The following is a 278,511-nucleotide window of genomic DNA, read 5'->3' on the forward strand; positions in this document are numbered from 1 at the left end:
CCTGGAGAGAATTTGGTGCATACAAACCAGATAGTGCGCTTGACTTTATGGCACCAAAAAGGTTTCAGAACTGTTCTGATTAGCTATATAGAAATTGATATTTGGATCCTCACAAAGAGCAGTGGAACATTTTCTGCTAAACTTTTGAGCAGGAGCAGTTGTGGACTACATCTTAATCCTTCATGGCAGCCCAGTGGCTACTAAGAACTGTGTACAGGGGAGAATTCAGTTCCCTTCCATCAGTCTCTTAATTTTCTCTTCCTGCAGACATACCCTAATGAAAGGCTAACTTCTGCTCTTACTGATTTTTGTTCTTGACATTTATTCTTAAAGCTGTCACCATGTGGGCAAGAACATAAAATTCAGGACTTAAAGATAAGTGAGCAGGAATTTGGTTCTGTAGGCGGAGGTTAAATCAATCCTTTGGGGTTTGGCTTAAAGAGCCACTTGGCTCTGCTTTGTTAAAGGCTGTAAAAAAATGAATTATGGCTCTGCCTCAGCTGAGATTGGAGTGATGATCACTTTTCCCAAAGAGCTTGCTGGAAGTTTTTCCTAGGGAAAGGAGTGTTTCATTGACTAGGAAACCTCTGAAGAGGGAAGAAACTCATGCATTCCTGTCTTTCTTATAATGGCTGTTGTCTGGCTTCACTGAGTTTTCTGCTTAGCGGTTTTTGTGTCCCTAACTTTTGGAGAATTCCTGTTTCTCTTGTCTTATACAGGAATGCTAGGTGTCCAGGTAGGGATTTAGAGTTCCCATGAGGTACTACTCAGTACAGTTCAGCTTTGAAGCTGTTAGGTCTTTGATTGTTCCAGTTATTAGCTTGTGGGTATAGCCATTACATAGGGGTGTTTTTACATAGGCATTGCATCGTTTCTGGACTTACCTAAGTGTCCAGTTACAAGCCCTGGCTTGTAACCCCCACTCCTGGTATATTCCTGCTTTCATGTCTTTGCTTTGCGAACCAGAATTATAATTTCTTTTACAATAATTTTCTTCTTGTTACAGTGCACTTCAAAAATTTAATTCCTGAAAGATCAGATTTTGTAACATTGTCATTTCTAAATGCCTTTTTGCAGAAAAGGAGCTGATTAATTCTTAAATGGTGAGTGTGTTAAATACAGGCTGCTCCAATAACTTCCAAATATTGTCGAAGGACTTTCCTAATCTTGCCATCAGAAGATGCTTGTATCAAACAGATGCATCCTCTTAATCTTTTTATTCACCCTCCTAGTCAGGTAGCATAATTTTCACTTGTCAAAATTTGATTAGTGATCTTCTCCCTTTTCTATGTCAGCACTTCAAAGTCCTTGTTTTCTGTAAATGTTTTCCTTGCATTAGCCAAAGCCGTAAACCACTTTCCTTCTCCATCTTTTCTGTTTCTGGTTTGCCTTAACGAGAGTATCTTATTTATTGTTGCACTAAACATTCAACCAGTCCTGCACATTTTGCGAGACATTCATCCTTTTAGCTTGCCTTCCATTATGCTATTTTCCTACCTCCTAGTTGTTCAGTTGAGGCTGACCTGCTTTAGCAGTACTATTAGTCTTCCAAGATAATCAGGCTTGGGCAAAGTGTGACTATAATGGAGGCTGTGGGGGGAAAAAGGTAGGGGCAGGAGAAACTAAAAATGTTCCCTGTCTTATTTAAAATGATATATTATGTTTCCTTTGCTGTTTCTTCTCTTCTGACTTCATGACATAAGCAATATTATTTGCTCCTAAGTGTTCATCTGGGGCAGTTTTATAGTGCTGAATCAAAACAGCCATTTTTGCTGCCATACTCTTTTCTCTCTATAAACACATTTAGAGTTTCTGGCCACAGTCTCCTCTAAAATGACCTGACTGCAAGTTTTAATGTTGCGAGGAACTTTGTGCTTCCGCATTATGAGCAATGGTTGCTGTATAATATTCTGTTCACTGGAGCCTAATTTTGACATTTAAGCTGCTTTTTAGAGTACTGCAATAAGAGCACCTGAAATCCTTCCTTAATTTAACATAGCCTGCTGCTTATGTTTTTAGTGCTGTGGGATGTTCTAGCTGTCTGGATAAACCTGAGGTGCTTGAAACTGCAAACCAGTTGGTGCTCGGATCACCTGCTGTTTGTGGTATGCCACACAAGCATCTATTTCCTTCTGCATCAGCTGCTTACGCACAAGGCTGGAGGAAAATAAAGCTGAAAAAGAGTTTGGCAAGTTACAGAGTCTGCTGCTCTCCCACAACATTCCTGACTCTCTCTTAAAGACTTCCTGTGATGGAGATCATTTCAAAGACACTTATTCCAGTTCGTTAGTATTCTTAGTATGAAGATGTCTTTTGAAAGTTCAACTAGGTCTTCATTCACCGCAAGAAAATAATTTCTTATCCTCCCTGGTACAGCTAAGGACAATAGACTTCTCCATTCCATTTTGATGTGTGTTAGGATGTCTGAAGACTGGAGACTCTGAAAATACCTCAGTCTTTTCTTTAGAAGAAATGATCCTACTTCTTTCTTGGGTTGTGTTTTCTCATCATCTTTGGGATACTTACCCCCTCCCCCCCCCACTCTCTACCCTTGACCATGAGGGGCATTTATGTTCCTGTAACAGGACACAGTGGTGGGAATGATCTCTTAGGTTAATACTGCCAGGCCTTTTATGGAAAGCTTGATCACCTTGACCTGAATGTGGGCTCATGTTCAACTTGTGATCCAACATCACCCATAGGCAGCCTATCCTACCTAGCTGGTTTGCAACCAGTCAAATCCATTTCAGCACAAAAGCTTACATTCACGCCAGGTCTTCAAAATCATAATTGAAAACAAACATGTTTTTCCTTCCAGGCTTTGTTATCTACAGATTCGTTATCCATTTTGTTTGTATTTCTTTCTATTGGCTATGTGGGGCAGGAAGCTCAGCCACATCTGTCCAAATTGGCGATTCCTACAGTCAGGTAAGGCAACTCTCACCTGAAAGATGGACAGTTAAATTTAATGCACCCGGGAGTAACAAGAGCATGGTTATGGCTGAACAAGTTGAAGTAATAAATACATGTCTGACCATTCCTTCCAAAAAACAATCAGGCAAAAAAGCAGCATGTCAAAGTCAGCTGATGTTCTGCACACTGTCAAGTGAAGGCAAACACTGGGATAGATCCAAAAAATACACTTTATTTTTTACATAAAGCAGCCTTGCAAAAGGAAGGGAGGTGGGGGATGGCTGAGAAGATATTACAGCCCATTCCTTAGGCAGGTCCGGGGGGAATTTCAGATTCCTCAGCAATGGCAGGACAACAACTGCTGCTCTCAGGTCATTGTAGAGGCACTGGCAGTACCGTGTCAGACACTACAGCCTGCACTGATTCAGTGAAAATGTAGCTTCTTCTCCCTGTGTTTCATTTCTCCAAACATGACATGGAGTTTCAGATTTCCAGCATAAATATTACATGACATTCAGAAATTATTTATGACCAATGTATTTGAATTCAGAACCAGCTGTAAAAATAAATGTCCAGTGCTTCAGAGGCAGATTTACTTGTAGCAAATACAGATTAAATATGCATTTTGCCAGTTTATCACGTCTCAAAAACCATAAGGAAAAATTGATAAATGAAATATAACTGTGTATAAGTAATCAAAAGGGTGAGTGCCAAGATAAAGTTTCTCACAAGGCCACCAGTTGTAAGCAGCTGTTTTTCAATCTTGTATTGATATGGGCCTTTGTAAAGATGCTAATTTGCATAATTCGAAAGGAAAGAATTAACCAGCAAGCTTCATGTCATCAAGCTGTTCTTTTGACTATACTAGGCCCTTGAAAGGGAGAAAGAATAGGTTCAAGAAAAGTAGTAAAAATTACACTCGTCTGTCTATTTAAATGCACTACCATTCTGCCAAGGTCAGCAGGTACTGTTCCAGACTGGGAACAACTGAGCCATGGTGCTGCAGGAACATTTAAATGTCCTAAAATCACCAAGGGCATCAAAAAGGACCCTGAGGGAAAGTCCCTGCATAAAAAAAGTCCTTGCAGACTGTGACAAAGTTGGGTTTGTCTGTGGGGAGAGCGCAGAGAAACAGGAAACAAGGGACTGCAAGGAACTGCTTTGGGTTTGAGGCTGTGTAAGGCAAGGCAACGGGAAGAAAAACATGACGCAGGCTGTAGAAATAGTTTTAGATAGTTCCTGGTAAATACTGTATGTGTTCCAGTCATTATTGTTGAAATGTAGTTTTACGGGTTTTCTGAGTCTTCAGAGGAAAAGAGTCAGGAAGAAAATTGACAGTTTGGGCTCTGTTTCACATAAACAGCCAAGAAACAGTTTGCTCCATATTTTCTTGAAGAGAACTTGTAACAAGGCATTTTTTAGTTCTATCGGGATGTGACTGTTTGCAAAAATTAAAAATAAAAACCACTGCTGTCAAAGCAGTACCCATTATTTAAAGCTGCACTTCAGTTCTGGAGTCATATTCTGAGCTCATTCATCTTCGGGCACAACATTAGCACTTGGTGCCAATCTGAAGGTTTCTGGAGGAAAATGGTGTATTCAAAACTACTCTGGAAAAAAGCACAAAAACTCCAAGGGAGAAAAATGATCTCACAGCTTGGAGAAGGAGATGGATGTAAAGCTGAATTTCAGGGTAACACTAGTCTTCCCATTTGAAGCCTTGAGGGGTTGAGGATGTGCGCAGAGCACTTGGAGTAGTTCCAAACTGATTTTGTACAGAAAAGATGTGCTTCAAAATGCTATTGTGTATATACTGTTCCATATTGTGTTGTCTTTTATGTAACCATCTCAAATGATGGTTCAGCTTTCATGAAGCAATTGAGAGTCTCTGTGCTGTCACTGATAATATCTCTGGCCTCAGTTTGGAGAAGTGTTCTCATCATATAAAACCAGAGGCTCAGTGGCCTTCAGGAGAGATGAGACCATGCAGAGACAGACCAGAGGGGAGAAATAACAGCTGGGTTCATGGAAAACACACCTTCTGAAGGGAGGCTGAATATATTTTTAAACTAGGTAAAAGTAAAAGCAGTTTAATTGCAAGGGTCTTCTGTAAAGAGAAACAGAATTAGAGTTACAGAATAATTCAGGTTAAGAGGGTCCTCAAGAGGTTTCTAATTCAAGCCTCTTCCTCAAAGCAGGGGCAATGAAGTCAGGCTATATTGCTCAGGAATTTGAACAGTCAGATCTCAAGCTTTCAAGGAGGGAGAGTCTCATTCAGTCCATAAGGATCCTCACAACAAAAATATTGTCCTTCTGTACATCCAGAAGCTCTCCTGTCCTTGTCTCTCTTTAATTTATGACCATTGCCTCCTGCCAATCACCTCAGTAAAGATCCTGTCTCTATCTTCTCTATAAGTCCCCTGCAGGTATTCAAAGGCTCCTCTTAAGTCCTGTTCAGGCATCAATTAGCCATTCTCTCCATCCAAGATACATAAGACTAAAAAATCCCCAAATAAGCTGGCAGTGGAAGAGTCAGCTTCCAGCAGAAGTCCCAGTAATGAGCTCAGAGAGGGCTGAGAGGGGGAATGTGACCTTCCTCAGTCACCAGAGGTTGCTAAGAATAAATTAGAAAAATGTATGGTTGTCCATCCATGGGGTGGGAATGTCAGGGGATGTTCAATGAACGATCAAGGTTCCAACCTTGTTTTCTGCTGTTTGGATTTCATTCTAGAAGAGCATGTGGATACAAGCTCTAGTGCCAGCTTAGGGCCACAGAGCTACATAGATCACAAGAATTAGCCCTAGGTGCATCATAAATCTCAGGACTTATTAATATTTCAGGAAGTTATGAATGTCTGAATAATAACAGGGAAATACAGTGATAATGGAAATAATGTAGCCTGAATTACTGCAGGGGTAGCAAATGTCCATTCTGTATATGTCTAGTCACCTGAGATAAACTGAATATGCTGCCTTTTGTTTTTTTAAAGGTCAAGGAACACGTTTGCCCATAATGGACCTTTAAAAAATCTGTCTAGCAGCTGACCTTAACTCTTTGTATTTAGTGATGTTTTATTTTTTTTTAAATATTATTTGTCTTTATGAACAAATATCTATGTGGAAGAGATTGCTAATGACATTACTATAGGTATGGTTTTACTATAGCTACAATAGGTGCAGAAATCAGGATTTAGAAAGGTTGTGAAGCATGACATTACTAAAACAGAAAAAGAGATGTCAGATTTATGTGATATCATGCTGTTCCAAACTATGCAGGAATGGGAAGTCTCCTCTGGAAAATAGTGAACCAAATACTAAGACACCTATCTCTCTCTGTCACTTAGGTTTTCCAGATGCATCTGCAAAAGCCCTTGAAGTGCACCAAATTCGAGGTGACTCCTGGAAATTTTACCTTTCAGTTGCTCTGCAGGAGAATGCTTGTCAGAGACAGCCGAGGCTTAGGGGGTGAGCCAGCCCTGGGCATTCTAACACACCAGCCACCCCACTCTCCACCAGGTAGCCTGTGTATATGTCTAAAAGCAGCATGCAGGAGAAAAAAAAATTTAAAAAAAAAAAAAAAAAGGCAGGCATAGCTTTGTGTGCTTTCAGACAGCAGGGACCCCTTTCTGACCTATTCAGTGTGAAACTTCATTCGTGCACTGTATTTTTGAAATTCTTCCTTGTTCTCTTCACATCTCCATTGTAGTCTTACAAAAGAAATGTGTTTCCTTCAATGAGGTTTTGATACCCAGAAAAAGAACACCCACCTATTCTCTGTGTTCATTTCTGCTCTGCTGCCACAACCTGCTGATTGCAGAAGAGAGCGTTTTGCTTCCATTTTAAATAAAATGATAGGCTGGCTACATAGGCAATCCATTAGCCTTACGCAGCCTAGTCACTGTTAATTATAGGTTTTAGACATCAGTAAGCTGGGTCAAAATTCTCCATTTTTCAGTGGAAAGCTATGTCATTTAAATGCTCTCTCCCGTGCACCACTCATTCACAGTTCTGCTGCTCAAAACTCAGCAGCAACTCTTCTGTGGTAAGTGAGCATCTTCTTTTTCAGTTTGTGCTCAGAAGCGAAAACCTCATGAAGCAGAGTTCACTCTGCAGACGAATGATTTTTTTCACAGTATGTTGGTGTGAAGTGGAAAACACCTTGTAAAGTTGAAGCTCTTAATGTTATCTAAGAGATGGAGCTGTGAAGGAGAAAGTGAGGTGGCGGAGTCAGTTTAGAAATAATGTTTATTTCAGTGTTTGGGGGTTTTTCCAGAGCAAAGCTTGAGTTTGGGAACACAGCCAGCAAGGGATGTTTATTGCAAATGTAAGCTTTTCAAATGGAAATGGAAATTTTATGTAAAACTGTTTAGTCAACTGTCACTTTGTGTTAAGCTTAAAAAAACTCCCAAAACCACAATCACAATGTGTTGCTTTTTAAAAACCATTTCTACCATGTAGTTCAAGGAATTGATCTGTAAAAACCTTGATGCTGCAGGTTTATCTCTTCGTGGTCTGTTGTGAATGCGCCGGCCAAGGCCCCGGTATTCCGGCTTGCACACGGGGGATCCCGATCCCCCAGAGGAGGGAGGGAGTCAGAGTGCACAGCCCCTGTCACCCACCCTTCTCTGTGGAGAGGGGCTGTGTTTGTGGGAAGGAGGCATCCCCTTGGCTGGGTGTGCATGGGGAAGGAAAGTCCTTCCCGCTGCTGCCCTGAGCAGGGCAGCTCCTGGGGAGGCTCTGCTTTACGCAGGACAAGGATGCAGCACTGACTGCATTCCCCCATTCCTCCTAGGGCATGAGGGAACCACAAGGGAAGGGAAAGATAACGCAGCCCTGCTTTTCTCCTCCGGAAACCTGAAGTGAGAATTTCTAGGGCAATCTTGGAGCCTTCGTTATTGTTGTTGTTGTTGTTATTTTTTGCTTGTAACTTCCATGTAGCATTATCCTAAACCACAAACGATTCAAGATAACAGACGTTGTCCTTTCCTGGCAATATGTTCCAGTGTTTAAAATGATAGGAGCAAATAATAGGAAGATTTGCTGAAGAGAAAGAAGGGTTCAAGTGAAATCCAGAGTACTGAAGCCGTGAGAATTTTGGTGGGCTGATTCTGTATGAAACTGACAACAGAATTACGGCAGACAAGAATAAAAGCCACTGTTGTGGCATCTTGTCAGCTGCTTCTGGTTCGGCTTTTTGTGGGTTTTTGGTGGTTTTTGTTGTGGTGGGGGTTTTTTGTTTGTTTTTGGGTTTTTTTCCCCACTTTATATCAGAACAGTTTTATGGTAAAATGAAAAGGGGATCCCTTCACTCAGGAGGCATTTTGATGGCAATGTTAAGGAATTTTGGTCAGATATCTCCACTATTGCCTAAACACAGGCAGTGACTTTACATCAACGTTACACTTGGTTTCCCACTAAATTTCTCTTAGACTGTCATTTGTTCCTGAAAGTTCTAATTAGTGATAGAATATAGTTACAGTGAAGTAGGAGCTCAAATTTAATTCAATTTCTGTAGAATACTGCACAAAGGTTTAATATCGGAAACCTTACAAGCTGCTAAGTTGTCTGGAGAATTTTAGTGATCAGTCTTTGAAGGCATCACAGCACTGCTTTTGTGAATGCCTTTCTAAAATGTTTTAAAAACGGTAGTGTCTCTATTAGAGCTGAGTAAAAAAAGAATAAAATCAGAATGTAAAGTAGTCCTGCAGTATCTGTATAAAACCTACTTCTCTCCTATATAAATTTCTAAACTTTGTGGGAAATAAACCATTAAGGTGGCAGCAGACTGAGTGTCTAGCAAGCTCTCCTCTTATGAAACAACTGATAAGTTTAAATGTTTCAGTAGATCTGCATCTCTGCCTTAACCAGTGTTTCTTTGATGGTGCCATATAAATAGCAGAAGATTGAAAAAAAGGATGGTTTACATATGTCACTGCAGAGATAAACAGAATGTTGTTCAGGTGACTTCTTTTTATGACTCAGTTTTAGAGTGACAACTATTTGAATGTAATTTGATGTCGTTTAATTAAAGGTTAATGGTATTTCTGTTTTATGAGAGTTGAATACCACACAGATTTTGCTAGAAATACAGTTCTTTCATTTTCTTTAATTGTTCTTCTGCAGTAATTTCCTGGGAAACTATTAAGTCATAAGATTGCTTTTATTGAACAGAAATCTGCATTAAAGCAAGCCTAACACAATTCAGTTTAAAAGAATATTTAGTACCTAACACGTCAATGCCTTCACTACAAGTAGATTTTTGATTGTGCACTAGATTATTACTAATGAAGTTCAAAACAAGCGCTGTCTTCCATTTTAGGAACACAGAACGTTATTTTCCTTGATCCTTGCGGTCACTCATCAAATCCTAATTATGGAGGTACTTCCCTCTAGTGGACAAGAAGGTATTTCTATTGCAGTGTTTTTCAGTCCCATTCCGAATTTGATCAGGATTTAGGGAAGAGCATGTCTTTAAAAAGGCAGGGAGCAGGATCCGAGCCGTCCCTTCTGACAGGGGAGAGCAGGATCTGAGGAGGGAGATTTCTGAGAGATGGCTCAGGACTGGAGCCACTGGGCACAGCCAGCGAGAGCAGTGGGTCACAGGGTGCCACTGCCTGCAATTGCCACAGGCATAGTCAGGACAGCCAAACAGAGCTGCCCGAGGAGCTGCAGGAGGCTCTCCTGATGCCCTGGAACAGGAGGGAGGCTTCAATATTGATAAATGCAAATTAGTGCACCTGAGTTAAAATAAGCAGACGCAGTTATCAGCTCTTTGTTAGCCCTTACCTGTCAGGGAAACATCCCTGAGTCACTGTGATCTTGGTGTTTGTTCTCCAGAAATATCATCAGTGGTAGAAAAGGTAAACTAAATGTTTGAAGAAATTAAAAGAATGAAATTAAAAAGAAATATTGTGCACATGTGTGCAACACTTACGAGATTATAGGAGGATGGTTGGGATCAAGCCCTCTATTGGCAGATAGGAGCTGCTCACAATGTGAGGAGGACAGGGAACTTTGAAGCAGTTCAAGAGGATGGCCACAAAGTTAATAAGAGGAGCATGTTAATGTAGGAGCATCTCCCCTACAAAGGCTGGGAAAGTTGGAGCTGTTCAGCCTGGAGAAGAGAAGGTTTTGTGGAGGTCTCTGAAGAGGGCCTGCAGGAATCTGGTGGGGGATTCTTCATCAGAAATTGTAGTGAAAGGACAAGGGGTAATGGGCACAAACTGAAAGAGGGGAAATTTAGGTTAGATATTAAGAAATCCTTTAATGTGAGGATGGTAGGATGCTGGAGTAGGAGGTTGTGCATGCCCCAACCCTGGCAGTGTCCAAGGCCTGACTGGATAAGCCCTTTAGCAAACTTGTCTAGTGGGAGATGTCCCTGCCCATGGCAGTGATGACTGGGACTAAATGTTCTTTAGCTCCATCTTGATGATCTTGCAACCTCTAAGATTCTATAGTCCTTCGGTCTTAAAAAATTGCAGCAGTATGGAACATCTTCCACAGAAGAAGAGACTAAATCAGAGAGTCAAAAGCAGAAATAGAAATACAGGAGGACACTCCAGGCTGAAGAAGAGGCAGCTAGAATGATGTATACTGAGAGTATATAATATCATTAAAGTTAGGCAGAAGGTGAATAGGGGCTGTTATTCCCATTTCTCATATCAGAACGAGTAAGAGATGTTCTAATACCCTCATTATCACAAAAGATTGAAAGTGTAAATTGCCTCCAAGGAGAATTATATGGAACTGATGGAATATAATTCTGTTGACACCTACTAAGTACAAGCGTCTCTTTGAAGCCTCCCTCTCAGAAAGACCCTGAGCTTCTGACTCTCAGATGTTAGTTGAGTTTGCCATGGGCAAAACCATTGTATGCCTGGTTTTGGTACCATATACTCTTTTGTCTGGGGTGGAGATGGGCTGGCTGTTTTAAATCTGTGGATGAAACATGGCCAGCTTTAGTCATGCTACTGCACTACGTATATCCATAGGGACTTCTTTAAACTCCTAGTCAAACATTTATTTATCTCTTGTATTTTGAATGGATACATTGTTGAGATATCAGTGTTACTGGTTCTTGAGATTTTATCATCTTTCTTGAATTACTTGATTAGTTGTTTTTTGGTTTTTTTTTCTGACCACAGGTGAACTTGCAGTTGAAAGCATCTTTAAAAAAATAATGAACTAGATATTTTAAAAGAATGTAATTGCAGTTTGTGTAGAAAAGTTTCATGATGTGTATCCAAATCTTTGAAAAGAAGTAGTAAACATTAAGGAAAATACAATATCTGGTGATTATATTTTTTAAAGTCAATTTTATAAGCCTTTCCTACTAATGCATGCACTTACCAGCATACTTTTTTTATAAAAGAAGAGGTAGTAAAATGTTTTAACCAAGTGCTATGTAGATCACATTAAAATCTTGAGCCCCTGTATATACTGTGGGAATATGGCCTAAATTTGGGCTCTAAAAATAATGTAATTGGTTTGTAGACAGTTTCTCTTAAGTATAATGTGCATGTGTAAAACTCAGTGGAGTAATATAGTTCTTCACATTCCATGAGAATTTATAATAGTGGCAATAAATTAAACATCAGTGTTTACCTTTTTCCCTGGCTGGCTTAATCACCAGAACCCAGAAGCTGCTTAATGGCCCTTTGATGAATTTTTAGAAGAAATGAGGAGTCTGGAACCATAAGAGCAGTGAACATACACGTTGCACATCGCTTAGACACCCCATACACAAGAAAATGCTACAACTCATTAGAGGGGGGGAAAAAGGAAGCATGTCTGGAGAGCAAGGGTGTTTGTGACTGCCAAAGCATGTCAGTGAAAGGACTGAGGGCAGCTGAAGGCAAGAACAGGTCCGTGCAACAATAAAATTGGAAGTAGAAGTTTAAAAAAGAAACAAACTACAGAACCTTTCACAGATCATTTATTTTTAATACAATGAGGATTGTAACAAATTTTGTTTGAACGCTTTAGACTGACTTTTTCATATTCCATTGTAAATAAAAATGATTAGTCAGACACATTATTTTCCGGTATTTTCTTTGCTAAAATTGCCAAGCAAAACATTTAACTAACAAGTTCATTCAAGGTTCCACCAGTACTTTTAAAACTATCATTTTGTTAGCTCATTGTCCCTTGTGGTGGTGCAGAACCAAATTAATTTTCAAATCTTTTTCTCTTGTCCATCCTTTGGTCTGCTACTCCATTTCCATCCTGGAGGAAAAAGTGGAGGAAATATCTGTGCTGTTCAATCTGCAGGTAGAGCAGTAATTAAAAAATGGTTAAACTTCCATAGGTAGGGAGAGGATACCCCTGTGTTACTCAGATTAGAACTGGGTAAGCTTCATGATTCATGTGGCTTGGCTGCTCCTGAGATTTTAATTAACAGAAAAAGCCCCTTTAATTATTGGCAGAAGGTAGCTAAGGGCACTGACCACCACACAGCCATAGTGTGGATGCCCTTGAAGTCTTCCAAAAACCAGAACAAGTTCCATGAGATTTTCAGATTTTTTTTTACAACTTGCCATGTCAGCAAGCAGATCCACTTTTTTCAAAAGTAGGAAAATGTGGGGAAAGATATAATGTGTTTGACAACTCTAAATTATCCTGTAACATGAACTTTCCACTGTGTCATATATTTCTTATGGCTGGTACATATTCCCAAATGAGGATGTGAAAATATATTATTTTTCTGTGGAAAAAGTCTAAAACATATATTTCATTAAACTAATCCTCTGCTGTCATCAGGTGATGGCCCATAAAAGTCAGCCCCCCAATAAAAATGTTGTTGCAGAACACTTAGGACTTTTTTATATTCCCCAATTCTTTACTGCATGCCAGAGGGCTTTCCAGGTTAACGCTGTTCACTGGAAGACAGTTCACTGCTTAGAATTGGCTCTCACATCAGCTGCAATGTTTTAATTCATGATGAACTCTATGGGATGGCCTGGAGATCTGAATACAGTTCTTTGTGCCCAGACATATTGAATGCCACAGCCAGTTGAATCATTCCTCATTCAAGCCAAGTTAAGATATAAGTAAAGAAAAATACTATTTCTAAAACAGCCAACATGAATACAGAAGCTTTTTGAGACGCAAGTGGCAGAAATTAGAGGTCTGTGTTCTGTATACTTGTGCAAAGGTCGAATCTGGGTTACCACGCTGTGCTACTGCCAGTCTGCCCCTAATCCAGGTTGTTGGGGGCTCAGCTCTCTTGCACATCTACACTCAGTAAATGTGCTGTCAAAACATACAGTCTTTTGTATTAAACCTTTTACTTGAAATTTCATTCAGCTTCAGCTCTTCTTTTTCTTTGGTGACTATTGATCTTCAAGATTCACAAACTTCTCTGGAAGCAATTTTGCTCCCCTGCCTTCTGTCTTCTGGAATTGCTCACACTTTTGGCAGAACAATCGAGATCTGTTGTACTTGATTGAATTGTTGACTACTTGACTAAATAATTAACTGAATTAGGAAATTGTTAATTTATGAATGAGAAAATGGGAAAATCTCATTGAGAATTTTTTTCCACATGAAGCTTATGTTTCGTATTTTTATGTAAACCACCAAATGCTCTGAAAGAAAAATGTAAATACAGATGATGTGTGTGGCTCATTACCAGCTCTGGCTCTCATTCAAAAGCAGAAACCTGTGTGACTAACTCTTAGGAGGTGAGAGTGAGCTTCGGGCAAAAGAATGGGAACAATGACTTATTTGCTTTATTCTTTAACAAAAATTGTTACTTCTGTGTCTGATGCAAAAGCCCACACCATTCTGAAGTCCTTAAATGTACTAGAAATTAGGGTGTTGCATAATGTACCATTAGCACAAGGAACAGTATGTTTGTCAGATGTAAAAATCACAAATAAAAAGACTTCAAGAAATAATCCAATTATACTTTGGAAATGCCGGCAGAACCTTTAGAGCTAGAAATAAAATAGAATAAAATAAAAACACAGTAGGATGAATTCTGTTCTGTCTAGTTAACTAATGATGGAATAATTAAGGCTTTTACTTTTTAGCATCAGTAAAGGGGAGAAGGTCTTCAATATGTCAGCACAATAGCCTTCATAAGGAAGACATGTCGTGGTGCTTTTCCATTGTTGTACAAAAATTCAAGTGATGAAATCTAATAAAGCACAAAATGTCCTTTGCTTGGAACATCACCAAGTTCTGACAAGTCTAAGACAAGTTGGAAGAGAGAAGTTGAACATGAGGTGTCAGAAAGTTACTAATAATGTTCAAATCTATGAATCATTAGCAACAGATGTAGAGTAAATGAAAAGTTGTCTGTAAATTACATGAATACAACTGGACAGCCACTGTAGTGGTTTTGCATTGGATTTCTATCTGTGTAGCTCATAGAGAAGTGCAAAGATGTTAAGCTCCTTAAGAAGCCATGCTTCCAAAGAAAAATGATAAATAGATGAAACCCAATAATGAAGTAAATGTAGCTAAAGCTAGCTCAGGTTTGTGCTTAGGGAAAAGATGAGTATAGATTTGACAGGGATTTAAAGGGTGATCTTTGTTCCAGATGTTTGCAGGGTCTGAAACACATATCATTACTAGTGATCTAAAGCAGTTCAAAGCACTAGAAATTAATACCATTGTACCAAATGGAGTTTGCCTTGACAGAAACAAAGGAAACTTAACTTTCAGTATGGCACAAAGGGAAAGCATGAGAATTGCCTGTTTATCTTAGTCTATCTTATGCTTCAAATGCATTTAAGACAAGAAATCAAAATACAGTTTTCTTGAGCATTATGGTTTTCCTCCACATAATTATTACACATCTATTCCTGTTTTGCTACCAGATAATGGTGTGAGCTTCACAGAGCATATCTGAAAAAAGCTGCATTAAAGGCTGGAGCAAATTTCTCCTGAGGATCTGAATTGTGCATGACTGGTGCCATTGTTGTGTGGCTCATAAAAAAACACACCCTCCACCTCCTCAGACAAACACACAGCAGTGCCCTTTTAAGAATATATTGAAAATAAGTCATTTGAAGAATTCTCTTTAGGAAAAAAAAATAGAAAATAATGAAAAGAATAGAAGCACACTTTTTAGAAAAACTTTGCACTGCATTTCATCTGTTTAACGATCTGTTTAACATGGAGACTCTGTAAAATACAGAAGAGGTCATTTCCCCACAGGTGTTGGAACTGATTATTTTTTAAATTTTTGTCTGCTGCTTATTTCTGGATCATCTGAACTTTCTAGTTTCTGTGAAGCTACAGGGCAAACTTTTCCCTCTGCCAGTAAATGGAAACCTTTCACAATTCAATCCTTAACCACTTTCTTTGAGTGCTCTATTCTCCCTCCAAGTTCTGCTGTGCAATGCCACCTTTGCCATGAAGCCTTTCCCATTGAAATTTCTGGTTGAGATGAAGGAAAATAACAAGTTCAAGTAAGAGCAGAAAGAAAGTTCCCAGACAAGTCCTCTCATGTGACCTGGCAGGGTAACTGGGCATTGTAAGAACTGAGCAGAGCAAAGTGTAACGCACATAGATACCTAAGTTGGATGGAGACTTCCCGGCTGGGTGTAGTCGGCAGCCTAGTTCCAGCAGTTCAGCCACATCTCTTGACATGACTTCAGGTAGTTTCAGAGTTCCCTAAACTACATTCTCTGAGCTTTCCAAAGTAACATATTCTCCATGTGTGAGCTTACATACGTGTCTTTTCTTCAATTGCTGTATTTCTAGATAAAAAGGAGAAACTAAATTCAACAAACTAAAAAAAAAAAAGAGGTAGATCTAGATTGTGTATAATGAAAAAAATTCTGAAGGCAGTGGAACAGCTTGTCCAGAGAAGTGGTGAGTGCTCCCATCCCTGGAAATGTTCAAGGTCAGGTTGAATGGGGCTTTGAGCAACCTGCTCTAGTGGAAGGTGTCCTTGCCCATGACAAGGATAGGTGGTCTTCGAGGTCCCTTCCAACTCAAACCGTTCTATACAAGGAACAAATTCTGGATGATCACTAAAGCCACCAGCATTCCCTGCCCTGCGGCTGTCTTGCATCTGGCGCTGTGTGTATCAGTGGGCAATGTGTCAGCAAAACACTCTCACTGCTCCAAGACCTCAGCTGAACAAAGTGTTCTGAGTTAGCCCTTTGCTTGGATTTTTAGTAAAGTTTGCAATGTTGGTGCACTTTCAAGCCCAAAAAATTCTTTCCTTTCTATTCTAGAAGTGTCATCTTGTTTGTTTTGAATTCTTAGTAATTTGGTAGATTTTCTTAAAAGGTAGTGTTTAATCTAGGTGCTCTGCTCATTTTTGCATATGTGTGTCTTTGGAGATTTGGTTTTTTTTCCTCGAATCTTTAAATATCACAATTTTTTTTGTAGCTGCTTTTTTAATTTTGATAATTAATTAAACTCAGGTGTTAACCTATATCATCGTACTCAAAAATGGGAATTTTACCCTCCATCTTTTTCATTGTTATTTTGAATAAAATTAGGAAAAGGGAGAGAAAGTCTTTAATGTTAAAAATGATCAAAAATAGCAAAAGGATTTATAAGGTTGTTGTCTTTGAGTAAATTTTCCACAGCTTTCTCCCCTTGAGGTGTGACTTGATGGCTGGGTTTATTGTTTTTTTTTTTAAATCTTCTATATATTGGTTTAATACATTAACTACCTTAATGAGGATTTTAATGATTTAGATGTCTGTGATGTCAAAAATTAAGATACTAGATACCTATCTGGATAAGTTTGCTAATTCATTGTGCATTGAAATGCCAAAATTCATTTGAGCCTTACTTGTCTGTCAGCTCTTTTCGTTTAAAATTTGTACTCATTTCAAGTTTTAACAGGTTTTCTGATTTCAATTAGAAAAGGACAAAGCCAACGACTAGAGACTGTTCTGGGTGGAATTTCCAAAGCCCTTAACCATCTGCCTACATTCAGTCACCCACAAAACTACAGTGTATGATGCAGGTATCTAGGCTAGGTATCTATATAATCATTGATGCACGAGGCTGCTTTGGCAATGCGTAAATAAATAATACTAAATAAAAAATGGAAAGGACTAAGAGTGGATGAGGACCCATCCCATATATGACAGGATGTGTTCAAACTTGCCCCAGTTTGTCTTGACCTGGTAGTGCTTTAAGAACTAACTTGTCCCAGCTGTCAAATGCTTCAGTTCCACAAAACAGGAGGTTGCAGCCACAGGATCTAGCCAAAAGTTAATATACTTGGACAAATAGCACTGATTTCCCCTGGCTTTGAATTAGAATCATATTATAATTATTTCCCCAGGAAGGAAGGAAGGCATTAAGATTAAATGTTGATGCTTGGAGTAAAACATCAGCTCTGCTGCGGTTTTGCTCCTAATATGCAGGATTCATAATTCCTTTGTGCATGCGCAGATGCATTCCTTATAGGCTTCACAGATTCCAGAGGAATATGTATCAGAACCACTACCAGCCCCAAAACTGTCCTGTTAACTACAGAAAGTGCTCAAATAGCATGGTGATAGCCACAGAATAAGAGAATTCCTAGTTCCCACATACTTTTCTCAAACAATTAGAGCACTGTTTTGCACAAAACTAATTTATTCATCTTTGTGCGAATGTTTCATCATTCATCTGGCAGCAAAGTCTGTCCTACATATTGCTTTCATACAGTTGAATATTCTGCCATTCCCTTGTGCTTTTATGAATCTAACATAAAGACCTAGTTCATGAGAAAGAAACATGCTCAAGGTCAGAAAAATGAATTTTGTGATATATTGCCCTGAGCTAAATGTACAAGTAACAATTGCTATCAATGTATACTGCATGCAGAAAGCTGAATTAATTTCTCTCTGCATTTTACATTCTGCTTGATTCCCCCCTGCCTTCTCCACTGGAAAATTCTACCTTTCCCTTTGAATGCTACATTCTGAAGCATTCTTTTAACTAGAATAGACCCTTGTGATGATTGCTACTTTGTTAACTTCAGGAGGCACTGGAGACAAAAAGAGTTGTTTTTCTGGCTACCTCAGAGCGGAGTCCTGGGAATAATTTTTTTTTTTTTTTTTTTTTTTTTTCCCTCCATGATCCACAGAAGTAAAGAGAGTGCAGGGCAGAGGAGCATCAATGTGCAGAATTGCCCTCTGAGCCTCAGCCACTTCTCAGTGCCATCTCATGGCATGGTGCAGCAGGAAGCGCTGAAACTGGGGTCATGCTGAATGCAGCAAGACTAGGTAAGCATGGGGTTATATCTCCTGGAGGAGAAATCTTTAGCCATATCATTCTCAGTTTCCTCAGTGATAAAACACCTCCCAGTTGTGTTTCTGCACAGTGGCTATGCAGTGAAAATAGTTTCCAAGAGCACAAAGGCAATTTTTCTAAAGATGTCTATGTATTAGCAAGTAGGACAGTGCAATAGGAGCAAATCTGCAGAACAAAACAGTTGGTGCTGCGGGTGCAACACCCACACTGCATGTATTTACAGAGATGGAAGGGATAACTCAGACCAGCCCCTCATCCCATCTTTCAGTTCAGCATGGATCTGGAAAGAGCCAGGTTTGCACATGCCAAGAAAGTTTCACTAGGTGACACACAGCAGAATAAATGGGCATGGATTGGAGATTTACTGCAAAAGCTGTCCTGGTAGGATCCAAATATTAATATACATACCTGCCATCAGCTCCCACTTCAGCACCAATATAGAAGGTATGTTTTCAAAAAACCTCACCGCGTGGAATGCTAAAGTCATTTGAAGGTGCGCTCAGTATCAGCAGATGAGTGCAGTTAGAAAACACTGTCTCACCTGGCAGCTTAGATAGTCAGGAAAACTTAAGTCCTAATTGCAGTGTTGGCCTCCTGAATATACAGCCCTGAAATCTTGAGCATCTGATCTGTTAAAGTTCTGGCTCAGCTGCTTATTTTTGGTATGGAGTGACGTTATTTACTGATGCCCGCTCTTAGCCTTTTATTACATACCTTGTGGTTTCATCATCATCTGTAATTCCACATCCAAAAGTTACAAGACAATCAGAGCTCCTCCTTCCTCATTATGAGGAAGCATTACAGAGCATACATTCTTAAGGATGGTTGTAAGTGAATCCTATTAATTGAAAGGTAATAACTGCAACTCTGAATATTTTATCAATAGTATTGATTATTTTTCTACCTGGTGTTTGTCTTTTTTTTTTTTTTTTTTTTTTTGCTCTTCTGTGCAATGACTGACTCTCTAGCTGATAAAGACCTTCCTAAAGAGGGCTAAAATAGGAATACGGTTAGTTAAGACATGAATAATATTTCCCTTGCCACCATTAACCAGGAAGAACGAAGCAAACGTTACTTTTATTTTTCTGGGATGCAAAACAGAGGTTTCTTAGATAAAAGCATATTTCTTTGAAAAGAAACTCCTAGGTTTCATTTCACTGTATGCAGTCAACTAAACCAGCAGCAGATTTGTTTCTCTGACCACAATTTGTAGCCTCTATGATTGTGCCCTTGGCCCACAAGCCCTCTGGAGGATTACCTTGAATTTTTCAGAGTGTTCCTCTGGTTTGCATCTTGTTTGTCTGGTCGTCTGACTTCAATCAGAAACTTGAAAAACTGAATAAGGAATGCCAACATCTACCCACACATTTCTACACAAGCAACACACACCATCATGAGGCTTCCTGAAGGGCCTGCCACATGCGTTTAGATTTGTTACACGCGACTGAATTTTGATGTAAAAGGTTGAGCTGTCTCATAAAGGAGCTTGTGTCTTCCTGTTCTTTTAAATACAACCCCCAAAACACTAGGGCTCACTTGTTTTGATATGTTTTTTCCCGGTTCACTGTAAGCAAAGTGAAACTCAAAATGTGAAGGTGTCTCTTCAGGTATCTGAAAGGTAACCACCTTGTCCTGAAGGAGGTTTGGAATAAGGAACAAATTGAAACAACAAGTACCATGGCTGTGAAAAATATCAAAATGAAGTTGTTTTGGCAGAAAGAGGAAGTTGAACAGCTTTCATATAGCACAAGCAGTCCCTAAGCAATACTTTTAAATGCTTTGCTAGATAGCACGTCTGCCTCATTCAGCAGGAAGACAGATTTTTCCTGATTAATGCAACCCCTTGAATCTATTTTTTGCCTTTACATTCTCAAGTATCTTTCCATACTGTGCTTCAAAAAAATCCATGTGCCCAAGGGCTTTAATATTTTTTTATCTGTAACTTTGAAAAATGACATAGCAGCTCAGACTATTAAGTAAATATTAGATGTTGTTTGGACTCTGAAAACTTCTTCCAGTCAAAAGCCCAGACTATTATATTGTCATATAGAGACTTTGCAGGTGGACATCTATTTCTGTCCTAGAAAAAAATTATTTCATTTACTATAATGCTTACCATAGGATGACAAATCTTTCTACGTACATGTTAATACCTTTTATAATGCATCAGTTCAAATGTCCACACTGCACAGCCACCTTCCACCTCGTCAAGTTTGTGCCATAATTTTAAAAATAAAACCTTTCATTTTAAAAGGGTATGTTAGAAATCTGCTGACAATTATGTGGTAGAGAAGTAAAGAATTTAAAACAAGGAGTTAAAGTATGTCAGAATGAGGACATGTCCTTTAACACAATGTTTACAATTTTTAATTAAAATGGTTCAAAATAAATCAAACAGCTCTTTTTCCGTGGCACAGATTACACAGTAGTAGGAACTGTCCTTTTTAAGTCAAAAGAGTTGATTTCTGAGCAGGATGTTAGGGCAGAGAGGAATGAGGAGTGTAGAGGACAATGTCCTTCCTAGAGAAAGGTATGGTAAATTTCTATTTCTCAAACTTTTCTGAGGTTTATCTGAAATAGAGATTAAATGAAATCTATGTTGCATGGCAAGTAACACAGAAGAGGGGAGTCAGACTCCATAGCAGGTTTGAGATCAATCCAAATGGAGAGATGAGTAGATGAGTTCCTCTGATCCTGTTGAAACCTGCCAGTCACAAGCATTAATTTGTAACATATCTGTGCTGTTTTCAGACTGAAAATACCAAATAAAATGATGCCAGCTCAAATCAGGGTCTCAAGATCTGGTGTTTGACTACTTTCATCCATGAAGACACCCAATTTTTGCAGAAATCAGAAACGAGCATGGTAGGAGCTCTCAGGCACATTATATCCTCTTTAAAAATTCCATCCACTGCATTATTTATTGCTAAGAGAGCTAATGATCTTCCAGCTTCTGGAAGCTTGTAGCTGCTTCGATGGAGCAAAGGGTACATTAATTTCTGTCCTGATTTCATAGCTGTTGTTTCAAGGTTTGCCAGTACTACAGGTATTGCTCAATCTTGCCATCCCTGGGAGGAGATGGCTGTGAGCAGGTCAGGGGTAGCTGAATCCAGGAAAGCCATTTATTTGTCCCATGTGCTCCTCTAGTGACAGTCATCACCTCCCATGACCAACCATCACTTTGCACATCAGCAGCCAGATTAGCTTTCCAGGTGGCAAAGGCAGCACGGTAATGCTCCTCCCTACAGCATGCCATGGCACTGTTTTCTGGCTGGCAGCAAAAGCAGCACAAATTCTGGTTTTATACATCTTATTTTTCTTCCAGGAGAACAAAAGGACTCCTTTTAAGAATCCATAACAGTGAGCTGGGACCCTAGCACCAAAAGTCTTGTTATCCACTTGTAAATAAGTACAAGTATACAAGTGGCACTTATTCAGTACCTGAGTGCTCCCTACCTTTACTGGCATGACTGTGGGTGAAAAGTGACTTTTATCCTAAAGAGCTTTAAGTACATATCACTGATACCACTGTATGTATAGTTAAGCTTTTTCCATTACTCTTAATTCCTCTTCTTAGACCTAAGTATTTTTAATTTGACAGGGAGAAGTGTAAACTATTTGGTACTTAAATTAAGTGGCAATAATCCATATAAATCTTGAAAGATAAGAGGTTATATAATAGTTTTCATTAAGGTACAAAGACAAGGCAAAGCTAGTTCTAACTGCCCCTAGTTCATACATGTCACCCTGCCCCTGGTCTTTGTCAGCTGAGATGTTCTGCCCCATGCTCAATTGCACGTAACATCTGGGTCTTTTGGAAAATACAGAAAGGAGAGAAAGAACTGCAGGTTTCTCTGCTTTTCTTCTGATTTTATTTGGTTCAGCATAGCATCCTTTCCTGAAATTATGCCAAACAATGTCTTTGTCCTGTTAGAAGTGGTGGCACTTCCTGTGCAGGGTATAAAAACAGTGATGTCCTTGTTGCTATAGATCATGCAGCAGTATCGACTCTGACCCATTCCAGCAGCATCTTATGCTGCCTCTGACTGATTCTTGTCTCCCCCCATATCTGTATCAATACTCTGTGCTGCATATTGTATATGGTGTGGTATAGGCTTCCGCATAAATGATGTTCACTAAAATGCAGTATATGTACCTGTTCTATGGTTTTGGCACATATGGAATCATTAAGGCTGTAGAAGACCTCTAAGATTATCAAGTCCAACCATCAACCTAGCACCACAACTGAGTTCACCACCAAACCATGTCTTCAAGTGCCATCTCCACATGTTCTTTGAACTCTTCCAGGTATATTTTCTTGTGTGCACAAACTATGTTGCTGTCATCCGCTTGAAATCATCTGAATATATAAGCTGTGTATATTGTTAACATGGATCTAAAAATACAATGTAAACACAATTAAACCTGTCAAAGTTTTCACCTTGAAAGGAGTTGTCCTTTTCTTTCAAAAGCTTCAGAGACAGGTCCTATGTGTGACATTCACTGAGATGAACACGCTGCATACATTTAGGCTTTGACAGAACCTTTGCTCAAAAGGTGGAGAAACAAAAAAAGCAACAGATCAAAGCAACACAACAAATCTTATAAGTTTTAATTAAGCATCGGCAGCTGCATCCTGTCTTCTCAGAAAAAGTCCCATTATTTGTGCTGTGTTACATTAATACTCACTGAATTGTAAAGCTCAAGGGAACTCAAGGCACAATTTGGAAGAGACAAACATTTGTTTTCAGAAACAGATTCATTATTGTTTGAAGTAGTGGTATAATCTCACCAGAGATCTTCTGGGAATATCTTTGAAGAGTTCTGTCTCTGCAAATAAATTTTATTTATAAGAAAGAGAAATAAAATGACTAAAAAGGACCAGATTAGTACCACAAAAAAAACCATTGACAATATTTCTTCTAGGGGACATTTTACCCTTCAGAGAATCATCTGGGGGGAAAAAAAAAAAAATCTTACTTTAAAATTAATTTTAAACAACGGGTTGAATTCTACCTCATGGAGTGCTGAAAAACATGAAAATGGAGATGGTTTTGGCCACAGTCTCCCAAAAGGGGATTTAAACTTTTGTCCTTTTAACAAAGCACTCTCAGAGCAGTTTAGAGCAATACCAGTAACAGCAAGATATTTCTCTAGAGATTCTGGCAACAGAAGCAGCACAGACTCAGCACAGTTCTTGTAATTCAAGCATGGCTTTGGAGTACGTGCTCACACCTAGGCTGTATTTGCACTTGCAAGAGTTTTTTGACTACAAAGACACTTTCTTTACGCAAAAATAATCATATATGACTAAACTATCCAGACTCTTTCATCAGAACTTCTGATTAGAAGACAGACTCTTTGGGTCTGATAGATTTTTGAACTGTACTTGATATCAGAATTACAACTGATTGAGAAGACACCTTAATATAATTAGTTTGTACCATTGAGAAGCCTCACCAGGGCGGAAATTTTCTAGAAACACAAAGTAGAGACAGCTCGCTGTCTTCAGCCAGTGAGCACTAGCAAATAACAGGTAATCGAGGGTAGATTTATTGTCAAGTATAGCGGTTCCAGTAACACTTACATTCCTCATTCTTATTGTATTCATTTAATCATTTTCAGTTTACTCAAAGGAAATTGCAATAGATTCCTGTTTGTTGGCACCTGCCCACACAGCATCAACACTTCAGGAGAGCAATGTGGCCAGGCAGATGCACAGGATAACAAAGACAAACAGCTCCTGCTGGCTGAGTCAATCAGCCACTGCTTGAATGTGAAGTGTTGTATGATGATATCAGTCCTTGTTACTTCCTGTAAATATTCTTGGCTGAGAAAAGGAAGGTGTGGAGTGCAGCACCTCAAGCAGGACACAGCCTAAGCTATCTGGAGATGTTCAGTGTGTCACTTACAACTTCACATTAAAAACATACTGACTGGTTAGCACTGGCAAATCCCTGCTGGATGGCTCAGCTGAAAGTGGCTATTGGAGAGTACCAAACAAATTTAGATCCTATAACCAGCAATTAAATTGTCTACGCTATTCTGTGAAGTTGTTAGTTCATGCTTGAAGATACTTCTCACACCACAGTACAATATCTTCAAAGAACTTTGATTTCTTCCTAAAATTGTCCTAATAATTAAAGAAGTTTCTTTAATCTAATGGAAACAATTGTGTGACTAGTGAAAAAAACTTTGACATCATCCCTTTTTTAATGTCAAATCTACTGACAGAGGTGTAAGCTCATGCTGTCACTAGGCAGAATTGGTTGAAGGCAAAAATCCATCTACCTGCATAGGCAGAGAAAGGCAGAAAAAGAAGCCAAAATAGGGCATAAAACCACAAGGAGACCTTCTTTGTGAATTGCCTTGGAATTAGAACTTCAAAATGGGGTGCATTCCCATAAGTATGATTTTGAAATGGCAAACAAATAAGAAATATTTTTTGAATAAGAAAATCCTTGAAGCAGAAAAAAAAAATTGAAAAGAAAAAGATTACTATAACTGGGGAGGGGGGTTGGGGGGTGGTGTGTGTATTAATGTTAGAAAAATAATGTTGTTTTTTTAATGTTATAAAAAGAGGACTGCTTGGAAAAGCAGTTACAGTCTGTTGTTGTGTGCTTTAAACCATTAACAATTTTTCTGCCTAAGAGAATTATAACAGTATCTAAGGAGGTCGAACATTTTCTGTAAAAATATTTATGTAGACCAATGGCTAGACTTTTAACTAGAAGAAAAGATGGAAAGTCTTCAACTGTAATAGTTGAATTTCTTTACATATTTCTAAGCAGTAAAAAATTTTCTCAGACCAAGGGAAGAAAACTAGGCTTACTTAAGTTGCTCTTCCAAACACAGGTGTGTTGCATCCTAAGTTATCTTCCAGACTGCTCTCAGCAATATTGGCAATTCTCACACCTAAAACTGAACTGCAAAGTCTAATTTTCACAGCTCAACTGCTAGGGAAGAAAGGTTTTGAAACAGCACAGACCTTAAGAAAACTATTTTTGTTTTGTTTGTTTCCTGATAAACAGTCTTCTGCCTAATAGCTATTTTTGTATTGTTTCTAAATATTCAACTTTTATTGTTATAATGATGGAATTGAGGACCAAATAGGAACAAAGTACATGTATATCAAAAATTTTGCGAATACAGAATAACTACAAATTCTTATCCTTCCAAAGAATAAAAACTTGGAGTGGGAAGGATAGAAAATAATTCATAACATGTAGATAAAGGAATCAGTGTGACTGCAGGAATGGTGAGCTTGATCTTCTGACAATGACTTACTTTTCTCTTTTATTTTAAAAGGAGGATTTCACTGGGCTTTCAGAGGGATTTTTTTTCTCCAGTTGTTAGGGTAAGACTTTAAGGACTTTCTCCCGAAGTCCAAGAAGAAGAAGAAGAGTGGAAGGATGGGCAGAGCAGTGCTGGGCTGAGGAAATTATGCCAGTCTGAGTAGCATAGCAAGGCGATAACTGCCCAGTCAGCAGGTGGAGAGTATCAGCTGGGTGTTGGCCTCATTAGCTGCCTGGGGGCTGGTTCTGCTGGTGCTGTGCTTCCCTTGCTCCTGCAGGCAGCATGTCCTAGTTTGGTTCCCTGCTGAAAGTCCTTCTTCATTCCAGGAGCAGCACTGCTGGAGGAGCTTGTGTATTTTTAGAGGTATGTGAAGACCTTCTGAGTTGGGTTTGGTAGTTTCCATGTGCTGGTGGTGGTGACCAGCTCCACCTCAGATCCCGAAAGCACGAGAGAAACCCGTCATGGGAATATGAATGCAGGATGGGGACCTGGGCCTGCCAGTGCTCACCCAGGAGGGAGAGTTCAAAACTTGAGAGTTTGAAACTAAAGGGTTTTAAACTATCCTGCTAAGGTAGGGCACAACATCCATGTGGGATCAGATCCGAGCAATTCTGAAGGCATCAGAGTGAAACACTGTAATGTTTGTTAGTCACTTGCAACTAGACTTGGAGAACTGAAAAGATGAATGTTGCTTGCAGACTGAGCATAGGGAAGGATTTTTGGATGAGCCACAACAGATTTTCTATTTTTACGAGTAAAGGTATTAAAACTGCATTACCTTTAAGATATTTATGCTGTGTGATATAGTAGAGCTGAAGAGTTACATTGTCAGTAAATTGGGGTGCTACTTGAATTTAGTATTTATTTTCATTAGAAGCAAAAGTCTTTTGGGGTTATTCTTAAAGAAATTGTGGAATCTTCATGCTTAATTTTGAGTACAAGGGCTTGATGGTCTTCTGTTCTTGAAGTGCATGGTATATTCTTTGATAAAATATGAGGTGACATAGGGCTTCTCTGACTGCAATTGAGATTAGTGTAATTTTCTCCACGTAATCTTTATACGTCCAGAGAGAGAAATTGCTATGAGCAACAGATTTTCCCTAGCAGGGAAAAAAAAAAAATCACTTCTTTTATCATCATCTTATACCTTATGGAAGGGAGATGATGGAGGGAGTGAAGAATAAAAGTACTTTTCTTTTAAAATTTCAGGGGAATTGTATTCTTTGTATCTCCTTGATGGCACACAAGATTCTTCTCTTCACAGTTTCTGTATTTAAGCTTTTTGTAGCAGACTATGCATAGTTATTTATATATTTTGTTACAATATTTTAAGTGCTAGATTAATACTCAATATTCATCTAAAAAATACTTTAGGGTACCTCAAAGTTACCCTAAAATATATGAGCTGGATGTTCCGTCTTAGAGCAGAAAGACAGATACTTATAAATAGCTGTTGGATCCTTCTTCACAAAGAAATGCTTTCTGTCATGTGAGGTTTGGGGGGAGTTTGCTTGCCTTGTTGTTTTGTTCTTATTGTGAAGGGTTTTCTTATTTATATCGTTGTTATTATTTTGCTGTTGGCTACCAGTACATGAAGGTTTCCTTCAGAGCTGCCACCTTACAGAAACATCCTCATCAAGATTTCTCTTCCCAGGCTGTAATTAATCTGGTCTAGGTGCCTCAGTGAATAATTACTCATCTCTTGTGGCATTTCATGAAGCTATTTAATCTCTTATTTCTTCAAACAGCAAATGTTCCATAGTTGACAGGTATCATTTTTAACTTCTTTCATAGTGCAGAGATAACGCTCACTTTGGGGCATGGTAATACCACCCTGCTCACTCATTTGCTTCCCACTTATGTTCTCACACATTCCTTAGAATTCTTCATCTGGTTGTTTGTATGGAAGAAATTGCTAAAAAAAAAAAAAAAAAAAAAAAGGTGTTTAATCCTTGTTTCTGATATTTCTATGAAGCTTTTGTGCGACAGCTGTATTTCTCACCATGACCTCAGTTGTCAGCTTTGGCAGTAGTGTCCAAAAGCTGTGAAGGAGATGGTTGTCTCAGCCAGCGTGCAAAACAGCCCTTCTTCAGAAGGGTGTGGAATAAATGTTGAGCAGAATCTGCAGAGGTAGAGAGGAGTCACTCTTGCCTTCTTATGAGGGTCTCTTGAGCTGCTGGAAGCTGTGAATCTTATGATGCAGCAGAAGCCACAAGCTTGCAGAATCTCCTTCATTCCCCGTGTGTGCTGCTGTTTGTACTTGACCCAGTAAGCAGGACAGAAACACACAACACTTCTGTCTCTCCCCTGAAGTGACATTGAGGAAGCATTTAGATAGAAAGAATTGCTATTCCTATGTGCCATGTTCTGATAGATGGAAAAATGCCTCTTGCATTAGTGGTAACTTTTCCTGCTTGTATGCAGAGGTTATTCTTTATAGCTAATTTTTACATGACAAATAACCCATTAATTCTTCATGCATTAATGAGGTTTAAAACCAGTTATCATTGTTGTTTCACTGGCTTAGAGCCATGCAAGAGAAATGACCAGCCTGTAGTATGCTGGGGCTGTGAAAACAGTTTTTTTTTCCTCTGTAAACCTAGAAGGGAGACATGGGAGTGAATAATTTTTTCTTCTTGACTTATTTCTTCTCTTTAAACAGAGAACGCAGCATGTATGCATGCACCGTTCACATGAAACTGTTAAGGTAACTCATTAAAAACAAAGAAAGGGTAACAGCACTCTCTTCCCCTGCAAAGTATTATATACTACATTGAAGTAGTTAAGTATTCCCCTGGAAGAGGATTAATAGCAAACAAGAGGGTGAGGGATGCACAATGTGGTGGGGAAGGCACTCTCTTGGGAGAAGGTAGACCTCTGTCTCAGCTTCTGATGTGTGCTTTGTGCAAAGTGAAACTGCATCAAGAAAAGGAAAGCAAGCTGCTGAGTAATCTCTGGCAGATATTTCAAGCATTTCTGTGGAACAGGAGAGAGCAGGGTGAGGTTGCAGGCAGGGAAACTTTGAACGGAAATTTCTGCATTGTAGCCCTTCAATTATATGTGGGCACATATTCCTATTAAGACGTCACGCATGTAGCAAAAGCAAGACTTAATGTTAGGGCATGAGAATGAGCCAGAAAAGGAGTAGGCTTGGAGTGAGAGTCACAGAAAACTGTACATTGGAAGGGACCTCTGGATCTCACATAGTGTAGCTTCACTGTCTGAACAGGGCTTACTTATGTTAGATAAGCTTGATCTGTGTAAGGGTCCCATCTGGTATAAGGAGACTTCCACTAAACAGCTCTCATCTCCAAAAGCAAAAAATGAATCCTAGGGAGTGCTAGAAAGTTAATCATTTGCATTCACATTACATTGGTCAAGTTCAATAGAGCATCTTATGCCAGTCACAAATGGGGCACTGAGGTAAGACGTTGCAAGCTATGCCAAGGGGTAATAAAGAACTCTGGATCTAATCTAGGAAGTGAAGAAGCTTGTGATGCATAATAAAGCAACTGAGGAAGATTAACAGAGGGAGCACAGATAATAGAAATCTTCAAATAAAACAGAAAATCTTGGCTGCTTATTAGTTTTGCCAAGTGACTTAGCAACTGCTAAAATGGAACAGGAAGCACAGAACAGCTTTGTAAGTCTTTCTCTCTTTTTTCTCTTTTGATTAATGATCAGGAGATTATGGTGTTAAAAAGGGAAAGATTAGGATATCCACAGATTGCTCCTGACATGGTTAGTGCAAAGATAAAGGCTATAATAGATTACATAGTTCAGAGTAAAAGAGCTGGGAATTTTAGCATGACAACCAGAAGAAGCATTTTAATGCAGATTAAGTCATGCTATTTCACTGGAAGTGTAAACAAGTGTTCAATTTGAAGTCCAAGAAGATTGAAGGAAACGGTATTTAAAATTGTCAGCCAGAGGAAACCTTGGAGTGTTATGGTGTCTGTTCTCAGTGTTAATTAGCTTTCAGAAAGAAAAATGATGCTTTCATAAGGGGTTTTTGATGCCTTTGAGAATGGTACATAGACAAAGAGTGTTTTCCTGCTTGCTAAAATCATCTTCAGAGAAGGGGAGATTAAATTATCACAACTCGTAAAGGTTCACTGATCTACAAGGGGCAAGGCACTGTAGTCCAGGGGGCAGCTAGGCAAGGAACAGAGCAAGCATGGGCATGGAAACTTCTGTTCCATGAGGTGACTTTGCACAGGTGGTGGGGCTCTGCTGAACAATAGGCTTGGATTCAAAGTTCAGATCTTAAGCAGAGCATGAGGGAGAGAGAAATGCTTGGCAAGGTGAGGTAAGCCACAGAATGGTGTTAACTGGGAGAGGCACTGGGGCAGCTGTGTAGCTCACGCTGCCTTTCATCACTGCGTTTGGATTTTTATACGCCCTTGCTGTTTACATGGGAAGGGTAATATGGAGATGCCATGAGGGAAAAATGTGTCCAAAGCCAGTGGAGTTGCTGGTTCAGGCTATATCCATGTGTCATGTGCTATATCCTCTGCTCACCCAGGGCTTGGTGAGAAATGGGGGGAATCACACAGTGCTTACAAAGGGGGTGTGCAAGTTGTCTTAAAACAGAAAGAATAAAAGGTGGACTAGGTAAGAGAAAACCAGGTTGGTTGCAGGTCTAGATTCTGTGAATTGTGGATGTGAATGTTTCTTACAGAAATTCACATTAGGGTAGAGTTTCTTTAAATTTCAGAAATTACATGTTTTCATCATATAGTCAAGAGACTTACTCCACTGGGTGCCTGTCTCTTTTCATATTTCAAACCATATTTTATGCTGGAATATTTTTGGACTTTGTAGAGGTTTTGTCATCTTAATATTCCCCTGTGAGAAAAAGATGTGTTTTCTTCTTTTGTCTTTAGTTCTTGTCTTTGATATCTGGTGCTCCTATTTCTTAAATGTAGCCTCAGAAATTTGTCATGTCCCACTAGAAAAATACAAAAGAAAAGGTTATAAAGAACTGGAATTCAGTTGTAAATGTTTGTACAATCCTCCCTGCAGATGTTCTTACATAGTGGCACATAATACTTTTGTGAACACGACTAAGGATTACAAATAAATGTGAATATAAATGTGCCTGTTTTACTGATGCTGTAGACTAGACATACAGGCATTGAGTCATACCGCTGAAGCTGTTTGTGTCAATAGTCAACAACAATCCACTACTGTGAAGCTGGAATAATAACAACAATAAATAATAAAATTAATGAGCAGTAATGATGATTACTCATCGTGATGAGGGAGGGTTTAGAGCATGTTGGTACCTGACCTGATTACAGACAGAAAGAGGGTTGTTCAATTTGTAGGTAAATTTGGAATAATGACTCCTAGAGTATAGACTACAGTGGAAGAATAGCTGCTAATTGGAAAGTTGCTGCTGCATGCTGAATAGGAATTTGGCTGGCGAGCTAATGTAGAAACATCCCCAGATTTCTGCTGAAGGCTCAATGGCAGAGAGCAAGGGATGCAAAGATGAGACTGGTATTGAGGGTGAGCCAGAACCTTCTTTTTTCAGATGATCTGCAAACACAGGATTAGTTTGAATTGCACTGAGACCAACTTGTTTCCCTGTCTCTAGGAATTTCCTTAGTCCTGGAGGACAATTCTTCATTTGCAGGGAAATTTATAACCCTGTAGTTTGTGTTGAGAAATTGACAATGAACCACATACTGTGAGCTCTGTGAATTTGAGCCTCAAAAAACCCCCAAACCCTGCAAAACCGAAGAAATCTCACTCTGAATGCTTTTGCTACCTCAAGAAGACAAAATGAAAATGTTAAACATCAGGAGTGGAGAGGAAGATTGGTAGTAAGAAATGCTGCGGCTGATAAGATTCAGAATGCCTCTAAATGCAAAAAAAATACCATCCATACCGCTTGGTGAGATTGTATCGGCAGGGATCTGGCAAAACTGGGGTGTGGAATTCCAGCTGTTTGGTCTGTGCAAGCAAGGGGCAGTTTGTGTGAATGTCTGAGCCTGGCCATATATCAGTCTGACAGCTACTGCTTTTCACTGGAGCAGGACCATCCACAGGTGCTGGGGTGGCAGGGCTGAGACTCATTGTACGCTCATTGATCTCTCAAAACAAAAACATCTGAGATGGGTTGAATCAAGGTTACCTCCTCTGCCTGCCTGGCCTGAGACTTGAGGCACCCTTATTTGCCTCATGATTCTGTTCAGAGTTTTGGCAGGAAGCTGTGGTGCTTCCTTTTGAAGGCTGATGGGCCCAGTACGGATTCTCAGCCCATCCACATTGTATCTGCTGCAGCAAATGGTAGAGCACAAGGTGAAAAGGTGTCCCCTTGCCCCATGTGCTTGTGGAGCAGATGGGTACAGTTCCCAACTGTTTTCTAGCAACTGGAGGATTTTATTCTACAGCAATGCTCTTACTTTATTTTTTTTTTTTTTAATATATAATTAATGAACTTTTTAAAACTTCCTAGTGGGTATGTAGGTCCAACACAGCAAATACCAGCCAAGCACGAAGCATTTCTGAGCATAAGGCTGAGACACTGTTGAGCCGGGGGAAATGGGGCAAAAATGCTTCACTGAGCTGGGAGCTCAGAGCTTGGTGGCTAAAGCTAAAAGTTAGAGTCTGCCTGCCTTCCATCTGCAACAGCACAAAGTCAATTTCAGAACACAACCCACTTTAATAGCTTAGACCTCTGTTTCCTCAGGCTTTGTTTCTCCCTTAGCAGGAAATCCTCATATGTAGCACTATTCCTTTTCACCCTTTCCTTAAAAAGGTTTTAACATAACCCCAAAAGTACTCTGAGACTTCAGGAAGCTGACCTTTTCTTATTTAAAGGCAGGGTGCAACAGGCTTTGTGGATTCTAATCATACACAGAATTAATGTAATGATTTTTAATGAGACAACATATTATGATTAAAACACCAGCTGGTGAATGAGAGCAATAAAAGTATTAGAGGTTTTTATCTTCTGAGTATTGTGAGTTCACAGCTCACTAATAACCTTGGGTCTCAAGATGCTAATAATAACACTTGATGTTGCTAGGAAATGGTGCTGCCTGACACATGGTGAATTCTGTGTGGTAGAATATGCCTAAGGCATGTTGGCAACTTGCTAAATCTATTTATTATTTTATTGATCACAAAAGCTCTTTGATGACCCACAAATTTGCAGTAGGTCAAAATTTGCAGTGACCACAAAAATGCAGTTTTCAGTGTTCATATCACTTGGCCTGATTAAGTGCCATATTAAACAGCATTTCACTGCAGAATGACTATTTTCCATATTGGTTGCCGATGACAGTGCTCCAGGTGTAGTAGCATGCAGTGAGTAGGGTTCTGCAGTGTTCTGACAGTTATGTGCTGCTAAATTGCTACGTATCTTAATGAATTGTGCACCTTCTTGTACCTTTGCTTACAATGATGGGGCTTACCAGGAAGGAATTTATGGAAAAATTCATTTCTTCCTCCCTTTTTGTACAGCTTGCTCCCCAGAATTTCCATATTTGCCTGGGGGAAATAAGAATTTTCAGGTTTGTAGGTTTTCTTCTTTTCAGATATGTGACTGGCATTGTTATTAGACATGCACCTTTTCAGAGCAATAGGGAATTTCAGACTGACCACAATGCCTCATTTATAAAAGAGAATGCAGACCTTGCAGCGCTGCTGTGCCTGGTGGCAAACACAGCCGAATCACAGTGCTCTGACTGATGAGGGCAGTGGTGCAGTCACAGCACCTCAAAGAGGACAGCCGTGATCTCAAACCAACTTGGCCATGGTGTTTGGATCCTTCAGGCCATTCCAAGTCATCCTTCCACTCCATCAAGGTATCCTGATGCACTGAAATTGCTCTCCTTTTCTTTGGCCAAAAGACTCATCTTCAGCTCTGTTTTATTTATTAAGGAATAAGGTTTATTGAAACATAGAGGTTAGTTATTCAATATGTGATTTAATCAATTCTCTTATCCCTCTCTGATAATGATTTAAATGTGTTTGTTGATCTCCTTCACAATATGGACAATTAAATTTCTGGAATGCTTGGGCAGAGTAGGAAGTTGAGAGATTTCTGCTCTTAGTGTCAGAAGAAGTAGCAGAATGCACCTGCTGTTTGTGATCTTTTGGGGCTAAATTGCTGCCTGTAATCTTGTCTGTCAGACTGTCAGTAGCTCCAGATTATTTCTGTTGTCTATTACCTGATTAAAATATCAAAGAGGACAAGTGTTACCTTGAAGGGAAGGGAGGAGGTTTGACAGACCAAGTGTGACTACCACAGGAGAGCAGGCATGAACGGTTCTGCTTCACACAGAGGAGCTTATCTTTCGTCTTACCTGCATCCTTTCACACTTCCCACGAATGTGGAGTGTCTTCTCAGTTTTAGCTGGAAATATCCACTCCTAAGAGTCTGTTTAATAGAGATTTATTCAAACACATAACAGGATTTGATTTTAACAAAAATAACCCTGGGAAAACTCTCCACTGTGCGCAGTGAGATCCTAAGGCAGGTAATCAACATCCACACAACTGTGTGTTGAAACAAACCCATTCTTACAGTTTGAAAATCAAAACATTGTTGTTTAATGGTTTCTTTCACAGATGGTCTCCAGCTTTTGCATTCTGCCTGTCCAAAACAGGCGCTGAGCTTATTTCCTCTCTTCCCTCCATGTTTCACTAGCAAGTTCCCGAGGTCAGCCTTGGGCACAGTAATTTTGATGGCCACCATGCTGTAACCCTGGCAAGTGCTGAATGCTCACCTTTCCCTGTTCAAAGCTGAGCTGCAAGAGTTAGTATTCTAATAAGGGCTAAAGTTCTTCACTGGGACAGAAAACCAATGTTGGTCAGAGATGCTATAAGGTTCATAGTAAAATAAAATATTGCAGATTTTCAGCAAAGCTCCTATTACAGCAATGAAAATGTTTGAATGGCAGAAAGCCAAGGAGAATATCCTGTCTCACCAGCCATTCTTGTTTCCCTGTCATATATCACTGTATAAAACAGATTTTGTTTTCTGCTTGTTCTTCTCATGTAACCTTTAGGTGCTCATAAATTTGGGTTTTTTTTCCTGAAGCCTCTTTTTCCTTTCAAATTGGTGGTTAGTTTTGGCACAATTTTACACTGCACCAATATTGGGCATTTATAAAATTCAAATTAAATTATTTTGAAAATATGATTATCTTAAGTTTTCCATTTTTGTGGGAAGGTCATCATCAAGGAAAAGAGAAATATATTTACATGAAAGATTACACCATCTGAATTCAATGTGTGGGGTTAAACACAAAGGTCGGTTAATCAGAAATTGTTTTCCAGTCATTCCAGCTAGAAAAAGCAATATACTCACTTTAATAATTGAGTTTTAAGCAGCAGAGAGAGCACACTGCTTTATGTTATGTTATTAAACTCTGGAGTGTTCTGCATCATCAAAGTTCCACTAAATGGTAGAAATTAAATCATTTTCAAGTGTTCATCCTCAGATCTCTTCATCTTGATGCTTATGTTCTTAGCATATATTTGGCTGAGAAACACTTGTAAACAAACTCTTTACTGAGATGTCCAACTACCCTTGTTGCCTTCTGAGAGGAATAAACTTTGCACAGGCAGAACTCCTAATGGTCTGTAATGGAAGTTCTGCCTTCTCCTGTCCCCTCCTACAGCAATATCTCCCTTGGAAATGTAATTAGCCCTCATACAATGGTAAGACTTAAAGCTCTTTGGATATTGACTTTGCAGTGTAGTTTGGACATTCTAGGGAAACACTTCAGGGAAATTCAGCGCCATCATTTATATAATTCTTGTTCTTTGGATGCCATTTCCTGTGGACATCAACCTGGCAGAGGCACAGGATCAGCCAGATCTCACCCCTGGCAAGCTAGACCTCAGCTTCAAGCCCTGGGAGGCATTTGTTTAACTTAAGGCGAGACAGAGATCTCCTCCCAGGTGACTTATTGTTATTATGTTAAGGGGCCCAAGCTCTGCTCTCCTATTGTTTAGCCCTGTTCCACATTTGGTCATGTTTCTAGAATCCTCTACCCCCAAACCTATATATTTCCACTCCCCCCTCATTTCTGGTCTTTGGTGTTTTGTCCTTACAGTGTGTGGTTTCTGGGCACTGTCCCTATTTTATTTCTCATTGAAGTGATTTTACTTTTCAGACGCACCATCGCACCCGCTCCTTCTTCAGCACCACCTTTGCTCTGAGTATCAGGGAACTTAAAGATGTGTCACAGCCACCCTCACTGTGACATTTTCCAGTTTTACTTTTAGGAAGCAGACTCAGGGTTTCATATCATGTGTACTGGCCTAAATTTATTAAAAACTGTAACAGTTCACTTTAAAAATTCACTCAAATTTTTTCCTCCATACTTTTTTTTTTTTTTCAGTTTTCCTTATGCTTAGTTAGCCTTAAAATTAATCTGCCCTGATTTCCCTTTATTTTTTTGTACTGTACATTCTATTCTAGGGTGTTAACTCTAGAACAGTTCACTCACTCACCTCTATGAAAGGTAAATGTTCTTCTTAGAGCACCATCAAGTCATTTACACTAAGAGCCAGACAATTTTAGTTTTATTTCATTTTCTCAAAAACCTTCTGTCAAGGCAGTCAGTTCCCACAGAACACAAATGATACAAGCTTGGCTTAAATTCGTTGAATCGTTTGATCTGCACAAGGACAAAGAGATCTATAAGAAGTTGTGTATGTGTTTCTGTACAATGATTTTATCCCAGAAATTCTAGAGTGGGTTTGGGTTTCCTCCTGTTGTTTTGGGGAGAGGTGGAGGCTTGTCGTTGTTGTTTTGTTTGGTTGGTTGGTTGGTTTCTGAGGGGGTCGGGGAGATGGGGTGTCATTTAGAGGTTCAGAAACATTATGTACTTTATTATATTCTAAAGTTGACAGCTTCTCAACGTTAGGTTACCTGAGATTAGTATATTTTGTTTAAAAGCAAATGGACTCCTTTAAGATCAACTCAAAATAGAAATGCCCCAGAATTTTTCTGACCCCTAGAGGGCCATTGAATTAAAAAATGTTATTATCCTAAATTTACTTTGAGCAGATATAACAACTGTAACAGATACAACAAGAGCCAATCCTCTTTTTTTCTTCCCCCAGTTCCTCTTGTGCAACTCGTGAAATAGATTTCAAACCTTTTATTACAGTATTGATGAAAATCCCACAGTTAATTACTAAGAAAATGTTATTAATTAAGGATAAATAGAGTAAATCGCATTTGATTTGTAACCAAAATTATACCAATAGCTACAAATTAAGGACCATTTTGCTATTTTAAAAATTGAGCTGTTGCGAGTAATGATAAGGCTTGTTCTAAATTCTGTAAAAAATAAAATTTATAGTGATAAGATGCTCCATGGCCATTCAAGCTGTCAGATCCAATGGATTCTTCTGGCTCACAGAACCCAGTTGCTTTCCACAAACACAGCTCTGAAGCTGCTCGTAGTCCTTAGTGCCACTGCTACTAAAAAATGCTGCTTTATCTTATAACAAGTAACTGACCTTGTATGAGATAAAGGTGGTTTCAAAGTGAGTTTAAGAAATTTATTACATGTACACAAGATTTATTCCGGTGTGGTTGGCCATAAATTATTCTTTGTTGTGAAAAAAATTAGAGAAAATACACTGTTATTTCTGCATTGGTTTCTGCACCCCTTTCATGTACCCCTCAGGGGAACCTCCAGCCAAGATTCACATGGACTGTAATATTTGGCTTCGGTCACAGAGTTGGGTGTACTGTAATTAGTGCTGTGAGTAAATCAAAAGCACTAAGATCAAAATCAGAAATTGTGGATGCTACTATATACAAATTATAACATTAAGTCTCCAAGGATTTTGTATCTATAGAAATACATTATAAAATGACTGTGAGGAACTTTCCATCTAAATTATACAATACTAGTTCTTGCTCACCCTACACTCCCAAGCAAAAGTAGATTTTTCATACCACTCTTGTACTCTTTATTTCAAGTCTGAAAAATAATAATAATTAGAAAAAATAGCACCAAGTCATATAATTAGATTCAGGCAAAGCATATTTGTCCTTGAAGGGAGAGTCAAATCAGCATCTTGGGTCTATAAAGTATGTGGTAGTGAAAAATCAGGTAATTCTTTTCAAATTCAAAAATAAAAAAAACCCCAAACCTTTTGGTCATTGCAACAGTGTTTGATTGGTGGTAGATTGTGAGTCTACCATTTGTAAACAATGCTTTTACTAAATTCTCTGGTCTCATCACAGGAAATAAGTGGGAGATCTAAACCCCAGCCCTGTCACCCATCTTGCAGCCTCTAGGTTCTATTATCTCTGCAGATGATCTCACCAGGCTGGTGTGACAACACAGACTTAGGTGGATACCTCTGATGGTGAAAGGACAATTTTATTATACATGCTCTATAGTTTGGTCTGTACTCTGCATCCCATAAACTTACTGTCCTAAAAGAGCACCACAGTGGGTCACATGTACTGGCACAAATTCACAGTTAGCACTTTCATTGGCATCTTGCACAAGTTCTGTGTCTGGAGCTGCAGAGATGTGACCTATTACAAAGAGCTTCATGGGAAAGTGCTCTCTGCTACTTGATCTTTCTGACAGGGAGAGATGAAATATGGAAGGAATCTTGAGAGAGGAAGAATCTGTAGGTATTTCCTGTCAAAATATGTGAAAATGGATAGAAACTCTGCAAGATGTCTTGGTTGTATGGTTTGGTGTTTGTTTCTTTTTTCTCCTTTGTTCTTCTCTAACTTTGAATGTTTGTGTAACAGATTGTTATAACCCAAACATAAAGAACTTTGTTCTTCCACTGGTACCACTTTTGGTCTGGATTTTGCCAGTAAGGATTAAACTTGGGCAGATTGCTATGCAACCTACAAGTTGTGCTGATAAAATGGTGAGGAGTGTGAAAAGACCATTCAAAAATGAGTTTATACCTTGCCAGAAACAAGACTTGTTCTGATTCAGCCTCAGGAGACAGAATAGTCCAATTTATGGCAACTTGGCAGGGCTCATCTAGTGCTGGCCTGACACTGTGTGTACTAGAAAAGCTGACACTAAAAATGATAGCATATAGGATCTTTTCAACTTTGCCACACAAAAATGTATGAATAGAAAAGCTCTTGTTTGAGACCTTTCACAAGCTCATTTGGAGACCATCGCGTCTCCAGCACTTGCAGCTCTAGGAGAGCAGTCATACACCTCCTCACAGCGTAAAACTGAAGCAATTATTCAATGAGGAAAGGAATAGCAAGGTATTTCTAGTGCCTTTTTGCCTAATGAATGTTAAAATATGAAGTTTGACAGTGCAGTAATAGTTAAAAGTCTAAATTGTTTAGAGTGGATTTTAACATGCTGGATAAAAACTTTTCCTTTGTCTTATGAAGAGAGATTTTATTTGGTCTCACATAACTTTAATTTCTTCAAGCCACTGGTGCAAATCTCTTGGTTACAAGCAAAATATTTGTTAAAGGTATTAGATTCCATTTACTTATTTATTGCTCTTCCTGGAAATACATTTTTTCCTGAAGTACAAGTGGAAACCAGAATTATCCTTGCAGGCACTGTGTATGCATATCTGTGTGTTAGTTCTGAGAAACAAAGCACATAATTCCTCATTCGTGCACTGAGTTGAGCAACTTTAAAGCTCAGTTAACAGGATCAGAAGTGCTAATACAAGATAAGAAACAATAGTGATTTTTAGCAGAAATACTTATATAAGGAAAGGGATGTTAGGAGCAGTTTGGGCTTGATAGAGCATTTGAAGACTCTTATGCAGCCAGTAAAAATTTAAAAAGATTAAAAGATGAACAGAGATCAGTGATCCTGATAAAATGTATGTATTGAGTGGTCATTTGCATCTACAGTATGCAAAAACCAGGGAGAAGGGATGACTCTAGTTAATCCTGAGACTGACAGATTCTTTTTATTTTCCCTTAGTTTTGGTTTATCCAATACAATTTAAATTAAGAAGATGGGATTTGAGTCCAGGAAGTCCATACCACAGTTTTTTTATTGCAAGTTGTTTGTCAGTGAAAGCAAAGATACACCACACAGATGATAAATTTCTTGAAGGGCATGTGTATTTTGGAATTATTCCAGTATTTTAATACCGTCACATTTGGATATTGTAATACGTTTACATTTTATACATGTTGCAGAGAGATCAAATCCATGGCTTCTCTGTGGGCAGGCTACACAGGCATTATCTGTGAGGTTTTGCATTGCTGGGAATGTGTCTAAGCAAAAGCTCTCACCCCATTTGTCTAGTGAGCCATTCTTCAGTGGTCATGGAAAGCTGTTACAGAGCTTCAGGAAGGGCTCCAGGTGAAACCTGCCAGTCTCTAAGAGTGCCAGAAATCGCTCTTTTGGTTTGTTTTGAGAATACGCATCTCTGAAAAGACAGTGTTAGAATACAGTGCTACAAGCTGCTTGGTGACTCCACCTTATGAACCTTATCTGGACTCCAACTTTCTTGACTGCAAAACAAGGTTTTCCTGTAGCTGCTGTTGTTTTGTAAGAGCCTGAAGTCTTGCCTCCTCTTAATTCTGCAGGGTTATGCTGCTGACAATGAGTATGATGAAGTGTGGGTTTTGTTTTCCATATGAGCAGAGTTGCTTAATCAGTTCCAATTAGAAGACTAATAAATTTTCCTTAAGCTTATGCAAGAACAAGCTTTAATATGTAGCACTTGTTCTTTATGCTAGAAAAGCTGCATTTCATTAGTCTTGCTCTCTGCTGCAAGTCAGGATCAAGTTGGTGGCACTGACATTTACAAGCTCTTCACTCCACCAAACACGTTCCCTTTGTTTCCTTCAAGAGTGCTGCTCTGCTTTTCGTTTAAGGGAAGATACAATTTACCTTTATGCAGTATTGTGGGTTAGACAATGTACAGCCTTCTCTTGTCATTAGGTAAGCAACTAAAGATTGCGCAGATCAGCTCTCTCCATGCCTCAAGCGAAAGCTTTGTAATAGACACACACTAAAATTGATGCCTAAATTTACGATTTTGGGTGTGCAAAATTAGGGCTTGGCGGTGGAAGGTATCCAAGATATTTGAGGTAGCACCACACCATGAATAGATGAAGCACTAAAGCACTTATAGTAAAATGAATGTGTGTGACTGAATTGTAAGGAAGATATGAGAAAGTGTGCAAAAATGCATTCCAGGTAACACAGCTTGAAGTATAAGAATGTTGCAGGGAAGAAGTATTTCCTCTCTTTCTTCGAAATAGTCTGGTGCTTGTAAGCAGTGAGTCATTTGAAGCCCCTACGTTTGCACACCTGTAGAACAGCTTTTTCAAAGACTTCTCACTAAAGTAAGTCTTTCACTGGGTTGGCAGGATCATGTACTTCCAGGGCTTGTTCCAGCTTGCAGAGAAAAAATACATGTGACAGATTATATGAATATGATATGAATATTTAAGAGATTCTTTTGAAGTCCTAAGAAACAATTTCATTCCTTTCATGGGACAGAATATTTAAGAAATTATGTTAAAAAAGGAAGTGACTAGAAAATCTTTTATGGTCTTCAGAAAAAAAAATGTGGGAGTAAGGAAGGGGGAAAAGCAAGAATGGTATGCAGCTGATGTGAAATGAGGAAAAATACTTCTCCCTCTCTCCCACCTCCCCAGTTTGCAGCACTGGATCCACCAAGCAAAATCATTCAGAAAAAAACACTTTATCAAGGAGTATCATGTCACTTTGGAGCCAGAGGATGATGACTGCCTTCTTGTAGCCCTGGGCTTGTAGATCTGGGCTGCCTGCAATAGGGGGTATATGTGTGAGAAAACAGACCCTCAAAACTCAAGCTTTCTTGTATTTTGAGATCCTTAATGTACAAAAAAGTGGTTCCTTCTGTCTAGCGCCACATCCAAAAGCAGTCTTGGATCACGTGAGAAGCACCAGGAGGTAAGAGCTGGTGTTAGTGAGATACCACACTGATGCTTGACAGTGTATCCCCTATTTCCTGATCCACAGGAATGCCTGCACTCGCTCCCTCTCATAGAAAATATGCTTCTACCTCTTAGCAATCTGTGCATCACTTGCACTGCAGCTAACTGGAATTGTTCCAAATTAATGATCTTTTATAAATGAATATGCAATTATAAATATGCAAAATGCTTAAAAGGTTGTTTATTGTGCCTACTGCTTGACATTAATGCTTAGAATACAGGCAAATTCTTCCAACTCCATTTTAAATCAGAGATCAAGCTTTGGCTTTCTTGTGAAACTCTTCACTGAGGTGAAGGGCAGGAAAGGGGAGAAATTTACTTTGTCATAAAATGCAGCTGTCTTGCACTTTTTTCAGAACAGTTTAGCACGATTTTACACACAACTGAGCCAATACATGCCCATTTTTCTCTTTACAGAAAAGCATCTTATTTTTTCAAATTTTAGTGTCTACAAGGGGTATGGTTTGTGAGAGGAATCACTAAAAAAAAAGCAACCCCATTCGATCTGTGATTCATAAAGCCTCTTGGAAGGCAGAAAGGAGAATAAAGACAGAATAAGTACCATGTACATGTAGGCAAAAAAACTGTTCTTAAACACTCATTTTGGCTTTTTTTAGGTCTGTAAGATTAGATTCTGAATTTTCTAGTTTCTCATGTTTTTATTCCTTTCAGTGCCTTTTAATTTGAAAGCTTTGCTTTAAGGCAAGATCAAACCATTAATGTCTCAGCATGGAAATAATCAGTCTGTTAACAATTTAAAATGTCAAGGCAAAAGCCTGTTGAGACTGTGTGGTCACACTACAATACTGTGGAGGAATCCTCTCCTTAACATAACCTTAATTTTTAAAGCGAGTGTAAGACATATGTGCATACTATCGATGTCTTCTCAAATGCATTTATTCTACTACTCCCACACAAAAGGTAGGGGAGGAGATCTTATTTAAAAACCATTACAAAGATGTAACTATTGAATCCAGATTGCTACAGAAATCATTTAAGAAGGAAAACCACTGTCTCTCAACAATGAGATAATGCCATGGGGGATGGATGATTATCCATGAGATAATTTTGCTCCAGTGTATTCTAAATCTCAGCTGCTTTCCCTTCCAAACTCGGCACCTTGGGGTATGAGAGCTTATTATAATTTCTTCTCTAATGTACATTCAAACCAAAACACTAGAGTATAAGCTATCATGTAAAAAAGGCGTTTTCCCCCAGTCCTCCATGTTGGTAGGTTGCATATTTTCTAAGACAAAACTGAGAGGGTTTTTATAAAAGCAGAACACTGTAAGGAAGTTGTAGTTCCCACCAGATTCTTACTTCTGGGGATGACCGCTCACAATATTGAAGTAGCCTTGATGCTGCAAGTCACTCCTGGTTCTCCTTACTTAAGACTTTATTCAACAATCAGGTCAGGGTCAGACTACTCCCTTAAGAGGTAAAGGTGTTCTTGAAGGCTTAAGATGACGATTAGATCTCTGTATCATAAATAATAATTCAAAACACTTGGACCCTCTTGAATCCTCACAGAAATCTGGCAACAGTATTTTAGAATAGATATATTTAAGAGTTGTTTTCTCTAGGGAGAAAGAGGATTAACCATGTTGCGATTTCTTCATGATGATCTCAAAATTGAGGAAAGGGGCAAGATTTTTGCTGCCACAGACTAATGCGGTTACAGCTTGGAAACTTTCCTTGTTTTCAGAGCACTTTGCCAAGGGAACATAAAAATGCAGTCTGCCCTTTCTCTCAGACCTGGAGCTGTACTCAATGGCTGCAGACATGCCTCTTTTGTTCTTTAACCCCCAACTGAACCATGGGCGTGAATCTCACAAGCTGAAGCAGAACTCTTATCCTGCTTCAACGGGGTCACCTTTTGCAAGGAGGGCAAAGTGAATACAGTTTTTCAAAATCCAGACACTGTGGGGGAGGACGGGAAGGGAAAGGTGCAATGAATTATGCAGTCTCTGTTTATTTGCAAACTCTGATGGGTGGCTTTTGTCCCTTTGGCACATGTTCTTAGCTGATGACGTACAGCTGGAAAAAGGGAAGCCCAGGGAAATTCTGCTATCCATGGCTTCAGCCATTACCTCTAACTGCAAGACCATGAACCCAATGTCCTAGCTGAGTTACTTTAAGCAAGCTGGGCCCGAGTGCTAAGGCTGTCATTCCTTCCACGAGAGTATTCTCACTGGCTAATGAGCTGTGGGATAACAGCTTGGCTGTTTTATCCACATCTGCTTTAGCAACAAGCAGAAAGTTGTTACCCTCTAGATGAGCACTCAAAATAGTTGATTTAAAACAAAAAAACCCCAGTATTATCACAAAAAGAACAACAACAAAAAAATCTCTAACCCACCCCTCCAATAAAACCAAAACCAAATCAGAAAACTGAGCATGGAAATACTCTGAACAAAGCTCGGCTTCATGAAAATCTACATATCAAGCTTATGCGCACAATATCCTTTATTAGAAAATTCTTGTAGGCAGTGCTTGATAGATGGCATGTAGGGAAGACAAACAACAACCTACTGTGCTGTTTTCTCTTCTTTCTTCTTTTTTTTTCTTTTTTGTAGTATTTAACAGCCTATAGCACAAGACTGAGTGCCATGGAAGCATGGGCTACTGAGGAAAAAATATTTTATCAGTAGAGGCAACACAACTGTCAGTTCCTGCAGAATTTATTCTCTGCTTTTCTTTGACTCTTGCTGTCCTTACAAAACTATTTTTCATTGACTTAAATCTCTCCCATCCTGAAATACCAACACTGACTGAGACCTGACATCACAGTACAAGCAGCTATTTTCTTTCCTGTGAAGCAGTAATAAGGCTTTGCTGTAACTCAAGTGGAAAAAAAATCAGAATGTTTTTAGTAAAAGACTGAAAAAGGGCAGTTTTAGTATCCTTTATCAACTATTTTTTCTTATTTACTTTGAAGGTTTTTCTGCACACTTCTGAGGGAGATGAGTCTTTACCGAGGCCAGCAAATCAATGTTCAGGGACAGAGGAGGAGCTATAAAATTAGAGGATGCATTTTGTGAAGACTTGTATGAAACTTGCAGTTTAAGGCAATACAATTATAAGGGTAATATAAAGGGTTGTACTAGCCTATCTCTCCCATCCACAGAAATGTGTGTACATAAATAGCTACCTGCAGGCACTGGAAATAGTAAGCAGCTGAGTTATGATGACAGTGACCTGTTTCTCCAAAAACTATAGCTAAACATAGTGTGGTCGAGGAGAGGGTTTTAAGAGATTTGCCATCTCAAAAAGATGACAGCAAGGTAGCTGAATCAATTTTATGATTTGAGATCTACAAGTTGAACTTATAAGTGTACCAATATGTTTATTTCACAACCAGGCATGCTGAAATGCTCTGACACTTTCGAGACTTGGCTCTTTTAATATTCATGTTGCTATCTTTATTGCATGACAATACAGCTTGACAAAGGAAAGTCCAAAAAGTGGTGTAACTGATACTACAGTAACGGTACACTCTGCTGCATACACTGATGCTACAGTTATGGAATAAATCCACTTTAAATGCTCCACGAAGACAAGCCCTTTGTCCTACCATCAGAGGTGGTATATTATTTACTAATATACTAGCATTTAGAAAAGTTCCATTGCCAGCTGCTTATGTAAAATGGCCTGTATAGGACAGAAACAGGTTTTCAGTATGCTACAATAATAAAATTCTTTGTTTTTAGTGTTTTGGAAACTAGCAGCATCCTTCCACTAAGGAATGTAGTGCATAGCTCACAAATCATTTGTCCTGTCCTCTCTCTAACATTGTTTAAGTAGAATAAGGGATGGAAGGAAAAGCTTAACTTTCTCCAACTGCTTATAAACTTCTGGAAGACAAGAAAAGCTACAGCCATATGTTAAAATAATGTATTTCTCTGTTTATATTTGTGTTTTAGAATACATAAGGCAAACGGTTTAAAAACATTTTCTCCAAGAAATCCAATCTGAATAAGGAACCCTCTGTGATCACAGGGAACAGATTTAAGTGCAAAGTGGTACATGCAGAAGATCCTTCAGAGGAGTGCAGAGAGTCCCATGAGGTGTGGTTCATTTGGTTTTTGGCTGTGAGGCAATGTACAGTGCTATCAGACAGTAGAAAGTCCCTCCTATTGTCAGAGCCATCGTGGTCCGATAGAGCATCCTATCTGGATATCCTCGCTTCAGGTGTACTGGAAGCCCATCTGATCTCTGTGGGAAGAGTTCAAGGAGAAAACAAACAAAAAAGAAATTAGCACACATACTGAGGTCATTAAGGAATAAACTACCTTGGGTAAATTAAGAGATTTCTGGGAGGGAAACCTCCTGACAAATAGGCTCACTACAACCAAGTGTATTATATGGGGTTTGTCTAGCACGACAAATGCGAAGGCAAATTAATTTTGTTAGCCAAAGCTGTTAAGTGCAAGCAGAAAGAATGTATCTTGAAATATTTCTCAAGAGGACCTGGATGGGAAAAAGTGTCTCTAACAACAGGATGTGAAAAGATATGTATAAAAAATTATTCACCAAGTCCGACTGACACATTCCAAATGGAAGTGGCATTAAAGAGAGAAAAGGGAACATTATATAAACCACATTCTTGATACGTAAAAAACCCCTTAACTAATTTGTTTTAAGAAAAGTCCTACATTTAGAAATTCCATAGCTAACAAACTGGCTTTGAAAACTTTACTGTGCTGCTCTTATACTGCACTATAAACAGCTTCAGCAACATTCAAATTATTACACAAAAAAGAGTAACAATTTGCTTTGCTCCTCTACATCTGCTTTAAGGCATACACTTGGATGCCCAGAGAGAAAGTGTTTCCAATAATCAAACAACACAACAACCAATTTCTGAAGTCAGCAAAAAGACAGTGTTACTGTATTTATCCACCTTCTGTATTTATCTCCTCTACTAGGCATATACAGTATGGTGTATGCCTTGTAGAGGAGATAAAAGTATCCTGCTTTGTAGTATAGTACAAGTACACAGGTTATACTGTACGTGACCGTTTCTTGACTGGACTTTACAGAATTTAGGAATTGTAGAATGGCAAAAGTAGTTAGCTGTGTTAAAATAAGGACAGATATGTCCCACTCTCTAGTTTTCTTTAAATTACTCTCAAAGTTGTCATTACCTGGAAAACTTTCTGTAGGTCTGGCACATTGTTTGTACTCAAGTAAGTATCAGTTGCTGGTAAACCTGGAACAGGTTTACTTGTCCCAAAAATCAGATCTGGGCCTGGGGGTTCAGTGGAAACTAATGGTTTGAGTCCCTGCATAAATAAAGATTAAAATATCAAGGTATATCACACTTGCAAACATACCAATTGTCACATTAGGCAGGCCCACTGCCAGTCATTACAAGGATACATTACAAAGAGTATTTATCTGGTATGAAGAATTGTGACAAACACATTGTTGGCCTACTGATATCTCAGTGACAACTTGGGGTCAGAGCTTAGCAAGGAAAATAGGAGCCTCCTTTCCAGTCTCCTCATGGCGTGAATTTATAGCTGTTATTTTTCTGTGCTGGTTCTTGGTCCAAATTACTGCTTCTATTTTGCACACAGACTATCTAGGACTCTCTGAGAAGTAGGATTAGGATAAATAATCCCTGATGCTAGGGACAGAGTGAGGACTGAGCTCTACCTCCTGAATGCTGCAAGCAGTAGCCATAAATAACTAGGCCTTAAATAGTTTGGATGTATAGTTTGGGGATTCAAAAAAAAAAAAAAAAAAGGATGAGGATCATCATTTGGGTCATACAGAAGTTGTAAGTGGTGCTCAGGGCCCTTCAGAGACCCTGATATAGTGGATATTTTGTGCAAGTGTAACTACATCCTATAGTTCAGATGTTGCTCCAACTTCCCACACCTCCATGTATTCCCCACGAGCAGCACAGCTCAACTTCCTTTTGGTTCGTGAGGTTGTACTCTACATTTGCAATACCTAGGAACTACATCATTCAGTTCTGTGATTAAGGGTACAAAGTCACAGCCAACATGAGGTGGCCTCCTTGTCTTTATGACTGTAGTTAGATTTAACAGTTATGTCTGGACACACAGCAGTGATGTTTTTACACTGTGGCTCTCAAAACAGACACAATTTTTTTTTTCCTAACTTGCCACAGAAATTAAAAGCATTTTACAGTTAGTTTAATGCAACATGTTTCTATTACAAACAGAAGCAGCCAGGGGTCAAATTAAGACTGCCCTGAAATTCTGGTTTCTGTTCAAAGGACTAGTTGATGCATTTTGTATTGAAGAGAACTGTCTGACAGTATTTAGAGCTGGCAGGAGACTAGCACTCTTTCTTTTGTGCCAGTCATAGACCAGACACATTTTCCTTATGCGAATTCTCTGCTACAACAGGCATCTTCAGCCGAAAAACCAGGTTTCTCAGCCTCCCAAAATAGTCTATAGAATGGTCATCAGTGCAATACCCTGAAGATGTGGGCTCAGCTTCCCACTCTCCTAGTGCCTGACTGAATATTAGAATCCACTTGTGACCTTTCTGGTTATGTTTTTAAAGGCAGCAGCAAAACTGAATTTCTTGGCACATTCAGTAAGCAATGCCTTCCTACTGAGCAGGCTTGCTGAATTATTTAAGACCAGTGACCAGTTCTGGCCACAGTGCTATGAAGGGAGCATCTAGGGAACTACTACTAGCCAGGGGAAGTTACTAACTATATATTCAAGGCTAAGTACCAGCTACATCAAAGGCTTTGAAGAAAGCAATTTTGGCCAAGTATTTTTGTCTATAGGAACTTTAAGTACGTTATTATATTTGTCTTTAAAAATATTGTGATTTGATATACCTATAGAACAGATGTTTAGACTATATGTGGAGGTGACTTCTTCTCCAAAGCTTTTCTTGCCTTCTTGATTGTTAGTATCGCAGTAAATGTGAAAAGGCACATCTTTGCTGTGCCTTAAAGTTTCCAGTTCTGAATCTCCCTTTTGCCTTCCTGAGAGCCCCATGTTTTCAGGAGCAGTGCCATCTAATATCTTCAGTAGTTAGTAAATCAACAACTGTAGGTTATTGCATATATTTCTGGCCTCTAGAAATGTATTACTGTTCAGGTAGTTGCAAGATCTCCTTCTGCAGGAGCCATAGCAGAGTCAGACCTGACTTAAAAGTGATGAACTTCATTGTGAAATCAAATGGAACCAGTTCAGGAAACTCACATAATAATCAATGTACTGGTGTAAATTACTTCCAAAGCAGCATGGCACCACTTAAGAACATCACTTAGCAATTTAAATAAAAAACATTGATGTGGTTCACTGGCTTCAGGAAAGAGTACAACAAAACACATGCTGCAGAAGGGAGACAGTTCAGTTTGCTTAACTCAGACACTGCATTAATTAGGGTTCCTCACCAATGTAAAATTTCATTCCAATGCCAACCAAGCTCAGTTAAATTAGTGTAAATGTGTGGCTGTTCCAGCTTGGTGCTAGCCTGTGGTTATTGAGAGAAAGTGGCAAGTGCTTTATCTCACACTTACTAAGCTTAGCATGGCTGAGAAGAAATCCACCGTGTAATGTAAAGGCTGCATTTCACTGCAGAAAACTTTTAAGTAAGAGCTGACACACCTTAAATGACCCTTGGTCACTGTATTTAACGTTACTAAAGCCATGGGTTTATTTAATGACATCAGTGTCATGCTACACTCAGGACAGTAATGAGGAATTAATGCCTCTACACATTTGACCTATGCTTCATTTAAAAAAAAATAGTTTATAACTGATAATTACACCAGTGATATTAAGGCATTAATCTTTTCTTTTTAATCACTGTAACATGATTTTCTTCCAAGTCTTGGACAAAGTACAGCAGATGTAGTTACGCAGAAGTCAACAGCAGCTGATTTCATCAGCATGCTACAGCAATGACTTTTTCAAATGCTGAAGTCCTCAATGAAAGGTCAAGACATGTAGCTAATCCAAAAAAACAAACAGAATTCTCTGCCTCCCCTTTTGTAGAGTGTGTTTGTTTTCCTGTCAGAGGTTTGATGATCTCAGGACCCAATGTATCTGTTGGTTGGCCATCAGGCTCAAAGTTAAAACAGATCTACACCTTGCTAGTATGAATTTGCATGTTAGATTTACATTTTCCTGACAGTAAAAACAGTTAAGGATTTGGAGCATAATTTAATGGAGATAACACCACTCTTAAGTTTTTAAATGTAAGGGGAGTTGCTCAAACAGATCTAAGAATGAGAGAGAAAACTGAGGTAAGGGCCAAAGGGGAATGAGGAAGTTACTCTGAGAATCAGTATTTCAGAACATGCATTGAAATGACTTTTATGAACCTACTGAACCTAGACACTTCTAAACTAAGTAGCAGATCCTTCACAGTAGAATACACCTCCTATATAGTTAAATATATTTGTTATGACTAACACAAGCTTCTTGAGTCTTTCTTTGTACTGGGATGATGATCCAGTGACAGTGATTTTGTGTACATATTAAGTATTATCTAGGGCATAAAAGTTACATATTTTAGATTCTCAACAAACTCTAAGCAATTCATATTGGCTAAAATCAGAATATCTGTGGCTCACGGGGGCTTTAAATACCTACAAGCATAATAAGGTATATCAAGTGAAGATATTGTAGCACAAGTAAATTTCTGCTAGGATCATGTTCAGTAGAAAAACTGATGTAGGAAAAAGTTCATGTGCTTGTCCTCATCTGACACCATTTGAAACTGGTCCCAGTGCTTGTACTTTAAACATAAGCTAACTCTTTGAATTAATATTTTTCATTGAATTTCTAATGGTTATGGCAGTCATTATCCTCCTAAATATGAGTAGTGTTGAAACTATTTCACTCCTCAACTAGCTAAGGAAGTTCCCCTTTATTCAAACAAGATAAATTGTTCAGACTACTTTATACAACTTTGTTAAATGCAAAATTAAGTCTTCTAAGCACGCTAAGTCTGAGATGGAAAGAACAATACGGCTTTCAAAAAGAGATTTTTTTTGTTGTTGTTAGTATAAGATGTTAGTTATGTTACTGTCAGCAAAATAATTTCTGAAATCCATTTAGTGATGTTCTGCAAGCCCACAGTAAGCTCAAACCTGCAGCAAAAGAGTACTCTATTGGGAAGCACCAGAATGCAACAGCACAGAACAAAGAGAATTATTATACTCCAAATTTTACCAAGAAGAATTTGAATGGCAGCATGTCTTCACTTTTCCAGAAACATCAAAATAAACAGAAACATAAAAAGCAAACCACTTTACATGCTGAGCTATAGTTTTAATAAACGGAACAACGAAATCAATACGAAAAAAATTACCTTGTTTTGGACTGAACACCTTAACACTCATGGGATTACCCTTATGTTTCAATTGCTGTATATTGAAAACATTTTTAGCAGACTGATGGATCTAAATGTGTGACCTGGGAATTCAGTGAGGCTTAGGGGAAAAAAAAAAAAAAAAAAAAAAAAAAAAAAAAAAAAAAAAAAAAAAAAAAAAAAAGTTGGCCTAATAACATTGTAAAAAGAGATTGAAAGTAACTTCTTAAAATGTATCTTCCAGAAACAAGGTCCTTCACTGTTGAGGCTTGAAGCCCTTCCCCATTCCTCCCACAAGCCTTTGCCCTCCACTATATAAATGAAGTATCAATGTTTATTCTCCGAACATTGTCTAGAGAGGTAAGAAGTGCCTCAATCACTTCAATAGTGCTGGATATATTGCTACTGTATAAGTCCTATATTTGCTAGAACATTATTTATTCTGCTATCTTCCATTTCTTGAACCCCTGACCCACAATAGCTATCCAAGAAGCCTTCCAAAGTGATGGGGAAAGATGAGGACCAAAAACCTTCTTGGGACAGAAACTGCCATTTCAGAAATTCTGTTAGCTCAATGTTTATTTAAGATCCTAGGGTAATTCAGGATGGAAGCGCCAAAGGGCCCTCTAGTGCTCTTTAGTTCAGAGCAAGGTGACACCAGGTTGCTCTGGTTTTTGTCTGGCCTGGAAAGCCTTTGAGGACAGAGTGCACAACCACCCTCTCTGGGTAGCTGCTCCACTGCCTGACTCTTCCCACCATGATCATATCTTTCTTCTGTCCAGCCTGAACCTCTCTTCTTGCAGTTCATGTCTGGTGTCTTTTGCCTTCCCACCATGAACATATCTTTTCTTCTGTCCAGCCTGAACCTCTCTTCTTGCAGTTCATGTCTGGTGTCTTTTGCCTTCCCACCATGGACCACTGTGCAAAGAAAGCCTGGCTCCATCTTGCTAACCTCACTGGCTGCTGACCTCTGCTGAACTTGCTCCAGTTTCCCTTCCCACAGCAGAAGGCCCACAGTCGGACACAGCACGTCCACGTGATGCAGTAAGTGTTCAGCAGGGGAGAGTGCTGCTTTCCTCAATCAACAGCTCACAGGGTGATACAGCCAGGAGGCTGCAGCCTTCCTGCCTGGCAGTACCTCCGGAGCTCCAGCACAAAGCTGCTGCCACCAGCCCCTCAGTTGCCACCCTGTAACTGTGCAGGGGCTCTCCCTTCCTGCCTAAGCTACTGCACCTTTTTTCTGTCATGGAAGTTCACAGCGTTCTTGTCAGATCATTCCCACACTCTGGATAGGGCCCTCTGAATGGTAACTCTACTTTGGGGCCATTCCCTTGGTGTCGTCTGTAAACTTTACAAGAGTGTGCTCTATTGCCTGCTTCTGGGAACTGATAAAATCCTGCAGTGACCTGCAGCATTCCACTTGTTAGGAGCACCCTGGCAGAGTATGAACCATTAACCACCGTACTCAGTCTGATCATCAAGTTCTGTCCTGGGCCCCTTGAAATAATCCGAGATTTTACAGCTGCTTCATACGAGGTTCTTCATTGCAAAAGGTCACTGGATTTTCCAAGTAAAATTCTCACAGTCAAGGATACCCAGGAAGGCAGAACTGTAAAGTAGGTTGCTAACAAAATTAACAGATCAAGAATGAAATAGAGTTGTATATCACAATACACATTAGTCTGCAAGAATGTAGTGACTTTAACTAATTTTAGTTACTTTTTATTAATTAATTTATTGGGAAGAAGACCAGCCATAACTTTGATTTCATTTGTGCGTGTGCACCTGAATCTACTTTTTTTTCTTAAGACTTGTGTTGTTTAATCAGATGTTTGCTCTTTGAAGGCTCTTTGAAAGGTTGACTTTTTAAAAATCATTCTTACAAACTCTTAACCTCTAATTGTAGGGGATTTTTTTTGTTTGTCTGTTTTAAGCTGTAAGAATTTATTTTTTTCAAACTTTACTCAGAGAATTGAACATGGTGTAACAACCATGCTGCTTTTGACCTGTGATAAAAATCACACTACAAATCTTCCTAATATTATTTAAGAATTTATGCTGATGTACAGAAAAGCAAGCAAATTCTGTGATTTATTTTCACCAATATGCAACTCTCCATGTCTTGAAATGACTGATGTACCTGGGGTTCATTCTGCGCTCACTCTGATTTGCTTTGCTCCTGAAGAACTAACCATGCACCTTCACTATGCAGTGTGAAAAGTATAAGCTTATTTAATGCCATCGGTAACCTCTATACACTTACTAAGTTGGCATTATACAGAGGAGAGGTGAGTTTCCATCTTGCGTTAGACAAACTTTTATGGATTTGTATCCTTCCTGGGAAGGGTTTTAATGCCTTTAGTAATTAGGATTTCTGTTGCATGCATGGACCAAAGAGACCAGAGATCAGTGCTGTTCCCATTTGCCAGCTGCAAGTTAGAGTACAATGTCCAATTCTGGGACCCTCACTTCAGGAAGGACATTGAGGCGCTGGAGTGTGTCCAGAGAATGGCAATGGAGCCGGGGAAAGGTCTGGGGCACAAGTCTTATGAGGATGGAGGTGTTTAGCCTAGAAAAAAAGAGGCTCAGGGGTCACCTTGTCACTCTCCTCAACTCGCTGAAAGGAGGGTGTAGCCAGGTGGGGGTCAGTGTCTTCTCCCAAGCAACTAAAGACGGGATGAGAGGAAATGGTCTCAAGCTGCACCAGGGGAGGTTTAGGTTGAACATTAGGAGGAATTTCCTCACAGAAAGGGAAATCCAGTATTGGGATGGGCTGCCTGGGGAGGTGGTGGAGTCGCAGTCCCCGGAGGTGTTTAAGGAAAGCCTGGACGTGGCACTCTGTGCTCTTGTCCAGTTGACACAGGCTGGACTCGATGACCTCGGAGGTCTTTTCCTGCCTAACCGGTTCTGTGATTCGCCAGGCACCGCTCAACTCTGGAACAGTCCTCTGTGATGAAAGCGCGTTAGTTTCCTTCTGTAACCCCCAGTGCATCCCAAGGGCGACTCAAGGGCTGCAGGGCAGAGCGCGCGTCCCGTCTCGCCCAAGGTCACGCGAGGGGCCGGGTACGCTCGGCGCCCGTGGGGGCGGCCGATCCCTCCCCGGCTCACCAAAGGCCCGCGGTGCCGCAGCCCCCACGGGCGCGGGGTGTTACCTGTGGGGTGTAGGCGGCGGCCGCCGTGGCACCGACGAGGCGCTGCGCGAAGCCGCTGAACTTGTAGTACATGGTGGGCCGGGGCCGGCACCGGCTGCGACGGCTCGGCCGAAAGGACCCGCCGCGCCCCCCGCCGGCTCTCCGGCGACGCCGTAACGTTCAAGGGCCCCACCGGCTCGCGGGCGCCTCGCAAGGAGGCCTGCGCGGGAACGCGCGGAAAGAATAAGACTGGAAAAAAAAAAAAAAACCAACGAAAAAATACAGTAGCCTGCACAAAAGCACTGCGAGCTCGCCGCTTCCAAGCACGCCCGCGCTCGCCTAAAAACGAGGCCGGCGGCAATTTTCAGTCAGGCAGAAAGGTAAAGCCCCTAAGCGGCGGGGCGGCAGCGGGAGGGACGACGGCGGCGGGCTGCGAGCCCGTCGTGGGCGGGGCGGAGGGGGCGCGGCTCGCGTCAGCCAATCGGCGCGGGCGGGAGGCTAGGCTCCGCCCACTGCGGGGCGGGGCGGGAGCGCGCGGGGCTGTGGCCCCCACACGGCCCCGCCCCTCCCGTGAGCACCGCCCGGAGCTGGGCGTGAGGGGAACGGTGGGGCGGGAAACGCCGCGCTGCTGCGCCGTGGTCAACCGGTGGGCACAAGCTGGTAATCACAGAATCGCTTAGGCTCGGAAAGACCTCCGAGAGCGTCGCGTCCAAACTATGAGCGATCGCCACCGTGTAACTGGACCAGGGCACTGTGTGCCACGTCCAGGGTTTCGTTCTACACGTCCAGGGACGATGACTCCACACCTCCCCAGGCGGACCATTTCAGCGCCCAATCACTCTTTCCCTGAAGAAATTCTAGCCTAAACCTCCCCAGGCGCAGTTTGAGGTCATTTCCTTTCATCTTCTCACGCAGCATCAAGGGAAATATACGTTGGATATTAGGAAAAAGTTTTTCATGGAGTCATAGAGTACTGGAATGGCCTGCCTGGAGAGGTGGTGGAGTCACCAGCCCTGGATGTGTTTAAAAAAAGGCTGGATATGGCACTCGGTGCCATGGTTTAGTTGAGGTGCTGGGGCATGCGTTGGACTCAAAGATCTTGAAGGTCTCTTCCAACCTACACATTCTGTGAATCCTACTTCTGGTTGCCTGGGAGAGGCGGCCGACCCCCACCTGGCTACAGCCAGGGAATTGTAGATTGACAAGGTCACCCCTGAGCCTCCCTTTTTTCTCCCTAAGCATCCCCAGCTCCCACATCTGCTCTCACAGGACTTGTGCTCTAGACCCTTCCTCAGCTCCATTGCCCTTCTCTGGACACGCTCCAGCACCTCAATGTCCTTCCTGAACTGAGGGCCCAGAAATGGACATAGGACTTAATGTGTGGCCTCAGCAGTGCACGGAAAGAATCACTTCCCTGGTCTTGCTGGTCACACGACTGCTGATCCAGACACACTCAAGAGAGACGCTGAATGTTTATTTCAGAGTTGCACAAGCCTGGGTCCTTGGTTGTGTTCCACAAATCAAGCACAGCAACGGCGTTTTAACTTTCTATGTATTTTAGCAAACAGAGGTATTAATGGTAATTGGCTAGAAGTTACCAAGTTCTTTTATTATTTTGTATTCTATCTTCTATTTGTCAAATTTATTTTCTTGTTTCTAACGTGCTAATTAGTCCACAGTCTCAGACTTTCTCTTCTCTTGGGTCTGTGGGTTTCTTGATTTGATGGTCTGAGTCAGCGGTCGCCACCTCCCTCTCCCAGGACTGCCTTTTACCCAGTCGGAGCTGATTCAGCACCATTACCAAGTTGTCTTCCTTATCTTGGGTTTTCCATCAGATGTCTTTGTGGCCTGTAAATTCTGCATTCTTTGTGTCCACTAGCATTGATACATCCTTCTTCTTACATCCTAAACCTTTGTCAACCTCCCACTAGGTCTGAGACCACCAAATCATGTCAAGCCCTAAATATTCACAAGGTATAACAAGGCAATTCTACCAACAAGAATTTTCTCTTTCTAAGCCCTGGACACTACTGAGAGCTTGCTTGTTAGCTGCTATCTATTTCACTGATTAACTCTCTTTTTGATTAGACTGGAATGTGTACAAAGATGAAACAACATCCATTCTTAAGAAAACTGTTACACATTTCACATTTTGCAACAGATACAACAGTGGTTTGTTTTTTGGAACTAAATCACTGTCTCCACTCTAAGCTATTCACATGTCTCTTATCAAGGGATTCCCTTCTCTCCTGCCATCTTCCAAAAACATCTGAAATGTTTTATTCATTTCTTAAAATAGGGCTAAACAAAGTCAGTATCCTGAACCCGGGGACTGTGATATGGTACTTCTGTTTGTGAATTTAGTGTTCCTGGGTGTCAGCAGCCCCTCATCTGCTGTAGGACATGGCACAGCCTTGCCCTGCACAGAGCTCACGGGCCTGTGGTTTCCTCAATCACTCCATACCTGTTGTGGATCCCAGGCAGGTGCTGTTAGTGACCCAGAGCATCCTGCTGTGACAGGTCTAACAGCATGAATTCATGGCTGGAGTTCATGCTGTGAGTTGGCTGAGATTAAACGTACTGAGGCCTGGCTAAAAAGGATCGTTTGTTGGCAATGTTTAATCATTAGTGACCTCCACCAGTTAGATCATTGCTCATTGAGAGTCCCACATGCAGTTTTAAAGATGTGTTTGCTATAAAAATATCTGTGGTCATGCACTGAGTGAAAACTATTAAAATGTGCTTTGCTTATAAACTGGGGGAAGATCTATTCATAGGAGATATTTTAGAAAGTAAAATACCCATATAAAATGTGTGATAAGATTCTTTACCCACCCGTGTAACGCCTTCTACTTAGATTTTAGAATCTGAGTTTGGTAGTGGCAAAAGGGAGCCTTGAGTTTGAATTTATCCCCTTTTGAGCAGATATAACCACTGCTCAGTAACAGGGGAAGCCCTTGGGGGCCCTGCGCATCCATTTACTTCTGAGAGTAGGGCTTTGAACCAGAACCATGTGTCTTTGCTGCACCAGTTCTTACCTGAGCCTTACCTGCCCTGAAGGCAGGTTTTCTTCTTGGGGAAATTTCGAGCCCACAGACTCTGTCCATGCTGTTCTCCTGTTGAGAGAACCAGCAGGATGCTCCATACATAATACCCTGCGTGGATGTTCTGACATTGTGTTAGGAGCATTAACTGGATAGGATATGTTATTTGCTCAGTAAGTAGGAAATTTATGGAAATATTTTGTAAATGTTACAGAAGAAATCCCTGTAGCTTGCAAGACTAGGCAGTATTAACGACCTGGAAGATGTGCTGCTTAATTTATGGTTGAAAAGAATGATTGCTGATCGGGTTGCTGATCGGGATTCTATTTATTCCTTAGAAGTGGTTCGATTACAAGTCTGTCTGTAATGGAGCAGAAGACCCTGGAGGTGTGGTACATATATTCTTTTAGAGTAGAATGTTGTGAATCATCTATAAGTTCCTGTAGTAACAGGCCTGACCTTTTGAAATCCATGGGATCTAGCTTGTATTTTAATTATTCTGGGTATATATGTCTACAGGTTCCTCCAGTTCAGTTCTTCCAGCATTTGCCAGAAGAAGTAGGTATGCCTAGTAGGCTCACTCACTGAAGTTGTGTCGTATTTTGCTCTTCCAGGTTTTCTTCCAGTATGAATGCATGCTGCAGTATCACATGAGCCCAGGTTTTGGGACAGGTGATGCCTTGAGATAACGCCATTCTGTAACTAGTTCTTGCTTCGTTGTTGCTCTTGAATCAAATTCTTGAAAAGTCATTCAATATTGACTGAAAGCCAGAGGAAGAAAAGGTTCGTGCCCTGGAGCTCCAAGGAAGCTGTGAAAAAGGTACAGATTTATCCTCTTTTTCAGTTAATCAATTTAAGTCTTGATGCTTAAAAGTAAGCCTTTAAAAAGTGAAACTTTGCTGCTGCAAACTGTTGGAACAAAACCTAGGTGTGATCTCTCTCTTGTTTTAGCTCACAAAATTGAAGATGGGGAATTGTTTACCTTGCAAGAGAGATGCATGGGAGGATGACATGAATAAAATTACAGCAGTTACAAATGGAAGTTCTGCTGTCTGTGTACCACAGGAGCATGAGAACATTTTGCGGCCAAAAAAAAAAAAAAAAAAAAAAAAGTATAAAGTCTTTCCTTTAAAGGAAGAAACTTGGTTTTGTCTTAAACTTTTGGTTCATCACTTGCTTTAGTCTCCAGACTTTTGCCAAGACTGCCAAGCTTATCAGGCTTGCTGACATAGAGGATAATCAGACTGTAAAACTTGCTGCCATAGGAAGTTACTGGGGCAAAATGAGGGCACTCACCCTAGAAGGGTTCAAAGGAAGATTGGGCATTTCGGAGGACCATAAAACTTTGTACAGTTAACATAAATAAAATGTCCTGTAAGGGAAAGACTTCCTGCTTTGGACTTTAACCTGAGGTCTCACTTTTAGACACTGAGACAAACAATACATGGGGGACTGTCAGTTGGACAAGTGGTCTGTTGGGGATCAGTGTGGTATTGGCAGCAGCTAAAGAAAATAGGATCCTGTTGTTTATTCCATTTTTTTCCAGATTTTTAAGATCACGGGTTTCATACGTGCAAGTTTTTTTATCATGAGTTTTTCCTGGAATAGCATTAAGATTGTGTTTCAAGATGAGTACATCTCTGGGAGGGAACGAAGTAAGCAGAGTACCTTGAGCTTATTCTGCTTTTTTTGTTGTTGCTGTTGTTGCTGTGATTATTGTATTTATTTTATTTTTGAGGATAAAATAAATAAAAAAACAAGACCATAATCAGTTGCTTAATGACCAAAACCTTCATATGCTGATCATTATTTCAGCACAGATGTCTGTAACTCAAATTCTGTCAATCTGCCCATGCAACTCTGTTCTTGAATTGCTGAGAACAACTGTGTGGGTGGATGTAGAACATAAAATTGCCATGTGCACTTATGTTTTGTTTATGCAGTACTCATTTTTAAGAGTACTAGATTGGATTTTCTTAACATTTGCTTTGTGTGTGTGTATGCATAATATTTACAAACCCCTAAACTAGAAGATGATCACCAAGATAAACTCTATTAATGCAAGAGGCTGATACTGTAAACACATTCCATTCAATTTATCAACTGAAAGAAATAAATTAAGTCTATGCACAGACTAAGGTGTTAGTTACATCAAAAACTTGTGCTTAATTTATTGGTGCTTTATCACCCATATGTACTCCATACAGAAGAGATGACTTAGAAATAGGCTTCTATTGACAACTAAGACATTTCTCTTTCATAGAGCTGTCAATGCTGAAAATTAATAGAATTGTAGAGTATTTTAAAATAGTTAATAGACTTAAAATATTAATACAAATTTAACCTAAGTTTTTACTATGTAACTTTCTCATAATACAATACTTGCTTTTTTTTTGAAGAAGATAGTATTAGGGAGGCAGCCATTTATATCTTCTCTATAAATTTAGAAATTACTCTGTATTTCACTTCTGGTTTTCTGGGCACTTCTTTGCCTTCAGATAAAGCTTCTACATGTGAAATACTTCATAGCAATAGTTACTAGCAATTTTGGCAATAAAGGCGTTGTGTTAATTTTTGTATGATGGGGATCAGGAATCATTTTTAAAGTGTTGAGTCTTATCTGGGGTATCTACCTCTTGTTACATATGTATAGTATTCCCATGCAGAACTTGTCTGAGAAAATAAATGAAGGAATTGAAAGCTTTCTGTTGTCATTATCGTAAAGCCTAAAGAATGAGTAACACTTCTGGGGCAGTAGGTTATGCTTTTTATTGACCATTTCTTAGCAGTTGTGTATTACCTGAATAAAAGCAGAATGGAATTTGTGAAAACAATGCTTTAGTCCAGGTGAGCAATATTCTTTTATTCTATATTGTTTTATCCTTCAGATTCTAGATGTGAAAAGCATTAGAGGAATGTAGAGTAAATATTGCTTTCACTACTTTTCAGCTTTGTTGTCATTGCTTTTTTTCCCCTTGATTTTTCAGAATTGCAGAAGCAAAGTAATTTTATCATCTGATTGAGACATTAATGTTGGCTGTCAGTAAAATAGTAATTACCTAAAAGCCCTGTTCATTCTACTTTTGAGAAAGTAATTTCAAAATCTCGAGGCCCTATCTCAATGGCTTATAACACTTCCCAGTTTTGAAATGCTGCACTGTAAAGTTGGATATTTTGCCTCTGGCTGCTGACTTTGACACAGATAACCAGAGTTCAAAGTTTCTGGGTGCATGCTTTCTATGCTTTCTGCTGCAACACATTTTCTTCTTTGACAACCAGAAGTCAAATCTCATGATTGCAGTACCTTATTATTCTTGAACTTTTCCTTTAAACACTGTATGTGTAGGGAAATAGGTTCTCAAATAGAATGAGTGGTATCTCTGGACATTGAGATGGAAAATGCATCTTCAAGGTTTTCTGTTTTCACAGTGCTACCAAAGTCTTCTTTGACCTCTTCCTTTTTCCTCCCTGAGCTGTAAGCATTTCTCTTTCAAATAATCTACAGTCCACAGCAAATGTTTCTTTTTCTCGGATATGTTATAGATACTGGAGGCAAATGCATTGTCCTTGTATTTAATTTCTTATTTTCAGCATTTTCATGCGCAAATTCACAGACTGGAGTCCAGAGACAACCACATCCTCAGTGCAGTATTATTACAATCTTTCCTGAAAAGGCAAAATTATGTTATGGACAAAAAACCCAGACCACCAAAAACCTCCCTTGCAGTTGTGTTAGAGGAAATGCTCTGTACGAATGTGTCATTTGAAAATTATCAATAGTAAGGTGTTGTGATGGACTGGAGAGGGTTGCCAAGCAGTGTTTCTCAGTATTAGCAACTAAATTACAATTGTATCAGAACTGCACAGGACAATTTATGCCAGGGGGCTTGACTTGAATGTTGCCCTGAGATTTTTAGTCTTCTGATAGTTTATATTTTTGTAGTGGAGACTCTCACAGATTGTAACATAAACAAAGTGATTGTTCTCGCATTCCTCTCTGAGGAGGGACAATTGATGGACTTCTAGTTTGAACAATGGGGTCAGAGAGATGGCAACCTCATGCTCCAATCCCTGGTCATTGTCCAGGGTCTATATAAATTCAAGGTCAAGAAATAAAACTTCCCTTCTTTTTGCTCTGACTACAGACTGTGAGTATCATTTTTTGTTGTGTCCTCTAGTGACACTTGAATACCTAAGCCTTTTGCTTTCTTAGCCCAGTGCCCACTTGTCAGTCATACTTAATTTTGGTTGTTATCAGACACATTTAAGAACATTCTATACAGCTATATTTCAACTTAAACTACCCTTTCCCAATAATAGCACTGCTCTGTATTTACTCTAGCAATTCTGTGGAGAAGGCAAAAATCATGAGGTTGGTTTTAAAAACATGGTAGTTTATAAATATTTTAGAACATATCAGGTTTTTACCACTTCTCTGTCATGCCTGAAGAGATAAGGAGCATGCATAGACGAAAGTTGCCTTTCACATGATGAGTTTTAGTAATGATTTTCACAAGTTATAAATGCCTAAAGTTGGAAAGTACTGTGTTGTAATGTCCTGAAGATATAAACTCTTGGAGTTCCACCCTCAGATTAGGGCAGAGTGATCTCTGGGTACATGTTGAGGCAATATTTTTTGATAGAATGCAATGAATTCATGCTGTTCAGGAAGAGGCAAGAATAACAGAAGTTTTTCCACCAGAGGATCCCTGTTTCCTACTAATTCACCAGCTGGTGCCTTCAACTAACAGTATTTTACACCTTGTAAGAGCACTAGACACGTCTTGTTAAATCTTTTGGTTGTGTTTTAGCTAAGGATGTGTCTAAGATGCAGAGCCAAAGAGTCATCTCCTGGGTTGCTCCTGGACACAGTTTCCCATGGGAAGGAAACTCTTACAGCCTTTGGCTGAGTCTTTAGACTGAGTGAATAAGAAACCAGAACCTTACAGTGTGCCTACCATGGCCACTCAGAAGAGGCGCAGTCTAAGAAAAATCTGGACCTGCAACTCTGGTGAAATGTCTGCAATTCTGTGAATCTATGAATGTAAAATAAAAGTTGTCCAGTGTGTTAGAGAGAGGAAATTGAAACATAAGGAGCAAAAAGGAAAATTTTCTCCAGATGTACTTAGCAGAGAAGCTTTAATCAGAAATATGCTTTTGGAGTGAACCTCCAAGTCATACCTGTGCTTTGATTTGTATCCTGTGATACAAATTGGTGAGCTTGGAGCTCACAAATGGGATAGCATTTTGGATGAATCTGGGCTTCATGGTTGACTGTGAGATGCACTTAAGTAACACAGTGTGCTCCAGATGGTGTGGGTCTCAAATTCTCTGCATCATCTCTTTCATTCTGTACATCACTCCTTTTCTGTCAGATCCTTTCAACAGTAAATACAGCATAGTAAATAGTGGAAGATGGGATGCAAGGATGGATTTTCTAGATCCTAATACCTGCCTAGAATCCCATTCACAGCTACTACCTATAAGCTCTTCTTCCAAGTACTGCTGTGGGATAAAGCCATTCAGAGCTGGCTGAGCTATTGCGATACTCAGGCAAAAGGTCCATCTTGGCTCAGACTGTTTGTCAGCAAGCTTTTTTCCAAGGGGTTTCTATTTGACTATTCACAAATAATTTTTAAAAAGACATACTTAAGTTTAGTAATACCAATGTCAGTTGTCTGGTTACTTGAGAAATCTTTCTTATAGAAAACATTCTTTATTTATTAATCATTTAGCACATCAGATATAACATAAACATATATTTCTGCCAGGAGATTAGTGTCTCCTGCATATATAATGCATGGTTTTGATGACATTTATTTTTGAGGATTGTTTTCTGCCAGCAGCACACACCATTACCCCATGATATCTTTCAGCTGACAGTCTCCTAATTATCTTTCCTGCAGCATCCCATAGTCTCACTGACATTCTGTAATCATGTTCCATTTATGGATTAGTCTCTTCAGATGGTAGTGTAACTCCTGTTTCAGGAAGTCTTGAAGGTGTTTTGATGTGTCTCTCCTTTGCCTTGCCACATGATCAATGATGGCTTTCCTTTTTAAGTACTCTGTCTGCTGTTGTATACCTGTCTGTGCTTTCTGACTGTCATCAGCAGAGAGATACTCTAAAACTGGGAGTACAAGCAGATGAAAGAACTATCTACCTCCTTATCATCTACCTCCTTATCTCCTTATCACAGCATTTCCCTGTATGGGAGAAAGAAGTTCAGAAGATAAGGTTACAGCGTGGGAGAGCACTGGTAAAGTCCCGTGTGAGGGGGAGAGGGAAGCTCAGTAACAGCTCTGCTGGGAAGAGGACTGAAGTGTGCTGGAGTGAGTAGAGTAACAGCAGGGAAAGCTGAAAGGAACTGTTCCTGAGCCAAGTCCTTGCACATATTAAAGGATTGCAGAAATAGGGAGCCCTCCAAGTAAATGCTGCTAGCAACATCTGCCTCTGCATTGTGCAGGAACTTTTCTTTGGCAGAACACACACAGCTTTACAGATCCTATAGATAGATTGGGGTTCTTCATACTGTGCTTTGCATCTCTATTTATAGATTCCTCCCAAGGAAGACATGACCTGTGTGAGTGCAGGTCTGTAGGTGGATGGAAGCACTTGTTGACCACACAACATCTGAGTGAAAATTTTGTTGGAAATGTGTCTTTTGACAATATCCTCCTTCATAAAGATTTTTTCACAGTAAATTTTGCTGAACCATATCTGGCTCCCTTGTCTTGCGTAGGTTCTGTGATGGCAATTGCTCACAGAGAGTTTCATTTGGCTCAATATGTAGCAGCCTAGGCTTTTAAAATGGGAAAATCTGAGTTCTGTTTTCACAGGGAATATCAGAGCTTGCAGTACCATTGGTGGGGCAGGCATGTTCTTTTTAGAGTGCTGTATCCTATTCTACAGCCTGAGGGAACAGAAAAGGAGACGTGAGGAGGTGTAGAAATAGAGATTTGGCACCATGATTTTACATGCTTTTTGCTTTACATACTTTTAATTGTTTCGCCTTCTGATAGTTCTCTTTTGCAGATTTTGCATTGTGGATCTGATGTGATTATACTTTCCTGAAGGATTCCCCATCTCCTTTAGGCTACAGTATTTGTTGCTCACTGTTCAAAGGCAGAAGGGGAATGCTTCTATGCATCCTCAAAATTGCTGGAGGCACCACTTTGACACCATTAAATTGCTTGTCCTAGATCCAGTTGCCACCAGACACGATGTCATATTATTATAATTTGAACCTACAAACTCAAGCTTCTTAGCACTCACTAAACACTTGCCTTGTAATGCAGAGATTAACATAATAGGAACCCAGTTATTACAAATTCTCTCTTTGCTTTCACAGGTTATTGAATTAATAGAACCATGCTAGGAGAGCATCAGGGAGAAATGAACTGAGATGAGCTCAGCTGTTTGGAGCTTGGTGCTAATAACCAAGATTGTGGGTTTGATTTCTGTGTGGGCCATTCACTTAGGAGTTGGACTTTATGATCCATGTTGGTCCCCTCCAACTCAGCATTTTCAGTGATAAGTAATGAGATCTACATGCTTGCCTTATAGGAGAGTTTCATGGGTAGAGACAGGGGAAACCATCTCCAAATGTTATTAAAAGCACTTTATTTAAGATCCTATATACTTTCAGTGTAATCTAAGAGCTGACATTGATTCACACATAAACCAGTTTGAACTTTAGGACAATACCTATGTGTGTTCTCTTTTGTTCCTTTTTGGATGACTACAGTCTTAAAGTTTAAAAAAAAATTTTCTTTAAACAGGTTAAAAAAAAAAGATACTGTAAAATACAATTTGGACATTTAATACATGAAGAAGAAACAAAAGACCTAGTAGAGAGTTTATGGGTTACTGATGACTACTGGTAAATAAGTGCAGGTTTCTACAATGGACTTAATCAATTCTTTCTCTGAATAGTAATATTCAAGCTGAATATCTTTTGATTCAGGAGAACTGTATCTCATTTGAGCAGAGAAAATGCTAGTGCTTATCTTCTTACTCCAGTCTCCCAGAAAATTTATGTTGTTTTAGCTGAGCTTTTGTTTTGTATTCTTTTTGCAAAGCAAAATAGTCACTACTGTTTTTAGTATATTCTTCTTTAAAGTAATGGGAGAAAATTAATAAGGATGTCACTTTGGAACAAAGGACCATTTGCTGCATATGTTACTGATAGCCTTGGAGCATGAGGCATTGGCTGAGATAGTGCTGCCCACAACTTCAGCCTGTGTCAACAACAAAAGGTTGTGTTTCGGGCAGCAGCTATCACAATTAAAGGCAGTGTTGGGACTCCCCATGCTAAGATGGCACACTTTCATGGGAGTTTCCAGTGGTCATCTCTGAAAGGAAAGAATGTGATTTTTGGGGAGGTTTTAAGTCAAAGCTTTCTGTTGAATTTTGTGTGTATTTTTAATTGTTGTCTGTAGAATTCAGTCCTTGGGGCCCCTTAGTGTAGATACCTTAGGCCTTCTGGTAGTCATTAGCACTCCACAGAAAGGGAAGCAAATTCTGAGTGGCACGAAACACTGCCAGTCTCTCCCATTCTCCTGATCTGAGAGACTGCATCTGCACAGAGACACATTCAAAAAAACTTTAGATGGAAGTAGTAAATCATAAGTGTTGGCCATACAAGTTGTTGTCACAGTGTGTAATCCAAATAAATAGGTGAAAGTTTTTCCTTTTAGCAAAGTAAGCAGGTATTAGTTGGTTTATGCTTGCCATGCATGAGTGGCCTGGGGAACTGCTTTTTTAGCACAGGTCCTTGAGGGACAGGATGCTCGATTTAAATAAGAATATACTTATAGAAATGAAGGCAGGAGAGCAAAGAACAGGCAGGATGGGAGGGCAGACACATGGGTTGGCACTGTGCTTTAGTAATACTTGGTGCAGAACAGAAGCCTGCAGGTGTGGCCAGCAGCAGAAAGAAAATTGGGCAGCTAGGAAAAGGGTAAAAACCAAAAGGTGAAGAAAAGGGATGGAAAGTGAGTCACTTAGAAAGGACTTCATTGCATAGAGCCTTTTGCATTGTTTGGTTAAATGTTTTTAACCTCTCCCTATCCATCTGCTTTATTTCCTTTTTTCATTAGTCTGCTCTCCATAATATTCCTGTAGTTAGCATGACAGTCTTGAACTCTTAATAAGCATAACTCTCCAAACAGGGAACATAAATGTATGAAGTCCTCTTACTGATGATAAACTGGTATCTTCAATACAGCAGTGAAAGCCTAACAGTTTCAAACACTGGTAGTTGCTTCGAGCATGACTATTACACGCTGGTGGAAGTAGATCAGCCACTGAAAGTGTTCTGTCCAAGCCTGGCCAGTTTGTTTACAACTTCTTGGTAGAAACAGCAGTTTAGAGTAATCAACCAAAAAAAGCAAATAAGTACAAACCTTCAACTGCAACATCCCCCTGGTAATGCAGCTCTCAAGCCCATCCTGTTGGCAGAAGCAGGTGGCTAAAGGTAGATAGGCAAACTTTCCTGCAGCGTTGAGAAGGGATTTGAATGGCCTGTGGGATGTGAAGCACCAGGATAAGATTCTGGACCAAGGATAGAATGAGGACGATTTAGACTATTTTGTATTGCTTTGTAAAAGCTTTGCTTTGCATGACTGTTTTTCCCCCATTATATATGATATTTATTGTGGAGGAGAGAGCTTCTTATTCTACACTGACACAGAGAAATGTAAGGATATTTATTCTAAGCTATCTAATCTGAGCTGCATTTCAAATGTGAATGGGACAGTTTCTATGAAGAGAAGGCAAAGGTAACAGCAGCCTCAATCTGTGGATGTTAATGTTTAACCTTAATGCTTCTTGAGGGAGGATTAGGTGAAAGCAGAAAGAGAAAGGTCTAGGAAAACAAGATAGAGATGCTGAAGATGGAGTCTGCTATAGAGGGGAGCAGATGGGTTCATGGTCCTTAGTCTTGTGTTGAGGGCAACTTGATATTTATATTCAAGACATTGTCTTCCATAACCCAGAGGACAAATATATTTTCTAAAATAAAACAAAATTCATCTTAGTTAAATTTCATTCACTGCTGGTTACTTGGCTCCCTTGAAGATGATTTTTCCTTTCAGAAATACCTGGTTTTTAAGCCTCTTGGGTCAATGGAGAACAAAAGGCTGCTATGACCTTTAGGCTGAGTTTCTATTAGAGAACCAAAAAGGTAGAGCTTAAAGACACTGCACCCAAAGGCAGAGATACTCAAGGAATCCATATTACTTTGAGGGCTATAAGCAAGAATCTCTGGCAGGAATCCGGATTTGTATTTATTTTAACTTAAGTAATTTTGTTAGTGATACGTTTCTTTTCAGTTAGCCTCTTCATGACTATACTTAGTGAATACATTGTTGGGATTGTTTTTCTCTTTAATCTTTAATGACGTGTTCAATAGAATCCTTTTATAGCGTTGAGGAATCAAGATGCTATCCTGATAAATGCCCCCAATTTTACTAATTCATAACATCCCATCAAATTCAAGTTTCATCAGGTTCAAATATAAAACCCTAATGAAAGAAATGCTGGTTAGACACTGTGCTGTCCTGGCACAGCCAGTGCAGCAGACAAGGCCTTTAGCAATGGAGAAAGCACTGTCTTCTAAGTGCTCCCTTCTCTGTGAGGCTCTCTAAATTGAGGAGAAAAAAAAATCTATGTCAACACTTAGTACTTAACAGTATATCAGGCTCAAGAGATAAGCTAGACTCGTGCTACAGAGAAATGCCATCTTGCTTGCTTGTTCTGCTACGTGCTTTGATTAGTGTTTCAGTATTGAATTGTAAGGTTTTTGGGAGCAGCACTGCAACTTTGATCTGTAGCTGTAGAATTCTTAGTACAACAGAAACCTGGTCCTCTCTGTGGCTCGTAGATACTACAATATTGGCAAAAGAGCAGTGCAAAGAATATAAAAGCAGAAGTGGAGGATTTCTGGAGTGCATGGGAAAGAATTCCAATAATAAAATTCTAGATTTCCTAGATTTTAATGATCTGCTTTAGGTTTCCTTTTTAAATTCTTATGGCAAGCAAATGTGTAAAATGTTCCCCAAGGCAGCAAGAATCAATCTTCTTTTGGAGGATTCTATGCATTTATTGCATCAAATTGATGGAAGGTGCAAGCGCGGAGCATATCTGCAAAACAGTAACTGTGTTTAAATATTAAAAACCCTTCTGCTTCCAAATAGTTTCCAAGTCCTTTTAGGAGAAACACTTCTAAAAAAAATTTCTATGACTATGTGGACATCTGCTTTATTTCTTCATTTTCTTCTCTGTCTAATTTTATGTAAAATATTTAAAACTAATAAATAACAGAACTAAAAATGCTCATAATTTCCAAATGAGAAGTCTGTTCATTCTCATAATTATGCAGAGGATTGATACCAGAATAGTTTATAATTCAGTGATCTCTTAAAATACTACTTTTTTTTTTTTTTTTGACAAGAACATTAGTTATGAAGTACTTTTTTTTTTTTTTTTTTAAGTACTTTTGAAATGGCTGCATTTAAAGCCTAATGAGAGTGTCTCAGATCCATTCACAATAATGCAAGGTTTGCACTGCTGAAATTTCTGGTTGTGTTGACATTCCATGTTTGGGGTTAGTTTTGGTTTTTTGTTTAATATAAAAAAAAAAAAAAAATCAGTGAACTTGAACCCAAATTAAATCAATTTTTCCAAATCCATTAAAAAAAAAAAAAAAAAAAAAAATCCCTGAAGAAGAATATATGTGTTACATGTCTGCTTTTCACTTTGTTTTGACAGTCCATAATTATGATAGATCTTCAGTTGCTGAAGAATAACCCTGTGGATGTTTAGCTTTAATTTTTTGCTTCAGACTTACTTTTGGATCAAACATTGAAATTTTATATTGATTAAAACTCCTGGGTTCTAAATGGCAAACTTCTCAGTAGCCAAAAATTGTTAAAGAAACAGTTTTTGCAGAGGTACAGTACCAATATGAATAGCCATAGAACTCACTTGTTTAAAAGAGCACATTTTATAAACACTTGTTTTGACCACTAGTCCATGAAATAGGGCAACAAGACCAACAAATTTTATTACATTATTTTGTCTAATTAATTCTGTATTCACATACCACCCCCCCCCCCCCATTTATTACCTTTTCAAATTAGAGTACATTTTTCTTTACAGACAATATATAAAATTAAGGATCTATGAAATGATGAACCTTTGGATTTGTAAAGTGTAAAGGACTCTAAAATGTGTAGTTGCAAACAATCATATTTTATTAATTTGACCAAAGATTTATATTTTTCTCTTCTGTGGCTCTTAACATTTCTTGTCAAGCAGATTACCAGTCTTGGTTGCTCACTGTGCTGCTTGTTGATGTTTAACCTGTCTGTTGTCTGAAACACATCCCCTGTGTTGCACTTTTTTACAATGAAACTGGTGTTTTCTTGTTCCTCCGTGTGGGCTGGGGCAGCTTTTCAGCTACTGGAAGCTGCTACAGCTCTAGCAAAGCTGGAAGACTTTTCACACTGTCTCTGTATTTTAAACAGGGGTCTGTTTAAGGTAGCAAGTTTAATTATCATCATATATCCTGATATTTGCTTTTACAAACAAATAACAGAAAATGAGAGCCAGTTTCCTTTTTTTTTTTTTTAAATCAGTGAAAACTTTTTTTTATAAAGCAGTATATTTTTTGGTTATGCATAGCTTATTTAACTTTCCAGCAAGTGTCTCCTTAGTATCTCATCTGAAGTAATAATTCTAAAAACTTCAAGTGATCCTGAACCTCTTAGGTGAGATAAAATTCAGAGCACAGCAGACCTTGTTCTTTGTGCTGGTCCCAGGAAACTGATGGGGTTTGGCTGCTGAATTTAGCTGGCTGGTGTGTGTAAATGTCTACTTCCTGGAAGACATTCAGATATGATAAGATTTTGGTAGTTGTTACACAAAAGGGAAGAGACAAATGTTTTGAACCCATGAGGACTTCAGTTTTACTTTGGAATAGGAACATCAATTCCTTTACAGGCATGGATTGCATACATAATATGAAAAAGCAGTACCTTTTCTTTTAAATACATGGATATCAAGATAGGAATCTTAAATTACCAGAATTTTAAACTTTCTCAAACTTGCTGCTATGCACGGCAGTATAAGCCACTGTACAATAAGAATTAGTATCAGATTTTTATATGGCTCATCCCTATGCTGATAAGGCTGTTTAATATAATCAATTAACCAAACTAAATTTTTTTTTTTGGTGGGTACTCATCAAGACAATATTGTTTTCAAGACTTATATCAAGGGAAAGGATAATCTTCCATTCATTGTGATATTTGGGATGATGCTTCACGTAGAACTTTAGAAGGAAAATACCCAAGAGAGCTTTCCATTTCAGGGACTTCATTAATGATCAAGTACTTTTAAGTGACACGCAGTACCTTGAAGGATTACAGCCAATATATAGTTTCCAATAAATCAGTCCTAAGATTTGAACCTAGTATATATGTATGGTTAACCTTGGCAGTTCAAAACTCATTGACATTGGTTTCCATTTCAGATGAACCAAAATGCTGGGTCATCATTGTACAAGCTGTCTCCATTTTTCTCCAGTTTTATTCTATTTGTATTTCATCTAATTTGATCCAGATGTGAATATTTCCAAGAAAAACTGCCCATGAAGTCTTTTATTGTATAGGGTTCAAACTGGTAGTGATTAGAGATGAGCCAGCTTGCCTTCATTTGGTTTTTGGCTTTGAAATGTTCACTTTGAAACAGAGTGCTGCACCCCATGTCTGTATAAAACATGGTCTCCAGAAATTTTTATAAAGCAGTTTCAAGTGTTTAAAAATATGCTTATTTGTGACTACTCATATAATTAATATTTTGTAAAGTTTCACACACACACACAAAAAAACCCAGACCAAAACAAAAAACAAACAAACAAAAAAAACCCACCAAAAAACCTGGTCCATTGAAAATAAGATAACATATTACTAGAAGCCAGACATCCTAATTATCCTATAAAATTCTGGCTTAAGGCTACAATGAAAATTACTTTATTTCAACTTGGTTTGTAAGGAAACTAAAGTCTACACACTGATAATCGTACAACAATAAAAAGAGAAAGAAAAGAACTAATCCAAAAGAACCCCACAAACAAAAAAACACCAAAAAAACCCACCACAGGATCTCTCCTTGGTGGGCTTATATACAGCAGTTTGAAAATATTTTATTATAACTCAAATTAAAAAATACATTAGGTCATTCTGTTCACATTTTGCCATATAAAAATTGAACACAAACTGTTAAAAAAAAATAGTATGACTTAAGATAATCTCCACAGACTTATTCCTTTACACAGTTATTTTCATTAGATTTATGTTTTCACACTGGGAAAGGATTCTACATCTGAAAAACACTTGATAAAGGATGAAACATTTTGTTTGTATACCATATACAGCCTGGATCGTTGAAAACTTCCTGTCCTTAATTGCTTATGCAAAAAATGACTCATGGTGCAAATTGGTATTCACAAGTTATTATGTGCATTAATTTATGTTTTTCCTTTCTACAGGCATCTAAAGATTAAATTTATAGGTGGTGCTGAAACACATTTTATTTTGTCTTGAAATCAAGATTGCAGCATACTTTATGTTCACATTCTGCATGGATTTGAAGCCATTGTCATCATCATGTTGGTTTGGGCGTTTTGTGGAGCAGGGTTGCATCTTAGAGTATTGGTTTGGTTAAATAAAATACCTGGACAAAAGACAAAGTAAGTTCTAAGGAGTTTTACGACAAGCAGTATTTTTCCCAAGCTTTCAAAACAGCACATGAAAATCTGTAGGGCTAAGTTCTTACATGGGGTCTTTAACCTATTTTAGTTAAAAACAAAAACAAAATTAAAATTGGAGCAAAATAGAAAAAAATAGCAGTTTTCTACTTAGAAATGGTTTTGATATTGTCAAAATAACTTTTCATTAGAAGATGAAAATGTTGTTTTTTCCAACGTCTATGTTTGGATTAAAGTCTGAAATTTTAATTTTGTTGAGGAAATTTTTTGTGAGGAATAAAAAAACCCCAAACATTTCAACTGACTATAATATATAATATATGCAGGATATATATAGGTACACATGCAGGAATACAGAGCCAGCATCTCCACTGCTGTGAAACATCTAAGTGTCTCTGAAGTCACAACTTGCCTAACTAACATCAGCTGTGAATCTCACCTAAGAAAGAAATTTTTGCTGATCTCATATTCACCTCTCTGTGGAATGCTGGAGCAGGTTTCTGAGCAACGTGATTTTTGGTAGAAAAGGCATAAATATAGTAATATAGGGAACTACAGAGCTAACCTTTGAACACACCAGTGGCAAGAAACAGAGGTATGGCTGTAACAGCACTTAGCAATGGAGTCTTGAAGGGAAGTCAAGCTTGTCTGTAAGAAAGCTACTAAAATTCTTTCCAGGTCTTCAGAAAAATTGTGATTGCAATGTGATTCTTTAAGACTACTTAAGACTAAGACCACTTGAAATGATAATGACTCTTTCAGGTCTCAGGGAAGAGCCTTCAGCGTACTAGTTACTGATCAATGGGGCAGGTTTATTTGAGTGAGCAATTCCAGGGGTGTGTTTTCTAGATGGTACTCATTTCACTTCTAAAGACTTTCACAATTACATATATAAAAGATGCCTCTACAGCATAGTAAGAGTATATGCAGTATTTTCAGGCAAGCATACAAATTTCAGCTGTGCTGATGACTCTGAACTTTCATGTTAGCACGAAAGCTCCCGCTGATGTTTATTGGTACCCAAATTCGTAAAGCTGTACCTTAGTGTGTTTTAGTATCTAACTGCACACTTCTATGTAGCAGCCTTTCAGAATTAGATTGAATAGTACTATTAAGCAGTACTACAAAAGAAATGCAGTCAACAATATTTCAGAACCCAACTTGATTAATTTTAATTTCCTAGTAACATTGGAGAATACACCATTTTGCCAAGTGCAACTCACGTCTATATTTTACTTTCTTTGGTATGCTCTGGGCTTTTTACAGTTGTTTTAAAGACTTCCATTGAGGTATATCCTTCAGTAGGGATTGCAGAATTTAAGATGATGAAGAGTCTCATCTGACAGGGAGCAGGTGTTCTTGTTTTCTAGTGCTTGCTCCAGGCTACTTCAAATAATGGAATCTTACAATTTATCTTAAGAGAAGTCTCACTACAGTATCTATGTTTAAGGTATGTGGGGCAGGGAGTAGGTCAGGGAGGGAAAATCTGTGCTTACGAGTATGTATTTTTAGGTGGATGGAGTTGAGCTGAATGTATATAAAATTTGGAGAGCTCCCCCACTAACCTACCAGGAAATATATATATCCATCCCTGATTTCTTATGCTGATCTTTGTAAAGTACAATACTTGCTTCTACTTACAGTTTGGTTCCAGAGAAGATATTACTGTGACCTAAAGAAGTCCTTGTTTACATTTGGAGGTTCACTTTGTGAACTCTCAAATTCAGAGAAATGCCACTGACTTCACTGGGTTTACAGAAGGTTTGTGTGCTTCCTCAAAGATCAGAATCAGGCCTCAAGGGTTTTTTTGTCCTACAGACCTATATTCTTCACCTTTCCTGAGTCACAGAACCAGCTCTACTCTGTTGCAAAGCACAAAAATAGCAGTGATTCTCCTTCAGCATATAATTTGTTTATCTGAGTCAAAAGTGGAAGTACTTCAGGCAAGAAGCTATCAATGCCCCTGTGAAGCATTTAGATATTGGAATCTTTGAAAAACTTCTGCTACACATTGCTTAGAATGGTTTAGGATATAATTACAAGAATGACAGATCTCAGTGTTATGCCCATTTTTTGTTCTGCTTTTTTGTGGGAAGGCAAACTGAACACCAAACTGGTCTGGTTGAGGAATCCTCTTTTGTTAATTTTGTTCTTCCAAATTTGAAACATCACTCCCTCTCTTTGCAAGGTGCTCAAGGCAGATGGACATCCTTCCTGTCTGAATGATGACGGGCTTTCTCCAGGCTGGTGAGAATGTTGTTCCACAGGACCATCCAGTCAAGGAGGACACACGAAGAGACCTTCCACCATTCTCTTCTAAGACAAAGCTTAGCAAGTAAGTACAACAGAATGCAAGTTGGGTCAATTTAAGAATTCAGCAGAGAGGCTTCTACTGTACCTAGCAGATCGGAACTTGAGCTCATGGTAGCATTGCACAAAGCTGTGATAAATGAAAGTGATTGGCAGGGCTAATAAAACGATGCCACTAACCACACATATTCCTCCAAGAATCCTTCCTGGTACAGTGATGGGACACATGTCACCGTAACCAACTGTGGTCATTGAGATGATCACCCACCAACAAGCAGCAGGAATGCTGGCATAATCCTTATTCTTTGTTCCCAAGTCCAGCCCATTTTCAAGAAGCTGTGAAAGTGCACTGAAAATTGCCATAGCAACACAGATAAAGACAAGTAACATCACCATCTCTCTGTAACAACGCTTCAGAGTCAGACCAAGTGTTTGAAGGCCAATGAAATGACGGGCCAGTTTAATCACCCAAAAGATTCTCATCATTCTTAAGACCCTCAAGGTGACTCCAGCCCTCTGAAGCTGTGAATTTTCCCCTGTTAAAACTGTCATTAGAACAGAGATGTAGTAAGGAGTAATTGCCAGCAAATCAATGATGTTGAGAGGTCTTCGGACAAACTCGCATTTGTTTTTTGAGACGATGAACCTCACAATGCATTCTGCAGTGAACCAGCCTATGCAGATAGCCTCAATTATCCTGCCAAAAGAAACAAAGGACAGTATTATGCTCTGTGCAAAATCTTTAGGGGATGTTTGGTTTGTTCACATATATTACCAAAGTGACACTTAGACTTCCACAGACGACAAACAGAAAGCCATGCCATCCTTATCCTGCACCTGACACTGGATTTCAGCAATTAACCTGAGGATCTAGGGAGAGCTTAAACTGATAATTGCTAAGAACTCACTCACTGATAATTTTCTTTGAATTATGGATTGTTACTAGTCACAGTACTGGGCAAATATGCCTACAAAAACTGGAACCCTACAGGAAATGTGGTAGGACACCAATGCCAATGCGTAACCTTATCTGGAACAGCTAGGTTTGGGGTTTTGTTTTGGGGTATTTTTTGTTCACTGAGTTTTGGGGGATTTTTTTTTTTTTTTCCCCTAAGTCTGTGGGGCCTGATCCACTTGGGAATACCAAGGGCTGTAGATCAGTGAACTGTCTGGTTATGAACAGCAATGTATAGAACCAGACTGCTAAACTAAAATGGAAGTGCAGATGGAGTAGGCAGAAATAAGTATTTGCATTGGATGATTCATGCATATTAGCTCTTTAGGAATCAACCTAAACCAGTCTATCTGATCTGCATCCCAAACAGGGGCTTATCTAGAAAACTACATTTAGACCTATATAGGTATTGCCACTAAATACAGATGGTATTTTATTTTTCAGTATTGCATCTATAAAGTACTAAGCCTGTGTCCTCCCATTTACCACTATGCTCTGCATTACTGAATTTTCTCTTTTGCTGTAAATGTAAGTCCACCTAAACTACATTGCAGCAAAAATGTCAAGGTAATGAAATGTTAGGGTAATAGCCAAGATCCTCCTCTTGCAAAATGCAGAAGAAATCCTGGAAGGGGATTTCAGTATGTTCTTAAATATTTTGAAGTCCCAGTACATTGAATGAGACTTGAGACTATCTCAACTTGAAACCAGTGGAAGGTAGAAACAGAAGATAAAAATGTCGCTCAAAGATTATTTAGTAACTGTTGTGCACGTGGTCACAAATCTCCCTAAGATTTCAGATTGCTCACTTTTTTAATACATGAGGGCATGGAAGCTAATCTTCCCCTCATTCCTCCATTTAACTTTTTAACCAACAGTTTGAGCAAAGAAAAAGCCCATCACTGATGCCTTCTCTTACCAACAACTCTGAAACTAAACTGGTGTGAGATCAGAGATTCATAATTACTGCCAGAAAATACAACCAGAGTTTCTCACTACTGCGAGGACTCTAACAAGGTAGTGTCTGTTGAAACATTTTGATTTGCAAGTGAAAATTCAACTGACATTTCAAACCTAAACTTTTTCTTCCCTAACACAACTGCATAATTTCTTACCAGTTCTGAAATCTATTGTTATTAATAAGATGGTGGCCTGTTAGAAAGACAGTATTCTTCTCTAACTGTTGTAATTAGAGACTCTATAAACTAACTTTTCCATAGACATTTTGCACACTATTTATTTATTATTAATTTTTTTCATTTATTCTCTTTAGTTTTAAGCTAAAATTGGAAGAAACTGTAACAGTCACTTGATGTAAAATCATAAGGTACATTGTAATTTTAGCCACAGTAAATTTAAATTGAACATAAATTAACTACTTAAATATTTAGTCACATAAAATTGGACCATGAATTTCTTTTTCCATGAATAACAATGGAAGGTCTGTAGACAAGGGGCTTTTTTTTCATAAAGGGCTTGTAAAACATGAGTTCATGCTAGCACCTTTTGATGGAAAGACCTTTGAAATTCAAACCCAGTTTGCTCTTAAGTATTAGCTGTTCTCTTAAAAATTAAGCTTTTGAAACTTCCTTTATGTTTGAAAAAATAAATCAAGAAAAAAAAAGCTTAATGGGCAAGTTTACTTAAATCCTTTTTACTTATGATGAGGAAATAACTAAGATTTCCCCAGTACAATCAAACATCAAGATCATGGTAATGGACAAACTGATGATGTCTGAATGTACTTATAAGTTGGCTAGTTGAGATCTCATGTAACGATTAAAACAAAAGTTGTATCTGGACAGAAAATTGCAGCCAGGAATATTCAACAACTCCAACAGACTGTGTCTTGACATTTTATGAGATTTCTCTGGTAGCGTTGTCTGTATCCGATGACATGAAGCATTTAAATGAAAAAGGAATTTTTAATTATACAATTTAAAGCTTTTTCACTTGGTATTTCCTCCTGATGCCCAGATAATGTCAGAAACATGACTCCTCAATTTTGTCACCCCTTAGACAGGTTATCTCTGGGTTGAGATTTAAGGAAGTTAGGTCCTGATCGTTGTGATACAGTAGAAATTTTCTTCGTGACTCAACATCGATTCAGTGGTCATGTAACTTTGGGGAATAGTTGTACAAATAAAATATGAGCAATCCATTGTTTTACTCTGGTAGTTCCTGGGACAAGAAATACTGTAAATCAGTTATACTTCAGCAGGATGGACTGAAGAAGTATTTTCTTGTAGAACATATTTGAAGCGAGCTAAAGAACATGATTGATGCAAAAATGATAAAGCGAGATCAAGGCATTGGGGGATACATTAATGCCCTTCCATTTTAACTTGAACTTCCACTTCTTGATTTTGCATCCATCCTCCTTTCTCCTGGTTGGGGAGAAGATTATGAAGAAGGGCATCCTTTATTTTTTTTCCTTCCTCTACTTACTTTTCAGCCATCAGTGAAACATTTTTCATTTTTCCTCTCTTGTCACTCCTTTTTTGACTGTGTAGATGGATTTTGGCAGGACTGGTGAATCACACAAAAATGAGTGCTTTGGTGAGAAAAACTAGGAACCTCTGGCACATTGGGAAATCTGGAGTGCTACATCCTACATTTCCACTTTCACATCAAGTCTCACTCTCCTTGCAGTGACTTATTGTTATAGTTAACCTTATCAGTGGATAAATAACTTCTAATAAGGAAACCAATTCTAGTAGTTAGTTCTTAAGAGAACTCAACTTAAGAGTCCTTTAGAGTATGAAGTTAAAGCCAAATAAAAGGTATATACTCAGAAGACTAAAGTAACTGTATTTTTAATAATCAAATCTTAAAATATTTTCTGCATATTCACAGGACAGACTTCTTTTATTTCATATATTTGGAATAATTCTGTATTAAAATCTATAACTATATCATGAAATATCGACTTTATTTGGTAAAAATTTAGTACCTATTTCATACACTTCCACCAGAGTTTTTGGTTGGTTGGGTTTTTTCAGTTTTAAAATAGCTGGTATCCGAAAAGGAGGGGGTAATTAAAAACTAAGTCATCAAGTATTTCCTTGAAGATTCCCCACAAATTGTATGAATAATCACAGAAAATACTAAGTCCTAATTTTTATTCAGTTACAGGCTATTCCTGCTCAAACTTACTGCTCATTGTTTCATACTGAAACACATGAAAGTGAATCTTTCTCACAAAATTTTAAGCTGCTTGGTATTCAGCAGTCTTTCAAGATTGCTCTAATGAATCTTTGTCCATAAACAGAAAATCAAGCGTTTGCAAGCCTCATTCCTACTGTAATCCCATCGCTTTTCAGTTTTCAGTTCCATATGATAACTTTCTCTCAGAATAAGCTACTTTATGTACAATGAGTAAAACCATTCCAGAAATCTTTTTTTTTTCTTCCCAATCACTAACTAGGGTGGTTTTTTTGTTATTACTAAAAAAGAAAACTAAGTTGTTACTATCTTAGAATTGTTTCAACTTAGCAATATCCTTTGCCTCATCTCACCAATTCATATACTTTCAATATCCCCTGGTGAGTTGGTTGAAATCGAGCCAAAATATTCCTTAGTGGCACTATTATCTATTAAGCTTGTCAATAAAACATAGACAGCAACAGGACACATGAGGAAAACAGATATGATTAAAGACAGTATATGACAGGATTAAAGATTAAAGACTGTCAGCACTGATTTGTTAAATTGTTGCTAAAGCCTATTTCCATGTAAAGCACATTAAACCTGAAAAATGTCCAAGCAGTAGCTAGAATGATCAAATTGCTCAGGAAGACTCCTAAGTGATTTCAGCAAATGTTCGGGGTTTTTTAATCCTTTTGAAATCAAGGGCTTCCTTCTCACTACAATCTGCAGAGTAAAGGCCACAGAACAGCTAGTTTCCCTGAATTAAAAACCCTGCTGACTTTTTTTCCATTCTGTCCCTGCTTTGGTAGAAATTATATGTTGTCATGCATTAAATTCTGGTGTTTTGTGTGGGAGGCCGTAATGACCCATCACTCCCCAGGGAAGGAGCAAATTCCTTTCACAGCTCGAAGGGGAGACCTGGATACAAACATCTTGAGCCCTGAGATCCTCAGCATCCTTTCCATATGTGTTGAAATGACTGGCACCTAGCTCTGGTGAGTCTAAGGCTCAGCTGTGCCCAAGCAATGGATATACATCTGTTCTTTGTTTCACCCCTATTTTTCAAAGAACTGGTAAATTAAATAGGAAGAATCCATGACTGTGTTTTTAACCGTGCTCTTTGGCTCCTTTCTTTACCTTCAGCCCACTGTTTTAACCTAGCAAAAATGTGGCATTCAAGTTAGATCTTGTCCAGGAAAAGAGTTCTGTTTTTCGAAGAGATGTTGAGCATGAACATTCAGGTGTTCTGAAATTCCAACACTATAAAGAAATAATATTTTTTGTATGTCTAAAATTCAAATGCAATTTTTAGGCTGATATTTTGCAGAGATTAAAAAGAAGTTCACTGGGTCTTGATGCTGTTTGGAGAAACTACTGTGTTTATTTGCTCTTGCTTAAGAGCACAGCGATCATGTAGGCTTGATAAATCAGTGATTATTTCAGTACAAACCTAATCATGATTATTAAGTGGAAAGGGGATAACCACCTCTTCTTAGTGCTAACAAGCTACTCATATTCAGCATTAGAAAAATAGTTTCAAGGCAGTAGTTAGAACTGTGCTGGCAGCTCCAAATGATTTCCTATTAGAGGCTTGAGAACCTCTCCCTAGAAGATTACACTGCCAATCAGTGTATGGACAGGTCCCTGAGCAGAGACGCACAGTATGCATCTGTTGGCACAGTTCAGGGGACAGCAAAGATGACTTGAAATTGCCAGAAGCAACAGAAGGCATTCCTGCTGTCTGCTCCTAAACTCTGCAAATCTAATGCAAATCTTTAGCTCTGATAAGTGGAATTTGCCAAGGCAGGGAACAGAGCAAAAATCCTAGAATAAATCAATTTAATAACTCATCCCTCATCCTGAGAACGGGCCTGGGAAAGGCAATTCCTCTGCAATCAGGGAATTGTATTTCAATGTCTGTAATACCTGTGAAATTTTGAGGTCAGATTTCCCATCCCTCTCTCCTTGAATAAAGCTTACTCCCGGAGCTCCCCATTGCCTTCTAAAGGGTGTTATCCCAAAGGATCAGAAATAGCCACAGGCTTTTCGTCCTTTGAGAGTGTGGTCACCATGAAAAGACATAACAATGCTAAGGTTTGTGAAAAAAGTTTGGTAGATTTAATTCCTCTTCTGCTGAAGGGGTGTTCATACAAGGAAAACAAATACAGCTGGTGTTAGCTGGCAGCCCCAGTGGCCCTCATCTCATTAAAGAGGCTGATTTTATAAATGCCAGAATCAGTAACCCACTCACTTGCTGAGATGATGTCCAGGTAAGCGGGAGAACACATTGCTGGTCAGCTGCTTTCACTACAGCTGTCCAAAGCAGTTCTGGGAATGGTTACAATGGGAGTCAGCCACGGAAATTATCCATGTGGCACCTTTCTGACATAACACACTGAGGCAAGGGCAGGAGGGCTTATTGTGAGAGACAGAAAATATCAGGTTCTGGGTTTCCTAAGGTGTTCTCACCTCACCTCCATGGCTTATGCTGAGCTGAATAAGCAACTACATCCAAATCTACAGCCTAAGGATTTCTAGATTAGCACATTCAATTTTCACTCCTAAAACTTCTCAAAAAACATTTTTGGAATAACATACAATCCTCATACTAGTAATTACAGTGCCATGTGAGTCAAAACTCACTTGTGTACAGCATTAATGTAACAATTTCTCTTGGGAAAAAATAATTTTCTTTATTCCTGTGTTAGTATGTTATCTATAGTTAGATAGATTTTGTATGACTGTGTTCGATAGAATTTATTTTGATGAGGAATGTTGTTTAATAAACAAAAGACAGAATTTTGTTTCAAACTTTTAAATGTATCAGAAACAAGTGGACAGATTTTTAAAAGCCTTCTCATGTAAGAGGAATTGTATTGGCAGAGTATGCAATCCCAGAAACTTTCATGGGATTTCTGTGGTCAGGCTTTCAAACAAGCCACTTAGCTACTTAAGTTTTGCAAACCCAACTATTTTTAAATTAAATAACTACAAAGTAATCATAAACACATAGAGGCAAATAAAGTCAGAAGACAACTGCGCATGTTAGGTCCAATCCTATGGCACATGTAAGTAGTGATAACTAAACTGGACAGCTCACTTAAAAGCAACTGTAGCTAACACGCTCTTTTCCAGCTGTAACAGACTTTTTAGCAATGATGCATCACGTGCAAAAGAGAAGAGGGCCTCCACCTTGGCAGTCACCTGTGGACAGAGAGGCACTCCTTTGTGTCTGTTTTCCATGTGTTTGCCATCAGATTGGGATCAGTTCCCGTGCAGTCAAGAGTGCATGGGTTAGATGACCCAGTCTGTACCAGTGCTTACATGTGACAGGCTTTTTATGACATTGATAGAAACTTTTCGGCTGGTAGAAACTCTTCTAATTTTTTGTTGCAATAACATGGAGTACTACAGCTGGTACAGACGAAACTCACCCCATCACTGGTAGTCATCCTTCTGGTTCTAAAAGGAGCCTTCACTGCCCTGGGAACTATTTCACTATACAGCACTTTACAAGTACTTAGGACCTTATCCTTCTAACACTTGATATGCAATATACAATCATTCAGAAAAACAAAATTAGGATCTTGAAGACAAAGGTACTATGAAAGAAAAATTGCACGTCCTGTGCCATGTTTCTCTGCAAGCTGAACTCTTTCTGTAAGAGGAAACTTGAGGTTGATTCCCACACCATGAAGATATGAACAAAGACATGACCGATGTGGTTAATGCTATTGTAGTGTTGCATCTATTTTCCCATGCCTCTTGGGAGTATCTCAGCAATTTGCTGCTGTACAAAGAGGTCACCCAGAGCATCCACTCTTTGAAATAACCTTGCTAAACTTAAATAAGACTTTTTTACCTTTAGGACCTTCTTTTGACATATCTGAATCTAAGCAGGAATCAGCTTCTCACACTGCATCTGCTTTCTTTTTGTTCATACAATTAATTCTTTGGCTCAACTACAATGAGAAATACAGGTGCAGTTTTCCATTAAGCTAATGGAAACTATGAAAATACTTTCCAAGGAATTAATCTGGCTACTAAGATATATCACATTCCAATTAACTCTATGGTGAAAGATGATTTCATAATGACAAGGCTGGAATTTCACTGTAGTGCCCTTTTAGAGGAGCAGAAGCTGAAAACTTTTTGTTGAATATCCTGATTTTTTTTTTTTTTTTTTAAAGGGAGAAGCTAGCAAATACCAGAAATGTTTACTTCTTTCTTTATATGTCAGTCTTATTTATGGGAGAAATTTTACCAGACTGGTCTCAATTTTGTTCTCTAGGGAACGGGGAAGAGGAAGGAGAGAGTGGGAACAGAAGAGTGAGTGCAAGAGTTGCATCAACATAACCCTAAATTGAGGTCACAAGAAGATGGAGAAGGGTTTGTTCTTGTAAGGCTCAGGATTGAGCCTTATACCCCATGCCCTGTTTTCTGCAACTCTTTTGCGATGTTTATTATGCTTAAAGGAAATGTAAACATGTTACATTTATACACTGGGGTGCTTGAATGATGCATTTGCAAGAGCTCGATGTGCAGTTTGATCATCTCCTGCGCTCCCCACATAGAGAATCTGAGATGTAAAGGGAGCGGGGGGGGGTAAAGCTGTTCCCACATACAGGATTTTACCAGAGCAGAATCGTAACAGGCACCGCTTCTGCTCCAGCAAAAGGACAGGTACGAATATGTGCAGAGTACTTCCAGGATTTGTCTTTTCCCAAAGGAAAAGACTAAGGAATTGCATTCTTTTGGTGTAGGGGTTTTGTTTGTTTGGTTTTGATGGGTTTTTGTTTGTTTGTTTGTTTTGTTTTTTGTTAATTTTTTTGTTGTTGTTGTTCGGGTGGTTTTTTGTTTGGTTGGTTGGGTTTTTTGTTTGTTTGTGGGGGGTTTTTTTGTTTGTTTGTGGGGTTTTTTTGTTTTTTTTTGGTTTTTTTTCCCCCATAACCGTAGGGCATAAATTGATTTTCGGAGTGTCTGAAGTTCTCTGTGTTGGTCCCGTGTCTGATTAAAGGGGCAATAAGAGCTCCAAGAACCTGTACGGAGCTAGGCACCCTGGCTGCTAACAGGAGCCGTATCCCGATGGCCCCGCTCCGCTGCCAGCCTGCCCAGCCCCGAGCTTGCAGCTGGCCCCGGCCCGCCTGCAGCGCGCCCGCTCCGGGCATCCCCCGCCCGTCCCCCGCGCTCGGGGCCGCGGGTGCGCGGCAGAGCCCGGCGGGAGCCGGAGCTGCGGAGCAGCGCCACTCCCCCGACACCCCGACATCCCTCCCCGGCCCCCGGCTCAGGGCCGGGCTTTCGAGGCGCGCAGACGATCTCCGCCGGCGGAGGCTACAGCCACGGACCGTCAAGACAAGGGGCAGGAAGGACACACTGGACGGGACACACGGGGACCGGACAGCGGGAAAATAAAGGATCCTCCTACCCTGAGGGCTCCCTCACTGACTCTGCTGTGTACCTGCTCTGCTCCTCCACGCTGCGATTCTCCGGCGCCCGCCACTCGGGCAAGGTGCTGGCGCACAGCACCACCATGGACACGATGACGAAGAGGATGGAGACGGTGGCCAGGACCTGGGCGGCCACGGAAGACGTGGGCTCCTCAAAAGTCCTCCTCATCCTCTCGAGCCACTTCCTGCCCTCGGCTCCCGGTGGCCGCCGGCCCTTGCCCTCGGGGCCGCCATTCGGCTCCTCCGCCGCGTAGTAGGTGCACGTCTCGGACATGCGGTCGTCGAGGCGGCGCTGGCAGCAGTAGTCGAGGTGGGAGCCCTCCAGCCCCCAGTAGATCATCTCGTTGTAGAAGGAGAGCTCGCACATGTGCGGCACGAAGCGCAGGTGGCCGTGCCGGACGTACAGCATGATGAAGCCGAAGGCCTCCGAGTGCCTGTCGAAGAAGTACTCGTTCCGCTCCCGGTCGTAGTCGTCGCACACCTCCAGAACGTCCTGCTCCGAGAGGCAGCCGTGTAGGCGGCTCACCCGGCGCAGCGGGAAATCCTTCAGCACCTCCCGGGAGAAGGAGTACCGGGTACCCCCGACGTTCAACACCACCGAGGGACCGCGGCCAAAGTTCATGGCTTGGGCGGGACGGAGGAGGGGAACGGCGGGCAGGGCAGGGCGGCGAGGCGGGGGGCAGCGCGGGCGGCAGCGGCAGCGGCTGCCCCGGCTCCGGCTCTGCGCGCACCGCTGGCGGCTCCCGCTCGGCGACGGGGCGGGCGCCGGGCGGGGAGGGAGGCCGGGGGGGAGGGACGGCGGGAGAGACGCCGCCGCGGGCGCCCCGGCAGCCGCGCAGGAGCGGAGCGGGGCGATGCCGCTCGCAGGTGCGGGCGCGGCTCAGCGCCGGCTGGCGGACGCCTCCGCGGGGCCCCGCCGGGGCGGGGGCGCGGCCGCGGGCATGGCGGGGTCGGGGAGCTCCGCGCCCGGCGCCGCTCCGCTGCGCTCCGCCGGTGCCGGCTGGCAGGCGAGCTAGGGGCGGTGCGGCGACGGCGGGGTGGGGACACGCCTCCCCCCCCGCCCGCGCACATGGAGCGGAGCGGAGGGGAGCGGGGCTCCCGCTGCCCCCCGCCCCCCGGGGACCCCTCCCGGCAGAGGGTTAGCGCGCAGCGCGGGGGCCCGCCAGCCCCGCTGTCCGCCCCGCGAAGCGGCGCTTGCTCGAAGTTGTCCACTAAACGCAAGTAACACTTTGTGGGCGTTTCCCCCCCCTCAAGAAAAGCTCAAAGTGAAGTGTTTGAGCGCGATGCGGCTCGCTCTCCGATCGCGGCGGCCGACGGCCAGCGCCTGTCTTTCCCAGCCCGTTTGTTTGCCTGCCGGGGCGCCGGGCGGTCCCGGTGCCCGGCAAGGGCAGAGCCGCGGCGGCCGCAGCTCCGGGCTTCCCTGCAACACGAAGGGTTCATGTCACAGCCCATCCGCCCCGGCCCTCCGCCGTGAGCATCTGGAAAGGGAGAGTCTTCTCTTTTTCCTTCTGAGATAGCGTATGGACAGCAGGGAGAGCCAGGTGCAATGGGCAGTCTTCTTCCCTGCTGCCCATCCTGGTCTCAGGTCTCTGCTCCTGCCGCTCCTGTGTCCTGCACCTGTTCTCAAGATTAAAGCAATTATTAGCTGCTACGATCCTGCCTGCACTCTAAAGCTTTGATTTCTTTCGGCTGCATCAAGTGCAGGGACTTCATTTCTGCTTCTAATGCGGTTTTTAAATTCATTTTTTACCCGAATATGACAGTTCTCCAAACGGAGGTACTTTCTAGGCTCATTAACATCTGGAGTATCTTGGTCTAAAAGCAGGCAAGACACAGCTCTCCTTTTCAATGTGATGCTTCTAAGTTATCAGGAGAAAGGGCAAGTAAGTTACTTTCCGAACCAATGGCAAAGATTTGTCACTCGGGTGTTGTGTCTTTAAAAGGGCATTCGGGTTAAACCAGGCTTTTCCCGTCCCTGTTCTTTGTCGCTCTAGGTGTATGCACTTTGTGGGCTGTTCTTGCTGCCATGTTACTTTATCAGCTGAGGTTTCTAAGGCACATTTAAGCGTATCAAAATAAATGAATAGTCGTCTAATTCTGTAGTAAAAATTAGGGTTTTTTAAAAAAATATAGGATGATATTAAGCGCTGCTATTTTTAAGCCTATTTGTCATCTTCTATGATTTACTTTTAGAGAGGCTCTGATGAATGTCGCCGCTCCCCGGGCGAGCATCCCGCGATCTCTGGCTGCGGCACAGTGTGACCACCAGAGGGCGCCGTCAGTCGTCGTTCCCTGTTGGTGTCCCGCTTCTCCCGGGAAACCCGCCCGAACTCCAAAGTGCTGTCAAGTACACACACCAGCGTCTTGTGGCACAGGAAGGTCATTCGTGATGTCTGCTTAGTCATGCTGATGTCTGTTTTCATATAGCTGGAAAGGCGTTTTTCTTCCAGCAGTTGCATTCATAGAACCATCAAATCATTTCCCGTGGAAAAGACCTTTAAGATCATCGAGTCCAACCATTAACCCTGCGCTGCCAAGTCCACCACTAAACTATGTCCCTAAGCACCGCATCTACACGTATTTTAAATACCTCCAGGGATGGTGACTCAACCACTTCCCTGCTACAGTTAATGTCTTTTCCTATTTGTTAGTTTTATAAGCAGTGAACACTAAACTTCTTCTCCCTTCTTTGATGTATACTTTCTGTATTTCATTCTCTCTGGAACAATCACTAGAAAATCTTCTCAAAAAAAAAAAAACAAACAAAAAAAAACCCACAACAAAACCCGACTAGAACTCTGACAGTGCTAATGAGTTACCCAGGTGCTTTTGATTTTGCAATTTGTCAGGCTTCCTGCTCCATATGTTCTAACCATCCCTCATAGGGAGCTTGCAGGGGAAGAGAGCAGAGTACAAATAACACAGCTTGAAGACACACATTTACTAACTGTATTGAAATATTGGTTGAAGTGTACGTTCTAGAAATTATTTCAAGAGGAGAAAAGCTCTGTCTGCTGTGTTAAGAAGCTGTCTGGCAGAACAGGTAAAGTGCTGGCCTGACAAGGCTTTATCTTTAAAGTACATTGCTTGATGAGGCATTATGGGTTAATTAATGCTTACTCCTATTTCTGGTTTTCATTTTCTTTTAAATATAGAATGTAATTATTTCCTCCTTCAGAATTTCACTGTCCAATATTCAATATAAGCAAAACTAACCTGCAAACTGATGTTTTCCTCTGTAGTTTGACGTGTTCAGCTCTAGTTAGTTCTAGCTACTGACTTCTAAGTGAGGAGATTTGTCCTACTGAGTTGCTGTCAACTACTGTAAAGTACATCTTCTCAGAGCAGGAACAGCAATTTACTGGGAACAAAATCTCAGATTTTAGACAGAATTAGCAGGTTTTGAATTAAAAAAAAAAAAAAGTTCTCATTTCTTGACTTTTGAGATTGGTTACCCCATTGGAGCTGTGAAATAGCAGATTTGTTGTTGTACTAGAACTACCTAATTTTAGAGTAGACTTCACTGAGTGTAAAGTATTTTTTTTTTTTTTTTTTTTTTTTTTTGGTGGTGTTTAATTTTGTGACTGAATGTCCCAAGAAATTAGAAGAAATATGATGAAGAACCAAAACACTGAAGACTTTGTGTGACCATAAACAAAACATTTAGTAATATATTAAGAGAAAGACCTTTTTAAAGGAAATTCTGTGACAAAAAAAAAAAAAAACAAACCCAAAACAACAACAAAAACCCCACAAACAAACAAAAAAAAACCAACAACAAAAACCCAACAAAAACCTGTGTTTGAAACTTCCATCAGTCCTGATTTGAGAGCTGGTACATAATCAGTGAAAAAAAGAGAACAGGTGACCAAATAAATTCATTGAGGTCAGCATAGAAATTAATAAAGAGTATTCACCCTATATGTAAAAAAGTATGAGTCATAAAGACAAACTTTGGAAGGACTTAGCAGGTTAATGATAGTTGAGTTCAGGTGGTTGTAGTGTTGGTTTGTTCTTGGTTTGGTTTGAGTTTTTAGGTTCTGGATATACTGCTGGGATGCTGAATCGAAGCAATTATGTTTTTCCTGGTGTTATAGCTGTTATCCTTTGCTGCCCAGGAGGAACTTCACAATTAATAGTAATTATGTAAAACTAGCTTTTTTTATGTCAACATTTATTTTCATGGCTTGCACTGTGCTATTGCATCCTAAGGGTATTTAATGAACTTGGAATATTTTCTACAGCTTCTAAATCTTTCTGGCTCCATGCTGAGACCATTGCTCTGCGTTCTGAGTGCAGCTCTAAGCTTGCTTTTAGAGAAGAGCCTTTACTTGCATTCTCTGTGTGAAAAAGTGGTATATTTTGATGGCAGGCATTTTTCATAACTTGGGATGAGATTCTGTTCCTACTGAGGTAGCTACTGAATGCTGTTGACTTCAATGCAAGCAAAATTGGCTTTTAGTGGGCTGCCTTGTCAGGAATCTTGATTATTTTTATGACTACAACATGTAGGAACTCTAGTTGTGGAGCAGGTTGCCATGATGATAGACTTGTAAACACAGAACAAAAAAAATCTTCCTGGCTAGGGAGTGTATAGTATATAACATGTAAAATTGTGGGGGCAAAACCCCAATCTTTTTGGTTATAAACATATTGCCTCATTTAGCCACCTCTCTCTTAATTATTTGGAAAGGCAATATATAGAGAACAGAACAAATGCTTCAAAAGGTTCTGCATGCACAGATGGACTATGGTTTGCATTTATCTTTCATTTAGGGCTTGGGAAAAATGGTTTCAAATAGGTTTTTTGTTTGTTTGTTTGTTTTTTTTTTTTTTTTTTTTTTTTTTTTTTTTTTTTTTTTTTTTTTTAAATCTCACTTCTCTGCAGCAAAGCCCCTCTGCTTCAGTCTGGTTTGTGTGCTGTGTAGAAAACCTTTCAGGAGATGAGCCTATTGCCATATATAATTACCAAACAAACAGTCTAATGACAGATGCAGGATTGTCAGTGGCACCTGACACAAGAGTACCAGTTCCCTTGTCACTGAGGCACTTATAAAAATCTGAATAATTTTGAATATAAGTGTTTCTAAAAATGGATGAATGACATTTAGTAGGGAACTGGGTATTCACATATATATACATGCGCACAGAATACAATCTGTAGTTGACATTTATGAGATTTACTTCATGAAACGTGATAAGAGTTTGGGAAATTTGGCTGTGAACAATTAAGATTTGGTCCTGGAGCCTTGATGTATTTGTGGGTCAGACTGTGAGATTTTTTTAATGTGAGAGACAGCTGCCTTTTCTGTTTCCCTTCACCTCCATATTGAGAAACTTCCAGCAAAATTTCTTGTCCCTGATCCTCGGCTAATTACGAAGCCTGTTACATTTTCTATGATTAGTGAATCAAATGAAGCCCTTTTGGGCAGAGGTGGTTACTAACTGGCAGAATAAACCAGTTTGTTACATCTGAACTCCAGGCAGGCAGATACGAAGCCCAGAGAGGACATTTCTCGCCTGAGGAAGGTGATTAGAAGGAGACTTGATAATGGATAATTCAAAAGGCATGAACATATCCTCACAGGAGAATAGAACATGGGAATGTGTTTTCACACCAGAGAGATTCTTTTCTAAATTCCTACCAAGGAGAAGGGAAACAGCCTGAAGAGAAGATGGAGAAAAATAATAGGATTTGGAGAAGCCATGGGTGAATCCTAAGTGTTCCTCTTAGAACAGGAAGAATAGGTGTCCTAGGGTGACAGCCAAATGTATATAAGCATTAATTTATTATTTTGTCACAATCTTGCACACACACCCCCCCCCCCCTTTTTTTTTTTTTTTTTAATTATTATTAGCTAACATAAAGAGCTACTGTTGTGTTTTTGGTTTTTGTTTGGTTGGTTTGGGATGTTTTTTCCACTTAAATCCTCAACAAAAGCCATGAGTTCAGTTCACTTACCCAAACTTACAGGAGTTAATGCCACTTGAGGTCCCTCCATTTTCTCCCTAGTAACTAGGTACAGGGCAAGAGAAAATGTCCCCAGCATTGTCCCCTAAAACCAAGGAAGGTTTAGGTTGGAAAAACAGCCCAGGGAACTGGTTGAATCACAGTCCTTGGAGGTGTTGAAAAGACGTGCAGATCTGGCACTTAGGGACATGGTTTAATGATGGACCTGGCAGTGCTGGGGTAATGGTTGTGCTCAGTCGCCTAAAAGGTCTTTTTAAACCAAAGTGATTCCATGATTCTGTGATTTACCCTGTTCTCCACCTGCTGCTCCAGTAGTGCAGGAGCCTCTTTTGTCCTGTCTGGCAGCCCCTGTGGATGTCCAGCATGCCATACAGGGGACACTTCATGCCTCAGTTGGGTAACTGAACTGAGCCCTCAGCATTTGTTAGGGCTCTTGGAAGCACCGGATCAGGAGCTTGAAAGTTGTGTTTGTTGGGTCTCAGGTCAGGTGCCCTGGTGAGTCACTCGTGGCCTTTGGGAAGGGAATTCAGGCAGCTGGGACACTGAAATCCCATTGCTGCAGATTTCTGCAGAGCCATTGAAAACAGCATGCATTGCTCTGACTGCTTATTTAAAGGAGGTGATAAGCCTGGAGGTCTAATTAGGTGAGATGTAATCACAGTGAGTTAACATCTCGAAAGTAGGGTTTTACTGGATCGGTGGAAAAAATATTCTAAAGTGAAGTTTCTGGAAATGCTGGTTAATTTATTCCTTAGTGGGAATTGCTATACCTCTTCATTTTAGGTATCTAAAGTTCCAAGGGAAGGAGAGGAGAGTTAGAAACTCTGTCTTGCATTATGCTGCTCTAAACTTCACACTTCAGAGGAAATTAAGGTAAATAAAGATTTTTTTTTTTTTTCCATTATGAATAGGGGAAATATTTCCTGCTCTTCACAAATACAGCATTGTTAACTACTGTCCACTTGATTGTACCAAACTACAAGAAGTATTGCAGAATTAGGTCTTACCTAACACTCAGGCATACAAAATTCAGTATTTCTATCTATGTAATGGAGATAATGGTGTGATCACTTTAACTTCCGACTCCGGGACGTAATCCAGTCTCTTGCATCATTTAGCAAAGATTTTACCCCTTATATGGAGACATTTATTTCTAAAAAGAATTATTCAGCTTTTTTTCATACATGTTCTTTCAGAGGTCCCAGAAGCTCTTCCTGTTGATTATACTACTTTATGAAAATGGTCAAGCTTGCTAACTTAGATAAATATTTGGATGACTATTTAGAACTCAAAGAGGATGCTTAGGCTCTTAAAATACTAAATCTGCAGTCAAATACTTATCCACTTAAAATTAATAAACTCTTAGTGTAAATCCTTTGATTCTTAGAAAAAATGAGATAAGATGTTTTTACAAAATACCTTTTTTTTTCCTGAGCCTCTTCGAGCATTAGAGAGAGTGCAGGGGCTGTTACCCTTTTCCAGGGCACAGGCAGACCTGGCTCTGCAGTGCAACGAGGTGTTAAAACCTTCCCGTTATCAGAGCTCCGGGAACAAGTGGAGCGTGGCTCAATTTCAGTTCCAGGAGAGCCCATAAAGCTGCTTTGTCCCGAGCTCAGCACAGGACATTAAATGGCAGCTTGCTGCTCGTGGCTGGGCAGAAACAAGCTAAAGATCCCTCACTACTTTCTGTAACTTATCTGCAAAATATTGGAGAGGACTCCAGCTTCCAACAAATAGGTTACAAAACTGGGTTGCAGGTAGGTAATTGTAGCCGGGTCTCCCCGGGTGCCGACATAATCACCATCAACATCTGAACAAATTACACAGATGCTCCCCCAGTTCACTGGTGCAAGTTAGTATCTGCTTTCAGGAGCAGTAGCTCTCCCCATTTGCATCAAGTGAATCTTTCCTAAATGTTGCAAGAGACTGGATTATGTCCTGGAGATGGAAGTTAAAGTGAGCACACCATTATCTCTGGTACACAGCTAGAAATATCTCCTAGGCAGAATGAGTCTGTCTTTCTCTGCCTTCATTTTATGAAGGAAGAACGTCCCTCATAAGGGTGTTTGTCAGTTATGACTTCAAGATGTAATCACTGATGGTCTGGATCAGGTACAAATCCTTGCGACAAAATCCACCAGAATGATCTGGTAATCTGAGCACCATTTAGACAGAAGAGCTAGTGAGAATCTAGCTTTCAAGATTAAAACAACTGCACGGGAGCATATTTTTATTTATTTCACACTGTGAAAATACTCATTTGTGTACAGTTTTTATGCTGTATTGTTCTCTGGTATAAGTTACTGCAGCTTCATTTTCTGTGAGTACTGCTTTCATGATTTTTTTTTTTTTTTTTAACATGTATTTTTGCCTATTTCAACACTCTTTTGTTTCTCTGCTGGTAACTGCGCATCCATCCTACATGCAGACCTGCCCCCACATTTTAAGTCAAGTGTCACTAAAGTTACAGATTCTGAGTCGTTTTATGGAAAGCTGCAATATGTTGACTAATTGTTCTTTTCCTGCTAATTACAGGAGGGGAAGGTATTTTCTGTGCCCTCTCTTTGGGGAGAGAGGAATGGGATTTGGGGAAGGAGCAGTTTGCCTGTGGTATCCCTCTATAATATGTGTCAGTTTTATAAGAGATTGCAGCTGAAGAACCATCACGTGGTGTGTTGGGAAGTGCTGCTGGTGGAGCCTGCAGTGCTCAGAACCAGTTGTGTCAGGCTGAAAGCGAACGGCAGTGGGCCACCGGCATTGCTGTAATGGCCACTACCTCTGACTCAGCTGCTGGTGTACCTGCAGGATGTAAAGATGATCAACCGGCATTAGCAATTTAGTCAGCCCCTAACTGCTCTGCTACCCATGGCAATAAACTGTGAAACTGAGCTGCTGAGCTTGGAGTGACTTTGGCACATCCTTGCCATCTAGTTAGGGCCGACTCTAGCCTCGAGAGAGGGGAAAAGCTAAACATCACAGCAGTGATGACAAAACAAATATTTCCTGGAAATGATGGCTAGGAAACAAATCGGTAATATTGTCTGCAGAGCCAAGTATACAAACTAATTCTGATAAAGATTTTTGGTAAATTTGGTGTTTTGCATGTTAAGCTGCCCAGGCAGGTTTATAGATGTGCCCTTGCAGGAGCCAGAATAAAATAGATTTCTCATTGCAGATTCTAAATTGTGGTTTCCTTTGATCCATGTGAATTTGTTTTGTGTTTCTTTTTATTTTATTTTTTATTTAACTATTGCACAAACAAGGCAGGAGACATCAGTAATCTTATAATCATAGCCAGGAAAAAAATTGTAGATGTCTCTTTAGAAAAGCTTCCTATGATTTAATGAGATGCACTGCTCTGTGTTGCACTTCAATGAATATGATATTGGCCTGACTCTCAAAAGTGGGAAATTATAGTAAATAGCACAGAAGCTTGTTTCAGAAGACTCCAACCCCTTAGCAGCAAGTCTCTGCCCTTAGACTCCAGCATTCAGTGTAGGAACTTCTTTCTGTTTGGAGGTTCTTATTTATTTCTTTTATGGACTTCTTATTTTTATTTATTTATTAATTTGTTTATTTATTTATTATGTTGTATTGTGGTATTATGCTGGATAGCTCAAAACATGGCCTTAAGATCATGTTGTTTTCTTCTTTTTCTGAAGAGTATAGTTATCAAATCATTAACACATTTTTCTCTCAGCACATCTAAATGTGACTCTCTTCTCTCCTTTTTAGAAATTTCATCTGTTTAAACATTTGTGCTGCAAAACAGACTTCAAACTGGGAGCCAACATCTCATGTTTGCACTGCAGTTTGTTCGATTGCTTTTCTCCTATAGTTATATCTTTAATTTGGAGATCTGTCTTTAGTTCACCCATTTATACTGCTGATTTTCTGTGTCTTCTTCCTATCTTGTTTTGTAATTCATATATTAAAAACTATTTTTTTTCTTCAAAAGAGAAGAATAGGAAACATAAGCTTAAAAAAAAACCAAAAAAACCCCAAACCAAAATAAAACTAAAAGTAGTTTAAAAATAAAACGAAAAGTAATTAATAATAATAATAGAACAAATAAAAACACTGGACTGAATTCCTGTGCTTCTGTCTTCCAGGAGCTGTACTAGGAACTATTGGTTAGTGTCCTCATTCAGTCATACATTCATCCTCCCTCCTTCTCTCCTCTTAGCACCAAGCATCTTTTACTAAAAAGCGGATGATGAGGAGTTCCCTACTCAACATGGGCTGTGGTCACCCATTATAAAATGTACACAGTTGCTGTGGCGTGAGTCCCAGCAGAAATGAAGGATGTGCCAGAGCCTGATGCTCTCATTATTTGCAGAGATTATTTGGAAAGTATTCTTTACAACCTCCTCATCTCTCAAATTCAGCATTTTCAGTGGCTTCACAGGACATGAAAAATACTCAGCCAAATGTGTAGTTGCATTGTCTGCTCCCACAATTGATTTTTGCAGGCTCTTACACTTCTGTTATTTCCTGAGGAGCTGTCTTTGAAAGCTGAGAGGAACACAAGCCTGTGGAGCTGTGGTTTCTAACCCTGCACTTCTCAGTGACTTGGTGGGAGTGAGCATGTTGAAGTATCCCCACACCCTACCAGTGTGCCAGAGAGGCCTGGCAGACTGGTTACCAATCTGAAGTTTAAGGTTTTCTATCCCATACTAGGGCAGCAATAGATTCAACCTATTGCTGAATTTTGTAATTATGTAACCAAGTTCTTTTGACTTCCCCAAGAGTGTGATTCCAGTGGATGAACTCAACTATACCAATAGAGTTATTCTGAATTTACAGAAGCGTGACAGAGTTAATAATGGATCAGTATTTCTGAGTCTCTGTAGGCAAACAAAGTAATACGCTTGCATTGCTAGTAATGATGGCCTGTCCAGTGTGCCAGTATTTGGTGTATTTAATGAATTTAGAAGATAAATTCAATTGGAAGGAACCCGTGCTGCAGGAATTGTGACCATTTAGGTCAACTGACTCAAGAGACAAATATTGTGAGTAACAGAATAATTATTTCTCATAGACAAATTGCTGGATACAAGTGCAGGTGTTAGATTCTCTGATTATTTTGCGGATGTAAAAGCAATCCTTTCTGTCTCCTACAATAGGGAAGTGATTCTGTAGTAAAAAAGAAACTAGCTCTGGGGTTCCTTAAACCTCACAGGACAAATTTCAGCTTAGCATGAACTTTTACTGCTGAGTTGTAGACCTTGGAACAGGGGCTGGTAATGGAAATAGCAATGGAGAAAATTTTAGAGTTGTGAATGGTGACATGATGGATTCTTTGCGCCTTGAAATTTTGCACTTGTGGGGGATTGCAAGATTGTTGTGTTTGAAAAAGCAACATTTCCTTTTGCTATTTAGAACAGCAGACTCCAACAGAAAGTGAATACACAATTACAGAAAGACCATGAAGAACTATTTTTGAAGTTACTTTTGTCCTCTTTGGTGGGGAAATAATTTTGGTGCAAGAGTAGTAGTGTTTCCAAATGTTTATAGAGAATAGCTCATCCCTGAGCAAGAAAGTTCTTGAACTGTGCACTCCCTTCTGAAAAGTTTTTGAATTTGATAAGGATGAATACAGCAGCAAATATTGCTTTCAGTTCTTGTGATGCTTTCATCAGAGAAATCTGTAGGTGGATAAGAATGGCACTCAACAGCAGAGTTTGTCCTATAAAGAAAAAGAGGGGCTTAAACTACAAGTTGATACTTTGATTTTTACATTTTGATGTAAGAGGAAAGGTGTAAAAGGCCTTTCAAAAAGACTGGTCCCTTTTGAGTCATGATTACTACTAAGCGGTGTGCCTCTTCAAATTTTAAAGATAGAACTATCATAATCTCAACATACTCAGTGCTTTATAGATTACATCAGGCTTGCTAAAGAGCAAGGTAAGAGCTCAGGCAAAATGTCAGATTAAGCAGTGTAAAGCCATGGATTTCATCCTGCACAAGGCAACACTATACCCCTGCCTGGTCACCTTCTCCTCCTGCTTCCCTCACCACAACAGATTGCTCTATTCAGTAATTTATTATTTTCTTTCCTAAACAGAAAGTGATCACAGCAAAACACACAGTGACTCATGTTCAGAAGATATTCCTCAAGCAATCATAAAAAAACCTTTCTCGTCCCAAAATGTTGGCCAGCTGCTGAAGACGACTCCAATCACAAAATGAAATCTTCATTAAAAGTGTTATATCCTGAAAGGTTTAACAGTCACTATGGCTGGGATATTTTTTATTGCAACTTTCCCCTCCCTGTCATGGTGTACTATTTTCAACTGGTTTAATGTAGCAGTCCCTATGAAACTGATGTTATGAATAATTATTAGGAGAGCTTATACAGGGTGAGTACCTCCTGTGTGAGTACTGTCCAGCATGGAAAAGTTGGAGGGCCTTCTACCTGTATTGTGTGTTCTGTATCATGTTTAATGTCCATGAAAGCAGATGGCATTTGGCATCTGTTTTAACTGTGCTCTCCAGTCATGGGCTTGGGTGTTGACCACGATTTATTTATGAACCCAGCGAGGCCTCAAAGGGATATGAGTATCCAGTTTGGAAAGAAATCCCGAACTCCTGAAAGCAGATCTGAGAAACCCACATGAACAGGCTGCTTCTGTCCCAGTATATTTGTGATTTAGCAGTATGAGCCTTGTTTATTTTCTCTGTGATATCTTCTGGGATTTCACATATCCATATGTTTTTACTTTGATTTGGCTGCTGGGGGTCATTCTGGTGAAATTCAGGAACTGGCTTCAGTGAAAATAGTCCTGGATATCTTGCTGACTAATTTTCGGGTGTGGTTGTGGTTTTTTGGTGTTTTTTTTGTTTTTGCCTTTTTTTTTTTTTTTTTTTTTTTTTTTTTTTTTTAATGGTGTCGGTAGGTTGGTTTTCTGGGGTTCTGGTGATTTTGGTTTCGCTGCATATATGTATTAGTTTAACAACTTTTACAGATACCTAAAGGGGAAGTAGCAGTAACAGTAAAAGAAGGGGTTATTTCAGTATAGATAATTCTTCTGTTTAAAAGAAAAGGAAACCAAGCATACTGTATGCATGGGAGTCCACAATTTCTTCCTTCTATCACATGTCTCTTTTTAGGAATTTTTGAGTTTTGTCCCAAAGCAGAACTTGCAGGATGGGCCCTGAAATATTTTCAGAGTTGTATGGCAGAACCACTGGATGAAGGAATCCAATTTGTTTCAAAGAGCATACTATAAAAGATGCTTCTTTAGTCATATTCATCTTGAAGAGCAGGAATTCATGTTTTCCTCTATCAGTTCTCCCCATTACTGATTCCCTATATTAGAGTGGTTGAATGGATAGTTTTGAGGAAGACAGGGGAATGAAAACATTAACTTTTGGCTCTCCATGTCTGTTTGTTTCAGCTGTGTGTTGTGCCTTTGCATCCCAAAGGAGTTTCATAAGGAGAAGAGAGCTGATGCACCCTGGTTTTTGTTCGTATTGAAATACGAGTAATAAAACCAACCTCCTTGCAAGGGCATAAAACATTCTTTTGTATTCTAGAAAATATAGTAGAATATTAAAACTCAGGTACTTTCTGACTGTTAATCTTGGGTATCCAGATTTTACAGATTTTCATTCCTAGCTGTAGCTGCAAAAGGATTTAGTTGCAGAGGCTAAAAAATAATGAAAGGCTCATCTGATAAATGGGTATAAGGACTGTTGAGTCAAAAAACTTTAGTCTGCCAGAGACAAAGTAAAACTTGTCAGACTGAGCATGGAAATGACAGATCTTCAGAGAGTAGAGTTGGCATTTGCCTTTTTGACAAAAAAGAGACTCAATTGCAATAGTGGGGGGATTTGTACTGAGTATGGATATTTCAGAAGTAGGAAATATGTTCAGGTTTTTTTTTTATTGTTGTTTGTGCCTATTTGGTACAAACACTCAAACAGCCATTATTAAAGAACTTACTTGCAGGATATGTCAGTTAGGCTCATTGCAATAGGAAATATGTAAAGTATCCTGTTCTCTTGCTATATTGGGGGAATACTCAGAGTATTTTGAGTGCACAAGTGTTCTTCATCAGCCCATTCTCCTGCGGGGAAGGGGGTTTTCAAGCTGCTTGTTTCTTCTTGCCAAGCAAAACATAGCTGATTTAAAACAAACAAAATAATTCCAAAGAACTATAAAAACCATACCAGCTTTGCAAGTAGGGATCCTATAGTTCTTGCAGTATTTCTTGTGTTACCGTGTTTCTAGAGGGCAACAGAAAAGAATGATACTCACACAGTAAGTCATCAGGGTAAAAAGAAGGGAAGTTTATTTTCTTAACCTCGCTTATATAGAGTCTGGACAATGACCAGGGATTGGAGAATAAGGTTGCCACCTCTCCACCCCACTGGCCAGACTAGAAGTCCATCAATTGTCCCTCCTCCAAGGAGGAATGCGAAAACAATCACTTTGTTTATGTTACAATCTGTGAGAAACTCCACTACAAAAATGTAAACGATCAGAAGGCTAAAAGAATATGGCAACATTACTACCTATTACCTGGTGTACTAACTCTACCTGCAGTAATCTACCCATCTAGAGGCATGTTCCTTGTTCTTTCCACTCATCCTGAGACAATACTTCATGAACTTCACTGGCTTGAGGCAGGTATTTGATTGTCTCTAGGTGAAAGCCTTCAATGCAATGCCAATACTTTCCAAAATACCAACAGTACTGCAATTGTGCTGAGTGCTGCTGCTCTTTGTCACCATTACCCAGAGTGGATTTTGGAAGTAAGTCATCTAATCAGACACCTGTTCATCATGCAGGCAAGCTGACCTCCCCTACCATACCACCTGTTAGAAATAAAGGTCACTTGAACACAAAGTTAAATTCACTGTGTGTAAGCAGGCATGATGCCCTTGGTTTAAGAAATATGTGTGCATTACAACACTGATAAATGTGTCCCTGAGTCATCCAGCCTGAATTCAGAAATGAAGTTCCTCCTACCAACACAACAATGGGTGAGCATCTTCTCACTGCACTGAGCTAGAGACCTTCCTGCATAAGGAAATTGTTCTGATTTTCAAAACTGGAGGTAGAACTGGTACCTGAAAATTTCAGGTCAAATGCATCTGTAATGGAAACACCAGGCAGTCTTTAGAGACACAGGAAGGCACTGAGGGTACATTTCAGTAAGTCGCACTTTGGTGTTGCTTGCCTGAGATCATTTGAGCTCCAGAAAAACTGAACTGAACAGATGCTGAGTCCTTGACTTAAATTAATTCTGCTCAGATGAATGTACTGTACTCTACTCAAATAGGTGTCATTAAGCACCTTTCAACAGCTTTTTAGCAGGTGTTAAGCACGAAAAACAGATCAGTTGAAAGAAAGGGAGAGAGAAAGAGTAAATTTGCTGTGGAGTGTTTAATATCTATCCAGTATGGTGTTGAAGCCCAAAATGGCTTCAGTTCAGAGTGCTGCAGATGTGTGCAATGCTCCAGTGTGCTTCCAACTGCTCTCATTTGCAACCTTGCTTGTGTCAAAGATTAAAAAAGCAATTTAATGGTATTGCTTTAGCTCTACTGGAGTCAACCACAAAATTTGCATGGACTTGAACAGAAACTAGACATAAACCTAAGGGTCATCTAAAACTGGGAAGCAGAATGGGATACAAAACTGCATCCTAGAGCTGCAGGCTTTTTCTCCGTTAAGATGTGGACTGGGAAATAAATTCTCTAACAAAAGCTCTAGATTGATAAAACTTATTTTTTCTTTTTTAAATCTAATTAGAAAGATAAAATATTTACACTGTTACTGAGATTATTACCAAAAACTGAGTTATGCCTCTGGAGTGGAAGAAATACATTTAGTCTTCAGTAGATTAATTATAAACCCTACTTTACCATCACTCCCTCAAACCTCAAGTAATTTTTCCACTGCAACAGACTGGTTTTCATTAAAGCAAATTCAGTCATAACAAAAAGACAGGGACCTATAGGTCCAGATCTGACTTATTTTGCACAAAAACCAAAACAAAACAGAAAAAAAGCACACCTCAGTCCACCCACCCCCCCCAAAAACCCCCAAACCAACAAAAACAAAGCAAAAAACCCCAACAAAACAAAAACAAACAAACAAACAAAAAAACCCACCCCAAACCAACCAACCAAAAAAAAAAGGAGAGAGAGAGAATACCTTGATTCAATTGTATGATTTATAGGAAATTAAATTATGTGTGGTGTCAATGGTAGGCTATAGCACCAATCTATATAGCACTATAATACTTATTGAAAAACCATTACCTGAGTTCTGTTTTTAACTACCGTCTCAATTTATAACTTGTTGGCAACCATAAGCACCATTTTTTATCTGCACATTGATTTAGTGGAATTCTTACAACTTTAAGATTTGGATTCAATATCTAAATCTGCAGACTACTAGTAATTCAGCAATTAGCTTGAAGCTATTGTTTAAATCATATTTAATGAAAATAGCGACAAATTTAACTAAGAGTCTCTTGAGAGAGCTGACTCAGAGTCAATAAAAAAGCCAATGTTATTTCTGATGCAAAGAGCAGATGATTTTCTCTTGTGAGAGGTTTGGGGTTTTTTTCTGATTTATATAGAAGTCGGTGTGAAAGCATCTCTTACTGATTACACCTAGTTTCTGCTTTGTAGAGGCAGCTAAAATTTTCTATTGCTTGTGTTATAAACACTGAATTGTGTATTTCTGTAAACAAACAAACCAAAGAAAAACCCAAAAAACAAAACCCACCTTATATAATGTTAGTTGCAAAATGGTAGTTATACAAGCTTTTTTATAAAATAAGTATATTAGTAATATAAATATAAGTATAAAAATAAGTATATATATAAATATAAGTATATAAGTAATATAAATATAAGTATTGATGTGGAAAAATATTTTTGGTTTGTGACTAATTAAGTGACACCAATATGAATTCTATCTCTGCTTTAAATTAATTAATGAGGTTTTGCAAGCTATGATGTGTGTGATATATGTGCTAAAGTTAATTCGTGTTATCAAATTATAAAGGGTAAATGTTCACTGTATAAATATGAGTGTTAAAGATTTGTTCAAACTAATATGGGTAAAAGTAAAATGGAAAAACCAAATTAAAAGAATTTCCTCAACTCGGGAAGCACGGGAGGGACACGAGGAAAGTATGATTGGAATTACCAGAAAGGGGGCCTAGAAACTATCGCTGCTGGGAATCCCTGAAAGGATACAAAGGACAACGGAAAACGGAGATACAAGTCCGGAGACCGAGATAATCACTTCAGATGGATATCTCTACTCATCTCCGTTGAAAATTAACATATCCACGACACACCCGGGCTCGGCCATCAGCTGCATTGTTCCACCCTACCGGTCCATTCAGACTCCCGATACCGGGACTTGCATGATTAATGAAGACGCCTCGGAGGGAAGACCGTCAGAATCCCGGACTTCACTCCACGATCTAGTGTATAAAAAGGGGCGGCTGGAGACCGAAATTGTGAACTTGGGGGGATACCAGGCTGGCAGAGTCTGTTATCCATGTTCACCCAGCGGCGATCCCGGGCTCGACGCTGTCCTTTTAATTGTGGCTTTCAGAGACTGATATTTTGTCTCACAATAAAATTCTAAATTTCTGATAAATCGAATCTGGTCGATTTTATTTATAACAATGTGTATTTGTGTTGGTAAAAGAAAAAAGGTGCCTGTACTTTTAGCTGCTTGTCAGTCAGTCTGATCAATGTGTGAGTGTGTTAGCTGTCATGTTTGTTCACACAAAAGCAAAGTGATTTTGTACAGACTACATTTTAATTTTGAGCTACAGGACAAGTCCATAAACTACCCAGGTCCTCGATGGTGGTGATTTGCTCTCAATGTAGCAGTTTAAGCTGATAAGATATGATCATTTGTGAAGTCCTTTGTGACTTATTTATCTCTTTGCATGCATTATGTGCATGCAGCCAGTTAATTTGTTGTAGGAAAGTTTTACTAGCGAGGAAGCTGGATTTTTCCATTAGTGTAAACTCATAAACAGCTGAATGTTTCCTGTGCTTCAAAATTACCAGTGCAAAAAAAGCCCCTAACAAACCCTCTAGAGTCCCATAGGTATGGGCCAAGGATGGGAAACGCCTTTTCCTTTTTATTGCATTAGCACAAGGGTGAGTCTCTGTGAAAGCTCTGCAGGAAGATGAACATTTTTTTAGGAAGGTTCAAGCAACACCTTCTTCAATGTTTTTGTCAATTTCACTAAGATGTTCCTACCTGTAAGAATCTGAAGTATTTCAATTTGAAATACACACCTTTGTCAATATATTTTACTTTAGTCCTCTTGACTGTCTCTATAATCATTAACAAGTAATTTAGGAAGATTTCGGTAAATTAGGAAGGTTTCAGTTCTGGTATCTTTTGTGAGGAAGCTTATAGGTTGGGCATGTTTTGATGGTGAGGTTGGTGTAGTTAAGATTCTGACTTTTTGTAATTAAGGAACTTTCAAAATTGAGACACTTTGAAATGAAATTCTATGGACACAAAACAAGGTGCTGTATGACAGCTGCAATGGAAGTTCTTTCTTATTTTATGATTTCATGGAATGATAAAATTGTCAGAACTTTTAAAAAATTTCATCTTGGCTCTGCAATAGAGGGAAATGAGAGAGTTCAATTTGAAAGTGAAAAGTCAGGAATAAAATTATCTGATAGCAATTTCCCATTACCTTTGTCCATGTAATTCCACATGTAAGAAAGAAGCCTGTGAAGAAAAGGTAGGTTTTTTTGTACTATCTCTAATGGGGGAAAAAATAATCATAATAGCATTCTTTTAAATACATTAAGAAAATTGTATAGCTCCACTCAACCTTATAGGTACTGTGTTGGGAATACCATGGAAGGTCCTCACTTATCTCTTCTCGGTGCCTAATGTCCATCTCTTTCAGGACTGCTGATCTAGCTCACCATGGGGCCAGCCTGGACCGTGGAACTAGTCTATGCTTTAAAATAATCCTTTTAACACTCCATTCTTTCCTTCTTGGCTTTTCTTTGGAGGGCCTTGAGGAGGAATGATGGGCTGCTCAGGGCAGCACAACAAAGAAACTTGTAAAATGAAGCTCTCAGATAACCTGTGCCTCTAACAGGAATAATCCATCTTGCATCCTAAATTAAGTTGCCACAGAAATGTGGTCTCCTTCGAACAGCACAAGTAATCTCAGTCTATAGCTAAATAGAGTTCATATACCAGGTTAAGACAAGGCTCTTATCTGTTTGTTTTTGGGTTTTTTTCTTAACAGTCTTATAGTCAAAACGAGAGTTTTCCATTCTACTTAATCTAGAAAAATGAAGATGTTTACGTAACTTTAAATTTCCCCATTCTGTGCACTGAGAGAGCACTGAAAATCAACTGTATGCAGGCTTTTGTGTATGTTACACCAAAGTCAAATTTACTGCTACTGCTGCAACTCTGTATCCACTGTCTGCCTGCGTCCCCTCCCAAATCAGTGACCTTGGAGAATGGACACACTGCGCACCTCAGGCTGTGCTGGTGCTGACTGTGTGAGCCCTGTTCCCGTGAACAATAAGGCCCAGTGATTTGGTGCTAAGGTTTGTAAACATCATTCCATCTCTGTTTATCTGGTCTGGAATGCAGCCTCAGTCTGGCAGCTCTAAGGAAGTGTGGTTTTCTTATTCTTTTCAGGCTGTCCATCTGAAAGGACAGGCTGGGACCGTGGGCTTCCCTGGGCTCACCTCTCACCTTCTGTATCTTCAGGAGCTGCCTTCCTCTTCCACAGGCCATGCCTTCAGCTGATGGAAACAATGGTCCATTCCTGTCCAAATCCAAACGTTGCTGGATGAGGGGACATTGTAAACCTCCAAGTGTGGAGAATCCCCCTAATGTCCAAGTGCAGACTTAAAAAGACAAAAAGAGCTTGGAGGCATTTTGTTTAATTGGTAATGGCTATGACAAACCAACTATTTGAGTTAACTGTTCTCTTGCCTTGAAAGTTTAACCTGTTTCATCTACCCAAGCAGTAAACCAGGAGAGTAGAAATAACAACCCAGGTCTCTGCTGAGGCCATGTTATTGTGCCTCTGGAAATACCCAGATGGACAGAGTTGGTACTTCCCAAGGAGTTTCTGCTGACTTTGTTTTCAGCTCCCACAGATGTTCAAGAGAGGAAAATTCCCCTTTTTTCCTTTCAATGCTTGAAATATGCTGCTGTTTTTAAAAGAGGAATAAATCACTGTATCATATGCCTGTTACATGTGTTTCAGAAATTTGCTTCTCAGTTGCCGTTTTGACACAAAGTTGTAGTCACATGAGAAATTAAAAGTGTCCTAGAAGTAGCCAAAAAACTTAATTTAACTAAACTTAATTAAATTAAATCGCAGATTTGAGTAGAGAAGAAAGGAAATACAGGATGTAATCGTTTGAAACACCAGAGAAGATCATCCTCCTTCTAATCAACACATTTTCCTGCAGCTCAGGATGAAGTGAAATTTTAGCTTAAAACGCTCAAGCTGCCCACGTAAATATCCAGGACATAAAACAAGTAATAAATCATCCCCTTCAAAGCAGGAAGATGATAACAAGCATTTCTCTTCCTAGGAAACATGTCACAGCAGGATCAATTTGTTTGTAAAGTGTATGGATTGTTTCTTATGGCGTGAACTTTGTATAAACAGGGGGAAATGGCTTCATGTTACATCAGTATTGACGGCTTATTTGAGCATCTCATCGGATGATTTGAAAGCATCTCTTTCTACGCGTCCTGCCTCCGAGACAAGCTGCTAGATCTGTCTTTATTCTGTCGTAGATGTTTTTTGCCGCCTGTTGCGAGCAAGCCGCGTCCTGCGCAAGGCGGGGAGCTCCGAGCGGCACCGTGCCCGGGGCGCGCTGGGGGCGCCGGAGCCGCCCGCGGAACCGCGCTCCGCAGCCGAACAAAGGGGCTGCCGACCCCGTCACCAACAGGTGCTGCGCAAGAAACAAACTTTTTCTGGGATACTACTCCGAGTTGCCAAAGGGGAGAGATCCCTGGGCCGCTCCGCGGAAGAGGCAAACGCCAAAAAACCCCCAAGCCCGGAGAGGGCCGGAGAGGAGAGGGACAAAGCGGCGGGGGCCCGCAGAACGTGGCGTGCATCGGGCGGGGCCGGGAGCGCGGCCCCGCACCCGCACCTCCCCCGGCACCGCCCGGCCCGGCCGCCCCACCCCACCTGCGGCCGGGCCCTGCCCGCGACCCGCCCCGGGGCCGGTGCGCGGGGGGAGCGGCGGGGGCGCCCGTTTAACCCCTTCCCCGCCGGCGGCTCCGGAAGCGGCGGCGGCGGCCCCGTGGGGCGCTGTGTCCTGCGCCCGGGCGGGGAGGGGTGGCGGCGCGGGGTGGGGGGCGAGCGCGGCGCGGGGGGGCGGCGGCGGGAGCCGCTCCCTCCTTGCCCAGCCCGGCCCGGCAGAGGCGGCAGGAGGAGGAGGAGGAGGAGGAGGGCGGCGCAGAGCGCAGACATGGCGGCCAACATGTACCGAGTGGGAGGTATGTGGGGACGCGGAGGAGCCCGCACGGAGCCCCCCGCGCACGGCCCGGGGGGTCCCGCCGGGCCGCGGGCCGTGCGCGCCGCGCCGGGGCCGGGAGCGGCGCCGCGGCCCCTCGGGCCGGCGCGGTCCCGAGCGGGGCCGCCGGGCCCGGGCGGGCGGCGGGAGGCGGCGGCCGGTCCGGCGAAGGGTCGCCGGGCCCTCCGCGGGGCGGAGGGGGAGGACGCAGGTTCCTCCCCCGCCAGCCCCGTGCGCCGGGTGGGAGCCCGGCCCCCGCCGCCGAGCAGGAGAAGGGCAGCGCCGCCCTCCGCGGGGAAGGGGGGGAGCGGCGCCGCCGGCTCAGCCCCCGCACCGCGGGCCCCTTCGCGCCTCGCCTCCTTCCCCGGAGAGCGGCAGAGGGGCCGGGCCCCGCGGGGCGAGCGAGGCGCCGCCTGCCCGGCCGTGCGCCCCCGGGCCGGGCCGGCCCCGGCGCGGCCTGGCGGGCCCTGCCGGAGCGGGGCGGTGCGGGGCGGTGCGCACCGGCAGCCCCAGCCCGCCCCGGTGCGCTCCGCTCCGCGCCGCTCCCCTGCCCCCGCGCACCCCCTCGCTCTCACGGCGGAGTTCCTCCGCGCCTTCCTCGGTCTGCCGGGAATAAATAATTAATCCGGCTGTGTAACCGGGGGATTTCTGTCAGCTTCCCTTGCTTACCGCCGTGACCCCTGAGGAGCGCCCTGATACGTGACTGCTTGGCGAGGGCCGGGTGGGAAAGGGCATTTTGGCAGTGAAAAACACGGCGAACGTTTGTCTTCCCGTCCCCAGCCTGTCGAAAATGACACGGGTAACTTTCACTCCCTCACGGAGGGAACGAACGTGGCAGCGTGCCCAGTGCTGTGGCTCAGGTGCAGCGTTCAAGTTAGGTGTGCATTGCTGGGTGCTCAAAAATCGCTCTATCCTCCTGCTCTCGCAACAGCCAGAGCTGAGAGGGAAGCTGCGTGGAAATGAGGGGTGATAACAGTTTGGGTCCCTTTCTGCTAATGTTGTGAGATACGCTGATAGAGCCGCAAATCTTCCATCTGCATGCTCCCTCATTAGGGCATTTAGATTGTAGTCCCATCAGCCTCTACTCATGAAAATAATCCTCCTCTGAGCAGGTAGTGGGTAGGGTTTTCCGCTTAGGTCACCAATTCTCTCTTTTCTTTTCGTTATAATTTTAATGAGCAATCGCGAACGTTATCCAGAAGTCGTATTCTTTCATTAGAACTACCTGAAGTTCCTTCTCATTGTATCATAGCGTCAAAGTGTTGCAGAAGACTTTTGTATGTTGTTATACTTTCTCTTCAGATTTTTAGAAATAAAGTTTGCAAGGTGCATGGTGCAGAAGTCCAATATCAAATTTTAAGTGTGGTTGGCATTTGATGGGTCCTTTTTCATTGCAAAGTTTTCAGAAAACTATTGAAGGAAATGCACTGCATGTCAATTCCTTCTATGTTACATGGGAGCAGCTTTCAGGATATGAGTAAACTTCCATACACTCTGTGAAAGTATTTTTATATTAATGATGCTGGAAGAGACTTTGTCCTGCAAGATCCTTGCTAATCTCATGACAATTTCTGTTTAGTATAGTTTGCATCCTACTGGACAGAGCTAGCAACAAGAGCAAGTATCATAAAACATGCATTACTCATTGGGACAACTGTACTACCACAGCACCTGATAATAAATATGAGGTGTCATCTCTTAACAGAAATGGTAATCTCCATAATATAGAAACTCATCAAAGTACTCAGTTCTTAAATCTTCCCTAATCGATTGTGAGAAGTTGCTCCTTCTCTATCAAGATTTATGAAGGATTACTGGATTACAGTGTAAGCTCCAACACAAAGCATTTAATTTTTTTCCGGCATGGTTGTTAGAACAGGTGCAGTGCAGTTATAACTATAATTTAGGAGCAAATTATATTAAATCTCAGCATAGAAATACATTACTTTCCCAACATTTAAGAAGAAATCTCAGCCCTCTGAAAACTTCTAGGTTTAGAAGAAAATTTTTGTGCTAATAATGATATGTCGTTATATAATTTTTGGTATTTCAGTGACTTTTCCTTTTTTTCCTTGCAGATTATGTTTATTTTGAAAATTCTTCCAGCAATCCATATCTCATTAGGAGAATTGAAGAACTTAACAAGGTACAAATATCTAAGATTCTTTCTTAACTTTTGGCAAGAGTCAGTGTGCTTGTTAAAACCTGAGAATTATTTCTATCCCTTAAGATTTCTGCTGTGGTTGGGTTTTCTGGTGGTTACTGAAAACTTGCTGTGTGATATCCTGTAATTCTGCCCTGTTACCTAAGGAAACACCCAGTTGCTCCCTCCTGCTGAACAGGATTACTCTGCTACAAAAATTTTCTAACGATTTCTACGAATTCTTGGAGAAATGAATGAATTTGATTCTCTGGCTGACGATGACGCTGTGAATCCATCTGGAATGACAGCCATCATGCAATGTGTCTGCTTTCAGATAGGCGTTTAAAGAGCTGGAAGGTACCAGCGAGACGTTGCAGTGATCAAATAACAGAATATGTGACTTCTGTGGCTGTTTATTGCTCTGCCTTTTGGCAGCTGCGAATGAAGAATGGGCTTTTGAATAAAGTACAGACTGTTATCTGTCTTCATCCTGAGTGTATTTTCCTAAAAAATGGAGGCTCTATTGACTGCCATTCTGGGGAAAGCATGATTATTTTTTTTCAGTCTTATGCTACTAAGAATAGCGTGGAGTTTCTATATGTTGGTTTTTTTGGTTTTTTTTTCCCCCTCAAGCAGTATTAAAGCTTACTGATGCTCTGCATCAAAAGTTAATTGTCAAAATGCCCATCATGATGTAAGCAATGATTAAGATATTTTTTCCCAGTGGTTAGAAAGTAAATTAAAAAATTGGTGACTTACAAGTTATGTTATTAATGAAACATAACACTATACCATAGCAGACATCAACCACATTAACTGTTAGTGCTGTCCAACACAACATCCACTGTACTTGTGCATGACAAATAATTTTTGACTTTTATTGGAGAAGAAAATTTTTTATTCACAGTAATTGACATGATTCCAATCATGTATTGAATGCAATGTTTATTATCTTTAAACTGCACTCTGATTTAATCTTGCTCTTGTGCAGGGTGAAACAGAGTCATATGGAATTTTTTTTTTTTTCTTGGAGAGAGGTTGGAGCTTGTAGTCCAGACATCTTAAATGTGAATGGTTTGCTTTCATGTGTTAAAGGTACTGAGCGAATGTGGAGATGTTATGTAATTCTGTAATGAAATGCTTTGATTATTGTTCTACCAGGGACTTTTTTTTTTTTTTTTTTTTTTTTTTTTAAGAAACTTATTTAATACTAAAAATATGATATTTTGATTAAGTAACTCAAGGTAAAGAAGCGCTTTTGTACCTTCAAGGAGGAGGATACAGTTCTTCAAATATTAGTAAATTCTTTATAGAAGATCATGGTCCCCATAATGAGTCATGAAAACAACACTGAACTAAATAGCTCTTTTATTTCAGGAGCTGTTGTGACTTTTTCAAATAAACCTTTCAAAAAGACTTTTTCAATAAATGTTATATTAAATGAGATTCTGAAAAATGCTAGAGTACTTTGAAATATACATCTCTGTCTAAAGCTGGATTGTAAAGAAATGTTTACAAGGATTCTTACGTTGTCATGATACTGGCATTGCACCTCAGAACACCTGAATAAAATATAAATTCTGAGGACTCAATAATTATAGTTAATCCTCTTGTCTGGTCTGAAATTGGCACTGGCCTCTCTCAAGAAGATTTTATTTATTGGAGTAATTCTGTTGATTTCAGCTTGACTGCTCATGTGAGAACTACTGATATGAGAGAACACTCCAAGCGGAGAGCATTTAATTTGTATTACTCAGGTGAGGAAGGATACATTCTGATTTGATTTTCTCTTTCTTTTGTAGACTGCCAATGGGAACGTGGAAGCAAAAGTGGTGTGTTTTTACAGGAGAAGAGATATTTCTAACAGCCTTATAATGCTTGCAGATAAGCACGCTAGTAAGTAGATGGTATAGGGCATTTTTTCTTACTAACACATCCTGCTCAATTTCTGCAACTGCTTAAAATTGTGTGGTTTTTTTGGCATGTGAAATACATATTTATGTTAGTCGTTTATTAATATCCACTTAGTTGATTAGTATTATCTGATATTCTCCTGCTCCTATCAGTTGCTTCTGGGAATTAAATTAAGCTGTATCCATGTGACTGAGTTTGTTCATCTGGGGAAAAAAAAATAAGAATATATCTTTTCATCTGGAAGATACAGCTGCGTTTCTTTTTTTTTAATGTCAAAAGTAGTTCTTGGTTGTAAGTCAATTTGTTAATTTATGCTTAAGAGCACTTGTGATTATTTGATGTGACTTTTTTGATTTAGACGTAAATGTGTATTGATTAATATAAAGAATGGAATGTATCATTGGGGACTGAAAAATCCCTGGATATTGTAAAAGAGCTGTTAGGTGCATTTATGCTAAATGTAGATCTTTGCAAAAAAATAAGGGGGTTGGAGTTTTGGTTTGGTTTTTGGGGTTTTTTTTTCATTTGTTTTCAATTTTTTAAAAAATTTTTTTTTATTTTTTTTTCCTCCTTTGTTTTTTTCCTCCTTATTTTCAGAAAAACAACAAGTGGCAATAGGTGAAAAAAGCCCCATTTTTCGACATGAGCCTTACTTTTTTTGGTGTCTGCCATTTGGTATACAAATGAAATATCATATTGTTCCATAACTTTTTGATGAAAAATATAGTTCTCAAGAGAAAAAATACAATTCTGAACATATAATTCAGGACCTAAAAATCTGAGATGAAAACAGCAATTTGCAAAATACTCCAGTCATATTTGTAAATAAATGAAATGTGAAGTATGTCAGCATCCCATAATTTTTTTTGCCATATGCTGTTAAATAGCATTTTGATTATATATTTTGCCTGAGTTTTCAAAATTAGTCTTTAAATAAGTTACGAAGGGGTTATAAATTTCTAATTTATAGGGATGAATCTCTTGAAAGACATTAGATAATGTCAACTTTTTTATGCAGGTATATGATGGTGTAATTAGGTGCTTTAAAAATACCCTGCAACTTGTTTAATGTCCAGCCCTGGTAATTTTGCTCATCCAGGTATGGTTAGTGAAGAGAAACAGCCAACCTTTGGCTTTTGTTTTATTCTTTTATTGGTCTTAGAGAAGTGGGGGTGATATGAGTACATAGTATGAAGTACTAGCTCGGTTTTCATAGGAAGGCATTACATCTTGCTTATGTACTAGGAAAATGATTTAATGTGTTTTCTTATATAGTTGGGTATGCTCTGTAGTTATTTGTCACCTGTTTATGATCATAATCATCAGTCCCCCACAATTATTAGTCTTTTGAATTCTTCCACCTGAAATGTATAGAAACAGGAATCGTGTAAATTGGTGGGGTTTTTTGTTTTGCTTTGGGTTTTTTGGGGTGTTTTATTTTTTTTTTTAGAAAAGGGTATGTTAGTCCTGTTGGTATCACTCAGTCTGGAAAAGTGAATAAGATTTTTCTATTTCCTTGGTGAGTTTTAGATTGCCATTTTGTCAGCACTTTGATAGAAAGGACTTCTATTCTGTTGCTCTTCTCCTGTAGCATATTAGGGGTTTGTTGGTATCACTAGGAGTGCTATGGAGTCTTCCATCACATGTTCTCTGTTGGGATTCCCTTGTGGCTTTGCAGTGAGAAATCAGAAATGTGATTTCCAGCTGGTTCAGCCAACATCTTTAGGATGTCTGTGTCTCACAGGTTATGAGACTTCCAACCCAGTTCTTATGGATGATGTTTCTGTATGAACATTTTCTCTGGACACTAAGTTTCTGTTCCAACCAATCTGAGGGATCTGTAGTGCCAACTTCTCTTAGGGGACAGCACCTAGTGAAGGATTGCTCGCCTGTATCTTCCTATAGCGCATAGAGCAGATGTAGTTAAATGTCAAATCAATTTAAAGGCTTTCATTCTGGAATAACACAGTGTTCTGTTTAAAAATATAGTATGTGTAAACAAAATATTTGTATATTTATGAACTGAATGTTTTGGAAATGTTTTATATGGCTAAGCATGTTGACACTTCAACACTTCTACCTGGTTTGGTATGAAAAAGATGTCAAAAGACACAAGTTTCTTAAGGAACGGAAACTCCAGTTCAGCCACTGATTTCTTCTGTGTGCCTGTTTGGAGAAGTCTTTTAAGTATAAGATCTCCTTGATCTTTCCTAATGATATTTTGTATTGCTAGCTATTTTGTTTTGGTTTGTTTTTTATGATAGAGGAAACTGGTCTGAGTTATGCATTTCTCAAGATTTTGGCAGGTGGGGGTTGGGGCTTTTTTGACTGACACGTCAATTTCTGAAGGTTACATTTTGAGATGTAGATATGGTCCCATTAACTAAAAGAAGAAAACATCTTTGTAAGAAAATGTTTGGGAACTTTAAAAAGAAATTTGCAGTAACGTGAAAAAGTTTCAGAATTATTCTAAAGAATGTTTGGGGAACATGGAATAAAGTTGTTCTGTGACTTTATCACTGGTAAGGAGTCAGTGTATTGTTATCCTAGGGTGTTGTTGTCTTTGTTGTTTGGGTTTTTGTTTGGTTGGTTTTTAAAATTTGGTTGGGGATTTTTTGTTTGTTTGCTTTTTCTTTAAGTTGACTTCCAAAATGTTTCAAGGTATTGTAACAAATTGAGAGAGGAAGATCAAATTCTCCTTTGGCCATTCTAAAATACTGAGGTACAGAGCAGTTCCCTTGTTTCCAAAGAATGTCACTAATCTGTGAGGAAATTGTACTGCCTTCTTTTTTTCTCTGGTGTTTCAGATGGAATTTAATTAAGGAAATCTTGATTTGTCTACCAGCATCATGTATGACATCAGTTTAGATCTGGGAATAATTCTGGAAGCTGACTGCAGCCATTTAAATCTGGGGATTTGGAATGTTTTATGGACATTTGAGGACTTAATGTTTTTTCAACTCTGATTTTTTTACTGTAAAATAAAGTTTATGGTAAGGTCAGCTTGAAATACAAACCAGAATACCATCCAGGATCAGCTTCTTGATCTTGTGCAGCTCCCTGAGCTTAGTAAGAGAGTTTTTTTGGGAGTCTTAACACTCATCAGCACTTAGGTTGTAGTCATCATCACAGGGTCACTGTGAGGGGGCTGTTCCTTTCTTGGCATGAAAGAATTGACCAGCAGAGTCAGGCTTCCTGTGAAGGGAAAAGAAGGAAGAGAGGTGAGCAGAGGACGGCAGGCAGTGCAAGAGACAGATATTGCAACAGATACCCGAGTGCGTAAGCGAGTGAGCTCGGAGACCTGGGACAGAAACACGCAGCTCATTAAAATGGTGAAGCAAACATAAAGGGGTGGCATAGAGATGTTTCCTCACGAAATGGTGTGACTGAGAAATTGCCGGCTGTAGCTGAACCTATAAAATGTAAATGATTCTTTATCTTCATAGAATGAATGTAAGTATTTTAGGGCAAGGCTTTAATAGCTGTGGAGAGCAGACTGCATCAGCTTTGTACCAGCGCTGGTTTTGGGTTACAGCAAAGGGCTCATGTTCTGTATTTCCTTCTTTTGCAATAGCTTTATCACAGAATCATAGAATATCCTGTGTTACAAGGGACATGTGAGGATAACTGGGTCCAACTCCTGGCCCTGCACAGGGACCATTCCAAAATCCATGCCATATTTGATGTTTATTCACTGTTACTTTCTTGAAACTTAGTGGGGTGACCTGAGTGCGTGATGCCATTTTTTGCAGTTCTTTGCACTTTAAGTTCTTTATCTGATCATGTGTTATCATACCGTGTCTGAAGTCATTCTCTTATTGCAACTCCTCAGCCAGCTTTTGCCTCATCAACCATCTGGTGAGGATATAAAAAAAATTTACTGTTGTTGGAGTCCTTCATCTTCTGATTTATTAAGAGGGTTTGTTTCCTTTAGGTGTGCTGAGATGCTGATCAAGTGCCAAGAATATTTCTGGGCCTGTGATAAAACCCATGCAGAATGTATTTTTTTCCTCATTAACACAGTTGATATTCTTTGTGAATGAGACAGTATTCAATTAAAAAAAAGCAAAAAACAACAACCCTCTGAGATATTTGTTTCATTGACTGAGATGTACAATTTTTCTGGATTACAGAAGCTGACAAAAAATCATGTTCAATCTCAATTGTTCTTTTAAGAGATCACTTACTGGCTTTATTTCTTGTTGCACATTTTTAAAGCTTTTATTCTTTTGCTTTTGATCAGTCACGTTTCATGTCACATTGCTTTGTAAAATGGTGTTTCTGCTACAGAATTTTTGTAGATGCTAGATATCTAGGAGGAGAAGGGTCCTGCTATGATTCCTGGTTATACAATCATTAAGGCTGGAAGAGACCTCCAAGATTCAGCCTTGGACTGAACACTGCCATGCCCACTAAACTTTATCATAAAATGTTGAAGTCTGCGCTCAGTTCTGACCTTTGTATGACACTGATGTGTTGCAATCGGAAACAAATCCAGTATTCTCTCTGTACTCCAGGTTTTTTGCCTGTAAAGCAATGCTCCTATTAGAAGTTCTTATTAAATATTTAATTGCCAATATTTAAATACTGGTGAAAAATATTTAATATGCCAATATGTTTTTATAGGTGCTGTTAAAAGATCTCAAAGTGCCTTACAAAAACTTGTAGTTTACTTTCTATATAATATCGAGCATGTTCCAGCATTCCTGGAAATGGCTTGATCTTGCAGAGCAGTTTAGCTGCTGCTTACCTTCACTTAAAGGTGCTTTGTAGTTGGGAGGAGGAATATTTTGCATATTGTCTGTGCTAACTGCCAACACTCCAGATGCATCCGAGAGAATGAAGCTGTTAATATTCCATCTGACTTTTGAGAAGGGTTTTATTTCAGTAGAGCACCAAGCTAGCAGGCATCATTGAAGATGTTAAGAAAAGGAGCTTAACTTGAGCAGTAGTGTTTAGCAGGTTACTCACTGATGTTCCCAAAGATACACAGAACTGAAATGTGAATTCCTTTCATGTGTCATCAGGTTTTTCAACATATGGCTGTTGCATAGTGGTATTCTTAATACTCAGCTCCAGGAAAAACACAAGAATTTTTCCTGCCCTCTTCAACAATCAGAAGCCTACCATTTAGAAAGTTGTATGAAAAAAGTTATGCGTGTGGAGACCCTTGGGGTTCACGAAAGGGCTCCAGAGTAAAATGCCTAAAACACCTTGTGTTCTTCGGTCCTGTTATCTTAGTCACATATTTGATTCAGTATAATTCAAAACATTTATAGAATACTATAGCTGGACAATTTTTGTCCAATCAGACTGTAACATAACCAGAAACTTGGTGGATTTTTTTTGTTGTTGTTGTTCTTCTTTTTCATAGTAGTATTTCTTGTACATCAAATGAAAGTTATTCATAAAGGATACAATGTTTCTTTAACCACAATCCCTTTTCTGAAAAATCACTTAAGATTACTTTTCCTGGTACCTAATTCAAGTCACATAATGTCTTCGCATAAAAGTATGTTTTGACTAGAGATTTTATTTGAAATCTTAAACTGTCTTTTTGTTTGTTTGTTTGTTTCACTGCTTCCCTTGAAGCAGTTGTCTTTGCAGCCTGTGTTCAATTAGAAACACCTTTGGTGAAATGAACCCAAGAGACAAATATTAACTCTTCTACTGCAAACAGACCATTTTCTCTGTCTTATTAATTTCAAATGTTGAAATAATTCACAGTTTCCTTTTAAAAAAGTTTCAAACAACAAAAATCAGTCCCATGGTGAATAGTCCTTTGGTCTTGCTTATGGTCATGTTGGTGAAAAAAAACCAAAACAAAATAAGTTTTTAGAGTTCAATTGATTTTTGTCTCTTACAGTAGTGTAACACTTCCATGGACTCTTGTGGCTTTTGAAGGTTCTCTGTTAGGTCACAGTTCATTTTTTCAGTTGCACTCGGTGAGAAGGTCTGTCTTTCTTGCTGCTAAGAGAAGAGATCTGTTGATATCACCCTGTGATGAAAAATTTTTTCTGGTTGGATAGGAGAAAAAGGAGCTAAGGCCTGGAAAGGCAGAGCTGGGAATGAAAGGTAGGAGAGTCTCTTGAATTGGATATAAGGAAGAAGGCTTGGCTGCTAGATATGCCTGAGGAGTGGGTGAGCAGACTTGTGTAACTGGTTCCGTGAGCTACTGCCTTGGTAATCTCAAGGCTTTTGTAAATATAAACTAGTGTTTTGTTTCCAGCTCAGTGTCCCTGGCTCTGTTGTCTCTGTCCACACACCTCCCCCCGCCCCCCCGCAAGAATTAGGAGAAAAATAGTTTTGATCTCGCATAGTTGCCCTCTCCTCTTTGAGGACAAGACAGGATTTTCAGAAATCTGTCTGTGAGCAACTCATCAGAAGGCTCTTGGGTTTGTTTTGAAGGTGGGGTGGTGAGCAGAGACAAAACCAAATATAGTAAGCCAGGAAATTTAGGTGTATGGGTTCCAGCATTGCTTTTGTTGGAATTTTACATGTTAATGCTTATTTACAATCATCTGATAGAGACATGTAAACTAAGCAGTAGCAAATTCAGGTGTGTCGTGTTTCTTCTGGGAATCTTGAAGTCTGTGATGTGGGAGAGACACACCCTAGGAGGACTATTTAAGGATGATACAGATAGCAAATTCTTTAATCAGTGGCAGAGTAGCTTTTATGCTAAGGCACTTATATTAGTCTAACTATCACTTTCACTGTATATGAGCTTGGGGTTTTTTGTGGGGACGACATGATCTCTTTGATCTCAAGAGACAAGGGATCACAAGTTTTCCTTCATTTACCCAAGAGAATGCCATCAGTTGTAATTTATTTGAAGAGAGGGAAGAAAAATCAGAACTTGCTGAAATACAGCAAGCCTTGTCAAAAACTACTTTCTCATCACCAAGGAAAAAACTTGTCTCAAGGCTCCCAGTTATTCTTTTCAAGGGTGCTTTAGGTAGTATCATAAATGATGTGTTTTCTTAATTTGATTTTTGTTGAAGAACTTGTGAATGTTTTCTCTCCTCAACAGTGAAAGCAATAAAGAACCAGTAATGAGGAGCAATTTGCTTCTGACCATATCTGAGTATTCTTTTTGAGACTGGCATTTAGAATTTAGTAGTTATATTGTCTCATTAACAAGTTTACTGTCAGCTCCAAGTATCTTGTAGAATTATTAACTTCTGTGTCCGTTCAGGCTCCTCTTTTGGTGCAGAATGGCTTATTAAATTGGGAATGTTAATGATGTTCTCTTAATGGATGAATGGATTTATAACTAAGTTCATAATTTTAGGAGTTCTTAGCTCTTATGGTTTTTTTTTTACCTGTGATGTGTGATCTGTCTTTGAATCATGTTTGCATATAAAAAAATGTCTGCTCTGTACAATTTGTATAACTACATCTGAATTTTTCCATGGACTGTCTAGCTACTTACTGCTAGCTTCATTTTTAGACCTCCAAAGTATAAACTTAAAATTTCAGGCAAGTGTGTGTAGGTTAATTCTTTTTTTTTTTCAAATTCTACAATCTTATTTTTTGAACACAGAATTTAAGAGGCTTAAATACATTGCTGCCAATTTCTCTGAATGTAAAAACAAACTAAACCTAAAATCCAGATTAATTCTGTCAATTTGCTGTAAAGAGTAGAAAGCTGTTAAATATCGATTCATGTTTATGCTTAAAACTGTTTAATAGCTGTATAAAGCTCAGTTTTTATTTTTATTACTTAAATGCCATAAGTATTTATTTAGTAAAATTTCCTTGGTAAAGCTCAGTAGAGTACAAAAGGTGTCATTTTTTTGAGGTCTACTCCCAAAATAACTTTTTCACATTTGAGTCTTTAGAAGGAGAGAGTATTCACAGAAAATTGCCAAAGCATTGTGCATTCCCCTATTTCCCTGTGTTCATTAGGATTCATTTCCTCAAGGTCAAGTTTAAATACACTTGTCATTATTACTGTACTTGTTTAGGGTTCCTTTTGATTTGTGGAAAACGTGTAACTGTTTTCTCTCAGCTGCTTTCCTGCCTCTTTCGTGTTTCTTAACTGTGCATGCAAGTGATCCTACACTGTTTTCTTGGTACCCCTAAAATACTTGTAGTATTTAAATTGATATTATTGATTATTACTTTTTTTGTCTCATGAAGATAAATAGATTGCCATAATCTCAAACGGTTCTACATCTTTTTTTTCCCTCTTGGCTCCTAATTTTAAGTGACTTTTCCCACTTTCTTCCCAGTGCACCCACACTGTACCAAAGCACCCGAGGCATAAATTTTAGACTACAAAAACTTTGCTAGGTTATCTCTATCTGTAAAGCTCCAATTAGAGGTGTGTTTCACATCTTCAAAGAATTCTCTGATAGTCTAATTGAATCAGTAGTTTATATAAATTATAAACCTGATTGATGTAAACTCACTATTAATATAGAAAGACTTCCCCATCATGCAGCGGTAGTTAAATGTGTGATTCGGGAATCGGGTCTGGTGCTTTAAGGGCTTACCAGCAGTAATTCTTGAATGTCTGTACTCTGCAGTGGAATGAAGTGTGCAGTAGTTGCCCCTGGTAATACTCCTGCATGCCTGTAGCTGCACACATGCTGGTAGAGGTGGAGCATTTTAGCTCAACAGTGCCCTGTGTGAGAATGAGTGTAGTGCTTCATACCCAGGCTGATTCATGCAGTGCTGTGTGTATATATATGTATATGGTGTGAGGCATTATAAAACACATGTATATGCAGAAGTAGCAGATAAGATGAATGTGTAAAGTAGCTGTGTGGTTTATCAGTAAACTCTCTTTCTGTTAAAGGTAGCTTGCACAAGTAACAGGACACAAAGTCAGCAAATATGTTGGGTTTGTCATGTCCCAAACCACATGGAGTGGGTGGCCGGAATAGCTGTGCTATTTTGCAGTGCAGTTTGTCTGTTTGATCAATATTTTAGTTTTTACCTCAGCTACTGTTTGTAACCCACTCTGATCAAGTGAAGATTTGTGGTGTACATCTGCTTTGCTTTGGTTTTGATATGCAAGACATGACTCTGTGGTCCTTGAAGAGATAGTTTTGTACTGAATATAGAATACGTCACCCCCATGAGCAAAAAAATGTATGAGTGGTGAAAAGCTCAATTATTTTCAGTAAAAGCCTGTTCTACACTATCAAATCCCTGAGAGTTTAGGGAGCTAGGTGGTCCATTTTGACTGTCACCTACTGCCTGAATCCAAGATCTGTTTGAGGATTTATCATAGTACATAGGATCTCTTCTCTGTGCAGGTTGCAGAGTTGCTGGGCTATGCAAAGAGCACTATGTATGCATATATCCAGGGGTTATGTGAGTGCATGTGCCTTTTCTACTTGTACAACAGGTTAAACATCTATCCAAAAACAACACAACTAAATTAGCTATCTTCCCATTTTTGATATGCTGAATGATAGAATTAATTTTTAGTTTGTTTGTTTTTGTTTATGTGAGGGATTGTGACAGTGATATGCAATGCTGAAGGGAGTAATGTTTCAGTCTTCTGTATTAAAAGTGCAGCCTTGTTTTGGCTTAAACAAGAGTAGAAATAATATTGGCAGTCAGTGACCTGTAACGTAGACCCTACAGGGTACTGTGGCCCTCTGCTGTGTGTCCTTTGACTGATGCTACTGTCAGGACTGAAATCCTGATGCAGGATTTAGTCTATATATTCTCAGTAAGCCCTCAAGAGGCCGAGGACTCAGTTGCCAAGTATTATACAAGAAAAAAAGGTTTTGATATATGGGCAACTTTTATATTTACATTTGCCCTCAAATGGGGGCTAGCTTCATCTACCTTCATAATGCACTCCCCTTTCTTTTAGTTTTTATTTTTTTTGTTTTTAATAAGAGGGAAAAAAGCCAGAATTGGAATACTGAAGATTTCCCATGTAAGAGATGAATAAGGGGAGATGTTTGATATTTTACTTGCTGCAGCAAAAATGGTATTTGAACATGTTGTCTACAAAGCAAAGTACTGAGAGTAGAAGAAAAACTTCATTGGTTTACTTGGGAATGGCATATGTATTAAAATTTGAATAGTTAATACAAGGTGATGTTTATTCCTACACTGTTTTGTTTGTTTGCTTTTCCTCCTGGCTTCAGAACTAATAAATTAAAAGGCTTTTAATAGTTTCAAGTAATACATGTATTCATATCTCTTTACACTTTTCTCAGTTCACATGTATAGTTCCTGTAAATTATGGTCTCATTATCTCTGTACAGGCATTAAAGAAATAATGTATCCTGGAAGGTAAATATCTAACATAATTGATGGGAAAAAAATCCTTTAAGTCTTACACAGACCATCCGAGTGAATTACCTCCTCTTCCTGGTTGTCTTGTCAGGTCTGCAGACAGAAATGCTTTCTTACCAAGTTGGCATCGACTAGGCATTCTCTTGGATATTATTCTTCTCATTTCCTAATCCCACACATAGAACCTTAATTTGTCTTGATTAGGTTTACCGAAGAACAGGATATACAAAGTATTTTATTTTCTTTCTCCTTTTTTCTCTTTTACTTCTTTTTATTTTCTCCCTACTTCTTTCCTTCCTGCAAAAAATCCAATAAATTTCAGCCCTTCTCTAAGGAGATACTGTAGAAGATAAATAATTTCTGTTTTATAAGCAGAATCATATGCCGTTCTGAGTAGGGGTAGGAGAGTGCTTGTACAATCTGTGCCTTTTCATCTCTGCCAACAAATTTTGAAAAGTTGTTTATTGGCTTTTGAGGATGTGAACTGAATGTTAGAAAAGTGGTTTAGATCTCTGAAGCTTTGTGGTTATTGTCACACAGTGCAAGAAAATGCCAGTGTAGATTTTAAACATGGACTTTGGATTCTTACAGAAAGCATAAGAGCATGTGTTTTGTGTGCTTAGTTCTTCTCGTTTTTTATGTATTTACACTGCATTTTCTTAAGGAGAGACAACCATGCAGCTTGTTAACCAGCTAGATCAAACAGACCTGTTGCCTATGCTAAAGGAAAGACAATCTTTTTTTAACAAGATATGAGCAGGAGTTTCACAGAAAAATGGTGAAAATCTGAGTGATGGGAAAAATTATTAATAGCAGGAAAATGGAAGATACAGATCTCTCTTTTCTTAAAATCAGATGTAATAATTATTCATGCAGGTTATGTGGCAGTGTTGCAGGTAGCCTTTGTATTTCTTGAGCCAGATGATGGATTTACAAATTATTTTTTGGGCACTGTCAGATTAACCGTGTACACTTTTGCTCATGGTGGTCTGCCAGCCTGGATTTGAGGGTAGAACTAAAATTTCCTTTCTTTCCGACACAACTCTAAACATATGTATGCTTTGGAAAAACTACTAATTGACTTCTGATTCAGCTGATGAGCTGGATGTAACCAGTAATTGGACGTTCATCAAGTTGCAAATAGCAGTGTCCATGGCACAGTTTTGAGTCTGCTGTTTGCTACTACTAATGAACTGCTTAAAGAAACACCACCCAGGAGCGTTGCTTCTCACATCCTGCAGCAGCCTGCTGCAGTTCATACACATGTACACATGACCAAACACAACCTGAGCCCCATAACAGGATCTATTTCTCATTTGCAAGAATTTGCATTTGAATAGGTGATACAGAAATCAGGTAAAAGGGGAAAATCTAGTTTGATACATAAACCAGCTTTTTCCACCACTGCCTGCATGTTACTGTTCTCATGCTTCTATGGGACCTTCTGTTCTGTAGTGTTACAAACTAGCTTGCAGTGCTGAAAAATGGTTAAAGAACCATTGTGCTTGCTCTTGCATGTATTCATGTTATATTTAATTTATTAGGCTCTATTTATTAATGTAGCACATCATGATTCATAGTACTTATGGAGGTAATCCTTCCTTGCTTTCCACCCACAAGCTCCTAGCTCTCAAAAATCTCCAGAACCACCTATCAAATAACCCCCACCCATCAAGTTTGGGAAGGTGAACTTTTCTGCTAATGGGCGGTGTGGTTTCCATAAAACATTTTTGCTACAGTCTGTGATAAACGTGATGTGGTTGCCCAATTGCTTATGACTGACTATCATCCTGGAAATTGTGTTTATCATAACATGCTACTTGGAAATACCCAAAAATACATTTTGCATCATTTTGGAAATAATCTTTATTATTGGACAGTAGGTGTGGCATATTGGTTCTTAATGGCTACACAGTACTTATTTCTTTGTTTTGTGACCTCCTTTAGAAAAATAATGATGAGGTAGTATGGGAGGATCACCTGGATAATTGTGTAAGAAAACTGGATAATCCCTTAGAGGCTGAATGTATATCGCTGCTATCCAGCAGGAATTAAAAGCAGACCTGTTACCTATAAATACAAGTGATCACTTCTTTTTTTTTCCTACCAGCATTGCTCAGATTCATGGTTTAGATAGCAATATGCTATTTACATGACTTGTAATACATACAAAGTGTTCTTTGAATTTCTTATCCTATCTGAAAGTAACAGCAAATATCAAATTGATGTTAGGTATTCTAAATCATCTGAACATTGCAACAGATGTGGTATAAGTAAAGCTAATTAGTTCAGCTTTGGGAGACGCTTCCTCGCTCAAATTGAAAGTGTAACCGTGCATAGGCTAGCTCACAAAGTTGATTAAACGGCCTTACTACAGCTTTAGGATGTTAAATATCACAACTAGGTTAGTACAATCAAACGTGGCGAGAAGCCTCATGCATGGGCAAATTGGCCAACTGCTAACCTAAGAGAGCTCTTCATTCATGGTCTGAATAAAGCTGTTCAGATGGTTAGACTTACTGTTTTTCTTTTGTATGAAATTTGGCAGTAATTAGATTTACTCTCTCTCCCCCAAAATCTATATTTATAATTGTTACTGCTGTAGCGTGTAACTGCCAAATGTGCATTTGGAGACAACCTACCTAAGCTTAAAGAGACTTATGCACAGCCACCTTTCCTTTGATGTGTGTGGTAAACTTGCTGCTTTTCAGCATTCTCAGCTTTTTATCTGTAGGTTTGAAAATATGTTGCTGATACCTGGAATGTGCATATTTTTTTAGTCTGAGTGTCAAAGAAAAAGGTATAGAGGAAAGGAAGAAAGTTCGGGAAGTTTGAGGAAAGTGAGGCTTTCTTTGAACTTGAAATTCTGATCTCATACTGATCTAATACAATTTAAAAAGTATTTTAGCAAACAGTGAAATGGCTCTAACTCCACAAATGGTGGTGACATGAATATCTCCATCTACGCTGGATGTAGCTAAGCTGAGGTATAGTTTCAGGAGTAGAAACAATTAAGGTGGGAAGTTAATGCACCGTAGCTTTGGGTACTCTACTGTTTTTATCCAGCGTTGGTCTGTGCCACTGTTGGAAGGAGTCTTGGTTTTTTGCCATTATGTCTTCCCAGTCTCCTGTTTCTGCTTTTTTCCTCTTTCCCTTTTTGTTGTTGTTGTTGTAGGCCCAGCAAGCCAAGCAATTGGAATTGATTAGGGGACACCTGAGTGAATAAAAAACTAATTGCATGGTCTGAGTCAGAGGGTGCTGGTTAAGCATCCACACCGTGTGGAGTCACGTGGGAATCTCCATGGGGACCTGTCTTTAGCAGTGGCTGGAGCAGGCAGTGTGGTTTCTTACCGTGTTTGCAGGTGACACAAGGATGGGGAGAGTGACCAGGTGATGGCTTGAGGGAAGGGTTGGCATGCAGGGATTCCTAGAAAGCAGGAGGAGTGCTATGTCAACAAGGTGAAGATGTTCAGTAGGGTCAAATGCCAAGTCTTGCACCTGGGAAGGAAGAGCTCCTGGCAGGAGCATAAGCTGAGAACAGAGGGGCTTGGGGGAGCAGCTCTGCAGGAGATGCCCTGAGGCTGCCAGCAGACAACAGCTCCTTGACAAGGAGGGGAGTTGGCCTTGGAAGGGAGCATCCTGGGCTGTTTCACCAGGCACATAGCCAGTAGATCAAGGCAAGAGATTATCCTCCCTGATTATTCAGCATACATTACATTACATCAAATTATATTGCATCTAGTTTTAGGCTCCTGATAAAGGAAAGTTGCTGATTGGAGCACATTCAGCAAAAACCAGCATGATGGACATTCACTCTTCTAGGAGAGTCAGCTGGAACTGACCTTTCTCAATTTGGAGAAGAGGTGGACTCTGAGTGCCTGTGGGGGTTATGGACCAGAAGATGGAGTTGGACTCTGGGCAGTGACTACTTTGAAACAGGAGTAATTCACATTAGATAGGTGTAGGAGCTTTTCTCCATTACTGGATGATGAGAGGCTATGTGGTCTTTTGTCTTCAGAGACTTTCAATTACTGAGTACCAGGGACTGACCTCACAGCTGAGTCTATTTTAAAGTATAGTTTCTACAAGGGACTTCCTGAGGCCCCTTCCAGCCTGAATTACTCTGTTTCCATGATTTTTTGGTTGAATTTCCAGATTCTAGCCCTAGCTGGAAAGAATGCTGTCAGCATTTTGGTGGCAGTAGAACTTTCTCCTTTTAATAATGAAGATTTACTCTTCTTCCCTGAAGATAATCTTCAATGTTTAAACTAATCTCTCTTACTCTATTGTAGTACACAAGGGGAGCATATGGGGGGTTATTTTGATTTAGTTAAGGAAGAGTAGTATGTCCAAGGAATTGACTTTGTTTTGCCAGCTGATGATCAACTATACAGTCGTTGGAGCTGCATGTAAACCTTTAAATGTCTTTCACGACTTTTGAAAAGTTATTTAAGAATATATTTTTTTTAATTAAATAGCAGTATTGTATTTCTAGAGTCTTGCCTTCAGTTTATTTTCCTTTTAATTGCAGAAACAAGCAATGCTTCCTCATAGACAGCTTGACTCATCACATAACTATAAACAAAGATCTATATACAAAGTTTAAGTGGCATGGACAGTTTTCTCCTCAGGCTCACTAACACCACCATTTTCTACCAGCAAATCCCACAAATTACATGGGAGAGGAAAAAAAAAAGTGTTCATCATGTTTGAAAGTGGTGATGCATATGTAAAAAGAGTGAGGGTTACAGTTCCCTTCCAGTATCCATGGCTTAACTGAGTCAGTTAAGTCTCATTTACATCAGATGGGAAAGGGAAAGTTCCAGTGCTGTCCCTGAAAGTATCACCAGCTCATTCTGGTTTTCAGGATCACAGTAATTTTTTACCACTGATAATTTGAAAGCTCACATACAATAAATAGAACACAAGTTTTTAAAGCTCACTGGAGATGCCTGCTTTTGCTCATGAGGATTTTTCTTTTAAATAATGAAATATTTCTTGTAAACCAGGAAAAGTGCTACAAAACAGCATTATCTTGAATTTTGCCCAAGGCCTAAAGGGGAGTGTGTAATTTTCAAAATGTGATTGTATGTATGAAGTGTTCATCTTTGGAGTCATACATAAGAGTTTCAAAATTATATTTAGCTGATTTTTTTTTTTTTTTTTGTCTGTCTAGTCATGGAACAATGAGATCTGTGTATGTAATCACCAAGCTGCTGCATAAAAATATTAGCTCACTGAGCTACTTGCTTTTCTTCCTTTCCTGAGTGCTGAAAAGTGTTTAGCTTGGTGCTACTTTATGATTTCCTGTAGGTACATTCTATTTCATTCCTTTTGATAGAAATAATATCTCCTTTGATGGCAAATGAAATTCACATGTGCTGTAAATCAAGTCAAAGGTGTGAAGACGTCCCTAAAAGTTCTGCAAGGTTGTTTCCACTTACCTGCTAATGGGTATTAAGGCCTGATCATTGCAAAAGCCTGCTTCAAAAGCAGCTCTATGGAGGTTTCTTCAGATGCAGAATTCTTTGTGTTGCCATCAAGCAGACTTGGCTTCCTCCCTTTTTTATGCTCTCCAGTTTCCTTTCCAGGTACAGGTTTGTGTGATTGCTGGGACAAACTATTACTTGTTTTACTTAATCCTACTGTTAACATTGGGTTTATGTTTTAATGCTGAAGTAGGAATTTGTAAAGTTTTCCCCATGGTAAATTGCATTTAGTGGATGGAACTGCTCTGTGTCCAGCCATGGTTTGTTCTACTTATTACCAAGCTTATCAGATTGTCCTGTGTAAAGCATCAGTTTTATTTCTAAAAATACAACAGAAAAAGTTGCACTGATTCATGTTTAGGTTCGGAGTGTTTTAAGACATGCATCTAAGAGACATTTGGTTTCAGCTTCAGGCTCTTAGGTCAACATTTTCATGTCTTATGTAAGAGTAGATAAATTTGCTTAAAGTTGATGGGTTTTCTTCTCAAATTTTTAATTTGAATTCTTACTTGAGGAAGATATTGAGATGAGCATAGGTGTCTAAAGCCATTTTAAACTCTGGAATATCATCTCTGGCTTCCTGCAGCAACTTAAAAATGACCCATGTTGTTCTATGTGTTGTGCCTTATCTGCAGTCAGATGTTCTTGATATGTTGGCCAAACTTGTGTTTGGATGCCTAAATTACTTAGAAAAAAACCCCAAACCCAAGGTAACTAGAAGAAATACTAATACTTGAATTTGACAATCAAAATGCAGCTTGTAAGGGTCACTTACTGTAATAAACAGTTGTAGAAATTAATTGCCGGAAACGTTAGTGGGGTATAACCCCAGCTAGGAACACAGCACCTCACAACTGTTGGCTCACTACCCCATGTGGGACGGGGGAGAGAACTGGAATTAGCAAACAAAACAAAACGAGGAATTGATTCACTGCTTCCCATGGGCAGGCAGGTGTTCAGCCATCCCCAGGACAGTCTGGATCTGTTAGACACAACAGTGGCTTGGGAAGATAAAACATCATCACTCCAAATGTCCCCACTTCCCTCTTCTGTCCCCCAGCTTTATGTGCTATCCCTTTGGTCACTTGGGGTCAGCTGTCCTGGGTGTGTCCCCTCCCAGCTCCTTGTGCCTCCCCAGCCTCCTTGTTGATGGGGTGTTACGAGGAGCAGAAAAAGCCTTGGCTCTGGGTAAGCTCTGCTCAGCAATAACAAAAAACTCCCTGTGTTATCAACGCTGCTCCCAGCACAAATCCAAAACACAGCCCCTGTGAAGAAAATTAACTCTATCCCAGCCAAAACTGGCACAAACATAAACATTTTAACATGGATTTCTATTTTTAATTAATTACCTGCCTAATTAAAAAAATGCTTTGCCTTGACATAGATTTCTTTTAAGATTTATTCATTGTCATTGTTATAGATGCCAAAATAATTCTGAATCTAGTTACGGTCTGACTTGAACCTGTAGCTGTGTCAGGTGAGGCTGTGGCTTGTCAGATGAGATGGGTGACATTCTTGTTTTCAATTTTGTTTTCTTGCTCTCTTTCTCCACAAACGTGTCAAAACAGGGAATGGGATGGGGGTGTCTACAGCAAGATGGACTTAAAGTGGAATTGGGTTTGAAGAAATTAGTTATATCAGGGTATGTTGGTATATCACTTTTGTGAAAAGAACTATTAGGAGTGGAATGAACTACGTACAAGCATGATCAAAAAAGTAGTAGTGTTGCATTTGGAGAGAGCTGTGGTTGCTATGAGAATGCAGGCAGGCTTCATTTTGAAATAGTGTTTGTAGGTTGGTTTTAAAAATGGTTGTTATTAGTAGAGCAGGTGAGGTCCTCTGTTGTAGGTAGTTATATGAAATACTATCTCATGCTTCGGTTCTGTTGAGTTTCTGAGAAATATTTTGTAAACTACCCTTGTTTTTGCAGAGGATAGCTAATTTACCAGGTAGAAAGTTACCAAATCTTAGAGAAGTTGTTAAAGGGTCTGTATTTTTGCATCCATTATTCAGAGAGACTTTCTGCCCTTTTTGGGAACCTAGAGGAGGTACAGATTCAAGTTCCACATGTCCCAAAAATTCACTAGGAAGGCAGATTTCAGCCATCAACATCCCATTATAACTCCTTTGGAGAGCCTGCCATTGTGTGGTGCATTAGCAAGTGCAGCGATCATTGCCCTTCAATTCTATATGTGACTCTTTCTAGTATCTGCTTTAATTTTTTCCTGTCTTGCTTAAAATACAAACAACCTTACATCTTATTTAAATATGGAAATATATTGCATTTGTTGTCATTATCTAAGAAGGTTAACGTAATGGAAGACGCGAGGCTTCTTCAGTTTTCTTAGATGGATTTTGCAGTCTTAGACTGCAATTATGTTTAGTAAATTTCAGTTCGTAGAAAGTGTGCTTTTCTCCAGGACTTCTGTAAAAGTTTTAATAATAGTAATATTGGCAATTGAAAGTCAAACCCAAAACTGGTCAACAAGCAAGAAAGAAAAACAGAGGAAGGAAGATGAAAAAGAATGAGTAATGTTGACAGGATTGTTCTTAAACTGTGTGAAAGACATCAATGCGTAGTACAGAGGAGAGGAGCATAATTTTTAAAGGGTTGAAGTAGAAGTGTATAATTCAAAATACTTAACATTCTGTCAAGTTACATAAACTGTAGTCTTGTTAAACTCATCTTTTCTTTGAAATACTAAAGGAGGTTGCTAAGGGGTGGGGGGGATGTCAAATGAAATGGTTGCAATGGTGTTATGCAACAGAGTTAATTTCGACCTACGCTCTGCTTCTCTGCAGAAGAAGTTGAAGAAGAGTCTGAAACTACAATTGAGGTTGATTTGACTGATAAACAGAAACATCAGTTGAAGCACAGAGAGCTTTTCCTTTCTCGCCAGTATGAGTCCCTACCAGCAACGCATATCAGGTAAGAAGTAGTAAATACAATTTTTCTGTGTGTTATGCTGGGTGGATTGCCTGCCCATCTGCTGGGCTGCTTCAGCCTTGCAAAAGGGTCTTAGAATTGGTCTTAGCAGAGTTGGGCCAGGTTGTCCCGTGCACTGCTTTGGAAGCACCTTTGGTTTTTTCCTTCGTTTCTTGATGTTTGAGCCTTTGAAGGGGCGAGGGTCTCAGAGCTCTAGCTTGCCACTTGATAGTATCAGTTGATAATTTGGTGGAATGTCAGTCTGTTACTACTTTGGAAGAGCTAATATTTTAGTTATTCTGCTGGCCAAAGGAATCTTGACCATTTTGTCTGGCCTGGAAAACAGCAGATGGGTTTGGAAAGGAGGCAGTGACTCATTGGTCAGTTCTGCAGTTTAGGGCTGCATGCATGTAAAATTAAAATTACCCCAACTTCAGTAAATGTGAAGAAGTCATGACTGAGTTTGGCTAAATGTTGCAGAAGCATTTCAAGTATTGTTTTAAATTGCCTTTAATGCTAATGTAGGAAGAGGCTTGCTAAAGCTCAAAAAGTGTTTGTTGACTTCTTTCAGTAAGTGATGTAGGTGCTCATGTCATCTTCTATTTAGCAGTCAGGAAAACTTTTTTTGTATTGGGATGAGGGGATGATGAATCTAGAAATGGAAAAGAGCACAGTGACAGGAGGGAGTCTAATTTAGTATGAAACAATATATTCTTACATTGCATTCTTAAGAAATTTCCTTTTTCTCATTGCATCCGGCTGCCCCCAGCTATTTCAGACCAAAAATGTCTAGAAGCTACCAAAAAATAATATATATATTGTCCAACAGGAGAAGAATGTTGTATGTGCACATTTATTTTCTCTCTTATTGGCAAATCGCATAATCATGGAATATTCTGTGTTGGAATGGACCCACAAGCATCACTGAGTCCAGCTCCTGGCCTTGCACAGCACCATCTCCAAGAGTCACACCATGTGCCTGAAAGCATTTTCCAAACACTTCTTGAGCTCTGTCAGGCTTAGTGCTGTGACCACTTCCCTGGGGAGCCTGTTCCAGTCCCTAGCCACTCTCTGGGCAAAAAACCTTTTCCTAATATCCAACCTAAATCTCCCTTGACATAACTTCAGGCCATCCTCTTGGGTCCTGCCACTGGGCACCACAGAGATGAGATTTTGCTTATCTCTCTAGCTGACAACACAAAAACTGGAAGTTGGAAATTTTTGTATTAATTTCTTGTGCTTTATTCAGCTTCTTGTTCTGACTTTGAGAAAGTCATTTAACTGTCAATTTTCTGCTGCTCCAACTATAGCATGGAGATAATAATCCTGTGCAGTTTCTTTTACTTACTTTGACATTTAGATATTGAAATAAGGTATTCTCTTTGCAGAGGGAAGATTACATAGAAGAAGTATTGTAAATGTCTTCTCACCTCACAACTCAGGGAGCAAATACAATAGAGGTTCTCTAGTACATAGTTCACAAAGAAGGCAGAAAAACACGTGAATTCATAGTACATGCCACACAGCACAGCAGCCAAAAGCAGAGTGATGACTTGCATCTACTTTTCAGAACAGATGAGTGTTGTAGGACTATGCTGTCACGTGTTACTAACACCATTACCAGACAAATTCTGGAACAAGCTTGATGTTTCAACAACATTTTAAAACTCCTTAAAAAGAAACAAGAAGGCAAATACACTATAAAGTATTCCTTACTTAGCTATTTAACTTACTAGTGTTCACATTCTGTGATTATCAATAGTTTTCTCAACTTTTATTAATTAGCTTGTCCTCTAAAGGGGGTAGAAATACTGAGAAGGTGGCATTCCTCCAGCTTTCTTCCATCAGTACTCCAGAATACCCAAGGATGCAGATATCACAGCTTCTCTGGTTGTCTGTTTTGGTGTTTCATGACTCTTGTGGTGATTTTTTTTTTTTTCCTTGTTATCTGTTTGTCATTTTACTTATTGAAACTTTGTCTATTGCCTTGTGTCCTCTCACTGTGCTTCTCTGAAAGGAGCGTGGTACCATCTTAGTTATCTATCTTTTCACTAGCTAATTGAACAAAGAAGTAGAGTTTCTCCTTTTAGCTGTCATACCTCAAGAGTGAACAAATCTGGTTTAATATCATCTGCAGACTTGTTGAAAGTGTATTCAGGTTAATAAAGGTGTTAAACTGTTTTTCCCAGGGTCAGCAATTGGGGGATACTCCCAGTAGCCAGCTGCCCGCTGGACTTTGTATCACTCATCACAGCCTTTCCAGTCCAGTGTTTTTTCCTAAGCTTATTGTCTACCTGTCTAGTCTGTATGTTTCCAGTCTGCTTGAAGGACACTGGAGCACTGCAGGCCTCGCTGAAGTCAGGTTCAATGACATTCTCTGCCAAGCCAGTTGCCTCCATATAGAAAGCTAGGGGATATTTGTGCAATAAAAGCCAGGGTAGCTCCATGATGTGGGCCTTTGCTCTAAGCACCTACAGTTTTAGCCCTTAGGAAGAACTGGATTTACAGGAGTGAATGGTACAATGGTATAGAGTGGAGATTGGAGGTTGAAGATCAGTTCTATCAAGAGTTAGAACACAAAAACTCAACCCCTCTGGAAAGAAGAGGAAAAAGTTCAAGTCAGTTTTAAGAGAATGGAGGAGGTTTTTGACAACTACAAGTCTTGAACTTTTCCTGACATCTTCAGCCAAGAAAAGTATCTGAGACTAATTGCCTTTTTTGTTGTAATTGAAGGAGTAAAATAATTTTACCTAGTATGCTTTTATTTAGTTTTGACTAATAAGGTTTTACTGCTTTTGTTTTTCTTCCTTCTTAACTTCACCCTTTTTACATTTGTCAAACTGAATGGCAGAGGAAATTATACCTCTTCCCCTCAGAAAAACCCTATCACAAAGGTTACTTCTACTCTAATTCACAATTCCAAATACGGTGACGTCTCATTTATACACCAGTTGCTGTTACTTCATAGTTGAGTTACCTTGCAGTTATTTTAGTGGGTTAGATTTCTTTGATGTTCATGTCTAATTCTGGAGCTTTTTGGTCTGCATCTCTGGATTTTGAACAATTCTGATGTAATTTGTTTGCTCTTGTATTAGTGAAGTACAGTTTGGTCCCTCATTCTGATATTTTTGTTTTATTGTATATACATTATATAAAACTGTTTTGATATGTAATTTGTTTTGTTAGAAATGCTGGGAATTTTTTTTAGACTTCATCTTGCCTCCCCTTTAAATCATATGTCATTATGACATTTCAGTAGCTTTAGGGAGCAGCATAAGTTTTGGCATAGGAAAACCCCGAAGAGCCAGATTTAGAGAAGAATTAGAAGTCGGTAGTGTAGTAATTAAATGCGGCAGTGGTGCATTGTGGATTTACAGAGGAATGTATTTCAGGAGGTGGAATTTCCTAGCTTGTTCTGGAGTCATGGTGTTTGGCACAGAACAAGCTCATGTATTGGTCTGGGGATCAAAGACAAGGCTTGTTACCTTCCTGCCTTCTTGTCAGGTTATAATTGAGATTATTTCCTGTCCTGTCTGCTCAAATGTGTGCAGTCAGTAACACCCCTCCAGTGGATTATCTCCTCCTTCCTTCCTAATCCCTGCATGTTGCCGATGCAGTTTTGCTGGGCTCAGTAATCCCACGTGTCCTTGTCACAGTTGTCCTGCCAGCTGGACTCCCTGAGCCACTCTCCTTCGTTAATGTCACGCAGTGCATGCGCCCAGGATTGGTGCAGGTGGCTCCTGTAAGATTTCCCCCATCCCAGAGAGGGGTTGAGTGGAACCAGTGCTGTGCACTTGGGGTTTCTGAGGTTTGAGCCTTACCAAATGCAGCATTTTGGAAAGGCATGGAGAGTCATGATTGGAAGAAAGGTGAAAGATGTCAGAAAGTTGAAATTACCTGCCAGCATTGCCAAATTCACCATAAAACTTAGCATGTGGTAGAAGTGGGGGTTTGTATAAAAAACTGCAAATGTTTATCTCATTGGAGAGGAATTGGGTTATCTGACTTTTGATTTGGGCTTTAAATTTATTTTTCACTCTTAAGCTGTCAAGAGTTAATAGTTATTAAACATGTTTAGATTGTTGTAAAAGATGCATTAGGGTCCAAGTTAATTTGTAATTGCTCTAAAGTTAAATGTTTCTTACAAATTGTGTAGAAGAAATCATTTACACATCAAGGTTCATCTTACCATTCCAATATTTTTGCTTATTTGCTTTGCAATATTTGCTTATTTCTTGTTTGCTTATTTGGTGTTTCAGTCTTAGGGTTGTGGGGTTTTTATGTAAGATGATGATTATATTTTAAGTGTTTGGAAAGCATGCATAAGCCAGGCATTCTCAGATTTCATATTAAAAGCAGGTGTGAATCTTTGGGGCTGCCTTACACTGCAAAAAAAACCTCCATCCCCTTCACGGAAAAAAAAAAAAAAATCTTTTTCTTGCATTTCATTTTACATATGTCAAATATCTGTCCATTATGTAGATGCTTGTCACGATGGGTTTTTGTCAAATAACTGTAGTAAATTTACACCCTAATTTTTAATGGGGAGTATTTATTCAATCTACAATTGGATAGACTAAGTGTTTCATATGTTTTTTAGAGGATTTTATTTGTTGCTTGTCATAAGCAGCAAATTCAAGTTTTCTATGCACCTATGAAAAAAAAAGCTCTCTGAGTGTCGATTCTGAAATATTCTTACACGTACCCTTTATTTTTTAAACTGACAAACAAAAGGCAAAACCAAGAAAAAAATCCTCAAAACCATCTTAAGATGGTCTTGGCTTGGTTTATTACTTCTGCTCCAACACAGAAAGGACTTCATGAGCCTTTTAAAAATTGTGATTGCATAAGATAATTTTATTAGAATCTGATTAATAGGACTGGGGAGAATGTGAGTGTTTTTGCAGAATGCCTATGTGTTAAAGAGCATCCAAATAGTGAGATCATGAGAAGAGTTATTCAATTTTTTTATTAAGACATTTGTACCCTCTGCATATTTTTACTTGTAAACATACAAAAAAAGGGTACTTAAACTTCTGAAGTACCAGTCTATAAGAACCTTGGTTTCCCTCTTTTGACATTATTCTATCATTAATGGAATTCAGAACACAGCATTATTTTTTTTTTTTTTTCAGTTTGATATTTTGTTTAATTGTTTGGTGGTGGTATTTTTTTGTTATTTTGGTGGCTGTGTTTTTGGTTGTTAAATGGCACCCCTTGCTCTTGGGTAGACTAAAGAAACTTTGGTACCACTTAGTAGACATAGGAGAAAGAGTAACTTAAGAACATGCAGTTCATAAGGACATGTCAGGCTTCCAAGCTGTAACCATGTGGTGCTCTTTAGATGTGTTACAAATGACTCAGTTGTTTGAAGCATCAATATTAGTGAGTCCTGATGAGATCATGAAGAAGAAAAGAACAGCAAAAAAGAAAGTTGTGTGATAAAACCAAGGTATAGAGAAATAATTTTTCTTCAAAAAGGAAGGAATTCCCCACTGGAGGAACGTCAATTCCTACACTTAGAGTGCAACAAATGGTCTGAAGCTCAAGACAGATACAGCATGTTTATAGTGTTACTTTTCAAGACTTTAGAATTTAGTGGTATTACTTCGGGATTTCTAGTTTTGGCATTCCTGGCAAACTAGAAGTTTGTGCACATAGAGTGTGTGAGTATATACACAAATTTTAGCTACTTTTTAAAAGCTTACTGTGAACCTTATAAGCCTGATAATTTTCTGGCATAAATCAGACTGGATAAGGAGTGAGTTTGTTTTGCGTAGGCATGTGCTTACCTAATTATTTGTATTGTTAAGGTATTCTTCCCTTCTGGACTGAGTTTATTTGAAGCAAAAGGATTTTGAAGCATGTCTGACTTTTTTTTTTCTCCTTCCTTTTCTTTTCCAATAGAGTTCAAATTACTCTTTCTTGAATTAAAATGAAAATTCAGTTCAGGACAGAATCCTGTTTTTGTAGGTGGTCAATTGCCAGTACTAGTAACAGTGTAAGAAAAAGTGTATTTATCAGTGGAAAACTGTCACTTAAATATCTGAAAATCAGTACATATTTCCCTGTAGTGACATAATTACAAAGTAGGAGCCTTTCATAGGGTGCAGAACTTTTGCCTTCAATTGCATGGAGTGATGTGTGTTGCTTCTGAGCTGGGCAGCTTGTAATGGACTTGGTGATCTTAAAGGTGTTCTCTAACCTAAATGGTTTCATGATTGTATGGAAAATCATTCCTAACCAGCCTCCTGTGATTTTGTTCAGTTCATGTGCATCACTGCTGCTGTGCTAAAAGGCAACAATTCTTTTACTTTTTAGCCTGAAATAATCCCTAGAGAAAAAATATCAATGACTCGAGTTTGCAACAACACGGTTTCCAGTTTACAGAAAGTGCATCTACAATTTTGCTTGTTTTGAGATATCAAAATGTATAGTTTTACTGTGGCCATATTGAGAAAATATTTACCTTTTAATTACTTTTAAATCCATGTCAGTTGGGCACGATTGCTTCGGGAGACTGTGTGTAAATCTTACCAATTTGGAGTGCACAAAATTAGCACTCGAGCTCTAATTAAAATTAAAACTCTGATTTTTTTTGACTGAAAGACGCATGCAGTATCAAAATCCTGGGCCATTCATATGACCTATGCACATGTTTAGATGCCAGGCATTTACAAGTTCATTTAGATGTGCATAAATCAACTGATACATGCTTTGAATTCTGTTTTTAATTTTATTTGATCAAGCGTGTGTTAATTAGATAATGTCAAGTCTATTGATTTATATTCTGGCCACAGATAGACAATCTTGTGCTCTTTAGAAAATTGGCATTATTTTGTCAGAGGCACAGATCCCAGTATATCGATCCCACCTATTGAATATGTTTTGTTTGTTGTTTGGGTTTTCTTTCTCATGTTTGAGATGGCTCTGTAACTGAACAGAGACAAACTTGGGCCAATTAATGAATCAACATAGTGCAGATTTTTTTTGTCAGTTCTAGATATTGATTGAATATTTTAAAAGTAGAATTGTAGTTAAGGATCTACTACAAGTTTAAATCACTATGATGATGTTTTTATTTTTTTGTTTTTAGTGTTATGCAATAGCTTGCTTCCCAGTTATTCTCTTTTCAGTCTCAAGAACTAGAAATTTGTTAGAAAGACATTGGTATGTGTCTGTCAGCATCATTCTGTGCCCCTTAAACTGTGCATCAAAGTAAAATACACAAGTACTCTTAGTATTGGCTTGCCTTGACTGGGGAATCAATTTCATGTAATTAGTAGAAGCTCTTTGGACTCCACAGTTCCCACTCTGTGGTTTGGTGATGATCATTGCACTGCAGGCTGCTTGTAAGTGGTAAAGACTTGGTTCAGAGTGGATGTTTGATTGGAAATCTTCAAAATACTTTATCATTTAAGACAGTTCAGGAAAAAAAAGTGTTATTTCAGGTAGCTCTCTCCTCTTTTACTCAGTATCTGTACATTTCCCCACAGCTTTTCTCCCTTTATGCCGGATGTGTGAAAGATTACCCTGGACTTCTACTCCTGCACCTGCTCCTTTCTACCCCTTTTCATTATGCACCTTCATTTGAGTTTAATCTCTGATTGTCATTGAAATAACAGCATATGTTAAAATCAAATCAGATTTTTCTCACAAGCATAATATTTCCTAATATTCTTTCCTGTTATTTTATTGTCAGACTGTCTAGCTAGTGACTCATGCTTCTGTGTTCCAAATGTCTACTGAGACACTAACATTTCTGGATGTGGATCATCAAGATACAATTGGTATATATCTGTACAAAATTATCCAATGTAATTCTGTTGTTTTCAGAAGGGCAATTAATAATTGTTATTTCCAAGTCTCTGGGGTCATGCCTGCATGTTTTGGTTTTTTTTTTTCTTTCTTCAGCTTGTATCTGAATTAGCAAAATGCATAAAAAGTTTCATTGACTTGGTGGGAACCCAGAGCAATGAGTTCTGAGAGCTCTTGCACGGCATCATTTTCCATTCCTGTCATTCATACTGGTTAACAGGCAGCAGGTATTTTGTTTCTTGTAATTTCTCTCTGTAATTTTTTTTTTTTTTTTTTTTTTTTTTTTTTTTTTTTTTTTTTTTTTTGCTTACCTCCTGTTCCAAGAAATTCTTATTTTAAAATGTTTGTATCTCATGGGCTATCTTGCTTATCTGGTGAAAACATGAAGAAATAGCCTGCGAGAACAGCAGAGCAGGAATTGTAGAGGCTTCCACTGGTTTAAAAGTTAGGGCTGAAATGAACAACACTTTAAAAGATGAGGCAGTTGCTGTTGATTTTAATTAATATTGATAGTTTTAAAATATAAGTGTTTGCATCAGCTTTTTAAAATTTTGATAAAGATTTTAATCTGTATTTTTGATTACTTTCAGAAAATGCTTGTTAAAGAACAATTACCTAGACAGTGCAAACAAGAAGGCATTTCAGTGTATATTCTTGGCAATTTGGTGTTTTGCTCTAGGTTGTTTAACCAGACTATATTAAAATCTTTTCATAGCATTGTCTGGCATAATAACCTCGATACAATCTTTTTTCATGCTACTTAAATTCTTTAGTTGGTTATCAACATCTTTTGCCTTAATTGTAACAGATTAGTAAGGGGAGTCTTGTCCTTCACTCATCTAAATGTTCATTGTTGTCACATTCTTGTCTGAAGCAAGTTCCCACATGTTTTTCATTCCTCTATTGGATCTTACTGAAACGTGGCATGTTTTTATCTTTAGTTTTCAAGATCTCTTAGGTCTTACCTCAGCTTACTGTCTGTGAAATCTCTCCTTCAGGACTGGTAACTGACGTCTCATGTAGATTGTTGATTTTCATGAGCTCCATATTGAATTGTCCAAGACAGTCTGACCTATGAGCGTCTCACAGAGCTGTCATTTATTTTTTTGACTTTAATTCTCCTTTTCTTTGTTCCACTATAAACAGCCTCCCACCCATCCCAGGAAAAATAGTTCCATAAAACAAGGGAGAGGGGAACAAAGGTTTATGTTCCAGGCAGTGAGATGTCTATCTACCATGATAACTAGTATTTCTTACCATTTCCTTTTAATCCTCCATAGTGTCTCTGTGCTTTGAGGTTTTGGCTATAGATGGTTAGAGTTTTGGTTTTGGGCTTATGTATGGTCCTGGGTTTCTGCTAGGGCTGTTGAAGAAATCCTTTCCTACAAAATCATGAAGGCACTTTAGTTCTAAAGTTTGGGGTTTTTTTCTGGAGAGAGTGTGAGTCTCATTTCTATATTGTAACAGAAGGGCTTCCCTGAGGTACAAAAGTAGGCTGTAGGTGTGGGGAAATAAGCTTGTCAGGCACCCCTTATCTGATGGGTGTAAATGATCAGGAATTGTCAGCTCACTGGTGAAGTCACCTGGAACATACAAAAAAATTTACAAGCAGACAAAAGCTTCTAACAAGGCATGTGAAAAGAGCTTTCACATGATTAATGCTTTAAAGAAAAAAGTTATGAGTTGTGGCTCTGGTTACTAGGACAGAAGAAGAAATTGAATCCTAAATGGTTTATATGATGGAACCTGGCAATACCTTGAGCATATATTTGAAGGCGAGTTTTACTGTCTCCTTTTACTGCAAGACTTCTAAATTACTTTTTTGTTGCTGGCTGATTTAATTATATAATAAGTTTTGTTGGCATTGTTGTTAGCTCCATGTAACAGCTCTTTATTTGTGACCAGTTTAAATATGAAATGCATCTGAGAGCAGAAAAGGATTCTGAAGGTACAACTTAATCTCATCAAAATTAAGTTGTAACGAGGACATAAAAGCTAACTTATGTTTTTGTCTACTGTTATTTGTGCATTGCTGAAGTTGCTTAAACTTTCCCTCACTATTCCTAAAAGATATATTTTGCCTAATTCTGTAGGAAATAACTTTTTTTTCTGAATATTTTTAATTTGAGAAAAAGGTCAAAATCAGACATACCATCTTAAATACCATCTTAACATTGAGACCTTCTGATGCTGTTAACTAATAATTCACCTTGACGGTACCAGTTAAGTCAAGAATGCTGCTTGTTGGAGAAATACGGCTTAAATCAGAGAATCAGAGTTATGTAAGAGGAAAAAGCTTTCATATGTGGAAAATAGTAGACAACTCTTTATTAATTTATTTATGTAACTTTTTAAAACTTCGCAATTCTTGGTAATTTTTACCTGAGTTCAGTTTAGTGACATATTTCAGGCAGGAGACTCCAACAGAATAATGCCACTAATCTAAATAATTGTATGCAACTAATCTAAATAATACTCAAATGTAAAGACAATAGGGTTTCTGAAAGAAGGGTATAATTTTATTTTTCTGTGTAACTGATTTTATAATTGCTAAATGCAGCATACATGCTTCCATTTGTTTTTGTAGGTAGCTAGCTCCCCCTTTCTTTTCTCTATCTAATTTGGAACAGTCAGATTTTATTCTGTTATATTGATTATTTATTTGATATAGCTCTATCTGTCCCAATTATCTGAAATAATTTAAAAACATTAAGGAACACTGTAAGGAGGAAAATATTATTTTTAAGTTCAGAGAAGCTATGGGTTTTCACATACATCCCTTGAAGAACTAACTCTTAAATCACGTTGTAATGTGGTTTAAATGACATAACTTTTTCTCTAGGGCATTTGATTATTAGCGTTGAAGAAAAGATGAAAAGCGCAGCTGTGGTTGGAGAATATTAAGGGGCATATTACTTCAAATCGATATTCACTTAAGTTATTTCCTTAGCATCCATGATTGAGGGGTGCTGGACGCATGAACTAGATTCTTGGTTCAACCCACCAGAGCATTTGCAACTAGACAGAGAAGCTTTTCCTCTCATGGGAAAGAAAGAGATGAGGAGTTATATAAACAGTAGGCTTTTATGAATTTGGTAAAAATTCTAAATCACTTATATGAAGTATTGCGGGTTTCTAGAGTCGAAAGTAGAAAGACGTGTAATTTACCTGTTTTCAAATGTGAGTTTTGTTGTTATTGGTGTTTTTTTTTTTAATTTTATTTATTTTTATTTTTGCATCTACTGTAGGTACTGAAGTACTGTCTTCATTGAGACACAAGTCCATGCATGTGAGAGATCATATATGCATACAGAATGTTACCTCTGTGTGACTCCAGCCATTAGGTGGTTAAAATGCTTTACAAAGAAGTGTAGCATCAAATAGAAATTCACTCACTTAGAAGACATGCTGCAGGGACTAATCTTGTATCTTAATGAAATAAAATGATTTTTTTAATTTACCAACAATAAAAGATGAGGTTGGTCAATAAAATACTTTTGTAGCCATGATGGCAGTGGAGCAATGGATGCCTCTGTGGTAGTTGGGGTTTAAAAATAAGGGCAGGCTGCAGTGGGGAGAGAAACCATACTCAAGCTGTATGGAATAGAAGCAGACTGGAAAGGTAAGCTACTGGTTAGCCTTTTACACTAAAAAACCCAGTAAAATATTGAATTAAAGTTGGAAGGCTGGCTTCATGCTACAACACAATTACATTTTAGAAGTCAATGCTCTGGAATTATCAAGGCCAAAAATTTCAAGGGAACCTTCAAGGAAAGACATGATAGGGTATCTAGAAGGTTTCCTACTTCTCTGGTCCAGGAGGATTTTCCTCTGCTGTTGTGGTCAGACTTTTCTTTCCCTCTCTTCCCATCATTTATCTTTGGTGGTGTGGTTCTCCTGACAGGTATGACAATGAAGAGAAATTCAGGACAGTAATGTGTGGCTTACCCCCCTTTCCCAGGATGTGCAGTGGCAATGAATAAGACATTAGCTGGGTATGTTCACTTAATGATCAGCCATTAGCAATTGGCTTCTAATGCTTCTGGTTGAGCTTAGAGTCAGCACTCCCTGACAAAATGACAGGTTTTTACAATACCCATTTTGGTGTTATCTTAAAATCAAGAAGGTCTCTGCAAACAATTTCTCTGTATTCTGGTCTGTTCCATGTGGGGAAATGGGTGTTCTGGGTGGAGTTCCTGTAGCTGGATGTATAAGTCTACAGGAATCTCCTGGCAAATACCAACTAAACTGAGTAAACCTTTGGTGCATGAAATACAAGGTGCTGTATGTAAGGGGTAATAAATACATCTTCATATATATATATATATGAAATACTAGTTCAGCTGTAAATTATAACATAAAAATGCGACTTGCTAGCAAGGTGATTCAGCACGCTTCACTTTTCTCATCCACGTCCACGAGTGTTTCTTTAAAATACCATTTGTTAAAAATAATTCTGCAGGTTGTTTGCAGAGAAGCTGGAGACAGAGGAATTTGAGGCAAGGCAATGCTGGGGGAGATGGGGATGAGGGTGGTGGGGTCAAAGTCCCATTGCATTGACTGCTTATGTTACACGTGGGCAGGTCTGTACCACTACTGAGCACCGAGAGCCTGCACAGAAATGTGGTCATTAGCGTTTTAATGTAGGCATAGAGGAACCTAATAGAATTCCATGATTCATTATTAAAAATACTTCCATTCAAAAGAGAAAAGTGCTTTGTTTTTACAGCCTGAAAAGTAAAGCCTTATATTTTTTCTAGTTTGGGTTATTTGTTTTCAAATTATACACTGAACTTATTGGAGATAAGTCACTTGGAGGTGATGTTTCTTTAATCCAGGCCTTTTTATTAATTGTGTGAATATTTATTGTTTGCCATTGTACCGCTTCTAATTTTTGCTTCTCCATTACTGAAATTGTTTCCTAATGTGGTGGAATTCCAATGTATTTGAGTGCTCAGATCGGTACAGCCATTTGTTTTGTTACTTTTATGTTAATGTTGTTATTATTAAAGTATGGCAAGGTTATTTTTTATATATTTTAATGTTTCTATACTTTTAGTGTAGAAGTTTTAAGTATATCTGGATTGTTTTCTTGTAAGTAAATATTTACTAGAAATTTGAACACTTTACGAAGTAACTATTTTTGCTTATGTTTGTGTAGGGGAAAATGCAGCGTTGCACTTCTGAATGAGACAGAATCTGTGCTGTCATACCTTGAGAAAGAGGTAATTGTGATTTCTGTTCAAGTAAATATTGGGATAAGTTTATTTTTCTTCCTGTATTTTTAACAAATGGGCAAACAATTCTTGGAAAATTATATCTTGGATGATAGGTTAGAAAAATTATGTTGTCCAAACCACTGGTTGAAACAGTATTATTGCATAAAACTTTAACTGGCACAGTTAAATGATAGGTTTATTATTAATCAGTTTGTATTTAGAAAATAATTAATTTGAGTATGGCATCTTACAGGTGAAAATATAGAGATATTTTCCTGTAGCAGGTACTGAAGGGAGAATTCACATAGTGGTTTTTTTGTTTGTTGGTGTTTTGTTTGCCCCCCCGCCCCGATCCTTATTCCCCCCCCCCCTTTTTTTTTTTTTTTTTTTTTTTTTTTTTTTTTTTTTTTTTTTTTTATTGTATGGAAAGTATCTCCTCACCTTCCTCTGAAAGATACTTATGATGCTTAGTTGTCTTGGGTTATGTAACCAAAAATAGTGTATTGTATTTCTTTCAAAACCAAGACATTAGCTTTAGCAGAGAGGAAGAAAATTCCCCAAGAATTTGAAAGACTGTGAAATGCCATCAAAATAAACATATTTTTCTTTGGAATGTCTTAATATAACATCAAGGAGGCAATGTTTTCTAACTGAATTAGCATGTCTTTATTTTTAAATTTCTACACCAAGCACTGATAATCAGTAAAAATATATTTGAAAGCAGGACTTGGCCTATACTTATGTGATTTCACCATATATGCCAATACTGTTTTAGTGCTGAAAAGGGTTTACACAGACAGTGTTTTATTTTTTTGAGATTAATTCATAATGGAAGGTCAGTATGGTAGAGATACTTGTGAGTGCAAACATGTTAAATTCAGAAAGCAGCTGACATTAATTCTCTTCAAATTCATTGATATATTTTTGTATATGAATCTTTTCATTATTGCTCTGTTCTGAAGTAAGTCCTTACAATGAGAGGTCTTGATAAGCCTTTTAAAAGCACTTATGAAACTTCTGTATTATGTAAAATAAAGATTTATGTACCAAATCTGTGTTCTGTAAAGTATGCAAATTTCCAAAGGGGAGGTGTTACAAGTTTGCAAACCTAATTTTGAAAACTATTATGCTGTTGCAAATACGTCTCTTTTTTTTTTTAGGATACTTTTTTTTATTCATTGGTGTATGATCCATCACTGAAAACGCTTTTAGCAGACAAGGGAGAAATCAGAGTGGGGCCTAGATATCAAGCCGATGTGCCAGACATGCTTGTGGAAGGTAAACACTCGATCTTTACTGAAAAAAATAAAAGTCTTTGTATTGCATTATTGCTCATTGCTGACTTTCTGAGCTAAGCTACACAAAGGCAGACAAAGTAAGATGGTAGGACTGAAAATATTTATGAACACCAGTATATATTATGGAAAAAGAAGGGATACTTCAATAGCTGTTGAAAGTATGTCTATTTCCAGTCTATGCATATGCATTTGAGATTTCTTTATTTAATTATATGGTCTGGTTAGTTATTTAATATAGGTGGCATTGAGAGAAGATGTTAAGACAAACCCATATGTAAAATAATAACACTGTATAAAGCAAGTGAAAAAGGTATTTCTTCTTTCCCTTTTAAAGCAAACAATGCATAGAGAATTCAGGTCTTTGTGTTTTCGTATTACAAAATATTGTCTTTCTTTAAAGCATCTTGTCTGTTTTGTAGCAGGATTGAAACAATTACTTCTAGCCTTGGCATAACTTTAAAATGACTGATATGTTTAAAATTTTATTTTATTTATTTATAACCTAGCACAACTACCTATGCCTTAGTCTTTTGCTACATAGAACTATTATTTTAAACAAAATTTCAAGTAAATGATTTATTTAAAATTTGGATCACATTTAAGAAGTATTGAGTAACTGTGTCTTGTTATGTTTACCATTGTATTTGCTAATTAAATTTAAAAAAAAGATAAAAGTTTCTTTGGAATTACCTAGCTGTAGATAACTATTTTCAAGAGTCATAGTATTTATTATTTAAAAAGAAAGGATTATGTGAGAACATCATTTGCAGTAAGTCCAAAGAGTTCTGGATGCCCCAAATATATATATTTGCAACCTTAAATGTTGTGTTTTCTGTTCATCACGATCTACTTTTTTTTGCTGCTGTACTTTTTCTGCTACACAAACCCACCCATTATTTCTAATTTCTACAGAGCTTATTTAATAAATGTATCAAATAAGAATAATTTGATTTCTGGCAAATGGCAGATTATTTTACAGTGAATGCTATTTAATAGATCACCTGCATTATTATTCTTAGTTTTCTTTTAATGACCAGAAATAGACTATAGGAAGACACTTCAGGTTTGTTTATGAAGTGTACAGACCTGTTTCAGAACAGGTTTATGAATAGATTATATCCGCTGCTATTCTTGCTGTAAGATGTACCTGCCATAGGGAAAAAATAGTTGTGTAGATGTTCATATGCTCAGGAGGAAAGTGTGCCAGAGGACCAATGTGAAAATGACTGTTCTCAGTGTGTGTGAGAGGCAGCCACGAAGTACTGATCTGATTCCCAAATACCTGGTTGAACTGTAGGGTTTTTAGGATAAGTTAGGGTTGTCTGCTAGGCATCTAATCTTTTCCTACTGAATTCTTCTAACTTAAATTACTAAAGACAGAGGCTAATTATGAAATAGTGAATATTGCATATAAAGGATTTTTTTCCATGTTCAAATTTTACTTATTTGATTTTTTCTAAAGTAAAAATCCATATTAATTTAAACTAAAGTTACCAAGTTCTTCTGGAGCTTAATGTTTTGAGTTGAATCCTTGATTTAGTTAAAATGAGTAGATAATCCCTCTTGTACATCATGAAGATGGGATTTCACTGTGTGTTACTGCCTTCTTTTTCTCACACCCCACTAACCCCCAAAATGCAATAAGTGATGCAGTCTTCTTACTGCCTTTAGTAGAAAATAACAATCGATCAGAACTGAGAAGCACGAAGCTGCCCACAAAACCAAGGATCTCTTGGTACGTGGAGCACTTGAGTAGTTCAGTTGGATTAATCTGCATTTATTTCAAGTGGCTGAAATGGTGGAAAAAAGAGTTTCGTTTTGGGAGGCTGAAAATATCTGAATTATGGTACTTTGGACTGATTTTTTTTCTAAATGTTTCCATAGCCCTCTGACCTCCAAAGAAAAACAAAAGATGATTCAGCTGTTGCTGTGCCTTTATGTTAGCTGACAACCTGAAGGTTAATCCAGCCACCGTCAAGCCTTTTATTTCATGAAAACAAATCAAAACAATGTTTAAAATTAATAGATTGGAAAAGTTATGTTTGGAAACTATGGGATTCTGTGAAGATTTTTTTGTCTTTAAGTACATTTTTCAGCCTGTAATGTTAAAAGAGGCTAGTGATCTGTATCTCCAAATTATGATGCTCTATTATGTAACTCTTTAAAAGTGTAGAGCCGTCACCTGAAATTAAAAGGGAGAATTTAGGCAACGTCTTGTCAGTTCGGAAAAGTCATATTTTATATCATCACATAATTAGATGATAGAAAATAAAATAAAAAAGCATTCCTGAATTTTTTCACACGTAAAATTTGTTCTGTAATCTAAAGGAAGAATACTTTTTGAAGGTGCTTGATAGGCATATTTTATATTTACAGAAAATCCCACAAACAAATAAAAAATAGACAAATCAAATATTTACACACCATCAGTTTTTTTGTTTTCAAAGTTACTGGCATATAAATCCAATTCAAATGACTAAAGACAGTTGAGATTAGCTTTCAGAAGGCCAGTCACAATGTGGCTGAAAAATAAAAAGATATTCTACAAACATGAAATTAATTTGTTGTAAATACACTGATGATAACATATGTTCTATCTGAATAGACTACGGTGGATTTGTTTTGAGTTTTCTTGTGTTTATTGGATAACTATGTGTGTTTTTTGTAGGAATAGATTTTTTCCCTTACATCGATGTTGCCATTTTTGCATCCTTGAGTAAAACGTACTTCAAACCCAGGTGATTAGGTCAAACTTCAGTCAGTGCATCATACCTGCTTCTCCCTGCCTCAGAGGTGTATTGGATAAATTTATATTGCTCTTTAATTTTTGAAATGAAAAGAACATCTACTTTCAAAAGACTAAAAGTTTTATTAAAATCAAGATGCATGATAAAGTCTTCTAGACTCAACTGTTTTCGGGTTTTCCACTTTAGGATACATTGAATCATAAATCCTTTTCACAATTGCAATAAACAAATATAAACAAAGTTTAAATTTGGTAGAAAATGCTTAAGCCTTGTAAATCCATACTACATTTGTTTGTAATGGTGTAGCTAAATCGCTTAGATCACACATTTAGTGAAGACTGTAACTTTGGAGAAGGACCAGAACAGATTTCGTTCCTCAGTCTCTTCTGACTTTTGTTGTCACCATTCTTGGGAGTAAAATTTGGGAGTTAAAGTGTCAGATTTGAATGATCTTGTGGTTGTGTGAAGTCTTTCATCCCCCCAGTGCCAAGTGTTACAGTCTGTCTACACTCTAGTTTGAAGATTTTAGTCTTTTTAGTTGCTTTAAGTATGCTGGAACAGAGGAGACTGTTCTACAGCATTGACTCAAATTCTGGCTAGCAGGATACGGAAGAATGTCCTTTGTTTTAACAATATTCTCCGATGGCTTCTTCTGTGGATGTAGCAGGTTGTTTTCACACCTGTTTCCAGCATGGGGTAACATTCTTGTCCTCTCTGCAAAGCAAGAATCAAGAGCATGAATTTGGGCAAGCGGTATCTTGTTTCTGTGGAGCGTCCCTTCTCCACAGTACAGGGGCAAGGTATCTGGTGCTCTGCATGTGCTGGCCAGAAGCTGCTGTGTGGTGCACTCACCTACAGTGTTTGATCAACAGCTTGTAAAATCTGCGTCTAGTAACTTCAATAAACAAAGTTAGAAGCACTAAACAAGCAGGAATGAAACCCTATACAGTGTTGGTTTAGGCGAGTTGTTATTATTATTATTATTATTATTATTGTTAGTTAGTTACAAGGCATACTTTTATAAATTGTTCTTAGTATGATCAAATTGTTGTCACCTTTAACTAACAGATTTTATTCAGTCATGTTTTGTGTACAGAGAATATGCACCCAGGCAAACTAGTTTAGATTCTTGGTAGACTTTTATATAACATTGATTCTTAGTTGTCTCACAGCTTTAAAATCCAAATGTTTTTCAGTTCTGGCATTTCAACCAGTGTGTCTCACGCAGTGAAACAACTGATGCAGTGACAGGTTGTTTTACATGGTTGGCTAGAAAAGCAGGGAATGAGAGAGAGAGAGAAGTGCTAGCATGGCATTAGGGATATAGTTTATGTAGTAGGAGAGCGCTTAAGAATGGGAGAAACTGGGAATTTTCTTGCTCTGTAGGAGTTCATCTAATGCATTGTTTTTCCTGTCACATGCCTATGCTGCTCTTTCTGCTTCATGCATGCCACCATAGGCCTAACTGCAGCTGTCACACAATTCAAATGCATTTGCACAAAATAAAATGCATGACAGCTTAGCTAAACAAATACAATTGAAATCATGTTGCAAATAGGGAAGCCAATTGTTTACAGTGATCTCACTGGCCAAATCGGTAATTTCTTAAGTAATGCTTACTTTCATTCATTTGTGGTGCTGTGAATCAAGTGGAAAGGCTGCAACCAAGTCAAAAAAGGCCAATAATTGTTCTGTCTGTCAAAGCTCTATTAAAACTTCAGAAGCAAAGTATATTTTCTGAACAAGTCTAACAAAAAAATTCATCATTACTGCATTCTGGGCACGATATATAAGTCTAGTGAAACTTTCTGCAGTAATTCTCTGGCAAAAAGTATCCCAACCAAACAATTGAATTTTCAAGAAAATTATTACAATTTGGAATAACAATTTCCTTGTGGTGTTTTTTTAAGGAATTTATCAAAATAAAATTTCTGATGTTGCATTTGATTTTGTGCGCCAGGATCTGGTAGAACAGTGTGGTGCTAGGCAATGTAAGATAAAGTGCTGAAATCAACATTTTCAAAAAAACAGCCCAGCAGTGTAGGAAGGACCATGCTGAATCAGGCCATCAGCTATTTATCCCTGCAGGAGAACTTGTCACCTGGGGCTTCTTAGTTTTCTTAAAATTTGTTTAAAACCTATTAGAAATCTAATAGGCTGTCACACTGAGCTTCCTTATGAACTTCTCTGATCCTTTTTCAGCATTTCAGGATTTTTCTTTATGAAAAGCCTGTTGACTGCTGTGTTTTGGTTGCAATTTTGATTAATTTGGCTAGCATAGCTGTGAGCCTTGACTATGCTTAGTTGCCCAAATTTTTTTTTAGCTCACATTCCCTCCTTCACACCCTAGGTATAGGTTTGAGCTCATGTATCTCGATTAGTAGCTGTTGTATTCCTGAGATCCTGTAGAAATCTGGAGAGAATTCTTGTCCAAACTCAAGTAGCTGGTTACTGCTCATAGTGTATAATTGTTCTCTAAATTCTCTTATAAGTGCATCATTTTAAGGTGTATCTTTTATGTCTCTCATGATGCACGTGAACCTCTCCACTTCTGTCCAGTCATCACAACTGCAGAAAATTAATTTGATTTCTCTTCCAGCAATTAATTTGAATTTTGCTTCTTTGCTTCCTTTTAAAATAGATCGCATTTTCAAGTGCTTGGGACTTTTTGGTAGCTTATAGACCTTTTATCTTTATTGGTGGTCTGAGAAGACTTAAGTCATTTTAATGCTCTCTGAAATTTGGACAATGTTGTAGCAAATAGGAGGATAAAAGTGACAAGAAAAAACAAACAAACAAAAAAACAAACAAAAAACCCCCCACATGTACTAATGTGCTTTGTTATAAATAAGATGGACCAAATTAGATAAATCAAAATTTGGAATTTTATTGAGAGACAAAATGACAGTCTCGGACAGCCACAATTAAAAGGACAGCGTCGAGCCCGGGGTCGCCGCTGGGTGAACAATGATAACACACTCTGTCAGTCTGTTATCCCCCAAATTCACATTTTTGGTTTGCAGCAGTCTCTTTTTATGCACTGGATCGTGGAGAGAGACTCGGGATTTCGACGGTCCTTCCTCCGAGGCATCTTCATTAATCACGCAGGCCTCAGTTCCGAGAGTCTGAATGGATCGGCGGAGGAGGACAATGCTGTTAATGGTTGGGTCCAGGTGTGGTGTGGAGATGTTAATTTCTGACGGAGACTATCTAGATATTGATCTGAGGTAATCATCTGGTTCTCCGGGCTATCATCTCCGTTTTCCGTCGCCTTTTGTTCCTTTTCAAGGATTCCCGGCAGCGGCATTTTTCTCGTTCCCCTTTCTGGTAATTCCAATCATGTTTTCCTCGTGTCCCTCCCATGCCTTTTCAGGCTAGAGAAATTCCTGTATTTTGTTGAGCCACCTTCCCCTGAGTTAATTCACAATATCCTAGTTTGAACAAAACTTAACTTATAACATGCTAGTTTATACAAAACTTATATTTATATGGCTTGTATTACATTTTATATCCTATTAACACGAATTAACTTTAGAACATATATCACATGCTTCAATGACAAGGACAGTTTTCTCCCTCTGTGATGTGAGATGTCCCCAATTTTATTTTTCTAGCTGGAGGGAACGTTAAAGCGTACGAAAGTACCCTGGCCCGTATCTTCCATGACTCTGTGAGGGAGCGAAGGGGCCGAGAGGAGCGGCTCTGAGGGGAGGGCCCTGCGGTGCCGGCGGGCAGCGGGGGGATGTCGGCAGCGCCGGGTCCGTGTGTTCCCCTGGGCAGCAGCGCCCGGCCAGCGGTGTGCACATGCCGGCCTCAGCAGGGCAGGGCTCTGCCGGGAAGGCATGTTTACTGAGGTGATTGATGGCCCCCGGGCAGCAGCTCCTTTCTGCTCATCCGGCTCCGAGTGCAGAGCCAGGCTTGGCGTGTCAGAGAGGGCCGTGGGACGATGGGCGCAGGGAGAGTTAGCGTTTACTTGGGAAATGAGTTTTCAGTTTCCGCGCAGAGGTGTATGGAGGGAGACAAGCAGCAAGGCATTGACAAGCGTGATGTGGAATGATTCAGTTTAAAGGTTTCTCTGGAGAACTGGCTGTTAGTCCTAAGTGAGCGCCGCCAGCAGCAATGCCAGCCTGTTTGCGAGTTCCTGTTTTGACAGCCTGGAGGGATGCTTAGAGTCACATACTAATGGTCCTCTCCCAGCTGCAGTCCCGTTCCCAGTCCGGGGTTGCTTATCTCTTGCATTTGGATTTGAAAGGAGGCCCCCGGGAATTCTTTATGGAGCGGCTCTGGCCATTTAAAGCAATTCAAAGAGTGTGGAGTGGGCGAGGAAAAGGAGTACCCCCGACTAAGACGTACAGAAGAGGAATTAGAGTCTGAAACAGAGGAAGAAGCAGCCTGGAGGACAGATGTTCTGTTCAGAGCTTTTTTTTTTCTTCTAGTAAATAAAAGTGTAAACTAAAAGCTGGAGTCCCTCTTGCGCACCTGAAAATACCCAGTGAGTGCCTAAGAAATAGCACTGGCTGCGCAGCTAAATTCATTTTCGAATTAATGCAGTTCGATTAATTGAGTGCTTAATAGGAAGAAGGGGAGCAACTGGGCAAAGTTAAGCTGCAAATTTTGGATGGCGTACAGAGAAACTATTCAAAATTCATAAAATTTTTCTGTTTTGAAAAAGAATGAATTAATTCCTTTAAAGGATGATTTCTAAAATCTTCACTGTTTTTGTGCTTTTTAATGCAATTCTGCTGTAAGAGTATGTTGTTTTTAGTAGACCAGACATACCGAATGGAAACTATTAAACTCAGGGTTCAAGCCTTTTAATGTTTGGGAATATGGGAATTTCAGGATTTTAAGTTTAAACATGATTACAAGTAAAGAGGCAAATGAGAAACCCATTTACAATCTGTTTGGATTTTTAATATTATGAAAGTTCAGGATTGCTCAGGCTTGGTCTATTATCTTTTGTGTTTCTATAAATGCTTCCTGTATAACTAAATCTTTTGTCTTTAATTGATGAAAAATATACCTTACAATAGTGAAACTCAACTGTAATCTTGTGAGGAGGGATCTGTTGTGTTACTTCATGGTACATAATTCTCCCATTTATTATATGAACCACTGCTGAATTTGAAAGTCACTCATACAGCCAGAGACCTGCAGCAATAATTTGAACCGTGCATTTGATTCTCTTGACAAAAGTCTGTGTGCTGGATTATTTCTGCTAGTGTTGATGTGGTTGCAATGATTTAATTCTGTTGTGAGATGATAATAATCAGTCTGTTTTAAAAACCATTCATATGAAATATTTTTAGAAGGTTCTGTATTCAAATATTTCAGTTAAAAATTGGACAGCCAGATACTCTGAAGACAGATAATGTGTGTCTGTGAGAAATATCTGACAGGATAAACAAATATTGTGTCTTTGTGTCCTGTTGATTTACAGAAAATAATTTCTGTAATTTGTGCTAAGTGATCACTTTTTTGACAATTGTTGGATATGAACTGGACACCTTAATACAGTAAATAGTTCTCAGAAAATAAAATTCAGAAAATATTGCCTTTTTTCCCTGAGTTCAGTATTTCACAAATATTATCTGTCTAACCTTTTGTATTTAACTGGCTTTAAAAAATCATGAAGCCTGATAATTTTGAGGCTGTGTTAGTGTTTCCTTTGTGAGTGAATCAAAGTGCCATTACAAGAATAAATAAGTGGAATTAGAGTAAACCCTGTTACTTAGGTATGATCAAAGGAAGAGTTGCTTTTCTTCTGCATCCACAGAAGGTGACAACAAGCAGCGCCTTTAGGCTCTTTGATCAGCAGTGTGTGAGGGAAATGTTTTTGTGGAAAAAGCTGTCAACCGTAAAGTTATTTTTGGATGGTGTTGAGAAACTAGTGCATCTACTTGCTTGCATACATCCCTTGTTCTACATACAGCAATTTGGGAGTTCACAGTCAGTGTCTAAAATCAGGTTTCTTGTCAATTCAAGATGACTTTATGGGATCCAGAGAGCAGAAAGCCAAGCTGAAAGTCTGAAATAAAAAATACCTTTAGGGGGATGCAAGGAGATGCTTATGCCCAACTCAGATTTGCTTCTATATGCCTAGGTTCCTTGTAGAAATTGATTTCACCAAGTTCAGTGTGAAATGCATTGAATTTTTATATTTGACAGAAAATCAGGTAAATCAGCAGCAAAATAAATGAAAACTTCAAAATATTGGTTAGAATCTTGGTGCAACTATAAGATGACGACTTTCTATTTCAATGCATTTTTCAGAAGGAATGCATGGAACAAAAGATATAACAAGCAGATTTAAGAGTTCCTATTTGTGGAAGCTGCAATAGAACACCAGACATAACAGGTGTGATGGTGCTAACCCAGTAAGACTCACCTTTATGGTCAGAATAGAAAGAAGTTCCCAAGACTTAATTCATCTCAGCTGAAAATGTATATCTGAAATAGATCAAATATTTAGGTGAGATAAATCTCAACAAATAATAAAATTCCTGGTTATATATGCTCAAATATATTTTGTTCTCAAATGGGGTTTTTGTTGGTTGCACTTTTGACTTTGAGTTAACATGAAATTTTTTCTATGATACCTTCTAAAAGTAGGAGCTATTTCTTGAGGGTTAGGGAATTTAAACATGGTAATTCCTTGTCAGATTGGAGGATTTTTTTGTTATTAAGCTCATACAGTAAATTTTTCATAATTTACTGTCAAGTGCTTGATTATCCCAAACAGAAAAATACACTTTACGAAGTTGTTTATGTCAAATTTTAATAGGATTGTAATATCCTTTGCATCGCTTTTGCCAATCTTGCTTCTAGGGAGCTGAGTTATCGATTTTTGTGCTGGGCAATTAAAAACATGCTTATAGAATTTTATTAGTTTTAGCAGAAATTAAACAAAACACATGTGAATGGCCTCTTGATGCCTGTTTTCAGGCAAGACTTTGCTTCTGCCTAATCATGCATTTGCAAGGAAAATCTGTAGTTTCAGATTTTAGCAGTACAGTTTTAGCCAAATGTACTACAGAAGCTCAACTGTGTATTTGAAGCTTTGCATTATAAACCATAGTGTTTTATGAAGCGTCTTCAGTGATATAATTTAAAAATGCTTGTTGCCTTCTGTTCCAATTTGTTAAGGTATTAAGTGCATGTATAATTTTGATCAAACAGATCAAATCTGGTCATGGAAATTTCTGAGCTCCAGTTCTCAGAACGTTCCCAACTACTATGTTAACAGTCGAGGATAAGATCGAAGAGTTGGAAATTGTGCTCTTTATCAATTAGATTTTATAAAAGCTGTTTGACAGTTGAGGTGAGTTATGTGGGTTGTCCTGTTTGGGGATAGTTAGAGGCGTTTTCTGTTATTGTTTAGCTTCTTGTTCCTTGGTTGCCCTGAATTGTAAAAGCATGTCTGCCTTTCTCAAGGTGGATTTATGCTCGAGGTCAGTCAAATTTTCAGTCTTTGTGAAAAAAGAGCCATGATACTCTGCTGTCTCTAGCTCCTTGAGGAGACTTGGGCTTCTGTTATTAGTGTTCTCTTTGTTATGAGCCCTCCTATTTTTCTCCAACTTGAAGGAAATGGTTAAAATGGCCCTCTGGGTGCAGTGCAGCATGGTCTGTGCTGTGGTTTTGGTATGGCAGGTTATGCATGATTACTGTCAGAAAGATTTTGTTGCTAATAATAGCTGTAGAGCCTTGGCTGAGATTGTTCAAAGAGTTGTCAGGTAGTCAGTCTTACAGTTATTTATTGTGTGCTCTGAATGTGCTTATTATCCCCGTGAGCACTCCAATCACTTTTCAGGCAGCAACATCTTAGTGTTTAATTGACTTTGTTGGCATTTTCTACCTCAGTAATTTCACCTAAAAGGACTCATTGTAAGTTCAGATTTTTGTTTGTTGTTTTACTGCAAATCTGATTTTTCTTCTAAGGTTGTTCTGTAGAAGATGAAAACCAAATAGCAGATGCAGATGAAATGTGGTTTTTTTACATTTGAATGAGTCAAAATACATTTCAGCCCAAACAAAAAATTCTTCTCGAAATTGTTTTGTTTACATTTATTCACACACACAAAAAAATCTTATTTCTCTTTAGCATGCTTGAGTAATTTGCATATTTTTAACATTAGGGCTTTTTAAAAAAACCAACACAACCCAGAACTGCAGGACCAGATTTCAGTGTAATGTGGTCAGGGTTTGGTTTTTTGTTTGTTGTTTTTTTTTGTTTGTTTGTTTTTGTTTTGTTTTGTTTGGTGGGGCTTGTTGTTTGGTTGGTTTTTTGGTTGGTTGGTTTTTTTCTTTTTTTTTGAGAATACAATGTCTCTGAATTGTCATATCCCTTTTTCAAAAGCAAGCATTTTAAATACTAGTAATATTCACATGTAGTACTCTACTGTTATTTTACTTACACTCAGAATGATTTTCACCATGCTTTCCTGAAAACTCTATTTCCTCATATGTTGTTATTTCAGGAATTTCAGCAAAACTGAAACCAGTTCTGTAGGGTTTTGAGAAAGAGGCAGCCTCATTTGTTCATTCCTTCCATCACTGGGCATTTCCATAAGCCAGCCATCCTTGATGCAGCATTATGTAGAAGTTGGTCATTAATTCAGTTTATTCTGAACTCAAGTGTAATTCTTTCTGTTGATTTCTAGGAAATTAGAACATGATGAATTAAAGCTCTGAGTGTTTTGTGAGTGCTTGTCTTTTGATCATCAGTGATTAAATTATAAGTACTGTAAAGCTGAACACTGTGAGAACTTTAAGGTCATAGGAGGCAGTTCTGTTTCAAAAGGGATTTTTCAGGTGCAGAATGATTAAATGTTTTTGTAAACTCAAGCTCCAGAGGATAAGTGATGATTGGACTATGCATGTTTTATTGGCTTTAAAAATGCCCAATAGCAGTTTAAAAGCTTGTAGACCATTAACAAGCCTTTATCACATATCTTTCATTTATAGTCTATATATGTAGCCTGGTTTTCATTTCTTGTCCTTATACAGGTCTTGCATTCATAAATTTTTACCATGAGATTTGTGTAAACTTATAACTCCTTATCTGAATAATTGAAATCTGAATATACCTCTGTCAGACAAGCTAAGGCAGAAGGGAGATAGTTTTGAAATTGCAAGGTAAACAAATAATTTTTCTTTTGCCTACACTTTTCATCTAAGCTTTCTCATGTTATTTTGATCAGAGAAGTTATTTGCACATAACTCCATGATATTTTTTGAAGAGTTAAGTGTAAATTTTAAACTTTTTTTCTGATTTTTTTTAATCTCTGCTTGTGAGAATTCCAAATGATTTAAAAAAAAACCAAAACCCAAAACACCTAAATAAAAAGGAGTAATAAGAATTTTATGCAGGATGAATATGCTGACTGTTTTAGTGAGGAACTAATGTACTTTTCATCCAAGGAGAAAACTCAAATTTTACATTAGACAGACAGGCTTAATGTCTGGTACTTTGTTCATATAGAGTACAAGAAAATTCAATGTGATTCTGTTTTTCTCCTCTGCAAGTTAGAGAAAGTGTTTGCAGACTGTCTAAATAGCAGCATAAGAATGTGGTTCATGAACTGAAACTTCATTTTCACTGATTAGTTGCTTCTTTTTATAATGATGGCGCACAAACAGCACATGAAACTATGTTCAAAAAACCATTTAGGATTACCTGCAGGTAGTATACTCCCAAAGAGTTCTGGCAACAACCTGCTAAGTGCCTTATCTGCTAAATCCATATTTCAGTGAAAGAAATTTCATTGTGTTGCATGCTGAACTCATCTAGGGGAGGATAAGAACCAACAAGTACCTCTCTTCCACATCCTTGCAATGTTAGCTAAGAGATATTCCTGTTCCACAAGTACAAAACTAAAACACAGAGATGAAGACACTGAATCGACTTTTTATATAAGTGCTAAGCATTAAGAACACGAGCCTTTACAAATACCTTTGTCTACTTAGATGTTTGGTGAGACTGAGGAACTAACACACACATCAAAACTGGCTGATTTCAGGAGGTTATATAAATAAATGAATTTGCTTAGTAGGATTAGGAGGATCTCTGTGGTTGAAACTCTTGGTCTGGTGTCCATTTCTGTCCATGGATAGATCTACTGCCTCACTGTGACCCCACAGCTACAGGTTTTCTGTCCCATGGAATTAAGGATCCAGCAGCTGGCACCTCTGTTTTGCATATCCAGAAAGCTGGATCCATTCAGAAAGCTGAGCACTGCAGGTGTTTAGTTTGCATGTTTGGGTTGAATTGACAGCTGAATTACTTTTTGAGAGGGAGAATAAAAGGTTTTTTGAAAAAGAGTGCAAAATACAAAAATAAGACTATACATCAGAAGTGTCTTTTAGAATCAGATACCTCATCAACTGTTTGTCATTAAAAGTTGAATTTGTATTGTTTCATTAACAACCATTTTTCAAAATAAAGCCTAATTATGGATTCATATTTCAATTTCTTAATAGTATATTATATTGCAGTATTGTAGTGTATTTATTAAATTCAAAGAATTTCACTCTAAAAAGCTGTTTATAGTTTCTATTGAAAGTTATTTTCTTTTAGTTGGATACAAGAAGAACATGGAATCATGCTGAATCTGATGGACTAGTTATCTATTTATCTGCAGGAAGTGAAATCTAAAAGAATAAGTAGATCTTTAATTTCTTGTACCTAATCTTAAATACATTTGGTTTACTTTTGTTTTGTAATTTTTTTCTTCCTTTTTTTTTTTTTTTTTTTTTTTAGAGGGGCATATCAGTCTAAAGTGACTAACTGAAATACAAAGCTTTTAAACTTTTTTTGAAGAAAAATCTTACTTTTTTCTTTAGGAATACAGCCATGAGAAATAAGGAATTGAATGATTGATGCAGAGGAAACCAGATGTATTTCTGACCATACTAATGTTTTCCAGTAAAATTAATCATCAGGATTACACTGGCTATAATAAAATTACAAGCACTGATTAGAACAAGCTGGATATACTAGTATGTTATATCAATTATTAAAAAAATTGCCTAGCACTTCTGAGAAGCTGTAATTGGTATGCTGCTGGTGGTAAGGGAAGGTGGCACTTTTAAAACTGACCTTCTCAGATGCACTGAAAAGGGTTCAAGTAACACACCCCCTTCCTTTGTGAGCTGTGTTTTTGCAATACAACAAATGAATACTATGACAACTTTATCATCTGTTCAGTTTGAATGTCAAATTCAACAATGTAAAAGAGAAATGTTGATGTGCTAACAGAGAAATTACATCTTAAAGTGTTTTGCTACATTAAAAATCCTACAGGATGTGGTACAGGCACGTGATCAGCTAAGGCTCGACAGCTCACAGAGGGTTGAAAATCATTTTGAAAGACATGTTTATCTTATGTGTTCCTCCTATACTGATGCTTTCAACACAGGCAAAGGAAGTTAACAAAATATTTATTCCTCAAATGAACTTTTCTAAGGTTTCTACAGCACTGCCTGACTGCCTCCATGGTTTGGTCTGTGTAGACTTTCCCTCTTTAATATTATATCCTGCCATGTAAGCAGAAAATTAATTCGTAAGCAGGGAATTAATTCGCTTTTTAAAGTGCAGCTTGGCAGACTCCCCCTATTTTCTGGAAACCTCTGCCTACCATTGTTGCAATGATATTTAATATTGCAATTATTATATGTGTTTGGACTATTTTGGTATAGATATTCCATTGCTTGTATCCTATTTGTGTCTACTGCCATTACAAAATGCTGCTTGGCAATATTTCAGATTTACCTTTATCAAGAGTTTTAAAACACTTTACGGTAACAATTGTTTAATTACCTCTAATTGAAGTAAGAATTGTAGTATTGCAATTTTTTTATTCTTTTTGCAAACTCGATTCAGAGTGACATGCTTTGATTGGATACTGGGTGCTGGGTTTGTATGTTTTCTTTTTGTTAGAAGTATAATCTGCCTGAGTAGTCCTTGATCTCCAGACTGTGATGTCCTGAAATGGTTAACTAACATTAAAGGTATTTAAAAACTATGTATTAACAGATTGAAATGAAATGTTCGGAGAATATTTATAAAATGTAGAACATCACCCACAATGTGTCTGTCACAGATGGAAGAAATGAATGTATTGACAGGTGTGCAATCGATAGAATAAGTTTATAGACCTAAAATCCTTTCCAAGATGCCAGAAATTAACAGTTTGTCTTCAGTACTGGATGTGAATTAGCTTGAACAGAAGCTGAAGTCCCATTAGGCAGCCAATGCTTTATTGCCTGTGTATTGGAAGAAAGTAATTTGCTGTGTTTTTCCGAGAATGTGACTGTGAAATTTGTTCCTGAAACATTAGCCAGGCAGCATGGTGCAGTTCTGACTCGTGTGTTTGCTAGGAACAAATATATACCACGTTTTAATTTCTTTCCAGAATCAATGTGCTAGAGACCTCACCATATATGACGTGATTTCAGAAGAGCCAGGGCTTGGTTTGCAGTCCGCTTGCAGACTCTTAAGTGTACAGGTTATTTCATGCGTTGATGATACTGTGCGTGTTTAGACTGGCTGTTTTCATTAAGTCATAAGAAACAGCACAGACTAAAGTGATCTTCTGTGTGATCAGAGGTACCTACACAGCCTAGATTTTCAAAGGGAGTGGAATGGCTCTCTCTGACAACAGGTTTTCATTCTTGTAGTAGCTTGTAAAAGTCACAGACAAGTACTAGCAACCAGCTAAACATTAGTGGTTTTCCCATGTCCGCTGAGGGAAGAACACACTCTTACTCTAAAACATCAGGAAAAGACAATGATTCAGACTTTACTGTTGTCATCTCTTGTGGCCATAAATGCATTGACTACATCCCACAGGTAAATCTCCTCATACTGCTGGTGTATGGGGTGCTTCCTCCATCAGCCTCTGAAGTGTTTCTAATTTTACAGGAGAAGTTATTGGTGTAGTAGGCAAGACAAGATTTGAGTCTTTCTTATGGATGTAAATCATTGTACCAAATTCACACTTCACTGTTCTTCCATGCAGTACAAATGCCATACTCTTGTAATAATGAATGTAGGGTGAAATAAATGTTGGAAACCACCCCAGTTGTTTCAGCCATGTATGCGTTCACAAATTGTTCTATTCACATAGATGAAGTTGGGAAATGATGATGTAGTATATACTAACTTTCCTGTGGTGAGGCCTCATATATTAGTTTACAGGAAGAGAGAACTAGTCAATATATACAGCAAATTTTAATAGTATGATTTATATTAACAGTACAGATAATGTAGTGGCTGAAAAAGTAAAAAATGCTTAAATATAGTAGGCAGCAGTTTTGCATAATGATTTATTTTTTCGGGGCATAGAATACAAATTGGATAGAATTTAATTGCTATAGCTGGTTAAGTGTAAAACTAATTTTAGTATGGCTTAAGTGAAACAGTAACTTTGATATACTAGACAAGCAATTTAAAGAAGCCACTGGTTCCTTAGGTTATGGTTTCAACTTTATTATAACATTTTCTTAAGGTTTATTGATATTACACCTTCTAAGAATATCTCCTTAAATTGAAATGCTGATGTTAAGGGAAGGTATTTATTTTGGTGATGCTGTATTATGGATATGGATTAACTGGATAACAGCTGATGATTTTAAAGTACTCCGTGTGTGTGTGTGTGTATGTTTAAAAATGTACAATGTCTCTTTTAAACATTGTGCAAGAACTACACAGAGGAATACATTGTGAGTAATAAGTGTTTTGTCCCATCTACCTTTTGACAGGAGAATTAGATGACAGAGAACAGGCAAAGCTGGAAGTAAAAGTATGGGATCCAGATAGCCCCCTTACTGACCGTCAGATTGACCAGTTTTTAGTTGTAGCACGGTAAGATTAAAATCCTCTCATAAAAAAATTCTTTTTCTTTTTATACTGACTATTTATTCCCCTATATCATGTTACTCATCCTGTTTGCCATTTTGTGAGCCCTTCTCTTTCCCACAGTTAACTAAAAGAGAAAATCAGACCATGACCCTTGTATATTTATTGAAGCTACCAATAGAGGAGAGAGAAAAAGAAAGTGAGTTTTGGAATATTGCTACACTCCCTGTATTTCAGGTTAGAATAGAATTTGATACTTTGAATGTAGATGTCAATTTGATTTCCCCTCAGAGTAAATTATTTCAGTGCTAATAATAATTCAGTTTTGTATTTTACAGTACTTGGAATTTCATGGCATATAATAGCAGTTAAGAGTAGAAATAAAGAAAAAGTTAACAATGAAATGGGTGCAGAAGTTGCCACGTATGCATGCAAGCTGAATAATATATGGTGCAATTATTTTGGATGACTATTGAAATAAAATTTTGAAGTCATGTAGTTCATTAGTGAAAAAAATCAAGTCAGTTCAATTTTATACATTTACCATGATAATGCAGATTTATGAAGACATTAAAGTGCTTTGAATTAATAAATGCATTTAGAAATTATTTCTCTACTTAAAAAAAAGTAAAAGAAAAAAAAAACTTCAAAATTTTGTAGGTTTCTTACTGAAGGACAATTCTACCTTCATGGAACACAGCAGGTTTTCCCTTTCATACTTACAAAGGTATTGCTCTAATGATAACAGAGAACACAGTTCACGCATGGATTTTATCTTGAATAAATCCATTTCCTGTATTTTCGGTAACTTTCTTGCAGAGTGTAATCTCAAATCATTTTAAGCAAATAATCCTTTTATACGGTTTCTAGTTTTTGGGTTTTTTTCTTTCTTCCTTTTGAAAAAAAACGCAAAACATTTCAGGAAGGAAAAAAGAAAAAAAGTTGCTTATATTTTCTAGCTTATGTGTATGGTGATAATGGGATGCTGATTTACTCATTTACAGTTAAGGTGCTGATTTACTCATTTACAGTTAAGGTGCTGATCCACTTGGTTTTTTCCTTACTCTCCCACTTGGAATAATGTGGCCTTTCTATAAAGTACTAAAACTTTTTTTTTTTAATCAGACCTTGTTGAATTTTCAAGCAAGACTGAAGGGTTTAGGTGTTGACAGGTGTTCAGAAAGTCACAGGGTCTGGTAGATGTTCCATAGGAACCAGGAATCTGAACTACTTTTTCACCAGCAATATAACACCTGGAGATGTATGGCCAGATTATTATGGTGTGCCCTAAAGAAACGTCTGCATGAAGGCTGTGAATTTTGGAAGAGTTCATTCATTGCTTTAAAAATTCCTCTACTTGCTATATCTCAGCCACTCTGGGGAGCTGAAGTAGTATTCTGTGGACCCAAAAATGTTTCCAGAGGAGTGTAGCAGTAAGCAGCCTGCTGGGAAGTAACAGAGAATAATTAAATACATAAAGAAGAATATACTTCTCTTTTCCTGTTGTTTAAGACATCCTTTGCAATGCTGTGCCCTGACCGAGACTGCATTTTTTTTTTTTTTTTAGTTGCTACATTTCTGTAAAGATGGTTTCTGTTATAGTGAATCATAGCTGATTAATTGTAACTATCCAAGGTCTTGTGGTTCTTGGATGGCTATCTGTAACCAAGTTATTACTCAGGTGCAGCTTTGTAGATGTTCTTGCACAGAACTCCATTCATCTTTGGAAGCTGCTTTTCCACTGTCAGAAATGGTTTCCAAGCTCCTACATACATTCACAGGATGCACTAAGTGGCTTCTGAGACAGATTTTTTTTAATTTCTGGAAAAATAGTTCTGTGATGATTGGGTGGCAGCATTCAATTTGGTGTGTTGTGTGGTAACAGGATTTATACTGGCCCATTATACAGCCCATTAAAAGCTGCTTGAGTAACAGTGGGGAGCTGGTATTATGGTGTGGTGAGCAGTGCCTACAGACAACTCTGCTGCAGCCTAACTGTGATTCACTAGGCATTGGCTGTGCCTGCTGGATTCCCAGCTGCAATGATCTTTTCTCTGGTTATGTTTACTTCTGCAAATTTGAAAATATGACAAGAAGAATTTTTTCTTAAATACCTTCCCAGATGTGATTTTTGTTAAGTATGTGTATGCTACTGTGTTTGACATTTTAAACGCATTTTCAAGTGATCCTTTTTAGATGCTGTGTTGAAGGAATTGAGTATTTATTCTCATTTATTTCCAGTCTGATCTGGCTGAAAGAAGAGTTGCTTTTGTCCTTAAGTGCTTTAGCTTTTTCAATCACACAGACAGCTTTGCTGGTTTTTTTAGAAGATGTTTAAGTATTCTTTGTGTTGCCCATTTACAAATATATTTTTAACTTGGACACATAGCTTTCTCAGTCTTACAAGGTTTTTTACTGCCTCAGGAATGAGAAGCCTTTTTCCTAGGTTTGTCTGGTCAGTCTGGGCCTCTCACTAAGCCCTACTATTCAGTAATTTCCTGGGTAGAAAGATAGAATATACCTATCCTGGGCGGAAATTAGAGGTAACAGTGCCCCAAAAAAATGGTGGAGACTTGGAAACAAGCGGAAGGATCCATAAAATTGGCCTCCCCAAGTAGTCTTGCCTGACACACAAATCTTGAAAGTACCTTATTGCTGCTACTGAAGTGTAATTTGGGTAAGGACTCTTGCTTGAGCTGGCAAAAGCATCTGTCAGGATAATAGTGAGGCCTCAGACTAATGTATTCTGGGTTTGAGTTGTCTTTTGGGTAATGTTTGTACTGTGACAATGAAAAGTCCAACAGCATTTTCTACTGCATTCAAACAAGATACAACTGCATCAACTAGTTTTCCTTCTATCCTATACACTGGCCATGTTTCTTCTGCGTCTACCACCTTCAAAGGACAGGAGTTTGAGAAGCTGCAAGAGCCATTTAGATCTGCCCACAGGAGCAGTTAGTTCAGTCTAGTGGAAATGGATTTGTAGAATTGAAATGCTTGGTGCTGAGGGCCTAGTGTCCACACTGCACATTTTGAGCAGATTTATTTTTAGTCATAACACTAATCAGGTCCTGTGGACTAAATATCAGTGAGTGTGCGGGACCACTTCTAACAGGAACCCAGTTGGTATGCTGTGAGATACTTTTTATTGTTGGTTAAAATGCAGTAGATAAAAATGCTGGGAACAGCATTCCTCATTTGAACTGATTTTGATGCAGACTGTTTCCTCCACTCATCAGTCTCTTATAGTTTCTGATCTACAAGGAGTACTTCATTTCATTGCCAGATCTTATGTTCTTTTCTAATTCTATCCCAGGTTGCACAGTGTTAAGACATAAAATAATTCCTATTGTCTGTATAACATAATAGTCCTGACTTTTGGGGGTTTTTGAGAGTCAAAAATTATCCTGCCCAGTCTCAAATGCAATATGAGGTGTGAGACAGATGCTGAGAGCTGAAGAAATTACTCTTTTGATTTTTTTTTTTTTAATTTCCTTTCTATCTGCTAATTTGGTCTACAGTTCATTGCATGATACATTTTTGGTACATTCTAGCCCCATTTATGTGCTTTATGAGTCAGTGAAACCATTAAGAATGTAGTTCTTTTATTCTGTTTCATCTAACTACGTTACCAACACAGTCTTCTGGAAGGAATATGTTTCTAAATGAAGCTATTTTAAAGACATTTGTGGTCCCAGCTTATTTCCAACTAAACCAGAGTTTTGAAATATAATTAAATAGCCTTGAAGCATTGGATCTCTACCTTAAAGTTTTGTACTTTGATTTCTATGATATTAAAATGGCTTTACATACCTCTATCTGACATATATCTCTTCATTTGAATGGCTGCTTATTTTTTGATGTAAAATCATAAAGAATGGAAAATTACTTGTTGGTCATGTTAAATTAGAGCTTGATCCTTCCTGTGTTGTTCCCACTTTTCCATTTGCTCTAAGACAGTGATTATATTAATTTTCTGTTTGTTACTATGTTATAAGTTCTTACAGTTTATCGGTGCATTTGGAGATGATCTATGATTGTTTCATTAATTTGTCTTACAGTGGGGAAGGGAGCACAGTGCAGCTTCAACTGGCAAGTTGCCTTTCATTATATAGAGGAAAACAATGCACTCATTAACTGAGAACCATGAGTAAAAACATTTACAGGTGTGATCAAAAAGTAGTGCTCCGTTCTTGTGAAATAATTCATTGTAGTAAGTGGCAGTAGATCAGATTCCCAACGCTCATAAATGAAAATAAATACATAAAAGACATCGGTTTGCAGTCTTCAGTATTACAATGCTTCTGGATTCTCTGGAGGTGCTGAGAAGTAAAAGGAATTGAAGTTCATTAAAGAGGTAATTAAATTTAATGGCAGAATTGCAACATAAAATTATGCAGCAAAAATGGTGAAAAATCTTGATGCCAACACTGCGCTCGCAAAACTGGGTGTTTGCTAGCAAGGTGAATTACAGCATCTAATGGCAGGCAGATGGTTTGGCAGTAAAAAGGAAAAATATGTTCACATCAAGTTTACCAGGCATATCAGAAATTCTATGTTCCTGCCTGTCTGTTATGCCTGGCTAGTATATGTTTATTCCTATGTGCATTTTGTATTGCTGTACTTCTTGACCCAAATTCATTTAAAAAGAATTCAATTTAATTCAGATTTGGAGCTGATTTATTTATTTATTTATTTATTTTAAAAATAAATATATATATATAAAAAATGAACAGTGATGCATTGCAGTATAAAGAACAAATTTCTGTAGCAGACCTGCTTTTAGCGGGCTGTACATCTCCTCTGTGACTGTGAAATTGCAGGACGGCATGCAGATGATGCCTTAAATAACATCCCGTGAATTAAACTACTTTTATCTATCGGATTCTATTTCTGTTGAAAAAGAAAGATTTCACATATGTTTGATTTCTATTCATATAGCAATGAAAGTTAAGGTTGCTTGTAGCATACATTTATATATCATGCCACGCTTACTCTAATTTTGAGAGTCTTTCAGCAACAGAATAGTGGCCGGTGACTTTTTATGTTTATCATGCCATCTCCTTTAGTGCTGTAAATAATTGAAGTGATATACTGAAGCATAGCACTGTACAGGCAGTTGCTTAGAAATGCAAAAAAAAAATCTTTGTAGCAGCATGATTTTACTTTGAATATCTTTTTCAGGTCAGATTTTGCAAAACTGAGTAGTAAAATCTCGTATATTTTCAGTTTTAAATTAATGGGTTTTTGCTTGTATTTGTCTTTACTGAAGATTTTTGTTTCTTCTTTCCAATATTTTAAGTATCATGATATTTTCTTAAAGAGTAATCAGATATTAATTTGCTTGTTTTTATGTTCAGAGCAGTCTAGGAGGTCATCTTTTAGGACTGTTTCCAATTTAGTGTGAAGAGGAACATTGGAGTAAGGAGAAGTAAAACAAAATATTTCCTTTCCTAATATGTAGAAAACCACCAAAGATCACTTAACTGTTTTCCTCAAAAATATTGGCTCAGAGCCGAGGCATGGGTCTCACTCATTAGTTTGCAAGTATCTGCAGAGAATTCTGGATTTGCAGATTCACGTATGCACAGATGTGGTTCACTTCCAACAGCTTTGCCCAGAGTATACCCTCTGCTGGTCTGGGCATGACTGAAACAGACAAGCAGTGTAAAAAGAAGAGAACAGTTGTGAAATAAACATCCTCAGATTGAGAAGGATGTATGTCCCAGGTGGATTTTTAAGAAACAAGGTAGAAGAAAATTGAGAGTTACTTGCCTGCATCCAGAACTTTCTGGATCTGATTTGATGCTGGACTGCTGTTGCTACTGGGAGAAGCAGAGGCTATTTTTATCCTGATGTATAATTGCAGTGGTTCCAGACAATAACAGCCCTTTTCAGAACTAGTTACTGACAAGCTACCAAATCTTTAGAAGCTTGTTAGGACAGTCTCTTGTGTTTGCTGCTTCTTAATTTCTTTGGCTACCACTAATGTTAATCTTATGCAAAAATTTGAACAATTATTTCCTTTAGACTTGAGCAATAAGAAATTTGGAGCAATGTATTTTCTGTGTTCAAAATCTAATCTGAAATTTTGCCTAAATGTAGGGTGCACAGGCATAGCAACTGCAGCCTTCTCTCACGTTTTTTGTACATAGAACTTGTTAAGCTTTGCTGAATTTGTGGATTTAATCCATAATTTTAGGCCCTGGCACTGGACTGTATCCATTTGTTTTGTTTTTATGGTTGTCAGCTGCAATCTGTTATAAAACCTTGAGAGCACCTTCTTGGTTCTGCTCTTTAAGATAATTAAACCAAGGAAAACTTAATTAAGGTAACGCTGGATCATTTGGTCTAACCCTTAAAGCTCTTAGAGCTGCTTGGTGATGCAGGCTGAGCAGAGAGCGATCTCCCTGCTGATAATGCCAATTGTTTGTCTTGTCCATCTCCCTGCCACCTTTGTAATTCACTGTCTGTTTGACTTTTGGCTTTAGCTTATTTTGGAAAGTGTGGGGAGTGTTGGTTTATGTTTGAAGTCTAAGTATTTTAATTGGATGTTGAATTATTCATGAGTAGCTTGCTGAGCACAGTTTTTTGGGTTGTCAGTTTATTATTGTTATTATTGAATTAAATATAATTTCAGTTAACTATTTACAATTATTCTTTGAATTCTACAATCTTAACAATAATATTGAAATATTAATATTGAAAGTTTATTGAGAAAAATAAGTGGTTAGCTTGTGTTGGTTTAATACTGAGTTTTATTTTAGGTAGGTGAAGACAATACTGTGTTCTGGAAATGACGTTGGTTAGTTATTTATTTAGTTCCTTTTCTAAAACAATTCTTTAATGGTGGAATTAGAAAAAAGTCATGCAAAGAAAAATGACAAAAGTAGTTTTTGAACTTTCCATCAAGATGTGCCTCATATCTGCATTTTTAATTAAAAACCACAAAAATTAAGGTATTTTAGTGATTTCTAAAATTAACAGTGAATTTGGATCTGAATTGCATAGCTAGATTATACAAAACATTGTATATCGCTATTTAGTTTTGAACCTAGTTACTATTTAACAGCCAAATGCTCTAGAATTTCTACACTTATTTGGAAATTCACTGGTTTTCACAAGTTTCTATGGAAAGGAGAACTGCAAGTTAGTTTGATTTTAAGAGAGCCATGGATATACACACACCTCACACCTCCAGACCTCCCAACTTGTGTCCTGTATCATCCCCACCCTCGTCCTGTTCCCACTGACACCCCAAATGCTACACTGCCTGCGTTTTATTATGTATTATTTATTTGTTTTGTTCTCATTGTTATTATCATATTTGTTCCATTATGTTTGAGGCTGGTTTTATTATTATCTTTTATTTTATTGTTTTTATAATTTCATTTTGTCTTTGTGTTGTATTTATTATTAATTTGTTTTGCGCTCGTGTACTTCAAACTCCCACACAGCGTTCTTCTGATGGTTGCAATCTTCCCCTACTCAGTACAGCACTGGAAGCAATGTCCATTGGTGCATCAGCTCTTACCTCTGTATCACTTAGGCAGAAGTAACCTAGCTTTATATGGGCTCTTAATTTTGACTTTACATTCTGAGCAACAAAACACCCTTGGGCTCTGAAGTCAGCCTCTGGAGTTTGATCTGAGAATGTTCTTTGTAGTGTTCATAGCATACTCAGACTTTACTTTAGAAGTGTGGTCAAAAAGGAAATCATTTTAATTATGCAAAAGGAAGATAAGAAGCTAGCAGGTAGCAACAGAAGAGAAATGCAGTCACGCCACATTCACTGTTTGAGCAGTAGTGACAGAAGGATCTCAGGAAAGACTGCTTAGCTACAACCCTTATCAATGCCAACATGTTAGGTTGAAAGGGGTTGACAGATATCAGGAAATGTGTTCATAATAGAGCCTTATTCTTGGAAATGATTTGTGGACAAATCATTTTATGTTTTATGTACTGCCAAGCTTTAAAAAAAAAAAAGAAAGTGTGTGTGTTCTTGTCTCATATTTGCCATCTCCACAAAGAGGGACCAAAGGTTGTGGAAAAACATTTGAATATTACTTATTTATTCCACAGCCTTTCAAAATCTAAAGCAGTTAATACCAAGGGTCTGAATCACTGCTGTTGAATCTTAACTTGTAAGACTGTGGCAGCAGGTACAGAAACATGCATTCTGTAATAAATTTTTTGAGATTCAAGATAAAATTGCAGTAACATACTTTATTATTAGTTTCTCCATGATCATTTATAACTTCAGTGAGTTTAAATCTTGGTGCACATTATTTTACTGCGGAATATCAGATTTATAGGATACAGCAGTGTGTTTTTATCTAGCATTCAGCACTGGTATAATTCTGCAATTGTAAGTTGTGTGGGGTGTAATTGCTGAGTGGGGCTTGAGTCCTTAAGCCAGAGGATTGCACTGAGTTACGTCTGTTACGTAAACAGGTCTTTGAATTTAGAAGGGCTTATGTCATAGCTGCAACAAATGGTTTTTTTCTGATAGCAGTGTGACACAATGCACCTCAAGAGTCATTATACAACTCCAGGTACTGGAGGAACTTCTGATCTGTTAATTGATAACCTTTTGTGTCCCTGCATCTTTGCTCATTTCCTGCATGATATGTTGAGCCCGGTCAAACTCTCTATGCACCTTTTCCTTCACTGTGTGTGATACATAGATGTACTCCCAAGAAATGTTTACTACTCTCCAAGAAATTTTTACAGTTTAGAACAATTCATCTACAAAAGTGGAGATGAAAGTAAAGTTTTGGAAAAAAAACCCCTCAATTTCAATAATGGAATGTTTTAATTAAGTAGGTTGAGAGATCCATTTGTTTAAAACCTGTGACAACACCAGGATTTTGGGGGTACCTTAGACTAAGTTAATATGGTTTTTTTGGCTAACTAATGGAAGTTGTACACATGTACTGCTGCAGTGAATAAAATGTTTTTAATTTCCTCCCGGTAACATGGTGAACCGCCTTTTTAATTAAAATTGTAATTTTTAAGCACTATTATAGCATTGTAATTTTAGAAATAATAGTCCTAGTTGTAAATCCCAAACTGTGGAGAACCTTTGCCTTTATAATTAATTTAAAAATCCATACATTAAGAGGTTGGTACATGAGAATTCTCTGAGTATCTTTTGTTTCTGAGCTGCTGTTCTTATACGTACGTCATTACTTTTGGGGGCAGAAGGTCAGAGGTTTTGCTGCAGTGTTTAGTGATTTGTCTTTATCAAGTTGTTCTTTGTTAGCAAAGATCTGAAATCTTAACAGTAACAGTATGTGAGTTCCATGTGTAAGAGGACACTTTTTTGGGTATGACACAGTCTGAAAGAAGAGGCTGCGTCTTTCTGTGTATTTACTGGTGCTGGTGTTCTTCTGTTGCAGTGCGGTTGGCACGTTTGCTCGAGCCTTGGACTGCAGTAGTTCTGTCAGGCAACCCAGTTTACACATGAGTGCAGCTGCTGCTTCCCGAGACATCACACTGGTAGGTGGCTTCTTAAACATCCTACAACTTCTGTAACCATGAATTCAACACTACCTGGTACTCCAAAGGCCCCATTTTCTGTGTGTTATCCTCTAGATACCTGCATGCAAGGTGTGTGTGTGTTAGAGAATCCTGTGTGTTTTCTCTAAGCTTTCCAGTGCTGCCCTTGTAATCACACTGTGCAACCCTTGGCTTTAGTTGTGGATCACCCGCAGCAGAATGGATAATACACACTGTATAGGGATTCATTTGGAGCAGTGTCATTTAAAGTATGTGGTAATAAAGCTGATTGAAAATTGTGTGGATAATACTTTGTACTTACTGAATGTATATGTCATCATATTTTCTAAAGGATAAGCAATCTGACTTTGTAAGCATATTTTTAAAGAACATTTTACTTAGCATATTCCTGCTATGCTTCCTTAGTATGCTGTTCACTGTTAATGTAAGCACCTGCATCTTTTAGAGAAAGTGAAAAAATATATTGATTACAGGTTTATTTCTGTATAATCATACCAGCTGAGGAGGTGTGCTGCAGTAAATAAAGTATATCTGGAATACTATGTGAGACCAAAAGTGTTACTGTTCCAGAAAATCAAGTTTGACTTAGATTTCCAAAGACATCAACTGTTGTTTTATTATTTTAGGTATTTTTGTACCAAAACACGATCTCATAGTTTAGGCTAAAGAAGACCTGCTATTTACCAGATACTGGATTATTAGAATTAGAAGAAACTTAATAAAACTATCAGATTACTTTAAAATAGTTAAGGCACTGCCTTGTAAAGTGAATAGAGAGCCCCTAGAATTCAGTTGCCCAAAATTTTGTGGGAATGGGCAGTACCAGCAGGTCAAAAAAAGGTTAGAAAAATTATGTAGCCATATAGTACCATAAATTAATACTGAGGAGAATAGGGAAGGGGGTACCTTCTAAATCTCCTCATTCTAAAGCTTTGTAGATGCTGGTCACTTAAATGGGAATTGACCTCAGACTGTGATTAGATTTACCTGAATATTTTAGCTAATATTCCTTGGTGCTACTGTAAGAGATGTAATGCTAAGTTAGATAGGTGATTGGTCTGATTCAGTGGGACAATTCTTGTATTCCAGATAAAATAATTTTTTTATTGTGATGAGAAAAATATTTAATTTATTACCTTCTGCAGTGTACTCAAAGGCTACTGAACAGGAAACTAATTTAATCTGGACTATGATAGTATTGTAAGGGCAGGGGCAAAATGAATTTTCTGTTTCATAGTTGCTAATATGACTTTCACAAGCACAATTCTGTTTGCATTAAATACTTTATTTTGTCCATCAAAATGGTCCTTTAACATTTTTCCTTTTATTAGTATTTCGTTGGAATAAGAATTTCTAATAAATTTCACATATTACGTATCCCTTCTTTACTTGCATTCTTTTTTCAGTGATTATGAGAGTGGATTTATCCTTACGGCAATTTCTCATTTGAAAGTATGCGTGCGATGCTGCTAATAAAGGGATACTTTGTTTGAGTGCCACGTTAGTGTTTCTCCATTGCAAATGATCCATTAAGTTCCATTCCACTTAATGAAAGGCATATCTTATAGTGAGGCATCAGAGGAGCCACCCTAGGCTTAATTATTGTGTCTGTCTCATTTTCCTACCCCCTCAGCTTTTTAAAACCCTACTTTTTTGCTTTTTGGCAACGTACTTCCTTCTAAGTTAAGAAAAGACATATTTGTCATTATAGTAGTTACTTTTTCAGACATTTCCATGTTAATTGGGAGCATATTTTCAGCAGCGGTTAAAGTTAGTAGAGCTGTTTGCAGAACTTGTGATGTGTCTCATCTATACTTTAGATATAGGTGCACAACACTATGAAAATGATACCATCTGTCTTCTTAATGCAAGGCAGAGAACCCTCACACCTGAGGTGCTATTAATGGGATTTCAGTGCACCACACCTGTGGCTTTCCAGTATTCTTAATTAAGTTTTAATCCTAATTAGTTTTAGTCAGAGATAACTGTAAACAGACTGATATTAAAAAAAAAAAAGCCTAGATTATGAACATAGATGAATTCAGGATTGATGTACACGTTTCTTGCAGATAAATAACAACTGAGAGGCTGTTTTCAGGCTCCTTTATTTTGAAAACATAGGGAAGGTAATGAGACAAGATAGGAAACCCCCTGCTTTTAGAAAACCCTACTGAAGGCATGAAACAATGTGTGTTTACCTTCTTAGATGATAATAAATTTGCTTCTCTTGCAATGGTAAAGACTTGTGAAAAAAGCAATAAAACTTGCATTTCTGGCCTTCTCAAAGGCAGTGTTTTATTTTATAATGAAAACTGATCTCTAAGAAAGGAAAGAGACTGGGAAAAGCTTCTGTTGCAGATTCCTAAATATTTCATAGTGCATATACTGACCATGAAAGCCATTTAAAGCAAAGCAGGCTGATTGCATCACTTGCTTCTTGTGGTGAGTTTGTTCAGAAGAGCTTATATGACCTTACTGTAGGGACCTAAATCTGATACTGGATGTCTCTTCAAAATGAAGTGTATGAGCAGACTTTTCCTTTGCATTTTGAGTGGTGTCATTTAAACCATTTTTATTACACTCCCATATATGTGGTTCCTAAGGTAAACAGACTTAAAATATGATTGAATTGGAGAATCCACACTCAGTTTCCAGTTTAAGTGCTTTGTTGGAGGCAGCTCAGGCTGGAGTTGAAGCTGTCTTGTGTGGCTGGTTGCAGGATGTCCTCTCATGCCCTTGCTTCTAGCTCCATGCAGCCCTTCCTTAGCTTGTGGTGGAAAGTTTCTTCCTCTGCCTGCTTATATTTGGACATGAAGTTGCCTCTTGCCTGCATGGCTGACACTTTTCCTCTGACGGGCCCCCTTGTCTGTGCTGGACAGCATGCTCTGGGCGAGAGCTCGTAGGGAAGGGTGGTTCTTTGTCCTCCAGGCTTCTGTTTGAGAGAGGCAATGCCAGGTCTCCTAGTCTCCTGCTTCTTAGGGTACAGCAGATAAAGAAAACACTCCAGGATTTTTTCTTTCAGCCTTTATTAATTGCTTCAGGCTTCTTTTGCTTACCACAATTTGCGCTGCAGTGTGGAAATTTGATGTAGGTGAGGGCTAACAAATCTGTCCTTATCAAAGAACTTGTCAGTGGTCTTCTGTCACAGGACAGCTCAGCAAAGACAGCACTTATCCACACGGGTCAGTATGAGTCTTTTCTTTAGCAGTGGCAACAAATTTTTATAGAGTCAAATGTTTATTATAGCTATAAAATGAACATAAAGCATGAGCAAGTTTCTGATTTATCCACTTCTGTCATCATTTTTATGAAAGTTGGTATCAGTGAATAGATCTGGATTCAGCAGCTGTTTGGAAGATGCTCTGTGTGTACTGCTTTTCTATGAGAGCTGCAATTTAAACAAAGATTTAAACCTCAGTAATACATCTACTGTAGGGGTTCAGTCTTTAGACCTGGTTTACTCATTGCCTGAATGGTAAACAGTAAACCAGTGATTTCTGTGTACATTGTCTAACATGAAGCTGATAGATTTTAGAGATTATATTACATATTTTCATATTAGAGTACTTGATTTTAACAACGACTTTTCTCCAGGCTGGTGAATTTGATTGAACCATAAGTAAAATGATACATTGTAGGATAATAGTGACATTGCTTCTTGCAGACAAAACAAGTTTCAGAATCTTGTGCTTGATAGCACTCAGAGACTTATAATAAACACTGGAGAAAGACAATAGTCATTGATAGAAAACGGCAAAAGATCAGAAAAATCTATTATTTGTGGTAGATTTGTATGCAGAAGCTCAGCTGGAATTGCTGACACGTAATGCAGGAGTGTTCCTTCCTTGAAAGCTTTTCTCATGGCTTTCCTCATAGCTGGGTTTGTGGCCTTGTGAGAGTTGGCACGCTATGCCTGGAGCTGTGGGTGGGACACATTGAAAGGAGGCTGATAGAAAGTTTTAAACATTATCACACTTATCACTCTGATACCTCCTTCAGCACAGCCAGTTGGATTGTGCTGATGGGGTCTTTTGGGACGCTGAGTCAGAAATGCTTCTTGCGTGCTGTTCATTTTCCCGACGGGTGGAATTGTTTACTTTTCATATTCCCCATCACTGGTTAGCAATGGGAGCGTTCAGTGTTACCTACAGGGGGAAGATTGTTCTAATTTGTTTGTTTTCTGTTTCTCCCTTTTCTAACAGAAAGGGAATCAACCAAAGAAACCTTATTTACTGGTCTGTGACAACTGTTTAGCAAGGGACAAAACTCTTGCCGCTCTTTCAGTATGATGAGAAATAAAACAATAAATGTCTTCCTCTGCCAGCAATGAGAATATTGAGCTCATAGATGTCTGAGCAGCTGTTTAGTTACTATTTAGAGCTTCTGTTAATTGGAAATGGCCCCACAGTCAATATATGCCACCGTCTTTATTGGGTTTCTTGGAACCAATTTCTACCAACAAGAGATTCTCTAGAAATCTTTGCTAGTAATTTGCAGGAACTAATAAACTAAAGTCATTTAAACATGGTAAACATTTTATCAAGGTATTTCCTTTCCCAGGTTAAGTAATAAACCATTTATTTTCCTCATATTCTGCAGCAGAAAACTATGATATCAAAATAGATTCTAAATTTAGCCTTAATTGAGGCTCCTTGCTTGGTTTGTAGAGAATCATATATTGAATTTGCATTAACTGAGACAGACTACTGTCTATTTAAACACGTCTTTATTCTCTCCTTGTCCCTGCCAGTTTCACGCAATGGACACACTGCATAAACACAACTATGACCTGAGCAGTGCCATCAGTGTTCTAGTGCCTCTGGGAGGGCCTGTCTTGTGTAGAGATGAAATGGAAGAGTGGTCAGCATCAGAAGCTAGTTTATTTGAAGAGGCCTTGGAAAAGTATGGCAAGGACTTCAATGACATTCGACAAGACTTTGTAAGTACAAAAGCAGTGCCCTCTCCTGTAGCTGTTTTGCCGTGGTTGAGCATAGCTGCTTTCTGTAGGTTTGGGAGTTTTAGCTAGGGGGGAAATCTGTGTAGCTGATACTTGTGTTTAACATATCTATACATTTTATCTGGCTGAAAGTCAATATGCTTTCTTGTTCAATGCTATTGCTTGAAAAGATGTTGGCAGAAGATAATCTGTTTAGAGGTTTAATATCAGGTAGGACGTCTCATGCTGAGACATTCCGATAAGGATTTTTACACGGATCTTACAAGCATCTGAAAAAGGTCCAAGAACTTTGCAGAGTATTTCCACAGTTTCCAGTGAAATTCATTAGCAGCTGCATGGCTGATTCCCCTGGGTGTTTTTGGAAAGCTGGGGTTTCCTACTATCGTTAGCAGAGAGAAATTTGTATTCAGATAGTACATTTTAAAATGTACTACAGGGAGTTGTTTTGACATATTATATGTTCTGGCAGTTTTGAAAAGTAAAAGTAATGTTTTCCAATATGTTCTAAGTAGAATAATTTTGGTACTGAAGTATCAGGTTATAGGGCAGTAAACCTTTAATTTGCTAATTCTAATGCAGAGTAATGAAATTAAATTAATTCTAACACTGATTGCTGGAATTGCTAGTAATTTGCTGCAATTTTTTTTTTTTTTCACATTTTATGGAGAGTCTTTTTCTTTCAAGGAAAAATATTTCCTTTGTTGTACCATGTTCAAGTTGGGCTTCATGAAGAAGTTAAGATTTGAACCAAAGGAATTCCATTATTTAAAATGGAAGTCGATTGAAACATTTTCACATTAATCTCATTCTGTTAGACACTGAGAGCTCAGACTTTTTTTTTTTTTTCTTTGCAAAAGTTTATTAATAATTTTTGTGAGAGAGGAAAAAAAGGTACTGTATGGTAAATGTAGAAGTCCTTCCAAGACAGAGTGCAGGACAGTGGGAGGAGGCTTGGCAACGAGCTGAGGCAATTTCCTTCATTTTCACAGATTTGAAATTGAACAGGTAATGAGTGAAGGTGGGAAGGGAAGGCTATTGTTTTTCTAAAGAATTGACATTTTAATAGTTGTATTATATCTGCGTGCTTAATTTTGAGATTCCTGAGGGAGAAAATGTTCACTGCGTTCATGACAAAAGGTTGAAAGTTGCATCATGGCTGAAACAGCTCTTTTAAGATCAAGAAAATATTATTGAAAAAGGATATTTATAGATATTTTAGAACTGAAATCTTAATGTAAACTACATTCCTTATTATTTCTTATACAGACAAATGGTTCTTATTTGTAATTGTACAATATGTCTTCTAATTAAATGGTTCCTAATATATAATATTTGGCTTTTGAAAATGCCTTAAGCGTATAACATCTTTTATTGGCTGTTTTACAAGTCGTGATTTAACGCAATTTGTGAGCAAGCATGCAGAAGGCTTGTCTCTGGTATTTATGTAGTATTTTTATTTTCTGTATAATTTCTGTGTTGCCTTCATCATTGAAGTGATACAGTGTAATGTTAAGAATTTTAATGTTAATGTAAAGAATTGCTTCTGCATTTGTAATATTCAATGTGTTCACTAGAAGCTGTTTACAATGTTCAGATTTTGTCTTGGATGCCCTGATAAAATTTTGTCCTGATACCCTCCCACTTTCAGTAAATCTTCCTTCCCAAAATGCAGCTGTTTTCCCTGGTCTCGTCCCAAAGCAGGAGACACACCGATCTGGTGTTAGCATTGCACAGCCTGCCGAGGGCACCTTAACCATGAGTCAGAGTGCAGCGCAAATGGATGTGGGGCGCTAATTAATTATCGCTTCATTTAGTTAGAACAGGGATATTATCTATTCTTAGTCACTTTCTTTTTTTAATCTTTGAAAAAGAGTAATTTTAAAAACATCCTTAGAAGAACATCTATATTATATCGCAATTTATATGGTACTAAGAACAGTGCACAGTCTTTATTTAATTCTATGTAATTTGAAATCTTTCAATTATGTTAGTCATTGTGTACTCTTGGGATATCTTAATTTCTCTAGTGTAAAATTTATGTGTTCTCACTTCCTGTGTAGCATTGTAAAAGTGCAGGGATTTGAAAACACACATTTGTTTTTTAAGTAATCATCAAAAATAGCCCTTCGAGATTTAGATCACAGATATGTGAAAAGTTTCTGCAAGGTGAAGTAGGTATAAATATGTAGCACATAAGTAGTGATTTTCCATGATAATACTCTGTGTGTTATCATCCCTCTCTCCAGGGGTGAGCCATTGGTAAGTTTACTTGCTGATAGGTATTTGAGTACTCTTGGATGTGTTGTAAGAGCAAGGGCAAAGGAGATAATGAACAGATAGTGTATGTGTGAACTTGTCTGGGTCTCCGCATGGGATCTAATGATAAAATTAAAGTCTGCAGTGCCTGAGATTAAACTCCAACTTCAGCAGTCATGCAGTGGTGCCACAGGACCGGCAAGAAAGTCACGTTACGTGGCAGAAAGGGGTTGGTAGCAGTCTCCTGAAGCAGAAGGGTGATGTAGTACCTGCCTGAGTCATTCCGTCCCAGAGGAGTTGCCTTTTCTGTGTTGGCCCAGATTTGCAAGGCACAGCAGCTGCAATTGCAGCCCTTACATGGCAATTCTGTAAAGGGCAGATTCATTTGCTTTTCCAGCAGTTACTGTGAACTGCCACTGTTCGATCTTCAATATGCAGCTCAAGTGTTAAGCTACAAACACTAAATATTAGTAAACAAGATTGTTATAAATTAAATGAAGTAAAGGTATTTACCTTTTTTTCATAGACAGGAGATGCTCATTTGTAATCAAGTTACCATCTAGCTTTTGAATAATAATTTTCATCAACTATTGACTTATTGACTCTTGTAGGAGAGGTTCTTCTATCTTTCAGACTCTGTGTGAACCCTAATCAAGCTAAACCTTATAGGCTAATTCAATTTACTTGATGTGCTTGAATTATTTCACATCCCAGAGTAGTAGAATGGAAAAAGAATGGATATTTTATGTTTTCGGAACATAACTATTTTCCTAACAGTAAGTCAAAGATGTTGTACTTGTTAATTCTTAGATTTTCATTATCAACAGTTTTTAGAAATTTATAACTATTACATCTCAGATATGGGAGGAAAGGCCTTGGTAATCAAGAATAGGAACTGTTTATAGAAAGCAGCTGTTTTCCAGCTTTAGAAATTTGTGATAACATGCCTTAAAATTACCATGTTCATTTTAAAATGCTTAATAATCCTAATTTTTTCTTGCTGATCTGATTTGATTGGTCTGTTTTTCGCCTGGAGAAACTAAAGAAACTTAAAATTCCCCTCTCTCTGTTTTTGTAGAGCTGATAGCTTTTGCTAATTTTTTCCTGCAAAAATGTTATACAGAGGAGCATACATACTTCTTCCAAGAACAGAATTTGGTAATGACAGTATTCACACAAATAATTCCGTGGCTGTTCCCAGCTTCACGGGCAGTTCAGAGCATTAAGTGCATAGGTAAATGGAATACAGGTTATCCATACTCTGTCTGTCAAACAGTTGTTCCAAGTTTTGAATCAACGTGTAAAAGGATTACAGTTACTTGGTCCAGGCATCTTAATTACCTTCCTTTAATTGTAGATGCCTACTGAGTGAATGAAAATACTGGTGTCACAGCCATAGTTAAAACTGATTAAAGTATTTTCAGGAGAAATGGGAAATTGCTACTTATTTGTAGCGTGAACATGCTAATAAAGATTCAGGAAGGAAAGTAAATATGGATATGGTAAAACGTATTAATTGACAATAGCAGGTGGTTAGAGTGACAGCATTTCACCTGGATGCCAGGAAGAATGTGGACCTGGAGATTGAGAATCATTTCGTCTGTCATCTCACACCAAACACAGCTTCTTGTCACTGGCCTTTTTGAGGGAAAAGTTCTCTCAAGGCATAATTTACCTGAGAAAGCAAGAGTATTTTAGGAACCTGAATTGTGTTACTACTTATTGGGACATCAGCATATGCACCTCGTACACTGCTACGTTTGGATTAAATGGAAATGTTCAGGGGTTCACTGACTGTGGTACACTTCTGACTCTGAACCTGAATCCAGCAGCTTGAAAAACTAGTGAGCTCCTGCATGCAGGGAGAGGCAGTTTGAGAAGGGGTTCCTCTGGTGTTTTAGGAATTTGACTAAAGGTCCAGGAAATTATTCTTTTGGCTTAAGACATGCAGAAAGCTGCCTAGTGGGGTCGGTAAGGTTTGAAAGATCAATTTCCACACCTGTATTTTCTGGAGCCTTCTAAACATCATCCTCGTTTCCAGAAAGCAGATAATATTTGCACATATAACACACAAATCAGTAACGTTTCCAAGTTATGAAAAAAAAATCGCATGAATTTTGGATGAGACATCCTAATTTAAATTAAAGAAAGACCTTGTGATGTTAAATAGATTATTTGGTGATAATTAAAAATGATTGCCTAATTTTCTCCCCTACACTTAGGTCAACACATTTTTATTTTATTGATGAATGTGGGCACCCAAAATAATTGTCATTATCAAAGGTACAGAGATTTTTGTGAAATATTTATTGTTAGTATCACTCTTGTTGCTCAGGGTAACATTTGTCCCTTGCATCCTTTTGTTTCTTGATAATAGTTGAGAGCATGTGGGAGTTTTTCAAAACTAGTAGTGTATGAACAGCTTGGTTGTTATGGGACATGAAAAATCTGTGAACTAAATATGGTATCCTTTGTATTTTTGAAGAGTAAAATTATCACGAGACTCGAGCACAGTCTTGTCAAGATGATTTCTTTTAGTCCTAACTTTATTCTCCATCAGACACACTTCATAATAGAAATATTACCTAGTGTGTTTCCTGATGGAAATCTGCATTCTGTTTTGATCATTTCGTTTAACTATATGGCTTAAACAGAATAAATTACATTTAGAGTTGGATGTGTGTTACTGTAATTCTGCATACTTGTTAACTATAAGGAAAGGCTGTGTTAATTGCAATATGTGTTTGTTTGTATATGAATTCTAATGCAGCTATTTGATACATTCAGTATTTGTCTCAACTCTACTTGATTTTAACATGTGTTTAACAAGAAGTGGACATTGCAATTTCTTGAAACAACTTTAACTTGTAACAAATGTTTTTCAGCTCCCTTGGAAGTCGCTGACTAGCATCATTGAGTATTACTACATGTGGAAAACCACTGACAGATATGTGCAGCAGGTAATTTAATGACTATTTTAGAATGAACCAGTCTGAGACATTCTTTAAAAAAAGTGATCTTGTTAAAGCATAAAAAGTTGTTTGTGTTCTTGAAAAGATATATGATGGGAGACCCAAGGTAATCTTTTGGGGTATAGACCAGTGGTTCTGTGCTGTTACAGGCTGCATTGTCGAATCCTCTGATGCCTGCTGTACATCCCATAGCTGTGAAGAGCTTTTTAACCTGTTTCTATTGAATGCTGGTTTGAAGCAATGGGATTCCTGGTTCCTCCTTCAGTAGGGGATCAGATGGAAATAGGCTGCAGAGCAAATGCTTTGGGCTGTGAAGCTCTGCCATGGGACTGAAGGAAGCAGAAAAATACATTGTGTTAAAGTGGCTGCTAGTGTTCTGAACCTTTTATTGGCAGTTCTGGACAAAACATTACTTTGGCATTACCAGCATTTCAAAATTGAGACCATTCTGAATGCAGTGGATGTGTTCATCCTTCTGATGGAATGTTCAACTGTTTGGGTTGCTCTGGAGCAAAAACATGTTAACAGTATATTGGGTACCAATATTGGGATATTTTTAGCAGGTGTAGGCAAAATGTCAGTGTTGATTCCTTTTATATGCCATACTCTTTATATATATACTCCTTGATTTAGACATGAAATACTTTAAAAGTATTTAATTTAATAAATCCATTTTAATTAATCCATTTTAATTTCTTATTTAATGTTTAAGCTTGTAGCTCCTTTATTTGCCACATAATTAATGGTGATGTTATGGATGGTGTATTGAAAATAATTTTTATGCTATTAGATGGATCTTTGGACTTGTTTCAGGTTAAATGTATCAGAGGGATGATTACTTCAGTTGTTCTGGTTTATTTGAAATAGTTTCTACATCATCTTGTTAGGGCATGGAAAGTAAGAGAAAGGTCTTTTACCACATGGTAGAGTCTTGGAGTATCACTAGGACATTTTAGTTCAGTGAATAATACAAATGGGATATAATATGTTCCATATTTTTCTAGGTTTGTCATAATTAATTTCACTTTTGACCCCCTTTTTTCACTGTTAATTTTTATCCTAGAAAGGTACTGTCAACAGAAATTTGCAGTGCATCTTGTCAGCCCTTAATGGTTGGGCAACAGATTATCTTTAAGAATCAGATGAAAATGTGATGGTTTTTTCTGAAATACTTGCTCTGGAGTGGTTGGTGAAAGACTTAAGATTCCTCTTCTCTAGAGCTCTGTTACGATTCTGTTGCTGCAACGATCAAGGTGTGTGTGTTGAGGTTGCATATCCTTTCACAGGATTAGGGTTTTTGCAGGAAAATCCCATAAGCTTTATGGTTATCTGCCACTTGAATGCTCTTGTAAATGCCTGTGCTTTACCTGTAACTAAATAAATTTCCAACATCCCACTCAGACCATGGCAATACACTCAGCATTGGAATGCTTTGAACATGTTCTTTCAGGGTCATGTACGTGATTGTCAGTAGTGAAACCAGTGTAGGCCAAATGCTTAACTTTTATTCTGGTTAACATTTCTGTAGTCCTTCCTAAGAAGGGATCAGAATTTAATTATGCCCTTCTTCAGTTTTTTGTGAAATGGTAAAAGTTAATACAGTTCAGTAAAAACAATATCTGTAGGTTTTCTTTTCTTTTTTTTGTTTTGTTTTGTTTTCTTGTTTTTCCTAAAAAGAACAAGCAGTGATAATTGAATGTAGTTCAGGGAGAAAATGTATTCAGTAATAAAGTGGCAATTTCAGTCATTCTTTAAATCCCATGCTTGAGGGACAGGGGGTCTGGTGGGAATGGGAAGATGAAAAAGATCAGTGCATATATTTGAATCTTAAAATACAATCTCTGAGTTCTAGATTGGTGTGATTTAATACAAAAAAATTGCTTTTAATTATCTTTATTTCATTGTGTGAATTGGATGTATTGTGTCAGGCATAAGAAAGGTTTCTTTATCATAATTGTTACTAAATTGTATTCTTGTTGTGTTATAAATGTGGTGATTTAATGGCAGTGGAGATACTGCTACCACCTTGCTTTGAGAACATCTTCCCTTCAAGTCAAAGCAAAGGGAAGATATGTTAAAGTCCTCTAAACTTGTCTAGCAAAACTAATTCAGCCTTGGGTAATCATTCCTGGTGATAGGGCATTTCTCACGACCATTACATTATTTATAGTATTTGAGGAAGGCCAGGTTTGGATTGATTGATTGAATGAAATTTGTGGTGTTCTCCTTGAAAGTCCAATTCAATGGGAAAAGACTTTATTAAGACTTTGTAAGATGAAAAGAGTGAACATATTAAATGGTAGCTAAATTGCTCTACTGCAACAATATATTACATCTGCATCTCATTTATTTATTTCCACGCTTGAAAACAGTACTAATTTAGGGAAGTGGTAAGTCCTTGGCATATTTGTAAACTGATATTCATAACAAAACTTCTTAAAACCCACAAACATTCATTTACAATGCTAGTTCATTAAAAGCAGTAGACTGTGATCGGGATACGCAAAGCAATCACACGTAGATGAGAAATTTCGCAGGGCAGAGTTCCTCTGTGCCAGCACAAGGCTGCGCCAAGGCTGAGAACAAGGCGGAGAGCTCTCTGCCTGTTTATTTCTTACTTTTTATACATTTGTGGGTCTGGCTGTGGATTGGCTTTTGGAGTTTTCACTTCTCAGCCAACTGGCCAGACCAGCCGTCAGTTACAATTGTTTTCAGGTTAGAAATATGCAAACAAAGGACAGAGAATGAAAAATAAAGGATTTGTTTATGTTACATATGTGGGGAAAAGGTAAAACTGCTTCTAATATTGTACAGTAGCTAAAAGGTCTGACTCTATTTTTATGAACAATCAAAAGGCTTAGAAAAACTAAGGTGACAGTAGACCCCACTTGAAAATTGGATTAGTGTAGTTTGATCTCCCCTGCAAAGCAGTCTGTAAGACCTGTTTGAAATACTGTTTAAGATATATTTTTTTTTTTCCAGGTAAAGCATCAGCTCTTTTTGTTACATTGCTCCAGCAATTTATTATTGCTCCAGGGATTTGTTACAAACTGGTGCTTTGTTTCTTGCCTAAATATTTTCAGTTTCAACTTCCAGCTTTTACCAGTTCTGTCTAGATTTCAACAGACAGAGGTTTCATCTCAGATACTGCAACTATTGGTAGTTTTCTTTCTGCATCCTTTCCTCTTTCTTGGTACTTAGAAGTTGGTATGTCAGAGAGAATTCAATCTGTGACATGTTCTGTTGCTTTTAGGGACCAATATTAGCCTTAGTTTTATATATAAAATTATAGTTTATACTGAAATGCCATTGCATGATTTTTTTTTTTTTTTTTTAGAAGGTGGTACATCATTCACTTTAGTAAATAAAGGAGAAAAGCAATTGTTAAATTGCATTCCTTACAACCCCCATGCCAGTACTAAAAGTATGCTAAAATTGAATTAATGTGATATATTCACTTCTCATTGATACTGTCATCAGGGCATAATACAGCTTCCTACACACGCCTTTACATTCTCACACTGCTTTAGGGCAACTTTCCTCCTTTCTTGCCCCTTATTGTATTTTCTCTTTTGCTCATGGTAGATGTGCAGTGAGATTTACTCCTTGTTTTTGTAGAATGGAGCCACTTTGCTAGGAAACTCTGGGGAATGAGTGGTAACCCATTGCCTGGCAGTTTCACGTGCTTCTTCCAGGCTGAAAACAAATTCTATTTTGTTGGATATAGTACGAAAACAAATGAGAGACAGTTGTAGAAAACCCGTGTCCTGCTGTTAAGCAGAGGGAATTCACCACTGAGACCTCCTCTCCTGGGGTTCTCAGGTTAAAAACTACCTGTTTGTGAGACTTGGAGCATAGTGCTGCTGCTGTTCTTTATCCTTGCTCTCGTAAAAACTGACCCAAGCAGGCAGAGCAGACTGTGTTTGCATTTTTCTATGGGTCTGCTGAAGGTAGAGCGGTGTTGCCAAGCCTAGCACTGGGGAAAGATTGCAACTGTACCAGCAGTGCCAATGGGATTCACTTCTGTAGCTCCAAACAACTGGGCATCTGTGAGCAGCAAAAAGCTGTGTTTTGGAGATAAATGGGAAAGACTTCTCATATTACATGGGAATTAATTAATGGTGGGATGAACTGATTAGAGTCTGTTTGTTGCACATTACTCCTTAAAGATGCAATTTTTATAAGTGAGAATTTTATAAATGTACAATATAGAGGCAAATTAATGAAATGGAAAAGAACTGCAGATTACACCAGGAGGTTTAGTCAGACTGCTGGGCCAGAAAAGCTGAATAACCCAGTAACTCACCTCATGGCTCAGGCAAGGGACTCAGCAGAGTCATCTAATAGTTTTCTCAAGGTGGGAAATATTTTCCTGTATTATAAACCTTGCAAAAGTTGGATATCAAAAAATAGGAGAACAGCAGAGAGGAGAAATGGCTATTATAGGTGAAATGAAGGACTGAACTTTAATCACCTGATAAAGACAGGTAGTACTGATTCATTATTGTTGGATATAAATGTGTCCCCTCCAGTTTTTAATCTCGGTAATGAAATTGACCATGTTTCAAATCCTTTTCTTGCTTGTCTTTTTTTTTCTCTCAAGTGAACAGAAGTAATGTCTTGAGTACAGAAAGTGCAGGGAAATAATGCTTTTTCTTCATCTTTTACATACAAATGTTTTGGATAATCTGTAGACACCTGAACTCTGTATTTCTTGCGCCACTGCTGAGAAAACTGTTGTCTTAGTTACTTGTATAATATATGGCAATAACTAAAACTTCTCAACATTATAGAAATGCAAAATGGTTTGAGCTTGTTGCTAGTATAAAGAAAGTAATGATTTAGTAAGTTCACAGACTATCTTGACAGTAGTATAGCTGTCCTGTTGCTGTGATGTTCTGTTTTGATGGCATTTAATGCTAGTAAATGTTTGTTAATTTCTAAGAGTCAGTTGACCTTATTGTTACTTGTACTGTGTTATAAAAGCTCAGCCTCAGTCTGGACAGAGCAGACAAGAGGTTTTGTTTCGTGACTGATGAGGAACACTATTTCATTCATTTTGTTTCTACTTAATTCTGCAGTGAGGGGTAGCCACAATGTTGTACATGTTTATATAGGTGTAAATTATGTAAATTATGTAAATTATAATTGTCATTTTTTACAGTTTTGTTATCATATGTGAGACCTGTGAGTTTTACTGGGAAGGACAGCATATTATGATTTCAAATTAATAATAAATATTGAGAACTTGGTTTTCATTATTTACTACATGTAGATTTCTACATTTGTTTTGGAGGGTCTTGTGAAATCATAAAATAGAAATAATTTAAAGATGCATTGTGTGAAGTTTAATGAAATGTTATGCCTTAATATAATAAAATATTTTAATGTGTTAATTTTTCAACTAGAAACGTCTGAAAGCAGCTGAAGCAGAAAGTAAATTGAAACAAGTGTACATCCCCACCTAGTGAGTATAACGCAAAGTCATTTTTTTGAGTAATATACAGGTAAAATTGAAATAGTAGCATGCAGTTATATTCATGGTATTTTCCTAGTCATCTCTTTAATGGCTACTTTCACAGGATTTGTTATATGCAGAGATATAATCAGAAAATGCTAGAAGCTCTTGTCTTAAGGGAAACCTTCTTACTTTACTGATCTCTTTGGTTTTGACCTGCAGTCTTTTTATCTGGAATAAGAAGTTTTACTAAGGCTGACCAATTGCTACCTGTGGACTGTTCACGTGCAAGAAGAGCTTATTAATTTAAGAAGTGTGTTTTCCACAATAATCTCTTCCAAATCCCTGTAGCACAACACTTCATATTTGCGTAAATGCAGTATTTCAAAATAGAAGCAGTTGGTAATGTAGTTACATAAAATAAAATCAGATAATTTTCCATTACAGTTTTATCTGGCTGATAAAATCTGTTCTTCATCTGGAGACAAGAAATGTTCTGGTTCTAAATTAAAGGTAGCATACAGCCCCAGATCTTCTGTCTTTGACCACATGCTATTAATGCAATCTTGTTTACTTCTGAGGGGTTTTTGATCTGTATTTCTTTTAGATTTAAACTGGATGCTATATCTGCTTAACATGTGGTTTGCAGAAAAAAAATATAAAATCCCTCCTTCATATTCATAATTTCCTCAATATTATGACAAGAGGAAGGATTTCAAATCACTTTTTTCTGGGACTTCTGTGGGTATATTCAGTTTACTTATATATGAACTGCTCATTGTTGTGAGTGTTTGTATAACAGAAGAATGTAATACCAAAGGAAGTACTTTGCTAAAATTTTTGATGGCTTATATAAATTACATACAATAGAGTCTCATTTCCATATTTCATACTGGCTTTTCTCTCTTAAACAGTTGTAACAATGTAAACAGATTTAACAGCAAACTGTTAAATTAATTATTTTAATCTTAGAACAAATTATGTGAGTTTTGAAGCTCACATCTCTAGTAAGTCATGCTGTTTTAAAAAAAGCTAAGAACTCTAGTATGAGTGTTCCCTAACCTTCTCAGATGAGTGGCTGCTTTAGGAAAGCCATAAGTTGCTGAGTCTTTACATTATGCTTTTTCAATTTAATTTCCTTGGTCCATGCGGACAATTGTGGATAAGTATGTTCCCATATGTTCACAATATGGTCGCAGAGGGACCAGATGTATTGGAGACAAAATGTGTTTCAAAATGTGTGATTTTTGCGGTTTTATCTTACTGCCTGTCTTTTGCCTCCATTTCAAGACAAAATCCCTAATCAACAGTACGAGGATGGTAGAACTTCTCAAGTCTTTGATATCTGCAGTGGTCATGGGATTGCTAAATGCTCTGCTTCAAGACTAATTTATTGCATTTAGAATCTGAGTAGAATTGATTCTCAGAGCTGAGTACCTTTTTGAACTTGATCATTAGGTATTTCCTGTAAATGCAAGGTTCTGTCCTTAATACCAGAGAGCCCCTTTCAATTCATGGCTTTTCTGAAAGGTAACTAAGCAACAGATCCTAATGTGGAAGACTTAATTGTCTTTCAATCTCTTCTCCTGTACCTTGAGTGTAGGATAAAGAATTTGTGGAAACTGTAAAATTGTCTCTTGCTGATATAGTGAAAAAGGAGAAGGCAGGAGACAGACTTGTTGGCATTTGAAGTAGAGTCTTGATACAGCAAAGGTTTCTTCAGTTATTATTTTAACTTTTCTTGAATATATTTTATGCTACCTAAAATGACGAATAATCATCTTAGGAATCATTGTATCCAGCCTTGCATTGTATTGAGGGCAATTAAGATTGACAAAGTTGAAACTCTGGAAATATTGCACTTAATCTAGTGAGGAGTACATTAATGCTCTCTGAATTAATTGACCTGTAAAGTCCTACTTCACTGAAGCATTAGAAGTTACAATAACTACAAGAATAATATAGTATCATAATATTTAAAAAGCCAAACAGAAGTATCCAGAAACAGTTAGTCAGCCTTCTCAGGGAGGAAGCTGTTTAGAAGAGAACTGAGGCAGAATAACCTGTTATATGGAGGAGTTTTGCCATGGTTATAAGACATTTGTGTTACTGTGTGTACTTGTTTTTCAGACAAGAGGCTGTTTGACCCTTTCCGGGGATGAACAACCTTGGAGTATTACAGACACTGTTGCTACTCTTGTTATACTTCACCCAAAGTCCATTCTCAACCTGTGAAGCCTTATCTGTTGACTAGAACCACCTTCTTAAATTCCATGCTGTGTCAGACTTTTGTTAATGCTATGACCCAGAAACCTGGTCTTTTATGAACTTGCCAAGTAGCTTAGATCATGTGAGCCCACTAAAGAGCTGTAAATTGGAGTACAAGAGCAACTCTCAACATAGCATCTGACAATGCTGAAAATAATAGAGGAATACAAAAATTACTCTTGTTGTTTAGAGAAGATTTTATAGACGTTGTCAGCACACATCAGAATTCCAGAATAAGATTGTTTGTCTTCATGTTGACTAACCACTTAATAAAATCACCTTTTTTTTTTTTCTTCAACTTTTTAAAAATTTATTTAAAGCAATAAGCCAAATCCCAATCAAATATCCAGCAACAACGGGAAACCTGCTGCAGTCAACGGAGCAATGGGAGCCTCTTACCAGGCACAGGCCACAGTAATAGGTCGGGCTTGTGAAAGCTGTTATAGTAAGTAAATACATTTTTTTAATGACTTAAGAGTTTTGGATGAATGTTAATATGTGCTGTTTTTAAAAAAAGGTATCTACTTTTATTATCATGTGACAGAGGATAATTTGCAATTACTCTTATGGCAGAAATGTCTTCAAAGTTACAGCTGCCTTCAGTATATTAAAGTATTGAAATTACTGTATGATTTATTTTTTAGCAATTCATAAAGCACAGAAACTTTAATTAGTATAATGTGGTGGCATTGATACATTATTCCTTTACCTTCACAAAGCTGGATTGAAATTTGTCTTCCCCCCCCCCCCCCCCGCCCCCCTCTTTTTTTTTGTGGTTTTTTTTTTTTTTCCTTTGAATGGTTTTGGGGTGGTTTCCCCCCCCTCTGTTGTAGTTGGGGAACATGGGGAAGGCTATTGTTTCTTTTATTTTGTGTTTCTGATAATTTTTGTTGGACTTCTTGAAATAGCAGCCCTCAACAGAGGTTATATGAGAGCAGATGTAAAATCCAACATAATAAGCCTGTCTTCCAGGGTGAGATTAGAAGTAGTGGGTTTGTTGGGTTTTTTCTTTGTCTTTTTTTTTTTTTTTTTTTCCTGGTAATCCCCTGGGAGAAAATCTCAGCAATACAAAGTTCCTGGTTTGAAATTCATTATAAAAACATTTCCAAAATTTCCATATGGAATTGATTTCTGTGGTGCTTTTGTAAAAAAATAAAGCAACGCACAGTTCAAGTTCTTACTTTCTGTGTCAAATATATTAAATGTTTATCCATACAATGCTCTGGTATTGCCATGTGTTATGGCCATATAGTCATCTATAGCAACATTTGGATTTCTTGTAGTGAATGTAGCATGCACCAGTTGACCTATGCTGCTTTCTCCTCCTTAGCTCCGCAGTCTCACCAGTGGTATTCTTGGGGCCCTCCTAATATGCAATGTAGGTTGTGTGCATCTTGCTGGATTTACTGGAAGAAATATGGTGGCCTGAAAATGCCCACACAGACAGATGAAGATAAACTGCCTTCCAGCCAGCCTACAGAGGTAGGACTCTGTAGACCTACAGAAAATTTTCCTAGAACAGAACTTGATGCTTTCACAAGACTGCTGTGATTTGATTATTTAGTAGAATGTTTTTTACATATGTATTCAACTTTGATACTACAAAACTCAGTTTATTAGTCCTTTTTCTGTGTTATGTAGGACAGTATATGCTGCTCAGGCCTTGCCATATCTTTATTTGACTACTTCTTGTATAATCAAGCATGTGCTTCCTGCATTTTTGGCATACAAATGTCATTTTGTCAGTCAAACATTTTCAGTTATCTCTGAAATGTTAAATATACTATGCAATATCTCATTTAGGATGGCATTATATATCCATTCTCGATAGGGTTATCTGCTCTCTGGCTTGCAGCCCCCTACACAGGCCTGTTTCTTGTGTAATGCTTAGACATGTTATTGGTCATTCCAGTGCATTTGTCCAGCTTGGGGATGTCTGAGCGCCGTGGCTCAGATGTGTGCGTTACGCTCTCTTTGTTCCTTCCCGTAGGAATCGCATGTCCGGACTCACCTGTCCCGGCAGGCCACGCAGGGCACTCCGGTGCGGAACACGGGCAGCCCAAAGTCGGCGGTGAAGACACGGCAGGCTTTCTTCCTGCACACCACGTGTTGGACAAAACTGGCCCGGCAGGTCTGCAAAAACACCCTGCGGCTGCGGCAGGCGGCGCGACGTCCCTTTGTCCCTATTAACTGTGCTGCCATTAAGGCAGAATGTAAGATGTTTTTTTAATTCTTAGTTCTGTGTGCTGTGTTTCCCACCCATTTTTGTCTTTTAATTTTATTTTCTTTTTCAATAAACATTTCTTGTCTATACGCTTTTGCTTTTCATTTTTTTTTTTTTTTTTTTTTTTCATTTGTGCAGCATATCACCGACACACTGGATAAAGTCTGGTTGCCTCGAACAGATCTGAGGCTGTGGAAACATTTCAAATTAATTAAAAAGGGAATAACTAGTACCTCATTTCAAAAATTGACATTAACGAAAATGGGAGGCAGGAAGGGAAAATCAGAGCCACAACATACATTTTTCCTAGTAGGCAGCATGAAAGAAGTGTGCTTTTCTGTTGTTTTTTATTCATTTGCCAAGCAGAACCTATAGATCTGTACGTGTACTTTTTTTCAGTGGGGTTGGTCAAAGAATTGGGAGCTGAGGTTTCATAATAATTTGAATGTGGTGTGCAATGCAGTCCTTTGTCACTGTGACAATCAGAGGGTGTTGATAGCCATGTTTATTATTACCTCATCATAGAATCATTTTGGTTTTCCTCTGTTCTGGTTTTAAATTTTAGTTCTAAATAAAATTCTGTGTAATGCTTGTTCTTTTTGTAGCCAAAATATAAAGAACTGTTGAATTTCTAGTAGTGTGACAAAAGTCTACAAGTTTTTGTAGATAGCAAAAGTCTCTTCACCTGGATATGTGGAAATTCTGCTGCGAAGTCACTGAGTATTTCAACAGCTTTTGTACCTGCACTGGGCACATTGTTTTACTGTTGACACTGTCTAGCTATGAATTATTTCCAGTCTTCCATAGACACAGTTCTTGGAGCAGATGCTTGGTATTCCAGGATGAGCCATGCTGGCTCATTGTACTGTCAATTGTATTAGAATTGAAGGGAACTTTTAAGATCATTAGATGTGGGGTTTATAACCATGTTCACTAGATTAACACTAAATGTTTTCCCAGCATACTCATCTGGGATGCAGATGATGTCTGCATTGTTTATAAGAAATTTACTCCATGGAGGCATAAAATCTGATTTTGAGTAATTATTTTCTCTTTATGTACTTTAAGACCAGCCATTACGCACATGCAAACTCTTCACCTACTTCTTCAGTACTCCAAAACTTGCTGAATGTTTCTGTTCATTGTCCTTGCCTAATTTTTTTAGTTGTTCTTTTGGCCATTTTCTTTTAAATCTATGCAAGTCAGCAAAAACTTTCACATTACAGGAAACCATGTGTTGACTGTGTGAATAAAATGAGTTGTTCTATATGGAAGAAGTATGTCTAAGGCTGGATTAGGATTATATCTTTAGTCCTCAATCCAAAATAAAAGTTACTTTCTGAGAAAAAGGTATTGTACCTTTAAATTTGTGTTTCTTCTGAATCATGGAGGAAAATTTAGATGTTCATTTGAACCTTATACATTTTTTATCCATATCCCTGTTTTTCCTCACTCCAGTAAAAAAAAAAAAAAAAAAAAAAATTCAAAAGATGAAACTTTTGTTTAAGGAGGAAGAAAAACAGAAGGAAAAAGTTTGATCCAACTGTTAATCTTACTAGAACACATGTTCAGCCTTAAAAGAGAGGAGTGAAAAGCTGAGCTTTTCAGGAGGAAATAGTCATTCTTGCTTCAGCCTGGCAGTGCTGTGAGTGTTTTCTCTTTGCTTCTTTGAGTGAAAGAGTTCTACATCAGAGTAATGGCAAGAGTAGGAAGACTTTTCTTTTTTTCCCCTGTAGTGTCTTTCATTATTCTTTGCTTAAAGCAAATTTTGGACCTTGTGATTTTTTTATCTTTGAATTCTGATGCTTCCTGATAACACCTATAGGTTGAGGGAAATAAGGTCACAATTGTTAATGGTTTTTGAACACAGCGTTAAAATAATGTTCTAATGTTGGAAACCAAATTATACCTCAACTGATTTAAGTCACATTTCTTTGTACACACACACATATCCACAATCCATGTTCTGTTTCTGGCAATCTCACTTTCTGTGGAAATATTACCTGCATTGTCATTGTCATATTCTTGCTCTAGTAAAGACAAAAAAGTAGAGAAGAGAAAAAATGTTTAGTAGTTTTATTCCTGTACTCTGCTACTGTACAATCTGGTGACCTGTTCTCAGTGCACTCTGTAGATTTTAATGTTACAACTAAATAGTCTGTTTTCCTGAAAATGCCCTGAATTATTTTCTAAGGTTATCTTGAAGCAAATAATTTTTAGATTTCTAAATAAGATTCTTAATTAGCAGTAATGGTTGCCTATGCTGGATCCACTGAGTAATTACAGTACTGAATGACTCTCTGTGTTGGTCTTAGAAAGGTTACAGTCATGCTTAACTAATTACCTGGCCAGAGTACCAGGTCACTCATGATGTGATATGGCATAAGATGGTTACAATGCCCAAGAACTGATTTGAAGTTTGTTTTCCATGTTGGTTTGCTGAAACTTGAATCTAATGGCTACTTAGATGCTTTGTCAGACTCACCTGACTGCATGAGCCAAACCAGTTCTTGAAAATGTAACAGCATTTCCCAACTATATTGCATTAGGCACCATAACAACACTCAGAGACCATAAAATCTGAAGACAGAAGGATTGGTAGGGCACTTTTCCCAGCCGCGTACCAGGTTTTATGCCCGCTTAGTCTTGTGCAATATTTTGAAATGCCAGGTTGTAAATGAAACTGATTCCCAGATCTGAGAAACACTTGTTCAGATAGTCTATCAGGGCTCAGTCATAAAATAAATTGGTTTTTGCATTCCACCTGTGTACATGAATGCATCTGCAGGTACTTCTGCTGTCTTGGAAGAGCATGGAAGTCTCTGGGAATGATCTCCTAAGGCCCAAGCATCTTTTAGGTGAAAACCAGGTTTTGGCAGAGCATTTTCTCTTATTGAATGTCCACCCACCTCCTTTCCGTCAGCCCATTATATCCACTGGCAGAAAGCAAGGTCCTATTCTGTGTTCTTTACTCCTTCAGGTAATGCAGAGAATTAGATTTTCCTCATTAATGAAGCCTGTAGCATGACCCCTGCTCACATGCCAGCAGGAGGTAGTGGAGATGAAGCATTTACATCCCAGTTCAATCTCGGGATGATCCACCAGGAGGCTGAGAAGGAACAGCACCTCCTGCTAGGAGCACAGCCCATCATGGAAAGCTCAAATTTTGTTCTGCCTGAGCTTAATAGACTCACTGTGTTTGGTGACAATAAACTTGTCTGATGGTTTTTCAGGAATAATTAGGTGAACTGCTTTGGTAAGATGAAATTCTCGTGGTCTAAATCCCATGCACTACCTCCTTTTCAGTTGGAATATATTGCATGTTTTCTTTAGAAAGTTAAGCAAAACGATCCTGTCTGGGGAAGGTCTCTTAATTAGAGAAAAGCAAAGTGAGCATTCTTCTCAGCAGTCACTGACGAGCCTGGATCTGTTTGCAGCTCACAGGCAGGTTGATAAATGCCTGGCAGTGAGCCATGCGTCTGTAAACATTATTGCTTCAGCACAGGGAGACTTTTGAGGGATATTTCTTTTTTTCTCATTGCTTGGATATAGCTTTATCGCTATAAATATATGTATTAATTATAGTAATTTAGATCTGGATAACTATATGCTGTCTGTGTAGACATGATTGCTAAAATGTTTTCAGTGCATGGTAATATATGATCTATAAAATAATATGTATGGTTATCTGGAAATGTGTGTACTGATTATGATGAAAATTTATCATATAGTTAAATCAGATTTATTAACAAATATGGTACGTAGTACTTGCTAGTGATCTAGTTTGATAAAACAAAGGCAAGTGAAAAAGTAGAATATGCAAAATGTTACTGATTTCTCTGTAAGCATAAAGTTTGTATTTTGCTGACAAAGCTACCAATTCATCTGAACTGGGTAACATTTTTGGGTATTGGTTCACAAATTATGTTTTGCATCCTTGATTTTGATAGCAATGGAAGAGCTTTTAGCTGTATCTAGGATGAAAATATTTCCTCTGTTGTTATCTTTCAATACAATTTGTGCCAGATTTTAACAACCAGCAAAATAATTGACAGCATATTATTTTTTTCCAGAGTTTCTAGGAAGAATACAATTCAGGGAATACAGTACATTCATTAGATGATCTGCATTTTGACAGTTATGGAGTGTCAAAGAGAAATAACTTGCTAATGAAACTCTCTCTAAGCTTAAAGAGACCTACAAATCTAGGGTTTTTTTAAAAAAGGAAATAATTAGCAAATATCTACAAGCACAGCCTCATTTGTTATCATCTTCTTCTTGGCATTACTGATTTCATTCACCTCTGTAATGCCCACATCAGTCATCGTGCTTGGCAGCTTTAAAGCCTCATAAAAATGTGTTTCACACTCTGGTTTGTAATGTTATTTCCTAGAATTTTTCTAGTTGTGCTGTATCCTCTTTAGGCTTATGGTGCCCCAAATTATGTGCACTTCAAGATGTAGATTTACCATAACTTTAGAAAGCCATCTTTTCTATTTTCCTATCATCATGATTTTTAACATTCTGATTTTGATTTCTTTTTAGTATTGTCTAGGTATTTTTAGAAAGCTGTTGATGCTGACTTCATGAATACTCTTCTGCTTTTTGATGATGTAGGAGCCATCATTATATCTATATATTGTGTTATTTTACCCCGTCAGAATTCATTGACGTGGATTGCTTGATGCTGCTCCTATCCTTTGCCATCAGTTTTATCTTTGATTATGCTCAGAAATTTCTTATCAGGAAATTTTAGCCCTCTAATCACCTTTTTTCCTGCCCTCTTATATGTTGAACAGCACAGATCATTTGGGGATTACATAGACAATTAATTTTAATAAGGTGCTAATTCCTGAAAAAGCCTCCTTTACCCTGTAACAGCTGGACAGCAGAAGTCTTTTGTGACACGGTATGGTAAAGGCTCCTTGAAATGCCAAACTGGGTGCCAGATCAGCTGCATGTGGACAGGTCATGGTCCCCTCAGAGGATCCTGGCAGGCCTGTGAGACTGGCAGTTACTGGATTATAGGACATGTAAGTAGGTAGGAGCCCTGGAGGTCTCTAATCCCACCTCTCACATAAAGTTCCCATGCTCATGGGCCTTTTGGCCAGTTGAGCTTTTTGTATCTTCAAGGATGGAGACTGCACAACCTCTGGACACCTGCTCCAATGTTTGATCAACCTCAGAGTAAATAATCTTATCGTTGTATCTAACAATTTCCTGTTTCCCAGCCTGGCTGTTGCCACAGGCAGGAACAGTGTGTTGTCCTGTCCCTGTGTTCCTCTGGGAAGAGTCTGGCTCAGTGTCTCTGTGCTCTGCTACTGGGAGGCTGCAGGTGCCGACCAGGTGTCCCCTTGTCCTTCTCATCTCAAGGCTGCCCAGACCCAGCTTCTCCAGGCCCTGCGTTTGCTGTGCTCGAACGCCCCACCAGCTTGGTGAGTCTCCATCAGCTGGCCCTGCTCCTGTGTGCCTGTATCTCCTCCGTGCTGGGGATCCCAGAGCTGAGCACGGGGTCCGGCCATGGTTTGGGGAGGTGAGCTCCATCCCCTCACCGCCGGGCGCGCGTGTGCTCGCGAGGCCCAGAACGCCGCCATCCTTCCTGCTGCAAGGACACACCGCTGCATAAAGAGAACACATTAAACTTGTTTTCCCTTCCAAGGTCTTTGTTGGCTCCCTTGACGTTTCCAAATTTAACCATGTGCGTCTATTAATAATACAACCTTTTGCCACTCTACAGTCCTACTTACTGAAGAATGTTATCACATTTGCCCTGTTTTTGTTCTCTTGAACCAAGATCATTTAAGCATTCATTGAACACCAGCATGTCTGCTCAGCGGTTTGGATGAATTCCACCTGGTCCTGGTAACTTGGTTTTAGTGATTAACCAGTTTGTTTTGAAATATTTCCTATGGATGCTTCAGCGTGACACATAATTCCTCGTAAAAGTATTTTGGAAGTGAGCTTCTTTACGAGCTTCTGCACTGAACAGCGATACAAGGAATGCATTTGGCTTTTCTGCTGTGCCTTTATCTTTCTTGTGTATTTTCCTCACACCTTCATAATCTATTGCTACAGACACCAGCACACTTTCTGCTTTTGCTATGTTTGAAAAATACCCTTAAAAATATAAGATTCCTTCTTGTTATAAATGTATTTTTTCCTCATAGCTTCCACTATTTCACTGATCTTACTAAGATTTTTATTGTTCGTATGAAAGATCATACTTGATTTTTGGACTTGCTTTAAATTTTGGGAGTTTTGATAACTTCATACTCAAATTTTATTTTCTGGTTTTATACTTGAGAATGATGCACAATACAAATTCTGTGGTTTTCTCCATGTTCTGCATAAAGATCGTAAGCTTTATTGCATTTTTTATGGGAGCATCATTTTGTGGATAAAAATTTGCTGCTGTTAAACACACTTTACTCTTTCAATAGATAGGTGGGCTTTGGAATACTCACCTTTGATGAACATACTTTATCTCAAGCATGAAAATTGTGCTCTCCTTGCAGTATGTATTCCCAGTCAGCATATAAATATCACTCCATGATTCAATATCTTCTTTTACAGTGAAGACACGTAGATGGAAAATTTTCTTGCTAATTACTTCTTAGGCAATGCTTTGCTGTTCTCAAAGTAGTTATAAAATACTGTATAGCCTCTGCTTATTTTACTGAGGGACTCAGTGGAGACACATCATTCTGCTCCATCACTTAAAATATGTCAGGTGGTTTAGGTATATTAAATATAGTCCAGGCATTAGGTTTGCAAGGGTTTGACTTTGTTTTGTTTTGTTTGTTTTTTTCCCTGAGCACAATATGTTTTGTGATTAAGAAAAAATAATGAAGTACTTCATATACTCATAATTAGTGCTCTGGAACCTTTGAAACCCATTGGTATTTCCAGAATTTTAGGTAGATTCCTTAATCTATTAAACTAAGTTGTGCTTTGTCTGCTGCACTGAAAACATCTTCTTGAATATCTGAAATATTTATTCCAGTTATTGCTGTGCATTCACAATTTTCATGATTTTTTCCCAGATCTAGATTAGAATAGATAAAGGGATTGTAAATTCTTCTGCATGGTTTCTTATCCCCTTCCTGTTACTGTTTACTTTGTCTCATGTGCTGGAATGAAGCAAACACAAAGAGTTTGGTGAAACACAGGGAGGAGTTGCAATTATAATCTATTTATAATGTGACCCTTCTGTAAAACTTGTAGGTAGGTATTTGTGGGAAGGTATTCCATTTGAGAGAGCTCCCGATCCATATAATCACTGTGTGAGTGCAATTTTGTCCAGAACAGAATACCTGTATTCTAGGGATATGTAAGCTCTATATGGGGGCTTTTATGTGCTTTTGGAAGACAGATAACCCAATCATTCTGAATAATTCAAAAGAAAAAAATGGTCTATTTCCAGTCATCTTGAAATTATTTACTGAAACCTAGTGCTTTGTGAATTTTTGCCTTAAGCTGACTGACTTCATTGTCCAAGCATGAACTTCTTTATGTTAACACTTTGTGTTTGGGACACGTGGATGGAATCTCTGCTGGTGTGTTCACAGTAGCAGCAGGAATTTTAAGGCAGTTTCTTCACTGCAAGTTTTCATGCACTTAACAGAAAGTTAGTCTTTGAGACCTTTGAGGTGTGTAATACTTGGTTACAACTGACCATTTTGTTGAGAAGTTTACAGTGACATGTTGTATGACAAAAATCAGTATTCCCAGTTTTAAATCCTTAACTGTGTATTATCCCATTTAGAGACAGAGAAGCTTGTAGAAAACAAAAATAAATCAATGTAAATAATTTTTAATAGCAAAAACTGCATTTCTTTCAGTATTCATATTTTCATCTGTGTTTCATTTGCCTGGGTGACTATTTCCAGAAAGATTTTTTAAGCAAAAACTACAATCTAGCTGGTGTTAAAACTTACATTAACTTAAAAACAAACAAACAAAACCCATACCATTACTTGCATGAATGAGGTAATGTCTTGCCTTTAAATATTCATCATTAGAAATATTGATTAAAAAAGGAGAATCTAAAAGTTCGGCTAGAAGAAAGAAAGGAATTTGTGTTAAAAATGCAAGTCAGAAACTGGTTGGTGTGTCCTAAATCTGTTTATAATAGTAAAATATTTAAACTGAGCTTTATTCTTTAAAATTCTCAGATGCAGATCGACATTGTGAACTTGCTGGGAATCCTCTGAAGATAAAAAGCACCAGAAAACCACTGTCATGTATCATTGGGTATTTAGGTGCGTATCTGCCGCCAGAGAATAACAAACCAAACAAACGGTGTGTACTGAAGCTTCATAATCTGGCATGCACAGAGAGATTTGTGCTTTTAGTAACAAAAAAAAAAAAAAAAAAAAAGCTGAAGTTAATAAATTAATAAGAATGGTGGTCCACTATGAGTTGCAAAACTGCATGGTTGAACTTGCAGAATATAGGCAGAAGTCCTCCTGATACTGGTTTAAAGTGTTAGAGTGAAACCCAATGTAATTTAGAATGTGAAAAATAGTCTGGCTGTCTAAATAAACAGAATAACTACTCAAAGGGGAGATACTCAGTATGCTCAGGGCTGCTCTACTGTGCCCTTTATATCCATTTGCAATACTACTTTTTACTTAAAAGCAGGGGACCTCAGCTACGCTAAGACATATACTTTGTAATTTGATGACCCAAGTTTAAAATGTGCAATGAAATGTATGCTGAGTTCACAACCAAGAGGACAAAGAGCCCATAAGTTAATGGGGAAAGGAAAAATCTAGTAATAGTGATTCCTTGTAAGGAGCTATCAGTGACTGTTAAATATTTGCAGTCATATAAGAGTTGTGGTAACCCAGAGGCTGTTAATCCTCAAATGCAATTAGAAATCAATCCATTGATTAGAAAAGTAGTGAATAATTCTGCTGTATATTAATCCTGTTCTACAGAAGTGAACTCTACAGCTGGTTGTAGAGCACAGTCTAGATGTTTTGCTCCTAATTTCAGTCACCAGGAGGTTTTTTTTTTTGTACTAGATCAAAGTAAACAGTAAGTCTCTTTCCGTACTGAAATAGAAATCAGCTATTAATTGTAGATACTACTGTTCTTCCAGGACACCAGTTTTGTCAAAATACTAACTGCAAGAATGTGGGTAATGAGGAATTAATGGCATTCTCACTCAATTTTGATTCCTCCTGCTCCAGAGTTTAAGAAAAAAGCCAGGGATAATTTCCTACAGACTTCCCAACTGTGTGTGTTATGTGTGTTGAAAGGACTGCTTTGGCTGACGTGGTGGAGTCATAGCTGTGAGAGGGGAAGATGGGCAGGGGATGTTTCATTCAGCTGACCTGTTTGTGCATCCAAAGAGGAAATGGTTACATGGGTAGACTTAGAAGACACCACATGTTTTTAGTGCCATGTTATGTAGCCTTTGAGGAGCTGTCTTGACCCCCTCTGGGAGCCTAAGTCTGTAAGTTTAATGTGAGTAAATGGATGAACAGTGTCAGACAGCATGTTGTGAACTTCCATGAAGGTCTAGTAGAAGATTAACAGTGCTAAAATATGCCAGGTATCTGTAGAGACTGCTTAGTATTTGACTGTATGCGAAGTAAATGTATCTCACTACAGCTGAGGAAAAGAATGTGTGTTATAGGGATATGAAGTGAACCCAGTGCAGTTGAATACATTCATCTGAATTATCTTTATGGGGATGGCTAGAAAATGGCTTTTTGTTTGCCATGTAGCTTGGTGGAATTTTTTTAGTTTACTTTGATTGTGATATTTTTTGTTTATTTGGGATTTTTGCAGTTTCAGTGAATAAGTAAATCTTGCATTATTTTTTCTCATAAAAATCAGTATTATGCATCATGTCATAACTTGTATAGGAGACATTTGTTTTCCTTTTAAGATTCGTGCTTTGCTATTCTCACAGGTACTTTCTGTGTGAGAACACGATTAACAGTGTGTCAGGGCAGTACTGTTTTCAACCTTTCTGGTAAGGCAGAGAGGATTTCAGTGCCCTGCACATCCTGGGTCATCACTTCCCTTTACCCCTGTTCTGCATCTTGGCTGCAGGTTCCATAGGGGAGGTAGGAGAAACATTAAAATTGTGCCATGTTCTCTCAAGAGCTGGGGCTAATCCCTTGTATTCTCATCAGTCATCACTGCGCTCCCTAAAGCAAAGCTGCTAAGGTGAACCCTTGGCTAATTACATGTCCTATATTACCTCCTAGTTATGAGGAAACCAGGCTAACCCTCCAGCTGGGATACACAAGGTGAGAGAAAGGTGCAGCTGCCTAAGCCCCTCTGGAATCCAGGATGTTTACTGCAGTGATTCAGTAGAAGACTTCAGCTTCTCTTTGTTTATTTTGTTAGGTTTTTTTTTATTATTATTTTATTTTATTTTTTTACCCTACTGACATAGTGGAAAATGGAGACGTTTTTAATGTTGTTATTTATTTACTTGCTTGAGGCTGAAATCTGGTCCTATAAAATGGGTTCTTAATATGTTTTTGAAACATTGCCTCTTAGTACTATTTTTTTTTTTTTTTTAAATTTTCAGAATGTGGCTGACTGGTTATTTGTTACATGGGTAATGGGATAATTGGAATGTTATAGACGGTTTTCTGAGAGCAAGGTGCAGGTGGCTAGAAGATTTTCAGTGAAGTGCTAGGCAATAGAACAAGGATAAGAACGGCAAGAATGAAAAGATTTTAATTACTATTATTCCATAATACAATTATATGAAGGGATAATAGGCAAAACCCCTGAAATGCCTCTTTACTCCGCTTGGGTGTAATGAGGCAGCTGATTATAAAGTACTGATCTAAAGGATGACCTGAAGCAAGTCTATATGTAGAGGAGGAGTAAAGATGTGAAGGTCTGCACAGGAAGGACTCAGCCCATTGGGAAGTGGTCCTGGCTGTTTAACTGAGTTCCTTTCCAGAATTTAAATGCAGAGCTTGGTTTTGCTACCTTCCTCCACTGCAGAAAGAGAAAAGACAACCTTTGGGGTAAACTAATGGAGGATTAGTGACTTCTGAACTGAATACAAGTTGAAGGAAGGAAATGCTTCCTTCCTCAACAGTTTGCTCACCCTGAAAATACAAATTTGACTGTCCTATGGATTGAAGATGAAAGGAGATGGAGTTCTCGTATGTTGATGCAACTGCTGGGATTGTTGTGGTTGCTGCTTGAGTTCTTTGGCAAATAAAATAACATTTTAGTGTTGTTAGCCCTGGAAGTCTACCATTTCCTTCAGAAAATTGGAAAAGATTGCTAAATGAACATTTTAGAATGCAAATTCCAATTACCTTCAGCAAATGGTGCAAGTGTTTCTATTTCAGTTTAGAGTTTTGCCTTAGCAATCACTGACGTTCATAACATTAGGCATACCTCTGTTCCCATTTTAGTAAAAAAGCAAAATATGAGATGCTTGTTCCCCACAGCAAGAAAAATGGGACACGCCATGAAATCGTTTCTGTACGAAAAGCAGATGAATTCTGCAGTGAGCAGCTGTAAAAAGCTCTCATCTAATTAAGTGGTGGGAAATTTGGTGACATCAAATCCACAGCTCTGCCCTGAGGTGACTGGTTACCCGTGCCTTCCCTCTCTGCTGTTCTAATCCTTGCCCGTGTATTTCTCTGCCCTACTGCTTCTTATCTGGGCCTCTTGAAGCTTCTTGTGGGAGGGTGTCGCTAGAGGGCATGAAAAGAATGATACTCACACAGTAAGTCGTCAGGGTAAAAAGAAGGGAAGTTTATTTTCTTGACCACGCTTATATAGATTCTGGACAATGACCAGGGATTGGAGAATAAGGTTGTTACCCCTTCACCCCACTGGCCAGATTAGAAGTCCATCAATTGCCCCTCCTCCAAGGAGGAATGCGAAAACAATCACTTTGTTTATATTACATGTGTGAGAAACTCCACTACAAAAATGCAAACAATCAGAAGGCTAAAAAGAATATATCAACAGGAGGGTGTTCATGCTTGAAGAGTGTGACTGCAAGGCCAACCAAACCAGTGGTGAACAATGAAACAAAGTTTTGTCCAGTGTAAAAATTGCTGGCATTTTCTCCTCTTGGCACACTGTTCCAGTACAGCCTGGCCAAGGCCATGAGACCGAGAGCTCCAGGCAGGGCAGGCACGTGCTTGAATATCAGACCTTGGGCATTCCTGAAGGACGAAAAATGTGTTGTTGCAGTGGGTCTTGGCTTTATGCAAAGGTTTTTCTTTCTCCTGAATGATAGCCATGGATGGCAGAGGCTGAAGAAGCTTTTCATTGCTTACCTGGTCTCACTGTAGATTTTGTATCTTCTCAGTTTCTGTGCTCCATTTGATAAATAAGAACTTTTCAGGAGGTGTAAACCTGGGCTGCAAATGAGAAAGTACTTCATTTTTCTGTTCTGATCTCACTTGCCTTGGGCAGGGAACTGCTGATCTGGCTCCCAGCCCCTCTGCCCTCACCTTCTCAGCCTCTTCTGCTGCCTGGGGTCACCAGAAGACTGCTGTAATTGGGCTGTGAGCACCTCATGACCTGCACAGTGCCAGCAGCTGGTGCTCTGTGGCTGTGTCAGAGCCACCTGCCCTCGGGCAGCTGGCTTCCCACACAAGTCTGGGTCCACGCAAGGCTGGACACAGCATTTTGAATCCAAATGTGTGATGGGAATTAAGTAATTGGTTCAACAAGTTCCTAGTGAGGGACCAGCAGGCTCAGCCGAGGCTCCTGTTTGCCACTTTTATCTGGCAGGTAACAGAAGTTTCCATGCAGCTGTGTCAGCTCCTGGCAAACACAGCGGCTGCCACCCTGAAGAGGCCTTGCTGCCTCTTACTCTCTTAATTCCTTCTCCAAAATAATCTTGCTCCATGAAGCATACTAGATACTCTGGGATGTTTGAAGCTCCCCAGTAATGGCTCTGTATGGAAGTGTTCCCACTGCAGTTTTGGGTAGTTTGAGCTGCAGAGCCCTACACTGTCTGGCCCCTGACTCCTGCACCTTGTGACTTGTGTCTGGGAAGATCCCTTAAAGCTTGTTATTGTGACAGAAAATACTAGATAGCTTGAGGTATTGAGGCGGTTTCACAACAGTAAAATGCTTTTATTTGCTTGTTAAAACCTGTGGGTGTGTAGCTTCAATACAAACTTCAAAAGGGTAGGAAAATACAAATGCACTCATTTCAGACTTTTGTATTTATCAGCTCTTCAACTTCAAATCCTTACATATCTGCACTGTGGAAATGAACTTGGGTAATCTAAAGTGAAATAGATTTTTCTTACTTGGAGGGTAAGTAAGAAACCTGTGGCTATGAGGACTCGTGTTCAAGGTCCTGTAAACATACAAGTGCATAAGGAACTTCCTCTTCACTGAAAATCAAAAGTAAATTTAATATGTGGAATAGAATGTTTTATTTATTTTAAAATCAAGTAGTTATCATTTCTCTCTCTCTCTCTCTTTTGTCTCAAACAGAGATACATCCTGCCATGAAACCCAATGTAATCAGGTCAACACCAAGCCTTCAAAGTCCAAGTGCAAAACGACTGCTTGCACCCTCCAATCACTCTTCATTAAGCATCTTGGGGAAAAGAAACTACAGCCATCATAATGGGCTTGATGGTATGTGAACGAATATAAAGAAACTTTCTTTAACTCTATGAATTGCAAAACTTTCTGTGAACCCGAGGTAACATTAAATGAGAGGGTACACACTTAGAAAAATATAAGATATGGATGGTTTATAGCATCAGTGCAAAGAATGGTGGTGCTGATTCATTGGATAAGGATTTATTAATACCTTCTCTTACAGAAACTCCATTTGCCATTTTTCTTACTGATCTTGATTAACCAAAAAAAGAACAAGAGAAGAATAAAGCAATTTTGTTGAAGGCAGAGATGCAACATGTTTTGTTTTGGCTTTTTGCATTGCACCTTAGAAAGCCAGTGTGCCTGCAGAGGAGGAAACAAAAGGTGTGTCACACACAGAGGTGCAGGAGAGGCTTTTTCTGTATACTGTGCAGTGCCAGAGGTGATCTTTAGGCCTGGGGTATCCAGGCACTTCATTACACCTTGGTGCAAACTGAGAGCAGGAATGAAGCTGTGTGAAAACAAACAAACAAAGCATAAACAACAATAACAACAAAAAAACAACAAAAAGGAAATTTGTGGGCAAGACTAACTTTTCTCAAATAATCTTCATTTTTCATCCTGAAATGTGACTGTGCATTATTGATGATTTTTTTTATCTTTACAAAACAGCAAGATTTTTCGACTCTAACTGTGAACAGTTTAACCTTGTCCAAATAAGAGGAGAATCCAGTAGGATATAATGTCTACACGAAAAGAAAATGCATGCATGCATTCCTGATATCTCTTTGTGAGATATAACTTCTGTAAGCCATTAGCTTTTTTGTTCTGTAATTGAATAAGGTTATTAAGGGTAGAATTCTGTCAGACATTAGACTCTCAAATAGACTGTTCAGGAGATGATGTTCACAAAAGAGGTGTCTGTCTGCTTTCATGCTTCACAGAATAGGTCAAGGTGGGGAAAGGAGAGGAATTGCCTTTCAGACAAGCTCATAGAAATCGTATTCCAAATAAAGGGAGAAAAACTTGATTCATTATCCATCGTCTTCCCCATAATCATGTTTTTCTGTCATTGCAAACACTACTTGTACGCTGCAGTGAAAACACCTACTGTACATTTAATATCACCTAGATTGGAATCATGACATCCTTTGACAAGAAGTGGCTATTGAGAACACACAGAAGAGGGGATTGCTTGCATTCTGCTCAGCATGCAGCTATTACACCACAGACAAACACTCATGGCAACCCAGGCTCTTTGTGGGACTGAAGTGACACCATGGGACTTGGTGGCTGCATCAGTAGGCTGCATTTCCACTGCAACCTTTGAAGGTGGAGTTCTGCATGGATGGTTTAATAGCTGCTGCATGAGAATGTGAACAAAGGCCTCCCCCTCCACCATTAGATTGGACTCTCCATGTGAGCTCCGAGTGACGAGTTATCTTTCCCTGGCTGTAAATATGATCACAGAATGCTTTCAGCTCGAAAAGACCTTGAAGATCAAGTCCAACCCTTAACTCAGCACTGCTAAGCCCACACTAAACCCTACATACCACAAGTGTTAAATCCCTCCAGGGATGGTGACTCAATCACTCCCCTGGGTAGCCTCTTTCAGTGCTTGACAACATTTTCACTGCAGTAGTTTTCCCTAATATCCAATCTAAACCTTCCCTGGCATCACTTGAAGCTGTTTCCTCTTGTCATATCACTTTTTATCTGTCAGAAGAGACTGACCCCCATGTTGCTGCATACCTGCACATTTCTCCAGCAGAGAAGGCTGTAGCAGTAAGTTCAAGGTAATTGTTGGGCGCCAGTTTGTAGAAAATGCCTATGCCTCTTGCTGCTGAGGACTCCAGGACGGTGTAGATGAATGTAGACGAGAGATCTCTGAAGTTAGGTTTTAGAAGAAGAGGTTTATTGTATAAGACGGGAGGCCTTGCTTAGAGCCGCCAGGTGCAGCTGTAGCATGGCCTTGGTAGTGAGAGATAAGGAAATTCCAAGAGGCAAGAGAGAAGAAAACAAAGAGACAAGAGGAGAGAAGAAACAGAAGGAACAGAGGAAACAGAAGAAACAGAAGGGAGGCCCACTCTCGCAGCCCCCTGATAAGGGGTCTCGAGGTGGGCTGTAACAGGCTTGTGCCAATGGGGTTACAGATACTTGATACTTCAGGGGGGGTTACATGTGTGAGGTAAATCATACATTGGGGGTTGTTTTCCTAGGCATCCAGCAGCTAGGACATCTCAAACATCAAAACTTACTTTCAATTCTATCTCAGTTACAGGTTTCACATTCTCAGAATCTAAGCAATCATATTTATAGGGTTTTCTGGCTTCATCCTTCCCAACATAATTGCAATGATTAAGCCCCTCCCTATGTCTCTGTAAGGAGGCATGCTTGGAAATCTGTAAAATTTTTCTTCTACTTAGTATGGATGTTCTCCTCAAAGTAAAGGGTGTGTAAAACCAGCCCTTAGCTACACTAATTAGTGTGTATCAGTCAGCTGTGTTAAGGCAATTTGCATAAAATAATGTCTAATCTGAAAAATTAGTATTGAGAGCTGTAAGTCATTGTGTTAGGAGATATTTCTCCTTATCTGTTTTGTGTGAAAACAACCTCCTGGAAAACATATATTCTAAATAAGTGAAATCCATATTTTTTTAGTGCAAAAATTACTATCTTAGTATTAAAAATGGCCATTTCGGTTATTATTCTTGGTTAGTATTTAATTAAAATGTGGAAAAGTGTAAATAAAATATAATGAAAAACTAAAACAGCAGTAGTAATGATACTCAACAGCACAGATTCCATTTCTTCTGACTTAAAGGGGATTACCTTCAATATTTACCATTTACCTCCTCTTCAGGTTATTGGTAAATGTAAAAATATATATTATTTTTTTTTGCTTATATTCTATCCAGCTTCTCTTCAGTACCAGATGAACTTGGGAAGTGGTGGTGTCTGTGTCATTTCCCTGACCACACCGTACTATTTGTGCAGTGAAAGCTTTTGCCAGCCCCCAGAGTTTTTGTGTTGCTATAAATACTCTAAAAACCTTTTTTGGTTCCAAAATACTAATGATTGCTGCAGGTTTGATTGTGTTGCATCAATTAACAGTATCCAGAAAGCCTGATAAGGAGATGATGACACATTCTGCCCTTCAGTGCATGCTTTGGTGAAATGAGCAAAGAAAAAGGAGCACGGGGGACTTACATAAAATCTCATTTGCTATTTTCATAATATTGTTGACATGGAAATGTCTGCATTTTCAAGTTTATTTTTTTTTTTCTCAGTATTAGGTATTTGTTGTGAGAAAGCCACATAAATATGTTTACTTAGGATATACAATATTTCACAGCATTCAAATAAATGCTGCTTAGGCTTGTGCAAATATATATTTAGATTAGCATAATTTAAGTCGATCTTACTCTTAGATGAGTGCCTTATTTTGGCAGAATTTCTTTTTAAGCAAATTCATAATTATTTGCTTTGAATATAGCAGTACATTATGGAAATTACACTTTTTTATGCCTCTTTGGGGAAGTGGGGGAAGATTATGAGAAACATCATTAATATTTAGTTAAATGCTTTTAAGGGTAATGAACAAGAATATGATTATCATTTCTTATACAAGTCTTTAATTGGCTTGAGTTTTGCTTTTAGACAATGCAGCACAGGATTCCCTTTCAGTTTTCCATGGATGCACCCCCAGAAAGGGTCTGGTGCAATTGATAGGGGTGAGGAAATTCGGCATTTTGGATTGATTTTTCTTGATCACAGTTGAGAATGATGAGAGAGCTCATTTGTCTTTTCTTACTGGGGGTGTTGTGCCCTGATATCTTGTTATTGTCAGTCATGGGCATGAGTGAAATTGCTCTGCTTAAGCACTGTCTATTGTAGCTAGAGAGGGGATCTTGTAGGTTTTTGTGTCCCCTATCAGGAGGAAGACTTTTTCTGGATGGTCTTGGAAAAGTATTTTTCATTTTCAAACAACAGCAAATTCTGCATTCTGTAAGATGTAATCAAAGACGCCAATGAAGTGGCATTTTGCTGTTCTGGAAAAGTCACCGTACTTCGAGAAATTTTTGTGTAATATACATGCTGGAGCTTTTAACTACTCTGAGATGCAGCATTTCAATTGCTGCTGAAATTAAAGTCAGCATAAGATTTTTAAGTGGTTCTCTGCCATGAAGATAGCCTCTTTCAAGTGGGAAAATTCCATCTTCAGAAAATCACGATGTTGCAGAAGGTTCCATGTATCCAATTTTGTTACTGGAGTTGATGATGGAAGATTTAGGTGTGACTGTAAAGTGGTTTAGATATTTTGATTCTGATCTTTAAATTACAGTGTCTGAAATTATTCCAAGCAATTACTTTCTCCCACAAGCTGCTTAACTGTGAGCAACAGTGCATCCAAGTAGTCAAATTTCATGTCAACCTATTGTTTTGGCAGGGTGAGTAATGATAATTTTGCTTATAGTATTTGGAAACATCAGGTAGAGATGTTTTACACAGGAATAATCTCTGCCATCTGGCATGCATTTCCTAACCTTTCGTGCATGAGAACCAGAATATCCACAGGATGTCCAAGGCATAAGGGTCACTAATGAGATACAGAAATCTGTCTGTGCCTGTTGGTACCATTGTCATGTTGCGGGCCAAAATAAAAGAAACAGCTTTTCATAGCTGGAGAGGCTCGAATTAACAGCCCCTATCCTCCTCCTCTCTTCCCTGCCATACCTTTAGTGCCATATTTCAGTCTGAGATGTCCTGCTGCCTTAGAGAGGATTCTTTCAACAGTCAAATTTCTGTTCTGGAATATGCTGAAGTGTGCAGCAGATACATGAAGTGTCTAGGAATGAGGCAACAATTTTAGGGTCTGTTTTCCTAGGAACCCACACATCTCTGTCCTGGCAGGATGAGAAGGTGACAAGAGAAACTGGCAAATGGAGAGCGACCTTAAAAAGAGATGTACCTTCTCTCTCCTTCTCTCTATGCTTATGACTGATACTATTGGCTGTTCAGGAGGTGACCAAGGTAGAAAGGCTTAGTTTTTACTCCTATTTTTCCATAGGGATTTTATGACAAACAGATGAAAACATAAGCAGCCTGACTGACACGCAGGGAGACTAAAACGTTTCCTGTCCCAAATTTTCTTGATGCAGAGAAAATAATTATAATACATGCTTCATGATAATTAAGTTGACATAACACTGTGAGAAAGTACATTGAAGGGAAGGAGGTTTCACTCTAGGATGGAATTTTTCAGCAGTGAGTTGTTTTTTCTCAAAGGTGCCTGACTTTTGTTATCACAATACTTTGTTTTGATAGAGACAGAGATGTTCTGCTGTGGGGGCAGAGGTGCAGCATGGATTGCACATCAAAAAAACATCTGGTGCTCCGTTACTTTAAAAAAGAAACCCTCAAGTTTCCCTTATACATTAATAAACTATAAACCTACCAAAATTGTTATAAACCTCATTTAACATACCAGTGATTTCCAACTGAAAGAGAAGAAATTACTTGTGGCAAACAAGCTGCTATGTGAAATTTTGCCATTTCTTCCATATTAAATAACAAGGCATGATTAATGCTGGATTGTGTATACTCACTCTTCCCAAAAGTGAGAGACAAAAGCTATATATTGCTCCACAGTCAGTTTTCCCTCTGAAGTTTGCTTAGGACATGTGTGTTCCTGCTTTGGTCTTTGGTATAGCTGGAAAAATGCTTTAAAATATTCATCTACAGATTTCTCAGTCAAATGTGTGTGCTGGTATTGATGGAAATGTGAACATGGAAAATAGATCTCCCAGGAAAAAAATGATGCTGTCATTTACTGGGGAAGCAAAGGAATATGAAAAGGTGTTTATGGCTCTTAGTTGCTTCCTGAAATACATTGCTTTTATGCTTATATCATTATAGGAAATACTTAAGAGCTTAGTCATACCTTTCTATACAAAGTCATTAAAAACCATCTCTGACCCTCAAGAGGTTGACCTAACAACCTTCTTGCATTTAATTTTGCAACTTGCAGAAGAGTAGCCAGTTTCTCTCTGTTTTCACTGTGCAGCTGGAAGCAATAATTTTAAATATTTATTAGGAAGCTAAAATGCTCTAAAGATTACATTTCTGTGGTCAGTAAATTCACTTGTTTTGCAGAGGTATAAATGATGATACTGAAGATGGTGAACTACTGACAGCTTCCAGAGCCCAAATAATGTGCCTGGAAAGTGACACAGGCCTTAATTACCCCAGGATGTTACTGCTGACATTGTCAATCATTTGTAGAACTAAGCCTCTGATGTTTGCATGTATTGAGTATTTTTTTTTCCCCTATTTAAATTTTTGTGTTAGAAAACGGTGAGCTGATGATTCCCCACTTCCCTCTTCAGTCTTCATTTTACCAAACCCAGTGATGCAAATGATACTGTGACTTAAGATGAAAAAATAACCAAGTAGGAGGAAAATATTTTTGTAAAAAAAAAAAAAAAGAGAATTTCCCCCCTAGAATTTCTTAAAATTGAGAAAATTATTTATTATCTCACAATGATAAATGTGTACATTGAATTTACACTACAGTTATCTTCCAAGTATTTGAGCTCCTTTTATTACAAATAAAAGGACAGTCTCCCATTCTCTGTCTGATGACTGCTTAAACTGCAGGGTATTTTTCAGTGATAAAAGGTAAGCAGTGTAATTTGGCCACAGGAGTGCTTGGGAGGAGCAAAAGCATTTCTACAAACCCAGGTTTCCTTGGATTTCCTCTGAGAAAGAACTATTCCTAAGCATGTTGTGTATTTTTTAAAATACAGACAGCAATTATTTTTGTTATGCCAAAGTCAAAATACAATTTCCATTCAACTGAGATGCTCAGGTTTATTGAATCTTGAGAAATGTGAATTATTTCTGAGGGTGAAAGTGCATTAGAAATTGAATAAGGGACTATTATTAATTCCTTCTGCATTTATTCTTTTCAAAAATGTATCTTTGGTTTTGCAAGGCTTCCTTGCCTACAATTGATTCACTGGCAAAACACAAATCTAGAGTCACATTCATGCTTTAGAGCACTAGTTCGAGGGTGCCATAGATCACTTTGCTTTTGTTGTACCGAGGAAATGAATACTTATGAAAAACGGGGGTATTGCATCCCTGAATTCACCAGTGCAGCACATGGGTTTGATATCAGGGATCAGGAAGACCAAGGCATGTGGGACCCCAGGAGGAGGAAAGGGAACTTCATGGTGAAGTGCCCCATTTCTGCTGTTGAATCAGTGTCTCTTGTTTTAATATACAGGTAATGTGTAGACATGAAACTGGACTAACCCTGGCTTCTCCAATTGGCAGAATGAATCAGCTCTTCAAACAGCAAACAACACTGTAATTAAGTTAACACTGAAACCACAAAACAGATAGCCAGAGCTTAATTCCTAGAATCACTACTTTCCCCTAGTATTATTCTAAAGAATTGCAGTTGCAGAAAGAGAATACTGTCTGTTTGATAACTGGATTAGCAGCATATTGCCTCCTGAATAACGTGTTCTGGTTTCGAGATCTGGAGTCCATACTCAAAGTGCTTCAGTGTATGGTTACTGTCAAGTGGGTTGATTATTTTTTGTAAGCTGTGATTGCAGAGCAATAGTTCTTAACAATTTTAGTACATAATGCAATAGGGAAGGCATCTTCACAGAGTGCTTACGTGGTAGAACTGGAAAGATCCTGTGTCTGTTCTGTGATAATTTTTTTGTTTTGTTTTGTTTTTTGGGGATTTTAGTGGGTTTGTTTGGGGTTTTGTTTGTTTGGGGTTTTTTGTTTGGTTTTGGGGTTTGGGTTTTGTTTGTTTGGTTGTTTTTTTTTCATCTGTATATTCTTTTTTCCAGTGTTTAACATTTCTGTCTTGGGAGAATAGCAGTCTTCCTCAAAAGTTATTCTTACTATCAGACATACAGATGTGTTTATTTATTTTTAATAATACTTTTGAATTAAAAATGCCATGTGTTCAGTTGCTGCTAACTGGGAGGAAAAAAAAATCATGTTTGGTAACTCAAAACATTTGTAACCCGAATAGAGGACAAATAACGAAGCAGTCTTCCTTCCTCAGATTTTTCCATAACGTGGTCCATCCTGTGTGAAATTAACCTTTTAGTTCTTACGCACCATCATATGCTGAGATGTTGCTAGGATTAAACAGCTCTGCTATTGCCATTCTGCCTTTATTTTACACCTGTCAAATTCTCCTTATCTTCAAGCATATTTATTCTGGAAGTTTTAGAAGTAGGACATGTTTCATCTATCAGTATTGTCAATAATCCCATTACATTAAAAAAGAGAAGTGTAAAGTAACTCAATTTTCTATCAGCAGAAATAAAGAATATCGCATATACAAATAACACATGAACAGCTGGAAAAGGGTTCTGATGTGTAATAAAAAAATAACATGTTGCTGGGAAATAATATGTAAACTTGAAATAATTATGTAGCTGACACCATCCCTAAGCAGTGCACTTCTTTTGATTTAGTCTTAAATGGTTTTACAGTGGGAAATTTTATGGTGTCCTACTGCCTGGAAACAAGGAGAAGCGCTTGATTGATCAGTATGGTTGTTAAAGCACATTTTGATGTGAGGAAATTTCTTCTACAGCTTACTCATTTCTACTTGAGTTCAAATAAATATGTTGTAGACAGGGCACAGGAGCATCTTAGGTAGTTTCTGCTGTTGGTGCATCCATTTCTCCACAATAATAAACTTATAAACTTCCTGTCAGCACTGAAGCTGCATTTACTGAAATTCCCCCACATCATAGCACTATAAACCCTTGTTAGTGGTGATGATGTCTGACCACTTCTGCTTAAAATGGAGCAATTCCCATCCCTGGCACTTCATTTGCCTTAAGGGGAGAATCAGCCTCCATCCTGGAGTTCCCTTCCTACTGGAGTGGGGCGAGTACCGATCGCTGTATTGCATGAAATCCTTTGCAGTAAGAACTCACTTAGAAATCAAGCGTCCACTGGTGCCAGTTTCACTAAATTTCGAGCCCGGTTATATCAATTCCTGACAGCACTTCGTTAAAAATGAAAATCCAAAGTTTTGTTTTCTGTTCTGTTCAATGCCAAGAATTTTGTGTTTTTTAAATAATCTCTGATACCCTTAAGCTGCCCTGGAGTTTGCACTGGCGTGTAAACCCTTTGAAAAGGTTTCTAATGCTGTGAGACTTTTTAAGCAAGGGCTTTTTTCCTTAGTTAATTTTTTCCACAAAATTGGCTGGTGTGTCCATGCATAAGTGTTTTTCAGAACCTGCCAAGTCAGGGAGTGATTATTTTCTGGAAGAAATTGGCGTCTCCTCAGTTCTAAAGTCTTAAAGAATGTTTGTGTATCAGAGCATATGAGAATTTAAATTGTGCAACAGTGGCACCTTAATTAGTAGTCTTTGCTAGATCCTAGAATCTTTTGACTATATCTACTTATTAAACAGTTCTTTTCCTACCTTTGTATTTATGGATATACTCAAGTCTCTGATGTTTGGCAACTTAGATGATATTTCAGTATCTACAGCAAGAAAAATACATGCAAAAAAAGAGAATGATTCTATTGCCTGGTATAACAGGGATAATTTACAAATATAACATCTTTTTGCACTTCTTGGCTGGGTTTTATTATTAGGTTATCAATATGGTAATATCCTGGAGTTAACAGCTGCTGGCACTGCATTAGCAACGTCTGTCAGGTTCTTTTCAAAAATGCACTGTTTAACAATTTCCAGGAAAACTCAGTTGTTCCTCAGCTCTTTTTAGGGAGGTCTTCTCAGTTTCACAGACAACTGAGTGAGAGCGTGTCTGCGTATTTTGGGACAACCATGGCTAAACATGTTTTTTATAGATTTGGCATATAGAGCTATGCCAAAAGCACAGCACCTCTGAGTAAGAGGGAAGGTTTCAAGTATCTCGGTATAAAAAAAGTGGATTTTTGTTTGTTGGCTTTGATCATTTTGGAAGTGACTGAAAGTGCTCTGTAATGTGTCTCTTCTGTATTTCAAGAGACAAGAAACCCCATTCTTTGTGTTTGACTCTGTGGATAATTCTGCCTAAGTTCAGGATTCTTCAGGAAATACTGTGCTCTTTGGAGATAAGGTGTTTGGGGTGTTTTTTCTGGGTATTTATGCTTATAAACGGAATGAATCTTTTTCTCAATAATTCATCATTCCATTAATCCAGTCTCTGTGTTTTCTCAAGAATATGCAGGTCCTGAAATATTATTTTACTGGGATGTAAAAAAAGAAAAAAAAAAGTTTTAATAACAGAAATTGCTTTACTGTGAAGATAAAAATTTACACAGATTAGAGTTTTTCACTCTACTGTGATCTTCTCTTACTCTATAAGAGTTCCAAATACGTTCAAGTATCAGTAAGCATTAGACTGTCACAATATTTAGTTCTTATACTACCAGTTTAAAAATTGCCTGGAGGACTGGTGACTTAAATGTATTTTTATATATGATAACTTTTGTGTGAAAAAAGAGAGGAAAAGAGGAGTTGGAGGTAGAGGAGTTCACATCTGAGATATTGCTGGCTTTAGGTAGATATTCACATTATAGTGCCTCTGCCAATGTGACCTTAGTGATATAAATATTTCTTATTTAAAATTGATTAAGGATGAAGACTTGTACAAAGGTAAATGTAAACTAGATACTGGAATTTCTGTTGAATGTTGGGGTTTATAGATAGTTTGAGATGTTTAAAATGGTTTACCTTTTCTCTATCAATGATTGAACTATACCTTCAGACTGGTTAAGGAGACTCCTCAAAATGAAAATGCCAGTTTGAGAGTGTAATTTCTTTTTTTTTTTTTTTTTGGAAAGAGAGATGCAGCTGTTCTCATGTCCTTTTAATCTCTTTACAATTGTTTTTAACAATAATGAAATCCCTTAAGAATTCTTTGTGTAAGTGATACTAGTTGAAAACTCTGTAAGTTGCAATTTGGAACCAAAACAAGAATAATAATAAAAAAAAAGTAAATATTTAGCATTTATCTCACTTGCAGAACTGAGACTCTGCTGATTCAAGTCATTCAGAATTGTGCACATTTTATAAAAACATGTAATTCTGATAAATGTCCCTTCCTTAAGAACTCTCTATAGCCAACAAATTGTCCTAAGTTTTTGGCATGTCTGTGAGATTGCTGGTGGTATCATCTTGCATTTTACAGACCAGCAGTGAGTTTTCCTGCAGGTTTCTTAACTGTTTTTGTTTTGTTACTGAAGTTGCACTGCTTTGAGAAAGAACAACGTCTCTAATATGTGAACTGTAATGTCTTAAAGCCAAAGAGAGTGTGATTTCTGTTTTTTTTTGGAAAGAAAAAAACCAAAAGTAATCTGATTTAAACAGCAGGGGGAAATTTATGTTAATTAATGGCCTAGTAGTGATTGCCCTGAAATTTATAAAAATATAACCATGGACTCATTTTACTGACTCCTGAATGATCATATAGGAGAGAATAGTTACCTTTTCTGCATGTTGCATTTCTCAATAAGCTTTTCAGTTTCAGTCTGAACACCCACCTCAAAATTCTCAGAAAAAGGGTTGTCTAGTTTTATAAAACTTTTTTTGAAATGGAAAAAGTGATGGAATTTTGTTGATACTATCTGTATTTATGTCTGCAGAGATAATCCTTCATGATGCCATATGTTAAAAGCAAAATGAAAAAACGACCCTCACTTCTTCAAACATGAATTATGAATTAGTTCCATTTTTATATTTTCTTGCAGAAGAGGATAATTAAGTGAAGAGAACAAGTGCATATTATAACATGCCATATATATTCAAGACCAATGAGGAGTCTCATGCTCGTTTCATGAGAAATGTTTCCACTCTCTGCATTTTTGATGTGTTCATTGTTGTAGCTGAGCAGCAGCATCTTAGCCTTCAGGGTGAGCATCAGAGCATAGGGCTTTTGTGGATAAAGAAAACATTCTAATATGCTGTGATTCTTTTATTTTCCAGACTCGTCCAGCCATACAACAAGAACAATCATGGTAAGTGTAGAGGAGTTTAAAGGATTATATTAATCTGCCTGTAGATATGAATTTCCCTCTAAAAATGAGGTAGATATAGTAGTACCCTAAGCCATTGGCTTTTTTTTTTTTTTTTTTAGTGAAGTCCAATATAATTGTGAACATAAAATGAGTCTGTCTTTATTTCTTGAGCAATCTTGGAGAAAAAATGAGAGATTAAAGAGCTTAAAAGGTAACAGTGCAGTCAGTTTGAATAGCTAAAAAATTCAACTACAATTCTGTGCTCTGTTTAAGTGATTTTTGACTATGTCAAATTAATGTTGATAAAATGTCTTGCATTTGATCTATATCACATGAAGCAGAGCACATTTAAATTTTGGAACAATAGCTGAATAATTTCTTGCATCATATTCCTCAAAGGCCAGTTTCCGACTTTACCTTGAGTTTGATAATTTGGGTTCCAGAAATAGGGACATGTTTAAGTAGACAGATACACCTTCAAAAATGAGATTAGAAAGCTTTATGTTAAAAATAATAATAATAATAATAATGCACTTGATGTCTATGTTGCATTTTTATAGGGTGAGAAATGTTTGTCTCTTTTTCAAACTCATAATAAAGTTAGGTAAGGGTTGAACAACAATGCACATAGAGAAAACCTTTCTCTGACAGGGAATGATTGATGCCCGTCCTGTGGGTGTTCAAGAAGAGGGTTTTCTGCTTTTGGAAAAGTTTTTGAGGCAAGTGTTGAAATTTTAGACAAAGCCCAGAAAATCATGACATGAGCTTATTTGTTTTCATTCCTACAGTTGTTAGGGTGTCCCTTCAAGTTTATTTACCTCTTCTTTATGTATGGCATTTATGAGACATGTAAATTCCCCCGTGGGTTTCTTGGCTCTATAGGGGATAAAAGGTTAATATAGTTCATTGCCTTTATCATCAATGGCCGTTAATAATCCATTGCAAAAGAATTATAAATAGCTAAGGACTACATATCACAACATTGCAAAATAGTAGAGATGTCTGGAAAAGTGACGTTTCTGTTTCCTACTGGATGTGATGTAATCCTTGCTGGTCATGAATTTGTTTTAAATACACCCATTTCAAAAGCAGGTGCTTAGTTATTTGAGTGTATTCCTCTCTTATAAAATTTTGGAAGGGATTGAAAAACTTTTCAGTATTTTTTCTGTGCTGTGCTGGGTGTTGGGAAAAGAGCAGGGCAATTGCGTTGAAACTGGTGAACCTTTCACTCTGCTTCACCTTTAGTCTTTTCTGTCCTATTAAATGTACTCTGAAGATACTCAGTCTCTCTTTTCCATTAATTTATCAGAATAGTTCTAAAAACTGAGCCAAAAGAGTGGGTTTTTCCTATTTTTTTTTTCTCCTCACACCAAAACATGTCCTAACTTTTAAAGAGAGAAGGAAAAGATTTTTTAAAAAATTGAGTTCCTGAGGTTCCTCCAGACAACTCAGATGGCTCAGACCTCAAGCTAATGTTCTGCAGTCAGTGTGCAGTAATTGTTCATTGCACTTAAATAAAAGAAATAAAAGTAAGTGTTTTGCCAAGTGACAAATCATTATGGTAATATCTGCTCTTCTCTGCAACTAAAGCATAAATGAACGTGTAAAAGAAAATTTCTTACCCCCAGTGAGCAAGGAGAAATTGTCAGTAAACCCCAAAAATATTGTATTCCTTGCATTAGAAACAGTATGAGATTATACATTCAGTACAGATGTAGTAAAGCGATACTGCTGAGAACCAATCACTAATAATCACTACTGCAATAAATAGTTGCTCTGGAATCGAGTCCCCTTTTTCTGAGTGATTACGGTTGTACGTAACATAAAAAGTTAAAGCATGACCTTTAGTCATCAGAATGTGGGAGGTACCACAGCAAATTTGTATTACTGCCTTGGCTGCTTTGATGTAAAAGAACTTTTGTCTTACCAAGGTAAAGTAATTGAACTTTTTAAAAGTTGCATTTATTGGTGCATTGAAATAATGTAAGGCATTAAATCTGATCTCGTCTCTGAAGATTCAGATTTATGCTGAAGTCAAAGCCAGCAGGTAAAGGGTGTGCTCTGCTAAAAAAAAAACCAACGAAGTGCAGTCTTTCTGAGGACATTACAAGAAGTTTTCTTCTGTATTTAAATGCAATGCTAGCTGCCTATTTTTGTTCCAGATTCTTGATCACAAAAATAAAAAAACAAAATATTTTAAGCATCTGTGTGATGGGTAGAGAGGGAGAGCATGCTTTGTTTTAACTATGAATTTCCTTTTATTCTGTGCATAGTTGCCCAGCTTAATCTTTCATTACTAATTTACTGATTTCCATAAATAACTATTTACTTCAAAATGATACCTTCTAAGACATGATTATTTAGAGGTTATATAGCTTGTACTATATATGACAAACAGGGACTACAGACGTGGCAGTATTTTAGCCCAGATGGCTTGACAAGTCAACTGTCATCTTTTAGGAGGGTTGTTTCTTTTGTGGTTTTTTTGGTGTTTTTTTCACCCTTGCACAGAAAAATCATTGACTTAGATTTTCAGCATTACAACTATTGTAGGTGTTTGTCAAGGGTTTGGTAGCAAATCCAGAGGTTTCAAAGTTAGGCTTGTGTTAAGTACTTGGTTGTTTTCTCATATACAATCTGTTGTTTGGAAATCTTTCATTTTTAATAGCCTTTGGGTTTTTAAATGAAATTCTATACCCAAAGTGGTTGTGTGCCTGCATATTATTATCAACATTTGAGACTTCATGCTGTGTAGAGATTTTGGGTATTAATTTTTGCATTCATCTCACATTTCTATGAATAACTAAACCAGCCCTGAACGTTGATGCTTATTAAAGGTATAATGCTAATCCCTTTGGAAATAGGAAAACTTCAGGTATGGCAAAAGAGAATCAATACCTGATTTAAACTTAAGGTAATTCTCAACTTGTTTTTAATTATGTATTGTATAATAAGGTCAATGAAAAAATACATGGAAGCAATTAATATGGGTTATTGCCAGTCATCTGAGCATAGCTGATTTCTTCTAGTGATTTTTTTCTCTCTTTGTAGAGAGCTTCTTTTGCTCTGTTTGCTTTCAATTGATTTTTCTTGTTTAGAGACACAACAAAAAAATTAATAATGTTAATTTAAGGTAATGGGAATGTTTTCATTTTTGAAACAATGGGGGAAAACATAAGAAATAATAAATTAAAATCCACTTAGGAATTTATGGCAGTCCACCTAAACATTCCTTCATCCATAGTACAAATGTTCACTGTTAGTTTTTATACTTTGAATTACTGTGGGTGTAATGTGTTTTATTTCAAAGCTGAATGTCTTTTCAGAATTTTTAGTGGCTCTCAACAAATAAATGTGTGACCACTTATATAGCAGTACAAACTGAGCAACTTACAGACAGGAACCTTGACTGGAATTCAAGATCCATTTCTGAATTTGTACAGGACTCACCTCATGACTTACCATCACGCATCTCAGTGTCCTTGTGCTTCTCTGGGGGCCAGTGAGGACAGATCTACTCTCGATATTAAAAATGCTATATTAAGCTGCTGTTTTAATGGTTTTGGGATGTTATCCAGACTTCATTGGACTCGGCTGTCCCTAGAGCAGATATCAGGTGTAAAGTGATCCTGTACAGTTATTTCCTTGGTTTCCCTGCCACAGCAGCGCCTTATGCCTAGTGCACCTTTGTTGAAAGACCTGATTTACAGTTGTAATTCAGCGCTGCTGCTTCCAGAAGATTTGACAGGGACAAAGACTTATAGCTTCTTTATGAAAGACATACAGCTTCTTTGTGAAAGGATCACCCTTGTTCCTTGGAAGTTGGAGGTGTCTCAGTTTCCCACTGTGAAATGAATGTAGATGGGAAATTCGTGCCCCTGCCAGGAGAGTTTTGATGAGCAGCATTTCAAGCAGCAGAGAAATGGATCAGCAGGGGCAGGCAAAGCTGCACAATGACCAGTCTTTATGTAAAGCCCTCCTTGCGGAAGACCTGGAAAAGATTGCCTTTGGTCTCTGAGGGTGCATTCAAGTCTGCAGCTTGGATATCACCTGTTTGACAGGTGAGACTCCTTCCAGAGGTAATCCCATTATGACTTAAATATTTGTGTTCTTTACAGGATGTAAGTTTGCCTGAATCAGATCTCCCTTTGTCTTGAGAAGTTTTTCTTTCAAGTGCATTCAAAGGTTTTTCTCCTCATGTCTTTTGAGCATGGAACATTTTTTTTGTCCCAGAAGAACAAGAGATCTCAATGAATGTACTCAGTCTGAGATGAAGAACTTGGGAGAAAGGAGTCACTGATCACAGAGGAACACTTGTCCAAAATGCAAACTCCTGATGCTCAGGTGCTTCTCCAATGTGCCCCAGGCATGCAGAGGCTTAACTCCAGTGGCTCTGTGGCAAACTTGGAGCACAGCTCATTAGGGATGTACATGGTGAAAATCAAAGCAGCAGCAGCTGATTGCACATGGTGCTGTTGTGAGGAAATTACTGAAGCTTTTTGTAAGCAGAGTTTTAAATGAGAAGGACTTCTGTGGTAGCTCAGGGAGTATTCCTGAGGCTTTCATAACTTGTCTGGCATTAACTGTGTGCCAGGGGGGAAAATTTGAATTAGTCGTCATCATAAAAGAAAAGCATTTAACAAGTACTTTGTATGAAAGTTAATTTTGCTCTTGGTGTTGATATTAGTGTGACAGTGGCATTGAATGTTCATTTTCATACACATTGGTGAATATATTTTTTGAAAGAAACTAATCAACTGATTGCCTGGTCAAGAGCTTCAATTGTTTTTATTAACTTGAAATTAATGTGGTCCCTAGCACAGACTGGAGAACAATGATCTTATTGTCTCTTGTCCTTATGTGAAATGTAATTAATTTCTTCAAATAGCTTGAAAGGGCTGGGGTAGAAGGGAAATAAAAGAGAAAATTCTAACCAATTTGATACAACAGAAATGAGATTATATTGTAAGCTTTGTGTCATTTTCTATAATGTTATCTCTTGCCTGGAATGAGGGATAGGGGCTAATAAAAGTAGAAAAAATAGAAGTTCAGAATTAGTTGCAATATCTGGCTCTGCCAGGGGAAAAAGTGTCATGAAAAGACAAATACTCTTTCCATCAGGCTTCACTGTTCTTCAGAGTTTATGCCACAGGAAAGATGCTTTTTGTACCTTGTATATTTTCTGAACGTTTTTTGCCTGTACTTCTTATCTTGACTAAAGGGAACATTCAACACTGCATCAGAAAGGAGCCTGTGAAAAGATCTGAATCATTATATGAGATAACTTAAACCCATTATTGAGTAGGGAAGCACAACAAAAATATACTGTTGGAGCACTTGGATTTTTCACTGTAGTATAGGGTGCTGGCAACTGCCAAATGCAAATATTTAATAGGATATCTGATGTGTGGTAACGTTTTCCATGCATGACTTCGTACTCTCTTTTTGAGCACCACCCACTGTGTACAAACCTTAATGAATTTCTAATTTCATACCACCTATACACTTTATTCTGAATTTATTCTAAATAAAGCTAAATCGCTTCTATTAGCATGTCTTTTAGGTCTTCATCCCTACCAATGCAAAAATAGTCAATACAAAAATCCATGTGAAAGCCAAACTTCAGTCTAGACATTGAAAGAAAAAATGGAAAAAAATCAGCTATTTAAAAGGGCTACTGTGACCCTGTGAGCAACAACTAAATTCAGCATGAATCTTCTTTGTTTTTAAGACAAAGGAAAACAGTTTAGCTCTAAGAAAGATTTATATGTGACTCACTCAAATATGATGTCTTGTTTCTCCTCTTCTTTTTTGGTTTGGTTACATGAAATCTAGGGAATCACAGAGGAGATGGCTCAGTTACTTGCAATAGCATAATGAATGCTGGAATTTTCTGTCCAATACATAAAATCTGTCCTACTGGACAGAGTAAAGGGTGTGGATGGGGGTGTGGTGAAAGTTGTGTCAAAATGCAAATATAATGCTTTGAATGTGAGTGTAAGAATTGTTCAGAAAAGCTGATATCCTTGTTTATCTTTTCTGGCTTTTATGTTTTTATGACATGATTTAAGAGATCAGTTCTGTGCTCAGTTCTGCTGGTCTTTGTGGGTGCTACCAGCCCTTTCCTTACCCAGTGACTGTGATGCGGCAGTCTCCTGCACTCCCACAAATGGGCAGCACTGGGTACATTTTAGGAATGTTACAAAAATGCTATCAGAAATGTAGAATACTGGTATCATTTCACCAAGAAAATAGTATTTCATCCTAAGAAAGCATGATGTTGAATCTATGTGAGATAAAGTAAGCAAATTTTCATCTTTATGGTAGAATGTCTTCTATCATAACTGGTTTTGCCCAGTTGTTATTAGTTAGTCCCGCTGCTAATCGATTATGTGGGAAACAAAATTCAGATTTCCAAGCTGAATATTTTAGTGTATTCTTCCAAAACACTACCTAGAGTTAATATGGAAAACATTTTCACTCTCTCCTCGTGTGTCAGAAGGCTTGTCTAACAAGCTTCTCTTGTTAGATCTGAGTACTTGCTCTCATTCCACAATTAGTCCAGGAAAAGGTTTAGTGGAAAAATCAATGCAGCGTTTTCAGTTTGATGTTATCAGCTGTGAAGTGAATGCAGAAGTATTGTAGAGAGCTCTAACTAGAAAAAGGCCAGTGAGTAAACCTATGAACCGTGGCACCAGCATGATGATATAAACCTTTGTTTTCCTGATTCCATTTAGGTTAGCAGCAGGACCAAACCACTTGTCTTATTTAGTGACCTCTATTTAAAAACAAAGACAGGCAGAGTAAGGACCTGCAAAGTGAGAAGTATGAATTTTTTGAAATTAGTTTCATTCCATACTTGGATAAAAAAAATAGGTCTTGTGTCTCGTTGCTTGGGATGATAGTTTTTTTGCTCAGAAAATATTCTCTCCTAAAATCGATGGGTTTCCGTTTCTGAATTGCTTAGTTCATAGCATTGACTCATGCCTCAATATCTTTTCATATAAAATAGCATTAGTAATAGTTAATTAATTAATTGTTAATTAATAGTTTTTAAAGAGCTTTAAAACTTATGCATAAAACATGTCAATGGGCACAGGCTGGTTGTTCTCTTACCCCCAGGTACGTCTTGAGGCAGATGAGCTGGGTTTTGAGACGTGTGTAGGCTGCCCTTTACAGCAGAATTCGTTAATGGGATTATGCTTATTCTCAGACAAACACCTCTTCCTTTTATTATGATTTCAGCATGCTGCTCCCCACATCCACATGGCTAATGGTAAGGCCTTGCAAGCCAGTGCAAGTGCCATTAAGACAAGCAACATTCCTGTGATCAAGAGACAGAGGCAAAATTGGCTTGATGCTTCAGATGATGGTTTCTTTATAGCTACAGAAGAGACCAGGTAAGAAAAAATGAAATCTTAGCAGAGAATGAGGCTTCACTGCATATGTGTTACTGATTCTTTATTTCAATAAGTTTTTGGCATTGTTATCTGAGATTGCATTACATCAAAGAGCCATGTTTGGCACCTGCCAAACTTTGCATCTTCTATCTACTAATATTATCAGCATTTCATTAATAGACTTAGTACCACTTCTCTGTGACAAAGATTAGAACTTTTAAATTTCACTTAGTTCATATACAATGAGGTTTAGAGCACCTCTGATCATCCAGCAAAATATAAATACATCTACAATGTAGGTGATCCTCTAAAATTTTCAGAACTTGAAAAATAGTGTACAGCGGAGAAATATACAGCTCATAGCATCTTTTCCAAGCTAGAAGTTGATTTCCTTTAAGAGCAACTGAGATGATAGTCTCCTTCAGCCTTTCATTTTCAGATTAATTGGTGAAATTTAATGAGCTTTTGCTTTTCCCAAAAGAACTTGATGAAGAGTCACTGGTTTTCTGGAGGTTCCTCTGTTCTGTTCTTTTCTTCCCCTGTCTGTCCCTTTCTTGATTTGATTCAGACTAAGACAAGAAGTTACAATCTGTTTCTGAAAGCTGTGCTTATTTGGCCTGTTATTTAAAAACCTTTAATATCTTGCTTAATTACAGCAAGTAACATCAGACTGTTCCTCACTTCTGTGATTGTTTCACAAGCCTAGAAAAGCTGGTAGTTGAAGTAAAATAGAAAGAATAAAGAGAGGGAAGAGAAAGAACATATGCAAATATAGAGCTAACCAAGGAAAATGTGCATCTTTAATCCCATAAATGGCAGATTCAGCTAGGAAAGTTAACATACTAGCACACGATAACTTGGTAGTTATTTCAGCATAATTGATTATGGCACTTTTTGGGTTTTTTTTATGAGGAATGCAACAATTCAGAGAGAGTAGTAAGAGGCTGATGAGCTGATGAGCTCATAGGCTTCTGATTCCAGCTCAGATTGATGGCATTTTGAGAGCTGTTTGATACAAAGACCTTAGCAATATCAGACTAATCCCTAGCAATTGGATCCTTAAAGTGAGACTGACTACCTTTCCAAGTTTTAGAATTTTCAATTTATTTTATTCCCAATGTTATAGGAATAAAAGAGAGAGAAGAATCTTACACAGGCAGTGATCTCTCCACTGATCTTGGAGGCAGCCCAGACAACTTACCTAGACTAGATGTTTAAATTTTAGGTGGTTGAAGTGCGTGGGATGAGCCCTGGCTTTGCAAATCACACATCTGTGATAGCTCTGCTTGTTCTCATCCTAGGAAATCCCCCTCCCCACTCCCAGGGCTGCAGACCCCATACCCAGGCCAGGGAGAATGCAGAGCTGTTTCTGGCTCTGCAGCCAGGGTGGGGCACAAACAAGGGTCTTAGTCCTCAGGGTCTCTGTCTGCTGCTCTCCTCCAAATAATGAACAGTTTAAAGTAACGTTTGAAACCTCCTGGTGTGGGGAACACTGGGAAGTTGGACATCACTCATACTCCTCTAACAAGGAGGTGCCTGAACTTGTGCTGTTGCGGCACTCTGGCAGGTGCTGGAGCAGCTCATCAGGGAATGCTTTTTATTCTTTGAAACTCTGTTTCACATGAGATCGGTTCCTTGTCTTTCACAGGGATTTTCCATTTTCTCTTTCTATTTTCCTGTCCTCACACCATCCCCATTGACTCCTCCCACATGTGTGCCATCTCCTTTCTAATTTTTTCCTTCAATTCCTTTCACCTTTACTCCAATATTGTTTAGAGATGGGTTAGCTCATTCTCCTCCTAAAAGTCTCCAGCCTTTAGAGCTCCAAGTGGAAAGCACTGCCTGGTTCTGCTGCTAGGAGTGCCCTCATGTCCAGGACAACAATTAAATGCTCTGTTCTTTGAGGGCAGATGGAGGCAACAGCAGTCCCTGACAGCCAGCCTGTCCTGTGATAGGAGACCACACAGCTCAGCACTGCCAGGACAATGTTGAATGAAATATAATTGCAATGGGAAGAGATGTCTAGGGAGGAGATGCTTGAAAAACCAGCACACAATTTACCCAGTCCTGACACAGAATTTAACAAAACAAAACAAAAACAAACAAACAAACAAAACACCCCCCAAAAAAACCCTCCAAAAAACCAACAAAACAAAACAAAACAAAAAACCAACAAAAAACAAACTAACAAAAAAAAGGGGGCAACAAATAAGAATGAGCTGCCAGGGAGCAGCCATTGGTTTCTGGACGTGTTCTGGACACTCAGCTCAGAAATAATCCCCCAGCCTAAGGTCACAACTGGTCCTTTAGGGAACTTTTTTTGTGCTCCATCAGGAGCCAATCTGTTTTAACGTGTGAATTTGTTCATTAAAAACACATATGAGAGAGACATATGCTAATTATAGCAAAAGGAAAAATATTTTCCAATGTAATTGAAGCCTGCAAAAAGGGAAATATTTTCCATTTTGTTTTTGCAGTGGTCCACAACAATTTTCATTTCTCTGTCCTAATTTTTTTTTTTTTTTTGTCTAGTGAATTAATGTTAAGATACACATTTTTATAAAACACCAAGTAGGGGGTTTAGAGGGTAAATTTTCACAGAAATTTAGCTTAAAAAGCCTATACTATGATATATTGTTGATATTTGCATAGAAAAAAAGAAGAGTTATAATTTTGCTCCTAGACTAAATGAGGTACCACTCTTATCTCATGCTAATCAAACAAAAAATGCACTCTCAATGAGCATTCTCAATGTTATTATTCATCAATAGATAGGTGAACATAAGTATTTATTTCTTCGTGAAGAAATTTTAGTAATATTAAGTTTTAATAATCACCTTTTACTCTCTGACTTTAAGCAGCAGTATTATTTCTGTAAAGTTCACTCTTCTGTATCTAATTGCTCACATATTTGAGATATTTGTAGCAATGGATACAAACTATGAAGAGCAGTGAAAATAACAATGGGAATCATATATCATCTAAGCTTTCCAGGGTAACCCTTGGAGTTACCCTAGAATTTTAGGGCAGTGCCTCTCTCTCTACACTCAGGCCACAGTTCAACAATGCCTGGAGGTATTCTTAAAAAGTTAGTGTGAATTTGTGCATCATGGAAACACAAGGACTGGAGTTTACATCTGAAGTTGGACATATTTTTAGGTGTTAATCTGCCCTTCTGAGAACAGGAATGTATTTTATGTCAGTTGTCATGCACATCCTCATACGTTTCAGCTTTGTTTCTGCTTTAAGTTGTAGCTATTTGGAAGCCATTTCCTCTCCCGTTGTTTATCAGTATCTGCACATCTGGGGGAAAATGGCAGCAGAGCTCCCACTGGCGTTTCTGCTTTTCCCAGCCGGATTGCCTCTGCAGAGCTGGGCTGCACAGTACCATGGTGCTGAGCCCCAGACATTCATTACAGCCCACAGCCACTTTGGGGAAGAGACAGAGTTTTTCCTCCTGTCTGGACAGTAGTGCCTTGAAGGGACCCCCTCATGAATTTTGCCATGAGTGTATGTGGATGTCCTTCTGAATACTGTCAGCATGCTCAGGGAATGCTGCCAGTGAATACAGAGGTTCCCCAGTTCTGCTGTTTCATCTCTAGTGGCAAGCTGCACTCTCCATTCCAAACCCTCCCTGATGCCTGTGTGAGACCAGCTCCCGTGGGATTTCCCTGCTTCAGTTCAGTCACAGGCTCACAGCAGGGATTAATGTAGGCAGAAAACCACACGGCAGTTCGAGAACACTTAGCTTTTTGACATTACATCATAATTTTATGTTGACCTTTACTGGATTTAATATTTTTGTGTTTTTCTTTATTTGTATCCTTTTTGAATGAAAAGAAATTCTCATTCCCTACTGTGAAATAACTTGCTCAAGAATTTATTCTAAAGTGCAAATCTGTTTACACAATTAATTGAAAAAAAAATCACTCTTTAAAGAGCCTCACATTTTTCACTGCTCACCAAAAGAATGTCCTTAATTTTTTTTAATATCCCTAGGTATTAGTTGCTAGGATTCTCCTGGCACTGTGTGCATGCTTTAGGATAAGCTAGAAGTCTCCTAACTTTAGAAGCATTTTATTAATTTCTTTGTACTAAATCACCTTTGCTATAAGGAAGTTTTTTGGGTGATGTGGATTCTATTGTAGGCCCAATTAGAGGTCAACACAGAAAATTACCGTATTGCAAGGAACTAAATTTTTTATACAGAATTGCTATTCTGGTAGTTAATAATTGAAAAAATGGAACAGTTCATATTACTGTCTTCAGAACCTTAGTAAAATGTAATATATCGGTTTAATATATCTTGAGTTATACAAGATATAAACATAATCTTTGAGTAAAAGTAGTAATATTACTGTTGAACCATTCGATGTCAAGGGGAATATATCTGTTTATTAAAACTTTTCTTACCAATTCTAGGTATGCAGTGTGCCTCTATTTTCTATACCCATGCTCTGTCCCTAACGGAGTGCATGTGCATGCCAATGCTCAGACTTGTGTAGGGACAGCTAAAACACTGGTTGGTAAATGAATTATTTTTTTTTTCCAGCGTTTGCATTATAAGAAATGTGTGGAAATGTTTGGCTGACTGCGTTATAGCAGCGGATTCTATGTGCTTTCCCTTCATGGGCCGAAAAGCATATTTGCATATAGATCTGCAGTTGAATGACTCAATGCTTGTTTCCTTTCAGTGCTGAAGCAGTTAGAAACCTTCTCACGGTAAGTGCAACTCCATTGGGAATGAGTTAACTGCAACTGCTAAAATTAGAACGTGATCTTTAGCTGTTACCAGCAGACATGGCTTCCTTTTTTTTCTGATAAAATGATTTGAGAGGCATCCCTGTGGCAGCATTATGTAGGCAATTTTCTTATCCCTCACTTTATGTTCTGTCTCCAAATGGAAAAATCTTCCCTTGATTTGTTGAGGTGCTACGTAAGGATATCACAATTGCTGTGATAATTACCTGGTAGCACTCATTTTTATTTATGCATGTCTCATAGCACACACAAAAAAGCTCAAAATCCAAAGCTGCATGTTGAGAAAGAAGCGAATGTGAGGCTGACCACCAGCTTCTGCAGAATGTTGAGTCTTGCTGTGCTGTCAGTGGTCTGCTTCTCTTGCAGAAGTGGGGGAGAGCCCTGCTAGTGCTCATTGCCCTTCGTGCTGCTGCACGTGCTGCTGGCCCTCTCTGCAGTGCAGATTTATCCGTGGAAACCCCAGCCTGTACCTTGAAACACAGACTGAAAACCTGAGAGAACCAAAGCCCGAGTTAAGAGCTGCGGGTGACCTGCCCCTGCCCACTCTCTGTCCCACGTGTGTTTGAATCTAGGCTTAGGAAAGGTCATGCACAGTGCTGGAGCTGCAGCACATTGCTGGGAGAAAAGGGAAAACTGGAGGAGTTTTCACTCTACGCAGTGCAGAGCTGCAGGTCTACGTCTGAGCCAGAGTTCCAGTGGTAACTGCTCTGCTTCTTCTTCCTCTTCACATGTGCAATTCCTATCACACAAATGTCCATGGTTATGTTTACTCTTTTCCAGTTGGTCCCAGCTGCACAAAAAAAATTGTGCACCAAAACACAAAAGAAAAAAAAGGTATTTTTGATCTCTGCTTTTCATAAAGATGAGGCACTTTGATTTGAATAGGGATCCTGGTTTCGAACTACACCGGACTTGGATCCTGGGCATAGTGTATTTTCATTTCTTACTTGCATGGCACCATGGCCTTTAGACCCCAGTCCTGTAACCAGCTGCAAGAAGATGCCTGGCTGCACTCTTGGAGCATCAGCTGCAAGCCTGAGAATGTGATGCTCTAGCAAAAAAATGTATCAGCCTCTAAGGATGTAATTTTCTGGCTCCTTTACTTCTGTTGTATTATATAGTTGTCACACATATTGAAAAGCAGGGATTACAGAATATATCCCTTAGAATTCTGTTTAATCCCCACTGATAGGATTGCAAGTATCTTATTGAATGGCCACATCTGAGTCCAGGTGAACTGACAGCTCTCTCCAGTTGCCGTGACGAAACTGTGTGTGAGGAATTTGGGGAAGAACTTGCTTCGTCCTTGCTACAGTTTAGGAGCCATCCTACTTGGTTAGCTTCCATTCAAAGCTGTTATATGCTCATCAGAGAGCATAATGGTTCCTGTGAGATATTATTTTGACCTTATTTCATGTGCTCTATTCATGAATGCTGTGCACTGTTCATATCTTATAAATCGTACTTTTCTGAGCACCAGCTGAGATACTGTGATACAGAATCACGAGCAGCAGTATAGAAACTAGATCATTATCTCTTACCATTCATTTCTCATTGACTAGCTTTCGTGGGTCTAAAGACATTTTCTTTCAATATTTACCTTCATTAAATTTTTCCTGTTGGACCCTTTATAGTACCTACTAAATCAAAGTAACACTATTGTGATAATGCAAATGTTTGTTTTTAAAAGCAGGTTCATCCCATGGAACTAAACCAACTTACTTGAAGAATGTGAATGTGTTTTTTTTAACTTAAGGAATCATAGCTAGATACAAGGAAAACATGTTCACAAAAACCCCTGAGAGCTCAGCACCATTGGATAGAGCTGGGAGGTTTGAAAAGCACATACTGTTATAGGGTTTGCTTTATCAGTCTTCAGGGCAAATGAAATGCAATCATGCTGGTTTGGTGATATGGATTAATCTTCTCACAGTTTCAGTGGCACTGCAGTAAGCTACTTGCCCTGTTTAAAATCACATGGTAGTGATTTTAATCACTTAGTGGAAGGATGCTGCAATGTTTGGAGCACTTGCCTAGGACTTGGAAAACCATGATTCAGTTCTCTGCTTCCTCACAGACCTCCCGTGATATGTCAAGCAGATTTTTAAAGTCTGTATCTCCAAGCATTTTTACACCTAACTGTTCAAACACAACATGAAGAAGGTGCCTAAGTGCTTGCTTGAAGACTTGGAGGTAAAGAATAGGTAACTCCCGTTCTTTGTCTGAAGAATTAGATGAAGCCTTCTCGTTCTTAATGTCAGAAGCCTTAGAGGGGATCTTCTTTCAGAGAAAACTCTCTACCTTTATCAGTAATAAAGTCTCATGGAAATGCCACCCACAGGAGTCCAGAAGCTGTTGACTGAAACGAGATGATTTGTTAGTTTCAGAGCTGCCTCCACTGATTAGCAGGTGAAAATTGCTTAGCACTCAGCTTTGGTGATGACCGCAGGGAGGCTGAGGCTAGGAACAGATGGCTGTAAATGACCTAGTTACTGCTGCCTGAAAAGTCACACCTTTGGCTGTTGTGAAATGATCCTGCCCTGTTGTGAGCAGATATTCAAATACGCTGCCTCTCCAGGGGGGCTTAGATACCAAAGTTTGCTTTCTAATTGCATCTTAGGTCAGAGTTTGAATGTGGTTAATTCACATGACTCAGCTAAAAAACAAAGGCACGTTTAGAAGGGCCACTAAGCCTCTTGCAATCTTCTCCACTGCTGTTGACAAATGTTCTCTCACATTCAGACAGTAGGTTCAGAAACAGCCAGAAATGTCTATATTTGGGAGGGGAAATTTCTAAAATGAGGTTCTTTGTAAAATTTTGTTGACTTGGGAAATGGGAGGGAAAGAAAACCTCAACAACTTTTATGGAATACAGAGATAATAAATGCATTAAGGATTGTCTTAAACATATATTGGTGGAGAAGCTCCTGTATAAGCACTTGACTTTTCCAGAAATCTTGTTTTCTCTGCTGGATCTTCCAGACCCAATTCAGCAAAGCCCTTAAATCCATTCCTGAACTAAAGTACATCACGTAGTCCCCAATACACTTTATATGTCTGATGTTAGATTGGGATGCCATGCAGTTCTTTCAACCTGTTTTCTTATGGGTCTTGACAAATTTTGAGTTTCCTGCAGTATGGTTGCCCATTTCAAAAGGTTGTTTGTTTGTTTGTTTTTTTCCAGAAGCTGTCTTTTGTGTTCACACAGAGGATTTGATGTAGCTGAATCCAATTCTCTTTATCAAATGTTTTAACTGAAAGTCTTAGGGCTTAGCTTTTTGTTAGCTTGCTGCTTAGTTTCTTCCTAAATCCACATACCCAGTGGGAATGTGTCATCTTTGTAATATTTGGCCATCTTCTATTGTGGGAGTTAAAACCAATTTGGTTTTGAACAAGAAGAAATTTTTCTATAAATAAGCATCTTTGTATGGGAAGCCGATTTCTCTGTCAAAGCCTTGGGAAACATACGAAGCAAAATAAAAATGCAAACTTGTCAGGCCAACATATTTAAGTATCAAAGAAAAGATAGAGACAACATTAATCATACAATTGTTACCTATAGTGAGGCTAGAGTAATATCAGCTTAGGGCTGAAATTAGTCCATTCTCAGCATTCCCATGCATAAACCATGGTAGTTTCTCACATTAGCTCTTAGATATTGATGATTGCAATCCCCAAATATTGTGCAATATCACTGTTCAGATATATTTTTCATTTTTTATAATTTCTGTACTGTGCGAGCAATAGTAACTTGTAGAAGCTGGACAAAGAGTTAAGGATTATTTCATCTGAAGGCAGAGAAATACACAGCAATAATGTACACATAGGCAGGGAAACTATGGAAGTCCTGTGATGAACACGCTGTTGCTAAAGTTAAATAGCAAAAAAGATAATAAAATTGTACCGTGGTGAATATGTTCAAAAATATGGTGTCAGTGATCCCCACAGTCTTAAAATTCACACAGAACTGTCCACTAAGTTTAATTTCTAAGTTGTCCTCTATCAAAGCCTTCATTTCAAAATACAGATAGAGGATTTAATTATGAATTAGTTCATATTTCAGTGTATACATTTAATCATTCATTCTTAATACTTTCCCTGATAATTTGGGGTTTTTTTAAAACTCATGACCTTCTGGCATAAATGTAGGTAAGGCTGTGGAAAAACAAGTGTTAGTTGGTCTCTTTTTGTGAAAAAGCTTGCATAAGTAACTACATAGGCATTTTAAATATAAAATACCATGGAGAACATATTGACTGTGACTGTGAAAAGTCAATCACAGAGATAACTAACAGTTCTTGTCAAACATCTAAGGAAGCTTGACTGGCTGTTTTTGTAACTTGTGCTATGGGTAGAGGCTAAAACATTTATTTGACAAAATACTACTCAAGTGTTTTTCTTGTGGAGAAAACAGAGATCCAAACTTTAATATTCCAAGGTTGCCTCTTGCTTGATGTGAGAGAAGTAATTACCAGACAAGTAATTTATTTCAGCCTTTCTCTAGCTCCACCATTTTTTCTGTAAGCTTGAGTAATATTGGCGTACACCTACTCTTTAGGATGCTGTGCAGTTTTTAATTAGCCAGTCCGACAAGAACTAGGAGATACTGACGCGAAAAATGCTGGCCATAAGTGTGGAGAGCAGGAAGAGTGGCAGAAAATGAACTTCAATAGACCTTTGGTCACATAAATATTTTTAAAAATTAAAAAATCTTCAACCTTTGATGTGAAAATGACCTTAGGAATTAGCATCAATTCATTCTGTGGCAAAGCTTTCTTCTGTCCATGCCACACTACAGATTTCCAATCCATATTCTGCCCTGGAGCTTCTGTATGTGGAGAAATGCTGATTATGCAAGAGATTGATGGTGTGAAGTAGAGCTCCAGGGGATGGGCTTGTGAGGGAACTTTTGCTCTCCAACTGTTTCTGGTAAGACTGAATTTTTTTTTTTTTTTTTTTTTTTTCATCCCTTGCTTAATAGCAAGTACCCAGGATGCCAAGAACCTCCTCCAAATATAACCTATTGGTACATATGTTATTCCAGGAAAAGTATATGCATAATTGATAGAAAGGAAGCATATTGTCAATTTTTTTGAGCCTCAGGTAATATTATAAGCTGTAATATTGTAAAGCACAGTGTTCAGGCCAAAATGTTCAGATGAAGCATTCCCTGAAATAAGCAAGATAAGAAAAGAAAGACAGAAAAATGCTAATAGTATTGCAGACCTATAGTGTCTTTTTTTTTTTTTTTCCCCCATGAAAAATATAATGAGTTTTCTCTTAGACTTAAATGAGCATATTTAGTTGACACAATATTTTTGAAAGTTTTCAATGCAGTAATTAATGTTGCTGGGGAAATGGCACTTAATGCTTGTAGCCAAAGGCCAGAAACAGAAGTTGTATGTTCTGTACCTTTTTGTCATAGAAACTGGGATACTGCTGGAATTGTGAATTAATACTCAAGGCGTTTGGGGAGCAGTTGAAAGCAACATTGTGTTCCACTGCTAGCCAGCTCACTCTGATGCACCTTCTCTTCCGTTTCTTGCTTGTCTCAGGAAAAATTATATGTTGCCATGTGGGTAAATTTTTCATCTCATAGCAGGTGATGTTTAATCAATATGCAGAATGGCCATCCTGCTGCAGAATAAATAGATGGTTTTGAAAATTCCTCTTGGTAGAGTAGGAATTCATCCTCACCCTGCTGATATAGTTAGGAAGAATAAAGGAATTGTTTTGAAATGTGATGGTGTTTGTGCCTGTGAGCTGTGGAAGGCTTTTTGGCTCCCTGGATTCCCAGAGTGCTGGTGTATTGACACATCTGCAGTGATCCTGTGTGTTCCTTCCCAGGGAGGAGAGGTTAAGCAACCCTTTATTGGATAAAGCAGACTCCCTGCCTTGCAGCCCCTGCAGGGTAAGGTAACTAAGGGGAGGCTAATGAATTTCAGATAAAGTACAGAGCAGCTGTCCTGTAGCTCAGCTTACAAGTCTGTTGAAGCCTGAGTGATTGTTTTGTTTCAAGGAGTATGGATAATTTACTTTTTTACCCATTCCATCAAGCTTCCTTTGCTAGGACCTGGTAGTTCTATTCCACTCTACAAAGTTGGATACTGGTGAAATGCCATGAATTCAGATGGGCTTTTCTCCCTTCCCTGAGGGAAGGACTGTTTGAGGAACACGGCTCTGTGCATGACTCTGCCGTCATCACTGCTGTGTGTGAGGTGCTGTCCCTGCAGCACCTCATAAAGCTCCACCCAAAACACAGGGCAAGTCCATGTTCAATCTGTGTTGTCCATCATTCCTACCAAGCAGATCAAGGGGGTTTTGAACTCCTCCTGTCCCTGGCTGGGCCTCTGTGCTGCTGGCTTCCATGAGAAAGCCAGTCTTTTACCCAAACTGATGTGTAAACTTTGCTGTCTCAGCAGTAGGTAACCTTAGCCTCTTGGTGGTAAATACCAAGCTCACAGATGAACTGTGAGGATAATCTCACTGCTGATTGGTGGGATCTAGATTTATTCATCAAGTGATGACCAGTGTCTGACAGCATCTCCTTATAATGTCTCTTAGGGGTTAAAAAGATTTTTTCAGTTCCAGCACTCAACTGAAAAATGAATAGTGATGCTGTGAGTAGGACTTTGTTTCTTTAATTCCTTCTCTCCTAAACCAATTTAGAATATTAATGAAATATTTTCAGGGGAAATGAAAATATGGAAAAATCTATTGAACTAGGTGATTATTCCAAAAGCCATGACAGTTGCTTGTAGTTAAAGTGGACAGAAATAATTTCAATAGTGGATATTTCAACAGTAGATCAGCTTGCTGTTCTAGGCACTCTAGAAATGCATATAAAGAGATGGTTTCTGCTCCAAGGTGATTTTGATTTAAATCAGCAGCAGGTAAAAAGAGACAGAGGTGGCTTGAGCCATGCAACAAGTCAGGCATTGACACAGCCATAGAAGTCTGTGCTTTAAACCCTTGACCTGGATTTTTCCACCCAATAAAGAAAATGCTTCAACCCCATTATTAATGGCCTTTTATATATGCATAGTAGCTGTAAGCTGTTGCTTTGAAACACAAAACATCAGAGAAGCCCTCAAGGTGATGAAGCACTTGAAAAAATACGTTATCTTAAGCTGCTTAAGAAGACCTTACACTGTCATTTGTGTCAGATTGCAACCTGCATGTTTAACTGGTGTGTCTAAAAGTTATTGTTCGTAGAGAAAAGTCTTGCTCCATAAATATTGATAAAATATTGGAAGATAAACTCTGGCAAAGGAAAACATTTCCTTGCTAGGAGGAGAAAAATAAGCTCTTAAAACATTTAAATAATGTTGGCTTGTCTACAGCAGCACCTCTTTAATCTCATAAAGGTTATATCACTCTATGTGCCATCTGTATGGGTTTTATAATGCAACTATGTGGCTCATGGCAACAGCTTTCCAATAGTTCCATGCTTATTAAAGTCTTCCATTTTGTTTTTATAAATTAACATTTCCTAAGGCCCTTGTTTTTAAAAGGTGTATCAATGTCAACCCACTTCTGCCTTCCAAAACTATTTTTAACTAGTTTCTGTCATGTTGAGGTTAGATTAAAATTTTAATGCAATATGGGAAATCTTTATCCTGGAAGTGTTAAGGGGGGAAAAAAAAAGTCTAAAGCAGCAAGCCAAAGAGTTAAATAAAATACTTCTCATTTGCACACAGGTAGAAATGTAGGAAGTGCCGTGAGTCCTTCAGTCAGCAAAGTATCAGGTTTCTAAGGTTCTGTGCCTACAGCTTCATCCCAGTTAAATTCTCTTTCAGCAAGGAGCACTGCACGCATTTTGGCCTTTCACTATGTTTAAAAGCCTGTTGAAATTAATAAAAAGCCTATCAGCTTTCTAAGATAGTACCCCCTCCTGTAATTTAATCCAATGAATAGTTAAAATGTGCCTCTGGATAAAAGTAGCCCTCAGAGAAATAAGTGATTATTACATCTTATAACCACCAAGGAATTATGGTTATTCTTTTAAATAGTTGTTTTTTCCTAAGTGGCCTTGAATTTGTACTGAAAATTTACATTGCACAATATTTATATTGCCCTGGAGCAGCAGCAGCAACTTCACAAACATTTCTCTAGAATACCTTTCTTATTTTTTCAGCCTTGTTTTCTTTCTGAATGACTCTGTGGTAAGACTGATTGCAAGTTTCACACGCAGTTTGTGCCAGAACACGAAATTCTGCCAGTGTTGGCAGTATTATGCATTGAGAACGTTTATGTTGCTGTTTACACTTGGAAAGTCATGGCAGAATACTTCGCTCCAATGGAGAGATTATATGGAATTTCAATTATGATTGTGCAGAAAATCAGTTTTCTTATGCCTGTTGCTGACCGAGGGGTGTTCCTTGCGCTACCAGCAACTGGATAACAATAAATTTCCACAGCACCTATTCTAACATATGAGATTGTTGCTCAAATGGCATCAGTCTAAGAAAGACTCAGGCAAAAATATCAAACTAATTTGGGGAGAGTGAGGAAAACAAAGCTATGTCCTTGAGCTTCAAATTCTGTAGCCAGGTTTGTATTAGGTCGTTAGTGTATTTTTAGTGGAAACAGAGCACCAAAAGCATTCTGGACCTTGGTATTTAAGGAGAGTTATGCACATCTCACGAGTACATGTGTGCTGAGGGCAATTCCTCTTTCTAGGAAAATGTTTCTTTCAAAACAAATCTTGTCATCTGCTGAAATATCAGTGGGCATTTGCATGCAATTCCTTTCTTTCACCGTAGAAATTCTTCCATAACCTGTATTTATTTAATATAGCTTCTTAAGCACTGTTGGTACAGCTGATCAGACCAAAGTCAGTGTAGTCATCACAACTCTGAGTCCAATGCAGAGGAGGTAAGACGGATGCACAACAGTTTATATATAGCACAGTAACACTCTGTATCAACAAACTTAAAGCAGGCAATGCCTTCCAGTCCTACTAGAAAAGGCTTGAAAGCACGTTCTTGACCAACACCAGTTGGAGGCCTCTCTTTATTCTATTCAAGTTTAAAAATTTATGCTGCTTTAGTGTGTGGCAGAATTAGAGAAGGGAGCTTTGAGTCAGCTTTTGCAAATGTGAAATTTTGCTCCCAGTTATCCTATTCCTGAGAAATCTGGACATAGTAGATTATATAGGATTGTGCTTCATTTCAGCAGATGGTGAGTTACATGGAACACACTTGGATCCTGAGAAAGGATTGGTTAATTATAATGACTCTCCCTATTAAATTTAAGCATGGCACAAATGCCCTGTACAGGCTAACTATTATTTCTACCCATGAAGTTCCAGTCTGTGTATGAAACTTGAACAGAGACATTAGGTCTTCATCTGGACCTTTAGTAAGACTCATGTACATTTCCATATTTCCCTGACTAGGTGCCAATGGCCTTGCGTACCTTTATCTGCAGCTACTAATTGAAGTGTCATGCAGACGTAAAGAATGTGTATTATTCCTACATTGCACCAGTGCCTCACATTTGACTTAAAAATGAGTCCAGTGGGCTTTATATACTGATGCCCTATTAAATATTTAGTTCATTCTCATACTTTTGGTCCCAAGAAGGCTAGAAATACAAAGCAATGGCTTTAAAATACTTTTGAATTTGCATTTCAAGTCTGTAATACATCATGCTTCAAGAACTAGTACAAAAGTCAAAGGAAAAAAAAAAAAAAAACCCACAGGGAAAATGGCAATTAATCTGTCCTAACAACTGCAAAGGATGTTACCAACGATACAGATATTAAAGCCATTTATTGCCATTGCCAGATAAAAGCTTTATGTAATTAAAACATATGGCTGGTATTAACTGAAAGAGGGACAGGAAATTGAGCATTAAAATTGACTCTGCCCTTGTTCAGTGTATCTTTGAGGGAGGGTAAAGTGCTATGAATGAAAGGGTGACAACAACTTTATCTTTGAATATCCTGTCTTTTGTCAGCTATTATTGCAACCTGCATGTTTAAGTGTTAAAAAGACTCTGAAGTATTATGAAACCTGATGAATGCCTCTCAAAAAGCTAGACTGTATTTAGATGCTAAATTCTTCAGTGTAAAGAATCCAGTCCCTCCACCTTCTATAATTTTTGCAGTAAAAAGAACAGTTTTGGCTTTGGGAGAAATGATTGTTTAAATATACCACATAATGTAGTCAGTGGAAATTTCCATTCTTCCGGTTTTATTTCTGAAAGGCTGTATCCCAGAAAGCTAATTTCTGCAAGCATTTTCACAATCCTATTTAAACAGAAGTGCTGGACTGCCTTTTAAGAGTCCATACCAGATTAGTGGTGTGGTGGGGGGTTTTTTGGTGGTTTTTTTTTTTGTTGTTGTTTGTTTGTTTGTTTTGTTTTTTGTTTTTTTTTTTTTGTTTGTTTGTTTTGGTTTGGTTTTTTTCTTTTTTGACAGAATATATAGAGCTAGTTTCATTTATACTCAGTGAGGAGTTGACTCAGTTAGTGGCTTGTTTGATATAATAATGTGACAATATTTTTGTTCTGCCTTTCTTTGTGCTGGTTTTGAACCAGTATTTAATGGAAATAACTATATCTTTTACTTTACTGTCCATACAAAATAATGACTCATTTTAATCTCAAATCCTTTACTGTCCTTACATGTAGTGTCAGCTGCAAATTACTTTCATAAGCAGGAACCTCTTGGCAGTTTATAATGTTACTTTATTAAAAATTCAGAAGAGTAAACAATTAGCTGATATTATTTGAACTTTGGGCTTCTCAAACAATTAATGACCACATTCCTTCTGTAAATAAATACAAAGTTTTACAAACAAATATATAAAAAAGATACAGTTCTGTAAGGCTCTGCTGAGATGATCCCCATTAGTAATTCGTGTGGGTAATAGCTATTGTCTATTCACATGAATTTACAAAACCTGGCTGTCTCATTATTTTAGATGGACACATTTCTGCCAGTCTGAAATGACATTTCTATGGACTTACTGTTCTGGAATGTATACAATATTTTTACAATCAATTTAGTATCTTTTTTGGCCTTATTTAAGTTGATCTTATAAGGTGACTACTCAAACAGTAAGGTTTTTTTTTCTCAGTAGGCCTGTGTGAAAAGCTGAAACCTAACTTTCTGGTGATTCCTTTTCTTTTCTTCTGTCGTGCTTATTGCTGAATGGTGCTAAACCCTAATTTAGCATTCCAGGCCATGAAGACATCCTTCTTTCAAAAGGGAATGCATCTCTGAACCTTTAAAATATATTAATCAAAATATATTTTTTCAGGCTCCCTTTAACCTTAAACAGCAGAATATATTCTGCTTTTTGCGTGTTTGGGTTTGTTCTTTTTTTCCCCTAATGTTCTCTTCTGTGGCCCAGTTAGTTAACGTGAAAGCTTACATCCCTGGGGAACACTCAACCTGTAACTGACTGGTAACAAAATAGGATTTGAAATTTAACATGCAAATTGTTACTTTAGAATTCAATAGAATTTATTTACAGCTGATTATGTATTTTCAGTGTCATGTGCCACCATTTTTCAGTTTCAGAGGTAACAGCCCACTTAGATGAAAGGGAAAAAAACACTCCTTGAGTTACCATCTCAGAGCCTTGATGCAGGTAGGCATCTCATCACCTTGTAGTTTGTAGGTCCTATTTTACAAGTCAAAAAGTCTGAATTAGAAAGCCTGGTCTCATTAAGTATTAGAAGCCCCAGTTTGCTTTAATTTATTTCCATAAGCTCAAAATGCCTGTAATTTATAAAACTACCTAAATGAAGACTGGGATTCTTGTGTAAATTCAGAAAATACGTCATTTTCTAGCAGCATCTAATGTTCAGGTCTGTCTTTTCTGTGTTTTTTAATACCATACCTTGGGTACCCTCAGCACCGTGGTTATTGATTTATAACAGAAAAGAGACAGAGAAGTTGAAACATAGCAAGGATTTATGCTTCAAAATTAACTTTCCTTGGATATTTAGGATTTCAATACAAGCAACATGGTCACCTGGCGTTAATATGTTTAATCATCTGAAAGTCAAAAATGAAAGTGAATTTACTGTACCTGAATGGCACTAGTAAAAGTGCCCAGAGAGCTGGGTTATGTGTTATCTGCAGAGGTGGTACAGTGTAAATAATGACAATTGCTCCCACTTTTACAGAGGTAGCACATTCATTGGGTGCTAGCATGGTCCTGTCTTCTGTGGTCCTTCATTCCAGTGTCGATATCACATGTGAGGATTCACTACCTGGGCATTCTGACCCAAGATTTCATGTAAATAAATACCATTATTCAAGTATTATCTAACACCAATTCACTTTTTGATGACTCATTATCAGACAACTCTGAATCCTCAGTAGATGGACAGGGCTGCCTCTTGTTGGCTGCAAGTCTCTTTTCCATGAACTAGCCTTCCTGCTCTGGTAAGAGTATTTGTTATGTTTGTTATTGGCTCTTGTGCAGTCTTCTGTTAAAGACTGAGATTTATCTCTTCTGTTGTCTCTCTCTTCCTCCCCTCCTTTCTTCCTTCCCTCCTTACAGAAAAATCCGTAAGAAGTTCACCAGATCGCAGCTGAAAAGAGCTTCCAGAACACCTTGTTCTCCGATCATTGCAAAGACGAAGTCTCTCATGAACAATAGGCAGGCTCGATCAGAGCCAGGACCCATCATACACTGAAGATATAACAGCATCAGCACCATCATAATGTCACAATCATGTTTAATTGTGAATGCAGACATAACAGGACTTCCCACATCTCTGAGAGAGAAACATTGTGTGGACAACACATCGTGGCTGGGTTCTGTGTTCTGGATAGGATCCAACAGCAGCCCTTGTTTTCCCTCATCTTTGCAAGGGATACTTCTGGTTCACTGTACAGGCCTATCCTGGATTCCCTCCATTCCCAGTGTTGGCTGGTCAGGGAGGGGCTGTTTGCACTGGTCCCACTGAATGGATGCAGCTTCCACCCATCACATTTGTTTATGCCTTCTCGTGGCTCAACAAAAATATGAAGATTTCAAAACTATTGCAGTGTCTCTAAAGTTGGACTTTGCCTTGAGGTGTTGCATTTTCAAACAGAACTGCGAACTTGGAGTGTTCATATTTTTCAGTATTTTCTTGAGTCACCTTGGATCTGATTGTCTAAACTGAATGTCCACAAGGACATTGCGGTATTGTTGTATTGTTCAGCAATTCTGAAACTTAGACTCAATTAGGAAATGCCCATAATTAGTGGCCAGTTTTGAAAATGTAGGCCATATTAGATTTGGTTCAAATCCTGGAAAGTAGTATGTGTGACAGTGAACATCTGGCTGGACTAGTTGCATGTGTAGGAACTGGTCCTATTGTCTCTATATTTGAAAGTATCCTCCTATTTCTTTGGCTATATTTTGCATTTCTTGAAGCCCGTTCTGAATAGTGAAAACCAGCAGAACACCATTCCCAGAAAACATGAAGAAATAGATAATTCCCTGTTAGTAATGTCTCTCCACAAAATAAGTTCTACATTTTTATATGTCTGGATAAAAAGAGGTCTTGCAGAATGCTTTGAATTCATAGATGTAAGGCTACGGATGGATACTTACCATGGAGAGATGATGTGCCTTTTGAAACTATTTGTAGGAAACTGTCAGTCTCCCTGAAGGTGGAAATGGCAACAGAGGCAGGTCTTTTTTTCTACTCAGGTACTTAGAGGTGAAAAATCTCTGCCCTACTTTGAAATCCAGAAAAAAACTATAGCACTGCTGTGTGAACCTAGTTAGCATATATTAATCATCTGAAGCAAGTTGTCCTTCAATAGGTTTGGATTCCATGTGGCTTTTAAAGATGTGGTCAGACACTGAACACATCATAGCAAAGTGAGATGAGCTTCGAGACTTTTTTTCTTTTTTTCCTTCCCCTCTCTCTTTACTAAGTAGCTCTAACAGTATAGTACAGATGTGAGATTTTCATCCATTTGTGGACATGCACCCAGCTTTGTGGTTAGAAAGACAAGGATGTAAGTGACATCTCACACTTCTGGGTGATCCCCCCAAAATGATTTCTCCTCATGCATTTTATTGTTTCAGTCTAAAAGAGCATCTATGATCTCAGCCTAAAAGTAGCCATACTCCATATAGAATTTTGAGCTGCTTTCCACGTCGAATTTTGAGCTCCTAAGATAGTGACTCAGATGCTTCTTCAAAGAAGAAAGCACCCTGACCTCTTGAAGGGACTTGCTGATCATTTTCCATAATGATGGATCCAGTTCTTGTCCCCTGTCCTTCACCAGCAAGAAAAGGGTGGATATGAAGAGAGGTTGATGACACAAAGTGCTTGCTCCTAGTGCCCTGAACATTTTAGTGAATGTCATTGATTCACACTCAGTTGGAGAAGAGCTGGGATTCATCTGCCTACAGTACTTTCCAGTAGCCACTGAAATATGTCTCTTCTAGGCACAGGATCTGCTTTTTCCTCTAAACAGGAGGGCTTTTTATCAGATAGCTGAGTGGAGACAACCTACTCTTCTTATTAGTAAGAATTGCCTTTATTAACTCCAACATGGAAACACCTTCTGTATATTAGCTTCCTCACCCATTAGAATAAAGAAAACATGATTATTCAGCAGTCTGACTGAAAGTGCGAAAAACATGAACATAACAATCTTTGTCTCCCTCAGACATCGGTGAAATCACACACAGCACACTCATTTTCAATGTGTTTTTAGCTGGGAGGTGGTAGATTTTTTTACCCTGCCTTATTAAGCTTGTACTCAAATGATTTCTTCTAGTCAGTGTGCTCCAGTGTCTAGACAGTATTTTGTAAAATCTCTGCGTGTTTCTGCTTTTGACAAAAGTATTAGCATCCATAATAGTCCGTTGTGAAGTCATTTTTTCCTCTTTCCCTCTGAGGAGAGAGAGACTGGTACCACAGCTCCCTGTCAGCAGCCAGCCGCCTGACACCCTTATCTTTTGCATCAAATAGCCAAGGTAAAGAAGAATCCCCTGCAGCTTTGAGCTGAGGTGCTTCCTCTGGATCCACTGGAAATACTGTTCCACCTCTGCCCAGCACAGCCATTTCCAGGGTTGCAACAGCCCGGCCTTGGGGTGGGTGAGGCATGGAGGAGACGGATTGCTGGAATGACGACTTCTGCTCTGTCCTTCACCTGTTCGCACGCAGCTGCACTGAGCTCCTCTCTCCTATGCTGTGCACAGAGAAATTGCACACCATGCATTGCACCTTAGATTTTACCTGCTCTCTCTTCATCTTACCTGTCCATCAAGATGTTTTCCAGAGACGGATGCAGGATTTACTTGTGAGTTTTGACTGAGAGCGCGGATGGAAGATTTGCTGAAGTTGTGGTCCTCCTGCCGGATTTGGGCTTAACAATTTAAATTTTTGTAGAGATTGTGAAATTCCTCATCACAATATCATGCAATTCCACACTTTCTGTTAAGTTAGAATATTTTTTACTGGCTGTGAGCAGAGATGACACATTCCTGTGTACACTGAAACAGTGTATCCACAACAAATCAGAGCTCTGTACTTTTTTATCAATCTTCCCAAGTTACTTATTTTAAAACCAGCCAACATATATCAGTCATCAACAATGACACTGAGTATAAACATGAACCTTGTAAGCAAGGACAAGAAGTTTGATACTTACCATGATATGAGTGAGAGAATCTGCGCAGCAACAGCGCTGCATTTACAATATGATTTATTTTTCTGTTAGCTAAATAAGAAATCCTTCTGAAATTTTGCCACTCCCCTTACAAATATGGGCCTAGAAAGCCATGCAAAATGCACAATCTCTTTGTGTCCAGAGGCCTCACATAGAAAGTAGGAAGATTTTTTTAATGTTTAAAATATCTACGTTGCCATTTTCTACTATATAGCTGCTCTGCTGTCTTGAAATATTGTGTATACTGTTTTCAGATTATTTTTTAAAGGCCCCGACTCAGTGATGGAAGTTTTGATTCAGTAGGATGGAAAAAAAAGGTTTTGAAATACTTGAGATTGCCTGAAATGTGTTGGTCATATGAAAACATCGTTAAAACCAGTGTTTTGATTAATGGCAAATACAGCCTTCGTTTCTGCAGTCCAAACCTTGCAGCATATTATGAAAAACTGGGAATTTGAACTGAAATGTGGAACAAACAAGGATTAGAAATGGTGAAATGGAGCCTGCACTTACAGAACGTGCACTTTTTTAGTAATCTAAAGTAAGATTTATTTTTTTTTAATAAATATAATTTCGACAGAGATACTTTCCTAATTATGAAGGCTTAAATAAAATGGAATGGCTGCACAGTAGTTTCTGATATAGTCACAGCATAACATGCCACAGCCTTTTGCAGAGAACAATTGTAGTCCTTCAGAAATACTATATTACTGGACGCAGTGTCTTTATGTATATGTACTGCTATGGTAATGGAATTGTTAGAATCCTTTGGAAATTTCAGCAAAATAATATTAGTTTTTCATTTTGTTTTGAAGCTTCTTTATATAAACCTGTGTCTTCATAAGCCAGGAGGGTTGTCAAAAGATCTGAGTTTATATAACCGAATAGTGGATTTTTTTGGAGTAAGTCAGGACTTTTTTATTCAAATGTTGCATGTTGAGGGAGGAAACCTAATTTTGGAATACATGGGTTTTGGATAACAGTTTTGAGGTTGTACTATATAGTGATCAACAGTTTACAGAATGTGCTCCTGCTGCTCATAAAGATTTAACAGTTGGTATTGAAATACAGTATTGATTAAATCAAATAAAAAAAAAAAAAAGGAAAAATTAAAGAGTTGTCCTTTAAAAGTTCTGTTGTTTAGACTAAAAGTGAATTTCTCAATGGAATGGTGAAACTGGGAAGCTCAGTGTTGGGTGTTTGAGAATGTGGAGCACCTTAGAATGAAACAGTACTATTTGATTTGCATTAAAGTGTCTTTGTGTACAAACTCTGTGACTCTTGGCCCTTTTTGCAGGAAACTGCAAGTTTTCTGCATTGGCACTGTCATCCTGTTTTACAGTAGGCTAGTGGATAGTCAAGAGACTGAAGATCGGTGCACTGCATGAGAGTTTAAAATACAAGTAGATAACAAGGGGATGAGGAGAGAAGACTCAGAAGCTGGGAAAAGTGAGACATGAGGTATTGTTCCTTACACTGGAACACCAGAAGGCTGCTTAGGATTGAACTGAAATCTAGGCAAGAGGACTCACAGTCCACAAAAGCAATACTAGAAGCTACCATGCATTGCAGTCTCCAGTGAACTGGCACATCTAAACAACCTTTTCAGGTTGGTATTAGTGTCAAAAACCTTGTATCTTCATTTGGTAGCATCTGGAACTGGTGGCTTCTATGTAAATATGGAGCATTATCTGAATCCTCTTCTTTAATGATATCTAAGATAATTCTTGCAAATTAATTGGATTTTTTTTTTCAGAGGAGAATCATATAAAAGTCTTCTGAGCAGAAGTAAGGACTGCTGCTTCACAGGTTTGTTCAAGGCAACTGTTTCCACCTCTTAATTCCCTAGTCTGTCTTGGGGAATGCAGGATGCTTGGTCCACAGGCTAGATATTGTTTCAAATGTTTTAGAATGCATTATCTTTTTCCCCTTCCCTTCCCTCCACCTCCTCCCCCCAAAGACACCTGTGTAAGATCCAAGTAGAAGAGCTCAAGTTCTTCCACGGCATTTGGATTTAATTGGCAAGATGAGTTGTATTTACCAGTCCTCCTGGGTGTGAAGCACTGGTATAACAGCAGGGATAATCTCTGGAAGCAGTTCTTTGCTGGCAGAATTGAGGAACTGGGAATCTCTTCAACCCGGCTTGGATGGGCTTACAAGGAATCTCGGTCAAAAAGGAGGAAGTCCAAGGTACTCATTGCTTTCAAAATATGACTGTAAAGCCTCTCCCATGGCTAGTTGAAACAGGTACCTAAGGGATAACTTTAGTCTCTCGGTTCTTTGGTTCACTGTAAAGGTATTGATCGTACATACAAAGCTTCAGCAATGAAAGGGCATAAACCATTTTTTCTTCCCTCTGCGCTAGCAATCAGAAAAAAAAATATATATAATTTAATTTTATTTATAATAAAATAAAAAAAATACCCCTGCAATAAAAAACAACCAACCAAACAACACAAACCCAAAAAACCACCAGGTAACCAAAACAAAAAAATCCGTGGCTCTGCTATCTACTCTAAAACAGAAATTACTGGAGAGGATATTTTGCTAAGAGCTGAGTTTTGTTTTGGTCCTTGCTATATGCAGAACTTTAATAAACTACAGTAAATACAGAAAGATTTTTTGTGACGCTGGTCTGACACCATGACACTTTTCCATGAAGTCAGAGGCATAATGGCTGCTATATAAAACAGGTGAGTAGTTAATTCATGAGTGTTACCAAAATAGTGTAAAAATCCTATGTGAGCTCTAGGGCCCTGTTATATTACAGCCACTCGTTGCCACTGTGGCAAGACCGAAGGTTCTTCAAATAGACTTTATTTGTGTTCACATTAAAGTGTGCTCCTTATGAGCTAAGTGATCTTTATGGAACTCATTATTACTCATATGAATGATGATGAAACCTAGATTTCAGGACAAAACTGTCTTTGACCAATGGTATTTAAGATAGACACTCAAATCAAAGCCCATTTTGTATAGCTGTGATGTCTTTAAGCATTAAAATTGTCACTGATGTTTTAAGGACATTTGTTTTTAAATGGCTTAATGGAGTTTTTTAAGAAAGAAAATCACCTTCAGGAAATAAATCTTGATCTGTACTGCTTTGGGCAATAAAATGGGAAGAAAAGGTTTAGATCCAGATTTTGATGCTGATTCTCTTCCTACAAAGTCAGTTCACGACTGCAGAATTTCCTCACCAGAACCAAGTCCCAATGAGTCTGGAGGAACATGGCAACTCTCTAATTTATTTGTAGAGATTTTTTCCCCTGCTGACTAGCTATACTATTACTTTGGAGTTTTGCTCCTCAGTAATCTGAATAATAGTTTTATTCATGTGGAGAAGGCAATTCATACCACCTTTGGGTTAAAAGTGGCTCTTTCCCTAGTTTATTTTACTTAGGCACTTAAAAAACCATTTTGTATAATAACAGGAAAAAAAAAAAAGATTTTCACAGGCATTTGTGGGAAGTTAAGAAGTAAGTAAAGAGTATACAACATTAAACTAGCAGGATATGGCAGGATAGGACACTGATTTTCTTTTGTTACATGGGTACGACTGTTCATGACTGAAGGATCATCCTTTCAAAGTGTCCTTTCTGTTGCTGTTCTGTGGACACTGCACTTGCTTTTTCTGTGTTCATCAAACTCCTCTACTGTGCTGTCTGCTCTGCCCAGTAATCACACTGGCAAAATGAACTTCTCATACTTTAACTTTTCAATAAAATAAGTTACTGGGGTAGATGCAATGAAAATTTAAAGCCTATAATATTGATGAATGGCTCTCTCTGTATATTTTTTTCTTTCCTTCAGTCTTAATTTCCATTGGAATTTTAATCTTTTTATTGGGCAGTGAATCTAGGAAAAGTTACACAGAATGCCTTTGATCCTTAGGATATGCATTTAATCTATAATCAGATAGTTATGTTGCACAGTCTGCTTGCAGGAGTCTGACTCAATCCCAGCTGTTGGATAATCCTGCCTCGTTGTTTATTTTCTGTATTAGTGACAGTAAGTCCAGTATTGATTGGCTTTTCCAAGCAGAACCAGGTTCCATTTGTACATGCACAGATAAGGCATGGTTAGGTATTTTCTCGTCTGTTATGGTCTCTGCTTGCTTTCCTGTTTCTTGTGCATGTTCAGAAGAAAGGAAATCTTGAGGATGCTCCCCTTCCCTGTGCATGTGAGTTTGGCTCATTTGCAGCAACTGAGTTGCCTGGGAGAAGGAAATGTTGGCTCACTTTGCACACAGGCTGTCCTGGGCACTACAGACCACTCTGATACTCCTTCCTCTGGAGTTCTACGTGTCAGGCTGGTGCTCCTGGCACACGTAGGAGGAGAGTGTCTTGCCCTCTGGCTAAAGAAAGCTCCGTGGCACTGCTGCTCTTTGGAGTGTAACAAATGGTTCAGAGTGGCTGAGCCCTCTGGAGATGCTCCCATTCCACTGCTGCATAACTGGAATACACTGACAGCCCTCTTATTTAATGGTGTATTTGGATCCCAATAGTATATTTGGATCCACTCCCCTTCTGAGTTGCTTCATCGATGCTCAGGCACCCTAAGCCTGACATATTATGTCTGCTTTGTTGAACCCTAAGGAAGATTACAGTCAAGATGATATAAACATCTAGAAATTTTTGCTCCCTTACCCCTTCATTTTTCTGTTTAAGGCTGGTTTTTTCCCATCATGCTTTCCTTTTCACCTTCCCTTCTGTTGGTCTTTCATTTACTGAGAAAGAATCATCAGACCTTGTTTGAAATGACATAGGCTTCAAAATAATATATTTGTACCTATCAAGGTAAGAGCAGCATCATATCTGACGTGGGTTTATAGCTCAGTAAGCCTAGACAGTGTATTGGCAATATTGTCAGAACTCAAATCCAGATAAACGTTTTAAACCTGATGAGTTTCTTGGCTATTTGGATCTAGTGGTCGTGTATTTTCCCCTTCCAAAAAGGAAGGCTTTCTTCAGACTTGCAAATCTCAACATGTCTGGCTATTTTTTAGAGGAGTTCTGCTCTAGGGTTTGGCTCGACTGTACCTATTGCACATTCCTTGCCAGCCTGTAATTAGACTGACTGCCTAAATGCTGAGTAGCTTTCTTCTGTTTACTGCTCATATGGATTAAATGTGCAAGACTTCAGTAGAAGGATATAAATGAAGTGACTGCCTCTGGATTTTCTCCATCTTCTCTTGATGCACTAACGAGAATCAATTGCAGTTGCTTATTATTTTTAAATAGCAGTTAATTTGAGAAAATCTGATTCACTAGCTCTTTTCATTTTGCTGATTTGATTTCAGCTTTCTGCCCATCTGGGCCAACCTACGTGTACTGTTCAAAATCCAGTGCCCAAACTCACTGGTGCACATAACCAAATTTTAAGACACTCAGCCTAACAACCCAGCAAAGCACTGTCTGCAACTACTCCAACCCTCTGTTTTCTTATCGCTAAAATCCTCAGTGAGAGAAGGGGCTTTACTTTGCAATTAATTCTCTGCTGTGCCTGAAAGAGAATCAGAGTGATTACAGAAAAAAACCCTCCTCCTCATCCATTCAGTTCTCTGAGTGTTCAGATGGGGTGATAGTATCTCAGACTGTGGAGCTGCATAGTCAGGAATGGCTTCTTGAGCAGATGAGTTTATTCTGCCTGGGGATGTTCTGGTGGAACCCCACGCTCACCATGGGAACTGTAGAATTAATATCTATGGAGTCATGTGGCACTTCTAGAAATGGCCTTCTGGTCAAACTGCTGCATCTGTGCCTTGACAGTAATAAAGAATCCTGAAGAAGGATTGTAAGCTAAGCTGTAAGCTCTTTAGGTAAGGGCTAATATCCTCCTGTAATCATTTAAAAATGCTTTTTAGATTTATAGCCTCATGGCAATGTCTGGGGTGAAAAAAAAGACAATTCAGGAGCTGGTAGTGTATACAGGGTCTGTATTTAGACAGATGCAGCAGTGGATGTCACTGGTTTCTGCAGAGGGTGTGTGTTGTTATCTGATGTGAGGAAGAAAAAGATGTACTCTTTTTCTCTGCATAAAGGGCTGGATGAGGGTTTCTAGCTCCTAATGGTCTCCCCACATTTAAATCCATGGTGATTTCTGTTCATTTAACTTGTTAAATGCTTTTCGTTTCACGGCAAAAAAAGATGGCATAATACACTGTAAATACAGGGTGGTTGTATGTGATGAAACATTGCTTTTTTGATGATATACACACAGGGAAGTTGAAATGTTATTTGTAGAGGATAAAGGTGAACTTTGCTCATGATTTTATGAACTTCTTTATTGCACAGTCCTCTTTGTGCAAACAGCACTTGACACTCTCTTACCTTTTGTTATTTCCAGCAGATTGGAGTCATTTGTTTTTTAATGTTGATCTGTGACAGAGCAGCAGGTGTTGGATAAAAAGAATCAAGATCAGTTTTGGGTTTTGTGATCAAATATTTAGGGGGATTTGTGAAGTACTGTAAAATTCGATTAGTTTTGCTTCCGATGTCCTTTACTCTAGACCACTGATTTGCAATTCTGGAATAATTTGTCATGATTTTTCCAAAAGTGGAGTTGTTATCTGGTTTGGGCTAAGGCTTTTAGCCTAGTTGGCATTGCTGGGGTTGGTGTTCACTTTGCAAACTGCCATGCTGGCTGAAGACATCATCCTGAAACAGCTGCTTGCTACTAATTCAGTGCTGAAAGTTTCTGCCCTCTCTCAGCAGAGAGAACAGATGGAATGGTGTTTGCTTCAAAGATAGATTGAAAATTAGGCTTAACACTGTGGTTCTGAAATGAAAGAAGGAGGATTCAAGTAAATCCACTAACAATGAGAGAGGGGAGTAGGGAAGAACCTCTGATGGCCATGGAAGACAAATAGCTTGGGTCAGAAGCATCTGCAGCTGCACAGCCAGATCTGCAAGCGGCCATCTGTCTGCAGCCCAGGTCAGCCTCTGGGCTTGCCCAAGGAATTATCAAACCCTGCAGAAATAAATAACATTCTGTGAGGAGCTATTAAGGTATTGGAAAGTAGAAATTATCTCCAATTAATCAATGCAATGTTATCAGCCAGATTGAAGCATCTGTGTATTTCTGACTAATTTGTTGCCTGCGTGCCTGCAACAAGTTCAGCATTGCTGTCAGTGTCTGCTCCTCACCAGTTTGTGTCCTCACCTGTATCTGTGACCACTATTATTCCATCACTGCCAGACCCACCCCAGGAGGGTCTTTCAGGACTGGACACCTACTGAACAGTGTCAGACTCTGGATTGCTGAATCCTTTCTCTCTGCACTACTTGAAAAAAGTCTGATTTCCTCAAAACTCAGAGTGTAGTTAGGATAAAGGTCAGTGACTTAGTACACTTGGTCTACTTGGTACTGTTTGCTTGAAATGTCAAGAAATATGATAACTTTTCCATAAACTAATAGGGTAATCCAATATGATCACTGAGAAAGAAATAATTCTGTTTTCAAATGTTTCCACAAAGTCAGTATTGTCATGAACACAGATACTGAATTTCTGATGGCTGGTGAAATGCATTTCTTTGGTGTTTGGAGCTGTGTTCGCATATTCAGGTAATCCATTCCACTCTCACTAATGCAGGATGCTATAAATGACAGCAACAAATTCATAAATATGCAACTAAAAATCAGGAGTGATTGTGAACAAAGTAGATGAAAAGACAGTTTTAGTAAAATGATCAGCAGTCAGGAAGAGGCTCAGGTAAGTAGTCAGTTCCCTGATTTCTGGATATGAGTATGTTAATGTATTTTGCTAATCTCATGAAAAGCCTATTGAAGTTGCCATTCATTTTTTAACTTGAGCACCATCTAGTGTGCATGATAAAAATAATTTAAAAAACAAATTTAAGGCCAGATCATTATGGCACTTAGGAGTGGAAGTGCTGGCATGTTTTCAATGTCAAAAGGAAAAAAAGTGCATCAGAGCTTACATCCTGGTGACTTTCAGTAAATCAAGCTTCAAGTGACATTCTTGGGAGCCCACTCCCTCTTTTAATTTGTGCTTCACTTAATCACTTGCTTGCACTTAAAATAAATGCAAGAACATGAAATGCACAAAAATAAATTTATTTATCGGCAAGCAGGTTAAAAATTAAAAAACCACATACAACAACTGTTTTTTTCTAAATACAAACACATATTTGTATAGTCATGTAAATATAAATGCAGAGTCCTGCACATTGCTGAAAGCTGATACTGTCTGCTCCACCAAACCCCTGGCTTTCAGCTAAACAGATCTTGGCAGATATCCTCTTGATCTCCCAGACTTTGAAGACAGTCAGAGATGAGTCTTTCCTGCGTGCCTGGATCAGAATGAGTGCATTTATGAAAAGTTCAGCGTGCTTTAATTTTTCCTGCTAGCATTGCTTCGTGCATCCCATGCCCATGGTGTGTTTTGGGAGCAGCCCAGCTGTCATTGCCATTGCTAAGGAAGTTCATACTGCTCTTTGCAGTACATTTGATTTGCACCTATACTGGGAAGCCCCACTGACAGCAACCTCTGCCCTTTTTCTAATCACCTCACATCCCCACATATAACAAGATTAAGAGCTGCTGCTGGGGGAGCATTACTCATCCATCTGTCATTACTCCATCACCAGTCACAGCTCTGCCCTACTTGCTGCAGGAGTTCCTGTGATGAGGGAAAGCTCTCCAGTGCCCATGAGTGCTCCTGGATTCTGAGTAGCTTTAAAATCAGAGATCAAACCCTACCATTAGATTTTCCTTTAAAAGGCTTTTGATTTGTGCATCAAGTGAGAGATTATTTTGGGAAGTGGGAGGCAAAGGAAGGGGACATAACCAAGATTTTTTTAAACTTTCAGCTAGAGCATCTACTGATTTTTTGCTGCCATTATTTTGTGTGTGTGTGTGGGGGGGGGGGGGGGGGGGGGGGGAAAGCTGCTTAGGCATATGAACCGGTATTGTTTTAAGCCTGGAAATGAAAGCCAAAGCTGGTAGGACTATACCCAGAGAATCAAGTTCTCTTGTAAGACTAAGACAAGGAAAAAAGCCCATTTGGGGCATTTCTCTTCCTCAGTTCAAACAAGTCTCTGGGAATGGACATCCCTGGCCAGCTATACTCTGGTAAACTTAAGAAGTCCTTGCTCCTATAATGTTTCTATGAGATCTGGCTCTAAACTGAAATAATTCATATCAATAGCTGCAAGTTTTAAAGCTTAATAGCTGTATCTGGACGAAGCTTTCGGACTTGACCTATCATTTGCTGTCTTGCTACCCAGACATATGGTCTCTAGTGCGGCACAAACTGCAAATTTTTCACCGAAGGCACACATCAAGTGAATTATCATAATATATTGTTCATATAATAAGTGATAACAGCTGCATTATGGTGAGTCACCTCACTGCACACTGGGGTTGAAAACTCCTCATCACCTTGTGTGTGTGAGAGAGTTGTGAGCCCTATGATCCAGGGAAAACATTAGTAAACTCTGGTTTTAGGGGGATCTTCCGGTGGGATTACCTTCTTCACCCAGAACAATTTTTCTTTGAATTATCCTAAGACTCTGCAGTGTTGGTCAACCTCTTCAGGCAGAGGGAGTTTTCCCTTTCTAACCATTTGTTGCACTCCAGGAGCGAAATGTCAAATGGAAAATAGACTGAGCTAGAAAGAAAGGAGTGCCTCAGTGTATGTTCAAGTGATATGGCAGAAAATTGAGAATGGAAAACATTCATGAAAACTATGACAAAAAATTTTTGAGGTTAGATCCCCTACTGTTAGTGTTATGTTTACTGTCTGGTAGTTTTATGACATTTATTTCTGCTCTGATCGTAATCGGCAATATTGTTGAATGATTCGTAATAGACTAATTCAGGTTTTCTTTTAGAAAAGGAAATCTTGCTGCAAACCAGATGTTGTGTCTGATCTGAATTTTTAAATTGATTACAAAAGCACACAAATGTGTACTTTGTCAGGCTTTTGAAAATGGACGGGAGCTGCTTATTTTCCCTTAAGTGGAACTGTGTTGAAGAGAGCAGCAGGAAAGTGATTTATAAGGACTGTGAAATTATAAGTCTTCAACCTTCCTGTCTCCTCCTGCCCCCCAACAAATCAAAAGACTTGTAGTCTCCTCTATCACTAAGGCATGATTCCCATTCCAATCTCATCAAAGTTCAGGTGGAGTTGTTGCTCTCTGGCATGCAGCACAGAAAATACCACCAAGCCAAGAACTAAGCAAGTGATTCCGGCACTACTGGAATCAGTTTGCTCACCTGAAACACAAAGCACAGAGAATTTGGTGGTGCTGTCTCTTAGAAAGCTCTGCTTCAGTGGTTCTCCATTTCTTTGTGTAATTTCTGAAAAGTTTAGTTTAGGTGTTTTAATGCTCCTTGCACAGCCAGGTATCAAAGCTTTTAGCATGGAAAAGAATGGCTTGCCATTAGTGTTTTACTGTTCATACAGGATTTCAGGATTTCACAGGGGATTTGGCTTTATCATTTAAACATGGTTCAAGAGGTTTGCCAATCTGCCTTTTCATCAAAGTTGTAATTTTGGATAGGATTATTAAATGGAGAATTTGCAAGCAGAGATGCCTATTTTTCTTCAACAACATGGTTTTAAAAGAGCTTTGATTTGGCTTAAGTCCTTTCGTCTTCAGCAGTAGTTTTGTAATACTTGAAGGCTGAAAAGTTTACTACAAGTATGCTTTGAGCCCCATTGCCTCCAGGAGTTTCTTTAAAAAATGGAATCTAATGGATGGGTGAAGCAGCTTGGGCAGACATTTCACATGGGATGAGAAAAGGGAACCAGCATGAACTGCAGTCTGAGGCCAGGTAGCGTTAACACCACAGAGATCACAGTCTGAAAGGGGCTGTGTTTGAGTGCTTGTTGCAGTCTTGCTGTTGAAGAATTAACTGTTCACATTTTAAGACATGAATGAAGAGGAGAGCTGCTGGTCTGACACCAGTGAAGTCTGAACACCAGCATGCCAGCTTCCTACCAGAACAACTGAAATGGTTTTGGAAAAGGTATCCTGAGAGGTACAGTATAATTCTCTCAAAATGTTGTCATTTTTTGGTCATTTCATTCTGTGGAAAAAGTAACAACTGGTCCTATTCCCTGACCAGTTAATCTGTCTACGTGGTAGTGGAACACCACTTGTGAAGGTAATGAGTAGGATGAGCTCACTGAATTCCCATCTTACCGTATGTTCATTATTTGTTGACATCTCGTGAGAGAAGATGGAATGCCTGACTGAACAAGTGGATTATCTGCAGTTTCGGGTGGTGTTTTGTTTTATTTATTATTTTCTTTGCAAATCCAGGGATCTCAAATCTTCAACTGTTTCTTTTTGACCATAAGTGATTTTTTTTTTTTGTCTGAGTCTGAAGGCCACACCCCTGAATATTCCCATTTCCTCACCCTACAACTAACTCTTGAAAGCAGCTCCCAGGAATACTTGAAATTTTGTTGCTCTTATAAAAATGAAACAGCCACTTTTAGGAGAAATGCTCAATTTAACAGGGTTTATGAAATCACTCTGAACAGGGAAATTAGGACCAAATGAGAGGTAGACTAATATTTGCTTGTGGTTATGTTGAAGAGCATCCTTTATGGAAAATTCTGACTGCTATATTTTTCATAAAGATCTATTGCATATTGCGCTTTCAGCAGCAATTGGATTAGATTTTGTTAATCATCTCTCTCTTAGTGTCTGGACATTAATGTGACCTATACATTTTTTAGTCTGTATGTGTTATTCCTGTCGGTAATGACCTTATGTATCAGTGAGATGACAGAAAATAGAAACAGACAACCGAACATCTTTAAATATGTGTATTGCTCATTTTTATGTTTAGAGGCTTTGCCATCAGCTATTCTGTAACTCAGTGGAATTGTGCCTTATAGCAACTTCCCTGCCAGTAACCTTTTCAGGACATTTCAGACTTATGCAGCCTTATCTAGATATTTTCAGCGCACGCTTTGAGATCCTTCTCCTTTAGCAGGCACAAAGTTGTTTCAGAGAGCATATTTACTGTCTGAATACTTCTGCTGAACCACCACAATTTTAAACCCAGCATATGAAAGCAATTTGACTGTAGTGCCCATTCTCCTGAATATTTTAGACTAAAAGTAATGATTCAGTATCTGCTGCATCAACAGCTGAGTTGTTCCAGCAGCAGAAGCTGCCGTGATGCAGTGACTGTTTTGCTTGAAATTTGCATTACTTCAGCTGGCAGCAGGGGAAGTAGAAATACTCTTTATGCCAGGTCACATTTTCCTCATGTGATCTTTTATCTATTAATTTGACGTTTGTTGTTCAAATAGCATACCACAGGCACTAAGGGTGGTTTCTGGGCTGGCTGCAAACAACAGAAGAGCTGCTGGAGATAATCACCTGGCAGAGAAAGAACACTCCCACGCAGTCATCTGCTTTGGTCTGCTTGTATCTGGAGTTCGAAGGGTCATTTAATTAATGTATAAAAGTCTCCCTCAAACTGTCTCCAGCCTACACAGCTTGTAACCCTTGACCAAGGCAAAACTCCTAGAGATTACAGTGGGGAACAGGAACATGTGCTTCCTCCTATCCATAAGGCACTTGTCAATGACAAGTAGATTGAAAGGACTCACCTGGTGTGACTCTTGGGGATGGTGCTGTGCAGGGCCACAAGCTGGATTTCATGATCCTGATGGAGCCTTCCAACTCAATGTGTTCTCTCATTTTGTGACTCACTCTGGGCTGTTACCTGGGAATAGAGCTTCTCTTGAATCCCAGTAATGTATCCACACTCGTGATACTTTACTGAGAATACTTACCCTTAAAAAAAATACTTATATAAATAAAATGCTGATTAAAAAAAAAAAAAAAAAAAGGCAGGACTAAATGGCTACCATGTTTCAGTAGATAATGCCCGGGTCCAGTTTTAAATGGTCCAAGCCCTAGGTCTTTTGTCACAGACTAGGTACAATCAATCTGAGTTTTGCTGCTTAAAACAACTCCTGTCTCTGCGTATTTGTCAACACTGAGCTCTGAGTCCATTTTACACCATCAGACTTGTCTAGCACATCAGATACACAGCTGACACTCAGCAGCTGTAAATCAATACATCTTTTTTGATTTCAATGTTGTTTCTTTTTCATCAGCTGATGCTCAGAATAAGGATTCAATAACCGACTTTCCCATCTGGGTTGTGTTCTGCATTTCTAGTTGCTTAGAGTTTTTCTCCTGGGTTTAACTTTTGCCCTGGGTTTATTTGCTTTATTAGAGCTGTATTTTATTCCACTTTTATTCTAGCAAGTTACCTTGATGTAGCTTATTGAATGTTAAAAAAGTACATTTTTAAATTATAGAAAAAAAAAAAAAAAAGTGGAATCTCCATTATAAAATGTCCTATCCTCAGAATTATTGCCTGTAAGTCAGTGACACCTTTCTGGGTTTTGATTCATCTGTCATTTCCAGACCATAGCAGAGATCAGGCTGTTTAACTTTGTGTCTTAGGTTCCTTTTGACAGAGGTAGCTAAAAATCTGGAACATGTTTGCTCATATTTCCATAAAAGCAAACAATTCAATTCAAGCTCTCTAGTTTTTCAGTTCCTGTAGGAAAAAAAAAGTTATGCCAGGTGTTTACTCTTTGTCACCTCATGTTTCTTCTAAAATTTTTTAAAAATCCAGAGATTCTCATTCAAGTGCTTTTTCCTTTCATTTGAGTCATATTCTGATTCGTATTTTCTTGTATTTTGTGTTTTGGAAGCAGTATCTCAGTAAGTTTGAATATGCAGCTGCCATTCTAAGTGTCTTACTAGGGGTGAATGTTCTCTTTGTGCTTTTACCTTAGAGGAGTTGTTCACAAAGTCCTCCTTATGAAGAGACAGTTCCTTTGAAGAGGCTTACCTCATCTTTCACCTCATGCAGAATTTAGAGTGTCTTGAACTGCTGTCTTCTGTTCAGAGCTTTCAGAGGGGGTGATGTCAGCTGGAAAGGGCTTTGTCTTCCCTTCACAAGTGCCTACTCAAGAAATGCTCTCAGCAGTCATAAGAAATGGCAAGTGTTAAAATAACTTCTATAGCTGCAGGTAGCGATCTCTGCTCCCTTCTGGATTGTAGGTGCTCCTACAGCCACTGAGGAACATTCTGATACAGGTTAAGAGAGGTTTTTGAGAAATAGGGGTAAAACATCTTCCTCAAATTTTCATCGTGAGTAGTTGAGATGTTGTGTGTAGCCAGGACGGGAACATTAGGATCTCTCTGTATCCCTTTTACTGCTTTATCTTTAGGAGAAACTCCTCAAAAGCATAACGGGCAAGTCTCACTTGCCAAGAGTAAACTCTAAACTTCTGAAGAAGGCATGTGGCCCTTGGCAGTACTTGTATCATGATGTACAATGTGATATTAAGTGTCATGGGTTGACACTTTACAGTGCCATGCTCACGGAAGAGGAAATAAGGGAGCTCTGTTTTAGATGGGAGGAGAGCTCTGTTTTTAGAAGAGGGACTGAACCTCCAGCTCCTTGGAAGCATTTCTTCTTAGCAATCCATTTTAATCAAAAATTAAGTAAGTTTGCTTATTATTGTGAAAATTGTGCTTCTCAAAATGACCTATCTTCTGGGCGAGCAGAAAGAAATCCAGCACTTGCAATGCCAGTCATCTCGAAGAATGCACCAGCACGCTGTTAAAAATATCATCACAGCATAAACTGTGTGGCAGGAACACACTCAAACACCTGAAAATAGCTGGATATGACAGCCCATCTCTCATGATAGTTCGTGAATCATTTGTGATGAGTAGAGTAGAACCTCATTCTCAGCAGGGTCTTGCTAAGTTTCAAAGTTATTTGATGAGGTTCAAACGTGAACAATATTTTAATCTCTGATAGACTGGTGACCTTCCTGGATAAAGTGAGGAATAAATGGTTATTGGTTGGTTACATCTTGCACAAAAATACAATTTTGGGCATTATGTCTGTATTCCCAGGAAACGGTTGCCAGCTACTTGTGAGGGCTCCTCTTTAGCTCTAAGTGTGCTTATTAATGTCTTAATTTTTATTTCATTCTGACAGCCCAAGAATTAGTAGGAATGCCTATTGCAGTTGATTCTTGCTTACCTCTTCTTGATGCTTGGATATGGCACAGGATCAATGAACTCTTAGAGCTAGGGAGTGCTTCCAGGTCCAAAGTTAGCACAGATGGGCTGTTGAGAATAGATGGAGTGTTCTGGTGTAACTCCAAGGGACAGCTTGGATGAGCTGCTTCTTTCCTTAGAGGTGACAATTCGTCAGGATTTTCTGTATTAGGGAAGCAAAGGCAATATCTCTACTGTACAGAAGAGATTGTGTTTTATCTGCCCAGATTGCAGGAATAATTTAATATCTGAGCAAAATAAAAATCCCAATGAGGACAAACAAACAGAAGTTGAGCTACCAAAAAGTTTTAGTATCCTAATCAGTAGAATAGCTATGATTTGTATTAGAGCCTTATACTGGAATTTTTTATTAGCATTTATCACAGTATCACAGAAAGTTTGTGGTTGGGAGGGACTTCTGGAGGTCATCTTGACCAGTCCTCTCCTAAAGCAAGGCCACCCAGAGCCAGTTGCTCTTGTCCAGATGGCTTTTCAGTATCTCTAAGGAGGGAGACTCTGCAATCCCTCTGGGCATCCTGTGCCCCTGTTTGGTCATCCTCACACTACAAAAGTGCTTCACAGGAGCCTCCTGTCCTTCTTTGTGCCCATGGCCTCCTGTCTTTAACTGAGCACCACTGAAAAGAGCCTGTCTTCCTTGCACCTCTTCTTCATTTTCTTTAATCCTCTCTTCAGGTATTTATATATACATTGGTAAGATGTGCCCTGAGTATTCTCTTGTCTGGGCTAAAGAGTCCCAGTTCTGCTGTTTATTCTGCTTCACCCTTCAAGAACCTTATTAGCTTTTAGACAGTTCATAGCTGCTCAGTCGTTAGCTGTGATCAAGAAGAATGAAAAATCTTTTTCCAGGTCTTGGCTTTGCTGCAATTGCAGGATTAGCTCTAACACTAAGTGATGGAATTCCCTTTTGGATTCTGATTTCAGCAGCCCACTCTGCCTTGGTTGCAGGACAATATGTAAAAACACCCCACATCACAATGAGTTCAAGTTCTAAATGTTGGCCATTGGCTTCCTTGCTGTGCCAGATACATTGGGATGTGCCAGAATACTTTGCTCTTCTGTAACCTGTACTGGCTGGCTGTGCAAGATCACTGCTGTCTTTTATCCTGGACAAAGTCCCTTAAAGAGGCCCAGAGCTAAGGATTGTTGATATGGTAAAGGAGAATTGATAGGGCAGGTGGGGCATGGGACAAGTGCCTATGACGTTTCTGAGCAAATGGAAAGCAGATACCTGAAATCACTTCTGTATGTAATATGAAAAATTATTAGAGATTTTACCAAGACAGAATCTGAGAACAGAGCATGTTGATTCCCCTGCTCTTTTAGGAAGAACATGATGGAGGCTTGCTGTGGAGAGAATCCTTGGTGTGATAATTATCAAAGACTGGGTTACAGAATATCAGAATTTAGTCTTGAGTGCATGAGAAGTTTAGCTACATTTCTCATTTTTTACAGGCATCATCTTATATCTCAAGGCTGGTATGTTTGGAGCAGTGATGGATTTTGTGTGTCTAACCCGTGCTGCTGTTGATCAGAACAGCGGGTTCCTCGCAGCTGGGCTGCCTTTGCTGCTTTGGACTTTCACTGGACCAGAAAAGAGAGGGGCTGCACTCTGGCCGAGGCTGGTACATGCTCTAGAGAGCGGCTCTCCTGCCTCAGCTGTCAGAGGGAAGCCCAGCCAGGAGCTTTCATCTGCCCATGCAGGGCAGTTGGAGCAGCCCATGCCATCACCCATCTGCTGTGACACATCTGTGCCCCCAGAGCGCTGCCTCTGGCACAGCCTCTGTGCCTCCCAGCTGAAGCTGCCTTTGGCAGCCCCCCAAGGGTTCTGCAGGAATTTTGACTGTGCCTTTGCATCAGAATATGCTCAATTCCAGTGCAATTGCACTGGTGTCATGTAAGGGAGAGCAGCATCTGCTTTCCACTTGCTTTCAAATGGGTTTTTAAATGTAGTAGTTAGGTTGGGTGTGTTACAGACTGTTCCATGCAGGTATAGTAAATCTGATTGATATTTAAGTGCTGTTGCATACAGTGAATTAAAGTGCAAGTCTTCCACAAACTTCTTTCAGTATTTTCCAGGAATTAACTTTCAGGTCACATGCATCCCAAACTAATCAAGAAATCCTGTAGTAAAAGCTATTTTTTTTTTTTTTTTTTCTCCCCAGTGTATTCTTACTCTACTGTTGTTTAGAACTAGAGGATATAAGTGAAATAAAATTATAGAACAGTAATAAATTTATTATATACTTCATTAAATGTAAAGTTTAAAGGGACATTTTTCAATGACATCTCAGTAGCAAAAAAAAGCCATTAGAGCACATATACAAAGTTGGATAATTATGCTCAAGACTGTGTGCTACATTTGTCACTGCCATCAAAATTGCTGCAAGGGATTGGAATTGCTATTTTATAATTAAATTTGGAGTTTATTTAATTTTTTAGAAAATACTACAGCAAAAGTCCGAGAAGAGAGAAACAAAGATGTTAATAGGCTATGTACAACCCAAAGCAGAAAAAAAATTCAAAAACTCTTTCCTTGTCAGCACCTGAGGTAGTACAGAAATTAATTAGCAGGCACTCTGGAAGTCACCTTCAGCAAGAAACCATCCTTGTTTCAGATATATAAGGACAGTGTAACTTCAAGGGTGCAACACGTAGTGATTGTCAAGCTGCTTGGCATCTCCTTCTCCACCTTCCTTCACCTTGCAAGGAAAAGTTGGAAGGAAAGAGTAGGGATTAGACTAAGTTCTACTAGAGGTATTCAGGCATTTTCCCTGTTATGTGCAACCAACCCCAATTATTTCTTGATTTCAGAAGACTTCTGTATCACAAATATGAAAGAATCAGCTTCCAAAACAAAACCCAGTCATAGGGAGGAAAGAAAGGAGATGTCTGAAACTTTGGAAAATGGCAAAAATCTTGTTTTAAACTAAAAAACATTTTTAATGTGAGTAACTTGCAACAAACTCTAAGATTCTGTTGGTAAAAGTATAACTTTATATATTTTTATGGCACAATTTTTTTTTTTTTTCAGAAGATTACAAGCTCAATCTCAAGGGGATCCTTAGAGATGTACTTGTCACAATATGCAGAATCTCATAATCTCTTATTGCTAATTTGCCTCAAAACATAAAAGCAGACAGAAAATGAATGAGAGAAAAATATTAAATTAAATGGTTCCATCACATTTTCTGCATTGCTAAATTTTTAATCCAGTGATCTTATCTGGTCATAAATTTAGTCCGTGAAAATGGCCCACATCACAAAGTGGATGGAAGCATCTAATTTCATATGCTTGAATATCTAATCCCCATCTTTAGATATAAAAGGAATATAATTAAGTTGGTTGATTAAGACTATAAGGTCCTTGAGACAAAGTTTTTTGCAATAATTGCTTTTTAAAGCACTCTTTAAAGATCTGTGGTAGTATTAAATGCATATAAGAACAATCCACACATTTTCTTGCAGAATTTTTATTAAGTAACAATTATGTAAATATCTTTGTATTAGGGTAACCAACTCCTTGTTTCTGCTATTATTTGCTAGAGTAAAATTGTTAAGCACTTGTAAGAAACTGTTTAAATCCCTGAAAACCAATATTCATTAATTACTTTCATGGTAAAATATTTGAAGCCAAGCTGATAATGTTTAATGTTAATGTAAGTACCAATAAATGTTTCCATTTTAACCCCTGATGACAGTCTTCCACCACTAAGGTAGATGCCTGAGTAACTGCTGTTACTCTGAGGCAAAAATCTTCTCTCTTCTGTGCTGGAGTTCTTCTCCCTCCACTCCACGTGTTTGTATCTGTCTGAATGAATTTTTTCATGTAGTGACAGTGAAGGCATAGGAATGGCTCTGCCACAGTTGGAGTATTGCCCCCTTTGAAAATGAATGCTTTGTGTTTGCTGTGTTTATTGACAGTGTGAGGGAGACCATTTGTAATTGGCTAGCATAGCATTATCTCTTTGCTAAATTACAGGAGCCTTATTTAAAGACAACGTTTGTTCAACAGAGTTAATTTGCCAGGCAAGGAATGGCTTGTCCTAGCAAAGTGCTGGCATGCACACACAGGCTATTCTCCCAACATGGTGCATTACTTTTTGTAAGCTTCTCTATATGCCTTCTACCTTATTTCAAATAAACAAAAAAATTTAGAGACACAGACATGGAAAAATAAAACTTTTTTTTTTTTAATATTTGCTGCAGTTGCAAACAAAAATTCAAATCTCTGAGCAGGTATATTTTGGTCTGAGGCACTTTTCAACCTGAATTATCTTGTGATATCTCTTTAATTTCAAATTATTCGAAGTTATATATTTATAAAAGTAGAATAAACCCCCCTTCCACTCAAAGTTTACTTTATTGAGAGATATAGTTACAGCTGCTTTACTGGTGAAATGCTGTTGATTTTCAGATGTATATGCTGCTCTGGCAGTGTTCAAGGCCACGCTGGATGGAGCCTTGGGCCACCTGGTCTAGTGAAAAGTGTCCTGACCAGGGAATCACAGAATCACAGAATGTCTAGGTTGGAAGAGACCTTCAAGATTGTCAAGTCCAACCCGTGCCCTAACACCTCAACTAGATCATGGCATCGAGTGCCACACACAATCTTTTCTTTTAAAGACATCCAGGGATGGTGATTCCACCACCTCTCTGGGCAGACTATTCCAGTACTTTATCACTCTTTCCGTGAAAAACTTTTTCCTAATGTCCAACCTATATCTCCCTTGTCGCAGCTTGAGACTGTGTCCTCTCGTTGTGTCAGTTGCTGCCTGGAGAAAGAGACCAACCCCCACCTGGCTACAGCCACCCTTCAGGGAGTTGTAGAGAGTGATAAGGTCACCTCTGAGTCTCCTTTTCTCCAGGCTAAACAACCCCAGATCCCTCAGTTGCTGCAATTAGATGATCTTTAAGGACCCTTCTAACCCAAATCATTCAGTGTTTTTATGACCTGCAGATATTTTTGCAAATTGGTTCCTGTATCCTGAAATAACCAGCCACAGCTTCACGTGTGCAATCTAAAGGTACTGTTCATGAGAAAATTGAAAGCACCTGTTGCTGGAAGAACTACAGGGTTTGGTAAGAGCCGGGCCTTGCTGAACTCTTCATGTGCTGAGGAATCTGGGAGCACTCAGAGCTGATAACCCGGGTTCAGGCTGCTACGTCCGCTGGAATATGTTGGGTGTGCCAGTTCACCAAAATGGAAAGGGAAGGCAACATGAAATGTGGATTCTCAGCACTCTGTCAGGCCCTGGCTTCCAGCTGAGAGCAGCTGTGAGAGCAGGGAGCCCTGAGGACCCTCCAGGGGAGCTGCTGTGCAGGAGGGTGCCTCAGGTGGGTCACTCAGGACAGCTGCTGTGGGTCCTGCCGCTGCTGGTTCCAGCACTGCCCAGGGAGAAGCGGGGGAGCCAGCACTGCAGAAAGCCCCCCAGAGCTGGGAGGGATGATTTCTGCATGTACTGCAGGTAGATATGATTTACAGTGGGGTTTTCAGTAACTCGGGTAGCCCTTCCTGGCCTCCTGCTTCCTGAAGCTTTTAAAAAGCCGATGCACTTTCCATCACTTGAAGAGTTTGGTCCTGGCTGTTCCTGCCCAAGGCAGTTCTCACAGACCCCGTGGGCTGCTAATGGAAGTGGGCAGCACTTTCTGCCTGCCCTGCGTCCTGGCCCACAACGAATCACCCTCCAAAGTCCATTACACAGCAGTCAAGGAGAGGCTGTTGCTTCAACAGAACGTTCTGTAATGCAGAGAATTTCATTCCATTCCTTTGTCTGGAATGGAAAAAGTGCCTTTCCAGGACGTAATACCAGGAGGGCTGGGCTCTGAACTGCATTAGAGACCCACTCTGCACGCTGTTATGACTGACTGCTCTTGTGTGAAGAACTGCTAATCAAAATCCTGTAATAAAGAAACTATCAGAATGGACTTACACTTCTAAAAGGCACTCCACGGTCAGTACAAATCATTAATTCTTCTTCAAAAAGCATTCAGCTCTCTGAAACATGAGGAAATGTGCGAGGCTTATTTGCCTCTTCGCTCTCTCCATTTATCTCAAAAAGTTTGTTAAATTTTTAATATAATCTCAGGACTCTGGGAACTTGGGCATCGAAAAATTCACTCACTGTAGTACACAAGATATGAGAATTGACACTGTGCAGATATTTTCTTCCTGCACAGGAATTTCATAGTTTTGAATCAACTATGGACAAAACAGTTAAGAGAAATGAGGTGGCGAGGTCATGTAAAAGAATCAAGAAAAAACTTTTTTTTCTAGTTACTTTTTCTCCTGAATCCTCTGCAAAATGCATTATTTATGGAACATGTTGTTTTCTGTGGCTGACTTATGAAATAGCTTTGAATCAATAATTTGGTAAACCCATTATAAGGATCTTTTTATAACTGGTAAGAACAATGTTGTTCAAACACATTTCAAATGCAATGAACATTCAGAAGAAACAATAATAATTATGGCAGATGGCAAGCAGAGACACAACTTGTTTTGAATGCAAAACTGCGGTTCAGAGAGCTATTTTGGTTTTTTTTTCAACTCATAGGTTGTCTGCCAGAGGTTCTTGCAAACGAGGTGTATGCAGTTAATCCCACAGAAATCAATGAAATTGCATGCAGAAGTGTGAGACTAAAAGGTCTTTCTTAAGAAGGTAACTTCCATTTAATAGAGTTCCCTGCTTTATCTTGGTTCTCTATTTCAAAGGCTTCTGAGCAATATTTACCTTAAAGGTCACAGATTGTGCCACTCACTCTGCCTGCACAGTGTCAGAGGGAGCTGTAGCCCAGATTTTCTCTGCCACTCTGCTGTTGGGGCACTATGTTGCCATGAGATCCAGCCTTGGCAAGAGAAATAGAAAAAGCTGAGGACCTCAAAGGCAAAGTTAAATATGTAAACAATTTCCTTAACCAGTGTAGCTATTTGTATTTACTTCCATGTGCTCCAAGTAGTCTGAGTGTGGGGGATTTTTTTATAGTCAATATTGCTGTTTTGTAAAAAATACATTGGGTTTTGACAAAAAATACTGTCACAAATATGTCACTTGCATTTATTCTTTTCCTTCAAAAATAGAAATGCTTGAATAGGCCAGTATTTGGCTGATAATAAGACATTTAATTAAAAAGTTCTGCTACAGTGCATAGTGGGAATCATGGTTGTCTTTTCTTAGATGATAAGACTGAGATTTCAAGCTCCATTGAATTGCTCTTGATGTGTTCTGACCAGAGAATTCCATGATATACCTGGCTTCTCCATGATGCAAAAGATTATGTTGCAACAGTGACACAATGTCACAATGTGCAACCTAAAAGATAAATCTGCAAGGGAGAAGAGAAATATTAGAAGGATAGTTCCTCTTGGTCTCCTATTTGTCAATGTTTCTGAAATGAAATATTTTGTTCTGAAGTAATTTTTAATTTTTTTAAAAAAAAAATTATGGGGTTTTTTTCTGGCAAAAGCCCTTTCTTTTCTACCAGCTTCTATAGTCAGATACTTAACATTCATTGCTTAAAATGAAGCTGGCAGGTTATATTATGAATGTACATTACTGGTTTTTACTTGACAAATGAATTTTTAAAAATGCCTTGCACTTGAAACAAACAACAAACAAAAAAATTGTATCTTCTTATGTATCTAAGCCATGGACCCAGAATTAATTTCTATTCATTTTTGTTCAAATTCTTATGAACAGAATGCCAAACGTATGGATGTTTTAAAAAAGAAACAAAAAAGGGTGGTAAAACATTAAAACACATTTCTAATTAGAAGCCAAGTGATTATCTTTGGTGATGCTAGTCTTCTCACACTGTTCCATTGGCAACTCTTGGAAAATATTTATTTTTCTAATGGTAACTAGCATATGGTTGTTCCAGTTCCGATGGACTTGGAAATTGTATTTAATGCTGGTAAAAAGGATATGACTCTGAATTGGCATTGTGAATATGAACTTCAGGTTCACATGAGTATGCTGGACATTTTCCATGGTCCTTTCTTCCACAGGTGAAGGAAACCTGGTAATGAGAGATGGAAAGGTGCTGTGGTTTAGCTCGCCAAGCTGAATGCCCCATGAAAAGTGTTTGAGGTTTGCTGAGTAATGTGTGTGCATTAGATCTTCATAGCTGCAATAAGCATAAATGGTGAATGCTTCCTGAAATGATATGACAAGTACTTAGCAGGGAATCTCTGGTCTCTTTTATGTATCTAGAAGTAATTTATTTCATATCTCAAAAAACCCAGTAAGTTAGTAGTTAATAGAGAATCTGCACATAGATCATTTGCATGAAGGAAAAATTAAGTGCTTCAATCAATATAACATCTCACTGGTATTAATGAAGGAGGGCCAGCAGTCAGATGAAAGGCAGTCTACTGAAATTATTAGATACTGGTTTCTTATCCCAGACATGATGGTCTCATTAGGTTGTGCTGGTTTTATCCTGGCTAGTCCTTGGGGAGAACAATTTTTTTTTTTCCTGTCTGGTACAGTTAATGAGAACTGTAGATAATAACAAATGTGTGAACTATACACTGTAAGTCGCTCATGTGGCTCATGTTCCCCTGTAAAGGGACCTGTTATGATAGCACGTGGAAGGAGAAAGCTGGAAATATGTAACCAGTGGAAAAGAAAAAACTTCACAACATAAAGCAAACAGTAAGGACCCTCTGGAGAATAGCAACAGCATGATTTAGCAACACATGGAGCAGCCATAATTTCCAGATTAAAGGGGGAAAGTTATTTGCTGGGTGTCAGGATGATGAATAGATTGTTTTTGCATTACATCAACACAGCTTTTATTTTCAGTATGTTGCAGCATTGAATCAACGTGTTACAGTTGCTGAATGCAACCCCAAAGATAAAAGGGGTTGTTGGGCCAGTAGCAAGAACGGTAATTCATTATCAGTGACACCTTCAATTATTACAATGAATAGGTGCCTTGAAAACATATTTTCCAAAAGCTTACTTCTACCCTGTATTTTGAAGAGATGTTGAAAACTCTCCTGATGACTATTCCAGCTCTGGATTTTTATGTCTTCTTGGTACATACAAATTGCCTTCGGCCTGCTTCAGGGTTTCATTATGGACAGAATATAACCAGCAAAGTCAACAGCAAACAGCTTGTGTAGAAGGGAGATCATAGCAGATCATAGCAAAACAGTTTGGGAAGGACCTTATAGGATGGAAAGGACCTCTGGAGGGAATCTGGCCAAATCCCCACTTGAAACAGGGACAAACTAGAAAACTTACTTGGGACATTGTCTGGTGGAATTCTCACAGGAATTTGCATTAGGAACAGGTGGGTCATCTGCTTTTTTGATTGCTAGCACAGGCATTTTGAGTCTCGATATTTAAGGTGCACCTGAACAAGACAAACTGGGTTGTGTCTGGAGCATGTTGCAGGGACAACTTTGTTCGGATTTTCTGGCTTGCTTCTATGAATGATTCTGCTGTGCAGAAGAGGGAAGATCTGTTAAAGGGAAGATCAAGAAGGAAAAGGGGCAGAGCTGGTTGTCACTTTGCCTTCATGACCATGCTTTGTTTCGCAGTTGAATATAGTGAGTAATAGCTGACAGGAAAGTGCAAACAGGAGCAGAGTGTATTGAGCCTTGGCACAGGTTATGGATCAACATGTTATACAAGTGCATTATTTGAACCTGCTGGGAAGATGGACAGGAATTTTGCTGGGTACTGTCTGGCAGCCTGTGCCAAATAGTGGCTATAAACCCCTCTTTTTGGGCCTGAAGCTGCAGCGGTGTCCTTGGTTCTTGGGCTAGAAAAGGATTTTGTCCAACTGAACTGTGAAGAGAACTTGCTAACACTTTATATGAATTTCAGATTTATATACAAACACAGTACAGAAACTGGAAAATATGAAAGCTAAGACTTAAGGCATCAAGGTGAGATCAAGGGAAGCATTGCTATGCAGACATCTGCCACTGGATGAGGAATGGATGAGGAGGAGCACACAGAGTGAAGCTATCAATTCTGAGCCTGACCCTGGGTCTGGATGCAGTGGGGTGTTGTGCTGCCTCCAGGTAAGGCTGAGCCAATCTGCTTAGGTGGTAACTGGGGCGAGTCTGGGTTTCTGTGTGCATGAGTGAAGAGCTTCTTCTGCCTTGCTTGGTTCATCCCTTGCTTGGTTCCCTCGATAAGTTGAACTTACCAGTGTTGCATTGCCTGGTGTTCCCTTTCCATGCAACACAGATACACATCTGAATCTCAGGATGACAAGGAGTCCAGATGCCACTGGCTCACACACAGTCAGGCTCAGGAGCTGGCAGGGGCTGTTTGGCTCTAAATCTGTCTTCTCAGATGCTGAAACTGTTTCTCTGTGGAGGTTTGCCTTTGCTGCAAACACTGATCCCTCTTAACAGTTTAAAACACTTGAAATATCAGAGGATTCCATGCCATCAGTCGTACTTTGGTTAACTTCATGCATATGTGTAGGACAGAAAATAACAGCAAGTGAAAACAGTGCATGATTCTCTCTGTTCAGTGTCTGGCTAGCAAAAATACCACGAGAGGAAATTTCATATTACAGCGCTACTGCTTTATACAGAAAGGAAGGGGCTCATTCCACACAAAAAATTAAGGAGCTCGGGTGTGCCTCTGAACACGTGCAGGGAATGAAATTCACCATAAAAACCCTAATGTGCTTTAATCATGATATTTAAAAAGCTTCTCCTTTTAAAGCATTGGACCTGAGTCTAATGTCAGGATACCTGCCTAACACAGATTTTATTCAGTTGAAAGAAGACCAGATTAGCCTTTTCTAGCAATATGGCATAACCTTTCCTTCTAGAATTCTTAAATTAAAATTGAAGCTGTATGATAATTCTGAATATATCCACAATAAGGCTCTCTGATAACAGTTAATGGTGATCTGCTACCACTTTCTAGAAGCCTATGAAGGTACTAATTTTAAAACAGCCCCTTAAGGCAGAAATCCTTATTAAAGAAGAAAAAAAAAAGCAGAGTTAAATTATTTTTCCATCGCTGTTTGAAGAAGAACACCTTGAAATTTGAAGTTTTTCTTACCATTCCCAGCCATTAAGTACCCTTAGTTATATCCAGAAGAGGCAGGTGAAGTTAGTTATTTTTCCCCTATTTCTGGTGGTTTTTGTGGTACAATTATATCCTGATCTATGACAGCTTAGAAATGTTAAATTACTCTTAACCTTGGCCAGATTTGTAACTGATATAGTTTGACATTGCTCTGTTGGATTTGCAATGTTCACTGTCACTAAAGCAAGAGATGACACACAATTTCTAATGTTTAAGAAAACAAGGAGAGTTCAGCCATATGAAAAATTTAGATCTTTAAATGAAGCATGTGAGAATTCTCATTTAATGCCAGGAAAATATTGAGTTAATACCAGGTTAATCAATGCTAATGGAATTGCAATGCTGCTCTAGGAAAATCCTGTGAAACCCAAGCTGGATGTGCTAGTGATACCAATAAAAATGTACTCCCACATTATTTTCTGCATGACTCAAAGATGAGAACACACAATGTGATAAATGCTTGCCTAGAGAAACTGGTCTTGCTATTTAGCTCTTTTCTAGAGATTAGGTAATGATCGAGGCAATGGACTCAGACCTGACTTCTCACAATCTGTTATTCAAGAAGTGGTTTGTGCATTGTTCATTCTACACTGGATATGAAGAGTGGAATATTTGGATTAAGAAGCTTGACTTGATTCTAGATTGTGATAATCAAGTTGTGGAAACATGATTTTATTTTTTTTTTTTTTTTCCTTTTCTGGTTACCAAGGCAAATTAACAAGGTAGTTTCTGATCTTAGAATTTGAGTGTAGTCTGGAGTGATCCCTTGAATTCAAACCACTATTCCTCTTTTTCCTGCCAGTGCTCATTTTTTCACATGTGCTCTCGCTTTGTCATTCTGTCTTCTGCTTCATACCTCAGTGCCTCTTTTAATACATATTCTCTGAGTCAACCACCCTTTTGTTTTGTTTGTCAAGCATAAAACCATGGAATGGTTTGGTTGGAAGGGATCCCAAAGACCACCCAGTTCCAACCCCCCTGCCATGGGCAGAGGCACTTTCCACTAGACCAGGTTGATTAAAGACCTGTCCAACACTGCCCCTCTATTGAAAGTGCTTCTCAGAACCCAATTATTACACCTTGGTTTTCATCTCATACTTTGGTTTCCTAAATGAAATACTGAATTAATTGATGGTAATTGCAACACTTCTATATTGGCATTCTGAGAGACAGATTTAGTTTTCTGTATCAGGATTTGTCAAAGAAAGAATGAATAGTATTTGGGACAATTGGATAGACTTCCTGTACTTGCAGTGGTGCACTCGCCAGAGTTTTATCTTTTGTCTAGTGCTTCAGTCTTCTAAAAAGGTTTTTCCACTCTTGTTAAATGAAAGCTGATTCCCACTGAGATTGGTACTTCAGAGGTAATGACATGTACACTCCTGTTCACCCTACCTACCATTAGCAATTTAGCTGAGGTCTCTGTGTCAGGAATTGAGTCATGCTAGATCTCCTCTGCAATCATTAGGTGGAGAGAAGCAGTCTAACGAGACAAGTCCACTTCTCTGTGGCATTTACCACCCTCTGGACGTGCTGCTGGCTTGCTGTAGTGACTACAGTGCTGTTTGTGCTGACCAGACTCTTAAGTTTGGGCAACTCAGATTTCATCTGAAGCCTTTATATCAAACAAAGCAGTAGCTGAACACATATCAAATTAAGTGGAGCCAATTCAACATTCTGACAGCACTTGCCAAAATTTTTATCTGCTGGGAAAAGACTAGAAATGCTAACCAAGACTTCCCTCATCTTCCTTTCTTTCTGAACAGCTGGGATATGATGCCTTACTGTACACAAATGACACATGTATCCGGGATGCCATATTGTATCTGAAACCCCAAAGCACCTTTTTACTTTAGTAAATGAATATCAGGAATAACAGAGGGATGCAAACACAACTCTGAAGTGGTTCTGCTGTCATAACATGAATACTTTGAGAGACTGTAGTCTTTGTTCTACATTTCTTGCTGAATCCCCATTTTCATCTTTTACAGGGGGCTTTCTAAATAGCTGTAGCCTTTTTGTGTGTGTGTGTGTGTGTGTCTGTTTATGAACCTTTTAAAAGTAATGCATAATGTTCAGGTGCATTATTTAGGTGTATAAAGGCAATTGAAGGCTAGGAGTGACTACAATACCAAGTTTTTGCAATGCCTTTCCCAGTGCCAGTCAGAAGGAAAAGGAAAAGACGAAAGAAGCAGGCAATGTGTGCAACAATGAACAAAGAACAATGTCTATTAGCACTTTATAAATCTTTGGATTCTGATCCTTTCAGCCAGCTGCTCCAGTTTGAAGGTGATGCAGAAAATACTGAAGAAAACATCTTAAAAGCGGAAATGAAAACAAAACCAAAGTTTTATGCCATACAACATATTACTGGTTAGGTTAATTTTGACAAGATTTATCATAATGAAAAGCTTTCATGGCAATGACACAGAGGTTTTAAGTATTGATATGTTATTCAACTGCTGGTGCAGATGAACCACTATAAATAATCAATCTAATGTGAGGAAAGCAGGAAATACAACACTCCTGGTTCTGTTTGGAGTCAATGGGAACAGATTAGAAGTGCAGAGAAGTTCTTTGGAAATCCAAATTTCTCTTTCCCAGTTGTACGGCACACAAAACGACAGACTAATCAACAAGAAGTCAGCAACAATTCTGCTGAATAGATGTATGGTGCTTGATCTCTAGATGTTCCTATAAAAGCACAAGAGATGCACAAAGCAATCCCACTGCCAAGCACAGCATCAAGAATTATCAAAACTCCATAAACCTCCACTTGTTTATTCAACTGTTGCTGCCATTCTGGCATTTTTCCTGGGTTCATCATCACTGTCCTTGCTCTCGGTCCCAATCAATCAGTAAATTCAGCTGTTTACTAGCCAAGTCTGTGAAGTGAGCTGTAGAGGAAGTGCAGTGAAGTTTCAAGATGTGATATGTTTATATGCAAATTAAGAGTCACAGTGAGTATGACAGAACTCCTCAAACTGTTAAGAGAAGTGACTAATGATTAATTAGTTCAATAAAGCATGGCCATAGAATGTGAAATCTGGCTGTACTGTTTTTAGTTCTCCAACAAAACCACAGGTGCAATAAAACAATAAATCTTGTTCTTATTTTCATTCAGTCTCATCTAGTGACAACTGGCCCAACACCAATGAGTGGTTCCCTTTATTTGAGGAACTACATCTGTAGCTCAGTGTTTGTTGTCAATAAGTACAGGGTAGTCCTTGGAGAGCCATTTGGCAAAGCATTTAGGCATCTGGCTGGCTTTAGAATACACTAACACCCACAGGTTTATGTTCAGTTCTTTCTACAACTGGCATCAAAAGCTGCATCAAGGGGAGGAGCTCTGTAGCTAAGAAGTCAGGTAGGAGAGAAAAACTCCTTGCACTCCCTCACCAGGTGTACCAGGCTGCAAGACAAAATGTTTAGTGTTGCAACTTATTTTTAAATTTTTGCTGATTAAATTTATTTTGTGTCCCCATTTAAATATTTGCTTCCCTGTGAACCCTTCTAAACTGCTCACTTCATTCTTTGTTTCTCCTGGTAGCAGACACCGTTTGCATAAGTATGTTACCTCCAAGTGGTTCAAAGTAGCTATGGACAGGGGCATGAACTTAAATTTCTAGAGGGAGTCTGGCAATATCTAGATGCTGAAGCTATCTAGGAGAAGTGAGTTTTACAGGCATGTCTGTCCCTTGTAAAATAATGAGTTCTTGTGCATTAATTTCAAGTATGTTGTCTTCTGGAATATCCCTTTTTTTCTTCACTTGCAGACAAAATAAGAAAAAACATTCTTCATTTTCAAAGTATTTATTACAGTATTTCTCTTAATTTCAACTGCAATATGAAGAACTCTGGTTTTTATGATTATATATCACAGCTGTTGAAAATTCTTGAACAGAGACAAATCACTTTGAAATAGAAAAAAACAAAAACTGACGCTGATTTTTTTGCCATATAGTGTGAATTAAGACCTCTGTTTTGAAGAAGGGAGTAAGAAAATGATGATTTCACATTTACAAAACTTTTCTACGGTTCTCTAGGTTTGGAGCCTCCAAACCTGTTAGTTTTGTAGTTTAACAGCTGTGAAAGGTGAGGTTCAGATGTTCCTGGGATTTTTCACCACACGGAGTACTCTGTGATCTTTGTTGTGCAGTGCTACGTGTGCAGGGCCCGTGCTGTGCCCTTAAGAAAACTGGAACTCAGTGTTTCTGTATGGAATTAATTTTTGAGATGTTTTTGAGATTCAGCAAAAGGAAATTACAGTAAATTTGAACAAACACTAGTATATTGGACATAACAGCAACAGAAGGATTAGGCTGAATCGTTTCTTAGCATAATCCATGTCCAAAATATACAGCAGCATTTGCCTTTCACAGCACATTTCAGAACTGTTGCAAAAGTTGTTTGCTAATCATCCAGCTTTGGATCATCCTGTAAAGGTTTATCAGGCTTAAGAGGATGGTTTCACCTGCAGCAGTTCTGAGTTCCTTTGAACTGTTTTTGTCTCATTATATTTTAGGTACAGAAATAATTACCATAGCACTTTACAGATTCTATGCATGCAGGAAAGTTACAGTTTACACAAGATTTCTTAAACGTAAAGTAACCCTCTTGCAATTTACACTTTGAATAACATCAGGCTAGATTAAGCACGTTTACAATCCAATTGAAACGTGTGATGGGCAGGCCAAGGTCATGGATGTAAAAATGCATCAGAAACTTCAGAATTGGGCCCAGCTGATATTTATATTTACTGCTCAACCATCTAAAATTAATCTTGGGAAAAGTTTAGACACAAAATGACATCCTTAATGGTTTTGGTCAGTCATTGCAGAAGCGTGCATATGTGTGTTTATGGAATATTGAATACATCTATGGGATAGCAGTCAGAGTATTTAGCAGCATTGTTGCCCTAAGATATTCTTAATATTATTTTTTCTTCTTCCAACATTGCTGACTTAGAAGGAGTGGTGAAGAAATATATTACCCTGGAGTGTTGGGAAAAGTAAGTGTTCAGCCATGTAAAAACCAGCTAATTTTGTAAAAGAGTGACCATAATTAACACAGAAAGTTACAAAATGGCCCACATGCCACCATCAATAAGATTAATTTTGTGCACATGAATCCCAGTGAAAGTTCTTGAATGTCAAATTGTCTTCTTGATTGAAATGTATTTGGTTGTGAGAGAGAGAGATGGGGCGACACTGATCCCAGTGGTTTCTCTGGACGTTTAAGTTTTAAACAAGCGTTGCAAACTTGTAATGCATACAGGGATTAAATATAAAAATACAAATATCATAGAAAACACATGTTAATCCAGTGGGCTTGGGCGCTTTCTTTCCTTCACCTCAGCATGTGCCTGGATGTGGGGGAAGACAGAGACGATCTCTTCTTCCCTGTGCTGAGAACCCTCTGAAGCAAGAAGCACCACTCCTGGTCAGCAGCAAGGCTGCCCCTCTCAGGCCCTAAGGAAGCTGCCCAGCGTTCCTGGGCTCCGGAAAGGCTGCCAGTGCCAAACAGAATGACTGCAGGATTGCCAGTGGAGGTACTGGGGGGACAGCTTCATCAGCCTGCTTGGCCTCTAAATCAACAAAATTACTTTAGGCTCCAATTTCATTTATTTCATTATGAAAGTTACAGAAACCGTTTTTCCAAGTTTGTGGGGGTTTGTTTGTTTGTTTGTTTGGTTTGGTTTGTTTTTTACCCTTAATTACAGGGGGTTTTTTGGTTTTTTTTTTTTTTTTTTTTTTAACCCTTAATTGAACTGGGGCAGAAGCCATAGTGAGAAGTGAAAATGATACTTATGTCTTGCACTTTTATGGCATGGCTAATTTCTGTTCATGTTTTCCATCGAATATTTTATTTAGGCCAACACATAAATTGAGTAGTGCTGTTCCCAGTTGTGTGAGCTTTATGATTTGATACACACTTTTAATTATATTTTTTTTTCCTTTGATCCTGCCAGCATAAGCCCATGTGAACTTAACTCCAAACCACACTGGGCGCTATGAACACAAAGAATATTGTCTCTGTCTTAATTTTGCATTTTAATTATGTCCCTGCCTTGAATTAATTTGTTTAGATGATGAATTGGAAAGATAATTTTTTTGTTTTGTTTTGTTTGTTTGTTTGTTTGTTTGTTTTTTGATAACTAGGTTTCCATCCAACAGCTAGTATTTATATTTTTGGAAAAAAAACCACCCTAACAAAAACCCCCAAACATGTTATGGATTGCTTGAAATTGTCACAGATTTTTCTTTTGATCACCTTCTACCGCTGGACAACACAATATGGCAGATGTCTGATGTGTCTATTTAGTTAACTGTGTTTTGTCCTCCTGAGTTCCTGAGTAAAGTTAGGTTAGGTCTCAAATTATTTGTTTGCAGGTATTTTTGTGGAGATGGCAGAGAGGAGCTTGTGTTTTCCTTGGAGCTTATGGATTGGAGGGTTTTCCATACCAAGATCTTTAGCCTGTGACATGGTTTCCTCTGTGACATTTATGCCTTCTCTGATGTCCTATTTCAGAGTTTTATTTGCAGGAGAGCACAAAGGAAGAGGTTATTGCAGGAAGACATTTCTCAGCTGAATATCTCTAGAGGAGAGAAATTCAGGAATGTGAATGAACGTGGAGAGGCATTGCCTGCCTCTTTTGCTTAGGACCTGCCAGAAGAGGCTGGGGCTTTGCTGCAGTTTGGGACATCTGTACCTGGTGCCAAAATGCTCCCAGTACTTGTGGCAGCGAGATACCGTGAGAGCATAGGACACACAGCCGTGTTCAGCTGCATTTCAACAGCAAATTGTCTCAGAGGGAGAGGTGGCTTTTTGGTCATATGTGTGGTTTAAGACTGTACATGGGTTTGGAGCCCGTGTGCCCCAAATGCAGAGACTGACCACCTGCACATCCTGTTCCTCTTTGCTACACCCTCAGTCCTGCCTTTCCATGCAGACTGTTGTTTTTATTAGGCTTTTGCTTGAGAAAGAAAACAGGATTATTGGACTGTGCCTTGGCTGCATTGAACCATTTTTCAGTTTCTGTCCCATTATTACAACTGTTTACATTAATTGAAGTTTTAATAAAAGCCCAAGAAATTCACACAGCAGGTGCTCTCTGAGGCTAGGCACAATCTGAAATCATCATGGCTTTCACAGGCAATTCTGCATCTTTTTTATTTTTTCCCTGCTGCTCTGTTTTGCTTTGTTTTCTACAGGTGCTCAGGAGAGAAATAATTGTGTGTTTTCTTTCTCATTTACCTTGTTTGTGACGGAGCTGTACCGTCTTTGGATCATTCCAGCACTTCTGTGGTCAATCCCTCCCCAGACCATTGTGGTGAGAGTAGTGTAATGTGCTTTTCTAACTGCTGGCTCACTGATTGCTTGTTGTAGTCGATTTTGTCTTTTCTGCTATTCATTCCACCCATAATTCCATCGATTTTTCCAGCCCCCGCCTATATAAATTAGAAGTTGACTGATGCAGACTTCTCAAACCCTTTTTATTTTTCTGCTCTGTGAGACGTTGAGCACTAATCAGTGTAAGAGATTTGACAGGTTTTTTTCTTTTCAAGTGCTCCTCCCTACCAGAGCATCACACAATAGCCATTAGACAAAGTGTCATATTCCCTTTCCCCCCTTTTTGGGGGGAGGGAGAAACAAAAGTGAGGCATGGGCAGATTTTCTGGAACTCACAGAAAAGAGAGTGGTCCCTAGGGCTCAGGACCTTTGCCAGCAATTGGCCACGGGGGTTTGCACCCTACTGTGCCCTACACTCCTTTCTTTCTGTGCACAAAGGCTCCCTGGGGATCCCTGAAGGACCTGGATCTGCGTGTGAGCTTCCTGGCCCTGTATATTGCAGCAAACCATAGGGTGTCCCTGAGTCTGCATTCCCATCACTCATCAGATACCAGGCACTTGTTAGTTACCCCTACAGCAGTCTCAGAAAGCTCCGTGCCGCTATTTCAGTGCCTCCAGTTATTTACTGTGTTTACTATTCATGCATTTAGCTGTGCTACCTTGTCCCTGGGGATATCAGCAGACTCAAAGGATGTGCTTCAGCACCGAAGCTGCCAAATACTGGGAGATGGTAGGCAGGCACAGTCTGGTAGCAGTCCTGATACTTACAGCATATGAAATAATATGACTCAATGAAAATAATTATCCTCCTTTAATAGCATCTTCACATAGCAGTAAGATCTGACGATGGCTTTCTCAAAGAGGAGGGTGACTTTTAGGACCAAGATCTCCATTCCTGTGCATTTACTTTCATTAATTTTTCTAAAACAAACAAACAAACAAAGGGGGGTGGTTTGAAATAAACATTAATAAGACTTTACATGTCCCATGTACCGAAGGTTTGGTCTGCACACGGTTTTTATCCTGGCACAAAAGGTTTTCCTGGGTTTGATTTTTCAGTCTTCTCCTCCAACTCAGTTATTGCTGGTGAAGCATTATTTGAATGAAATTGCACTGGTATAATTCAATTTGCTTCTCATCTTGTAATTAGTCTACAATAGAGCTGTGATTGCATCAGTACTCAGAGATGTGAATAAAGCAATTTTTCTATACACAGACTGGCTCTAAAACATATATTTTCCCCTAACATTTAATATCATTGAAGACCCTGTTAGTGCTTTGAGAATATTAAAGGAAGCTAGATTAATTATTTTGCCTTTAACATAGTCTTACTTTCTTTCCTTTTAAGCCATGAAAAAGGCCAGCTGATGCTAACAAAATCCTTCTATCCCATCTTTTAAATTACTTTTTTTAAATCTTTTTCATTTCAAGTCCTGAATATGTGAAAAACTTCTAGGTCCTCCAAACCAAAATCCAGATTATGCCACTCTAAAGGAGTTGAGCTTCTTCAGTACGATAAAACAAAAACAAAAACAAAAACAAAAACAAAAAAAACCAACCAAAACAAACAAAAAAAACACCACAAACCCCACAAACAAACAAACAATTGTAGTTGTAAAAGTGAGCAAAATAATCTTAATTTTAGAAATATAACCCAACTCTCTATCTTCTGGTAAAAAAAAATATTTTTTTGATCATGTTTTTATTTAGTGGGTTGTATGCAGACGGAAGGGCTCATGAGAAATGCATTTTCTGTACATCAAGGTTATGCCTGAACACTGTTTTTTGCATTCAGGGAGTATTTGAAAGCTGAGGTTATCTGAATTCTGACCTTGGTGCAACACTTTGACAGCAGCAGTTTTTAAACAGAACTGACCATGGACTCAATTTATTCTTTTTTAAAGAATAATTGAGACTATTTTTGAACAAGCTAATTTGCATTCCTATTTCTTCCCCCAGGATTTATGCCCCACAAAACTTTTCCTTACTAGATATCCAATATTGTCTTCACAGTGTAAAAGTGAGAGCTGACAAGACTGGGGGAAGTTTAGCTGGTCACAGGATGTCTGTACTGGGGGTAGGAATGGAAGCAGGCTTTTCTGGTCCTTGTGAACACCTTTTCTTGCTCTTAAGAACCTCCTTTCCCAGGGATGTTCTCATCTGTCATATGATTTAGCCTGTGTGGATGCAATACTGGAGATTTTAATATCAGTATTATGTAAAACCATCCTCATAGCAAATCTGTGCAGAGTTTTGAAATAAAAGAAATACATTCTGATGTACAACAGAGTAAGCAAGTGGGTAAGTTGTGTGATTTCATGCAGATTCTTTTAAATGTTTCTTTATGGTGACTTTTAATGATATGGGGCCTGTATCTCCTTTGCTTCTCATTTCTGATTAATACTGGTACAGTTTCAGCTGCTGTTTGAGGCAGAATATAGATCTGCAGGTCTTTGCTCTCTGTAGGTCAAAGCTGCAGCTTTGCTTTCCATTTCTATTGTATAAAACACTTTAAGGGGCCTGTGGCTCAGAAAAAGAATGCATACCCAAAAAGAGCTACAGTGGAGGCTAGTTTTTAAAAAAATATTATTATTATTATTATTAATATTAATATTATTATTATTATTATGTTTGCTTGTTTGTTTAATTGCTTTTTAAATTCTTTTTCAAGCGCAGCTTTTGGTCATGTGCCTAATCTGTGTCCTCATGCTGCACCTTGTGAGCTGATAACTCACCCCTGCACCAATCCCCCTCCCACACACCTTTGCACTCCAGCTCCGTCTGGCAATGTTCCCTGTTTTTTTTTTATTAAAATAGATAACTATCTAACACAAAGGAGAAGGGAATATTATATTTCAGTGAAGGCGGCCTATTGAATATATCGTGGTGTCATGAACTTTCAGTCTCTGATGCTGGATTTTTGGAGCATATGGGAAAAGCAGCATAGCAAGTAGCTGCTACTCCTAATTATATAGTATAAATGTCAAGCTTGTTCAAAATTCAAGGATTACACGCTGCCAGAAGAAACTCTCTCTTCTGTAGACTGAAGCTTTTTGGCAACAGGGTCTGAAGGAAAAAGCACTAGCTGTGATCTCATCGGCCGGTGTCTCAAACGGCAGGGCGATGGACAGAGAAAAGCATTTTTTTAATGTCGCTGCCAAGGGACAAGATAATTTCTTGCTTTCAGCTCTGGAAAACTTCCAAGATACACAATATTTCAACTATATTCAAATTTAAATATTAAGTTTAGAAAAGTT

General features: G+C 38.5%; 3 protein-coding genes and 2 long non-coding RNA genes across 10 annotated transcripts; 3 read left to right on the top strand and 2 right to left on the bottom strand.

The window, feature by feature from the left end:
* Window positions 1-25,712: 25,712 nt before the first annotated feature.
* LOC120750451 (uncharacterized) lies at window positions 25,713-82,509 on the top strand. 2 transcript variants are annotated; one of them, XR_005699987.2, is made up of 5 exons: window positions 25,713-25,791; window positions 57,476-57,681; window positions 71,416-71,616; window positions 73,823-73,969; window positions 82,341-82,509. It is a non-coding gene; the product is annotated as an uncharacterized LOC120750451 (long non-coding RNA). The 2 variants fall into 2 exon arrangements; XR_005699988.2 differs by lacking the exon at window positions 71,416-71,616.
* LOC120750450 (cytochrome c oxidase subunit 7A-related protein, mitochondrial) lies at window positions 45,251-54,228 on the bottom strand. Of its 2 annotated transcripts, XM_040059186.2 has the most exons (3): window positions 53,839-54,228; window positions 46,516-46,653; window positions 45,251-45,583 (listed from the first exon to the last, which is right to left on the bottom strand). In XM_040059186.2, exons 1-3 carry the CDS (start codon window positions 53,908-53,910, stop codon window positions 45,443-45,445), a joined length of 351 nt encoding a protein of 116 aa, XP_039915120.1. In that variant the 5' UTR covers window positions 53,911-54,228; the 3' UTR covers window positions 45,251-45,442. The 2 variants fall into 2 exon arrangements, with proteins under 2 accessions (XP_039915120.1, XP_039915121.1); XM_040059187.2 differs by lacking the exon at window positions 46,516-46,653 and having other exon boundaries at window positions 53,839-53,996.
* Window positions 71,853-84,120, bottom strand: KCNG3 (potassium voltage-gated channel modifier subfamily G member 3). 2 transcript variants are annotated; one of them, XM_040059184.1, is made up of 2 exons: window positions 83,508-84,120; window positions 71,853-74,641 (listed from the first exon to the last, which is right to left on the bottom strand). In XM_040059184.1, the coding sequence occupies exons 1-2, from the start codon at window positions 84,116-84,118 to the stop codon at window positions 73,996-73,998; spliced, it is 1,257 nt and encodes a 418-aa protein (XP_039915118.1). In that variant the 5' UTR covers window positions 84,119-84,120; the 3' UTR covers window positions 71,853-73,995. The 2 variants fall into 2 exon arrangements, with proteins under 2 accessions (XP_039915118.1, XP_039915117.1); XM_040059183.1 differs by having other exon boundaries at window positions 83,475-84,120.
* A 2,233-nt stretch (window positions 84,121-86,353) lies between these two features.
* On the top strand, window positions 86,354-97,032 carry LOC120750862 (uncharacterized). The gene is made up of 4 exons (XR_005700173.2): window positions 86,354-86,539; window positions 90,251-90,340; window positions 95,535-95,829; window positions 96,868-97,032. It is a non-coding gene; the product is annotated as an uncharacterized LOC120750862 (long non-coding RNA).
* Window positions 97,033-104,856: 7,824 nt separating this feature from the next.
* On the top strand, window positions 104,857-242,842 carry MTA3 (metastasis associated 1 family member 3). 3 transcript variants are annotated; one of them, XM_040059828.2, is made up of 20 exons: window positions 104,857-104,969; window positions 107,065-107,132; window positions 108,932-109,025; window positions 127,604-127,730; window positions 140,707-140,770; window positions 141,925-142,042; window positions 158,571-158,673; window positions 168,069-168,168; window positions 172,940-173,128; window positions 178,288-178,362; window positions 183,783-183,841; window positions 186,421-186,545; window positions 187,431-187,582; window positions 188,091-188,313; window positions 196,499-196,585; window positions 201,786-201,932; window positions 213,890-213,921; window positions 221,167-221,321; window positions 226,016-226,043; window positions 238,607-242,842. In XM_040059828.2, the coding sequence occupies exons 1-20, from the start codon at window positions 104,942-104,944 to the stop codon at window positions 238,616-238,618; spliced, it is 1,986 nt and encodes a 661-aa protein (XP_039915762.1). In that variant the 5' UTR covers window positions 104,857-104,941; the 3' UTR covers window positions 238,619-242,842. The 3 variants fall into 3 exon arrangements, with proteins under 3 accessions (XP_039915762.1, XP_039915761.1, XP_039915763.1); XM_040059827.2 differs by lacking the exon at window positions 226,016-226,043; XM_040059829.2 differs by lacking the exons at window positions 221,167-221,321; window positions 226,016-226,043; window positions 238,607-242,842 and adding an exon at window positions 218,040-218,093.
* Window positions 242,843-278,511: the final 35,669 nt, after the last annotated feature.

This window comes from Hirundo rustica, chromosome 3, assembly GCF_015227805.2.
Source record: "Hirundo rustica isolate bHirRus1 chromosome 3, bHirRus1.pri.v3, whole genome shotgun sequence".
Lineage (NCBI taxonomy): Eukaryota > Metazoa > Chordata > Aves > Passeriformes > Hirundinidae > Hirundo > Hirundo rustica.

Coding starts and splice junctions, on each gene's coding strand:
- LOC120750450 (XM_040059186.2), bottom strand. CDS start 53,910: ATGTACTACAAGTTCAGCGGCTTCGCGCAGCGCCTCGTCGGTGCCACG. Junction 46,654..53,838: donor CCGCCGCCTACACCCCACAG/GTAACACCCCGC, acceptor TTATTTATGCAG/GGACTCAAACCATTAGTTTC. Junction 45,584..46,515: donor ACCTACAGAAAGTTTTCCAG/GTAATGACAACT, acceptor CTCTTCCCACAG/AGATCAGATGGGCTTCCAGT.
- KCNG3 (XM_040059183.1), bottom strand. CDS start 84,118: ATGAACTTTGGCCGCGGTCCCTCGGTGGTGTTGAACGTCGGGGGTACC. Junction 74,642..83,474: donor TCAGTGAGGGAGCCCTCAGG/GTAGGAGGATCC, acceptor TTCTTTTGGCAG/GATAATTGAGGCTATCTGCA.
- MTA3 (XM_040059827.2), top strand. CDS start 104,942: ATGGCGGCCAACATGTACCGAGTGGGAG. Junction 107,133..108,931: donor GAATTGAAGAACTTAACAAG/GTACAAATATCT, acceptor TTTCTTTTGTAG/ACTGCCAATGGGAACGTGGA. Junction 109,026..127,603: donor GCTTGCAGATAAGCACGCTA/GTAAGTAGATGG, acceptor GCTTCTCTGCAG/AAGAAGTTGAAGAAGAGTCT.